Genomic DNA, 275439 nt, shown 5'->3' with positions numbered 1-275439 from the left:
GGGACACGCGGGGTGATGAGGGCTGAGCCGGGCTGTCACCACACAGGGACACAGGGGGTGAGGAGGGCTGAGCTGCGCTGTCACCACACGGGGTGAAGAGGGCTGAGCTGGGACAGGGACACATGGGGACACAGCGGGTGAGGAGGGCTGAGCCGGGCTGTCACCACACGGGGTGAGGAGGGCTGAGCTGGGACAGGGACACATGGGGACACAGCGGGTGAGGAGGGCTGAGCTGGGCTGTCACCACACGGGGTGATGAGGGCTGAGCTGCGCTGTCACCACACGGGGACACACGGGGTGAGGAGGGCTGAGCCGGGCTGTCACCACACGGGGACACAGCGGGTGAGGAGGGCTGAGCTGGGCTGTCACCACACAGGGACACACGGGGTGAGGAGGGCTGAGCCGGGCTGTCACCACACAGGGACACACGGGGTGAGGAGGGCTGAGCTGCGCTGTCACCACACGGGGACACAGCGGGTGAGGAGGGCTGAGCCGGGCTGTCACCACACGGGGACACAGCGGGTGAGGAGGGCTGAGCTGGGCTGTCACCACACAGGGACACAGGGGGTGAGGAGGGCTGAGCTGCGCTGTCACCACACGGGGACACACGGGGTGATGAGGGCTGAGCTGGGCTGTCACCACACGGGGTGAGGAGGGCTGAGCAGGGCTGTCACCACACGGGAACACACGGGGTGAGGAGGGCTGAGCCGGGCTGTCACCACACAGGGACACACGGGGTGAGGAGGGCTGAGCTGCGCTGTCACCACACGGGGTGATGAGGGCTGAGCTGGGCTGTCACCACATGGGGTGAGGAGGGCTGAGCTGCGCTGTCACCACACGGGGTGAGGAGGGCTGAGCCGGGCTGTCACCACACAGGGACACACGGGGTGAGGAGGGCTGAGCTGCGCTGTCACCACACGGGGTGATGAGGGCTGAGCTGGGCTGTCACCACATGGGGTGAGGAGGGCTGAGCTGCGCTGTCACCACACGGGGTGAGGAGGGCTGAGCCGGGCTGTCACCACACGGTGAGGTCCGGCCGCACGCCCTGGAAGTCGCTGACGGTGAAGGAGCGGGAGCGGCGGCGGAGCGCGGCGCGGGCCGCGGGCCGGCCCTGCAGCAGGCCCCGGTAGGCGGCGGAGCGCAGGAAGCGCGGGTAGCTGTCCTGCTCCATCAGCCGGTACACCGTGCTCTGCGCCGCGTCGAAGGTGCTGCGCAGGGGCTGCCCCATGCTCTGGCTTGTGACTTCCTTGGTGTGAAAGTCCAGATTCACCTGGAGGACGAGGAAAAGGGTATTTAATGTACATTCATGCATATCCAGTGTTATTATCTACAGCACTGATACTGTACACCAGGAAAAGACTTTTCTGATAAGAGCGAAGCCTTAAGTTTGAGCCTGCATATTTTCCAGATTCTGTACTGCGTTAGTTTATAACTCTGAACTTCTTGTAAAGTGTTAGCAAGTTCTCTCCACAGCTTAGACAAAACTATCCTTTTCCAGCCCCAGAACCAAGGGCACCACTGCAGCTTCAGGCCCAAAAAGTGCAAACAACAGGGAATGGAGGAGAGCAAACTGGGAGGATGGGACTGCATCACCTGGAGCTGGAATTGGAAAATTAACCCCAAGATAGAAAAGGACCAAAACATAAAAGTGTGAAAACTTGTGACTTGTCGTCCATATTGGGTGTAGCCATGGCCAGGCTCTTGTGCTGCCCAAGGTGTATCCTGTGAAGGCCTTTAATAAATCTCTGTTTTATTCCTTTAACTCTGCCCAGCCTCTGTTCTAGTAGCCTCTCAAGGCATGAGGAGGACCTTGAATCCCCCATACAACAGGATATTAACACCACAGAATTAGCGTGTTTGCCTTCAGTGGTGGCTCTCAGAAAGTCTCCACAAATCCCATTGTATCATTGGTACCATGGAAAACTGGGGAAACAGAAGAAAAACTCTGATATTTGACTAAAAGTAACTTTCTAACAGTGAACACTGTATAGTCACAAGTTCCCAGCTTTGCAATACCAGACTATTACAGATCTCCCCTGCTCTCATGTGGGATTAAAGTAGAACTTGTTCTAATAAGATGACATTAGTGAATAGTTAAAATTTCTGGTTTCTGTGTACTTTCTGTAGTAGGAAGGTGAAAAAATTCTAATTTTTTTTTAATTTAAATGGGTCTCTGGAGGCCTTTGAGGAAGTGTATCAAAATTACTATTTACTCCATGTGCTGCTGTATTCACCCTGGGAAATGTTTAATAGTATAAGAATTTTAATGAAGTGACAGGCACTGGTTCAAGCACATTATTTTGAAAAATAAGGTAGAATATATTTTAAAATTTGTTGACCCAATCAAAAAGTGACTTCTATAGTGTTTTTCTTTTCCTCCCTGAGAGGTGCCTGTCATTTCCATACAACTAGTTGGAACAAATAGTCTACATCTAAGAGCTGAAGGGCAATTAGTGATCAGAGAAGGGTCCACTCATCCAAAATGTTATGATCCCATGAAACTGTAGGCTTAGAAATTGTGTAAAAGAGTTCTGCTGGACAAGGAATCAGAGGAGATGTGCAAGCTGCAGAGCTATGTGGTCCCAGCTGAGCCCAAGGGAGGAAGTCACACCAAAGCCAAGTGTCCAAGGTGAACCACAGCTTCCACCCTGCCTGCACCAAACTCAAGAATGGCAGAGAAAGAAATTGTTATGTTACTATGACTTCCCTGCCTTGTCCTCCCCTCAGCTTTCTCCTGCTCATCGCTTTGCTTCAATCAGTCTCAAGCATTGACAGTGTCAGCACTTGTTAACCTGTCCAGGGCTGCTTCTCCCCAAAGGCACACAGCAGGGAAAGGAATGGAAAGGGACATAAGTCCTTAAAAGTAGGCACTTCCTAGGAAAAGCAGATCAGAATCCCAATGCAATCTATGGGAATTGCAGATGGAAACTGCACCGCTTTGCAATCTTTTCACTAAAATGAGAATTACACCTTTTTCACCCTCATTACAAGGAAGCAGAAGTAAGTGTTTAACTTCTCCAATTCTGGCAAATAAAAAAATACAGCTATTGATCTACTCAAATGGGATAGAATTAAAGGAAAATGTAAGTCAAAAAGACCTATTCAAGAGGCTGCTTGTGATTTCACTGAAATTTGATGATCTCCCAACCTGTTCATCTCCTTTTTAGGGCAGGCAAAAAAATTATTTCTTTTGTTCGTTTATGAACCCTTTATAAACTTCAGTAAAATGAATAACTTGGAAATATGAAAACTTTTTTAATTCTTAGGATATTAAGAAAAGGCCTTAGCATTGGTGAGGATTGTCATATCAACATTGCTTTGTGCTGACAGTAACACACCAGGGATATACAATTGGAGGTGGAGGGGTGGAAAAGGGAGAGGGAGTCAATCAAGACCCGTCCGTGCTCCTTCCAGCGTTTTGACTTTTATGAAAGTCTTCTTATATCAGGGCACTGCAGGATTAGCTCTTGAAGCTGCTTCTGGGCATGCACTTCTCAAAAGAAAGTTTCACCAGATGCAGTTGTGTCAATCAAACACTATGTATAATGAGAAAGGTCTTTACCTCTTTTGGAGCATCTTTCTGTATGAATGTTTCAAAAATGGTCTTGGCTTTTGGCAGAAGATCATGTGCGCTTTTGCTTTTCTTGTAATCCTCACAGGCGATCCAGAATTCGATGTTCTCCTCACTGAACTCAGTTTTCAGAAACTTTGTGAAGGCATCCAGCCCAGCTACAAAAGGGAAAGTTGAATTGCATTAAAAAAATCTATCCTTATCAGACAGTTACTCTTTCAAAGAGTCTGTGCAATGTAGTAAAATATGTTTTGCTCCCTTGGAATAATACCACATTAGAGATAATTATCCTAGAATACATAAAGGCTGTAAATAAGTTCAGTTTCTCCATTGTGATCCTGTAACTCTCCTTACAGAATTCTCAGCATCAGGAAAAAAATGCTACCAAAATCTCGTAAATTTAGAAAAAACATTAAGCAAAACATTTGGGAGTATGTGGAAGTGGTGGACATTATTCCAGCTGAATATCAATTCAGTTTGATCAAAAATCTATTTGAATCTTTGCTCATAAGTAAACTACTCTTCAGCAGCAATTTAAAATGGATGGCTTTCAGCATCTCTGTAATTGGCTTTATCCTGCTGTTGTTATGCTGAGGATATTTTCTTTGCCAAGCATGCTTCATCTGTGGAAGTAATGCAATTGTGTGGATGTGAACTGTTCAAGGAACAGATCTGAAAAGCCCACAGTGTCCAGCACTGTAGCTGAAACATGTGCCCCTCCAAAATGAAGGCAGGAACATATGTGCATTTGATAATTATGGGAGCAGCAGGGCCTCTCAATGATGGCCAGCTTGGATCTAATCACTGGCTTAGAAATAAACTGTCAGGAGTGACAAAGTCTTAAGTACATGGAGCATATGCAGTTAGGAATATTTGAGCAATATTATGGTTAAATGTTCCTGTTTACTGAAGGGAGTCTGCTGTCTGCTGTATTACTTTGTTCAATAAAACACCAAACACAAAAATTATTTTAAACTATTTTCACAAGTTGATAGCTGAAGAAGACAAGAAGAGCAGGAAACACATGCTGCCATAAATGACCCATCATACCTAGTTTAGGTGACTGGCATGTCTATTCAAGGGCATAACTGGATTTTATGATTTTCCATCCTTTACCAGCAATTTTCCATCCTAACCGTCTGCATGGAGAGACAAAAAACTACTGACCTTTCTCAGAAAGTAGTTTGTCAAAAGACTCTCCCCATTTCACTGCTTCTTCAGGAGACACACTGCTTAAGAAACAGAAAGGAGTTAGAATAATTGTTCATACTGTGCATTTAGGAAGCTGTGTAACACAAATTATCTGTCACCATTGTGGCTCAGGACTGTTCCACAGAGCCTTGGATTAGATCACCTCACTAAGGGAGATCATTCTCTAAGGGGCATCAGGAACATTTCCTTTAACTCACTCTTGACATTTTTTCCTGCAGAGTATATTTCTTTTCTCTTTTTATAAAAACATCAGAGCAGAGGCTTTTCCCTGTGGTATTTGTGTTGTCCTACTAATCTTTAAGGCAATTGAGACCAGGTAGCATGGTGAATCATAAGGGAAGCAGGTCTTGTCAGCTATTTAAACCTGAGATAGTCGTGCAGAGATGTAGTTTTGAACATGCTCACTCTGAGGCTGTCACCACAGTCTGCTTTTTTAATGAAATATACAGAATTCTGTAGCTTGAAGGAAAAACTGTAGCAATATGGTTTAGGTGTCAGTTTTACAGGGCAATAGCACGTGTAGTCTGGTTTGTTTACCACAAACACTTCAAATGCCATGTTATTCTGAGACACTGTGCCTCATTTATAACACTCCTCATGTTCTTTATCAAGTATGTCAAGTTGCACGTGTTTCACGTCAATTTTGAAAAATCTGCCCTAGGAAACAGCAAAGAAAGGGAAAAAAGAAGCAAATTTTATCAGTTGCTTTGTGGATGTGCATGTTTGGAACCATTTTCATTCCAGGACAAATCACAGGACACTGAAAGTACCAGTAAGTGACTGGTCTGGGACTAGTTGATCAAATCAACTTATGGACCAAACATTTCTGAAACATGATCCCACTTCCTCATCAAGGCTTGTGGTTCTGTTTTCTGATTTACACAGTTTGGGCTCCCTTGGCAGGGAGGAGGCACGTGTAGTTTAGATGAAAGGAAATTCCAATCTCTTTGGTAAGGAATTTAAGCCAATAATGACTCTGGGTTTGCACAAAACGTGAAAGGAGGCGTTTTGTTTTGGTTTTTGAAATTTTAATAGGTATCACATGTTTCGTAGCTGAAGTAATTTCTTGCAGGAATGGAAATTTTAACTAGGGAGAAGAAAAGAGTTCATGAGGAGAAATTCAGGAAAGCAGGGGAATTCTGGAGTCAGGGAAACGAGACCTCACTCCCTCACAGCATTTATTAGGTATGAGAATTACAGAAAGTACCATGAACTCTGCCAGCTGCATGTTCCTGTCCCTACAGAAATTATTTTGGCCATAGTGAAAGATAGAGCCTTATGTCTTTAGACCACACACTCAGTTCACAAAGGCATGAAATACTGGAGAGGATCTTTGTGGGTTTGGAAACTCCTCCTGTGAGCTTCTGGTTTTCCTTCAGCATCTGCAACAACCCGGGAGCCTCACAGACCCCCAACACCTGAGTGCAGCAGTGAGCTTGTGCAATAATAAACAGAAACCAAGATTTGTTCAACTTTGCTGCTTCCTAAATATGAGAAGAAACTAATTTAAACAAATGAATAGACATTTAAACTAAAACCAAACTTCTAAGTGAACAAATTAACTTTTCTACTATCACCTCAATTTCCATCTGCAGTGTTTTATTCAAATCTCTTTCTATTTATTTTAGTAATTCTGTGTGAAAAATGGAAATTATAAAAGCTAAGTAAATCACTTAATAAATTTCAAACTATTATCTCACTTTTTTATTTGAAAAAGAGTAAATTTGTTTGGTTGGTTTTTTCCCATTTTTGACAAATATAATTGTCACTTTAATCCAAATATAAGACCAGCAAAAATCTACAAGTTTCTCTTTCATACAAGAACAGTCAAATCCCTGTTAGTCAGGCACCAGTGGAGAGTAACATGGTAAAAGGCAGCTGGCTGAATGAGGAAATGATGTTAAAAGGGGGAAATTCTTCAGAGAATTGTTACTGCTCTGAAAGTGTCTGGCAGATTGTAAGAATGCAGTGAATGGCTGTACTTTGCATTAAATACCTGGGGTATGCGAGCCACACAGCACTGTCTGGCTCCATTTTCTCTTTACAGATGCAATCTTAGAATGGTTTGACAAGTCTGCAACCAAGACATCTCAAAATGTGAGCAACAAACACGGCCGGGTGACTCAGATGCACCGGTGGGATTGTTTAGATGCCCCCTCCCCAGCCACTTTTCCCCAGGTCCTTAGGTGACCTCTACCACGTGCTCATCAATTAGCACATTAATGGCTTGTAGAAGCAGCTCTGGTCAAAGCAGGCAGCTTGGTCAAGAAAGTGGGAACTGCTGGAATAAGAGAAAAGGCTGTGGTAAGCACTGAAGTGTTCTGGAATGATCTGTGGTGGAAAGAAAGGACCGATACATTCTTTCGGCCACAGTGTTGTAGCATTCTACATATTCCTTCTTCTCAGTCAGGACCTACAAATGCAATTCTTAGTATAGCAATGTCTTGGCACCCCACTGAAGTGAGGAATTAAACTCTTATGGAAGTCAGTAAACCCAAGACTGTACCCTGCATCTTTATGGTGAATACTAGGGACAATACTACCAACGTGTAGAAATTTTGGAGACAAGAGTGTTCAACCAATTACTGCAGTTACTGAGGAACTCTGCATTCACTGTTTAACACAGCTATGGCATTTGTGCATCACAGAAGTATTTGGAAAACCTGCTTTGCCAGGAGCTGTATGATTTTCCTGCCAGCTGCATTTCTGAGTGGATTATTGCTCTGTACAGTCAGTGGACTCGTACCAAGGCTGCTGGCACAAGGTTTAAACCTCTCTGCAAATGTATGGCGACCAAGGGGTGTGAAAATACTGAAGATTACCTCTATGCATACCAGGTAATTCTGTAGTGTTTGCACGCTTGGGTTACACTGAGAAATTTTCAAAGTGTTACTCTGCCCAGTCTGAATGCACACACATGGGTACAGGAAACATCCCAAGTCACACAGGTGCTTCTTGGAGGGAATCACCAACCAACCCAGTCTTTTACAATGTTTACCTTGCTGCTTTTGTCAAGTTTCCAGCTTTGCCAAGGTGATCGCTTTCATGGAATTCAGGTTTCTGCAGGAGCAGGCTCAGCCTATTTCTCTTCTGCTTAGCTCTACGACAGAATTGGAGTGGCTTTTCAAGAAACATTGTAGAAAATTGGTTTTTCCCTCTCAAGCATTCTCTGCTTCTGCATTATAGAGCTCCCTATTTTCACTTATAGTAAAGTTGGTGTTACTTCTCCTAGGTATATTATTCACATTAATGGTTTTTTTCTTCATAGCTTAGCACATATTTTGCACTGGCAAAGAAAAATGGAAATCCTTTAATTTTCAGCATCCTTTTAATTTATTTTAACGATGAGGGGCCAAACTTCCCATTAGACAACGTAAACAGTTGGCTCAGCGTCTTCTACTTTTAATGTTTCACAAAGAAAAAAGGAAGTATTGCTTCCTGTCATTTGAAATTTTTGAAAAAAGCTTTCCCGGATCATATTCAGGCTTTAGAGAAGCATTTCTCAGAACTTCTTGCAATCTCTCTTTCTTAGTATTTTTAGATCATTAATTTGGTATGTTTCTTGTGCCCCCCCCAAAAAAAATGAGAGTTCTTTGAGATAACTCTTCTTAAAGAGTTAATATTTTACACATACAATTTCTAGGATTGCAGTTCAATGAGTTCTCACATATATGTCAAAAATGAAATTAGCTGTGCCCTAAATTCACCCCCACAAACTATGCTAGAAGAATCCTCCATGTAAATAGAACACGCAGAAGGTTGGCATGACCTGAACACTTACCCAGGCTTGCTTGCCTTGTTTGGTTCTTCCTTAATCGCTGGTTTCATGACTTTGTAATAGGGTTTATCCTTTGAAGCAGAAATGTTGAGTTGGGGGAATAAAAGAAGTGGGTTCTCCATCTTCCTCTAGAGAAGCTTCCAGCTAGGTTCCCTTTGCTCCCTCGGCCCCGCTGCGTGCTGGCTCGGGCTCTCACATGCTGCAGCAGCCTGGACTGCCCTGGCCAGCCCCAGCCCTGTGTCCAGAGGAGCTGGTGGCAGGAGGTGGCTCTGTACTGGCCTCTGCAGCTGTGCCCACAGCGGGCTCCGAGGGCAGCTCTGGTTGTGCCCTCGTCCCTCGGGGAAATGACACTGCAGCTCTGCAGGGCTCGTGCTACAAACCGCAGCCCAGAGCAGCAGCTGCTCCGCGCAGCTCAGCTCCTGCTTGGGGCAGGGCGACACCAGCCCCTGGCCCCAAACACCTGTACATGCCCTAGGCTCCTAAAGTTAACCTTAATGACAGTAATGCCACATGAAATAACATCCAGCCCCCAGAAGCACCCCATCTGCCCTTAAGCTGCCCTCTGCAGCGTCAGCGCTGTGTGCTGCACACAGCTCCATCCACAGCACCCTGACTTCAAACTCAGAGTTTCTCAGTGTCTCCTGCAAGCTTTGGCTGATCAATCATTTTGCAAGCAGATATTTTAACTTTTGCACCATTCTTCAGAAATTACAACCACCCACTTCTAATTTCTAGTTCATCCACTAAATGCTCCCTCTTTCACTTCTCTGTCTATGGATTTGTGTTTACTTGCAATCTCCCACCCAGGATAGAAAATCTTTAGCTCAGAAAAAAAAAAAAAACAACTCTGCATTTTAAATTTTTTTTTGTGTTACTAAATAACCCAAACTTCTCATTTCAGTTTGCATAAAGTAAAAATAGATTAATCTTTGAGGTTCATCAGCACAAGTTATCTCTTCACATACAAGTCTGATGGCAGTTAATTTTCTTGGGTTTAAATTCAGTTTCTCTTGGAGGTGTCATAAGAACAATACATCTAATAAAGAAACATCTTCAGTGTTAGCTGAATGAAAAACTGGAAAGGGTTAAAATTACTGCAGTTAATTGATTAAGAATTTAATAGTTCTCATGTTTTTAATGGCAATGTCTCATTTTGATTTCTCAGGTAGGACACTGAGCTTCGAGGAGAAGACATGACCTCATTACCCCCCATAATTTTGTTGTGTTTTTCTTCCATGGGTACTTCTGGTGAGAGTCCCACTGTGGCCTTTTTCATGTGGAGCTAAGGAGAATGGGAATGGAAGACACTAATATTCAAAAGAAATGAAAAAATCTCAACTCTGCTAGGAATCCAAATTTGTGAAACATTAAAAGAAGAATAAGATGTAATCTCTCGTGATTTTTTTTTAAGAGTTAACTGAAAAACTCTCTTGTGCCACATGTGTGATACAAATTTTAAAATCAGACTGAATGGGGAACAGTGCACAACTGCCTTTTGTAACCCAAGGGACTTTAGGAAGCAGGGTTACAGTTTAAACCTAATTTTCAATTTCAGAGAAGGCTTATATCATGCATATTTTAAACTGGCTTTAACCGCAACTGTGTTTGCTAATTTATTCTGCCTTTAACAGATAAGTAAATAAAGATAGACTGCATTATTTTATTTCACTTTTCTGCAATAGTGGTGGTCGCATGAGCTTTTTTTACCTGTTACATGTATAAAATATTGTCCGTGCCCATCTGACATAATTTTTTTACCTGCTGATTTCAGCTCCTGGAAAATATTTGTAATTGTAGCCTCCACATCCTATCTAAGCTGATTTAAGGAAGATTTGGAGATGGAATATAATTCAGAAGTGAATTATAAGGGGCCACTGTGCCAGGCAGCTTCTAGATGGGGATGAGCAGCTGTGTCCCCTCTTTCAGCACCCACCAGCCATGGTCTGAAGGGCCTGTCCAACTCAGATTGAATTATTCCTATACTACAGTGCAAGCAATTGTGTCAGTCCTGACTGCAGCAGTGTGCTGTGCACCTCCTGAGAATTCACTTAGAAATCTGGAGTGTGGAGAGGGGGGGGATAATCACAAACAATTTTCCCCCACTCACCCACACTTCCCCCTCCCCATTAATAGAAAGCTTATACTAAATCTAGGCCATGAAGTAGCCAAATGACATCCAAGTCAGTCTGTGTTTTGTCAGCGCTGCTGCTGGTGCTAATGAGCATCCCTGTTTTGAATTGTAAGCTACAGTGGTTATAGTAACAGTATTAATGACTCTGTAAATGCTTCTGGGCCATTTTGGGTGCTGCAGGATGATGATACAGGAAAACAAATAAGTTCTTTTAAAACCAGATAAAGCAGACCTACAATATTATGTCGATGACATGACTAGAGATCTAGAAAGCTCTAAAAAAATTGTGATGAGAACTAAATGTCCTGTTTCCCAGCTCTTTCTCTAACCACTGAAATATATTCACAAATCTGTTGGGAAGGAGGCTCTGATTTTTAAGCCCTCAAATCAAGATTCTAAAATATGAGAACAATATTGAGTTAATGTTCTGTTACTTGCAGAAATACTTTTTTCAATTGCTGGATGAATACTTAATGTATTTTCATAGCAATCTCCATGTGACACAAAAGTAAAATTGAATAGAGCATAAAGTGCAGGATGATGAGGTCATGTCCTGATCCTTTGGGCCTTCCTGTTCTTTGGCTGAAAAGTGTCTGTGCTGGCTTCTGTTGGTGTTTGATAAGGTCTTGTCACAGCTGATGATCAGGTCATGCTTGATTTGTACAGACACAGTAGCTGCCCACTGTGAAAGAAATATTGACTGACAGTGTTAACAACAGGGGCATTGTATTGTGCACTTAGAATGTAATGTTTCCTTTTTACAGGGAGTCTCTGAGAGATTCAGGCTTTCAGTCCAGCTGAATAGAAGTGCAGCCCCAACTGAGCAGTTCAGCTCAGCACAAAGAGCTGGAGCACAATGGGAAATCCTCCTTTGTCAGTAGTCCCAGAGCATCTCTCTCCAAAGCTCTTTTCCTTACTTCCCAGGTAAATGCAAACTTTGCCTCCTCCATTTCCATTCTCATGTTCTGGCTCTGCCCAGGCTCCTCCACAGCTGAGCTCCAGCACGGTTCTTTTTCAAATCTAATCTTACCAGTATGGCTTTTGTTGGGTTATGTTTCTGCTGAAGGGAAGCAAAATTTGTGAGAAGAAAAACAAAATATCCAAACCAATAGTGTTTTTACTGCTTTTTCTTACAGGAAGAAATAAGCATGGAAAGAAACTTCACTGAAGAGTATGGGCTGAAAACATGAATTCCCATATTTATTTTTCATGTAAAGACATTTGAAGACTTGAAAACTAAAATTATGTTTTGAACTAATTTGGTTTTAATTAATAATTCTGCTCTTCGGTCACTTCTGACCAATTTATCACTCCTCAATATTTATGTTGTTTATTCCTTATCGGAAACAATAATTGGACGTAAAATTTAATAATAATATGATCCAACCAATGGTTGGTTTTTTTATCTCTTCCCCATGAAGCAAATCCAGAAGGAAAGGAGTTCTATTGGAAATGTCAACTAGAGGATCTTGCTCTCTGCTAATTCAGGGAATTCGTTTAGTGGTGCCCTTAAAAGATGTGTCCCAGGGGTGGGGGGTGTCGTGTGGGGTTCTTCAGTTAGATAAGGAGAATCATTGTGAAGCCTGCACACGGCTCACGTTGAAAAATGTGTTTTTCTCCCTTGTTGCTGCTGTTTAAAAGGAAGGAAACAAAATTGCGTTGTTTCAGATATGAAGCACTGACAACAGGAACATAACACTTTGCTGTTGGGGTCTGCTGGCCAGGCATTGCTGAAGGATTTTTTAAGCCATCCGTGATGAAAACTGAAGAGTGGCGCAGGCTTGGGAGTCTTTGTAGCTTCATCAGAACTTCTGCCGGGGAAAGTGTTTACATCCGTGCTAAACTGAATTAATTTATTTGGTCTTTTGAAAGGTCAGAATAAGAAAGTGAGTCTGCAAAGTTCTCAGCTGCATTCATTTCCTGCCTGGCCCGCGCTTCCCGGCCGGCACCTCTGATTAGTGCTGTTTACAAGTGACATACATCACTGTCACCATTAATCTTCAGGCTGTCGTTTCCTCGGCTGAGCCCTGCGGTGTTGGCTGCCAGCTCTGACATCAGTGCTCATTAGACAATGGCGTGTTAATGACCAGCTTCCGGAAAGGCTCACCTTCCACACTCACAGGCCTCTTTTAAAACGTGGTTTTTTCATCGTGCTGTTCACCGGAAATGCTGAAGGCGGGAATGTTCTCTAAATCCTGCACAAAATATCCTTCCTACTGGAGTTCTGCACTACTGGATTTATTTCTGTCTTACAGAAACCCAGAATGACTCCTCACATGACAGCCCGATCTTAAAGGATTTTTTAGTTTGGTTTTTTTTTGTTTGTTTGTTTGTTTGTTTGTTTGGGGTTTTTTTTTGTTTTGTTTTTTGTTTTTTTTTTTAAGACAGATATTATCAATCCATGGCAATGGAGCAAACAGAAGCAAGTTTTGGGCTGAGAGTTTTCTGGTCCTTCTGGGAAAGATGTGGGACTGTTTCTTGGTCATGCACAAGAGGGCTGTGACTCCTAATCCACTGACTATTAACCGTAATAACCATAATATCAAACTCCCTACAGAGCACAAGGGAATAAAATCTGTGTTGCATCAGGACTGAGTCTGATATCACTGATCCACTGGGTGGTTTAAGCAGAGCCAACATGCTTAATGCCAGGCATCTCTGCTTTTCCAGTCAGACTATCAGGAACATCTCAGGATGCTGCAGCAGCCCAGGCTGAGCTACCAGGGCAGGCATTGTCAAACCTCCACAGTGATTCTGCAATATTTTTTTTTCAGCTTATATGTTATTATATTTTATTGCTACTTCTTCCTGATAACATTTTGTTCTTGCATCCTGAATTTAGCGGAGGTGAATAGTCCAAGGGCTTACAAAGTGGTATGGTGGATTTCCCATCAGAGCAGTAAAAAAAATTGGTACCCAAAAATATATATAGCTAAATTTCCATATGAATATGTAAATATATTATCTTCAAGGTCTGTCAAAAGCATCTGAAGATATAAAAGCTACATGTCAGTCTGATCTTTATCTTCAGTAATTACCCAAAGACATTCATCACGAAAATTAGGTAAAAATAATAATGTTACATCACATTTCAGTGCAATCTTCAGAATGACTGAGAAATTTTCCAGGAAGGTTCAACTAATTTTTGATGATTGAAAAAAGTTGTATTCTAAAATGGAAGCTGGAATAGTTTTATTTCCTAGATTATGGACGTTTTGCAGTTGTAGTTTTTTTTTCCTCCTCCTAAAATTAGAAATCTAATGAGGAGTTTGGCTTCGAGGCAGGGATGTTCCTTGTCAGCCTTTACCAGTCAGTCATAGTCTCTCTTCTTTTTTGCTAATACCAGAATTTCCAACAAAAGCCTTCTGTCACCAGGCATCAGGGTACCAGCTTTCCCAAAACTGCTATCCAGTTTTTTCAGATTTGCAGCAACCCTCAAGAAAACTTACTGGTTACCTAACACAGTGAGAGGCTGAGGGCTGTGAATCCTACAGAGCCTTCAGGGAAACTTCAGGCATAGCAGAGACAAGGCTTTGCTCTAGTAAAGTCCTTGACTTTACTTGTGTGAGTGTTTAATTCCAGTCATGCAAGAAATCTTATCTGATTTGTTCGCAGTGTTGTGTTGGAGACTGTGTGATCTGAGACATTTGGGACCCAGCAGATGTGAGCAGCAGCAGCAGAAACAATTGAACCCATCCTTCATTCTGCTAGGCAGCAGGATGGATTTTATGAATTCCTCACTGTCACCCTGTGCTGTTATTACCATGACAAAAGACCTTGCCATTTGGGCACTATCCATTCCTCGAATTTTTCAGGCTTTTAGCCTGAGTCATGGCATACTGCATGATTATTGTGGGTTTGATGATACACTTCTTAACTTTTGCACAAGTTGTCCTTGGTGACCTCTGGTTTTCACACCAGATTCTCATCAGGCCCAATCTGCTGCTCCTGTCTTTCTCCTCTGTGTTTTTCTGCCACAGCTAGAATAATTGGAATCACAAAAATAAGTTTTGCAAAGCTTGCCAAAAGTGCTTCCTCAAAACAGAGGAAGCATGATATTTGCAGTTTCAGTATGCACACTAGGAAGGGAGGTATTCTAGTCTCTCTGTTGAGTGAAAACAGGTGATCATTTATCAGCTTCTGCTGTCAACTTGATAAACATGAATCTTTAAGAAGTTTGATATTGCTGTGGTCACCAAATCTAATACAAATGTTGCACTTCGTCTGTTGCTGATCAGCCTAGATTGCCTGAGGGCAGACCATTGATCTGAAATATGTCCTTGTGGCACGTATGAAACAATTTCCATTCCAGTTTGCAGTGACCACAGCCATTTTTTGCAATTCCTAGGGAAGGTCTGCGGATCAGGAGACCCTTTGCTTTACTTGATCCACAAGCGCCTTTCAAATCCTAATTTAAGAGATGGTCACTGAGGCTAAGTATTTATTTTTTTTTTCAAGCCAGAATGATCTCCAAGTTTAAAGTGTTTGCTTTCTGATTATCAAATTCCAGTCTCATCCTGACCGATGTTACATGTTGTAGTATAGACACATGTTGCCCAGAGGATGGGTATACGGGCACCCAGACCTTCCAGCGCCAAAATAGGGCACCTCAGCTGGTGGCTGACAGTAGCCACGGCTGTCCCGGTGCTCCCTCTGTAGGAAAAGTTCTGACATGTCCTTTCTCCCTCGCAAAAAGGGGACATGAGCACCTCTGCCTAGGAATCAACATCCCACACGTTCTCCAGTCAAACCCAAAAGAGCTGTGTGCTGTGTCCCTCTGCTGCTGGTACCTTCCATCCCCCCCAGCTCGTGCTGGGGAGGGGGGCTTGGCTCCGCAGCAATGAACAGAGCAGCCTTTCTTAAGGACTAAGAAATAATCAGTGCAGTAGTCTGATCTTTTGGAAATTTTCTTCCCAGGTGCTTCCCTGGTGAAAGGAGTCAGTTGTTTGGGGTTTTCCAGGAAACACAGAGCCTGATTTCCAGCACAGGGCACAGGCTGAGGCGCAGCCATGGAGGGTACAGCTCCCGATGTGGCCCTGGGTACAGCTCCTCCCAGCCCTCCTACCCTCCTCCCTTTCATTCCATTTCTTCTCTAGAGGTGGTTTAGCTACAGCTTGCCTCGGGTTTCCCCCGAGGTTCCGAGCTCTCCGTGAGCAGGGTCAGACCTGCAGCCAGCAGAAAGAGCACCTTTGGTACCCCCATATGTCCATCCCACACCTCCAGCAGATCCCTGCTGAGTCACACAGAATCACAGAATCAGTTTGGTTGGAAAAGACTTCTGAGATCAGCGAGTCCAAGCTCTGACCCAACCACACGTTGTCGCCCAGACCATGGGCACTGAGGGCCACGTCCAGTCCTTAAACACCTCCAGGGGTGGTGACTCCACCACCTCCCAAGGCAGCCCATTCCAGTGTCTAATCATCTTTCCTGTGAAAAACATTCTTCCTAATATACAACCTAAACCTCCCCTGGCACAGCCTAAAACTTTGGTCAGATGACAAGTAGCCTGGGAGGAGAGGCTGGACCCCACCTGGCTCCAACCTCCTTTCAGACTTCCCTTGTACTTGCAGTTTTGCTGCCTGGTTCACACCAACTCATCCCAGACATGTGCCATGATGTGAAGATCCTTGTCGGCTGCCTGGGGGGCAGAAGAGTTGGCCCTCATGACTGTGCAAGGTCAGACCATCAACTCTCAGTTTAAAGATCATCTGTATCAGAGAATCCTTCTGTTCCTACTGAGAAGGACCTGCAGATGCTCTTATCACCTTCTCGCTTCTGATGGATCTCCAGTATCCAGAGCTGAGTGATCATGCACTGCTGTCCTGGTCACCCTCTTCCAATGCCAGACCCATCAATGACAAATCTCCATTTGTGTTGATGGCACAGGGCCTGTTTCTTTCTGTTACTTTTGTGGCAGGGCTGTGCAGACATGGCCAGAGACACAACTGCTCTCTTGATGTTTGCACCTGTAGCTGCATCTGGCAGCTGAGTGCATGTGGGAACCCACATCATCTTAGCTGTAAAAAACCAGGTGGGCTGTGACCTGGGGTCCTTGTCTGGCTTCTGAAGGATCATTTGGCACTGCTTCGCCCCCAGCGCTTGCCACGCTGTACTCATTTAACTGGTGTGATGGTTATCTGAGCAGAGCTGAAAACAGGGAACCCCACCAAGCCCTAGGGGCAGAGTCAGAGCAGATACTTCAAAGCAAAACCCCGGGCTTGTGCCTGGGACATGTGAGGAAAAGCCTCCTTGCACAAGTGAGCCTCTCTGAAGTCTCACTCTGGCTGCTGCAAAACGTGCTCCTCTTCAGGTGCCTTATTTATCTGCACTTTCTGCTTATCATCACTTGAAGGCAGTAAAGCTCATGACAGGTCTTGCTCTAGCCAAGTGTGATTTGATCAAATGTTAGCATCTTAGCTGTTAAAGTAAAACCCAGCAAAGCCAAGGAAAAAGTCATTGCTTTGGGTCTGACTGTGTCCAGGTTGTGCCAGGGAAACTGTAGCTGTTAATCACCATCTTCCTGGGTGGGAGAGGATGCTCTCCCTTTGCTTGAATACAGCCTGCTTCAGTAGATTGCCTGGTGCCCCCTAAGATAAAAAATGCTACATGTGAGATTATCCTGCAGTGTTTCTTGACACAGTCTGGCCTGTGCAGGGCTAGAATTCTTGGACAGAATTTGCTAGCAAACCATGTTAGTCATATGGAAAAAATTGTGGTCCAGTGACCAGTGTCCATCTCTCAGTGTGTAACTACACGTGAATGCCACAGCAGTGACAGGAGGCTGAGTAAGTCCAGCCAAAATCAGTTTCTTGGAGAGCATGGAAATTTCCTATCTCTCATTCCTGGTCTGAGTGATTCAGTGGCTTTGTATGGACACTGTGTAGGGTGTGTGTTGGCACATGAGAAATGAGCACTGGAGCTTTCCAAAGAGAGGGATGCAGGGTCCAAGAGGGAAGGCCAAGATGTGTGTAGGGCCATGAGCCTTCAAATCCCACAAGGTGTGTGGTGAAAACCAGTCTGCACCAAGGTGATGCTCAATGGTGTTTATCTACTCTACAGCAGGCACAGCTGACTGCTGCCTCTTCGCCTCCTTGCTGCCCTTCTGGCAGCCTTGGTAGCACCTGTGCCATCCCTTTGCCTTCCATACGATACTATTGGAATTTTTCTCCTGAGTTTTTCCTCTCCCTGCATACCAGCTTTGAGTTTTGGCAACAGAGGTGTGGGTGATGGACACAGCTCCTGACTCTGGCCTTAGTCATAAACACTGAGACAAAATATAAGGTGAAGTCTCCAGTGTGATCTGAACTGATACTGAAAGAATAAGCAATGTTCCTTTGGCCCTGCAAAGCTCTGAGTAGGCTGATTAGCCAGGATGATAGCATGGCTAATTGGACAAGGCTGGGTGTGGTGCTGGTACATCTGTTTTGCTCATATATACAGGGAGGAAGCCTTCTTGATTGAACTTGATCTGCCTGTGGATCCTTCCTAACATTCCTGATTGAAGTTTCCTTTTGGTGGGACCAGGTGCCACCTGATCTACAGAAAGGACATAGGATGTCCTATCTCTCTTTGCTTTTTGTGAGTGTTGGACCAGATGGGTTCTGACTCCCTTCCAGACCTCAGTTACTCTGTCAATAAGACTTGAGAGTCTTCCTGAAAACAGACAAGCCAACAAATTGCCCCAGTAAACAAGAAAATTGTAGACCAACCCAAACCCCCTCGATCTTTGTCTCAACCCAGCATAGGAACTGAGGAGCTGTACCTTGGGCTCTCCACCAGTTTGCTCTGGGGAGCATATTCCAGGGGCTGCAGCTTCCCTGGCTCTGGCTGAGCCAGGTGCTACAGATGCTGCTGCTGTGCCTGAGTAATGGGCAGAGGCTTGTGTTCCAGGGAGCAGCTGTTGAAGAGAAATCAGGGAGGCCATTTAGCTGAAGTTACGGCAGAATCAAACAATAAATCCTCTGCCAGATCAGCTGTGTTGCTGCAGGCAGGGCTGCGCTGTGCACACCAGCAGTGGGCAGTCAAAGTCCGTCCCAGTGTCTACCCAGTGTTCATCCCACCCCTCGGGGGTGGGGGTCTGGAGGGGCGTCCCCCGCAGCCAGGAGAAAGTAGAAGTTTTGTCTTGTGTTAGATTTCCCCTTGGTCTTAGCACTGCCCTGGAAATTAGCACCGCATTCTGCTGGCCAGGCAGAAGCTGGGAAGATTTCAATGTAAGAGGAAGGTAAAGCAGCTTTGCTTTGTTTTCTGAAATGAGTGATTTCTTCCCTCCGTGTCCCAGTCCCAGGCTCTTGTATTTTTCATGCTTCATTAAAAGTGTTTGTAATTATATGAGTGGCTTCAGAGGCCAATTAAGCCTTCATTTGGAGACTGCTCTGGGTGCTGGAAGCCCTCTATTAGGCTGGGCTTCTGCCAGGGAAAAACACTACATAGTCTTTAACAACTGTACCAGCCCCGATCTGCTTAATGTTGATTTTCCTATTAAGTTCAGCTAATACTTTTCTAATTGTGTGAGCTGGGCCTGAAGCCAGGCCCAGTGACTTTTGCCAGCTGCTTTCAAGGCTGAATCAGGGCTGAGCAGAGCCCTCGCAAACACTCCCTGCACACGCGCTCAGCCCCGTCTGCTCTCCCCAAAAGTGACTCAGGCTTTGTGCCCCAGGTGCTGTTGCCCAGGGCAAGCCCCATCCAGCCACGAGAGACGTGGATGCCACTCAGGAGGCACACTCAGCAGAGCACCAGGAGCCTGGCACTGCGTGGAACTTGCCCCAGGAGGTGCCAGAAGGGATGCCATGGACTCAAAGACCAGCCCCTGCCTGTCCATTAGCCATAGAGCAGGAATTATTGTGTGGGCTTTCTGAGGCAGGTGATACACCACAACCTGCCCAAGAGGGGATATTTGCGAATAGAAGGACATTCACAGCTCTTCCACAATGTGGAAGGGAGGATGCTGGCATGCTGGTGGGGTAGGAGACTTCAGTCAAGGAGCTCAGGGACGCCACTCACCTATTACCGCGCCTGAGTGGGTAGCAGCCGGTGATAGAGAGACGGTGAATCTTGTATCTTGATCAGAAGGCTTGATTTATTGATATATGATATAATACATTATGACTATACTAAATAGAATATAGAGAGAGGTTTGCAGAGCTGCTAGCTAAGCTAAGAATAGATAGAAAAGAATCCACAACAAAGTTGTGTTCCAGGGACTCAGTCCCCTAGCTTGCACTGGTGATTGGCCCTTAATTATAAACATAGAAAATGAGCTTATCAAGGTGAATCCTATTGCATTCCACAGCAGCTGATAACAATTTTTTACCTTCCCTTCTGAGGCCTCTGCCTTCCAGAAGACACAGAAATCTGAAAGAAAGGATTTCTGTGGAAAAATGTCTGCGACACTCACCTGCTGTGAATCTGCTGCTCACGAGGGGGTGGAATGACAAACCTTCCAACCCAAACCTTTGCTTGATTCTGTGAAATTCAGGCAGATGTACAAACTCATTACTGACCAGCAATGAACCTAAAAACATCTGAGTTTATTTAATAATTGAATTGCTTTCTTTAATTAAAAATGGCAAGGCAATTAAATAATTTAATTTCTAAAATCTTATTTAATTTCAATTAGCTCTGATTAATGGCTATTCCTTCAAATAAAAATATCAATATGATAGAAAACACTAGTTTTGAATTTTTCACTTCAGGAACATTACTGTCTCTTAGCTTTAAAACCCTCGCAGCTCTAATACAATTACCACGTGCCAGTCAAGTTTTAATGCCTCATAACATCCTAACACTGACAAATACAAGAGACTCTGAGCCTGCGTTTGGGGCTGATTTGTTTCTGCAAAGCCCCTTGTTTGAAGCCCCTGTGGGCTGCAGCCAGCCACTCACAGGGAGCTGGGCTGTGTGGCCTGGGGCTGGCCAGGGCCCTGGGGTGAAGGACAGCAGCCACCAGAGTTCACTGACAGCCACAGCACTCCCACCTGCTTTGACTCTGCAGATCTTCTGGAGCATTTGCTTTTCAAGAGTTTATTCCTCTATTAAGGCAGGATTAAGAACTACGTGTTTGAATTAGGAAATAAGATTCTGGAAGCCAAAATTGTATTTCTTTTCTTGACTATAAAAATTAAAATTTAAAAAGCAGCCACATGACAGGTTCAAAACCCAATTCATCGTGGAATTTCTGGCAGCAAAACATAGCTTCTGTGTAAGGTGTTTGGTACACAGGGAGGGAAATTTAGAGAGCTTGTAATTCACAGCAACACGGCACTAGACATCCAAGGAAGTCATTATTGTAGATGGTTTCCTGGTAGCATAAAGAAGCAGGAGGGAGCCAGGCTGTTTCAGAGCAAAGTTGAAAACACTAATTGACTTTTACTCACTGGGAAAGAAGATGTAGCATGAAAAATGGCTTTGTGGTTTGAATCATTAAAGACTGAGGAGAGAGCTGCTGGCTAATGGGTCTGTACTGGGCAGAAATGGCTGTGTTGGGGTTGCTGTGAGCAATCTGCAAGGTGTGCTCATAAAGCATAGGAGGAGTCAGCAGGACTCTGGCTAGCACGGGGGGAAGAGGGGCTGGAAAGGATCAGAAAGGAACTGGCCAGCACCTGATGCTTGCCATGGCCTCTGGACAGAGCACAGCTCCTCGTGGGAGGGCAGAGATGGCTCTGCCCTTCTGGGAGCAGGCTCAGGGTGCAGGGCAGTGTATCAGAGCCCCTAAGGGCACGGAGGGGCCTTAGCTGCCCCAGCCAGCCCCAGCCACACCCTATGGACCAGCAGCTCCGTTTAAACTCAGGTCTCAAGCTCTGCTGTAGGCTGGTCTGTCTGCAGCCCCATCTCCTGCTAGACCTCTAAATGGCCCCTACTCTGATCCATCCCAGGGCTGTGGATGGACACTGGTGGGTTCCTGTGTGACCTGCTTTGCTCAGGAGCTGTGGGATGGTGCCCTCAGTGAGGACACAGCCAATGCTGGGATCGTCCTCAGCTCCTGCCTTGTCTCTGCTTGGGCAGCATCTCCCCTGCTGCTGCTTCCTTACAGAGCACATTTGCAGCACATCCTCCTAAGAAGGTCACTGGAAGTCTGCTGAGCTGCACAGGGGTCGCCAGACAAGCCCTAGGAGGAAAGGACTGCCATGTCTTTGGCTGTCACCTGGAGGAGAGGTGCCTTCTCCCTACAGCAAACACATTTCTTTGCTGAAATAATAAGGTATAAGTCCAGTGCTCCCTATTTCACGTATCAAATACACATCAGGGTTTATTCTGGCTCTTGGAAGAAGTGAGCTCAGAAATAATCCAAGGGTCAGTTTTCTAACATTAGGCTGGAATTGTCTTTATTTACTTCTTCAGACTTGGCCAAAGCTCAAGGCACTGTAATGCTATGCATTCTTCAGTAAACACAATTAACTGGAAACTCAGAAACATTGATATCATCTTTTCCCTTGCGACTGGTCACTGTGAACTGCTGTCTCTAGCCAGAAATTCAACTTCCTTTTCCCCCAGGGCTGCAGAGTAGGTGGAAATCCATTTAGCTTTAAAAAAAAAAAAAAAATTTGATGATGCAGCTTAGCTTGGTTTATGGCAGTGGGAAGAATGGGAAGGTCAGGATTTTACAGAGCTAGTGGGTCCCTGCTATTCAACAGATGCTGGATGTTTGTCCCTGAGGCAGCCAGGTGGGATCATTAGGGTCAGGACATGCCATGGCCCCAACATTCAGCTACAAATCTCCACCAACATGGAGACCAAAGCTGGACTTCTGGACTTTAAACTCCTGTTTTACCATCTCCCCATAAACCCTCTCTGAAAGAATGCAGAAAGGCCCTATAGAGCTTCACCAAGCCAGATGCAGATAAATTATATTTTTAGTGGGAGTTCTTCGATGTGGTGTTAAAAGCCCTTCTCCAGATGATCCAGTCTAGTACTTCATGATCTTATGGCCGGAAAAATCTTGTCTGCTGCCTAATCTAATCCTTATTTGGTGTAATTGAGGGCAAACATTTCTTGTCCTTACCCAGCATGGACACACTAACAGTTTATCATCTTCCTCTCCGTAACTGCAGCCTTTTATGGCTGTGATGTTTAGGTACTTCATGTATTGTTACCCTGTGTTGCTTTGGTCTGCCCACTTCTAGATTGAACAAACTCTCATTCTTCCATCTTACCTTTTAGCTCTGCACTCTGGACTCTTTCCAGTCAGTCTACAACCTCATTGAAGAGCAATATCCATTTTCCAGCCTCTTACTGAATGTCTGAAGGAGGCAGAGCTCTGTGATTATCCCACATGTGGATGTGTAAGAGATTTGTAACAGAAATACTAAGGTTGAAGTGAAGCCTGAATCGTAGTGTGTGTAAAGAATGAGAGAAAAGCAAGAGGGTGAGGATTAAAAGAATGACCTGTAGTGATAAGGTAGAGCACTGCTCCCAGAACTGGGTTTCTAGGATGCCGTTCCTGGTTGTAAAACTGAAGAATGTGTTCATGTCATGACCAAAAGACCTTGCAGTCTGGTCAGATCACGGCACAGACAAGGAAGGCATCACAAGACCCCACGTCCCACCAAGAGAATGGCAATTCACACACCACTGCATTTCCTGATGGGCCACCAGGAAAGCAAACGTGTCCAGACTAGGAGAAGCAGATAAGCCTCAAATCTGAAGAGTTTAGCCTGTGCTGTTGGTGGCAGGAAGGGCAGTGTGTACAGTTTAAGGCTCTATTTCTGCACCCTGCCCTGTGCTCTTGGCAGCATGGTCCCAGCCTGGTAGCCTTTTACCTCCTGGAAAAATATTTGTAATTCACAGCAACTTAGCTGCTGTGAACTACAGCTGCTTAGCTGTGTAGTTGATTGAAAGCTTCTGTGTCTCATCCATTCATCCTGCACGGACCTCCAGCAGCCTGTCTGTGTGCATGGCACACTCTGCTCTCCCTCCCCTTGTTCCCTGTGCAGGATCACTCATGTTCTAAATCTCCGTGCTTTTCCTCATTTCCAGACTGTAGTTAAACTGCTGCTAAGCTCTGTACATGCTAGGTTCACCACTGCTCTTCCATGGCTGCATATTTGGGGATTCTGGGCAGATTGGAAAGGGTGAGTGTCTCCAGACAAGCCCTGGAGGGTCAGATGTACTTGCTGCTAAACAAAGGATTTGCTTCACTGAATTGCAAACCCTGGATAGTTGGGCCAGTTAGTTCATGAGTGGAGGCTGGTTGAGATAGTCATGTTTCTACACCAGTACTGAAACAGGTTAACTGAAAAAGTATTAGCAGCTGCAGAACACAGAATACCTGGATAAAAATCTGGTGGAGTTTTGGCTTGGAATAATTTCCCTGTCCTTATATAATAATACCTGCTTTTGTGTTCCAGGTCTGTTATTGTTTAGTTGTGATACCGTGAAAAACAGAGTTCAAGATAAAGAATTTTTGTAAAGTTTATTAAGGGATAAAATAAGAGACAAAAGTCCAGTGCTGGGGTGCTCCTGGCGGGCAGCCAAAGAACGTGCCCTGTCCTGACATATAAAGTGTTTTCTTTATATGGTTACAAGCATTACATGATTACATCCTGAGGTACATGCATATTCATGTGTTTCATACATTATTCAAACATTCTTGTAAAGTTTCTGATGTTTTGGGAACTTCTTTGTTTGGGTTCTTCACACTCCAGCTTATCTGCATAACATCCTGTGTGTCAGGTCAATATATTTATTTCTTCTTGTGTCTCCATCCTGCTCTTTCACATCCTCTGATAAGATTTTTGTATGTCCTCCTTAAATTTAACATGTTATTCTTTAATTGTCCTCTACTGCTCTGGTTTGTGTCACAGTTATCTTATTACTTGAAGGATTCAGTCAATGGAAAGGGGAACAACATTTTACACTATTTGTTTGGCTCCATAGAGGTATTTTAACACCTAGTGTTCACCTAAGGCCTATAAATGGGATATTCACCCTACTACTATTTCTATAAACTATGCAGGACATACTTAAACTTATAGATTTTGTTATACTGACAAACAGCTAAATAAAGGTGTACATGACATAATATCTGAATACTTATGATCAATGCAAAAAATAATATCTATAAATGTGAAAGCAAATATCTTATTGCAGTCCTCTTTTTTATTAACAATACTAAGCAGACATTTGACTGAATTATATGCCACAAGATTGTTGGTCAAGGGCTGAGGGCAGAATATCCTGCCCTCTTATGAACAACTCTAGGCAATATATGAGAGGGAAATTGCAGTGGGGGAAGAAAAACCCTGCTTTTAGAGCTGTCCCCATTCCCCTTCCCGTATGTACTGTATATTACCTCGTGTGACTCAGACAGAACAAAGACAAGCAGGATTTTAGAGATAATTTCTTCAAAATTTGAGCCTACTTTGGTCTCTGCTGCTGACACAGTCCAGCCTGCCTTCTGTACTGCCCTGATGGGGTTTGGACCAAGCATGCATACACTGAAGAATTTAAAAAGCACAGTGGGATTTGGCCTCTATTATCCATGAGCTATAAGTAAAGGCAATCCACAGCTGGATGTTGGAAAATGGAAAAATACAGCAGCAAACCCACTCTTGTCAGCACTAGATTTCATGGAGCAAAGTAATTCTGAGAAGCTCAGCGAGATCACAGTGATGCACCCTGGACATGAGAGTACCCAACATGGGTGTCCTCTGTTGAGAGATCCTGTTCCCTCCTAGAATGAGCATCATGGTGGGAAGTGCTTTTTGAGGACTATCCCTGGGGAGGTGGCACCAGGCTGAAGATGCTACAGAGGGCAGTGGATTCTTGAATGGGAGCAGTCTGAGCCTGCATGAGAAATGCCTTGAGCTCTCAGGGGTTAGGGCGCTTCTCGAGCAGGCCGTGCCCTTGGCCACAGCCCTGTGACTTTAACGTTGTGTGATGGGGATGCAGCTGGCAAGACAATCTGTGCCTCCTGCTGCCTTCCTGCGCATATCATGGAGCAGAGTCTGCTTCGAGAGGTGCTCATTAACCCCTAAAGAGCAAAGTCCTGTTTGAGCACAGTTTTTGCTCGGTACAGGGAATATCCCAGTGCTCACTGGGAAGCTGCAGCAGAACAGCTCTGCACACCAGTGAAACATGAAGGTGGGTGCCTTCAGACTACTGTAGCACAAGGATCTGAGCACAAGCGATTAGCAGGGAAACCAGGCAGCTTCGGGGCTTGTTTTGATTTCTGCTCCATCCTTCCAGTCTAACACACTTAGCACACATCAGGGAGCAGGGCAAGGAGACGCTCTGTTCTCACATCTTGTGAAGTCAATCAGTTGCATAATAGAAACACAAGCAGCAGGAACGTGATCAAGTGCAGAGAAGGGACGCATCAAGCGCTTTATTGTGGCTGTGGGAGGGGTGAGCCAGGCCTCTCTCTACCCAATTTATCCTTTCCAAACTGCCTTTTGAGCCTGTTTTGCATCAGCTGCCTGTCACTCTAAATACAGCTCGGATTTCAAGGTAGCTTCCCTGGAGCCCTTGTCTACTAGAACAGGAGGGGTAAACACCCCCTAAAGCCCCCGGAGCGATTCAGAGAGTTTAGATGAGCCACTTCCTCTGCATTATACTCGCAGCAGGGCAGGGATTGCTCTGGGGCAGTGCAGGGCTTGCAGAGTGTGGGGGGAGCCAGCATCTGTGTGAGACAGCTGAGAGACAGCACCGGGACAGGGGTCACCGTATTCAAAGGGCTCCTACGAAGGGAGAGAAATGACCCTTTTTCTTCAGATAAGGCTTAAACTCAGGGATTCTGCAGCTTTTGAGAGGTCTCTAGGCGGCTAATCCGGTGAGGTGCAAGTAGATTTTTTTTCTGTGTATTTGTCCTCCTTCAGTCAGGAGTACCTTTTGCACCACCTGAAGGAGTGTGAGCATCAGGGATTGGGGTATCATGATACCCCAGTCCCTGAGCTCTTGGTTGTTTCCACTCTTGAGCCTTCTGCTTGTGTCTCATCAACAAGTTCTTGAAGATTTCACAGATCCGCAGTGCTTATTCCGAGATTGTGCTGCACATCATCAGAAGGGACAGACACCCTGCACGTGGCAGAAACGGCACCGCCCGGAGGGCGAGCCTGAAAAAAGACAGGGACAGTTGCCTTGTTGATGCTGACGCAGAAAATTGCAGATGCCACTCTGTTCTGTGCCAGTGAAAGGTTTGATGTGATGGCTTACCAGATGCTCTGCATGCCTGCTGGCAGCTCAGCCCCATATATTTTGGTTGAAGGAAACAGGGAACAGGGTTAAAAGATGGAGAGCAACAATGTTCAAGGAAGAGGGGGCAAAAAGAAATCACTCCAATATGAAGTCTTCCAGGCATCTGCCACTGTCACAAGCAATTTGCCTCTTTGTCTAACAAACAGCAACAGCATTTGCTGTTCAAAGCATGTCTGAAAGCTGTGGGAGTATATAATGACTGTGAGGGGATTCTGGGTTTTCTTGCTCCATCTTGAAATTCATCTCTCATCCTTGTTATATTAGCACTATATTTAGCTGCTCCCACTCCGAATATAAGTAATTCTCCATGATGCATCTCAAGCTCGAGACAACAGTAAAGATGGTTGGGTGTTGCTGAGCTGAAGAATCATTCTGGAGCCCATATGTGGCACAGTTCTCTTAAAGATCCTACTACACTGTCCTAAAGCACTGGGATGCTGCTTTCAGCTCACTGTGACCTCTTTTGCAGGTCAGCAAGGTCTCTCAGCACATGCAGATGCTCCCTCCAGGGACGGATGAATGTCCCTGGAGATCTTTGGCTGCTGGACAGTGTTCCCAAGGATTGTTTTGTCCAGATGGTGGGATGATGGGATGTGTTCTCCTCCTTCCCATGGCTCATCTCAGGGCCTCTCCTCACAGAGCTTCCTGCTCCTTCTGTACATCCCTGGGTATTCTTTCCCTTTCCAGCTCTCATGACCCCAGCCTTTCCCATTCCCAGGCAGAGTGTCTCCATTCCCTTTCTCAGCCTGGCCCTCCCTTCACAGGCACCACAAGATGCTGGTGCTCATGGGACAGGGAGAAATACAGCTGGTGTCTGGTGGCAGCACAAGGGCAGGACATGGCCCATGGAGCAGAGGTGAATGCACAGGGCAGCATGGCAGTGGTGTGCGGCTGTCCCAGTGATTCGGGCAGAGGACAAGCAATGTCCTGTCCAACAGGCAGCATTTCCTGGCTGATGGGATGTTGGGCGTGTTCTGATGGTCATCTAGTGCTCTGTGTAACAACCCAAGGTCTGTGTCTGGCAATCCTTCTTTCCAGGTGGGACAAGTCCAGTAGGGAAGTTAAACCGAGTGGCAATTTCATGTTAGATCTCGGTGGGTGAGGTTTAGCTAGACTAACTGGGACTGCAGCATAATTTCACAAAATGGGGAAACGCAATTTGCCACAAACTGCAATTTCTTATGATGAACAAATAAGATAAACACTCTGTACTTATGGACTATAAAACTCTTTTTGTGTGATTTATACCATGACAGCAATGAGCATTGCTGCTCCTTTCAGTGTGATGCACGTCTTTAGAGCTGACTTGTGTTTCCAGTGATCAGAGACAGTGTCCTGGAGCTGAACATACTTGATCTGGGGAAGTCCAGGTCCATAATATACATTTGTGGCTCCATTTATAAGGTTATCCAACAGAGTATCTCCTTTGATTTTTTTACATTACGTCCTTAGAACCACAAGTCCCCTGTGGATGACCATTTAGGATTGCTGCAGTAAGTGTTGGTCAGATTCCTGGGTGATCCAAGTGATCCTGTGTTAGATGAGCCAGTTATGGATACACTGGAGGCTTGATTCAAAACATGTGTAGAAGCCAATATTTTTCCTCAAAACTTATTTCTAGCTGAAACACAAAGCATGAGTTTGCCTTGGGATAGCAGCTTACTGGTGGCTCATCTGCTGAGCCAGTAATTGCAGTCTTTAGCATCCAGCCTGCATCTGGAGTACCAGAACCACACTTGCATCCTGCTGAGAAGTTCAGAAGGATAAAATGTAACAACATGAAACAGTTGTTTCCTCTTTTTTTTTTTTTTTTTTTTTTTTTTTTTTTTTTTTTTTTTTTTTTTTTTGAAAAAGCAGACATTTCTGAGCAATGAAGCATTGAGTGTGGTCCCTCTGAGCTTCAGCTGCTGGGCACAGCCATGTGCCCATGTGCCGTAGATTTTGCTCACAGCTCTTTCTCTGTCTTGTTTTTAAATCTTTCTCTGTGGCACAGTGAAACTCAGATCTGCCCAGATTTTTAGTACTCGTGCAACATAAATTTTAAATAGCAAGATGTCCTTGACAAAACAGGGCGCAGCAAGCAGCCTCTGCATGTCTGTTATACAGGGTATGCAGTCCCGTGCAACCAGCCCGCTGTAGTATTCCACATTTTTGCTACACTGGATGTTTGCCACTTGCGATTTAATTTTTCTGAGTCACCTCCAAGACAGAGGTCAAGAAACTTCAGGCAAGAATCAACTGCTGTCAGCGTTTCCTCTTCTCCCTCTTTGTGAGGTTTAAACCAGTTGCACATCAGGGCTGAGGGATCCATCGGATACCTGGCACCTTTTAGAATTGTCCCTCAGGCTGGGGCGGCATGAAGACCTTTCGTTTCTCCTCAAGTCATTGTGTGTAGCACGCTGGCATCACGCAGTGCGTCTGAAAAGGTGCTGTCTCTCTGCTGCAGCTGCTTGTTCTTGCTCTTGTGTTTCTTTAGCCTGAAAACGTGATTCTTGCCACCTCATTCACAGGCTTGTGAGAAGTCACCTTTTAAATAACAGGCATAACCTTGAGACAGGCACTGACAGATGCTTGCTGCTTCCAAGCTACCTTTTGTGAGCTGGCTTAAAGAACTCAACAACTGAGCTGTGATCGGAGCAGCAAGCAACGTGCTTGTAGCACAGGGCCATGACCTCACTGACAAAACGTCCCCTGGGCTTTTCACGAGCCAATAAAGCTCTAGCTTTTGTTCCCTGGCATGGTCCTTGTAGTATGGCACCTCTAATCTTGCTAAGCTGCCACTGCAAAGATAAGAGGGAAGGGAGCAAGAAACGTCCATTTGAGGTTAAGAGAGTAGATCCTGCTACATCTGCAGTGATGAAAGATTTTGTTTTGTAGCTTGTAACTCCTCATCCTGCAGTGCTTGTCTAGGCAGAAGGTTGTTCACTCACATTGAAGGGTTGGGCTTTTTAAAGCTGGAGAACAGGAGCTGCTGCACAGCTGGGTTGCTAGGGTGCAGAAGGATCAAGAAGTGGTTTTGTTGCACACTGTACATAAAGACATCTTAATTTCTGATGCATCAACTCTCTTCCTGCCTCCCTTGATGCCTCCTCCTACTCTATACCTTGGGGTGAAGCAATCAGCCCACAAGTGAGAGGTGTGTGCCAAGCACTGACTGTGAGCAAACAGTGATTGATGGGCCCCACAGGGTCACTGGGCAGTCCCACCACCACTCATCACAGCTTCTGGCTCAAGGGTGTTATAGATGGATAATGAGATGGTTGGCTCTTGCATTTAAAGGATAACTATTGTGTGGATATTAAGAAAAGCTTTAGTGAGGTACAGTTATGTTATTGTGGTTTAGGTGTCCTCTGTTCTCCCCACAGCTCCCTTTCCCCCCTGTATTGTTGCCATCAGACAGCTGGGGTTCTCTAGGACAGGTAGAAGAAGGCTGCACACCTGTCCCTTGCATGGGGCAGCTGGGAATGGAAAAGCTTGGTGGTGCTCAGGGGGTGGGCATGGCAACACCTGAGCTCCAATGCAGTTACAGGAAAGCAGTCTGCACTGATAAATGGCACAGAAGAGCTGCCTGACAGACTTTGGGAAGGGCCAGGGCTGGCTGATGCAACCCCCCGGGGTATAAAAGACTGAGCATCCATCTTGAAGATTAACCAGCCATGTGGTGTGCATGCAGGCAGTTCCCAGCGCTGTGAATTTTTCCTTATGTAGTCCTTTTGTTGTATTTTTGTCAAGGTTTGATAAACCTTTTTAAATTTTCAAAGTGAACTGTTGTTTCTCACAAGGGGATTTCCCAGTAAGCCTCAAGTAGTGCAAAAAGCTTGTGAAGAGCAGGAAGGAGCACAGAACTGTGTATTTAAACAAACAGCAGCTCAGTGTCCTTTGTAAAGACAGCAAGTGTCTCCCCGCCTGGGGCTGCACAGCCCTGGGAATGATCCACACAGTCTCGCATCAGCTAAGTGCAACTGGCTTGCACTAGGGCTCTTGGAGGAATACACCAAAGAGTGGTTCTTTTCCATTCATTTAAAAATAAAACAATACTGGAATTGGAAAGCCATGCTTTCTGATTTTCCCCACAGCATTTTCCTGGAGAAGCTGGATGCCCGGGGCTTGGACTGGTGCACTTTTCACTGGGTTAAGGACTGGATGGCCAGGCCCAGAGAGTAGTGGTGACTGGAGTTACATCCAGCTGGTGGTCAGTCAGCAGTGCAGTTCCCCAGGGCTCACTATGGGGCCCAGTCCTGTTTAATATCTTTATCCGTGATGTGGAAGAGGTGACCGAGCGCACCCTCAGCAAGTTCCCAGACACCAAGTTGAGTGGCAGTGTTGCTCTGCTGGAGGGCAGGAAGTCTCTGCAGAGGGATCTGGACAGGCTGGATCCATGAGCCAAGGCCAGCTGTATGAGGCTCAAGAAGGCCAGGTCCTTTGGGTCACAGCAATCCCATGAAATGCTCCAGGCTGGGGCAGGGTGTCTGAGAAGCTGCCGTGCAGAAAAAGAGGTGCTGGTCAAGAGTGGGTGAACATGAGCCAGCTGTGCCCAGATGGGCAAGAAGGCAAGGGCATGCGGCCTGGATCAAGAATAGTGTGCCAGCATCACCAGGGAAGGGATTGCTCCCCCTGTACTGGGCACTGGTGAGGCCACACCTCAAGTACTGTTTCCAGTTCTGGGCCCTTCACTGCAAGAAAGACACTGAGGTGCTAGAGTAGGTCCAGAGAAGGACAATGAAGGTGCTGAAGGCTCTGGAGAGCACGAGTCCTGTGAGGAGCAGCTGAGGGAGCTGTGGGTGTTTAGCCTGGAGAAGAGGAGGCTCAGGGGTGACCTTATCACTTGCTCCAACTGCCTGAAAGGAGATTGGAGCCAGGTGGGGTTTGCACTCTTCTCCCAGGCAGCTAGTGACAGGATGAGAGGAAGTGGCCTCAAGCTCCAGCAGGGGAGGTTCAGTCTGGACATCAGGGAGAATTTCTTCACTGAAAGGGTGGTTAAGGATCAAAACGACCTGCCCAGGGAAGAGGAGAAATCACCATCCCCAGACGTGGCACTCAGTGCTATGGTTTAGCTGGAATGGAGGTGCTTGGTGAAAGGTTGAGCTTGCTGATCTTGGAGGTCTTTTCCAACCTTAACGATTCCTCACGATCAGTCCTCGCAATTAAAGCGGTTCCCTGGGAAAGGGTGAGCTGTGCAGTCCCGTAGCTCTTAACTGTTGATGAGTTCAGGAGCACTATTAGTATGGACGATGGGGAACACACCGGAAAAGGCAGTGATGTCATTGATACCAGCTGACATGATCTAATGGAAAAATAGACCTTTTCTAATGAGCTTAATAGTTTTTTCATGAGGAAGTTATGGTGGTGAAATAGATTCATAAGTGAATATGACGTGCTATCAATATTTGGCTTAAAGTGTCATAAAATCCATACTAAATGCATTACAAGTGGCTAAATGAGACATTTCAAAGTGATTTTTGTATGAGAAAGCATCAATGAACAGCCATATGTTGACTGGTTTGTGGTGCAGTGATTGTCTTAGTGATTAGCAGGAAATGTTTAAAATGGATGAGGAGATAGAGTTTCGGGAAATTGGAAGGCAAGTTACTCAAATAATAAATTTTCCTGTGGTCTGATGGCCATGAAAAAAAAGAATAGCCAGACCTAAAAAAAACAAAACAAAACAAAACCCCAACCAACCAATCAACCAAAAAAACAAACAAAAAAACCACCAAAAAACCATCATACAAAAAACCAAAATTATTTCATTAGCAAATCCAAACCAGGAGAGGGAAAAAAACCCATCCATTTGGGCTGAACAAAATTCTTCCTTTGACACAAGTTGAAATGTTTTTTCTGGGTACTAACAGGACAAGTAGGCAGCCCAAAACCTTGGGGTTGAAGTGAAGAAAAATATGACTCTCACCAATCCCTCAGAATGATTAGGAAATTCCAAGCCCTTAGAAATGACAAAAGGTCCCTGATGCTGTTGTAGGTGCACATTTAAGTAGGAAACAACTGAGAGCATGGGGAAATTGTCTGGATTCCATATTTGGTTGTATGAACTCTGCAAAGCTGGAACTAAAGGAGGCTACAAATCAATGTGCTAATGTCTACAGAGCACTGTTTCAGAGAATGGCAGGCTCATCAAGAAACTACCACAGCAAACTAAAGCGGCTTTCCCTTGAAGAGTTCCATTTTTGCCTCGTGCTTGCAGAGCAGAAAGGGGACTGGGTCAGCCTGGAGGTACATCCATGCACTCGAGAAATTTTCCGTGCGAGCAGCAAATGACCCATATTGCAGAAGGGTGACTCATCCCTCCTGCCAGGGCTGCGCTGGGGGACATGGCCCCTCCTCAGGCCGCCTCCAGGGGCTGGCCACAGAGCCAGGGCCGTGCTCATGCGTGGAGTCACACCGTGCATTGCAGAGCCATGGGAAAGGACAGTTCCCTCAGACTCTGCTGTGGGACGCTATTTCTGGGAATGCCAGCGCTGGCTGGGGGACCCGATGGGGGTGAGTGTGGCCTCTCTGTGTGTCTCTTAGGGAGGTCAGGCCGCAGTCAGTGCCCTGGGACAGGAAATGTGGCTGCATGCAGTGTCAGGCTCAGACACGGGCCGAGTTCATCCATCCAAGCTCACACCCCAATGGTCCTTCCAGGGTTCTCTGCTCCCAGCTCATTAGCTGTAATTCGCTCAAGCCACATGCCTGCTGGGTAAGATTCAGTTCTCAGTGCTGGAAGGAAATCTTACCTTCTAACAGGTGTACAGGTCCCCTCCCCACAGCAGGGCTCAGCACTGTGGCCACTTGCCTGGGCAGAAATGTCACCAGAGTGGCTGCATGTGGGGAGCTTCTGCAGCCTGGGGGCTTGGGGACCAGTGCCAACCCCAGTGATGCTTTTCAGCTGTGTAGATGTTCCAGTTCCTCACCAATGCTGTCTGCCAGACACGTATTGGATATGGTTGGCCGTGGGAAAGATGTGCAGTGCTTTGCCCAGTGTCCACTGTGCACACCTGGGCATTTGCTCGCCCCTTGCCAAGGTGCCTGGCTGGCTCTGTGAGCGCTGGCACAGGAGCAGGAGTGGCTCACAGCCCCTGCAAGGCAGGCTGGGGAATGGGGAAGGAAGGCAGCAGTGGCAGGAGAGGCCCAGCAGCCCATCCCCACAGCCCCACATCACGCCCTCCTGGCTCCCGGTGACGCAAAGCAGCAGCAGCATCTTCCTGGTGCCCTCCCGTCCCGCGGCAGCTGCTCTGGGGTGGGAAGGGATGGGACTGGGGCAGGAGGGCAACGGCCTGGGGCAGCTCAGCTGCGGGCAATGACCAGGGGAGCGGCGGCGCTCCCCGTGCTCCCTGCCTCCTCCCGCGGGCCGCCTCTGGCTGTGGGGGCCGAGGGACGCTTCCCACACGCGCTCGTGTGCGGGGTGAGCACACGGGCGTGACGTTCTTCCCCGGCAGTGGTGGGAGGGAAAGCTCCCTTCAGAGCCTCATCTCCAGCTGCTCGAGATGCAGCAGGGATGAGGCGGGCGGGGGAGGTATGCCACGGTGGGTACCAGAGACGTTTGCAATTGTGCTGGCTCCTGAGAGCCCCTGGGTGCCTCCAAAGGCCTGCACGGCCTAGGGATGGCCCAGCCCACCCCCAGCCCTGCGCCCAAGCTGATCCTCACCTCTGAGCTCTCCATGAGCAGGTGAGGCAAGCCAGGGATGACGTGCCAGGCGTAAAACGTGGCGTGAGCTGCTGCTTCACGAGCTGGCAGGGAGGAGGAGGAGGAGGAGGAGGAGGAGGAGGAGGAGAGCTTGGTGTTGAGCACAGCGCAGTCTCTGCCTGCCCTGGAGGAAGAGGCCTGCCTGTGATGGTGGGAGATGGAAGGGGATACTTTAGATTGGAGACCAGCTGGTGTAGCTGAGAGGATATTAAACTGCGAAAGCTGGGAATCACAGCTTAGAGGAGAAACAGTGCACAAGCCCAAACTCTCTCACGGGGTCCAGGCTGAGCCAGTCAGTGTTAATGAACTGGAAAAAGGGAAATTTCAGCTGCAGCATTTCTAGGAGTCTCCATGCCCAGTCCAGGGAGAATGGTCCTTATTTTAAAGCCATTTAGGCTGGCTGTTGTGTTGGCAGTGCCAGAAATTCCTGATTACAGCCTGCTCACACAGAGGTTGGGGAATGCAAAAGGTGACCTGATGTCAACAACACCAGCATCTGAGTGTCATTAGAGCCATGCAGCAAACGTGCTTGCAATCCACAAAGAAGTGTGACATTCCTAAATCCAGTATACAACATTTTGCAGACAAAGTGCAGAATTTTTGTGTTCTGCACAGAAGTTCCTTTCCCTAGCAAGCAGCCTTTGTGACCTGCCTGAGCCAGAGCTCTAACCTTGCCAGAGAGAGGAGCAAGGTTAGAGTTTGCAAACACCTCGATTGTGTCAGCCAGATGAGCTCTTGAATTGTTTGAATGTCAGTAACATTGCACAAGTTTGATAGTCAAATGAAATTAAACATATATTTAGTAAATAATTAGTTAAGATTTTTCTGTTGGCCATATTCTGCCCTTCAACTTCTACCCAGACAGAAGACACCACAGAGCTTAGGCACTAACTCTGCCAGGGCCCGGTTGCTTCCTACAGATCCACCCAAGGGCTGTCAACTCACCAACGCTAAAAGGACGAGGGCATTCACTCAGGTAAAGTTTTCCACTGCCCTGAGCTGGAGCTGATTTTTAGTCCAAACAGTGCAGGACTCGCACGCTCATTGCCTCAGGTTTGGCAGCAGGACAATCCTGTTCCTACAAAAGCATTTTACAGTTAATTAGAGCATTGCCTTTCAGCACAATTAATGATTTGAGAGGATGCAGTATGCCAAGGCAGGTAAACTCTTTGGGGATTTGGACTCGACGCTGCTGGCTGTAGACTCTAGAGACACAGAAGGGAAAGGCTCATCTTGCAACTTCTGCAGATCGTGAGCAAAGCCCTGAAAGGTTTCTGGGAGAGGAGGTGCAGCAGTGGATAGTGTGGGCAGGCAGCCTGCTGCTAATCAGAAGCTCCTTTATTTCACAGTGGGAGCAGGACTTAAAATGCAGCAGCCCATATGCACCTCCGTCTGCCCAAAGCCCTCCCCGCTTTGGTAAGGATGGTACAGGCTGTGCTGAGCTGCAACTCGATAAATATCAGCCAATTCTCTCTCTCCCTAGAGGGGCAGGGAGAGAGATGCCTTCTGCACCATCCAAGGGCTGAGGACAAGTGGCTGAAGTCATCCTGTTCTTGGAACTATAGCAGACCCAGGGCAGTGCAGGCACCCCAACAGGTGTTTCATGGGTTCATTCTTTAGCATGAACTTCTTCAAAGACATTCTGGTCAGGCACAGTTAAGCCTTTTATTTTAATTAACCATCTTTCCTTGGTGAGACCCAGAGTCCCTGGGTCTGACTTTTGATTTTGCAAATGCAAATGGAGAAGGTGCTGCAGTGATACTCATATCTAAGGCAGATGCGCTGCCAACCTAAATTCCTTTTTTCCACGCATGTATGTGAGCTATCCTCAAATTTATGTGCTGAGACATGCACATTTTATATTCCAATGGTGCCTTGCACCACCAGCCCCCCCCCCCCGGGCTTTTGTTGCAGCCTCACCAAAAATATACATTCACATGACTCTGGAATAAAACAGGAAAGTCTCATCTGCCTGGGTAGTTCCCTGGTGAATTTACATTCTTCTTTCCTTAAGAGCTCTATTTTCTGCATTCGTTTGGATTATGGTAACCTTTTCTGTATAAAATTCTTGTCCCTTTCTCGATCCAGGTTACTTTAAATAGAAGAGGAAAGGAAATTAACAGAGGAACCAGCAAAGCTCATCTCACGTCTCAGAATTGATTCTCTGACCTTTTTTTACTATTTGTGTCCCCCCCACGAAAATCTGCTTTTCATCTGCACCACCCCGACCTCCTGCAACAGAGGAAGACCCCGAAGCTTTTTGAGCCCTTTTCGAACATTCCACCTCTGCGGCCAGACATCGAGCTCCGTTTCTGGTAAGGTTTTCAATCTCTCTCACCCCTTTGTCTGGGTTTTATACGTCACCCTCTTCCTCTGGGGTGGGCAGAAAGGGGACGGGTGCTGCTGCTGCTGCTGCTGCTGCTGCGCTGACTCCTGACTGGGTCAGCCGGCGCTGCCGGGCTCTCGGGCTGGGCTATAAAGCCGAGCCCAGGCAGCGCCGCTGCCGCGCACACCGCACCGAGCGCGGCCCCGAGCGCAGCCTCCGCCGCCTCCTGCCTCCTTGTTTTTCCTGGAATACCCATCCGGCCTCGGCAGCAAGATGTGCAAGGGACTCGCTGCGCTGCCAGCCACTTGCTTAAAAAGGTACTGTTTATTTCTGAGCAGCTGGGAATGGTCTCGTTAGCCCGGAGACGCGCTGATGCGTCGCGCTTTGTGTCCGAGGCAGGAGGACGGATTTGGCTCTGATTATTTTGCAAGATTAGATACAAATGACTGCTTAGAAGCTTTTGTGGTTTTTTTTTCAGCTAGAAGCAGAATTGCAGAAAGGTTTCATACGGAGCTGGGAGAACTCTAAAGCCTGCCTTCCCATCATCCCCATCATCAAAAACAGCAGCTTTTAGCATTGCGATATTTTGATATTCCTGTCAGCTGCTTCTGCTGCAGTCTTTGCACCCCTTTTCTCCCTTGGCTCTTCTCTGCTAAATTTTCTTGATTCTTTTGAGGGGGAAGCCAGGCAGACAGGATAACAATTAAGGATTATCCCCTGAAATGCATTTCAAATGCAGATAATGCAGCGTGGCAGCGCAAGAGACCCGTGTGCCAGCAGGCAGGGATGCGGGCACGGTGGATGTGGATGCGGCAGCAGCTGGTGTGGGATCAGCCCGAGTCCCCTGGGCGATGGATGGTGAGGGGCCAGGTCAGGCTGTTCCCCAATGCACAGCCCTGTGGGGCTGCTGTGGGGCTCACCACACCCCTGCCGTGCGGTGCCGGTCAGGATGGGCTGAGCTGCACAGCCCCAGATGTGCCCTCGGCAGCATGGCCTGCCCCACAGGCCAGCACGAGGGGGCTCTAGGCTGCCATGAGCCCTCCTGGAGGGCTGTGACTCCCTTTCAGGCGCTCTGGAGATGCCCAGGAGGGAGGCACAGCGCTCCCTTCTCATCCAGCCCACCCAAACTCGTGCGGGTCTGTGCTGGTGCAGGGCTGCCTTGCTGCCCACCCGTGCCTGCAGCAGCGCTCCTGAGGCTGCTTCCCAGCAGATGTGCAGCGGCTTGGGAAGATGCAAGCAGAGACTCAGCTGGCTCCCAGCCAGGGATGGGAGCTAAAGATGATAGCTTTATCCTATCATCTGAGGATAAAGATTCCTGCTCATGGTTGGATTTAAAAACGGGTGCTGAAAATACGAGGGAAAAGTGTTGACACTTCCAATTTGCAGGAACATTTGATGAGGATTAAAAAACATTGAAAAATGCAAGGAAAAATAGTTCACGTCTTTTAAACACCTCTGTCCAGGATTCCCAGCAAAATCCCTCTCTTCCAGAAAGCTGTGGGCCTGGCTGCAAGCAGCAGTGTCTTGTTTCCTCCTGCTGCCACCCTCCTGCAAAGCTGAGCAGCTTCCTTCTCCTGGGCAAGGAGCATGACAGCACCAGGCAGCCCAAGCCTGGCAGCCCAGAGTCCCCATGGGTGCCTGGGCAGAGCCTGGGTGTTGGTATTGGCCACAGGCACCCTGCTCTAAGGCAGCTGTGAGCTCCCTTTGCTCTCCCCGAGTGCCAGAGCTGTCAAGGGAACATTTCTGAGGCAAGCAGTGGGATCAGGTATGGCCAGGATCCCTGACAGGGCGCTGGAGCAGAGAGCAGTGCTGGGGGGCTGAGCAGCTACTGGGGCTCAGCCCTGTGGCATAGCCCCTTGCTCTTTTCCAGGCTCCCATCTGAGGAGAAGGAGAAGAATTTCCTGCTTTACACTGCGGCTGCACCTTGGGGCAGGCCAGGGCTTGTGCCCCTGAGCAAGCAGGCATGGTTTACCCACCCCCCATTCTTAAACTGGAAGGAAACCCAGAGAGGAGCCAAGGCCAGTATCAGCTGCGTACTTGGAAGCTGCTGTGAAGAAAGGATTGTCCTGGGCTGGAAGGTGGAGCAGAATTAAGGATGAATCTTCAGAGGAGCTTGCTGTGGAGCGGGGGAGCAGCTTGCAGCCAGCGTGGGCTGCTTGTGGTGGAGCTCTTGGCTCATCCCCTGACTTCACCCCACAGTCTTGCTCCAAGCCATTGACTTCCTCCCTTCCCTCTGTGTCATGGGCTTGGTGGGGTGGTCTGGCACGGCCCTGCTGTTCCTGTGCCAGCTGATGAGGTGGGGAAATGGCAGGGGATGCAGGAAGGGATTAGTAAGGGCGTAAGAACCATACATTGGCAGCTGGGCAAATCAGCTCACGGAGAGGTAACACACACACAGCACGGTGATGCTTTTCTGTCACAATATTTTTACTGTAAACAGTAGGAAAACAGCAGCTTCTCCCCCTTTGCCACCTGCTTCCAGTCTGATGACCTTCTCAGCAAGATGCTGTTGAACATGAAAAATGACTTGTTTGCCATTGTGTTTGTCTAGAATGAAAAATGTGCATTATGCAATGAGGGGAAAATCAGCACTGGAGTCCCTGTCAGTGACCTGCATTTGTGTCACTGAGTAATGCTGGAGGAGGCTGCAGAGGGAGTGCAAAGCATTGTCTTCATCTCCTCCTTGATTTTTTTTCTTTCAGTGCCAAAGACATGAAGCACCGCCTGGGCTTCTTGCTGCAGAAGTCAGATTCCTGTGACTACAGCTCTTCCCAGGGCAAGAAGGAGAAGTTATCTTCAAGCCAAAGGTAAGAGCAGATGCTGTCACCTAGTTAATCCCAGACTGGCTGCAGCATGTTGTTTATTCCTTCACCAAGCTGGACTTCTGGTGCTGCTTCCCAGTTCTTCCTGAACACCTGTGCTTGGATCTAGTGTGGCAATAGCCCTGAGGTGTTGATAGTCCTGTCAGCTGACCATCAACACCTGAGGACTCCAATTTCCATGAAGAATGCTGAACTAGAGGTCCCTTCTGGCTCCACGTCCGTGATTCAATGTGAATGAGCATGGGGAGGGCGTGTACAGTGTCCTGCACAGGGGAATGACTCCATTCCAGACCCAGTGCAACTGGATACATTGCAGAATCAGCATCCCACGCCTCTTTGGGCTGGGTTTGTGCAGTGCTCCCCACAGCTGCACAGAGGTGAAGGCACACAAACCAGCCAGCAGCCTGTGAGGGTGTCACTGCTCTCCCCAGTCTGCAAGGACACAGTGCTCTCTCCAAAGAGGGCTCCAAAAGCCAAGCTTTGCTGCTAGGACAGATGAGCCCTAGGGTGTTCTAGTATGGTAGAGGGGATGAATGTAGGATGTGTTCCCCGTGTGTTTCCAGTTCCCACAGTCCTCTTTTCCACATAGCTACTGTTCCCCTGACAGCTTAAAGGAACCAGTCCTTTGGAGTTCACTGATATGACTTCTAAGAGTGATTCCAGACCTGTGTTCTAGCAAGAGATGCAGCCAGGCACAAAATAAATATGAAATCCACACCAATTTTTTTCCAGGAAAATTCATTTCTAGCCCATGGCTGCTGATGAGGATTGCAAACCAAAATTTCTGTAGGTTAGATCTGGGATCCCTGGGGGTATTTGTAAAACGAGCTGATATTTCATTCTCAGTCTCTTGTGTATGCTCTTACAACAATAAGGAAAAAAGATTTTTCTAGTGGTGTTGAGAAACAAACCAAATTTGTCCTTTCTGTACTCTCTTTAACTCAGCCCTGTGTTTCTCCCTTTGTCTCTTCTTAGGCTTAGCCAAGAGGAAGTAAGAAAATGGGCAGAGTCTTTGGAAAATTTGATCCATCATGACAGTAAGTGAAGAGTGCTCTTATGCTGCCTGCAGAGCAGGTGTGCTCTGAACAGTCCTGGGAGGGGATGGGAGGGGACACAGGACATTATGATTGTCTCTTAGGGGCACACAGGAGCTCCTTTGGCCATGCAGACCTCTGGGAGGGGTGGGGAAGGGGTCTCTTGCTCAGATCCAAGGCAAGGGTCAATCCCAATGCATCATGAGTGTGGTTTTGGCCTACCGCTGAGCTGTCTGTTTTGTGAAAGCAACTGGTTTAGCCCTTGTGCAAGAGGAGGGCAAGATTGGGACACACAGTTAGTGATGGGTTAAACAAGAACCAAAAGGAGGAGATATTATTTGCAGCTGAACCTATGGGAAACTTTGCCTTCCCATCAGCTGTGGGCTACACTCACGTCCTTGAGGTTTCCTTCACATTGTTCCCATGGTCTGAGACTCCGTGGAGCATGCTGGCTGTCTCCTCAAGGCCTCCTGGGAACACACGAGTTGCTTGTGTTCCCCTGGCAGGGACACTGAAGGTCACAGTGGGGGAACAGGCAGCTGGGCCCCCACGTGTGACATCCCCACGGGGCCTGTCTGCATTCCAGCCTCCCCACTGCCAGCCCAGGGCAGCTCCTCATCCAGCTCTGGGGAGGAGAACCCACAATCACTGCTTGCTGGGATTCAGGGGTGCACGTGTTCAGGGACCAACACTCTTGCCTGACTCGGTTTTCCTCTGAACAATCCATAGGAGGACTGGCTGCTTTCCGCGCTTTTCTCAAATCTGAGTACAGTGAGGAAAACATCGAGTTCTGGGTCAGTTGTGAGGAGTACAAGAAAACCAAGTCACCGGCCAAGCTCAGCCCCAAGGCCAGGAAGATCTATGATGAGTTCATCTCAGTGCAGGCCACAAAAGAGGTACGTGCACTGAACATTCCTTGGGCAAAGGCACCACCCTAAATTCTGAACCAGCAGCACAGCCAAGCAGAAGTCAATAGTTTTACAAGAGATGAAGGCTTCTGCTTCTCTGCTAGTTAGAAGGTCATGGTGGGTCTTTTATTGATTTTATATTAAATTTGGCTAGAGAGAAAGTGTGTTTAGTTACAACCACATGGCCATTCCACGCGCACACTGAAATGGGAGAAGCCCAAGAGGTCCATGATTCCCAATGTTTCAGCTGCTCCCATGCAGTTTGAGTTTCCTGGCCAGCTGCATCCCAGAGGGATGTATGTGTCAGTCTCCCCTGACAGCTCTTCTGGTAGCAGAGATGCACTGGTGTCCAGCTGCACAGATTCTGCTGAGGCTACAGGGTGTCAAACAGCCATTTCAGACAGCTGCTCAGCAAGCACACATGGTGGAGAGATACTTGGATTTTCCCTTTCCTGTGCCCCATCTGGGACAGGTTCTACTTACACTGTCCCTTTGGCCCTTTGACAGGTGAACTTGGATTCATGCACACGGGAGAAGACGAGCCACAACATGCTGGAGCCTACACTGTCCTGCTTTGATGAGGCTCAGAGAAAAATATTCACCCTCATGGAGAAGGATTCTTACCGTCGCTTCCTCAAGTCCCCTTACTACCTGGACTTGGTCAGCCCACCTGGTGCTGGCTGTAGGCCCGAAAACTGCAAAAGAAACCACACTCACAGCTTAGACTGCAACTCCAACATCATCTCTCAGTGCGCCTGAACCTGCAGCAAGGCAGGGGCGGGCCGGGCTCTTGCAGAATATGTGGCAGCAAAAGCACTCATTGGCATGAAGCAACAGAGCTGTCTCCAGTAGCTGTCTAATGTTCCAGTTGTATCCCATGTCATGCAGCAGCCAGCATTTGTAACCCCATCCAGGCTCAGTGTGTGTAGCAAACCCTCCTCTGACGGGTCGGTGTAGGAGCGCTGGGGTCTGTCTGGCAGGAGCTGGGGCAGTGGCTGCGTGTGCCGAGCCCTGCGAGCCAGCAGGGTGCTGGGGAGTCCCAGCGAGCCCTGGCTCTGCCCACGGAGGGACCAGGCTGGCGGGGTCACAGCGTGACACACAGGAGCCAGGTGCAGGGCAGAGGGGCAGCCAAAGGAAGTGCTGGGGACTGTCATCTCCCCTTTCTAATCTGCAGAGGTTTAGGTGAAAAGGGCTGGCTCTGGTTCTTAGCTGTTCGTAACTCCCAAATGTCCAGGCTGCCAGGAGTGTATGCTCAGAGCTCAGGCTGTGCTGCATTGCAGTATCGGGCACAGGAAGAGCTCCTACTCTTTCTTGAAGGGAAACCAAAACTTTTTGGACAGCCTCCCTCAATCATCACAGCCACAGTCGCAGGGAAGCTCAGCCTCCTTCGGCCATCACGGGAAACTCTTCCCTCTGGCTGCTGCTCCCTCTGTAGCACCCTGTTTATGCTGGCCAAGGATCTTCTCTAGGGCTGTGCAGAGCTGTCACTTTGGGGGAGGCTCGTTATTTCCTATATTATTAATTGCAACCTTCATGCTCCCAGGTTAAATAGTCCAGCAGAACAGAACAGAAACATGTTCCTTCTCTCCCAGACAGGTTTATATTCCTGACTCTGGGAGTGCCATTTCAGGTTTGCCTGTCCTGGCTTGTAAGAAGCAGTTTGTGAGGGAATAGGACCACCATATCTGAGGAAGAAAGGCCCTGCTTGGGAGTACTTGAAAATGCTGGAGTTTTTTAAGGTGTTATTTATGTATTTCAGTAGTAGCATGGCTCACTTTTCCTGAAGGTGGTAGGAGGAATGTGTCCATCTCATTACCGCTCCGGGGCTTTGCCGGAAGGCAGCTGACACTTGGGTTGCTGTGGTGAGACAGGGCCTTTGCTGTGGGCTTGGGCACTGACTGCAGTGGGAAGCACAGGAGGCGGCTGCAGCATTGCTGCCGTGAGCTGCAGCACGGCTGTCTCACTGTCCCCCAGCCTTGGTCTCTCCCTCATTAGGTATCGCTGCTGCGGCCACTGCGTACCCTGCACTCTGCATCCCAGTCCAGACAGCAGCTCTCACACCGGGGTTTTGGCATGGCAGGAGGAGGCTGTGGCTCTCCAGGCCCATAGAGAAACTTCTTTTTTTAACATGTGCTTTATTTTGTATTTATTCAATGTACCAACACCTATATCACCCTGCATGCTCAGCTAAGAGATGGAGAGGCTTGCTAAAGCACTGAACATAGCCAAGCATGTGGCTATGTTTTTTTTTTCCCCTGGTACTGGGAACTCTTGGTAACTATTGCAAAAACTGTATCAATATTTAAATAATGATGAATGCAGTCTAAATAAAATGTTTGTGTTAGTCCCTTCTAAAATGCTATTACGTGAACAAAAGAAAATGCATGGAGATCCAATTCATTGGACAAGGTCACTCTTAAAAGTTTCATTACAAGTGGCTTCACTCAGAGATTGTTTTAAGTCACAGAAAGATGAAACAGCAGATGAAGCAACAACAATTACATCCTTCAGACACCTCCAGCACCATGAGCCTGGGGGATAAAGGGTTTTTATGGGTCCATGCCTTGCCTGGCCACCAGCTGAACATGGGAATTAGCCATCCTCGCCAAGGCTCTGGGGTGAGTGCGAGCCCCCCCTGACAGCTTTGGAGTGGGGAAGATCAAGGAGCCCTTCCCTGATGCAGACGTGTTGCAACCCTGAATGGACAGAACCCATTTTATCCCAAAGCTGAGCCTGTCCCCGGGCCATGCCCTGTGGGTGCAGAGAGCAGGCCTGGCTCTTGCTCAGCCCCAGCTCCAGCTGCTGGAGCCTGAGCTGACCCTGGGAGCCAAAGCCTGAGGCAGCGTAGGACCAGGGGTGCTGTGCTGCACTGGCCTTGGGGTGTTCTCCTGGATCAGCTCCCTGGGGTGATTCCCTTTCCAGTTCACTGAGAAACCACTGCATCATTGCAATATAAGCTCCCAGAGACTTTTGGTCTTGCCAGGGCTTTTGGGTATAAGTTTTGGGAGTGCTCTATAGTGGGTAAGAAAATGCTGCACCTTCAGAACAAAGAGACAAAATGAACAGTCCATTGAGACAGTAGCAGAAATACATGTTTATGTGTGGATTACTGAGTGGTACATGAATATGGGTTAACACAACTCCTCAGTGCACACCATCTCCCCACATCTTCCCCACATGACTATCCCATGGAGAACTCCAGACTGAAAACCTGCAGCTCATGGGTGGGAGGAGCTGATGCGCCCTCCTGCCTTTGCTCCAGCCCTTGGCCACAGCATGCAGCACCCTCCAGGGAGTGACCAAGGCCTGAGGGAAGCCTGGATGAGCTCTGGGACACTTTCAGCCACTGGGCTTTGGCAGTGCCCAAGTCAGGGACTGGGCAGCCCTGGTGGTGCCCAGCCTCAGCACGCAGGGCAAGAGCTGTGTGGTTCTCCCTGTGACTGATGAGGTGCGAGGCTCCATGTCGCTGAAGTCACCATAGGACACACATCAAACCATCCTCTGGTGTCCCTCTGGGGTGTGCAGCAGCAGGGAGCCATTTTCCACGTGTGCCTGTGGCAGGGACTGGGTGCCAGGGTGGCATGGAGGCAGTGCCTGGTGCCCCATGCCCCTGGCTGCAGTGTGGGGCTGCCTTGCCCCACGGCAGAGATAGGGGTCCCTCGAGGGGAACGAGACCTGCCTCCTGCACCAGCCCAGGTGCCAGGATGGCACACAGAGGCCTGTGGCACACAGGTGATCCTGAAGGATGCACCGTTGTGTTCTCTCAGCTGGATGGCCAAGGTTTCCCTCAGGAGGGTCTGGAACAATGCAAAACCCACACACACTCCTCTCTGTGATGGACCCCAGGCACTACATCTTTGTGGTGTGGAAACTCTGCTTTTTGGCTCTCTGACTCTTAGGGGGCCAAGATACCCATGTTACAAGTATATATGTGTGTGCACGTGTATATATGAATACGGGAATACAGATGTACATATTGTGTTATATACTGCTATATATGCCACATTTCACAAGAGCTAGAGTGATAAAATACATGAAGTATCTCCTACCTGAAATATGATGGCTGGCATCAGCCCAATAGCAAATACCTCTGGGCTAATGGAAAGCTGGGCCTGGGGCTGGTACAGGTGTTGTCACCTTTCTGGGCAAGCCTGCTGGAGGAATTAGCCAAATGGCCCTTCTACACAAACACAACTTCCCTAGAGCTCCAAAACGCTTCAGTGGCCACATTTTCTGGCCACCCAGTAGATCACGGGCAGCCCCCAGAGTAGACTTCCAACATTTTAACAGAAATTGAGCCAGGGAGGGGTTGCCAACAGAGCTGTGGCATTTCTCCTGAATCCAGCCTGTGCCTTTCTTTCCAGCACACACATACCCAGACACCTTCTCCCTGCCCCATGTGTCGTTGCTGCAGCAGTGACGTCCCAGGATTTGATGGTGCATAGCAAGAGCCTCCAGCAGCATCCCCACTCTATGGCAGTGGTGGTGGTGGTGGCATTTAACTGTGAAACATGTGAGGGAACCTGGAAATAGCTGCCAAAGGATTAAGCAGAAATGAAAGGTCCAGGTCTTCCTGCAGGGAAGTCTGTTCCGTTTTGCTTTTCTGAGTCATGCTATGAATGAGGAGCTTGAACATGCTGAATCCACTTGAACTGACACCAGTTCATGGAGACTTTGGGAGGGTGCAGGGAGCGTGTGCAGGCAGAGGTGGGGGGAGCACCCTGCAGCAGAGGGGCTGGCCAAGCCCCCCATCCTGCGCCTAGCCCTGCTTCTGCCTCCCCCTTGTTGCCCACTGAACGATGGACACTGCTGGGGGGTCCTGTGCCCTTTTGATGGGACCCTCCTACTGCTCATGGGCTCCCCTGGGCTCTTTAGGTCACCCAAGCCACCCTCTGCATTCACCCCAGGGGAATGCCTGCAAGCATCGACCCTGCTGCTCCAGCACCGACTTTCCCAGGCCTTTTGCTCCAGAGCTTAAAAAAAGAGTCACATTTGTGACTGCCTCCATCCTTCCCCTGCCTCCCCACTCCTGCCCATTTCCTGCTGCTTGGGATGTATTTTTCTTCACTGCCATAGTGACAATGTGTAAATATTTGAGACTGGCGGGGTTTTGATCAGATTTTGAAAGTCTTGAAGAGGCTGGCAAATCCATTGTTTATGTTACTGCATTTTGCTTAGAGTCCCATGACTTGCAGTGAGGCAGAGCAGCCCCGAATGCCCGTGGGCAGCAGGGCCACGGATGTTTTGCTGGCACCTGTCAGGCTGCTGGTTGAAGCAGCTCCTTGCGAGCCATGACCCTGTGGATGATGCACCAGGAAACCAACTCAGGCATGAACCATCTGGGCCCTGTGGAGCAGGGGTTTGTCACATTTCCCTCAAAGCTGAAATGAGATCCTGTGGGCTGCTTTTCATGTATGCCCTTGCCCCTTCCTCAGGTGTGATTTATTCTCTTAGCAGAGGGCTGGCTTTGAATCATTAGAAAGCAGCTAGTCCTTTTTAGAGACAGCCTATGGAAACACATGGCCTGGGTAGAGAGGAGGAGACAGCAGAGAGAGATGCAGGCTACACAAACTCAGCAGGGTCTACATGCTGTTCTAGAAGCCATGGGGCTATTTTTCACGTTTCCAATGGTGGGTGTGTGTTTGGTTTGGGTTTTTCGAATTGGACCTGAACAGCTGGAATTTTAGCTTTCTTTTTCCCCAGCACGTCCTCCCTTCCTCCTGTGCGATGCTGGGTTTGTGCAGGAGCATTGCTTTGGCGTGCCTACCGCAGAGAGAATCAACTGCAACAAGAGAGCCCGTGGCAGCCCCCAGAGCTGCATCCCAGCACACCACGAGGGCTGTGCACTGGGATGTGGCACAGGATGTGCCCTGGCAGCTCAGGGCGCTGTGCAAAGGTTGGAGTGAGCAGGAGTTCGGCGTTGCTAAGCAGTCCCAGTGTTTTGGACCAACAGGTCTCGTTTTATCCTGTTGTTTTTGTATTTAGAGGGAAGCACACAGGCTGACTCCGAGTGGAGCTGCTGGGGAAGAGGTGCCACAGGCTCGCTCTGCTCACCCCTGGTGCCAGCCAGGCATTCCCTGCAGCACCTGCTTCTGCCGTACAGCGGTCCCTGCCCTTCTTGTCACAGTGCCATCCTTGCTGTACGTGTCAGTGTCACTGGTGTCCCTGCCGTGCCCCCGTCCCCAGCCGGCTGTCACTGTGCCTGCTGACTGGCTGCTTTCGGAGGGAAGGTGATGCAAATCAGACAGTGGATGTGTCTCACGTCACCTTGGCCAGGGAGGGGAGCACCTGCAGGTACCTGTGCACTCTCAGCAGCAGCTGGGGAAGGTGGGAGAAGGGAGCGAGCCTGGGCCAAGCCGGCAATATGGGCAACACTGAGGAAAATTGTCATGTTCTAAGGAGCCCTAAGAAGGCAAAATCAGCACCTCGGAGCCTCCAGCTAATGCCAAGCTCCGCAGCATCAGGGATGTGTCAGCTGGCCACAAGGCTCCTGGTCATGGCAGAGCTGGGGCTGCTCCCTCACCCTTCTGCGTCCCAACTCCAGGGAGTTTCTGCAAATTGGTCTTTTGTGGGAGAGGAAAGAGATAGTAAGAGAGGAAACACCAGGACACCGGACAGTCCAAAGCATGGGGGAGAAGCTTAGCAACACCTCTGAGTGCTCTAGGTGGTATCGAGAAAGCAAAGCAGCTGCAGGAGAAGGGGCAGGTGTTTAGAGAGAAGCAGCAGGGATGCCTTGCACAGCCCTGCTGCATTGCTACTTGATTAATTCATGATAAAACTCCGACCGCAAAAATCTGGGCAGGGAGTCTTTTTCCATCAGGGCAAAGATCCTCTTCTGGGCCATGTCAAAGCTGGTTGGTGATGGCTCCACCAGGTTCTTCATGGTCACAGCCTTGGTGAAGTGGTCGATGTTCACCTGTCATGAGAGTGTCAGAGGGATGGGAGCCTGCCTTTGGAGGGCTGAGTGATGGTCTCCCCTCGCCGCTCTGTCCCACCAACAATCACACAAAGGGTGAGGGGAGGGACTGAGGCAGATTCATTTCTCTGGTAGAATTATTGGTGGCAAAGCTGGCAGGATGAGCTCTGTCCTGCTGCAAAGCTAACTTGGGGAGGAAGATGACTGTACATTTTCATCCCTTATGACTGATGTCACGCCTCCATGGGGAGGGTGGGGACAGGCACGTGTTGGGGGTGCCCATGGATGGAGACAGCCCAGCAGAGGCTGAGCATGCAAATAGGGGCTCCAGGGTTGTGAAGGATGGGAGTGCAGCACGTGGGGATGAGGCTGCCCCTTGACAAGGACACAGCCCTCAGACCTCTCAGCCACCACATGAGGTGCCTGCGGCCGTCTCTGTCCTTTGGGATGGAGGCCGACAGGGCTGCGGCCTCATCCCTCCCAGTACCATCTCCTGCCCCATGGCCACTGACCTCTTTGGGTGCCTCAGTCTGGATGAACTCCTCATAGATCTTTTTGGCCTTCTCTGCCATCTTCACAGGGGACTTGGTTTTCTTGTAGTCCTCGCAGGCCACCCAGAACTCGGCGTTCTCCTCGCTGAACTCGGAGCGCAGGAAGCTGCGGAAGCTGGCGAGCCCATCTGGGGGCAAGGGGGAGGGGAGCCCTCACTTCAGCACTGGCAGTGCCAGGGGAGCAAAGCCCCCCCTGAGCACCCCAGGGGACGTGGAAAGAGGGGAGGTGACCAACTGCAGGAAGATGTGAACTTACAGGGGTTTTGCAGGAGCTTCTCCAAGGAATCGCGCCACTGCAGAGCCTCCTCTGGAGAGGGCCTGACGAGAGTAAAGAAAGCCCAGGTGGTCCATGGTTACCCCACAGCCCTGTCTGGGCTCCAGGGTTTTTAATAATTCCTTTGAAAACAGGGAGGAATGGAGTAACACGTTGCAGAGACTTTCAGAGCGGAGGCAGTGGTCTGGGGATGGAATGGGGATGCATCACAGCCCAGGGGAGGGCGACAGCCGAGTGCAGGGAGGGTGAGGATGGCGTGGGGAAGGCGAACTCCCCCGGGCTCGGGCAGAGCTGCGGCGGAGTTGCAGAGCGAGTCCCGTCTGCAGCCACAGGGCTCCTCCTGGCCCGCAGGCGGGAGGGGCGGCTGGGAAGCATCCCTGTGTTTTCCTGCTGGGCTGGGGAAGATGCTCCCGCTGGCCACGGGGGCCCGGTCACTGCGGGCCGAGCCGCGGGGCCGGGTCAGAGCCCTCGGCTCCCACAGCCCGCCCGCCCCGTTCCCACGCCCTGCGCCCCGGCCCCTGGCGCCCTTCCCACCGGGAACCTCCAGCGCTTTCCATCTGCACCGTTTTTCCTCTTTTTTTTTTTTTTTTTTTCTTTAATATACTTTTCAATGCGATGTTTGCAGTAAGACGGAACGGGTTTGTGGGGTTTTTGTTGTTGGTTTGGGTTTTTTGTTGTTGTTTTTTTGCGGCTTTTTGTTGTTTTATTTAAGCCCCGAGGAGTTTCACCAAACTGCCCTGGGCTCCCAGCTCCTTCCCTGCAGCCCTGCCAGGGAGGCCCTCCTGCTCGGCGCTGAGTGCTGGGCTGGCCGAGGACCTTCTCCACCCCTTGAAGGCAGTGGTGCATCTCTTGTTTTGCTGCTGCAGAGGCCACACGTCAGGGCTGAAACCCCTTGGCTGAGCAGAGCATCCCTGGGAGCAGGGAGGGAGAGTGGGCAGGACAGCCTATCCTGCTCCTGGGGGCACAGGAGCTTCAGTGGTGGATCTGGGGGAAGTACAGTGCTGGCGCCCAGCCATGTCACACTGCCCATGTGGCTCCAGCAGGGAGAGGAGAGTGGCAGGAATGCCAGGCTTGCCCAGGGTGGGTACCAGCCCTTACTTGTCACCAAACCATCAGCAGCAGGCACCATGGCAGTGGTTCTTATCCTTCACTTTCTGGACCTTGAACTGTGTTTGCACTTCTGCCAAGGATCAAAGCTATCCCTGCCCCCATGTCCCTGTCAGGTGACTTCTCACCCCAGTGAGGAGGAGAATCACTGCAGCAACCTAACACAAGCCAGATTTCCTGGAAACCACCAAATTCACTTTCCCATTATCTGAATGTCTCTGGGATGATATTAACTGCGAGTGAGATGCTGACAGGTGAATGATGCCAGGGCTGCACAGTGATGCAGTGCAGGAGAAAACAGCTCCTCCAGAGAGCAGGGAGTGGGGAGTGGAGATGTTCTCTGGCTTTCTGCAGGGATGGCTAATGGAGATGGACATGTCTCTGTCACAGAGGCATCTGGGGCACGGCACCGATGGAGTGAGAACCACAAAATCCACCAGGCTCTGCCAGCCCTCCTTGGCACGGGCAGCTCTCGCGGGCAGCGCTGTGTCAGGCGGGCACCGTGCTGGCAAACATCCCCCTGTGTGTTACCCGCTGCACCCTGGATTGGCAGGCAAAATAATTAATGTTTCATTTGCTTTAAATAACGTTGATAAGGCAGTACTATACACCAGCTTGGTGCTGGGGAGCAATGTTCAGGCCAAAGGCCATAGGGTGAGGAGGTCCCATCACCATGAAGCTGCCCCGAGCCAGCCATGCCATGAGGCTGGGCACCCAGCTCAGGGACACACTGCCACCCCAAAGCCGGATGGCTGCAGAGGCTGGCACCTCTGGGTTGAGGCAGGTGACTCAGAGAAGTCCAAGTGCCATATTCCTCTGGGAAAACCTTTATCGAATAACATGAAATCTCACCAAAAGTAAATTGAGTTTCCATGGGAAATCTAGTTTCCATAGAGCTGTATTACCTGACATGTCTCATGCTGCCCTGACATAACTTCTTGAGCCTGCACCTAGCAGGCAGGTCACGAGGAGCGTGCCACAAGCTGCCTGCCATGTAGAGGCTGCTGTGCCGGCCCACAGCAGGGCTCAGCTCCTCTGCATCCCAAAAGGGCTCCTATCCACCCCAGTGGCTGGGCACACATACTGCTGCAGCCCACCCAGTGCAGTACTCACTTCTGGGCCTTGGGTGGCTTCTCTGGCTTCTCGGGGTAGGGGATGATGAAGTCAATGGTTGAGTCAGGCTTCTGGAGCAGTGTGCCCAGCTTCGTCTTGATCTCCTTGGCCCTGCAGCAAGGGAGGAGCAGATACAGGTCAGGCAGAGGAGCAGGGCAGTGGGGCTCTCACAGTCCCTGCTCTGCACCCTCTCTGTAATTAATTCCAGATGAACAAATGGACCTTAATGCTGTAAAGGCTGTGCCTGTCTGCGGCATTTCTAAACAGGCACTGTGCATTAGCGGCAGCTCTTGATCTTGATCTCCTGCTCTGTCCCCATCTGTGGCCAGGATAATTGCATCAGCAGGGCTGTCAGGCTGCTCTGGGGCTGAATTAGGGGCGCGTGTGCCCCGCTCAGTCTCTATAGAGATGAGCTTGAGAGGGGCTGGTGAGGAGCTGAAGGAGCTGCCTTTGGAGAAGAGGCCGTGCTGGGGGATGCCTGCCCCATGGTGCCACCCCACACTGTGCCACCAGCACACGCTGCTGACGGCGCTCAGAGCCCTGAGAGAGATACACAGCATGTTTGTCAGTAATACTTAAGCCTTATATCTGCAATGGGAAGGGTCCTGTAAGCAGGCACCTCCTGGGTGCTGCCTTCTCTGGGCAGAGAGGGAAAAAATGTCTCAGGAGCTGAAGACTGCCAAAGGCTGACTGCCACTTCCCATTGCACCAAGGCCATGCTCTAGACCTGCATTTGGAGGATGCAGAGAAAACAGGGGGTCCTGGGGCTTGGCAGTAGGCCCAGCTGTCTCCCAAAATGTTCCCTTTCATGCAGGACAAGAAGTAATTAGGTCCTGAGCATCTAAAACTGCTAAGGAGGCTGCCCCCTAGCCCACTGCAGCTCAGGGGTGGCAGCAAGAGCAGGCTGAGCTTTTGCAGGGAGCACTCAGGTGTACTGTGTGAGGCTGAAGAAATGAAGGAGTGAAAACAGACACCCCTCGCCACCCCCAGTCCCCACCTTTGCAGGGCAGGGCTTTTCCCTGGCACAGCAACATTTGGTGGCTTCCAGGTTATCTTGCTGGCACAGGAGGTGAAGGAGAGGGGACAGACAGCTCCTCACGGGCTGGGCTGAGCTTTCGGCATGGCTGGCAAAGCTGGACGGCAGCTCCCTGCAGGGCTCCCTGCAATTTTCCTCTCTGCTGTTTATTTTCACAAGCCCTCTGTGGATGATCGCTCCATTGCTATGTCTGCTATTTCATTTCAATTCCTTTGATTTTTTTCCCTCCTCGTAAAACTCTCTCTCTCTCTCTCTCTCTGTGTTTTGGTTTCCACCCACCAGTCCCCGCGGGTGACATTTGGAGACCTGGCACAGGGGTGTCTGCTCTGCTCTGCTCTGCTCCCTGCCAGCTGCCTGCCCCCTGTTTCTGCTGCAGAAAGCTGCCTGTGAGCAGCCACCCTTGCTGCAGGTGGGCAGCAGGACCAGGCAGAGGGAGCAGCCCAGCCTGGGGCTGCAGGGGCCGCCTGCAGCGGGTGTGCAGCACGGAGACCCAGCTGCTGTCATGGACAGCGTCGGCAGCTACAGGGACACTTCCCATTGCCAGTGCTTCTGAGGAAACCTGAACCTTGGAGAGCTCAAGACCTCAGGAAAAGGGTGACAAGGTCACCATGCTCCCACACAGAGCGTCTGGGATGCTGCCCTTCATCCTGCTGTAAGTAAACAAGTAAAATGCAGACAAGTGCTCCGAGCCAGAGCTGGCCCTTGATGTCCTGGGGCCAGCTCTCCGGCAAGCCTCAGCTGCCCCTTGGCACCCTGCTGGCCAGTGCTGCTACACTGGGACCACCTGGCATGGCCCTGACCCATGGGGATGGCACAGCTGTAGGGATGGGGAGCAGGTGAAGTGGGCAGCCCCTTAACACCAAAGCAGTGGGTGGGTGCAGAGGGAGCCACAGGAAAGCTGAGGGGACAGGCTGGCCTCTCCCTTGACTCTCCTTTCCCAGGCATCTGCACCTGTGGCCACAGGTGCCTGCAGGAAGGGGACACATGGGCTCAGGGAGCATCTCTCAGGAGGGGCTGAGCAGAAATGCTGGGCGCCACCTTGTCCCTCTCGCAGTGCTCGAGAGGGATGAGTCAGGATGTTGCCAGGACCAAGCCCCTGCCAGTGCCAGGTGCTGTGCAGCAGGGACAGTCCCTTCCAAGCAGCTGCACTACGTGTCCCATCACGGGCGGCTCGTCTGGCAGGAGCAGGGGGGAGCAGCAGCAGAGGGGCCGGGGGCTGCCGTTGGAAGCAAGGACAGTGGATACCAGGAGTTCCTGAGCAGGCAGAGGGATAACACGAGCTGTGCTGGGAGTGGGGGCACCCAGAGTCAAACTCAGCCCATGATGACCCAAGGAGCTAGGAAGACAGACAGGAGCAGGACTCTGCTGCTGTTGGAGCAGCCCCTGGGGACCCCATGCCCTGGTGCAGATGAGGCCAACACCTACACGAGGTCTGGATGCAGCTGATGGCAGCTTTCACACAGCAAGTGCTCAGACCTTGCCCAAAGCCCTGCTCTCTGATTCCCATCCCCTGACAGCGACTCTTGGCCGAGAGTGCCAGGCTCAAGAGGCACTGAGGCCCCAGCAGCCCCATCCTGCTCCATCCCGGGGTGCTGCCAAGGGACCCCAGCAGATGCCCAATCTGCTGGAGCCCTGCAGGTGTGGGGACAGCAGCAGGAGCCTTCCCTGGCAGGGGACCTGCCTGACATCTGTAGAGACAGCAGAGACAAGGAAGGTGGTTAAAGGGAAGCAAGGAAGTGCAGGAGCGAGCTGAAAGCCTGCAGGCTGAGGGAAGGAAGGGCTATTTAAAGACACCATCCTGGCGTCCTCCAGCAGATGGATTACAAGCTATCAAGCAAGGCTTCAGGGAAGGCTAAACAGCAGGAGGAAAAAGGCAGCTATAAACAAAAAAGGCATCTTTTAAAGAAAAAAACCCCAGCCAAGTGAGAAAAAGCAAGAGGACTGTAAATGGTGGAAGGTCAACTGTGAGAACATATGGGAGCAAGCCAAGAAAAAGTCTGAGAAATAGCTTCCAAGAAGCATTAATAGAAAATATGGGCTCTGTCAAACATATCAAGGACAAGAAGGGCTGCTGGGGAGGGCCAGGAGAGACTCCAGCTTTAAAAGTGAAACAAAAATAGAAGCTCAAAGGAGTTTAAAGCCATAGCTGAAAGCTAAAGGTGGTGCTGTGCCTGAGGGCAGGGAGGGGGCAGGAGAAATGTCCCTTCACCTGCAAAAGCCTCCCCGAGGGGATTTGAGGAGCCACAGAGCTGCAAGAGTGATGCTGTACGGGCATGTCAGTGGCAGCTGTGTCAGACCCGTGGTGGACACATGGACAAATATGGTCTATTGGAGAGGAGTCAAGGCTCTTCTGGCCCTAGGAAGAGATTCCTTTCAACCTATCATGCCTGTCTGAAGAGGCCAGAAAACACAGAAGGCAGCTGTGGGGGGAGCAGCTCCTTGGGTGGGCAGGTGCAGAGGGAGGTGAGTCCATGGACGGCATGTGGGGAAGGGAGCACACACCTGTGGGGATGTGCTGGGGAAGGCGGGCTTGCAGCTGCCTTCAGCCGCTCTGGGAAGGGGTCAGTGGCGAGCAGCAGATACCAGAGCTTGGGAACGAGCTGGAAGTAGCTGCAGGAGGGTCTGTGACACAGCAGTGCAGCAGCTGGGAAGAGCAATCCAACGTGATGCGCAGGGGACAAATGCAGTCCTAACTCTGCGTGTCAAAGTGTGAATGCAGCCTTCAAGAGTGAGGATTTGAGGGTACAGCAGATGAAAACATCAGCATAGCAGGACTGGGAGAAGATCTTTATTAAGAAAATTTACTGTTAAAAAGTGTCAGAAGAGTGGCAACAAGGATGATAGCAGAGCAGAAACGTGGATCACCCACATGAAACTGGAAGAGTGCTCTTGGCTGCCCATGGCGCAGGAGACTGCAGGGGAGCAGGCAAGGTCGGCATGCATTCAGGAGCATCACAGAAAGACAAGTTTCCAACAACAAAACCATCACAGGCCTGTGCTCCTGTTTGTGCCTGTGGTGAGAATTTGCCTTTTGGGCAAGCGGCATCAGCCCTCAGTGGCACAATTTCAGCTGGAGCTTCTCTGGAGCTCCTCTCAGGGCAGTGAATTTCCCACTGTCAGTCTCATCCAAAAACCAGGGCTAAGGCATTTGCAGGTGTGGGAACCCTCACTGAGGAATTCACTTGAGTCTATTCCTAAATTTCCCCCTTAGGTGAAGCATTGAGTGCCCTGCTGCTGCAGTGAGACCTCAGGTGCTTGCACCTCTGCTTCTCACTGGACCCCCTCCAAAGCCATGGGAGCAGAGGAGAGGACAGGTTCCAATCAGCATGGAAATGGCGAGGGGCTGGAGCCCGCCTGAGCTCCCAAGGGGTTGTGAGGAGCCTTTGCCACCATCAGGGGCAGGTTGTGGGGCAAGAACCAGGGTGGACAGCGATGGAGATGAGGATGGGTGCCACAAGGGGGGCAGAGCTGGTGCCCTGTACAGGGCTGAGCCTTGTGAGAGGGGCCAGCTCTGGCTATTCCACGTGTCAGTGGCACGCAGGCAATTCAAAGAGGATCGTGAGGCACTTTGGAGAGACAGGGCTGTTTCCACCTCAGAAAGGCAAAACCTCTGTCCTGATGTTTTCCTCCTGTCCTCCCCGTGTTGTGTGGAAATTGATAAGATCCGAGGACGAAGCGCTCCTGCCCAGAACGGTGGAGGGCTGGGTTTGGAGCAGCCCAAACTCGCGCAGCAGAACGACTCCCAGGGCAGAGTGGGGAGCTCGGGACCGAGCCAGCGCTCATCCCTCCGAGGAACCTCAGCCGCTGCGCCACCCCAGCCAGCTTCCCTTCCCTGCCCGCTCAGAGCTGGGTCCTGGCAGTCCCCACGAGCGATGCCCATCGCGGGTGTGCTGCAGGAGGGCCCCTGTGCCCCTCAGAGCCCCGCGGGCAGGCAGCCCCGGCATCCATCCCGCGCCTCCCGGCCGCTCTCACCTCTCCAGGCACGTGTGGGGCAGCGCCGCTAACCCTTTGCACATCTTGGCAGGCTGTAGCTCCCTGGGCCGCGAGAAGGGTGCGAGCGACGGCCGAAGCGGCAGCAGAGGCTCCGGCTGCAGCCCGGCCGCCTCCCTCGCTCCTATATAGCGCCGCGGCTGGAGCCCCGCCAGCCCCGCGTCCAGTGCCGGCCCCGCCGGCTGCTGGGCTGTGCCTTCTTCCCTCTCAGCTCACGCAGCGGGGGAGGAAAATGGGCATTTGCTGGGGTGAGATCAGGTAATGGAATTGGAAGGGCCAAGCTGAGGTTTAGGGGACTTCAGGAAGCCCACAGCGTTTCTTTTAATGATTCATCAGGCTGCAGGTCAAGTATTTAGAAGAGCCAGGTAGAAATGCTTCGTTCAAGTGAGATTTTTCGAGTGAAAAATGGAACTTTAAGAAAAATAAAAATGCTTGTGAGAAGTCTTGCTGTTGATTTCTAGGCAGTGGCTAATGTCAAATATCCACTGCTTCAACAATGGTGGTGGCTATCGGTGACTTTAGTTTCAGACCTTGGCTCCTGGGGGACTATGAAAATGTGCCTCTCTGTGCTTTGTTTAACACTGGGAGCTGGGAATAGGGACTTTGCTCCCTACCTGGCTGTCCACACCCAGGGGCACTAACAGCCACCGTTTTCCTGGGTAAAACCCAGGGTTACATTGAAGCTCAGCTCTTGGTCCCCTTTCCCTTGTGCTGTGTCAGAGATGTGCCTGCCTGGCTCTGGCTTCTGGCTGGATTTTGCACCTCTTGTGGGATTATGCAGCAACACACTGCCTGTGTTCAGGCATCTGAGTAAGTGAAAGCTGGAAGTCTGCCGGAAACTGTGCCTCCCTGGAGAGCTCGGCCTGGCTTTGTGCTGGTCTGTAGTGGAAACTGAATGAAAAAAAGTACAGCTAACAATTTCAGAGGATGAGATGCTCAGATAATAATGGCTTGGGCCGATTACAGCCCCCAAGATGCACTCGGGCAAGGGGTCAGAGCCAGGGTGTGGTGGGCTGCCCTTCCCTCTGCTGGCATGGAGGTGCCCACCAGCCTCCCTCGTGTCCCACAGAGTGGGGAAGGGAAGAGCAGCACCCACAAGGGATGGAGGTCCTTTACTCTTCCAGGCTGTTCTCATTCTGCCCTGTTCTCAAAGGACTCAGGAGGAGCTCGGAGGTGCCTCACCCCCATCTCCCAGCAGCTGGGGTGCAGCCCCGGCTCTCTGGAGGAACATAGCCTTGCAAACTGCACCTTTGCTGGGCTGTGCCAGTGCCCTTGGGGCCACAGAGCTCATCAGGGATGTCACCGGGATGTCACTGAGTGCCACCTCAGAGGCTGTTCTGAAGAGCCCCTTTGAAGCGTGGTGCTGTTTGCAGGAGGCTGCGCTGGCTGCTCAGGCAGGGAAGGCGGTGGCAGCGCGGGCTGGGCAAGAGGGGCTGGTGGCTCTCACAGCTCAGGGCTGGCAGGGACTGCAGGGCCAGGGCACTCCTGGGCAACCCCCACTGCTGAGCCCTTGGCAGGGCAGCGTCCTTCCATCACCAATCTTCTGTAATAAAGCCAGCACGGGAACCCCGGGAGAATGTGGCTCTGTGGGACCAGGTGCTCTGCGCTACTGCTGCCTCTGAGCACCCTTCCCTGCTCTGCTCTCCCGCCAGCTGCAGCCAGGGCCGTGCACCCTTGGAAATCCCAGAGCCCCGCCAGGTGTGCCAAGCACTCGGCTCCGTCTCTGCGGGCTCCTGCTGCTCACAGAACCTGGAGCTCTCCCCAGTGAGAACCCCTGGAGGGACTGGGCCTCTTCCCTGCAGACTTTAGCCTCCTCCACCTCCTTCAGCCCTAGGTGAGCGAATCCTCTCTGCCGTAATTCAGTGACCAGTGGTCTAAAATCTCTTCTAAAGCTCTGGGGTGGGGGTTTAAGGAGTGCGCAGAGCAAATTGGGCAACTGAGGTCCAAAGTGTGTGAGGAAACTCCATGTGGGAGGGTGATAAGGAAGCTATACTGTGTGCTGGGATTGCAGCTGAGCATTTTAACACAGATTTATCTGAAACACTGAAAAAGAAACCTTTACCACTGAGCAGAAACAAGGGTTACACAGAAATAGCTTGCATTTTCCACAGAGTTTTGTCCAGCAAGAAATGTTTGTTTTGTGTGTTTCAAAGCTTTGGAGTGCTAAGAAAATATTTCCAATAAGAAACTACACAGACCTTCCTCATCTTCCCACGACAGCCTAATTTCTTTAAGAGCCCTTCTGGGAGAGCTTTTTGGAGATCTGAGTGCACTCTGAGGAGCAGATTTTCTTGTGTACACAATGGCTGGTTTCCTCCAAGAGGGATCCAGGCTTGTGCCTTGCAACTGACCCCTCAAAAGCCACATGGAATCTCCATTACACCCAATTTATCCTTGGCCCTGTTATTTCCAGACTCTATGATCCTTTCTAGCAACGTGCCTTTTACAGAAGGCAGCCTAGCTGCTTTGCTGTTTCCTGGTTCCCACTGGAACTTTTTAAGAACTAGCATCATATTTAATAATATTGACCTTTTGGTAAAGGGATCACTGCAATTGCCACCCAGGAGAGTATTTGGACATTCATCTGAGCGCTCCTTTTGGCTGACTTAACCATGGGTTCTAAAAATAGTGTTAAAAAATATTTTTTTCCCCTGCATGCTTTGGGACAGTCATGCAAATGTGTGCCCCCTAAGGAATGATGGTAGTGTGAGCTCCCTAACAGCAAAGGGCAGTGCAAGTAACTCAGCAAGGCTTTCTTTGATGGCTCATTCCTTCCTATAGAGCCTGATCACATCCTGTCCTTGAGCCTCCCTGGAGAACTTTCTGCTTCTCACATAGCCATAATTCATCTTTATGCCTTTAGGATGCTTTCTCACATCTTCTGTGACTCGCTTTCCACCTGGTTTTTCCAGAGCTTGAATTCCTTTTTTTTTTTATTCTCTCATCTCAATTTTCCCTTCTTTAAGGTCCTGCCACTTCAGATGTTCATTTGCACTCCCTCATATAAGCACGTGCCCTTTTAATAAAAATCTCTTTGAGCGTTGAGCGCACCATGCCTGTGTAACCCAGTGTTGCAGGCGACCAGCCTCTGTGCTCCTCATACTTGCGTGATGCTGACCAGCCTAGCTCTCATTTCCCTTTGTGCACTGCTCTCAAGGCATTGTTTTGCTCTCACTGGGACAGTCTTTATCAGTAGCTGTGGCCTCTTTGAACTGAGCCCCTCACGTGGCTGAGGAGTTGCCTAGGTGCAGGCCTACACTGTCTCACTGCCTGCACCAACTTCCTGAGGCCCAAGCCAACGATGGAAATGCTTGTGTAGAAGGAGGAGATGAGATCTAGGCTCCCTCCGTTTGCCACATCCAAGTCACTGACACAGGAGCCGTGGGTGAGGTCAGAGAATCCTGGAAAGCAGCGTTACCCGGAGCACTGGGACTCTGGCCAGCAGGGAACTTGGGAGTCACGTATGTTCTGCATCCCCTGTGGGGAGCCACCGAGTTCCTCGACCCCGAGCACGAGGCCTGAGAGCAGCCGGGGCCTGGGACACTGCCCGGCTCCTCGTGCCTGCTCCCCTTCTGGCACCTGGGCAGGAGCAAGCCCCCTGCATGGTGTGCACAGGGCTGACCTCAACTTTTGCACACGCAGAGCACTCCTGGGAAAACGGGGCTGGGCTCAGGCTCTTTCGTGCCTGCAAGGAAAGCCCAGAGGGACGGGCGTTTGCCAGTACTTGCATGGTGTTTCTGTGACTACAGGTACCAAGTGGCAGGCCAGGTGTGAGCAGCAGTGTCCCTAGAGCCCTGCACCCTGAGCAGATGAGCCCAGCAGTGTCTGCACAGACCTGCTGCAGGCAGAGCCACCACTCCTGGCGCCTCAGCAGCTGCTGCTGAGCATCCAGGAGCTCTGCTATCCAAACAGCACTGGTGCCACCATGTGCTCTGTCAAGTGCAGCCTCCACACAGGCAGCTGCCTTCCTGTGCCTGTCACCTGTCTGTGAGCATTCTCTGAAGTGACACGATCTGAGCACATGAGGCTGAGGCTGGGTTATTGACACGTGAGTGACAGACATTATTTCAACACAAAGCCGGCACAACCAGATCAGTCACAGGGTTTTATTCAAGGCCTGGATTACATCATCTTTACCCGTATTTGTATTATGGATCCAGGCAGCAGAGCACATTGTTTATCCCCACCCAGCAGCCAGCACCTGCATTTTTGATCCCTTGAGAGAATCAGCCAAAGTGCAAAGAAGTGGATGTACCTCTGGCTCCACGCTAGCCATGCAAGCACCCCACACCTCTCCCATGTGTGCGTTCATCCTCAGCCCAGAGAGCATCTGAAGAGTGAACCAAGCTCCTGCGCGTCATCCCTGCTGCCCTATGTGCCCTGCTGTGGCACTGCCTTTCCTAGCTCATGGATGGCCCTGTTCTCCAGCACCTTTACCTTGCCCTCTCCTGGCTGCAGTGCACAGGCCACCATAGCCCTGGCCACCATTTCCACGGGCACTGAGTAAGCGGTGGGGAACAGCCGAGCCACAGCGCCCAAGAACTGCTGGGCTATCCACTCCATGGGCCGGGACTCCTGGCGCCTGCACAGCAGCACCCTGCAGAGCAAGCAGGTGAGGTGGGTCAGCATGAAACAATCCACGGTGAGAGCCAGAGACTGAGTTCTCCAGCTGCACCAGGGCCCAGACAGGCTCCCTGAACTGACACGGGCTTTGGGGTCTTGACAGGGTCATGGAATGTGACAGAGCTGAGCCCTCGGACACTAAACTCCTATCCCCACTGTGCTGATGAGGGCAGAATTCCAGTTCTCCTAGGTATCAAGAGCACAGTACACCGGAAAGGACACAGGGGAGTGTTCCCTCTCCATACAGTCAAGGTCCATCTGGAGCTAAGCTCTGACCTATGTGCCTCAACCAATGCTTTCAGCCCAAAGCTCCTGTCCTTGCATGGTGCATGGCACTAGCAGTGGAATGGGTCATAGGAAACTGCAGAGATTGCTCCCTGCAGCACTGGGAAGCAATCTGCTCATCCATGAGCTGCATTTGCTGCTGCTGGCATTCTTCACTTCCCTCCCCAGCCCTACCCTCATGTATCCTTTCTCTTCCTCCATCTCCCATTGAAGCATTTCCCTGCTGCCCTGGCAACCCTGCACCCTGTGCCCTCCCTCCTCCACACTACTCACGCTGGCCGGAGAATGGTACAGTGATCAAAACCAACAGCCTGGACCAGGTTTTCCACTTCTCCCTGTCAGAGCAGCCAGGCAGGACGAAAGGAGACAAGGATGACTGCAAGCACCATCCCTGCCACCCCCATGAACAGTCAGGAGAGGGCTGCTGAGCCGAGGGCAGGGTGGCACTAACACACACGTGAGGCTGGAGCAGGCCAGGCAGGGATCAGCTCTCCAGGCCAGGCAGCCGGGGCAAGGGCCCGTGGTGGACACGGACCACGGCTCAGCAGTGCACCCTTGCAACCATCACTAAACTGTGCTAAACTGCAACAGGCTGCTCTGGAGAGCATCTGGACTCAGCATCCAGCCTGGGGATGGATCCAGGTGGCACAAGGCGCTGGCAGGCAGCTCTGAGTCCAGCAGGTGTTGGGAGCTGCAGCACACAACACATGGACAAAAAAGCTTTTGCGACGGGTGTGGTCCTCCCTGGGGAGCCTGCAGGCCTTCCCTCAGGAGATAGTTCATGTCTCACCTGGCCAAAGCCCTGAGCTTCCCACATAGCTGTGAAGCTATACCAACTTAAGGCTGGGGAACTGTTGTTGGGCTGGAGACCCCAGCAGATGTTTCTGGAGTTTGAGGAGGGAGGCAGACGCTGCATGCAGGTGTTGTGCTGCTTTATAAGAAGCCAGTTGCACAGCTGTCCAGCCAACCCCCTCTCTGTTCCCACAGCAGCAGGAGGCCCCCCAGAGCCATTTGCATCTCTAAACCTCAGCTCTTGCTTGCTTCCCGAACCTCCTGGCATCCCATGATTCCTGCACGAGCATCAGGAGCCCACCCCAGCAGCCCCCTCACCTTCACGCGGAGGTAGAGGAAGCGGCTCTGTGCGTCTGCCCCCCGGGAGGACTGCAGGATAAAGTGCTTGCAGCCCCCTGCCCGCGCCAGCTCGGCTGCCTGCGCCACGTAGTCCCGATCCACACGGACAAAGCCATCCTGCGGGGAGAGGGGAGGGTCAGCGGGGCAGGGAGCGGGCAGGGGAGGGGACAGGCGGGACCCCTGCTCGCCCGGGGCTCAGGGGGTCCCCACTCACTGCGCCAGCCTTGGCCCTGGTAGTGCCCAGGCAGCAGAAGCCCACGTCGTGTCCCTGGAAGGCGGCGGCGTGCTCGCCCAGCCGCTCGAAGTCCACCACCGCCTGCTCCTGCGGGAAGGCCGAGGGTCAGCGCCGCCGGCCCGCTCCCCGCCGCCACGGCCAGCCCTGTCCCCCGGCCCGCGCACCACGGCCGCCTCCGCCTCGCCCAGGCTCAGCCGGCGCCGCCCGATCAGCGTGACCCGGGCGAAGGCCCGCCGGGCCAGCAGCTCCCGCAGCAGCACCCGGCCCGTCTCCCCGGAGGCGCCCAGCACGAAGCAGCTGCTGCCGGCGCCCGCCGCCGCCATGCCGAGAGCAGCGGGCGGGGCCGGGCCGGGAGCGGCTGCGCGGCCGCGCTTCGGCTCCGCGGGCGGGCGCTCCGTGCCCGGGCAGCCGCGGGCGGGCGCCACACCGGGCCGTTGCCGGGGCCCGGGCGGGGCTGTCGGGGCGGGGGCGGCCCAGGGACCCCCGCTCAGCCCGGGCGCTGCTGAGGGAAGGTGCCCCTTGGCCGGTCCCCGCGGGCTGTTCCTGCAGTGACAGGACAGAACGCCCCCCGAGGATCCCTGCGCCCACCCCGCTCAGGCGGAGGGGATGCGAGCTGGAGGGATGCTCGAAGGGGTCTGTGACCTGTGCGGCGGCTCCTCTCCAAACCCCGCTGTGCTCAGCACGTGGTGCCGGCCGGGGTGCTCCGGAGCTCTGTCCCCTGGGCAGGAGGTGGGTCACTCCCCGCCGGGCAGCATTGCAGTGACTCCACTGTGAAGCAGTCCCTGGTGCCTGCCTGAAGAGCAAGGAGATGAAGCCCATTTCCTTAGAAACTCTCGCTGAGGAGGTCTTAGGATGTGCTGGCAAGCGCAGACCCCCTCTCCGGACACTCTCTGTGCTTTGTCTCTCTGATAGGGACGACGCCAATCCTCACCGGGGCGGTTCGGGTCCCACCGGGACACAGCTCTGGAGCAGGCGTGCAGGCACCCCGCAGCTCTGAGCAGCCATTCCCGTGGGCAGCATCAAGGGGCCCCGCGGCACCACGATCCCGTTTGTCCTGATTCCTGGGGAGGGAGGTGCAGAGACCTGAATGGCTGCTGTCGGGATCAGCCAGGTGGTTTTCCAGCCTGGTGTGTCTGTCAAGTGCGCTCCTTGGCCGAGGGCTGAGGATGAATCCCAGGTGCACGTGCCATTTGCGAGGCAGGACGCGCGTCATGACAGTCACCGGGTTAATGGCTGGCATCCCGCTCCACCTGCCAGTGTGCCGCCGGCACCCACGGCCGTGCCCTGCTCATTGGGCTCTGCTCCACAGCCACAGGCAAACCCAGGTGCGTGAATGAGGGGGAGGCTGGGGCGTAGCAGGGCTCGGGGGTACTGGGACGGGTGCTTGAGAGTGGCAAGAGAACAGTACAGTGTGACAGAAGTACAGGCAGCAAAGTATATGGGGCGCATGTGGTCATAGGGTATGGTGTGTTCTAGGGTTTTATAGTATGTGGGGATGCCACTGGGAGAGTGGGATCGGGATGCATGCTCCCACCGCTCATGGTCTGCTTCTCCTCCACGGCAGGGCTCTGGGGGGCCAGCCAGGTGCCGAGGTGCCCGCTCTCCCGGCGGCATGGAGACATGGTCCCGGCGCAGCGCTGCCTTCGACTGTGTGCCCCAGCCGGCAGCCTGCTGCCCTGACTGGATGGCGGGGCTCCCCGACGCCCTGCCCCTCTCCCACCTCTCCATCCCTGGCACCCACGATTCCCTCAGCCTGTTCGGTGGCCGGCGCCTGCGGTGCCAGAGCTGGGGCCTGGAGGCCCAGCTGGCGGCCGGCATCCGCTTCCTGGATGTGCGCTGCAAGCTGTCGCGAGGGGAGCTCCGCATCTACCACCTCTGCACCTTCCAGCGGGCCAGCCTGCGCGGCGTCCTGCGCCGCACCCTGCGCTTCCTCCGCGCCCACCCCGGCGAGGCCGTGCTTATGCGCATCAAGGAGGAGCTGCCCATCTTCTCCCGGCCCGGCTTCGCTGCCCAGCTGCACCGCTGCCTGCTGGAAGAGGGACAGGGCTGCGTGTGGTGCCGGGAGGAGGTGCCCACGCTGGGCCAGGTGCGCGGGAAGATAGTGGTGCTGGAGGCGCTGGCGCGGGAGGTGCTGGGCATCCCCTACGAGCAGCTGAGCATCAGCGACGCCTGGAACGTGCTCTCGCTGGAGCGCAAGTGGGCCCGAGTGCGGCGGCACCTGGAGAAGGCGGCCGGCGGAGACCCCAGCACCATGTACCTCACCTTCTGCTCCGGCAACGGGCTCTTCACCTGCCCAGAGGAGGTGGCCCGCTTTGTGAACCCCCGCTGCTGCCAGCACCTGCGGCGCCGGGCCGGGCAGCCCGTGCGCTGGGGGGTGGTCATCATGGACTTCCCTGGCGCAGGCCTTCTCCGGCTCATCGTGGAGAGCAACGGCCCGCGGGCCAATGGACGCGGCACAGCGGCCCCCGGCACCCCCACGGTTCGGGCCCGGCACCGCCGCGGCACACGGGAGCGGGGCCGCGGCCCTCACAGCCCCGCACGCTGCCCGCGCCGCTGTCCCTCGGGGAGGACACTGCTCCCGGCCCCGCGCCTCGGCCCAAGGGCCTCCGGGCGTGGGGGGCAAAAGCGGGATTCCAGGCCTTGCAGAGCAGCGGGAAGCGTTCGTGTGACGATGGTGTGACAGTCGCGGAGGCAGCAGAGGAGGGCCGGAGCCGGGCAGGCCGGGGAGCTGCGCCCTGCCCTCAGAAGCCAGGTACGGTGCCGGTACGGGGCTGGGCCGCCTGAGTCGCAGGGCAGCAGGGGTGGGTGGGGATACAACGTCCTGCCTCACCTCCTGTCGGGCCAGTGAGTCCTCCCGAGATGCCTCTCTGCAAAATAGTCCTTTTCCTTAAGGGTAAATAAAAATAAAAAGCAGCTAGGAAAGCACTGCCGATGTTGCCTTGCCATTTCCTGTCAGAAAAGTGGAGAAAAGACGTTTTGCTTTTGCTCTTAGATGTGAAGGATCTTGTACCCCTCTGCCCATGGATGAAGCACTGTTAAATTGTTGTCTGTGACCATCTTGCTCTTAAAGCAGTGCAGCAAGAGGTCACGGGAGTAAGAATTAATTTCAAAGGTGACAACAAGTGGCTAGGAACTGCCCTCCCCTCATTGTTTTAGCTTTTGTTTCTTTCTTGCAGGGGTTTGCCCCAGAAGTCAGGACTCTTAGGAAGACCCAGCTCCAGCAAGGGCCACCCACCCTGTGCATGGAGCGCTGGATGGCCACAGAGGCAGCGACTCAGACAGGGCTACCCTGTCCCTGGGGTCACACACCAAGGGATGCTGCACTCGGCAGAGCCCAGCAGTTTGCAGCAGCTGGGGCAGTGCAGACAGGGCACTTTGCAGCTCTACGTAAAAAAAGACTTTAAAAACATGTTGTGCCAGTGCCCGCCCTATCTGCAGATAATAGATCACTAATCCAAATAGACAACACAATAACCCCTTTGAGCAGAAAGGTAACCAAGATCCCAGGGGAGAAATCATCACCTAGGAGAGTGTCTATTGCATCACTGGCAGCAGCCGAGCCAGACAGGCTGTGTGCTGAAGCAGGGAGGTGAGAAAGAAAGAGGAACTTTTAGAAGAAGAAAGCTCAGCCTTGGTCTGCCAGAAGGGGAAGAATGTCCTCAGGTTGCTTCTGTCTCAGGTGAAACACAGCTGGGCACAGCTGGAGAAGATGCCACAGGAGTTCCTGGCCCGAGGAGAGGATGTCTTTTGCTGTGCAGGGGCTAGCCCTGGCTAGCAACACAGCTCTTGGTGCTGAGTTCATCTGCTGCCCAGGGAGGGGAGCCGGCAGTAGCGCGCAGCAGGTGATGCAATAGTACACAGCAGGTGACAGAGGTGACAGGCAGAGGAATCTGGCTCTGGGTTTGCTATGGGAGATGGGAGAAGGTTGAAATCTCTGCATTAAACCAGACATGCTACAAAAGCACTGGTGGTGTCCAAGGTGAGGGTGGCCTGGTTCATTGGCTGCCAGTGCCTCCTGTGCCTGGGCTGCCCCCACACCAGCCAGTGTGGCTGGTCCCACTGTCCTGCCAGGAGGATGGGTTCTTCTGGGGCAGGGCCAGGTGAGCAGTGGCTTGTCTCAGCCTTCCAGGGATGCACAGTGCCATGCAGAGCCAGGCAGGGCAGAAGCCGGGCAATCACAGTTCCTCGGAGCTGTAGGCTGAGTGGTCTGGCTGTCACGCAGGGCTGCCCCTGGATGTGGCACATCCCTGCAGCTGCACCCCAGCAGTCTGTGCCCACCCTGTGCCCCAGCTCGCTGGCAGGGCAGAGGTGCCGCCTGGGATTCCCCGGGTGGGCAGAGTCACTTGTTTACTCCCTGTCACTCAAGCAGTGAGATAATGTCGGTGTTATCTATGCCCCAGGCATCCTGTTTGGCAAACCCTTATCAGTGCTGTGCACATGTGACTGGTGCCAGGTGCCAGGGAGCTGGCAGGCAGCATGGGCAGGGGTACCCGTGTGACAGTGATGCCTAATGAAAAGGCTCTCCAGCACCAGCTTCACAATGAAAGAGAGGAGGCAGAGAACTGTCCTACTGCTGAGGTCAAACAAACATCTCTGAGAGGGTCCGGATAGGGTGGGCAGGAGGGATTTGCCCAAAACTACCCCTCTATCCCAGAGCCAGGGCTGTAGCAGCGCCTCGAGGTCCCTGTGGGTGCGGGCTACGGGGTACCTGCCCCTGGACTTCTGCTCCTGGCTAATCCTTGCGATCATCTCAGTCCCTCCAAGCCAGGGTAGCACCCTTAATGCGTCTCCCGGTGTCCAAACGCTTTCAAATTGTGAGAAAGATTTTATCAGGTGCTGCTTGAGGCGGGGCAGCAGCTGATAAAAGGGGGCAGGAGGAGGCTCCGGCTGCTGGAGCTGTGCGCTGGCAGACTTGCCCAAAGGCACTCTGCAGCTCAGGGCCGGCCTTTGGGTTAAACGCGTTCTGGGGACCTGTGGTGGAAGGGATGTCCTGCCCGCCATCAGGAGATGCCTCTAAAGCCTCAGGGAGAGCCGCCCGTGTCCCCAGGGAAGAACGGAGGGATGGCAGCGGCGGGGCTGCAGCCAGGCGTGTGTGTCCTGGCCGGCAGCACCCCAGAGCCCTGCCGGGCGGGATCGGGTGCCTGCAGGGGCTGGTGAGCCCTGCGGCTCCCAGGAAGGTGCCCGCTGGCTGTATCGCGGGCAGCAGCCGAGCCGCCGGGCCGTGTCGGGTGACTCGGTTCCTGTGCGGTTTGCGGGCACATTGCACAAGGAGGGGAACGCGCTGTGCCAGCCTGGGGCGGGAGCCTCTGCCCCGAACAACGCGCGGCCGTGCCCTTCCCCAGGGGCAGAGCCCGCGGCACGGCTCCGGGGCGCTGAGAGCATCGCCCCGAGGGCTGCTCAGCGCCGGGGCACAGCAAAGGAGGCGCTTCTCCATGCCTGGGTCTGGAGGGACAGGGCAGGGGTGACACAGGAGAGGGTCTTTGTACCTGCTCCCTTTAGCCCCTGCTGAGCAAAGCCCTAGCTGGCAGCTTGCCTCGTGTCCTCAGAGGGATGGCTGGGGGGACAGGATGCACCATCCTGACACCTGGGAAACCCCCACACTGTTCAGCCCCTTCCTTGGTGAGCAGAGCAGCAGGAATCCAGCAGGAGCATGTGCTCTGCAGCATCCTGAATCCCTTCCAGCGAAGCCAACCGTGAAAATAACCTGAGATGTGAAAGGGCTCCTGGTGATTAACCAGCTCCCAGCAGAGCTGATTCGGGTCTTCTCTCCCCTCTACCATGTGTACTTTTTTCCACTACCTGCCAAGCAATCCTCCATCCTGCCAAGAATCCATTCTGCCATGTAGGACTGCCTCTCTGAACCCAGGCATGGGGCACCTGGCTCCACACAGAGCTCGAACTTGGTCATTTTCTGTCTTCGCAGCAGCAGCAGCCTCTGCATCTCAGACACCTTGGTTCCATTTTTAAAGCAATACCAACAACTATTTGTAGTTACAAAAATAAAGGTGGGAGTATTTTTTTTCTACCGCTCTGCCCTGCCACGTTGGGTTCCAGCAGAAGTGAAACTGGCAGGGGCACAGCCTTGAGGCTGTGTACCCACGAACATCCCTCTGAGTCCCAGCAGTCTCTCACCAGTAGGAGGGGCAGCTCCCACCCTGCCAGGTGACCCTCAGCACTTGGTGCTGGTTTCCTCCCCAGGAGCTGCCCCTCAGCCTCTCTGCCTGCCTGGCCGCTCCTTCCCTTCCCATAACTGACCACTCTTGGCAGAGGAGCTGCTAGAAATCAAGTGTTCCTGAATTACTGGGTATACAGACTCAGCAATTCCATAGAAAGAAACAACTGCATTAAAACATTTTTCAAGGAAGAGATCCAGAGACAGGAAACAAGGTTCATTTATATTGGCCAATGATAAAATAATTGTAGTGGGTTATGACTCTTGTGGAATGGGTTCCTCCTTTTGTCTAGAATGTCCTGGTGGAGCAGCATCAATTTCTTTGGAACTGGAAAATGCATGTGACCTGCATGGCTCTTGTTTGGCTTTAGCTGGAAGTGAGCAGAGTAATTTCTGCAGAAAACCCAGCCAAGGCAATTCTACTTACGAGCAGGACAGGGTAAGAAACTGTTTATAATTATTATAATGATCCAAGGGGCGGTGGACACAATTAGACATGTTCCTGAAACGCTGGTGGAAGTTCCTAGAGGATGTTAATAAGTCAGGGGGAAGTTCCTCTGGCATATTCCTGGACCTTTCTCATAAAGACTTAAAGGCAAAGACAGAAAATTCATTGTGTAAGTGTTTATAAATGGTATATGAAGATTCACAGCCAGAGCAAAACACCTGCATGTGAGGAGAGTGTCTGGCATGGAGCTGAGAGGTGGTGAGCCACTGTCCTACTCAGCCCACGAGGGATCTCATCACACCTCAGCCTCCTCTCTCTTCCACCAGCATGGGCACATGGACACGGTGGGTCAGGGAGGTCTCGGTGCTCTGGGCATCATGGACTGGGGCTGAACACTTTTCAGGGGGCCCTTCTCCTCCTTCTGGGGTGCTTGGGCAATCCTGGCTTGTTGTGGGTCATTCCTGTGGCTGTCATGTCCCCATGGCAGCGGGGATGCAGCCAGCTCCCATGCCATGGGGCTGCTGCCAAGCTAGGTCCATGAGAACTGTGGCCAGTGCTGACCCCACTGTTTGCCTCCAGCCCCGGGCTCAGAGAAGGGTTTCTTGGGGCTAGAGAAGGAAGGGGAGGGCGGGGGTGTGGGGCAGGATGTGGGCTGGCAGCGGGGCTGGGATGGGAGGGGAAGAGGCCGGGGGCAGGGAGCTGCAGGCTCGGGGGAAGCGTGAGCAGCACTGCCCACCGAGGGACAGCCGCTGCGGGCTGGGCACGGTGCAGCCGCGGCACCAGCATGGTAAGAACTGCTCCTTTCCCCGGGCATGGCTGAGGGTCTGCCTGGACAAGGGGATCAGGGGAGGGCAGGGCTGTGGGCAGGCACTGACAGGAACCACAGCTGGGGGCTGTGGGACACATGCACGCTGGCCCGGGGACACCGTGCCAGTGCCCCAGGCTCACGGGACACTGCCAGGCACACAGGGCACTGCAAAGGTAGGTGCCAGCCCTGGCTGGGCAGGAAGGGGCTCCAGGGCACAGGACACCGTGTATGCCTGCGTGCCAGTGCCACGAGCGCCTGCCCTTGTGTGAGCCAGGACTGCCTGGCAGCGGTGTGGGTGCACGTGTGAACCCCTTGGGATGTGCACGCTCATGTCTCCCTCTCTGTCAGGGCGCTGCAGTGGGACTGCAATCTGCCAGGAGGACACGGACTCTGGGCTCTCCTGGCACCTCCCTGGGCATCGCTGCCATCACATGGGGTAAGCCATCCACCACCCACTCAGTAAGCCCAGTTTGACCCTGCTGCCAAGGAGTCTGCAGGTCTGAGAAACTGGAGAAATGCAGCATTGTTATTTTGGGGGCTCAGCGGCCCATCCCCAGGGCTGGATCCCTCTGGGCCGGGAGGGGGCTGGCCCTGCCTGTGCCAGCTCCCTCCAGGCAGACTGTGCTCCCCCAGGAGGGGCCAGGCCACGGCTGAGGTCCCTGCAGGATGTTTGGTTCCCCAAATGCAGCATGGCAGCTGGTACTGTGAACTGTACTGCGAACCGGGGAAGGGCAGGGCAGCTCTACCCACCGCCCACACCCATGCCCGTGCTGGGGAGTTGGGCATGGATGGAGTCACAGGACCATGGCTGTGAGGGTTCATAGCACAGCTGGGGCAGCACCACACAGAATTAGAGCTGCTAATTGACATCAGGAGTACAGAAACTAACTTGGTTTTGCTGCCTGTTGGGTATTTCCTTCACATACTGGCATTGCACAGGGCAAAACCTACTGGTGCCTGCTCTGTTCCTGGAAAACCTCTGTGAGCTGAATTATTTTCCTAAGAACCTTAGTGACTGAGCTTAGGAACAGAAATGAGGTAAGTGCAGTGTCAGGAGGAGGCTGAGATTTGGCTCTGAGAGAAAACCAAAAGGCAAAGGCACCTCAACTGCTGAGCACCACCCTAGGAAGAGGTATCAGGGCTGCCACGGGAGCAAGGGGTCAAACCACAGGAAAACAGCACTCATTTGGGGGCTCAGCACCAGGTGGGGCAGAGACAAGTAGCATAACACCAGGGAGATGAGCTGTGCCATAGAAAGGGTGTAACTGGTGGAGCTGGAGGAAAGAGGTAGGAGAGCATGTGGAGGACAGACATGGAGCAGATGTCAAACTTTGGTCCTTCTCAGTTTGGGGATGGGCTGTGTGAGGGTAGCAGCCTTGAGCCGTGCTGGGGAGCAGCAGGGGCCAGGAGGAGGTTGGTGGGAGCTGAGGATGGGGCAGGCTCCCAGAAGGTGCCTTGAGTTCCTGTCCTGCAGGCCCAAATTCCCAAAAGGTAAAGAGGGAACCGCATTTTCCCCAGCTTCAGTTCTGTTGAACCAAGAGGATAGTTTGCTCTTTCACAAGAAAAACCAGACAAATTATGGGAAATTACTTACAAAATTGTATAACAATGGACCAAAGTACAGCCCTAATTAGACTTTAGAAGACGAGTATTTGCATCTCATCTGCAATGCCTGGATCTTTGCACAACTGCAGCGTGATAAAATGCTCTCCTGAGATACAGCATAAGCTAGGCTGGTTGTTTGGAGCAAACTTTGATCCTCATCTCCCTTTCTGCACAGATGGAGATATGATATCCCCACATCACTTTCTGCAGTTGTGGAGATAGCTGTTCCAGGGAGAATGGAGGAAGCTTCTTTCTGTGGCTAAAACCCTTTGATTGCATAAAGTTGTGGTGTGAAATGCTGTAAATAAGAGCAGGGTTTCAGCAAAGTGCCCTTCACTTCTGGGTGTGGGTTCCAGTTACTTTCTGGCTTTGCCCTGCCTGCTGGGTATGACCATAATATGAGCTTGTTTTTGAAAGACCTTGTTTTGCAACACTTTTTACAAGACTCTAGACCATCTCTGTCTCAGATGAGCAGGTTGGGGTCCAAATGCTTTTGGGGGTGAGGGCATATTTGCTGCTCTGCCTTGCTCCAATCTGGCTCTCATGTAGCGGGGTAAAGCAAGAAAACTGAAGTATACACATCTGCACTCAAGGAAGGAACTGTGTTTATGGAACCATCTTGAAGTGGGACTTTCCTCTTTGGGAAGCTTTTGTGGGCAGGGGAAGAGGGCCACTGGGCTGAGCTTTCAATCCTTATGTTGGAGGAGGGTTGGCATCACTGCTTGGGGCTCTTCTGCCTCCTGTGCTCTGCCTGCCTCATCCCGTGCTGCCCCATCTCAGCCTTCACCCTGTCACCTCCGCCTTCCTCATCCCTGTGCCATGCCCCTCTGTCCTCATCTCCTTCTGCCACGTCTTTGTGTACGCATGGAGTCCCATTCTCATCCACAGTCACCCCTTCATCCAATCCTTTCACCCAGCCTGTCCCTGGCATCTCTTGGCCACGATGTCAGGCTTAGCCCACCCTCATGTCCCAAGGGATCCCACCCCTGACCCAGCTGCCATCCTTTCTGCACCAATCCCAGACCTCATCCTCTTTCCCAGGCATGGTGCTGTGGATGCAGGTGGGTGCCTGGACCTACCACTACAGTGACCAAGGAGACTACACGTGGGAGCAGGCCAGGAATTTCTGCCAGACCTTCTTTACCGACCTGGTGGCAATCCAGAACCAGCAGGAGATCGAGTACCTCAACAAGAGCCTGCCCTTCCACGGGCGCTACTACTGGATCGGCATACGCAAGCTGGGCGGCATCTGGACCTGGGTGGGCACCGGGAAGGTGCTGTCCAAGGAGGCAGAGAACTGGGCACGGGGGGAGCCCAACAACCGCCGCTCCAACCAGGACTGCGTGGAGATCTACATCCAGCGGCCACAGCAGGCCGGCAAGTGGAACGACGAGCCCTGCAACCGGAAGAAGAAGGCGCTGTGCTACCGGGGTGAGCAGGGGCACTGCGGGCCGGAGCTGGCTTGGGTGGGCTGGGCACCTTGGCAGGGTGGTCAGCAGCTCCTGATGACCGTCCCCTGTGCGTGCAGCCTCCTGCCAGCCCTTCCTGTGCAGCCAGCGTGGCGAGTGCGTGGAGACCATTGGGAGCTACCGCTGCGAGTGCTACCCCGGCTTCCGCGGCCCTGAGTGCACAGATGGTGAGACATCCGTCCCCACCCCTCCTTCCCTGCTGGAGAGTCCAAGCCCTGGTGACAAAGCAGGGTTCCGGTGCTCCTGATGGGCTGTGGCACCGTGTCTCTCCCAGCTGTGCAGTGTGCCAAGCTGGAGCCCAAGGGAGTGCCCATGAACTGCAGCCATCCCTACGGACACTTCAGCTACAACTCCACCTGTGAGTTTGGGTGCCACGAGGGATTTGAGCGGCGAGGGGCGGGCGTGCTGCGGTGCCTGCCTTCCCAGGAGTGGTCAGCAAACATCCCCACCTGCACAGGTAGGGCCTGGCAGGGGTTGGGGGTCTCAGGGGTGCAGCATTGATGCTTTGGGGGAACCAGCCCCATGTGCCCAATGCTGTTCAGACAACTGTTGCTGCACCCTTGCCTACTGTGGAAGCATCTCCTGGTGCTGCATCATGGGGTGGGATTCCCTGAGGAGGCTGCAATGGGCAGAGCAGCTGTGAGCTGTGAGGCCCTGTTCTGCTTGGCTGTCTCAGTGCCCATGTTTGCTGCCCTGAATCCCACTCAGATATCAGCACCCTGTGTGCACCAAGTGTGGGGTCAGGATGGTGTCCTGGCTCCTCTGTCAACTCTGTGGCAGTGTCCCTCTCCCCTAGCCCACCTGATCTGCCTTGGGAAGGCATTTGGCATCTTGGGAAAGAGAAAAGAGGGGCTTCTGTCCCACAGCCAGGGGAAGGGTGTATCCTGGCAGGGGTGGGCCACCTTGAACAGGGATAAGGACTCATGAAATGAGGTTAGATTTAAGCTGGGTGGGACAGAGTGTGGCAGGAAACCACAAAGGAGAGAAAGCTGTGATATGTTATTCTGCAGGGGCAGAGAAAGTCTTCCTGTCAGTGACTTGAGGGTTTGCAGCCAGGCACCAGGCATCCCAGAGAACTGCCAGGCTTTTTTGGGGGTGCAAGAGTCTCACTCCACCTTTCTTGTGCTGCTGTGGTACACCTACAGCCTTGCACAAGGATGGGGTGAGTCAAGCAGACGTGGGACACAACTGGGACTGGGAAGGAATGGGACTGGGAAGCATCTTTGTATATATATTCTTTAAAAAAAAAAACTGCCTTGAAGTTAGTGCTGCTGCTGCTGCCTGTGCTGGTTGGGCCTGTGGTCCAACCCAGGACCTTAGGTAGCTGAGACCAGCAAAACTGTCTGCAGCCAAGGGGAACAGGCATGGAGATGTGATGCGACTGTTCTGTAACCAGTATCCCCAGCAGGGCAAGGGCAGGAGATGGCTCCCAATTTTGCAAAAATCCCCACTGACAAGCTGGGCTGAGCCTTTGTGCTCCAGGCTTTTTAGTCTCCTAGAGGCTTGCTTTCCCAGCTTGTTTTTTTCCTGCTGGCTGTAATACGATTGATTTTTTGTTTTATTGCAAACAATCAGATGAGTTAGTTGGTCGCCTGTGCTGGTAACAAAATGATGTTAGCAAGCATTGCCAGCTGGGCTTACTCCAGAAACAAGCAGAGCAAGGCTGGTGGTGCAGCAAGGACTGTGAGGGGCAAGGCTGCCTGTCCTGCCTCAAACTCTGCCCCATACTCACCTGCAGCCATTGTGTGCCCATTGCTGGCTGGCCCCCAAAGGGGCTGGGTCAGCTGCGCCCACCTGCACAGCATGTTCACCAACAGGCACCTCTGGGGACTGGGAAACCAGAATTGCCTGTAAAATAGCTACAAAAGGAAAAGTCTACCCAGGAAAGTGCTTGGTGTCAGCTTGAAAGCAGAAGATGCAGTGAATGCAGCCTGTCTCAGCTGGCTGGGTGGTGGTAATGCCCTGCTGGCACTGACCTTTGGCGCTCCCACGGGCAGCAGAGCCACTCACCCCAGGAAACTTTGGGTATCACCCTGGCATGCAGCAAAACACACCCTGGGAACAGGCAGGGGAGGCTGGTATACAACCTCTTTAGCCATGGCAGTGCTTTACAGTCCCAAAGCTGTCCTCCTGTCACTGTGACAAGGACGGAGGCTGGTCTCTGCTCCAGTAAAGGGAGGGAGATGAATAGGACTGCAGCAGCTGCAGTCTTTCCTCCCAGGGGCTTTGGCCCAGGGTAGTGAAAGGGATAAACAGGGCTCTGGCAGAGCAGCAACTGTGTCCCCCTGAGGAAATCACTTGTAGGGCAGAAAAATCATTGCACCAACTACAGTTTCAAAGAGGTGAGTGGGGGTAAGATTTGATTTGGATCCAGCCTGAATTATTAGATTTAACCTCATTTATCCCATCTCTGAGCTCTGCTCTCCATTGCAGCCGTCACCTGTCCAGTGCTCAGAGCTCCAGACCAGGGAGAGCTGAACTGCTCCCACGTCCATGGGGACTTCACCTTTGGCTCCACGTGTGCCTTCTCCTGCCAGAAGGGGTTTGTGCTGAAGGGGCCGGAGAGCCGTGAGTGCACAGCCCTGGGGACCTGGACAGGGGATGCAACAAGATGTGAAGGTAGAGCTGTGGCTGGAGTGCCAGCTGTCACTGGGCTTAGAGTGACACTGTGGTGCTCCCCAGCCCCTTGGTCCCAGAATTTTAGTCTCCTAGTTCCCAAGCTGCTGCTTGATGTGCACCTCTTCACTCTGCAGCAATTGCCTGCCCAGTGCTCAGTGCTCCAGATCAGGGGGAGATGCACTGCTCCCACCTCCATGGCAACTTCACCTATGGATCCGTGTGTGCCTTCTCCTGCCAGACAGGATTTGCCTTGGTGGGGCTGCAGAGCCGTGAGTGCACAGCCTTGGGGACCTGGACTGGGAACACATCACACTGTGAAGGTATTGCTGCTGCTCAAGGTGGCACAGGCCTCTGTGTCACCAGTGTCCTGGTCCTTTCGTTCCAACAGTTTAGCCTTGCAGTCCTCAGACTCCTGCTCAAAGTGCTTCTCCACCCCTACAGCTGTCACCTGCCCAGTGCTCAGAGCTCCAGAAAAGGGACAGCTGAACTGCTCCCACGTCCATGGGGACTTCACCTTTGGCTCCACGTGTGCCTTCTCCTGCCAGAAGGGGTTTGTGCTGAAGGGGCCGGAGAGCCGTGAGTGCACAGCCCTGGGGACCTGGACAGGGGATGCAACAAGATGTGAAGGTAGAGCTGCTCCTGGAGCTCAGGGTGTCACTGGCCATGGGATGACACTAGAGTTTTCCCAGTCTCCCAGACCAAACAGTTTAGCCTTGTAGTTCTCAGACTCCTCCTTGAACTGTGTCCTTGCAGCAATTGCCTGTCTACTGCTCAGTGCTCCAGAAAAAGGAGAGATGCGCTGCTCCCACCTCCATGGCAACTTCACCTTTGGCTCCACGTGTGCCTTTTCCTGCCAGAAGGGGTTTGTGCTGAAGGGGCCGGAGAGCCGTGAGTGCACAGCCACGGGGACCTGGACAGGGGGCACCCCACGCTGTGAAGGTAGAGCTGCTGCTTAAACTGAGGGTGTCACTGGCCATGGGGTGACACTAGGGTTCCCCTGAAGCTTCTCAGGATGAACAGTTTAGCCTTGCAGTCCTCAGACTCCTGCTCAAAGTGCTTCTCCACCCCTGCAGCTGTCACCTGCCCAGTGGTCAGAGCTCCAGACCAGGGAGAGCTGAACTGCTCCCACGTCCATGGGGACTTCACCTTTGGCTCCACGTGTGCCTTCTCCTGCCAGAAGGGGTTTGTGCTGAAGGGGCCGGAGAGCCGTGAGTGCACAGCCCTGGGGAACTGGACAGCGGATGCAACAAGATGTGAAGGTAGAGCTGCTGCTCAAGCTATCACTGGCCTTGGGCAGACCCTGGGATATTCTCTTTTTAGTTCTCTCATCACAAGAATTCAGCCTCATAGTCCCCAAGCTGCTGCTTGATGTGCACCTCTTCACTCTGCAGCAATTGCCTGCCCAGTGCTCAGTGCTCCAGACCAGGGGGAGATGCACTGCTCCCACCTCCATGGCAACTTCACCTATGGATCCGTGTGTGCCTTCTCCTGCCAGACAGGATTTGCCTTGGTGGGGCTGCAGAGCCGTGAGTGCACAGCCTTGGGGACCTGGACTGGGAACACATCACACTGTGAAGGTATTGCTGCTGCTCAAGGTGTCCACAGGCCTTGTGTTGAGCAAGGGATGTTCACTAGAGGACCCTCTTGGTCCTGTTCTTTCAACAGTCTAGCCTTGTAGTACCCACATTTCAGCTTGAAAATGTTTCTCTGTCCTTGCAGCTGTCACCTGTCCAGCGCTCAGAGCTCCAGACCAGGGAGAGCTGAACTGCTCCCACGTCCATGGGGACTTCACCTTTGGCTCCACGTGTGCCTTCTCCTGCCAGAAGGGGTTTGTGCTGATGGGGTCAGACAGTCGCAAGTGCACAGCCACGGGGACCTGGACAGGGGATGCCCCACGCTGTGAAGGTAGAGCTGCTGCCACAGCTCAGGGTGTCACTGGCTGTGGGGTGACACTATGATGTGTCCCCAGCCCCTTGGTCCCAGCAGTGTGGTCTCCCAGGCTCCTTTCTGAGCTGTGCCTCTTTACCCTTGCAGCCATCAAATGCTCAGCACTGACCAGCCCCAAGATGGGCCAGGCTGCCTGCTCCCACCTCCATGGGGACTTCACCTTTGGCTCCACGTGTGCCTTCTCCTGCCAGAAGGGGTTTGTGCTGAAGGGGCCGGAGAGCCGTGAGTGCACAGCCCTGGGGACCTGGACTGGGGACCCCACACATTGCAAAGGTAAATCCTGTGATCTCACACGTATCTGTTGTAGCAGAGTGCTCTCCCCAGCACCCTGGCCTATGGCAGTTTATCCCCTGGCTTGCCAGCCCACACAACCCCATCTCATTGCTATCAGTCCTGTCCTCCTGATGCTCCTGCTGTGCTTTGTCTGCAGCCATCAGCTGCCCAGTGCTGTCCCCCCCCAGCAGAGGCCAGCTGAGCTGCTCTCATGTGCATGGGAACTTCACCTACAACTCCACGTGCATCTTTTCCTGTGAGGAGGGGTTTGTTCGGATGGGAGCAGAGGTGCTCCAGTGTGAGGCCACAGGGAACTGGACCAGGGATCCTCCTGTCTGTGCAGGTACCCCAGCTCCTCTAGCATGTGGAAGTTCCAGCTTTCCTCCAAGGACATCTTGAATGTGGTGGAGGGGGACTCCAGGGGCTGCAAAGTGCTGACAACTTTCTAACACATGGCTCTGTGGCTTTGTTTCAGAGGACGGTGCCTTCCTAAAGCAAGTCCTGGCTTACAGCAGTGGCTCAGCCCTGGCAGTAGCTGGTCTTGTGCTCTCTGGGGGACTCATTGCCCTCCTTGCCAAGAGGCTCAGTGACAGAGGTACAGAAATGCTTCCTGCAGCCCACTCTAGCTTTGGCCAGGGGCTCTCAGGCAAGGTGGTGACAGTCCCAGGGGAGGCTGGGGTGATCAGAAGTGTTTAACAGTGTGACTGCCTCCATTCACATGTTTTATTTGCTGAGTAGTTTGGGTCCTTGGCAGTTGGTCCTGCTAAAAATGTCAGCAGCTAGGTTTGGAGGGCAGAGCCAGATAAACATCATCACTCTGAAGGAGGCAGCAAATCCTTGTTAAGGCAGCCCCACCTCATGCCTGCTCAACTCCGCTCAATTTCAGATGCTGCTGCTGCAGCTTCTTGTGACCTTCACTAAACAGATCTGGTTATTTCTTTTCTATGTGCTTTATGCCCATGGACATTTCAACACTGTTATCAGAGGAGAAGAGGAAGCTCCTGAAACCCACCAGGTGAGAGCTGTGCTCTGCAGGAGGGTGGCTCTGCACTGTGACTGTCACAGCCCTATGTTCACCCTGCTGACAACCAGATCTGCCTGTGTGAGGCTGGTTTTTTACAGGAGCATCTCTGGGGCCGACAGGGCTGTGCTAACTCCTGGTCTTCACACACTCCTGCAGTCCCCAAGGTGACATCCTTGTGTTTGCCTTCCAGTGACCTGGGAGCGCCGGGCACCTTCACCAACTCAGCATATGATGCCAATCTGTGAGGTGGGGCCGGGTGAGACCCTCGCAGCACCCTGTTCAAAACTCACCTGGGTGGCCATCTTCCTGGCTGGGGTGTTCCTGGGAGGGGACACCCCTTGGACTGGAGTGGGTAACACCAGCTCCATCTCTCCTGTGCTTCCAGCCTGCCTGAGACTGAAACCTACTGTGTCCCCCAGGGCTGCAGGCCCAGCAGGAGCTGCTGTGGGAGCACAGAGGGACTCCATGCCTGTGGCTGTATGTGGTTGTAGCCTGGACAAGAGCTGCCCCTGGACATTGCCACCATGCTGCGTGTGCAGCACTCCCCTGGCAAGGGGAGCTGCCTCCAGTGCAGGCTGCTGGAGACCCACCAGGGGCCAAGAGCCATGTGCTGAGGGCAGCCTGCCACCCAGCCCTTGGACATTCTCCCACCAGGAATTTGGACATTCCCCAATAGCTGCTCCACTCATGCTTCTACCAATGAGCTTGTGTCAGCGGGGTCTGAATAAATACCTTTCTCTAACTAATGCCTCCTGTGTGCCTGGCGTGGGGAGAAGTTTTCATTAAATAATGTAGCCAATGCAACTAGGGAAGTGATTCTTCCCCTGGACTTGGCACCGGTGAGGCCACTTCTGGGGTGCTGTGTCTGGTTCAGGGCCCCTCAATTTAGGAGGGATGTTGAGATGCTGGAGCATGTCCAGAGAAAGGCAACAAGGCTGATGAAGGGTTTGGAGCACAAGTCTGATGAGGAGTGGCCGAGGGAGCTGGGGTTGTTTGGCCTGGAGAAAAGGAGGCTCAGGGGTAACCTTATCACTGCCTGAAAGGAGATTGTAACCAGGTGGGCTTTGGCCTCTTCTCCCAGGTTATTTTTGAGAGGACAAGAAGACACAGCCTCAAGCTGTGCCAGGGGAGGCTCAGGTTGGACATTCACAGGAATTTCCACACAGAAAGGGTGGCCGGACACTGGAATGGGCTGCCCTGGGAGGTGTTTAAGGACTGGACAGGGCCCCCAGTGCCATGGTCTGGGTGACAAGGGGGTGTCGGGTCACGGGCTGGGCTCGCTCATCTCAGAGGTCTTTCCCAGCCGAGCTGCAGCTGTGATTCTCTGCGGAGCTCGGAGCGCGCAGAGCGGCCGTGCGAGCCCGTGCTGCCTCCGAGTGTCCGCCGGCGGCCGCCGTGGCGGGCGGGCCCTGCCCCGCCGGAAGCAGACGTGTGTTTCGGGAGGAACGGGAAGCGATGGCGGCGGCCGAGGCCGAGTGGGAGCCGGCGGGGCTGCTGCCCGCCGCGGGGGGCGGCCTGGACTGGGGTGAGCGTGGCTTCGTGGGGCCGGGACCGGGCCGGGCCGGCGCGGAGCTCCCCGGCGGGGCCGGGCCGGCGCTGAGCCCTTTTCTCTCCGCAGAGGCTGTGCTGGGCGAGGAGCTGAGCGAGCTGCTGGGCGCCGCGGCCCCGAAGGACGAGCCCGACGTGAGTACTGGGGATGGCGGGGGCCGGGTCCGCGCTCTGCCGGCGGTGAGAGCCCCGGCCCGGCTCGGGGGGCCTCGCAGCAGCCTGGCAGGAGAGAGTGGCCGCCCGGCCTGCGCCCGGAGATAGCGATGGCTGAAGCGCTGCGGGCACGGCTGCGGAGCGTAACGGAGGGTGGCAGGCAGGGCGGTAGGGTAAGGGTGCCAGGCAGGGGGTGAGGGTAAGGGTGCCAGGCAGGGCGGTAGGGTAAGGGTGCGAGGTGCCGGCGAGGGCGAGTGGCGGTGTCACTGCCCCGGTGAAGGTGAACCCCGCAGGGCAGTGCTGGGGTGGCGCTGGCTCGGGGCTACCTGGGAGAACGGTGGGTATGTTACACCTACACCCACCCGGGCTGTTCTTTATCCCTTTGCCTATTAGGTTGCTTATTGTTTTTTTCTTTAATGTAGGATTTTCTCAAAAAAAAACTTTTGCTTGCAACCTTCTGCATTAGTCCCTGTCGTTTTCTCTGCCCACTTGTCCATACGGCTTTTTCTCTCCCGGGGCATTCACCTCGTGGATTCTCCTCTCCATGTTCTTCCCCTGCCATGTCTCTGCTCTCTGTGTCCCAGTCCACCTTCAGCACAAGCCTGGGTTATCATCCCAGGTTCTAAGAGCTTTCCTACACGTGTAGAACCAGTCACTGGAGAAAATGTGGGAACAGACTGATTGCACAGGGAAAGGTATTCCCCATCAGCAGGTCAGCATTACGTGCCTGGGTGAGGACTCTTAATGCACAGCTCACATTGTGGTTCTTTGGTCATTCTTCCTTTAAATGTGCTCTGATAAGCTTTCTTTTCATTCTAACTTAAAAATACCGTTATCTATGCAGTTTGCAGGCTTTTTGAGCCTCCCTTCACAGGGCAAGTTGAGAGTATAAGGGAAGGTATAGTTGCAGCATGGTTTTCAGGAAAATCTTTGTTATATATTTGTATAAGCTGGGTATGTCATGTCTGTATTTTTCATGCAAGTGCTTATAAAGGGCCACATTTGCATAGGAAACTTGAGACTTACAGATGCACAAGCATAATAAATGGAGAAAAACCCCAATTGTTGTTTTAAACGGCATATGATAAATAATATGTATGGAGTGATTTTAGCCTGATTGTTTTGATTTTTGTTGGAAAAGGAAACTGGTGTCCTTGGCTTTAGATGTTGACATTGGTGTATTTAATTATAGGGAGACCTAACATATACCATTAGTCAGGTCTTGGGCAAATCAGTCTCGTGTCTGTTTTCCTGCTGGTAAACTGCCTCTGGTGCTGCTTTTGTTTGTAAAGTGCTTTGAGATGTAGTGGTAGAAAAGCATGAAATAAATTTTTCAATGCAGATGAAGGAGAGGATGGCACCAGGTTCCTAAGACTTTTGTTTTTTTGTGAGATGGTTCAATGAACTTAAAACTTTTGCTATAAAAATTACAAAGAAGAGTATGATAATTAGTGATGATCTTAAACTGACCTGCCCCTTCCTACTGGTGTAAGTTAAAAAGAAGCCTTGTTTTGTGTGTTTCACTTGAGAATTTCTCCCTTAAGGACTTTATTCTCTGCATACCTTAAGGCACCTGAAGTGATTGATAGTTGTGCTGTTTGTTTTGTTTTCTGGAGCTGTAGGAATGTGAACATAATTGCTGATGGTGTCAATGCATCTTTGTTTTAGTCTTGTCTCTTTTTCTGAACTGTCATTTCAGGAAAATGATCTTTATAACTTTCATTTTGATTTGGATTTGATGTCTTGGGACTCGGACCTTTGGAATATTACAGGCCATGCTTATGCAGGTAATTAACCTCCTAAATTTCGCAGATGTTGCTCTTCCCCTCCTGCCCCACAAGGGTGAGCTCTTAAAACTCATGTGGAACTGTTTGATGCCCTGCAGCCTTTGCTCTGTGATGAGAGATAGGCTGTGTTTCTCTAGGAGATGGGTACAGCTGGCAAGGGCTGCCCTACAGGCCAAGTTGTTCAATGCCTTTAATCTCCTTACATTTTCTGCTGTGCCTTGCTTTGGGAATTAAATATCTGGTGTAGGACAGTGTGTTCTTTACTTTTCCCATTGCTACAAACTTGTGCAGTGAAATGTCTTTGCCTGCCTCTTGCAGATGCAAACGTGAAGACAGAGCCTTTATCACCAGCCGCTTCCAGCTGTTCGGTCCCTTCACCACCGGCTGTGGACTCTCCAGTGCAGAATGTGCCTGTATGCAAAACCCCCATCTAACACACACAGCAACAGCTCTGACAAGCCAAAAGCCCTGGGATTTACTCCTCTGACCAAATTCATGGCATAAGAGGAAACAGCTTATTTTCCCAACCCTGGCAAAAACCTGTCGGTGGTGTTTTCTTATCTCTTCTCTGTGACCCGTTCGAATAAGAACATGTTCAGCTCTCTTTCCTCATCTATGTTCAGTAGCCTTGTTGACAAACAAAATGCCTTCTAAAGGCTTCTGGGTCTAGCAGGATTGGCCTCTGCCTCCCATTGCTCTGCTGCTGGGGAGAAGTACTTGTTGGTTTTTTTTAGTGGTACTTGACATTAGCCAGAATCAAATTGCAGAGTAAAACCTTTGTCCTGTTGGCTTCAGCAGCAACACAGATGTGATGAGAAGCAGATAGACTGAAGTGCTGGTAGATACTGCTCTGAGTTTCTGAAGTGTTAATCTCCTGTGCCTCGTGTCTGCAGGATGATGTGGACTTCAGCTGTAGCTCCCAGATGTCCCCCATCTCTCTCTACAGCAAGAGCTGCAGAAGCCCTGCATCCCCTGAAGGAGATGGAGGGAAGAAGCCTGCTGTGAGCATTTCTTCTCGATCTGGTATGAGAGAAAGAGTTACTTTCATGCTATAGATAATATGTGTGTTGTTTTGCATGCAAATTAATACTATTAACTAACAGACACTAGAGTCCTGTCATTTATTACTTAGGTATTTGATCAGGTGTGTTTTTTTTCAACAGATATTATAGATGGATAAAGAACCCCACATTTAAAGCTACTTCATTATAGCTTGAATTACGTATTTTATGCCTCTTGGTCCAGTTCTGACTCTTTTTCCTTTTCTAGCAAATAATTCTGCAAGGAGCCTGAAGAAGTGTGGTCAGACAGTGTCCAGGCCTTTGATACAACCCAAACCCCTTTTGCCTGCTGTGCCTGAAGCTCAGGCTAACATTGGCATCCCAGCTAAAACCATCATTATTCAGACTCTTCCCACGCTTGTGCCACTGCCAAAGAATCAGCCAGTTGTCAACATCCAGCCAGCACCTCCTAAAGGTAGGTGAATTGTCTTGACTGAGCCAGGTCTTGGTGGTAGCATTGTCTGTTTGGGTTGGCTGGTAGAATGGAGTTAGGTTTGGTGTATGAAAGAAGAGGAATAGGAGAAAGAAGGGTCCTACATGCGTTGCTGGAAAAGCTTTAGGCTGAGAAGATGGCCTTACTCCTCTCATCCTGTCCTGTGAGAAACAGCACTCACATAGGCATTGTGTAAAATGCAGGACTGGATTATATAATTCCATTCTTTGGATTGGAAGACAGAGGCTGTGCTGAACGCTGGCAGCTGTGGAGATAAAACTGCTGATTTGGAAGGATCTGTAGGGATGCTTTGCTCTGCTCTGCTTGCAATGTCAGGTGGTGCGTAAGGTGATTACAGTGCTGTTGTTGTCATAACTGAAGGAAGATCCAGAAGAATCAGTTAGGATGGCTTGAAGGGAGCTGGAAAGCTTGGGGGAAGTGATATAAGCATTTTTTACCCACATGAAACTCTTCCACAGGATGGAGGGAGCATGGGTTTATGGCTTTTTAGCTCACTCAAACAGCATTAAAGAGAATGTTGTGAAATCTGCTAAAAATTGAGAGCTGTGTCAGAGGTTAGAAAAGTTGATGATGTTAACAAGAGGAAAGTGACTCCTGCCCCGTGATAATTCTTCTTTGCTACAGTTACCCTGTTATTGGTTTTTGAAGTAGCTCGAGCTTTCATTTCTGGCTCCATGGCTCGAGCTTTCATTTCTGGCTCCATGGCTCGAGCTTTCATTTCTGGCTCCATGGCCTGAGCTTTCATTTCTGGATGTGCCTCTCCAGGCGGGGCAGGAGGGTCCCTGCTTGCCTTGCAGCACTTGCCAGCTGCAGTTGCTCGTTTCACCAGCTGATGGCCACAGTCTCTTGCAGTTGACTGCACGGGTGCTGAGGCGCGGAAGGAGGAAAAGGAGACAAATTCTTAAGGGCACGTATCTAGAAATTATTGCAATTGGGAAAAATTTGTCTCCATTACTGATTTCTCTTCCATCGGGGGTTCAGCCAAATCTGGAGATGCTGGCATTTGTTGTAACATGCCTAAGATTGCTAGACTGCTTAAAACACAGGTCAGCATTGTCAACGTGACCTAATTCTTATTCCTTCTGATGTTCCAGCTGATAAAATACCATCTGGAATAAGGAATGCTGGGGATATGGACTTCTTTGGATATAAGTCTAGTACTCTGAAGATCAGCTTCTCCTTTTCTCTGAAAAAAAGTCAGGACAGTAGTTTCTGTGAGACAGTGTAGAGGAAATACTTTTGAGAAAGTATGTCCATGCTTTCCTTTAACTGATGGCATGTTTAAAATTTCTCTTGTGGAGCTTCCATAATAAAAACCATAAGGATCTTTTTTCATCTGTCTAAATCCCCTGCATATGACAAGTTGGAAGTGCCAGTTTGAAATATGCCATTATCTTAAAAGAAGCATGAGAAATGTTATTTTCACAGCCCCTTTTATAAACGCTTAAAGGCAAAAGCTTGGTTTTAGAGCATTATCTCTTTTATACACAAAAAAATAATTGAAAAAATCTCAAATTCATCATTTAAGATTCTTAAACAGGGTTGTACTAAGTTATCATGTCTTTGAGATTGTGCCTGCAAAAAAAAAAAAGGTCTAGTTTAACCCCATACATAAGATCTTGGCCCTAGGTAAATTACTTCACTTTTCACCTTCCAGAAGGCTGGATAAGTGCTGTAATCCATTGTCGAGCATTTTGGTTGGAATGCTCAGCTGGAATGTGCTCTTTCTGAAAGCTGGCGAGGTCATCCTGTTACAAAGGATTAGGGAGACATTCATGTGTTTTCAGACAGCAGAATATTACTCAAGCACCTGCTTGAGTTAAATGTAGTTGTTGGACTGAAATTTGTTGGAAGTGACTGTTTTTAATTCCATTTCAAACTGTCAAAATTACCTCATTTTTTCTGCCGGCTTTTCTTTAAGCTCAATTCAACTTGTGTATAAACTCTCATGCATAAGACATTTTTCTAAAAAAATGGTCTTAGTGTGAATTGAAGCTTCAGCATAAGTTTTGAAAGCATAACTTGCATTGCTCTTTTTTGTTCATCTTCCATCTCGCTGCTAGTTTGAATTGATCTGTGTTGCTTGAGTCACTTCGGTGTTGTAAGTTTTCCATTGAATACAGCAATAAAGTACTTATGGACAAAAGGGAGAAGAAGGATTGAGGAAAGTTGGCTAAATTCTGTGAAAAGGTTGTTCAGCGTGCTTCAAGTATTAGCAATACTGAGTAATGTATATAACAAGTGTTGAATTTTATTAACTTTGAAGAGCTTTTGAGACAGAGCTTGGTTTATTGGATTCCTTTAATGTCTGTAGTTTTGATTTGCAAGATGGATTAAGAGTCTTGTAAACTTCGGAATAACTTCTTTCCATTCCTGTTCTGTGCAATATACTAATGGATTTGAGATCAGCTGTGCAGGGCAGGAGAGGATAGCAGTATGCCCCTGCAAAGTGGTGATGTATAAATCCATTCCATCCATGCTGAGCGCTGCTGTTCTTGTGTTCCAGGTCCATCTGTGGTGCTGCCCCAGCCTGCTGTGGTACAGCTCCAGGCTTCTGGGGTGCTTCCTGCCTCCCAGCCAGTCATTGCAGTCACTGGAGGGGCCCCAGCACTTCAGAACCACACGGTGAAGGCTCTGTCTCCAGCTGCTGGGAACGGCTCCAGCAGCGGCAAAATCCCAGTGACAAAGCCCTTGCTCCAGAGCAGCTCCCCGGCCATGGGGCTGGATGTAAGTTCTGACTCTTGACAGCTGCTAGCCAAGGCTTGTGCACCTCTTGCAGTTACCTGCATGTGGGGCCTAATGGTCCCTTTAGAGTCTCAGGAAAACCCTCAGTAGGATTTCCAACTGTAAGCAGGGAATTCAGCAGCTTGGCACAGAACAGGGAGGAACAGCTAAATGTCTGCTGGCCTGCCTGGAGCTGCAGACCAGGTGTGCAAGTGTAGTGGCAGAAGACAGTGCTGATTGATATTTACTGTAACTTGTCTTCTCAAGTGCAAGTTCTCAGTGGCTGGACCTCTCTTATATACAGGAAAATTTGATAGATCTGGTTTTTGGTTAGTGCTAAATGACTTTTCTCATCCATATAGTAAAAACATTTCTTTGGAAGCAGGTGAATTGGAAATTTCAATGCCTCATTCTCTTTCCATACCCATTTATCTCTCCAGATTTTACTAATAACTTTTAGAAACTTCAGTTACTGTGTTCCATATGATCCTAGTCTCTTCAGGCTCCCTTTTGGTCATTTATTGAATGAGAAGAAGAGGGCTAAGCTCTCAACAATTATAATGTGAATAAGTAAGTTTTTCAGTAGTAGCTCACAGTAAGCAGTAGGTGTAAAGTGTAGTTTTTGAGATGTGTGTGGGCTTTTTTTCCCCTTCAGCTCTGACATCTTAACCAGCTAGCAAGCTGGGTGTTAACTTGATTTAGCTCCTAGTAACTTGGAACTGCTTTGATTGCATTTTGTTGTCCAAAGAAGACATGCTTGTAGAACAGACCAAAGCTTCTTGTTGGTGATGTCAAAACTCTGTCGTTCCCCAGCGGGGTATTCCAAGAACAGTTGTGAGCTGAGGGTCCTATCACATCTCAGTGTAAGGGAGAAAACACTGGTGAAAACACGTGGAATTTTGCTGTATAGGCACCTGCTTATTAGCAGTGCAGATCACTGTTTCCCAAAAGCAGTGGGAAGCCTGTTCCTTCAGCTTCTTTGGAGGGATGTTGCTGTATTTCCTGGTGTCTGGGATTGCCACTCAGGCTTGATGGTAACTTTTCCTCACTAATCATTTTTGTGTGTGGGCTGCGTTTTGTAATGAAAATATTGTGCTACCAATGGTTTAGCAGCCAGAGTACAGTGGAAACTTGATATTCAAAGTGCAGAAAGCAAAGGTCTGTAGTAGGCAGGGCACTTAAGTGTGCTGCATTTTTTAATGATAATTGCCCATCATGCAAAGTTAAGTCGAGGGACCACAAATCAATGACCTGCAGTCACTAGATTTGTGACTCCCTGTAAGCAGGGCTAGCATGGCACCTTGCCATTGTCTGAATGTAAGGGTTAATTGACAAAGCCCCCTCATTGTCATCATATTCCATATACATATCCATATCCACGACATCAGGAGTCAAATGTGTAGCTGGGGTACCAAGCAGGTGTTGGTTTCCAGGGGTGGTTGTGTTGGTATTTCCACACAAAGCCATTTTAGGGAAATATTTTTAAGACTTGTGAAATGCTGCACGTCTTACCTGTGTTTGTTACAACATGAAAAAACAGTTGTAGCTGTTCTTTGGCACATACTGTGAAAAAGTGCTTTGAGAAGAAACAAATGTTTTGGGATTCAGCTGGGGCCAGCAGGGTTAAAACATCTCCCGATTGCCTTGGACACTGTATGTGGCGCTCAGGGCTGCACAGAGGGAACTGCCATTTGAGCTCTGCAACACGTGTTATTGTTTCCTAATCTAAGCAAATGTTGCAGGATAAAAAGAAACGCTGCAGGACTTTCTTTTGGGCTTAGGAGGGATAAACTGTTAGCTTAACATTCAGACTGCCAGTGGATTACACTGGGATGAGCTGATGGCTGGCTGTAGGTGTTAGGCCCCGTGTGTCCTGGTGGCACACGTGCAGCCCACCAGCCATGAAGGAAGTGCCAGAATACAGAAAACCTAGAAAAGATTAATTATGCAAAATAACTTCAGCATAAGTGTGGATTTCTATTTGAAGAATCCTCATTTCTGTGCTGTACATTATGTAATATTTGTGTGACATAAACTCATTAAGCAAGTTGTGTTCTGTTAAGTTAGAGACAAAACCCAGAACTTCCATTAGAACAAAAAAAAACTTGCATATGTCCTGTATTCCTGCAATCAAAGATGCATCTTCAGACAGTAGCTTTCATAAGCTGAGGTAAGAAGCCAGCTAATGCTGCATTGAATGGTTTGTACTTTCAGCTCTTTGTCAACTTTCCCAGCACATGTACAAAAACACTTCAGAGTATGAGAGACATTCTTGCTTCTAGAAGTACAGCTTGTGTTGGAAGGGAGGTTAAATTTTGCTCATAACTGAGTTTTCTTTGGAAGTAAAGGGAGGTAGCGGTGTTTATTTGTAAAATGCATGACTCTGTAAAACCTCTGAAGATAGAGGACAATCTGAATCTGGTTAGTGCTCTTTAAAGCAAGGCTTTGCAATGAACCTGCCAGTTCTCCATATTTACAGCGTTTTTGTGTGTGTCTCTGCTAGTGGTGGTGTGGTTTTCAAAGCTAGAAAGCAGAAGTTGCATCACTAATTACTGATTGTTTTTAAGGCCAAGTTCTCCCTCTATGGTCTGTGTTTCCTTAGAACCAGGAGTTGCTATCTTGAGTGGAACATTAATACGATACAATTTTAAAAGTTGGAGGCTGTAAAAGAAGTTAGCAGAGCTGTTTGCTACCTTTTATCTTGGTTCAGCATTTGTGTAAAGCAATGTTGCTGAAGCAGACTGACATTATAAATTACTTTCTTTCCCTCCTGAGTATCAAAATGCTCGGGCAGGGGGCATATTTACCTTGGTGCTAGGCCAGCTGTGTGATGCTGATTACCATACTGCTTCCAGGTTCAGCATTCCTGTAGCACTTTCACACAGCTCTTTCCATTTCCTGCATCACATTTAGTTGGGATTGGGTGTGCAGTTGTGGCATATTCCCTGAGAAAAGCCAGGCAAGACCTGGAGGGCTGACCAAGAAAGACCTTAAGCTGTTTAAGGATTGTAAATTAAAACAAAACAACTTAGGGACACAAATACTGGATTTCATTTCAGCAGGGCTTAAAAATTAGTCAAAATGTAGTTGGTGAGGCATATACTGAAATGCAGCTACTGCACAGAGTACCTGGAATCAGCTGGGGAAAGTTGCTGTTCCTCACAGCATTTGGGCAACTGTAAGTAAAGTAGACCAGTCCGGATAAGTGACACATTATATAAAATGTAGATGGCAGTGTCTGAAACAGTGACAGATGTATGTTAGGATGTACTTTTAGTATAGAGCCACTGCACTGGTGCTCTAACACCTTATTTTCTTCAGGGAAGCATGTAGATTTGCCAGAGGTTCCAGACATGTAATTAAAAGCTGTCCAGTAATGAATAATCCTGAGCAGGTCTGTAAACAAGAATGGATGAAAACAATTGGGTTTTTTCTGAGTTCAAAATGCAGAATGTCTGTTTTGAAAGGGGAATGTAACTCCTTGTTTGGAATAGCACACAACTTGAGCCAAAGCTGCTGCATGAACTCATGCCTTGTTTTTTCATCTCTGAACAGTTTAAGTGATCCTGGCCCCAGACTGGTGTGTTCTGTACGCTGCAGTTCTTGGCTAGCCTGAATCTTTTTTTTGGTCCAGTTTTTATATGTCTGCAGAAGCTTTTTTATGTTAAATGTTGTACTTAAAAATTCAAGACAAAGCTTAGTGTTAATGAAAATATGTTAAAATCTTTTCCTTCTCCACCCCATGCTAAAGAGAGAAACTGGATTAAGTACAAACAGCTTCACTGTCATGGACTTTGGTTGGTGAAAGCAGGCTAGATATATAATAAATGATCTTTATAAAAAGCAATTAGACCAACATGGAGGCAACCCAGAACATTAATGCACTGTAACACATTTTCTTCATCTTTGTCACCAAACTGCAGCATCAAGAAGAATGGTTCTTCAAACAGCTTGTGGCCACTTTTTGTTGAAGATGCCAGTGCCCTAGAACAGCATATTGTCTGTGTGCAGGTAGATACAAAGAGAGATTTGAAAAGCTTTGGTTAAGGTTTTTTGCATAGCCGGACTCAAAATCTGAGTTAGTTAATGTTACTGTTCTGTGACAGATTATACTATTTCCCTAGAATAATACTTCTGGAATAGTTCTCATCTTTTTTCTTTAATGTTCCTGCTCTGGGAGATACAGATTACACCAGAGCCTTTGCTGGTAGGTGCTGAAGGATATTCAGGTCTATGTAAGATGGATCATTCAGAAATCTGTCAGTGTAATCGTCATTGAGGCACATCCCATTGCAGCTTAAAAATGTGATGGAATTCTTCTCTTCCTAATGAAAACACTGTTGCTAATCTGTGAGTGAAAGGAAATCAACAATCTAGTGTTTAAACTTAGGATTTCAAGTATTTTTTGTATAGTTCTGCAGTATTCATCGTTGTTATCCTTGTCGGCAGCAAGATGCTTTTGGTCTGGGTCGTCCCATTCAGTGCAAGCCACAAAATGACTAAGTGGTAAAAGATGATGGAGTGTTCCTGCATGGGAAAAAAAATCAGTCATCAGGATTGTTGGAGGATGGGGAGGGGTTGCTTTGAGCTGTCCCAGTCTGGTCTTGCAGACTGAATGCCTGCTAGTGGTTAGAATGAATTATGTGCTCTCCTGGAGCATGTTTGCTGGTTGAGCTTCATCCCGAAGGAATCCAGTTGGTGTGCTCTCAGAGACTGGTCTGTGATGTGAAGCAAAGCACTTTTAGTGGGACAGTCAGGAAATGTGAACCCAAGCCACACTCCTGATCTGAATTAAGATGTTAGTGTAGATGCACCCAGAGAGTGCATTTAAACTGCCGTGTGAGTGCTTGATACACACGGAATGTGCAATCTGAGATCAGCAACACTATTCAAAATCTCAAAAACTGTGTAGCATAGGTGATAAAGGTACAGAAGCAGGTGTAATCAGTATGGAAATGACTTCCATACAGAACAGACTGAAAAACCCTAGAAATTTTCTGTTAGGAAAGCAGATGACTGTAGCCTGAATGTAGCAGATGATTGTAGGCTGTAAAATGGTGCAGGGAGAAGTCAAGGTAAAAGACATTCTTGCTGCCTTGCAGACCTGAAGATAAGTTCTTTTCTGTCTTGTGATGTGATTGATCAAATCAAACTTGAGTATATGTTTGATGACCCCTGCATATAGAATGTTGAGAATACAGAAGAAAACAGAGGCAGTTCAGGACCTGTTTTTTCCTTAGGTGTACCATGATCCTGAGGTGCCTCTGTGCTGACCATTCCAGGTCATTTGAAGCAGAGTATGGGAAGCTATCTGTGCAGACCTCTGACAGAGCAGAGAAGCAGAAATTCTGTGTGGAATGGAGACAGTTTTAACTTGTGGATTGTTAACAGCCTGTGTATTGTGTGTTCAGGTCAATGTCTTGAGGCGACAGCAGCGCATGATTAAAAACCGTGAGTCAGCCTTTCAGTCACGCAAGAAAAAGAAGGAATACATGTTGGGACTGGAGGCCAGGCTGGAGGCAGCCCTGCTGGAGAATGAGAAACTCAAGAAAGAAAACAGCACGCTGAAGAGGCAGCTGGATGAAGTGGTACTAGAGGTAGGAGATTGTGGTGAAAGTCTGATTTCATATGAAGACAGTTGTTCAGGTGGAAGGCGCTACAACAGAGTTGGGGAAATATTGACTGTAAGACCTTTGAGGGTTTCTAGCTCAGCATCCCGGTCCAAGCATGATTTTCACCAACTCTAGGTCAGGATAGCTGACACATTATCTGTTAGACTTTTCATTCTTTACTTCATGATGCTTCTGCATATTTCACTGGAAAGAAGCTGATCATAATGTTTAAACCAAAGTTTTGTTTTGAAGTAGGTCAGGAACGTATTCACACATAATTAGGCAAGTATAAATCTAAAAATCAAATATAATTTGGTGTATGTACTTGGCTTCTGATATACCCCTGCATATGTGTACCTGTCTTCTACTCAGTGTCTTCTGTTTTCTGTGTCTAGAACCAGAAGCTCAAAGTATCATCTCCGAAGAGAAGGACACTCTGTGTGATGGTGATACTGGCCTTTATAATGTTGAATTATGGTCCATTGAGGTAAGCTGCTTAGAAATTCCTCTTTGCCTGGCAAGTTTCCTGTCCTGAGATTTTTGTTTGAATCATTAATAATAGCCAGTGTTGTGTTTTAAAGCCTTGAGCTTGAAATCTGAAATCTGTCATTTATTCTCCTCCTGCTTAGGGGAAGATGCATCTGTATAATGTTTCCTCTTCTGGAATCCTTCTGGCAATAAGGGCTGGATCTTTTACATCTCATTTCTTCTGGTTTGGCATTTTGTTTTTCAGTGCCAGCACTCAGCAGTTTGTCTGCTCCATTTATGCCTGTAGAGATTAAGAACTGTGTTTAGAATCCTTTTAGGAAAAAAAAAGTCAGACTTGGAGAGCTTATCTGCTTGCTCATACCTGTGCTAATTTCAGTAGCTATGACTTGAAGCTGCTTTAGTGCTCAAAATACTCAGGAAACCCTGCTGTATATTCCATGCCTTGCAGCCCTGACTCTTAAGATGTGTCCAGCTCCCTCATTACAGAGTAAGGCCTTGTCTCCCAGGTCTGGTGAAGAAGTTGTTCCCTCTCCTTAATTAGTTGAAGTGGTAATCAGAAACTTCAGTTGTTTGAACTGTTATCAGTAGAGTGTAGAAGGCAGAGAACAGCAGGGAAAAGCTACATCACTTGCCAGACACTTTATAAAGAAATCTGTGGAAGAAAGGAGAATAAAAAGAAATACTTCTTGCACATACCTGTCTATTTAACTTGCTTTGGAACATAAAGACCTTTTTGATTGAGCTGTTCACTTTTTCAAAGGCATAATATTTCAGTAGGATCCCAGTCAGCAGTGTCTGCATTTGTCCTCAAAATCCCAGTCAAACTAAAGGAATGGGATAAATACGGAGGAAGATTTTGTTTCTGACTGTGATAAATTTTTAGAAAGTGATGTTTGTATTTTTAGTATTAGAAAAATTGCTAAAGCTGAAATTACTTCTGAAGTATTTGCACTTACTGCAAATATTGTTTATATCAGGAAGTAAAATACAGCTGATAATTTTGCTTTGATATGGATGATGTTAAGGTAGACCGTTTCTTAGTGTATTTAGGATTTGTATTGTGACTTTTGACTATCAGGCAGAAAAGTCATCTTCCAGATACTAAGGGATTGATTTGTACATCCCATCTACATTTGAAGCATTACTATTCACTTGAGATAGACACTGGTTGAGAATTACTAGAGCCAGTCATCTTTCTAAAGCTGGGGGAAATGTACTTGTGTCTGCATTGCAGTGAGATGATGGAATGCATGAAATTCTTGTTCACGATGAAAAGCTTGGGAACAGAGAGAGGTGGGTGGAAAGTCTTTTACCACAGTGCTCTGAAGTTTTGTGGCATCTTCCCTACCCCCAAAAATAAGCAAGGTGTTGAGCTCAATGGCAAGGCACTGCTGTCAGAGTGGTCTGGAAGGTCATGTTGTGTTCATGTCTTTGCAGCACTCAGTAACTATAGGAATGTGACAGGGTTAACTTTCTGACAGGTTTAATGTTTAATAAAGTAGATAAAGCAAGAAGAAATCCTTGGGTGTCTGACTGTTCCTGGCCTGTAGAGTAGCTGAGCATGCCAGTGTAACTGCTGTGCCTGAACCAGGTGGTTTGCATCAGCACTGGATTTAGGCAATGAAGAGAAATGTAATTGCAAATTTGCAAGGAATTACTCCTCCTGTTTTTTGTCCTCCCTAGCAGAAGAAAGGCTCACACTGCAATTAAAATGCTGGGCTGTATCAAGGTGGTGTGAATATTTGATTGTGCAATACTCTTTAGAAGACCTGGAATATGAGCTATACAGACAATTTCTTTAGATTTCACTCCTCCCATACGCATTTTCTTCCTTTTATAAAGGTGTCACTGAATGGCAGCTCCATGAACAGGACAGGATTGCTGTTCTGCTTAGTCCTTAACAACAGAAGCTTCCAATATATGTCCTTTTTTTTCAGTCCCTGCAATTTCTTACAGAAACAAGTAACTTTTTTTGTGATAATATCCATGCTAGCTTATAGTTCAGCAAAAACACTATTTCCCCCCAGTTAGCTAACTGTGGAATCTCTAATTTCCATGCAGTGGTTAGCTGGAGGTAAATATGTTCTGAAACCTCGTGTTGCCAATTTTTCTATGTAAGAAATCATTTCACTTACACACCTGAATGGAGGTGCGCCAGCATTTAGGCTCAGGATATTTTGATCCAAACATACCAGCAGTGAATATTTTGTTACTTAAAACCAATGAACTGTTGCAAAGAGAGTGTGACATCCAAAAAAGCAAAATCATGGGAAATTCACCCCCTAAAATCTGTAGCAGACTTTTAAATTCCCTTAGCTGGCTTTATTGTAAGATGCTTTTCAAGTTCTTGTGGGAAGTGGTAGGATTTTTTGAAGACTAGGGGTAAAACAAAAGGGCAGATGTGTAGGTTACCTCTTTCTGTCAAACCAGAGAAAGCAGAGAAACAGTTGGATTGTTTAGGGTTGGGGATGTGAGGCTGAAGAGCAGGCAGTCCTGCAGAGCCTCCATGGCCTGCAGTGGATCAGTGAAGGTGCAGTGTTTGGGCTCAGCATCCCACAGAGCAGTCCCATCTGGATGGGTGGCTGATCTCAGATTGCACATTCTGTGTGTATCTGTGTTTACTCTGCATTAGTGGATGTGTGTTGCACTAATAACGACTAACACAATTTTTTTAATCAGTCTTAAGTCTTGTTGCCTGTGTGTGTGGTGAGGTGTTTGTAATGTTTTGTGGGGGATGCTGAGACTGCCGTTCTGCTGTTTTAAGATTATGGAAAGCAGTCCAGGATGTGGCAGCCCTTGGCAAACGAGTTTAGCAGATAAAATTATTCTGCTGACACAGGTTTTCATGCTGACAGATAGCGTGGGGGTAATCTGTAATGCTGAACTTGGGAATTTGGGGGTGGGGGTGAAAGTCTGGTAGGGAAGTTGGCCTGTTGACACAAGAAATCTGTTTGAAAATACTGCAGGGAGAGTGCTGCCCAATCTGCTTAATTACTGACAAGCCTTTCAGAACATCCTTCAGTCTTTGACACAGCACCATGGTATCTCTAAGAAAAGAATGCAAGTCTAATTGTGTAGAAATTGAATGCCAGTGCAATTTGAAGATGTGAAAGGGGCTTGTGGGGAGCTAGTGGTCACTCTGCATTAGGTAGTTCTGTGTTACTAAACTCTTTGGGTTTGTTGCTGCTTTGTATTGAAAACTGAAGCTTTCAGTTATTAAAAGCAGAACTAATTTAGCAGAAATTCTGTTAGTGTTTCTCTTTTATCTGTGTGTTTTATACTAAAAGAGAGGCGCCCAGGAATTTCCCATCTGTGTGTCAGTGAACTATTCTGTAATCTTAGTGAGTTATTTGGATTTGGATTCAACGCATACAAAAACCTCCTTTTATTATTATTTGAGAGTGATTGGTGAGGTGTGTGGAGGGAAGAGGGTATATTTTGGTTCAGTTCATTACTGAGATCACCCTCTTGCCCCAGCCTTGCATTCTGTGAGGTGCAAGGCAGGAACTGGCACCCAGCAGCTTTGGGCTAAAGGCAGGGAGCACACAGGCAGGGCTGGGAGCTGGAACCAGGGCATCTGGAGCTGGGTGTCCCTGTGAGCCAGGCTCTCCTGCCTCCATGTGTGCTTTCTGTGGAGCTGGTGTTGGTCCCACTCCCAGCTGCCATGGCATCCTTGAGACATGGCTGGCTGCTGCCATTGACAAACATCTAATTAGCTGTGCTGGTTTTTTAGCACTTACCACATCAAATCTGGTCATTTTCAAATTATTTCAGCTCCTATATGCCTTTTTCTCCTCCTTTGATTTCCACGTTTGTGTTGGACTATGCCTTAGAGTAAACAGATCTGAAAATGTGTTAAACAAGCACGAACAAAGCTGAAACGAATGGCAACCAAGCACATGTTCTAGTCTAAACAATCCTTATATTTATTTTGGAAATATTTTTATTTTGATTCTCTTCCCTGTTCTTATTTCAATATAAATTGTCTTGTATGTTTGTTTTGGTTTATTTAATGCAAGTCCTACATGTGATAGTAAAATATTTGCAGGAAAATAACCCAAGTCACATGTAAAATGCAGGAAAAGAAGAACAATCACAGAAGATGCAAAAGATAAATTTTCTGCATCTCTTCTTGGGACCGTAAAGCAGCAAAGCATGTAAGCTGGTGGCTGTAGCATTATCTTTTTGGCTATAAAAAGTGTTCAGCTAGTTATTTCTTTCCCCATAATCAGTCTGCATAAGCTCACATGGTGGTTGTCACCTAGCGGCAATCTTTGAGCATTTATTGAGACGTCAGCCAGCCAGAACGTGTCCTAACTACCACTTTCGCTATGTAGTGGACAGAAAACAAAACTGTGAAGTTGGAGGGAGGAAAGGCAGATTTGCAAAGAGATGGGAGCAGGAGGTTTGAGAGGGTGGTGTGATACTGGTTTTTTAGTATTATTATAAATTTTGTGTTTCCTTACAAGTTGGCCACCTCTGTATGGCTGGAATCCCTTTCAAACTGGAAAACAGACTTGAAGATATGCAGGGAGCAGTATTTGTGATGGAGGATGAGTGAGGTGGTGATTGATGTAGCTCAGTACAGCTGCTGCTGTTGCTTCAAAACCTCTTGTGTCTCACTGACCTCAGGCAGCTGCAGTAGAATGGCTGGCCTTTAGCAGAGATGTCATTGCAGCTCCTCTCCAGGGTGTCCTCATGGATTTTCCTCTACTTTCCAGGACTATCCTGGAAACTGAATAATCTATTAAAAATTTAGATCCACTGAGCAGTTGCAAATAAAGACACTGGCCTGGCTGGCTGAGAAGTGATTGGTCATTTGAAATGAAGAAGCAGTGACTTTTGATTCCTGGAGGACTTAGGGGTGTGTTTAATTTCTTAAATTGGTAGCACAAACAGGAAAAAAAATGCAGAAGTGCTAAGAATAATCATCTTTTACTAAAAATGAGGAAATTGCCCAAGGATTGTTCAGTTTGCAAGCTACCATGACCTTCTGTTTGTGAGGATAAAGTAATGAAAATACAAGTCGTTGATAGCAGTACCCAGATTAGCATCCCACCCAGTGTGCAGCATGCTAGTCAGCACTGCTGGGATCTGCTGAGCTTTTGGAGCATGAAGGATTTGGGCTGCTGACAGCACCATCCATTGGGCACACCTGTATTGGTGTCACTGTGGTCTAGTGCCCTTACCTGAGCATGTGGGAGACCAGGATTATTCTGAGGTGCATTCAGCAGTGGTGTTGTGCAAGTTTGCTGTTGTTTGAGACTTTATGCTGGACTCTTTGATTAAAGAAAGAGACCTGTTGTGTGGTCAGCAGGAGTGTAGGGATAGCTCAGTGATGGGATGTTGGCAAGTTAGAGGAATAATGCCAGCAGGGAGCATTTTCTGTGTGGGTAATGAGCTGATCTTGTTCCCATACCATCACCTGCAGCAAGTGCTGTGTTGCTGCAGAGGTGTGGGAGCTGTGTGTTTGTGTTGGGCTCTGTCAGTGCAGATCCCACCCACAGCTGCCAGGCCAAGTCCTGGCGTGGTCTGAAGTGTCCTCTGTGCTGCCCTGGCAGGTGACCTCAAGCAGTGACATGGTATGTTCAGAAACATCCCAAATGTCCCCTTGAGTCGCATGTGCTGAGTAGGCTGAAGTCTGGCACCTGCCCCACATGAAGGGCAGTGACCAGCAGCTCAAACAGCATTCTTTTGGCCTTACATCAGTTTGTTTCCTTAACATTTCTTCTGGACTCTGTGTGTGCTCCTTCCTGCCTCCGTTCCAGAGCAAAGTGGGGCAGGTTGGTTGGAGGCACGGATGGCTTGCAGGAGGAGTGGAACTTCCAAACTCAGGGTGACAGCTCAGAGCCTCACTGCAGATCATGGGCTGTACTTCAGGGTCAGTTTCTTTGCCTCAGTTCATCCACTCATGGGCTTTTTTTGCACTTGTTTGCAGGATAGAAAAGGATTGGTTTTCTGCTTTTTGCAAGCCTCGATAGCCTCTCATGTGTCTTCAGGAGGCTGATGGGCTTAGATGTGGTGTATAGTAAACCTACATACAAATGATGACAGTCAAATGCCTATTAATTTCTTACTCACTAGTAGAGAGGAACTGGTGAAATGTGAAGAACAAACTGTGAGTTGAGTGCATGAGGCATAAAACAGTGCTATGTAAGGCAGGCCCATGGCTTCTGGCTGTCAAGGAGAGATGAAGCCCTCTGGGTGTTATAGCAGAAGCATCAGAAGACATTTGAGGATCTTAACACTTGTAGTACAGGAAACTTAATATGGTGTTTGTGACGCTGAAAGAAAATGTTTCAGTGCTGAGCTGAGTGTATATTTGTGTTGGAGATGGCCAAAAGGTATAAAACTGCTTCTGCAGCACACCTTTGGTCTTGTGTTGTAGTTTCTCCTTGAAGACAGAGGGAGAAATCGAGAGAAAAAGGACAGGCTGAGAGAATTGGATATGGGTCTAGGTTCCAGACCTTTCAATACCTCTCTTGATAGCTGATGCTGGAACAAAATTGGATATCTTTGGTTTTCTTACAAACTACAACTCTGGGAGCAGGAAGGGATTCCTTCCTCTGTCCTCTGCTGATGACAGCCACAAGCTTTGGCAATAAAGGCCAGATAATGGTACGGAGTTTTCTAAGCAAAAAAAAGTGCTCTGGGTGTCAATATCTGTTTTCTTCCTTTCCAGAGGCTTTATTAAAATTTTGCTATTTAAATTAATTACTATTTAAAGCATGCAAAACACAGCAAAAATATACAAAAACTCTTCTTTGGGTTGCTTTCCTCCTCTTCCAGTGCAGAGGAGGAAGGCTGGGCTGCTCTCTCCAGCCCAGCACTCAGAGGAGGGCAGCTGTGGAGCAGCCCTCAGGAGAAGGCAGAGCCTTGCTGTCAGCAGATGGGGCACTCATTGGGAGTAGAAAGGAGAAATACTTTCCAGAGAGTGTCTGGCACTATGGCAGCCTTGTCTGGAATCAGTTAGGAAGAGGACAAGGTCTTTGGTTGGTGTCTCCTTGCAATGTCAACTTTAGCTTGTTGGAAACTTCCCGGCTCATGCTCAGAGTTCTGTCCCCAGAAAACTCTTTGTTATGATACCACGATTGGCTTTCGTCTACAAGTTACTGTACAACTTAAATGTCAGTATTCAAAACTTGAAATGCACAGGATTTGTTCAGCCAGAAGCACAAATGAAATTTAGTTTGGGCTCCTGGCAAGACTTGCTTTCACATTTGTCAAACTGACATTCAAACCAAAGAAGTAAAAATACAGCTAAAATATCAGGTGCCTGGAGAAACCATGGCAGGAGTGCTGCTTTTCTTTCCCTCTTATAATCAAATTTATCTACACGTCGGAACAAACATCTGCACGAAGTATTTAGTGGTTCTTTCTTTTTTCCCTTGGATCTGGTTTTGCATCTGAACAAGCCAAGAGCTGAGCCAGCTTGGGACAGGGTGTTTGTGGCTTGTGAAAACCCTTTCATGCTCACAGTATCTGGGACGTCCAAATGCAGGCTCTAAAGCCTTGCTAGGCACCCCAAGTGTGTGAGTGAGCTAAACAAGAAAGATTCCAAGGAAAGATTCCAACTTCTGAAAGACTGTCTTGCCCAGTAAAGCCAATTCTCAGCTTCAGTCTTTTTTTACTTGTAATGTGGGGCAGTGACTCTGTTCCTGCAGTTAGCAGGACTTGCACAGAGCAGGTATGCCAAAGTGCTCTTCCTTTTCCAACTTCTCATCTTGTAGCTCAACAGGATGAAAAAACTGACAAGGCTTTTGCCATCTGTCATATTAAACCAGTTCTTAAACTAACTGTTGGTATCTTAGTTGAAAATACTGTTTTTCTGAAACTTTCTTCCCTCTGAATGGGATCTTCTACCTTTCTTTTTCACATTTGCTGGCCTCTTCTGCCTGATGCTTTTAAATGCCCAATATTTACTTGCTCCTCAGTGTCGTGGTGCTGGGATCTGTTCTGTAGACCCTTCCTGTTGCTGCTTGTATTGTTGCTGTTCTGCTTAGCACTTGTGAAGCTCAGCACGCCTGAGGTCGGCAGATGTTTCCAGATGCAGCTCTGCAGGACAGGTCCATCATCATCCCAGCTGCTTGGAGGGATTCCTTGCTCCTAAGTCATGCCTTTCCCCCATATTAATTTGAGATGAAGAAGGAGGAATATTTCTGGTGCCCTGTCTCAGGCCCTCAGGTACCCACATGGCACGGAAAGGACTTGGAGAAACTGGAGGACATGGACCATTACCTGCATGTCCTCTCCTATTTGTTTCCTGAAGATGGAGCCCTATTTATAGTCAAACTTGACTAGTGTTCCCTCTGGGGAGAAGAGAAGAGAAAGAAATGATACATCAGAACAACATCTTCTGTTCAGATGGGGAAAAAACTAACAAAATTAGCAAAACTGCCCAAGTAATTAGAAGGTGACAGTGGGGCAGGATTTCAATTTGTGGGGCTTTTCCTTATCCAGAACTAAAGTTATTTTGGTTTCAGGTCAAAACCAGGGGAGCAACAAAGGGGATTTTTATATTTCTTTTTCTTCAGACATACCTTTTTCTGAGACATTGAGAAGGAACAGTCATTTGCAATGTCCTAGAAAAAGAATGGGAAAGAGGGAGTGCAAAAGTGGCCTATATAGCAGAAATTGCTGCTAGCTCTGCTTCAAAAGAAAAATAAACGATCCTGATAAAGGAAAGGGCATTGGGAAAAATACCCTGGTATCATATCTTGTTCTCAAGTTTGTGTTCACATTGTGAGAAGTGGGCACCGTGGTTTATGCTTGTAAGGATGGCAAAGCATACTCTGTTCACCTCCTTCTTTGCCTTTTGCTTTTGAAGGTATCTTCTTTCAGGTTGAAACATCCCATGCTCAGTTGATGAAAAGATACAGATGTTTTATGCTTGAGAAGAGGGGAAAATAAACATTTCCTCTCTTCTAGAGCTGATGCAATAAATGTGGTGTGTGTGGTTTAGAATGGGTGTGTAGCTAAAACAACTAAATCACAGAAGGGAAGATTAGCTGTGCTTGTGGTGCAGTGTGTGTCTTTATCCTTGGTTTGGATTTGTCTCTGTTGTTGGGAGTTCAGGGTGAGCTGCAGCAGGAATGAATTGTATGTGACACTTCACCTCGCCAAGCTGGAACCTGAAATAACAAGAACTGCTTTTGCAGAATGAGACAAATAGGAAGGAAGTGCATCATGGATAAAAAGCAGTTTGTTGCAGTTCTTCTGTTTAGATTTTTTTTCTCAGCTTTAACTAACTAATTACGTGGACAGTTTCTCTGGTTCTGTGTGTCATTTTGAATAGGAAAGAAGAGAAGTAGGGTAGGCTAAAACACCAGATCCAGGAGGTCCAGCAGCCCACTGGATGGCTGATACACTTCAGGCTGTGGAGAAGGGATTTGCAGGACAGTTAACAACTTTCAGATCTTCTGAGGGATATTCTTGGTCTAATGAATAAAGTGCCATGTACTTCTAGCTGTCATGACTCCAGATTAAGTACAGTAAGGGCAGTTCACAGGTGAGTGGCTTCCAACAGGAATGTGAGGCATCTGTTTAAACATCAGCCTTAGTTTTGCTCTCTGGTTCTTGGGCTTGAGATGCTGCCAGTTGTGCTCATGCTTTCATTGGCAGAGAAGAGATATGATCTCATAAAACCTAGTAGGTAGTGGGGATTGATTCTGTAAAATTGGATAGGCCTGGTGTTGCCCAATAGGAGGTAATGAATGAACCATCCAGCTTTCTGTGCAGGAGAAGCAATGAGACATTTGGATACACTGTACACAGGCAGTAAGGAAACTGTAAGTACTTTTCTGCCCATTGGCACAAGTGAAAGCAGAGCCTGTAGCATTTCTGCTGCCCTCATTCCGTGCTGCCGCCTAGAAACCTGGAGGAGAGGAGGCAGTCAAAGCAACATCGGCCTGAGTCTAGGATTGTCCTGACTCCTCTGGTTCAGAGCATGACACAGTTGCTCACAGGGTCACTGCTAATAGGAGTGCAAAAGTGTTGGCAAAAGAGAAGGAATTTCTAGGCAATTTTGTCTGCCTGCTGCTTAATTGTGGAGTATTTATTCTGCCCTCCTTGCTAGGTTTTGCCTGTCTCCATTTGTATTTGTTGCCTGTTGCAAAGTGATGCCATGTAAAACCAGGAAATACTTGTCTGCTGGACAGGAGGGTGGGGCATGAGTTAAAATGTACCCTGTGAACTGCCATCAGCATGAATGGCAGAGATCTCGTCAGTGCGCTGCATTGCATTTTTATGTTTTCACTCTGTTGCTGCTGGTGATGCTCTGCCATTGGCAGCCAAGAAGGTTAGGATTTGGGTTTGTAAACATGCATATTTCAGGAAGCAACTGTGTTATGAAAGAGGAAAGCCAGCTGCTGGAGAGGAGAAACTGAAGTATTGCTTCTGTGCTTTTGAGAGTTCTCAGTTGTAGCTCACCCTTCTGAAGATGGGGTTGTCTGTTCCCATGTGCAGTGCTGCTCTCTCTGCATGGAGGGCTGCACAGACACTCCTGGCTGGCTGAGCAGCCTCCAGGCCAGGATCCTCCAGTCCATGCCAGCACACACCAGATCAGGGTGTCTGCACCATGGCCTGTTGCCCATGGGGCTGTTGGCCCTGCCAGTTGTTCTAAATCCAAGTAAAATTGAACATATTTAGGTCCTGGTAGATGTCTGGCATAACATTCCAGGCTTGCAGCTGCACGGAATTTGATAGCTAAGTTTTCCTTACATGTTGTATTCATATAAACTGTGTAGATTGCACTTTGAGGCTGATGGAAGTTGAAGTTTTGGCGTGCTTTGACTTGATTGTAGATCATTTTCTTATCCCTGTAGACCTGGGTTACAAGCAGAGTGTTCTTAGTTTCAGCAGGTGTAGTTTGTGTGAGGGAATGTGAAAACTAGAGCATCTGAATCCTTCAATCAATTAAAACTGAAAAAGAGAACAGAAATTCTTTTCTGACTACTACTGCTTTGAACAATTATATTACAGTGACACCTCAGTTTTTTACAGTAGATACCACATGAACCTTATCCATGTAATGTAACAGCAGCCAGAAACTTCTCCACCTGAGTGTTAAATGCCTTACAGAAAAGTGCCTTGCAGAGCTCTTACGTGTGTGATACATTTTGCTATGTTTATTGTGTTTTCCAGTGTATTTGAAAAGGATCCAAATGGAGTAGATTCCACTGTGAGTTCTAACCACCGGACCAGAAATCTTCTGGAGTTCTCAGCTCACCAGGAGTCCAGCACTGCTCAGAAGATACCTGAGGGCATTGTTTCAGAGAAGAGTAATAGGTGAGATCAAAACCTTTTATGTATTTTGGGTGGCAGAGGGCACTGGTGCTTTTAGCCCTCACTGCCTTGCTCACCTTTTTGGCCAAGTGCTCTTGCTGCTTCTACAGAGTACCTGAGTTGTAAGCACAGTGTTTTGAAAGCTTCTCAGTTTGCTTTTCAAATGAATATGATGTTTTATCTCCCAGAGTACCCAATGTGTAGAGCTTCAGAAGTGTACACGTGGCTGTGCTGCACGGTGTTAGGGAAGGGAGCTTATCCACAAGTGCTTGTCGCCAAGACTTCCAGGACCTTCTTCAATTCAGCTGTTTGCTTTTTTCCTCTGATCTATATTTTAGGTTGCATAGTTGTGATAGCTGTCATGTTATCTATCTCTTCTTACTTTTCATGCTGGAGTACTTGTTTTCTTAGTTGCTCCAGAGGAGACTGGGGAAGTTCACAAGTAAGAACACGCTATGCACTTTGCAGTCTCTTTTTCATTTTAAAAAGTCCATCTGAGTCCATCCCTGTGCTTATCCATTATTTAATTCAATACTGCCTTTCAGGCTTCCTAGATCTCCAGCATGCAGTGCATAAGTGAACATATAATTGCCTCCAGATTGAAGTCTGGCTAATACAGCTCATGTTTTCCCGTTACAAGATCTATCCTATTAGACTGTCCCTTTCCAGCAGAGTGTTTTGGCTGGTTGAACAAAGCCAGGCACAGATGTGCAGAAAGCCCTAATGTATTTTGCCATGCAAAAAGAAGGCAATAAATCAGGAGCATTTTAAGGCTGTAGCCATGGTGAGGGCTTTGTATCCTACGTGCTGCATTTCAGACCATGACCTGTGGGACAGAAGAGTGGAGTGGTTCTCTCAGGAGGATGTGCTCGTGCCTGTACCTCCTTTTCTTTCTCTGCCTCTCCCTGGGTTTGGCAAGCTGTGAGCTTTTTGCTGCATATTCTTTATCAGTCCTAGATGCAGTAGAGAGGAGCGGACATGAAGTTGGAGAGAAAGCTGGGAAAGGAAGGGGATTATGAATAAGGCTTTCATAAGCTCTTATTACCTGAATTTTCAGAAAGAATTTGAGGTTCGGGAGCTACAAGTCTGTCAAAATCAAGAGGACTACAGCTGTTACATTGATAACCAGTCAGGAGAGAAACCTACATTAGATATTTGGTGATGAATAGTTAACCCCTCAGGAATTGCTGAATGTTATGGGTTTTTGTACTGAGAAATACATGCTCCTTTTCACTTCTTATCAAAACTAAGCTAGTTTCTGGAGACAGAGATGTAAATCCTCTCCATTCAGTTACAATATAGTTTGTGGCTGCTCAGTTGTTACATAGGTTATGGTCTTTCTATCTGCATGGTTTTAGTGGATAATAAATAGTATTTCTGTAGCAAGTCTTGCACAGCTCTGGAATGAAAAAGAAAGTTGTGTCTGCAGACATCACATAGTTTGCATACTATGAGGAATATTTTACAGACTACATATTCTATCAATATCTGGCCTTCTTGGAAGAGATCCAACATCTGCTAATGCTCATCTGTCTGCCCTGCACTGAGAGCTGTCAGCCCCCTTTGAGGGATTGACTAAGAACATTGGATGTTTGATAGGAATTGTTACTCACCTGTTTCAGAGGTCTCACAGGAGCAGCTGTGACATTCATGGGTCTGCTGGTGATAGTGCTCATTCTCTGGCTTTGGTCAAAGGGTCATGAAAAAGTTTTTTAAGGGATTTCTTGCTGTGCTTTTGTTGATTTTTCCCAGGTATGACCGTTCTGTATCTGATAACAAAGCACTAATGATAGTCTCAGAAGAACCACTGTTGTATATTTCACCACCACCACCACCCTGCCGGCCTCTGATCAACAGGACAGAGTCACTGAGGTGAGAAAACAACCTGTTGAGAGCATTTACAGTTTATTAGGGGTTGATACATCAACTCTGTGTTGGCTGAGTGCTGCTGGACAGCTGTGGATGATACTGTTGTCCATTCATCGTGTTAATCCAGTACGTGACCAGTGTCTCCTGAGTGTCTGCACTGTCCAATCCCTGTCACAGACACGTTTTATGAAAAATCCTTTCCTTGAGTTTTTCCTCCTGAGAAGCTGAGAGGCCTCAGGAACAAAATATAAACAATGGTTATCTGCTGCTGTGGAATGCAACAGGTGAATCTGTGATTGGATCATGTGGTTGTTTCTAATTAATGGCCAATCATGGTCAGCTGGCTCGGACAGAGAGCAGAGCCACAAACCTTTGTGATCATTCTTTCTTTTTCTATTCTTAGCCAGCCTTCTGATGAAATCCTTTCTTCTATTCTTTTAGTATAGTTTTAATGTAATATATATCATAAAATAATAAATCAAGCCTTCTAAAACACAGAGTCAGATCCTCATCTCTTCCCTCATCCTTGGACCCCTATGAATGCGGTCACACAATGCCTGCTGTCATAAGGACTACTTGGATCTTTGTAATGTTTCCATGATTTTTAGTAATGATTTTCACCACTCTGTTTTCACACTGGTCATTTGCAATAACCAAATAACAATTTTCTGATAGTCTGGGGGGTTTTCATGACTTAAAAGAGAGGTCACTTCATATGTAGAAGTGTTAATGATGTGGAAATCAAGTCCAGCTAAAAGCCTTTCCCAGCTGAGTTATATAAAAGATGGTTCTTCAGCTTCTGCTAGAAGCAGTCTAAACATGACATTGCAGATGTTCTTTTTTCACTGTTCGAAAACACTTAGCTCCACTTTTTCCGTAGATATGAGTCACTAACCTTATCTTCATTCTCTTTGTCCATCCTTTCTCTCAGATTTATTTGCCAAAATTTATCCTTAATCAATAATTTGTCTTGAATTGATCAACTTTTGATTTTAAATTTAAGTGGTCCTTCCTGTAATTTCAAAATTACTGTTTGTTGGGCAAAAGAAAGGACAAAAGAATGGGTGTTTCCACATCTATTTTATGTGGGAACACCCGTGAATCTAATACTTTATAGATAAATCTTAAAATTTTATTTTCTTCCTGTGGTATTAAAAATAATTTATTATAAGGTGAAATAATAGTAATCTTCAGTGTCTATGATGCCTTGTAGTGGCCACCTAGAACAGAGGCTAGACAAGACTAACAGAGTAAAAGCAGGGTATTTATTAAAGGCCTGCAATAGGTACACCTTGGGCAGTCAAAGCTCATCCAGGGCCTACACCCAAAAATGGATGACAGTCATGGATTTTCATACTTTTGCATGTTTGGTCCATTTGCATATTGGGGGTTAATCTTCCAATTACAGGTTCAGGTAATGAAGTAATTTAACCCAAGTTTGCACCCCCCCCACTTCACTTTTGTTTATGTTTCTCAGGGCCTAAGGCAGGGAGGTGTCTTTGATTCCCAGGCCTAGAGAGGAATTGATATGTCTGACCAAAATGTGAAGACAGCAGCTAACACTGTATGTGTATATACGCTAAAGAACTGCAGGATTACAAATATACGAGAAACACACAAACTAAAATCCCAAGGCATCACCTCCGTGGCGGCTAAACTGTTGCATAACACTGCACCGCGGTGCCAGTGCTGTGTGCGGTGTGTGCTGACGCTGTGCTCTCCTAGGCTGACCCACGAGCTGCGAGGATGGGTGCACAGGCACGAGGTGGAGCGCACGCGGTCGCGGCGCCTGAGCAACAGCCAGCAGCAGCAGCAGCGAGCGCGGGTCCCGCAGGTACGCCAGCAGAAACCCACTCCACGGAGCACTCTCCCTCACGTGCCCCCGGCGTCTTAGACAGAAGTGGCCGCCGTGCCTGCAATTAGGGGCAGCCAACACGTCCCATCTTAAATTGCTCTGTTTGGTTGGTTGTTGCGTTGTCAGGTTTGTTCTTCCGTTCGTGCTCTTGGATGCGGGGTTTTGAATTGCTTTTTGCAGCCGTCAAAGTATGTTCAGCGTTTTCTGAAATGAAATAAATTGTTATACTTTTTATGGCTTCTGTGTAAGGATAAGCAATTGCTCAGTGGAGAGAAATACAACCTCTACAGCACATTCATCTGACTCACTGTTAAGGGTGACAGCTGATTCGTTTTGTTGAAATATTTCTATTGTTTAAACTATTGCCAAAGGGATTTTTTTTTTTTGTACGACTACAGAATTATGAGACTTGTGCTCATATTTCTTATTCTTTAAAATCTCTTTTATCTAGATGGCATACTTACATTAAGGCTGAAATTAAGACAATGAATTTTCAAAGTATTTAAATTGGTTAGATGTAGCAATGTTGTGGCGGGCGGTTGTCCAGAGCATTACAATGCAGGAAAGACTGCAGTATTCTAGAGAAGTGTTGTGTACTAAACTTGAGATCCTTCTCACCTGTGTCCAGAGCAGAATGGTAGAATGTTTAGAAATGCTGTCTATAATGCCAAGCTCCCTTTCTTGTCTCTGAATGTTGGCTTCAAATTTGGCTGTATTAAAATCTTGCTGGTTTTGTTTTTCCAACTTGATTGATGACCATTTCAGTTTCTCATGTTTCAGTGGAAAAATGCACGTTTCTGGTGCAGCGTGCTGATTAACCTTTGCCCCCCATTCTGTGTGTTGTATTTAATGTAGTGGCAAACCACAGAATTGCTTATTGGTTTCACTTTGTGTCACCTTTTCTTTTTTCCCCCTTTTCAGAGCTCCCTCAGTGACAAAGCAGATTCCCAGCTAGTGGCCATGCCTTACACAGACACCAGTCTCAGGTAAGGCAGAACAGCTCCTTTGTTATTGCTTTCTACTTAGTAACCTAGTTTTTCACCAACAGTTGGTAAAGAATGACCATTTTCATCTTCTCGGAGTTCTTATGCCAAATACATCTACTTTTCTTGGTCTAATTCTCTCCCTTAGCAAATAACAGCTTCTAATTATTTATATTACAGTTGAAGGGACCCCTGTATCACAGCTGTACTCTTCCAGGGATTTTCTAGCTATGAATTCTAAGAAAATCTTTGCTTTGCTGTCCAGAGTCCCTTTCTAAACAGATTTGAATATTTAGGGAAAAACAGGGGGAACAGACTTTGGACTCTGAGAACATCGTTAGTTTATAAGAAGGTTTCAAAGAGCCATGAGTCTGGTAAGGGAGAGGTTTCTCTCATTATCTTCAAGGGTAGAGCCAGGACCAAATTGGTATGATGAACTTAAAGTGCCATTGTATCTCATTTGCATTCTTTGTCTCCATCTGCTGACTTTTCTCTGGTGATTACTGGAGCATGTTAATGGATAGTTTCCTGATGTCCCCTGCCCACCCCTCTTCATAACTATCCTGTCCCTCTTCCCTGGGAAGTACTGGACAGAGAAGATTTAGGAAACAAAATTTCTCTCTCCTGATCTCTGTGTGAAACTGTGTTTAGAAGACTGTCTGCTTTGAAGTGCCAAAGAGGAGTGTAAGAGCAGAATGGAGTACGGAGGGGACTTTTTGGTGAGAACACCACCTGAAATGGTGCTGTGGCAAGTAAGACAGCTGTGGCCTTCCTGTTTGCACTGCTGCTTTGAAAGCAGCATCAGCCTGGGGGAAAAGAGCAAGCTGCAGGCAAATGTTACGGAGAACAGGCTGTCAAATTTTGATACATCTTGACTTACAAGAGGAAAAAAAAAGCTTTTTGAGTTCTACAGGCAGATGAAGGATAGCTGCTTCAACTGAGCACCGATGAACAAGCCTCAAGCCATAAGGCAGTTTAATATACATGCTTGCATTACTCTTGAAAAAAAATTATCTGGATTATTGGAAACAGCGTGAAACATCGTGCATCTGTTGTGCTCCAAAGGAAGTGAGATTTTTGGGGTTTTTTTCAGATTAAGGATGTTTATGTGAACAGGACTGGTGAGTCATGGCAGCTGCATTCTGAGACTGTCCTGGAATTGCTAAGAACATATAACAGATTTCCAGTTCCTCTTGGAGGCACCAGCTATTTGGTGCTCCATGAAATCATAGAATCAAGGGAAGTTTAGGTTATAAAGGACCTCTGGAGATCTCTAGTCCAATGTCCTACTCAAAGGCTTAACTTCAGGTTTACTGAATGCCTCTCTTAGAAGAGATAGTCTCCATCTCCATTGTAATCTCCATCAGGAAGCTGAGGATTGAAAAGAATTTCAGGGAAGTCAAAGCTGTGGAGGCAATAAATTTAAGATGATTTCAAAGAAAATCACCCCTCATCTCTTTATAGTATAGTGTAGCTTTTTTCAGAGGTGATTTTGTTGAGGGCTTATGTAAGAGTGCTTCTTAAGGCTTCAGGTATCAAAATGAGACTCTCCAGTTATTTTCTTAAGTTTTGCACTGTTAAGATTGTGGTTCTTGATGCATAAAGCACTGTGTCCTGCTTCATTTCTTCCCAAAACAAGCCTGTGTGCAACATCCCAGTGCTCTGTGGTGCATGACAAGCAGTGTCCTTCAGAGATTTAAAACAAAAGTTCTCTTTATCTCCCGATAAATGGCCAGGTTCAGCACCATTGTTTGGGATACGCAATTTAAGATGGTGCTTTCTTGTAATATGCAAAAGTGTTACTTAAAGAACTGATAGTTTTGCAGCTGCTTTTGGTTCTGGAGCTACTGCCTCCCTTGGGTGGAGCGGTCCATCGCGGTTCTGGGCAGATGTGATGTCCTGCCTTGCAATATGTCATACACCGCAGCACATGTTGCAGTTGAGATGGCCATGATACACAGAGTATCATCTTACCATTTCAGAAAGCTTCAGGCCTTACAGAGTAACACCATATCACATCAGAAGGCTTCAGGTGTCTGCCCGTACAGAATGACATATCACTTCAGAAGGCTGCAAACATCTGCCCCTCTTGTTCTTTAGCCCAGCCTTTTATACCTCTCATTGTTCATGCACTGTACCTGTGTGCCCTCTGTTCCCTTCTGTGATTGGTTTCTCATTGCTTTCAATACTGTTCACTTGCTTTTCACAGTTGTAGCCCATTAGGGATGAGGCTTGGCCACAGCCCCATTCCCAATTACCACAAACTGTGTACCTACAATAAGCCCCTGGTATTGCTCATATTTGGTGTGTTACACAACCAGGAGAGCTTTGGAAAGACCCTGTGGTTTCTAAGTGCTTTGGGGCAGTTTTGTCCTGTGGCTGGTTTTCAGGTCTTGTTTTGTCACGTGGAGTGTGGGCTAGCACACAAGTCTGTGTAGCCTGTGTCAGTTCTCAGGATGTGTTGTATGTGCAGTGCTGTGCCTTCCATCTCAGCCCAGCTCCAGTGCTGGTGCCTTTCATCACAGCCCAGCTCCATGCTCCATCTCAGATGTGATGCCTTTCATCACAGCCCAGCTCCATGCTCCATCTCAGGAGGGACTTGCTGTGCCTGCGTATTTTTGTGGATGAGTAATCAAGCTCAGAGTAGCTCCAGCCTTTGTTTCCTGTGTGTGAAGGACAGGAGCTGAGTCCTCTCATGCACAGTTCTGCAGAAGGGGATGTGTAGAGTAGAGCTGCCTGCTCCTGATCCCCCAGGACTTGCACTCCCAGTCCTATGAAAGGGCAGCTGCCCTGTCAGCTGCAGTCTTCTCCTTGTGACAGGACTCGGTTAGCAGTGGAAGAGAAGATGGTGACAGCCTGTCATTACTGCTGCTTGAGAAAATCTCTTGGTGATAGATTTGTGCCTTGGTATATTTTATAAACATACTAAAATAATCTAAATTAGCCCTCCTAGTTCAAAACCTGGGTCAGCAGAAGACAGCTTGGGAGCGGTGGGATGCCCGGTCAGTGTCCTTGCTGCAAACACACAGTGTGCTATTAAAGTGGAGGAAATGAAAATGACAGGTTGAGGGTCCAGCTGATGGTTTCCCTGAGTACAGCTTTCCAGTGTGATTAAATAAGTTATTTTGGAATGGGATTGGGGAAGTATTAATGACAGCAGTATATGCTAGGAATTTCTCACCTTTCCAAGATAAACAGTGGATAAGTACCATGACTGTAGGACTTGCCAGTGTTTTGGCTTAGAATGGTTTAGAGCATCTTTTCCTTGTGTCTCATGTGTAAGATGAGAACCGTGGAAAAGATAAGCCAGAATTATGTGAATATCTTATTTTTGTTCCTCTGTCTAAATTGAAATCAACAATAAACCTTGGAGTTGACCAGGGGAAAAAATCTTTGAGTTGACAAGAGGACACAGCAGAAAAAAAGGAAAAAAAAATGTGAGTGAGAAAGAAGGTGAATTTGTCATTTGACAGTAAATTAAAAACTTTGTTTATGCTTAACTTTGTACTTCTTTCAGTTTCAGTGGTTTGGATTCTTAGCAGTAAAAAAAAATTATTTCATTACTAAATAGTTTGATATTTTATTTCAGAACGACATTTTATCCTTAAATTTATTTTCAGAAGTCATCACAATTTTTCAGACACTTTAGGTTGGAACTTTTTTTTCCTGTTGAGCTAGCAAGCAGGTTTTTGCTGGCCTCAGAAGCATGAACAAAAACAAATCTGGGAAACTTTGCCACAGTAAGACCTTTGAAACACCTTGAACTTTCAAAAAGCACTGAGTAGTTTCATTGCCTTCACCTGTGTTCTGTGTTCCTCAAGCTTCTCTCAGTGGAGGAAGAGCTGGAGTTCCTTTAAAAAGCAGGTCTCCAAAGTCTCACTGAAATTAACTGTCTTGTCTAAAATAATTACCTTTGCCCTTCTTTATTTCAGCAGGAACTCAGGGAATGAGCTGCAAGTGTATTATGCCTCTCCAAGGAGCTATCAAGACTTCTTTGAAGCGATTCACCGAAGGGAAGATACCTTCTATGTGGTGTCATTCCGCAGAGTAAGTGTCGCAGGGGCTGCTGCTGGCCTTTTACTCAGGTCCCTGAGATTGCTTCTAGCAGAGATACCAAAGATGACTTAGGCAAGATTGAAGGTAAATGTGTTTCTTCTGAAATTATGCTTCTCTGTGTCCTTTACAAGTAACATGGCCAGATCATGGTCTTTGTAAAACATGCCCGTCATACTGGGAATGGAAAGAGCTTTGCAGGAAACATTATAGTGCAAGACAGCCCAAAATTGCATGAACTGTGTGGTTCAGCACACATTAGAGCTACTTGAAAGGGGTACAAACCTTCTCTGCTTCTGAGTATGGGAACAAATATATCCTCTGCATAAATTATTAGTTAGCACAATACAGTTTCTGTCTTCCCCTAAAACTCTTGCATTTGCAGTTTTATGTGTCACATATTGCAGCTGTACAGAACTGTGTGCAGGGCCACAATTTTTCTGCTGTTTTGTGACTTGTAAGTTGGCACAGATGAGGAGGCCTGCTATCTGTGCTGAGATAGACCAGAGGCTTGTGCTGTAGCTTTGTCAGGCACAGCCTCACATCTGCAGCACAGTTACTGGTGGTAAAAGCTGTTATAAAATGGAATTTCAGGTGTCTGATGGCACTTTCTGCCCTGCAAGCCTGACTAGTGTCAAAGCCAGGACAGCTGCAGCAGTGAGAAGCTGGTTGGGATCTGGTGATGGAAATGATCAAGGCAGACAGTGGTTGAAACATCAACCTGGAGTTGGAGGAACTTCTTTCCTCCCTTTTGCAGAGGTCTCGATGAGTCATTAGATATGTCTGTTATGCACATTTGGCTGACCCTGGGCCTTGCTGAGCCTCCTGCCCTGCCATTTTGCAGTTGGGGTGTTGGATGGGAATTGTTCTGTGCATGTTCACACCCAGCTGTGATCCTGCCAGGACCCTGCAAAGCTCCATTTGTTTCCTCTTCAGAGGAGTGACCCGAGAGGGGCCCTGAGGCAGTGGGCACCAGGAGTGGCCGTGACAGCAGCTCACCCAGCTAAAACCAGCTCTGTGTAAGAACACACAGATCAGCACAGCTAGTTTTGAGCAGCTCCTGTGTTGTCATAATCACCAATCTATAGATGCCACAGGTACATAGGTAATACAGCCCTGTTCCACCTGGTACACAGCAGGTTTCTTGACTTGTGAGATACACCTCTGTAGAAAAGGTTCAGGCAAAATAAAAATAGCAGTGCTCTTCTTAGTATTAAGGTTTTATGCTGAGCAGAAATATGAGGTTAGCTTCCAGTCTTGGGATTACTGGGTTGTGTCACAAGGCTGGAATTTTGTTATTAAATGCTTGGCATGTTCTGCTGTTCTTTCAGCTAGCAACACAAATATAGCCAGCACCAGGCTCCACATATCCTGAGGATGAGGAAAAGGGAGCAGAGAATAAAAGTTTTCCTGGAAACTCTGAACAAAAATCAGAGCAGTGTTTGTAGACTTCTGCACTTGGGGCCATTGCTCCAGCCCACCTGAATGCATGTACATGTCCATAGGTCCTGTTTACACTGTTGGGTTAACGACCTGGAAGTTGTCAGCTCTCATTTCAAGTCACAGAGCTGTCCTTGGAAACCGTGTGCCTTGTGCCACAGAATCCCTACAGCTTGCTCTGCTCTCTTGCTGGGAGGGGTGCAGGGGCCTTTTAAACCCATCTACGAAGTTTATTTGGTTGCAAAGCTTTTGGTATTTCTGTTTTATGAATGAAGTGTCCTCAAATAGAAGGCAGTTTTGTGCATTACCTCATTTATTGTTTAAACAGGGCAAACCTGATCTAGCAGCAAGCTCTGCCCTGAGGCACTTTTCAATGATTTGCTTAGATTCTTTTGTGAGTGCAGAAGAAAGGACTCCTGCACAGCCAGAGGGGTGCCATCAGCAGGGCCCCAGCCTGGGAAGGTGCCCTTTCACCTCCTCCTGGGGATTGCTGACTTCATTTTCTCTGGACCACAGCTCCCTTTTCCCTACTGATTAGGAGCTGTGAGAGGACTGATTCCCCCCCAGTGCTGTCCCAAAGTTCACTTGTGTTGCTTGTGCTTGTCCAAGTGAGGAGCCAAGGCCTGGAGATGAAATGTTTTGTTCTCCTCTCTCGCTGTTTGCCATGCAGACACTCCCACATACTTAATAAGCTGTTACAGCCCTGTAACATAAAAAAACAGAACAAGAATCATGTAGTTAAAAGTTGCAGGGAATGGGTGGTTCTGGTTTTTGTGCTCCAAGTGGAAGGTGGACTGTGGTTGTCAGGAGTTCCTTTCCACTTGATGTCCCTGGATCCTCTGTCCCCGTTTCCTGCTCTGCAGCCTCACAAACCCCAGCATTTCTCCTGGATGCCTGTGATAAAATGGAACATTTTTTGTGTGTTCTCACTTGCACTGCAGAAGCCATGCCCTGAGTTCCTTGGATTTTCTAGAAAATGGGATTTGCTAGGGCTATCCCTGTCTCTTACATGGTAGGACTTGACCAAGACTTCTGGAAATGCAAAGCTGTTGCACACTGCATGTTCTTCTGCTGATGCTTGCTACCTGTAAGACTGAGATTCCCATGATCTCATCAATTTTATTTTCTCTCCTTTGTCTTGGAAGGCTTGCAGGTCCACATATTTGCAGTTAAAGTTTACATGGGTTTTTTTTTTTTTCCTTTTTAAGGAGGAGAGAGGAAAATAAAGTAGCATTTGGATCAGCGAGTCCATGGAAGAAGCAGGGCTTTTGCTCTGGGTCTAAAGAAATTAATTTGTTGCTGTTATCAGGGGAATCTGTAATGTCATTTTAAACAAGAGTCTGCTGCTCTGCCAACCCCCTTGATTTCTGCTCTGTAGTGTGTGTGTGGATGCAGAAGCCCAGCTGGTGGATCTGAGGTGCTCTGTCAGCAGGTAAGGGACACCTGGCTGCCTCTGTGTGAGCCCGGCACCCACACAGCTCTCTGTCAGAGCTCACATCTGGTCGGCCACAGAGTGCTCAGGCCTTGCAATTGTTTCTAGAATTACCTGAATAGCTAGCTTAATGTGAAAAGTAATTAACTAAATCGTTGGAGAAAACAAATCCCATCCAATTTACTTTGGCCTCTAAATGCTGCTTCAGATCGTTCCACCCTTGTGTGGTTAGGATCAGAGTCCCCACAACTTGGAGTGATTAAACAACTTGGAGTAGATTTCTCCATCCTGGAAGGTTCACTCAGTGATGACATCTCTGCAGGCTTATTTAAGGACAGTGACATTTTTTAGGGTAAGAATGTAATTACTGTTCTTAAGGAAAACAAAGTTTAGAGTTTAATTCACTTGGGAAGTTCAGAGGACTTCTGGCATTTCCTCTCACTACTTCTCCATCTCAAGGCAGAAATGTCTTCTAATATAAAAGCTTCCCACTTGCATTTATTGCAGTGCATATAGAGTATCTTACAATAGAATGTAGTAAAAAGTTGATATTAAATGGTTTCTGTTTCTTAGAGAAAGAGTGATGCTGGCCCTATGGAAGGGAATCAATGGCAAAGCCTTTACCAGCTTCTGTAAGACCAGGAATTGGCTTTATAAATTTCTGCTTCAGTGCCATAAACCATAGATCTTCAGGGAAACCTCTTATTATGAAAGTAAATTTCTGGTCCTATAAGCCAACATCTGCAGTAAGCATTTAACAGCTTTTCGAGTTCTGCAAACAAGTTTTTGCTGAAATTATTAAGCCAAATTTCAATCAGAACGTTTGTTCTTTGTTTGCTAGGAGCAAAGTTGAAATGTGCTTCTGTTGGTAATAAGCCAGTCCTGTGCTAATTGTATTTGAGATGATATAATTGTATTTGGGATGATCTGTTACTTTCAGGAAGCAAAAGATGATAAAGGCTGGCTTTGACATGCTTGTGCAGCAGCAGTTTGCTGTGCTGCACACACTGCTGGCAACAATAATTTGAATGAGGCAGGTTCCAATTCACTGCACTCCTGATGCCATCAACATCCTGCAGGGAAAACTGCTTTAGAAGAAGTTGGCGTCAGATGATGTTTCACAGCCAGAAATTCAGTCCTAACATATATTTTCCTCCTACTTTGTTGCACTTGACAATGGGTGGTTTTTACTGAACATAGTGTTTTCTGCTGTTGACTTCTTTGTGGATTTCTGCAGACTGGGATGTGTAATTCGGTGTTTCATTCAGATGAATTGATTAGACCCACATAGTCCTGCTGCCCTATCTGTCTAGAGATAGAGCAGCTCTTCTGTTTGAGTCCTGTGGATTTGCAACTGCTGTCAGTTAATATGCAGATTTTTTTCCTGTGGAGCCTGACCTTAGTAGCTGTTCAGAGGAAAAAGGTTACTTTATCACAGGATTGTAAGATTTTTTTAGATTTTGTCTTATATTTTATAAATATGCTGAGAATAATATGTGGTAAAAGAACTGAGGTTTAGGGCATAGTATCCATGATGAAATTGTCTGTCCTTTTCAAAGCAGAGCTCACCCTTCATCCTGTCTTCTCTGTGAGGCTGGTTCCTGCCTCTCTGGGAGAATTTGGAAGCAAACAGAATGTGTGATTGTGCTTCAGCATGCCCTGAAGCTCAGTGAGTCAGCCTCTGTCAAACTACAGCTGTATTTGACTTTCAGGTTTGAAAATCCATTATGAAAACCTCCTGTTTCCATCTAAGTGTCGATAGTGAAAATTTAATCTGGCCTGTTGTATTCTTTGTTACAAATTCCATCTTTCCTGGCCAGACTTTGGATTCTTTCTGTGTCAGGGAATTTTCTCCTTCCAAATCCCCGGTGTCCAGTGAATCTTGCTTCATTGTTTTTGTTTCTGCTGTTTCTTGAACTGTCTTCCTTTCCATATGGAATATTTCAGGTAGGTGGGGAGGAGGTAGAGGTGACTTTCAAAGGGATGGAGAGGTGATGGGGAGAAGGTTTCTCTGTGCTCTTTCTGTTACTCAGCTGGGGAAGATGTTGCTTTTGGTAGCATCTTAGAGCTTAGTCTAAAAACCTCCAGAGAGAAATCTAATAATCTAAAATGAAGTCTAAATTTTTTTGTTGGTCTATAGAACACAAATGGCCTCACCTCTGTCCCGGGATTCTCAAAATATTTGTGTATGCAAGTTAGGTAAAAGGACACTCAAAAGAAGTTAATTTCGGTTTGCAGCTAAAGGCCAGCAGTTCTTTAAAAAGTGTTTCTGTCAACACCTTCTCCTTTTTTCCAAAAAACCTGACTAGGTCATCATTTGTCACTGAGGACATCCTTTGGGGGGCGAAGCAGCAAAGAGGTGTGTTTGTGCTGTGGAGAACAAGCAGCCTGAGAGGAGGGGGAAGAGAAGGAGCAGGCAGTGGGACATCCCAGATGTGTAGGGGTGGGAGGCACAGAGGAGCAGCCAGCTCCTGGCTCAACCAGGTGCAAGCAGGAGGGACCAGAGCAGCATTGCAGAATGGTGTTTCTGAGAAGGGAAGCGATGCCTGTCCCAGCTAGTGGGATTTTGCTTCCTTTGTTCTGTTCTTAGCTCCTGCTTGGAGAGCTGCTCCTACTTGGGAATCTATCCCAAGGCATTTTGGAAGCAAAGGCTTAGTCGCTCTGATTTTTATCTCATTGGGTCCCTTTGAACCCCACTGTCCTCCAAACAGAGTCAAGAATTGATGTGGTGTTGAGGACAGATGTATAAGCAGAGGCAGGAAAGTCAACTCGAATATGTCTGGCATGAAGCAAAAGCTCCTGTTGGATTTTGTGTGTATAGTCTTGATTCGTTTGTCTTCTCTATGGTTGCTGGAACTTCATGAATCATATTAATGCCATCACTGAATTTCTTTACACATCCCAGATCTAACTAATACTTTGTTATTTTTAAACTAGTATTTGGAAGGACAACATACACTGCAGATAATTATAGAGAAAATAAAACATGCTGCAAGAAATGTCTCCAGAACCCAAAGTGGTTGCAGGGAGACGTGACCAGTAATAGCATACATGTATTTAAAATGTGCTGCATGCTTGAGAGACAAAGAGCTGTGGGCAAGAAGGAAAGGAAGATTGTTGGGTTTGGAAAACCTCTGTAAAAGTCCCACTGGTTAAGAAATCGGTGTGGACATAGGCTAGAGAAGTATAATTGGGAAGCGTGGGAGGAAGATGTGATTATATAGTGGGCATTGTCTCAGTAAAGGAATGACAGCAGTATCTCACTTAATGAGAGTACAGAACAGCACTAATAAGAGTACAGAACAGGCAATTGCCACCCACAAAGTGAGCAGGAGCACAAGTTTATCCACAGACAATTAATTTGTGCTCAATCAGTGCAGATGGTGAAAATACGGAGCTCTGAAACAGTTCCCTTCCTTCAGGAAATGCCCCAAGTTCAGTAATGCATTAATAATACTTTACTTATGCCAGATAATAGTACGTCTTTCTTTTGTGATAGCATGATGTTCATTGAAGAAAATTTTACTCAGATTATTCTGAACAGTTCCCAGAAGGGAATGGTGGGCTCTTGCTCGTGATCTGTAGCAGTATCTAATTGTGGGATCGATGCTGACTGAGCCATAAACGTACAGAAACATAAATGATCCCTTCACCTCTGGAACTGCAGTAGCCAGTAAGACACTGACTTGAATCTGATAGGAGTGAACTGCTTGAAAAAATGACCTTCATGATACTTTGCTTGCCTTGAATGACTACATGCAGAGAGCACTTGAAAGTACCCCTGCTGGCTTTCTTAGTTGAACTTCACACTTCCACGGCTTCGGACTAGTGATATTTTTCTGTTCATTTTCTGGTTTTATATCTGGCACTCTGTATAAAAGTAAAGCTTGCATAATAGAGATGGGTTTGGTTTCATTAGTGTCCTACTTTTTAGCGAATATTAATCATTACAGTATTACATTTGAGAGCATTATTTAAAATCTTAAGCACACATGTAGAGTTAATTCTGGTCAGATGAAGTTATTTGCTTCCAGTTAGAATTAATCCTTTTGCCAGATTTTTAGCTGGACAGCACACAAAGCTTATTTTATGAAGTAAGAGCCCAGGTGCTGTTATGAGTGTGTGCACATTATCATCACCTCCCACTGGACCGAATAGAACTCTGCTAGCTTCCAGGTTTTATTTTTAAATAGCTGACCCTCCTAGGACAAGAAGTGTGATAGAATTCACTCTACATTCTTATCTTTAAACTGGCTTTGAAATTGCTTGAAAGTGGAACATAAAACTTGTTTTCAGCTTCAGGATCTCCTAGTTGTTTGTGGTCTATCTACTGGAATGGTGATGGGTGTGAGAAGAGATCGTTTTGCCTCATGCCTGGCACGGCTTTGCTCTTCACCCTGCAGTTGGATGAACTCCAATTTTGCCAGCACATTTAATAGAGACTGTCAGGCTTCGAGTTAGTGATTAGGAATTCAGAATGCCATGGGCTGAGCTAAGAGATCCTTCACACTGCAAACCACTGTTCAGGAAATCCTCTTTGTGTTTTGATTGCAAACGTTAAAATGTGCCTGTGAATAATTCTGGCACTTGACAGTGTTTTTCATGGAGAGAAGGCAAAGCTGTGCAGGAGGTGCACGTGCACAGCTCGAGCAGTGTGTTGCAGCATGAGGATGCTGTGGAGGAGTGGCCTGCCTGCTAAATGCCATGGGCCACTGCCCTTGGAGCTGCTTGGCAAAGGGCCACCAAGTATTGCACAAGCGGTTGTTATGGTTCCTTGGTTTCGTGACTATCCAAAACAAGGTTGGAAGTGTCAGCTGTCTCAAAGAGGCTTATATCCACTATGAGGAAAGTGGTCTGAGCTGTGCTTGGAGAGATGGGAAGGTGCACAGGCCTTCCTCTCAGGATCTGAGTCCTGCCAGGCTCCTGTGTGTTAAACAGTGCTCTCCTCTGAGACTCTAGAAGTGCACATTCCCAAGCTGTTCCTCAGCTTGGAGATTCTTAGATTGAGTCACTTGTTAGCATCTGGGAAGCCCTTGTTTAATCTCCTTTCTAGGAAATCAGTGTGGAGCTCTTCTCCTCTCTAAGAACAGCCCTGAGCACTCAGATCTGCTGTTTTTCATCAGGAACTCAGTAGACAATCAGTGGGCAGGTGACTCCTGGAAAAGGCAGCTGAAAGAAAACCAATCTGCTGTCTTAGGTGATCTGGGACCACCATCTCCAGAAGGGCATCTCCTTAACATCAAGGAAATAACACTCTGGGTTTCTCTTTCCTTTTGCTGGTCCATCTGTTTGGCATTTACTAACCAGCTGTAAGCCTTAACTCTCCAGCAGGCAGCAGAGGTGCTGCATAGAATCCAGGCATGAAGTTTCCCTTCCTTCTTCCCACTCAATTTCCCAAGTGCCAACATAGGGAAACATGTACAAAAATGAGGGTAGACCTCAATGTGCTGTCATTTGGAGAAAAGCAACAGATGCAGCCATTTGCTTGGTGTAAATTTTTGGCAAAATCAGGTAATTGCAGCTCTAGGAGAATTAAAGAAAGTGTAAAGAACTACATTTACACAACTAGAAGGAAACTTTAGGTTAAGGCTAAACACAGGTGTGGTACTACCAATGCTGAAAAAAGGGTGTGAAGCCAGCTGGGTAAATGGCAATGTTGTGACAGGGTATTTCCATTTCAGGGTAGGGTTGGTTGGTGTTGGCTTGGTATGGCAGTCCAGGAGGAGGATATTGCCCACAGAATGGCACTTGTCAAAGGGATGTAAGAAATGCATGTAAAAAGCATGTCTGTCCCTTAATCTCATTGTCATGCACACATGTGCCTCTAAAGAGTGCAGGATAGGCCAGAGAGAAGAACCTGACCTTCTGTAAGTTCTCAAGTGATGATCATTTAATCCGCTACAGCTCTCCATCCCTCCTCTGCCCTCCTGGCAGTTCTAACCAGCACTGTCCAGCAGAGTAGAACCTCTTCACATGAATCAAAGTTGATACCCTTATGACTTAAGTCTCTCCAAATCTTGATGGTTGACTTGAGAATTTACCTGTTTGTTTATAAAAGTCACTTCCAGTACCTTAATTCTCCTAGGAAACAGGCATCTTAGAACAAGACTAGTGTGCACTGAAAGACAAAAACCAGAGCCCTGTACCTCAGCTGTGGCACCTTCTGTCCAGTTCTGTTACAAACCACCTCTAGCTGCTTGCAGTGCTTTTTGTGATTGAAAAAGCCCTGACAAAGCCTTGGTGCAGCTGCCTGGGCTTGTAGGAAGTTACAGTGTTGAATCTGGCCCATCAGAGGATGTGTTACTGTGCTCCTGGTCTGGGTTTCCCTCCCAGTAATGGCATGTGCAGTTGTTACAGGGCTGTGTATGCTCTTGGTGTGCTTGCAAACAGATGTGTGTGGGGTCAGAGGCACAGAGGGGAATGATCTGCAGCCTGGGGACTGCCTGGAGTTCACACTGCCTCTGTGGGGGTCAGGCACAGCTCTGCAGAGCCACGAGAGGTTCCGAGGGCAGGAGGGAGTGGAAGTGAAAGGGAGCACATCCTGCAGGAGGAAGTAGCCTCAGGCTCTTGCTCTGCTGTAGGCCTGCACATTACCAGCACGATAAGGTATTTTTGTTGATGAGTTTAGGTAACGAAGAAAGTAGTGACTACACGTATTAAACTGGTTAATGGCAAGCTGAGTTGCCCTCCAGCTAGAAGAGAAGATTTAGATTGGTGCCTTCAGAGTGCTCAGTACCTCTGCTAATTTGCAGAAGTCACCATGAGTCCAAGATGTTCAGTTGTTTTGTGTAGAATTAAAACCTGTACAATAATAAGAAAAGAAGGGAGGGTTCATATGGAAGCGTAATTTAGGTGATTTTAAAAGTGCCCATGCAATTGATGCTATCCATGTAGTGAAATCAATTATTTTGCCATAGTATTTGTACCCTCAGTGTCTAAGAGGACACTGATATATACTCATCTAAAACCTCTCAGGCATCATTCCTCACATCTTTGTTCTGTGATTAGAATTCTGGTAGAGGTTTCTTTGACCTCAAAGTCCCTTGTATTTTGAAATAAAAAAGCTGAAAACTCCAGTGGCTTGGTGAAATGTTGTGAATAGGGCATTTCATTTTTAAAACCCACATTTATGAAAACAGAGTTTCTGTGGTTCTCTGATATGGTTGCGTCACACTTCGCAGGATGTTTGTAGAAAATGTGGAAATTAACTCAAGACTTCTTCTTCCATTAGCAAAATGTACCTCACTAGAACTATTGAAGGCAAAAGCCTTTACTGTAGTTCTACATGCTGCTGGCACATGTCAAGTGAAAGGTGGACTGATAAAGGCTTAAGTTTGCTTAATTTGCAGTGTTCCTCTCATAGTTCTGTTTTTCTTTCTTAATTTCTTTGCATCTGACTTTCTTTCTTAAAAAATTTCACAGATTGCTGTTGCTACTTTATGGACTACCAGGCACCACAAATTCTCAAGCACCACTCAAGGCTCCTTTTCTGCTAAATGGAGGCAGAAAAGCTCTTCTCAACTTTCCCCACCTATCCCAAACAGCTACCTAAATGTGGATTTCTTTCCAGAGGTGCCTTTCCTTCTGTAAGTTTTAAAAGGAGCCCAGACAACTCTGTGAGAGAGCTAAACCTGGAAAAAATTATTCTCACCCTGAGTGGGGAGATGAAAGGCTTTTATTTGCTCGAGCTATTCTGTTCTAAATGTGGTGGAGAGCTGGCAAGTAGTGATGGAAGAAAACACATTACTCTGCAGGAAGAGAGACAGCCCCAGCCTGAAAGCAACAGCCTGATGTCTTCTGAGTGGCGTGCAAGCAAGCATCCCCACGTTTTTATCTTCCCATAGCTGACCTTTCCCTCTCTTTTATCTAATCTGGTGCCTGTGATCTTGCTAATTCAATTGCTGTGGCGGACAGGCAGTTACTCACATGGTGTCAGGAGATGGACAAGGAGTGTGGTGCTCATGCACCAGTTCACACCTCTGTTTATCCATTCTCAGGCTTCAGAGCAGGATCCAAGCAAACTGTTGTCACACAGGAAAGCTTTTTCTGTGGAAACTGCTGTTTTCTACCAGCTGTACAATGGACAAGTGCAGGTGGCTTGCGTGATGGCTTGTACAGCACTGTAGTACTCTCACACTGTTCAAAACTGGATGATTCATTTTCTTCCCTAGCTACATGAGCAGATCCCAGGACTTTCTAAGGCTACAGACCAGTGAGTCATTCACATGGTTTATCAGCACCAGAAAGGAGGGTTCCTGTTGTCCATGCCAGTTCCTTGGCTGTGAGTACTCAGGTCTCTCTTAGGGCCATTTTATTTTATTGTCTTGGTGGGAAAACAGCCTGAGGAGCTGAGGGCACTTTCAGGAGAGTCTGACAATTGCCAGAGGCTGGCAGGGAAGGAGAAGGGACCCTCCTGTTTTAGGTGGTCACGGGGATCAGATTCCTCAGGCTGTGCCCAGCCATTCTGAAGGGCACTTCAGGTAGCTCGAGGGTGATTAATGAAGAATCCTCAGTGTCAGGCATCCTTTTTGCTTCCAAGTAAGAGTTAGTCCTGTACCTTATATATGCTTTTAAGACCATTTTCCATCAGATTGTTTTCTTGTTTTGGTTTGAGGGGTTCTTTTTAGGGGAAAATGCTGATTTTTTTTTTTATAGTACTGTTTCACTTATAACGTTATCTCTGTTTCTAAAAACTGATTTATGCGTTCCTCAGCAAGACTAGAAATTCAAACAGAGCAGATGTTTGGCAAAAAATCTGGACTCAGAATTGAGATTTAGAAGTGAAACCTAGAAGTGAAACTTAGCTACAAATGTGAAAAGAAGGAAGCTCATTGGGCTGGGCTAAATACAAACCAATAGGCAAAAAAAATAAAGGGAGCTTCATCTTCATACTTTCTTAACTGAGATTATTAGTAACAGAGGCAATAACTTCTTTAACATTATTATACTGAATACCTCTTTAATTAGAAGAAGCTATTAATAGTTGATGAATCCTTAGCCATACAGATTGCCTGGGATCTGCAGAATGAGAAACATCTTTCCAACAAGCAGCTATAATGTAATACACATTGCACAGCTCAAAATGCTGCCATTGCATCTGGATTCAGCCCACTGCATCCTGATATTCAAACCACGCTGTCTGTGCACCAGCAGTTTTAGGGAAACAGAATGCAGCTTGGCTTTGGAGCCCCAGCCATGGCCTGAGTGTGCCAGCCCCCTGTCCAGCCATGGCAGCCCAGGACTCTGCCTGTCCCTGCTGCCAGGCTGTGCAGAGACCCACCCAGCTCTGAGCTGGAGTCATTGCAGAGCTCTGAGTGAAGCTGGGGGGCTTCAGGCAAAAATGCAACTGACTGCTGACTGAGGGGAGTGTTTATTTCTGTGTTGTCTTTGTGTTTCTTTCCTTATGTCCCGTGTTGGCTCTGTTCTTGGCAGTGGCATTTGCATTGTGGATGATTATATTTATTAAAAGGTATTGTTTTAGTCAGCTTTGGCATGATTTGCAAGGAAGGAGGAACTGCTTTCAGCAGTGAAATCAGAGGAGCCAATTCTTCAGGTTCCATAGAAAGGTGCTTTCAAAGCTGCTTTACCCAGCAGGTACTGGCAATGCAAATGAGATCTGTATTCTTAAACCAGGTCAAAGGCAGTTTAGTAAAAGTACTGCCTCTGTTTATAAAACAGCTTTCTGCCTGTGACCATCATCATGGTGACCTAAAACATCATTTCTTGCTTGCTGCATCTCATTGGAGTTAACTTCATAGAGGTTTAGAGAGAGATTCAGGTACCCTGAGCATATGAGGCTAAAGGGTGGGAGGAGGAGGAGATCCCCAGAAACTTAGCTCATGGTTAGTTGCTTTTTCCAAGAATTTGAGGGACAGCAAACACTTCTAACCCAGACTTTCCAGTCCTCTGATGTATTTCTGTGTAATTGATGCAACTTCCACAATTAGGAAAGATTTGTTGCTAATTTCCTGTACATCTGCTGTGCTCTCAGAAGCAGCATCTCTCTGGCTGCAGATGTGAACCAAGCTGCCACTGTGTGCTCTTGGGCAGTAACATGGCTTAACCCCATCCATTAAATAAGAACCAGGCAGCCACTTGTTCATGCCCTCTCTCCCCACCAGCTGGGAGGAGAATTGGAGAAAAAAAAATGTTCACCTTGTAAAATAAAACCAGTTTAATAATGAAAATAAAATAAATATTATTACAAAAGCGGTAACAACTATAATGAAAAGGAGACAGAGGAGAGGAGCAAATGATGCACAGCATAGTTGCTCACCACCTGCTGCCTGATGCCCAGCCTGTCCCAAGAAGCAATCCTGGCCAGTTCTCCCCAGTTTGTGTACTGCACACAGCACTGTGTGGTGTGGCATATGCCTTTGTCCAGTTTGGGTCAGCTGTCCAGGCTCCCAGCAGTGCACCTGCTCACTGGCAGAGCATGCCAGAGCCAGAAGTCCTTGATTTGGGGTAAACTCTCAGCAACAGCCAAAAAATAGGTGTGTTATCAACATGAATTCAAAACAGCCACTGTGCCAGCTGCTAAGAAGGAAAATAAGTCTCTCCTAGTTGAAACCAGGACAGGCACTCGAGGGCAAGCAGCAGCAAGCTGGGGCTGGCCCAGCAGGGAGAGGAGAGAGGAGCACCCTGAGTATGGCTCACAGTGGGTTTGATCTGAGTTTAATTTAGACTTAATTTATTCACTCTTGTCATTAGCCTTGCTTTCAATTTGTTTATTTACCCCTCCCAGTGAATATATTTTCAGCAAGTTGACAACAATCACAGATCAGTGGATGGATCAGGAAAGGGAGAAAGTCACAATGATTGTGAGATGTGAGCTGCAGTTTTCATTTTGTTCCCTCAAATCCAGTACCTGATATCCTGACTGCAAAGGACATGGATGTTCTCTCTGCAGGCAGTAAAACATATTTTAAGGTGAATCCCAAGTGTTCAACTCAAGAATGCATCAATGTGTGCTCAGATTTTGGGTCCTGTTGTGCCAAATGTGCCTATTGTGCACACTTTTTAGAATAATTAACAGCTTCTGTAAAAGAAGTTTTGCAGTCTAGTAGTATTTTTACTTGAAGCTTTAAATGTATATTCACCTGTACACCAGTAATATATATAACATTTTCCTTTGCATGGGAACATGCTTGGGTCCACTTAATAAAAGTTGCCCTTCAGATTGAATCCTGCATCTTGTGTCCAAATTCTGACTGTCTCAGCTCCCTTAGCTGAGCTGTCTGAGATGCCCAGTCTGCTGCACCGACAACTGCAAGTGCTCTACTTCTTGGCTTGCAGCTGTCTTGCATTAGTGTGGAGCTTGAATGGGAGGTTTGAATTCTTTCTGGTGCTGCAGAAGGCAAGAAGACAGTCATTTCAGATTAGGGCTGGCTCTTGTGCCATATGTGTTGTAGGACTGAACACACTGTGATCAAATTAATTGCCTTGATTTTAAAAATAATTGAAGTCTTGACTCTACTTAGCAGTTGTTTCTGATTAGGATTTTAAAGTTCTTTTGAATCCCCAGCTGCCTGCATGTGTGGGCATTTTTGCACTGTAAGAAAACATCCTTTCTCCTGCCTTGAAATGAAATTGTTCTGCCAGAAGAGCGTTCAGTCACAGGCTGTGTGACCTTTCCTGAGCTTGTGTAGCTATTCCTGAATGTTTCTCATGTGTATTTAACCCTGATTGCTGTCTTTGACAGCTTTGTAACCCTGCTTGCTATCAACAGCTTTCTCACACAGTCTTTCCGTGAGAGGTGAGCAAGTCAGGGAAAAGGCAAGGTAGAAGTATGGTCTTGGCAGACTTGAAAATTTGAGCCCAAGTCCTTATGGATGCTGGAAATGCTGCTTAGAAAAGCGCTCTGGTCCAGCCTCCTGTGTGGAAGAAGGCTGTTGCTGACAGTGAGTAGGCTGTGGCATTGTCAAGTGGGCTCTGAAGAGCTCTCAGGATGATCTCACCACAAAGTGAGATCAAAGTGTTCTAGTACTTCACTGTCCTTTGAAGTCAGCTGGAAGAGAAAGCAGGGGACAGCTGTATTAGCAAATGGATTTGGAACTGCAGCGTTACATTGAGCCAGCATGTGGAGAAAGCCTGGCATCAATTTCTCTTTAGCCATGCAGCTTCTGTTTCATGGGAATGGGATCTGAAGAGGTCCCACTCCCCTCTAAGGAGTGTGCCCGTGGAACTGCACTGGTTTTGTGCCCTGGCTGCCTCTGTGCTGTGTGGCTGGGCTGCAAAAGGCAGAACTGCAGAAAAGCCGTGTTGGCTGATAGCAGCATCCTCCTCTGCTGGTGGGGGTCTGGGCGCTTCTTGGGACAGTCTCAGCAGAGCAGCAACTCTGGCAATCCAGGATTTGTCCTCTGTAGAAGCCCTGAGGTCATGCTGACAAGTATAGAAAGTTTCAGTTAGTGTTTTGTGAGAGAAGCAGAGAATCTGGACTAAATCCTTTTTGGTTTTACTGGGCTGGATTCACATGCCCTATCTAAATTACATGTTTTTGCAATTACAGATTGCAGTTGCAAAACTGACAGCCTGCAGATGCTGTGCAAAAGCAGAGCTCTGCTGCAGTGAATTATAGAAGGAGGAGTATTTCTTTTTATGGATAATAGTAATAAAACAATTAATTCCTTTTGGGTCTTACAAGTTTGTAAAATCTGCAAAGACAATTGACAGACTCATCTGGGAGTTACAGATGAACTGCATTTCTGTGCTTCTATAGCCTCTGGAAAGGACAGAAAATGGCAGAGAAACATAATTTTCAGATAATTAGAAGCAAACATTTGTAATTTTATGATGCTGGTTAGATTGAGAGAGCCTTTAGAAGAAAACCTGATCCTTATCAAACATAATGGAGAAACTTTCCCACCAGTACAAGCTGGGATTCTTTTTCCTTCTCTGAGGCACAGAAGTCTTACCTTTTCCAGTTTCTTTTGAAATGCTGATAATTTCCACAAATAACACACACAGAAATTACCAAAGTATTTTCAAGAATGCTTTAGAACCTTCCTGTATGATTTTAACCAAAACTGTTCACTTAGACATAGAATTCTGTCCCTCACATCCTCTTACTTTGCATTTAGGAATTTTTTTTTAATCTGCTGCCAAACCAAAATTACATCATAGCAAATGCATGCATTGTTCTTTACTTTTGGCCCTGCAGAGCAGTTCTGCAGGCAAGTTTAATTGGCAGGATTTCTGTCCAGTCTCTGTCCTGTGCCCTCCATGGTAACATGGCCTTTTTCCTTCTTATTCAAATCAAAAAGGACAAAACTACAGGGAAAAACACATTTATCAGAGAAATAAAGTCCAAATGGTGTTCCTTCACCTCATTCTCCCTTGCAATTGGACTGGCACTCGTGTGCTCCATTCAAGCTTCTGCAAACTATGGTTTCCTGGGGCATTTCCTATTCACAGGGCAAGGGCGATGGTATGTTGTGCTTCTCTTTTGGATGTCTTGCAAGTCAAAAATGATGCTGAAATAGCTTGGATAGAAATGAGGCAGGTTCATCTCGGGTAATTCCAGAACGAGGGATTTGCAGAGGAGCAGGAAGCTTGAGAGAGCTGGTAATTTTGCTGCTGTGGTGTCACTTTAGGAGGGTGAAGATGGGTGTTTCAGGAGGACAGGTGGATGAGCTTTTCTTTGGAAGCACGCTCGTGTTCCTGTTGCTGGGGGAGGGAGACACGCTGCCTTCCCAGAGCCCCACGGGGTAGAGTCTATAGATACCTGATCACCAGCATCATTTAGTGGTATCTAAAGACATAACTCCTCCTCTTTGGCCTTGTATGTTGAACAAAGGGATTATAAATCACGAAAACAGAAAAACTGAGCAGTATGTCAGTATTTTTCACCTCTATACACCTGCTTTACAGCTGCCTTTGTGCACCTCCACAGTGCTTTGCACGTTTGTGAGCCCAGCAGGTCCCTGCTGTCCTTAGTAGTCTCCATAACCTTTCAGGTTCTCAGTCCAGGAGAGATCCTTTGCTACTGGTTCTCCTTCACACAGAGAAGACTCTCCAAAGCTCCAGAGCCCCACTCGTGGGCAAGCAGCAGTGCTGCCTTTGGATGGAGGGGGAAACTCCTCCGAAGGAAGCTGTGACAGAGTGAATTTTCCATTCCTCTGAGGTCTCTGGGAATTTCACAAGGCCCTCTGACTCACAGTGAGGTGCTTTCCAGGTAGTTTGCTTTTGGAGTCCAGCCCATATCACATCTGGCAGTAGCACAATTTACAATAAAAGGCACTAAAGACTTCTTCATTAAAAGGTCTCTCATGTGGGAGCTAAACTGGGTAGCAACTCCTTCTTCTGCCAGGACAGTGACTAGAAGTTGTTCCAAAGTGCAGTTAGGTTTTATTTATGAAAATTTGTCTGGGAATGGCAGAAAGGTGTAATCTTACGCTAGAGGACATTTTATTGACTGTGGGATTGAGCTATTTCTGGTAAAACACTTAAATTAAAAATCATATCTCATCACTTCATTCCATCACTGTGTGCAAAGAATAGGCTGTAAAAACCACCTGTGCACAGAAATACAGGGATTGAAACAGCACTGGGGTGAACAGGAACAATTCTGGCAAAAATGAAAGCAGAAAAACAATCTCTATTCCCACTACTTTTTGGAGCTTTCTTGTTCTGGGACAATCTTCTCCTCATCCCTTAAAACCTAGAAAAGTAGTTAGATGCTATGATTAGGGGTTGAATTCTCAATTACAAACTCTCTTCTTTACATGTGCTGCAAACTCAAACAGTGTTAGTGTGCTGGCTAACATCAAGGTTAACATAGGTAGAACTGGTACAACTTCAAATTAAGTTAAATGGCATTGTTAAACTCAAAATGGTAAAGCTGCTCTCAGGATGTGCTGCCAAGAGCTGCTGCAGAGAGGCTGATACCTTGTGAAATTTTATTGAGGAGTTTCTGTGGGTTCCTTGCAGTCATTATCCCATTTTTCACCTGCTCCCATACTCTTCATGTCATGGATTCCCTGTAAGGATCTATGATGAGGTAAGTAAATCTCCTTGGATTTCTAAGGTCTACCTTTAAAAAAAACCTCAGAAACCAACCAAACAAAAAAACCTCAACAGATCAACTTTAAAAACAAGCCAGCTTTACTAAATTACGGTATGATGAGCTAGAGTGGTGGCTATGAGTCACAGTTTGTGCAGAGGTTTTAATTGGCTTCCTCTCTTTTTTTTTTTTTTTTTCTTTTCTATTCTCAAAAACATCTCTATGCTTTTCAGATATAAGGGTCAAAAATGTTTCCAGAGGCACTGTCCCCTCTGCATTTCTGCCCAGTTTAACATCCCCTGATGGTGAAGACAGTGTTTCAAGAACTTCTGGCATTTTCAGATGGACCAGTGCTGCATCCAGCCTGGTGTAACCTCAGGGCACTGGATGGTTGCCGTCTCCCAAATGAATCTATAATGAAAATATACAGCCATTTCCTCTACAAACTTGTAAACTTTCATACATGTCCTTTTTGAAATGCAGGAGGAAACCAGAAATGCCAAGGCCTGACTCCCATTTACATCCTGCTCTGTGCTTTGCACTGTTGGGAGCTGCTGGGGTAGATGAGGGTGAGCCTCTTGGCTCTGAGTGCACATTGGTGAATTCTGTTCCCTGGGGAAGCCTCCTTTTGTGTTCAGAGAGCTGCTGACATCCTGCATTCCTGAGAAATAAGCTCTCAGGTACTGTTTCTTGCCCAGGAGTTGTGTCCCAAGGGCTGGAATGCTGCTCAGGGCCAGGTCAGTGACTGTGTGGGAGAACAGGACAGACACATCACATCTCTGGTAACAGCAAAAAGCTGGAAACAATGATCCTGAAATTTTAAAGAAGTGTCAAATCTGTAGTTTGTGGGAAAAAAAGCTGGCTCAGGGGCTCTGCCAACCCAGGGGTTTAAGAAGTCCTTGGAGTATTGGTACTATGAATCAGTCTCTGAAGTGGCATGCAGTATTGGGCCTGGGAGAGCGTATTTTTGTTGCACATTCTTTGTACTGTCAGAAGCATACCTGTAAAGAGGGTCCAGTGTCATGTCAGACTCAAAATCTCTGAAGATGTTCAGAAAAAATAGGGTCAAAAGACAGTGCATGGATTTGATGCACAATTTTGGTATGATCAAAAAGGCACTTGTTTTCTGTCACTCGTTAGGTGTGGTCAGGTAGTGAACAGATAAGGTTTTAAGCTGTCAGGAGGTGTTGAAAACTGCCAAAAGTTGTGCCATTAAAGAAAAACAGCCCCTCCGTGGGATGTGGAGAGCTCCTCTGATGCCTTGTGAAGGCTGAGCTAGAACAGAGGCTGGACAGACTTAAAGAATAAAGCAGGGATTTATTAGGCCTCAATGGATCCACCTTGGGCAGTACGAGAGCCCAGCCAGGGCTGCACCCAAGATGAACCAGAATGGTCACAAAATGCACAAACAGTCATGAGGTCTCTCACTTTGATCAGTTCTGCTCCATTTGCATCTTGCAGTTCACTGTCCAATTCCAGCTTTAGGGTTAGCAGTCCCCTCCTTCTTGTTTTCTCTCTTCAGTCCATGCTGTTTGTGCTCTTGGGCCTGAGATTTGGGTGGCTCTCCTTGGTCCCAAGCTAGGGAATTAATTGTTTTGTCTAGCTACTCTGTGAAGAGAGGAAGCTCAGAACTACACACTAAAGCAGCACAGAATATGAAAAATATAAAAGCTCAAACCCGAGGCATCAGCTCAGCCTGGGTTGGCAGCAGCTGTAATGTGGAACCACAGCAGGAAGATTCAGGCTGGAAGAGGTCGAGGCACACAATTCCCTGGGAGACTTCTTAGTCATAAATGGAGATGAAAAAGTGTCCAGCTCCAGTGTTTGTTTGCTGTAAGAAGCCTTGGGAAGCTGCTGGACAGAGTGACAGAGTGCCCTTTGGCACGCCTGGCTCCTGCTGCCCCCTCTGCTCTGGCAACTGCCTTTGTTGCAACATTCTGGCACAGAGCAGGTCTCCAAGGCCATGGTGAAGATCAAATCTCCTCATCAAGGCAAATTACCAGAATAGCACATTAAAGTTCTCCTTTGGTATTTTAATCCAGTCTCCTCTGAGCTTTTATTGCCGTCAAGCAACAAATGTCACTTGTTTTTGCAAAAGGTTTGTCAGAGATGGAGCTCTTAATGGCGAGCAGGGCTCACTGGGACATGTTGACCAAGTCTTTGTGGGAAGTGGGGCGGGGGCTGTGTTGCTGGAGCCTTGGCTCCCACATGGATCCCATCTGTACTTTGCAGGGTACGTGCTCCAAGCCCCCCGGAGGGGCCCGAGCCTCGGCAGCAGCATGGCCAGCCGTGTTCACACAGGCAGGTGTGCTGAATATGCTCTAACAAAGCACATCTCAATCAGGAGTCCTTAATTAAGGCCTCAGAAAAGCCTTTTGAAAAATACTTATCCATACCTAAGCACAACAGCTAAGAAGGTAAGGAGAATCCAGGGGAATTGATTTGACAGAGAGAAACCCCTGGGACAGGAGGAAGGACAGCTCGTGCTGAGAGTGCAGCGCCTTGCGGGGCTGGAAATCCTCTCCTTTGTGTCCTGTGTCACGTGAGCTTCCCCGAAATGCCTGCCCCACTCCTCCAGACAGTCCCTGGAACATTTTCCTCTGCCGTGGGCATACTGCAAGGGTTAATTCCTGTGTGTTTGTGTCTCACAATGAGGCAGGAATGGACTGCTCCCTGGGAGGTGCTGTGGCTGATGGGATAGGCTTTGCAAAAGCCAAAACAAGCACTATTGCCAGTTCTGTTAATTTAAATGCCAAGAGTCCAGATTGGAGGTGATGGTAGTTTAAGAAACAAAATTAGATCAAAAAAACCCCATGCCTAGCATTTTTTCCTCTGTTTAATGAAGCTTCATGGTATGCAGTGATGATGTTTTGTTTACATCCTTAAAACTATGAGAGTTAAAACCAATTTTTTAACAAAAAGAAGAAAATGAAAGCTAAAACATCTCCATATTTTCATGCATCTAGGTAGGAGAGACTTTGGGTACCAAACCACATATCATAGACTGAGGCTGAAGCTGCAGGAGCGCCGGTATTTTTGGAATATTCTAGCACAGTGGGACAGGATTTCCATTGCCATTTGGCTGTAGGGTTAGAGATACATGAGACTCTAATGCCTTATCCCTGCTGGAGCCCTGATAACACTGATCTGATACACAAGAAACCTCAGAATCCTTATTGCAGGCCCATGTGTTGTTGAGACTTCACTGAATTAAGGTAACGTGTTCGTGGCTGGGTTTTTAGTATCTGTGTCTATCTGTCCATCTCATCTGGCTTCAGTATCACAGAACTGCAGAGATGATCAAAAGAAAAATGAGAGTGCTGAAGCAAGGATCTCGTTTGAAATATTCTTTCCAGGCTGATATTTTTCCAGTCATTCTGCCAGCAGTCTCAGGTCTGCTTAGTCTGTTTAAACTGTCGTCTGAGTGCAGCTCCAGCTCCAAGCCAAAGCCATCTGTTGTTGGGTAATAGTTCTGATTTGTTCTGCCTCTGGTTGACACTCATGCTCCTGAGCCAGATGCTGACTTGCAAATTTTGCTTTTATTCATTTTCAGTTTTATACCATGTGTTAATATCACAAACAATATTTTAATTTAGGTTTGTTTTGGGGGTTTTTTTGTCTACTGTTTAAAATTAGGGATGAGTGTGACAACCCCTTCTGGGATGCAATTCAGCATCCTTCAGAATGGCACATGACATTTTATAAATGCATTCAAACAGTGCTTCCAAATGTCTGATATCTTCCAAATCACTAATCTGTACACTCATTTCTGTGGCGTAGAATTAATTTTATTTTGCTTTCAAATAAAAGGTTTGGACTGCTTGAAGACTTCTGGGCTTGAGAATGCTGTGGGTGGCTAACTGTGGTCAGAATATCTGATATTCTACAGCATACCCTTTGACTTCAGTGAAGAATGAGGATAGTTAGGTAACTTTGCAAGTTTGCACTGATGCAAAATGCATATGAAAGATAAAGATGATTCAAGAGATGGATACATTTCACCAATTCCAGATTTATAAAATGTCTCTTTGTAGATGGGCAGCTTCCAGACAATGGGTGCGTCTTGCACATTAGCTCCTGGTGGCAGTCTGGGTTTAGAGCTTTCTGTTTTCCTGTTTTCTCCAGAGTTGCTGTTGAATCACTGGGAGGTTGTGCAGCAAGTCCAAAACACTGTAAAATCCTTGTGGTAGCTCTTGATACAATTTAGACATACTGTAAATAAAGGTGCCATTATAAGGCAGCATAGATTAATGCACCAGTCTTCAGATAGGTTAGCAAAAAGCAGCTGCTACTTGTAATGACTCTCAGGTGATCATCAGTGCAGTACTTGTGGTTTGGTAGGTAGTGATGCACTCTCAGAAGCATTGAAAAAGGAAAAAACCAAACAGTATAGGCATTTTTAAGGTCTGCTAAAAATAGTCACCAAATTGTGGCAAGGGCATTGCTACAAAATGTAATTTAATGGACATCTTATCTTAGGCCTGTTCCTTTGGGAACATTGGATTTCAAGAAGAGTTTTTATGTAAGGTTCATTGTCTTAGTGAATGTTTTCTTAATCTTAAGCGGTTCAAAAGTGAAATGGGAATTACATACGTGATCTGAGAATTATACCAGAGTGGTTTTATAATTTTGGTTACCAAGATGTTTTTTGCAGACATTTATTTAAGTAATGTTTTCTTCTCATGGTCAGTCATTTAGTGTTTTGGGGGAGGGAAATTTTTGATGGGAAAAAAAGAGAAAGAAAGTGATATTTCTGCAGTGTATCTACAGAATATCTTGATATATTTGACACCTAACTTTGTGTGTAACTCAGTTCCCCAAATCTTGCATATAAAACTGTAATGTTTATATTTTTCAATGGCAAAATTACAGTTACCCTGATATTAATAAATTAATGTATCCTGAAGGAAGTCAAATTCAGTTTGCCAAAAAGATAACCTTGCCCAAAAGTATGAGATGTTTGTATGGGAAAAGCATGGGAAAGCATGAAAGGAGACCATCAAACTGGCTTAATAATATGAGAAATGCCTGGACCACAGCTTTTAAGTTCCATTGATAAGGGAAGAAGCATATTTTTGCAGGCTGCAAGTCGAGCAGCTTGAGTTCAGCAGCAGCACAAGAGCCCTGGACAGAGGCTGTGCTTCTGCCTGCAGGCCAGGTCTGTATCCAGGGCAGGTCTGTGTCCTGCAGAGGCAGCTCCCACTGTCAGAGCCAGGCAGCAGCGCCCAGGAAAGATCAGATACTAGAGCACAGCTTCACCATCCAGCTTCCCTAGGAGGTGTTGTCAGCAGAGCTTGTGTCTCACACCCCAGTCCAGCTCTGAGCAGTGCAGGCCTGCTGCACAAGGCATGCGGTGTAGAGCTTCACAGAGCAAGATGACTTACATAGAAAGTAAACAGCTGTGCAAGTAAAAGCTTCAATTCAGCAAGGTCCTTAAACATATGTTTAAATATCATTGAAGTCAAGTTAAATTGCTTTAATCATATACATAAGCACTCTGTTGAATGAGGGCTTAATAGTAGTTTGCATCTCTTTCCACATGATTGAGGCTTTTTCATATTTGCTGCATGCAATAGGGATTTCTTCTTGGTTACACAGCATGAGCAATTGCTGTGACTTTTGGAAGACTTCCTCAACAATATGAATTTTCTGAGCTGTTGTAAACAGTACAGTGTGGAATGCCAGTAAGAGAGAAAGGAAAGTCATTTTCCCAGCTCTCTGCTTTGAGAGTAGATTTAACACATCTTTTCTGCTGTTTTCCAGGACCACCTGCTCCTGCCAGCCACCACACATAACAAGACCAGGAGACCAAAGATGTCTATAGTGCTGCCAGCTGTAAACATCAATGGTAAGTGCAAAAGAAGTAAGGGAACGATAAGAGAACAGTTTCAAAGAGACGTGACTGACTCATACATGAAAAGCAAACTTAGGCCAAATGTCTGTCATTACAGCTTTGCAAAAGAAGTCAAACTGATCATTGCTGGGGTTTAGCTGCCAGGGTCCCCGCTGGAGCTGAGTACTGGCAGATCTCCCATGCTTGGTCACCCAGACTTTGAGGAGAGCTGGGGACTTGGCCAGCAGTTGTGCGTTGTGGCTCCCTCCAGGATGGGGAGGGTGCCATCCAGTCCTGGTGATTTGTACCCAGCTGATGAAGGGTTACATGAATGGGATTTAAACTCTAACTCGGTGGCTCACAGAGCCCATGGAGACTGTCCTCATCTCCTCGTTTGGGTTCCTCCTACGCTTGCCTAGCAGGGCAAATTCCTTGGCCTTGCTGGTTTATTAGGATGCTGACTGCCTTCCCTGGCCCTCCTCAGCTGTTTACCACGCTGTTATACAACACTCAGTGTGAGTGGGACCTCTCAGCACTGCCTGGTCAGGATTAATAATCATCATGTTACGGTGCTGCGGGACAGCAGAGAAAACAGCTTTGCACTGGGGCACGGGCTTATTAGTGCACAGAAATGTTCTGGGTCAGCATTTCAGTCCCACACGAGAGACAGGACACGACCTGCACGAGTATATCATGAATTCAGATGGTGAGGAATTGCCAGGGTGGGACATGCTTGGGACACAGGGTCACTGCCACACTCATCAAAGGCACTGAGAACCCTGCAGCAGCGTAAACGTTACTTTCTGAACAACTGTGCACATAATGCTTTTTTAAAACATCTGTCTTTTACAGTACATGTGAATCATAAGCCCAAATGTTATTGTTAAATCCCAGCATGCTGAAAACATTATCTGCTGATGTGAATTTCCATAAACTAAGAAAAAAAGAATCAGTTCAGGCTTTTAGCATTTTAATAATTGCACTTTCCCATGCAGTACAGCCGAGTGTGATAATCTGTACAGCTATCCTAGGGGAATTTTTATTAGATGTATCAAAATTATTTTTGGCATTTATCTGCCTGAAACTCCCTTTTTATGTCTGTTACAAAAATCCTTTTCTGGCTGACCTGCCCACATGCAAGTGGGCACTTTATCACTGAAGTACAAACACTATTTCTAAATTACAAATTATTTCTTCTTAACATTTTACCGAGTCCTGTTTTTACTTTAAATAACTTTTCATTTGCTGGAGTAAATATAATTTGGAAAATACCCATCAGAATCCAGTGACAAATCTTATCCATAAATAATGAAACATTGTGAAATTATATTTTCATCAGTTCTTCGGGATTTTTTCTTTGGAACATCAGCATAATCCAGGAAATAAAAAAAATGTCCAGGGATTTGGGCAGAGATGTCGAAACAGATGAGACACAAGAATAGCATTAAGTAAACAACAGCATCAAACATGGATTCCTCTGTGACACCCAGCCAGGTGTTGGGAAGAAAGACAAACAAGAGCCAGTAGGTAACTTGGCTTGATTTTCAGTTTGACTATTGATAACCATAGGAAATGATTCCCTAAAATGTTCTGTCTGGAGAAGAACCCGTTTCTGTCCTTTGAGAAAATTGCTTCTCCACCCTTTTCTGCCTCTCTGGGGACTGGAGTTCATCTGCACAAGTATCTGGGAGTTAGCTGACAGCAGAGCTTTCCTCCCAGCTGTCTGCTGTTCTTTTAAGCCCACCTTAATGCTTTGTGCACCTGCAGAGAGTTGGCTGCTGGAAAAGGACGAGTCTCCTTTGGAGAAATTGGCAAAACTTTCAGTGTAAGAACTTGTCCCCTGTTTCCTTGTGCCTCAGCCAGATCTCTGTGCAAGAAGGGAAACCTTTTCTACTGCCACTTCCTTGCCCTTCTTTTTTACTGCCACAACCCTGCCAGAGCAGCTGACAGGAATACAAATGAAGGGGTCTTTGTTTTGAAGTTTTTTCAGAACTTCATCACTTGCTTGTGATTACTTGCATTGTGTACTAAAGTTTACCCATGACACTGTTTCCAAAGATGAACTACTTGACAGGGCAGTTGAGAACCAACCCTTTGAACTACTTGGACAGTCTTTTCCCAGCAGACAGTCATCCTTTTCTGGTTACACTTAGATTGTTCTGGTGCCTTCTGAGGCCCACTAGAGGCTGCCTTTAGCTGGCTTGAGCCATTCCCACCATTAGCTGCAGGGACAGAGAAAGGTATGGACAATGAGTACAGAGTGGAATGAGTTGTCCACTGCCGTCCTACGTGGCTCTGCAAGACTAATCTGGCAGTTTTCACAAGTGTACAAAGCAGAGTCAAGGTTACAGCCTGAAGAGTTTTTCTGGGAGGAAGGTGGCAGTCCTTGTGCTGTGAGGTAGTGACAAATGTCAAGAGACAATCTTGTGATTGATGTGCACATGCACGTGTGTGCAGTCAGTAAGATCGAAGTTAAAAAGGAGATCTTGTACAAGGCAATAGCAGTATGTTATTAATTTTCCAGATAAAAACTTGCTTTCAAGTATTCAGTTGCTCTATGCTGGCAAAGAGTAAAAACAGCCCTTACCTTGTAGTGTGCCATGTGCTCCTTCTCACAGGCAGCCTGAATCTCCCACACCCCTCAGAGAGCATTAGGATAGAACCAGATCCTCACTGTCCGGGTGCACAGAAACGTATTTGCCTATTTAAATATGTTTAGTATGTTAAATATGTGTAAATTTAATTTTTTTTTTAAGTACAGGAACTTGTTAAACATTGTTACCTGGTAATCCTCCGCCTCCTACTCCCTTTTCCTTCTTCCTCCCTGGTCATAGCCCCTTTCCAAGCTTGCTAGGCCATCCCCCAGTTCACAGTCAGTGCTTGCTGGCAGCTCTTCCTTTTCTGCCTCCCCAGATGCTCTAGCAGTGCTTTGCCCTTGTGCCATGTCCCTGCTGGCTGCTGTCCCATGGTGCAGCTCTGCCCTTGGCCCCTGCAGCCTGCCATGCCCCGTTCTGACCTGCCTCTGCCCAGGGACCACATGCAGTACTCACAGAAAATCTGCCTGATGGTACCTAAGGGCCTCAGCACTGGTAAACCTGGAAGGAAAAAGGCACAGCTGGGGAGTCCTAGTCCCACTCTCTGTGGTTTTGGAGGCACCATTGGTGTGCCTTCCTGAGAAGTTACTCCAAGAAGAAATATCTTGCAGTTTCTCATGGGAATGAAAACGAACTGCAATCTACAGTTAAACTCAGGCTTTTGTTTTCAAGCAAGTCATGTTTGTTATGCTGGATTGCAGCTATTATTTTAGAAATCTAACTATGCACTTGAGACCAGTTAAATCTCCAGTAGGTTTCATTCCTAAATTTGCTTTTATTTTAATTCGGAATGTTGTTGGCTCATTACACCAATTCCAAATTGACATATAGGCGGTGCCTTTCTTGAAGTTTTAAGTGAAACCATCTGCCATTAGCCCTCTATTTATTTAACTGCAGCGTGTTGCAACATGGATCCTTGGATCCAAGTAACCTATGGAGAAGAGTGTAGCTGGGCCACTCTGCCCACCCTGAGCACAAGCTTTCTGTGTGTGCAGCATGCCTGCAAGCTCTGCAGCCCAGCACAGCCCAGCAGGACTGCTGCTCTGTGCAGCACACACGAGTGGGGACAGGCAGGGCCAGAGAGCCACTTCAGTGTCTGGCCCAAGAAGCCCCTTTCAGGAATGCAGTTCTGCCTGGGATTAGGTGAGGGACTCTCACAGCTTGCACTTGCTCTTGGTAGGAGCAGCTCTAAGTGTCTGTACAGGTGTGGACTCTCCTTAGAGGCAACACAGAGACTAAAATGGCCTTTTTTCTTCTTGGGATCCCTGTGCAAAACAGTTCCCTGTATGTGAAAGTTTTTCCATCATTCACTTTCTTTAAACGGGATTGGTGTCTGCGCTCTAGGTGAAAACAAAAGTGAGAGACCTGATGAGAAAGCCCCTGGTGAAATCTAAGGCTCATTTTCTTGGAATTAGCAGCCATGATAGAGAGAGTTTTGAATTTTTTATAAATATTCTGGGTAGATCCTTAGTCTGATGAAGCCCAGTGGGGCTTGTCTTCAGTCTGCCTTTGAGATAGCTGTTTGTGTGACCCTCAATAACCTGACCCTCCTTAACCTTCTTAAGGAGCCCTCTTCTAACGGTTGCTTTTTGTCATGAAATCCAACAGCAAGATAATCTCCCAAAGGCAGAAATGGAATGGAGTGCTGACTTCAGCAGAGTCCATGTGCTCTGTTGTGTTAGCCAATTTCTGATTTGTGAGCAGTTCCATCAGCTTTCCTTCTTGCCATCCATCATCATACTGAGGTAACAGACTTCAAAAGTGCTCTGAAATAATATACATTCTAATTAAAAAGGTGGAAAACAAATCTAGTGGTAAGGCTTTTTGATCAAAACTGGAGTGATTTCTGCCATCAAGCAGCATAATTATTTGCATTGCAGCTACAAAAAACCTCCTTTCAACTGCCAGCCATGTGCAAGCAAGTCACAGATGTCCCAGGATGGTAGCAAAGTGTCTATGAAAAATCTGTAAGGCAAACAGAACCCACACAGGCTGAGGAGGAAAATAAAAACAAAAGCTCCTTGGGAAGTGACAATGGTCTGTAAGTTCCCATGTCTTAGGGTTGAATAAATAAAGTCTTCAACTTCCTCTGCCTTTCAGGGTCAAGCAAACAAAAGATGGGTTTCCTTTTTTCAGAGCAAGAAGCAGAATTCGCAGCCACTCATTGAGGAAGGTCTAAAATAGCATGTATCTGACCGAACAGCAGCCTCTTCCCTGCAGGCTACTGCTTGGCATTTTGGGAAGCCTCTTTCTTGCTTTGGATGGCTCCAGAGCAGTTTCCAGGAGGGTTGTCCATAGCTCTTGTCCCTCATTGTTCTCCCTGTGCCTAAAAGCCAAGGCATGGTGCCCATGGCTCCCTCTCACAGCTGCTGTCCTTGGCACCAGGCTGGGAAGCTCATGCCATTCTACCAGGTACAGGGGACACATCTCTTAGCTGCACAAGCATGAGATACAGAGATACTTCCCTCAGTGTTCTGCTTTTTATCTGCATTTGACAGAAGGTGCTGAGAACTCAGCACAGCCTTACAAGCTGTAGTGTGTGTGACCAGAAGACTCTGGAAGTTGTGTATGTGGGATTAGAACCTAGATGTGAGATGAAAGAAGGGTGACTGCTAAGGTTTTTCAGGAAAGTCGCCCGGGAGTCCGTCAAGTTCTCTAAACAGGATGTAGGGAAATACATCTAAGAATGTTTCCAATGCTGCCATTCCAGTCATTTTGTAACTGCCATTCTTTTGCTTCTTGAGCTGCCAGTTGAGGAATAAAAGTTGTTTTGCTCAAGTCTGAGGAAGGAAGAGTCAGAGGCATGATTAGCCCTCACTGCAGCAGCTGATTCCTGAGCCTGGGCTGGGACAGAGGAGAGCCTGCAGTGTCCTGTGTGCAGCCATGGGCCAGCACATTACTGTGGTTCTCCTGTAATTAGGAGGATTTGCCAATGTCAGAGATGTACTTCTGCTCCCGTGCTCTTGTGAAGCTGTGCTGCAGAGGTCAGGATTGAAATGATGGCAGAACATTGTTTAACAAGAAATTTTAACAACAGATTTTAATAATCTTGTAAGATGCTGCTATTTGCGTTCTTGTTCTCAAAGTCATGTAGAAGTGCAGTTTGTCAAAACAAAATATTCCTCAAACTTTCCTACATTTCTTTGAATCAGAATAGATCATTGCCTAGATTAAATCCTAAATAAAAGTTTTCAACTGTTACCTTTGAAAGGCTTTGCTCTCCCCCGCCAAGTTTGTTAATACATTGTCTTTGACAGAAAGGAGGAGATGAAATTATTTTAAAAAGTAAGAAAGAAATCATTCAAGAATCTGTGCGCAAAAGTAATGGAATCTGTGTCACTTGAGTTCATGTTTATTTATTTAGACAGGAAACGAACAAGAAATGAAATCATGAAGGCTTATTCCCTAATGAATTTTCATAACGAGTTGTTTACCTAAATTACTAAATGAGTAATCTATTTTTATGCATTCAAAAGAACAGGAAGGTTATTTCAGAGGATCTTCAGTGCCTTTTGCCCCTTAATGAATGCAGAAATGAGTATCTCATGGGTTTTGCTAGGGCAGGCCAAGCCCCAGCGTGCCTGGTGCTCCCTGTGCAGGCAGGGCACTGCTGCACATGGCATTGTGCTGGGAATGCACCGTTTGCCAAGGGGGCAGAGAATTAGTCATAAATCAATTGGACTTGGTATGTAGTATTTCCAATGCCAGTGTTGTTACAGCAGATTTTTTTTTTTTCCATAGGAATGATACACTTCTGTAAAATACACAAAGTATAATTAAAAAGAAGCCCTTGCCATAGGCTGGCAGCACGGATGCCAGTGTGGAGTTGCAGAGTTGGTTTGAAATGAGCATGTGTGTGTCTCCTGGGTGTTTGTTAGCCCTGCATGCTGGTGCTGCTGTGGGCGTGTGCTCTTCCAAGGCTCACAGAGAGCACATGCTGCAAAGCAGAGAGGAAACTTTCACCCCAATCTATGAGGTTACTGTTGCCATCATGGCTGTGTCCTGCTATGTGCAGCATGTTGTAATTCTAGCCTCCAGCCCAGCCAATCTGCCTTAATATATCTTCAAATGCTGTAAATCCAAGATTATATAATTCCTCTTGGTGTGAAATTATAGGTGGCAAACAGTTTTATGTTTGTGATATGTGGGCCAACTCTGGTAACTCTCTATTTCTGCAGTGATCTGAAGCATAATTACCCATAATGAGCTCACCCTGTAAAAACATGAAAAGCTGCAACGGAGCTGGTAGAGGAGGTTCACATTTATGAGTTCAGTCTTGAGAACATCACTGGAGTAAACCTAGAGACTGGTGAAAACAGTCTGAGAGGGCCTGTTGGAATGTTTGGGTTAGTCTCTAAGGAGACTCCTGCCATCAGGGCTGGCAGGCTTTTCCCTGCTCCTCAGATCCTGGGTCTGTCCTCCAGGCTGCACTTCCCTCACCTCTTGGTACAGCCCTCCTCACCCCTGGTGCTTCCTGCTGTGCTTCCTGGGCATCTTCTGGCCCTGGAAACTATTTGAAAAACACATCCTGAGTTCCTGAAGGACATTTTTGCTCATTCCCCACTTCATAAAGTAAATCATCTCCCTGCATCCTGCCTGAGTCTGTAGCAGCTCCAGAGGAGCAGGCTGTGCCCTGTCCCCGTCTAGCACAAACACCTTCTGGGCGAATGCGGATGAAGAAATGACTGCCAGCCCCAGCTGCCCCTCTCCATGGGAAAGGAGGCACCCCTGTATCAGAGCAGGACTCGCACATGACAGCTGTAAATCTCCTGGTGCTGTAGCTGGGAGACAGAAATGTTTGCAAGGGCTGTGTCTCTTTGTGAGCACGCTGCGTTCGCTCCGGCTCTGCAGTGCTTCCATCGGTGCCTGACACAGGCACTGAGGCACAGAAGTTCATGTGCAGGAGAGTGCTCACCCCACACAGACAGAAAATGGTGTTAGAAATACTCTTCTACAAGCAAGAGCTGATTGCAGGATCTAAATAAATGAGGTAACTTTATGTACTCAAGTTAGACAGGTGGAAAATTCGGCTCACTCTTTGGATACCGTCCAAGCTATAAAGACATTTCAACTGTAAGGGAATACAGGCTCTCACTGGCCTGCAGTCTTAAACCAGGGACACACTTTAACACCAGGATGCAAGTGATACTGGGTGATAGGCAAGGTCCATGTCAGTGCAAACATGACGTTCCCTCTTGAAAATAAAACTTAAGTCCAGTAGTTAAATGAATTTTATCAGTAAGTGCCTGCAACTTGAAATGCCACAGTTCAAAGGTAGAGGCTAAATAAAATGGGAAAAGAAAGGAAAGGAAAGGAAAGGAAAGGAAAGGAAAGGAAAGGAAAGGAAAGGAAAGGAAAGGAAAGGAAAGGAAAGGAAAGGAAAGGAAAGGAAAGGAAAGGAAAGGAAAGGAAAGGAAAGGAAAGGAAAGGAAAGGAAAGGAAAGGAAAGGAAAGGAAAGGCATTAAAGGAAAAACTATTGGAGTTAAAATGCTGACAAATGAAAATTGATTAAAGATTAAAAGCTCATTGCAAAAGTCTTTAAAAGAAGACTAAAAAAATACAATGGCCTTAAGTAATGCATTAAAGTCAATCCATAGAAGTAAGATGTCTTTTAAACAATGGACATTGTAGCCAAATGAGAGAATGGGAAAAAAAAAGAGGATAATTTCTGGCAAACTAAATGTCAAACCATAAGAAGTTAAGCCAGAAAAAGATACTGAGCAACAGCATGCCTGAGGCATAAAAGAAATAGTAAAAATATTTTTGAGAGGAGACTTGCCAGGGAGTCTCTAGTGCCTGTGGAGGACCAAGGTGTTAAGGAGTACTTCAAGTGGAAATCAGCGCTGCTGAAGGAAGGAGTAAAGTGTTCTTGTGCTGGTATTAACCACTGAGGCTGTACAAATATCAGGCAGGTGACAAATAAGGCAAACTTTTAAAAAATTACTCCAACCAAAGTCTCAGTTTTGCACCAGTTGGCAGAATCTGTGAGAGTTGAGTGTGTCCTGGCACATGCAAGAGGTTGGGAAGAAAGCACAGCTCCTGCAGAGGAAAGCCCTACCTCAGTGCTCCATTGGAGGCCCCAGAGGGAGAGTGAGTGGCCATAAGGGTGCTCCCTTCAGCACAGCAACATACTGAGTGTTCAGAAACCTTGGGAAAATATGGTTCTTTGAGACTGCTGAAAGGAAGCAAGCTTTTGTGAGACAAGAGGGAAGGCTCACTCACAGATCAGTGTCTCTCTAAAAGGTGGAAACAGACGGTTGTTGCCAGTAGTTTGATACACAGGTCTGTGCTGGGGAGATGCCCTGCTGCACTCAGAGGGAGCAGTGCCCTGCTCCTGAGACAAGCCCTCCAGCCCTAGTTCTTGAAAGAAGCCTTTACTGGAATGCCTTTCTAGGCTACTCTCCTGTGTGCAGTTTAATGTCTTGTAAAGTGGGTAGGTCTGGATTTGCAGGCAGTGTGGGAAGTTTGTTTATCCTTTTAGTGCCTCCCAAGTAGGCATGGGATGGTTCTGACTAAGAGCATTGCTCTTCCTCTAGCCTCTTTCCTTCACTCCCTGGAGTTTTCTGTGCAGCAGAACTCCTTACCCTTGTCTTTGTTTTCTCTTTGGGTTTTTGCCTTTTGTCATTAGCATTGTCACAGATGGTAAGATTTTAAATAGGGTAATCCTGCAGCAATGCTACCCTGCCAACAACACACAAACACGCAGCCAGAGCTGTCAAAAATGTCTCTCTTTTTCCTAGAAATACTCCATCTGAGGGAATTTTAAATCAAGTGCCTGTGAGGGTCAGCACAGATGAGTCTGGTCTTCTCTTCCTGAGGTGACCATTGGCTCCCTCTCCAAAACAGCAGCAATCACACTGAGTGCACACTGGGCCATCTCCTCAGTAGCTCACGTTCTTTCTCTTAGAGGAAGTGATGCAGCATGAAAGACTGAAAAGGGAGGTAGGCAATCCAGTGGGACACGGTCCCTGGGAGGAGCCAACTTTCCTTCCCTCTCCCTGAGACCTCCCAGTCTAGAGCAGGTACTAGAAAGCACCAGCTGGCCCAGATTGGCCACTGACCACATCGCTCACAGGAGCTGCTGGCCTCTTCCAGAAACCACACAGTGCTGTAAGCTAAGGGCAGGTGATGCTCCTCACCCACAGCAGTGCCAGCCTCGCTGGTGGCTCCATTATTTACTTCAGAGGCCACTGAGAGCTTGTTTCCTCTGGTTTTCTTGCTTACCTCTCATGCCTGTGCATGTCTCCCTTGGATAACCCCTGACACCATTGGTCCAATGGATTAGGCATGAAGATAGAGACCCTGTCTCCTGCTGTCAGTTCATGACTTGTCAGGGTGAGTTTGATGGTGTGGATCCAGTGTTTCTGTACTCCTAGAGATGTCTGGCTCACAGCTGGAGAGGAGGTAGGAGACCTGGAAACTGAAATGCCAGGATCTCACTTAGTCTGTGCCCGCGACTGAGGACAGCTGAGTTCACAGAGGTGAGACCACTGCAACTGCTCTGTTTGGAAGTAGTTCCAAGTGAGAATTTGCTTTTAAAAAGGGAAGTTATTTGGGTCACACTATAACTTTCTCCCTTGCCTCTAACAATCCTGTCCAACAATCCAATCTGTAAATGTTTTAGCAATCCTGCTGCGTTGTTGCAGTGAGCATATTTTTAGTCTGTTACAGTGCTTCATTTATATACTTATTTGGTAGTGTATACCAACCCTTCAGATGGAAACATTGTCCAGATGTGCTGGGTAGGACAGTCAGGGCTTCTCAGCGCAGATGAGATGGAAGATTGCTGCAGTGACAATGTAGAGAAAGCCCTGTGAGTTATGTGTGGGGACAGCTGCAGCCCTTCAGCAGGCCAGTGCAGCTGGTGCCTTCAACTCCTGAGGCTCATGTTTTCTGAGCCCTGCTACCCTAAACATGAGCTCTGGATTGGGCCAGGGTAGGTTACAATAAAAACTATTTGATGCTAAATCATTCCTAAAGCTAAACTTCATCATTGTCAGCTTGGTGCAGCTCGCACAAAGCTCCCAGGTGCTGGAGCACGTTAGTGGCTCTTTGAAAGCTGCCCTGGTTTCTGCTGCTGTAAGAGATGGGCTGCAGAAGGGGCTCCAAGTGTAGATTAATGCTGACACAGACTGGAAACTTCCTCTTCATTGTGGAAAGTACAGAGTGTGAGGAGCTGTTCAGCAAAGACGGCTTTAATAGAGTTTGGTGGGTTTGGATCACCTTACACAGGGGCGATTCGCTGGCTCCTGTTTTGACATCAGTTCCATGAATAGCAAAGTCACCTTCTGCTCCCCACCCCCCACACAAGGAGGGGATGATTCTCTCTCCTTACTGACAAAGACAGCTAGTTAAATAAGGATGGGGGGTGAGTGATTGCCCTCCCTGTACTTAGCAGGAGTAAGGACATGTAGTCCAGATCTGTGTGGCTGACAGCACCTAAAATGTGTATTCAGTGAGCACAGCAGACACAGAGCCAGGCAGGTTCTGACCATTTAAAATTGCCTACTCAGAAAGCAGCCAGTAGGTACTGGCACATGATTATCTGCTTCAAAGGCAGCTGGGGGCCTTAGAAAAGGGCCTGAGGACTGAGGACCTCGCTGCATGATAGAGTATTGGTGCCACTGAGTATTTTTTTGGTAATACACTGTGATATTGCCGAGAGCAAAGTAAAATTTATAGTTCTGGTAGAATAAGGCACTATAAATGTACATATGGCATGAGTGCACCTTCAGAAAGCTGTAAAACCTTTCCATGGTGTTTGAAACAGTCCAGCAAGCTCAGGTGGCCTTTCAGGGGAGCTCTGTTTCAGTTTCTCTGCAGACACCAGTTTTCACAGTGAACATTTGCTGCAGCAAAGCTTTTTGGGGAAGATGTAAATAGGAAAGGATAAATTATCTAGAATTACATCTTCTTTCAGACAGATGTGTCCGTAGGGCCAAACAGCCTGATGGTATGTGTAAAGTTGAATTCTGTGGAAAGAGCTGAGATCACCATTTGTTCTTACTAACTGCAGAACAAAAGTTTCATTGCCTGCCTTTCAAACTCTCTGCCTGTCTTCTTCCATTCTCTGAGAGAGTATCTCCCATAGAAGTAGGTGCTCAATCTCACAGACATTTGAACAGCCAACTGATTGATGGATGTCAGTGCTACTGAGGGAAGAAGGAGGATTTTGGTTTTATGGCCTTTACAGTTTTTAAAATGTAGTGCTTCAAATATGAAGACAATCTTCTATCATCCTCAGTAATTTGTAGCAGTAGTTAATGCCCTCAGCCCTATTTGGTTTTGGTTTGGACTGCAGACTTCAGCTTTCATCTGTTGGATCTTGCAATGTGATTATTTTTAGAGAGAGAGCAGCACTGGGAATTAGGTTTCTGTTCCCCAGACCAAGCTCGTGCTGGGAGTTTGGTACAGCCTGCAAGAGCCAGTAAGGCTCTTTGGGAAAGTGCAGTCAGAGCTGCAACGCTTGGCACAATTACCTTTGCTATTAATTTGAAATAGTCAGTCATCTGAAGCATGGCTTTTAAAGCTGTTAACAAAGAATTAAGTGCAGCACTGGCTCTTGGCCCAGCAAGGATAGCTTCTTTAGCCTGAGTCTGCACTGTGTGAAAAACTGTGTTCTGAACTTCAAAGAGGAGCAATAAATCTATTTATTGATCTGCCTCTCTATTAATCTATTATTAATCTATCTCTCCTTTACAGGAGATCTGTTTTCATTTACACAACCCCACCAAACATCAGTCGTTGGTAATTGAGGGCAGTGAAGATCAGTGTGTGTCAGCGTTGCCCTTGTGTAACGCACACTGGCAGTGCTGACCTTCCAGCCAGCACCCGAGCAGCAGGCAGCAGCCTGGGGCTGTCACTCCTGCCCCACAGACACCCTGCTACCTGTGCTTCACTGGGAGGGCTGCTGCCTGTGTGCTCAGGCTGGCCTGAGCTCTGGATCAGCCACAGGCACCTGCTGAGCTCAGTGCTGGGCACAGCCCCTCGGGAAACCCACCCTCTGCCCCTCTGGTGCCTCCAGGTGTTGGTACTGCACGGGAGGGGAAGGAGAGAAAGCATGACAAGGCTGGTTTTGAATGATCTGACACAGGAATCACCAGGCAATATCGTTTGCTTGTTCTGGGAGTCAGATCAGACCGTGGAGTCCAGTGGAGAACCCACAGCTCGAGGTGCTGGGTTTGAGGAAGGTGCTGACCACAGCTCTGGTCAGGAGAGGGAACTTGCAGCTTACAGAGGTGCAGGGCCAGAGGACCAGGAGTGAATGCAAGTGTCTGTGGAGCTCTGGTACCCAAGGGCTTGATAGGCAGCTGCTCCTCCAGCCTTTCCTTAAAAACTCTTCATCATGAAGATCCTCTCGTCTCCCCAAGGTACTTTCATCCAGGGCTTGTATTTCATTATCATTAGAAACTTGGTCAAAGTTAAATATGTTTCTCTTGCAGTTGAGCTGTTGTTTCTAATCCTGTCATTCTGCTGGCTTATCCACAATGATCCTCTGCAGTCCTCAAGGTTTTTCTGTAGTTCTTCTGCCCGGCCCCATTTTTACTCATTTTCCAGCTCTGGCTGTGGTTGAAATACATTTTGAAAATCTTGGACAGCTTCTCTCTTTTATCAAAATTGCAGTCTCATCCAATCTAGCCACTCCAAGGTCATTGGAATCTCTCCAGTTTAGCATCTTCCAGAAATCTTCTAAGTATGCTGTCTATTCCTCGTCCAGATCATGAAGCAGTTTAATGGCATCGAGCTCAGGACAGAGTCGTGTGGAATCGTTTTTTGCAATGACAGTGAGCTAGTCTTCCCAAACAGGGGCTTGTGCCAGCTGTACTCGGGTCACGTTTGCCTGTTGTTCTGCTGGGACCATCACAAGGGCATTCACAGAGCATCAGCCCTCCCTGGGCTGGGGTGTGCTGGGTGTCCTGGGGCTGCCACTGCTTTCAGAACCCTCCTTAGGCTGGGCCAGGTGCCTGGCAGCAGCACCAAGCAGTAACTGTGGTCTTTGAGGAACATCCCACCTCCTCTTCTGTGTCTGTTCGGAGCTAAGGGTAATGAGAAAGGCTGCTGGAAATGCCTGTAGTGGGCATTGAGCCATTCCCACTGCTGCCCTGACCCCTGTGAGATCAAAGCCTTTGCAGAGGTTTTCTGCAGCAGTTCAATGCTTTTACCCCCAAAAAAAGGAAAGAATCAGGTGCTGACTTCAAACCTGCCTTTAACTCCTGGGCTAACTCACAGGCCGAGGGCAGGATTTGGGTATTTGTGAATGTCTGTGGGGGGGTGTGCATCCCCTGTGTGCCTGCTGGCCAGAGAAGCTCATCATGGGAGTGATTCCTCCCAGCTCTCGCCGCTGTGCTGGACTCAGAAGACACAGCCCCTCCTGCCATGGGGTGGCAGAGCTCTGGCTTACTTAATCCTGGCACACTTTGTTGGGAGGGAGCTGTGTCAGCACAGGGGGATGGGGATCCCAGCTGGTCAGAATGGGCTGGGCTGGTTCCCCAGTGCCACCCACACAGCACAGCTCCCTGCCTTGCCTGGGCAGCCCTTGGGATTGCTGTTCTCCTCTGTCTTGTGCAATGCCCAGAACTTAATGATAGCCCTCTGTGCTGGCTGCCAATAGTCAGGGAAGCTCACTGCACTATCAAGATGTTTTCCTGGCCCTGGCCACCATCCCATCCCACCTCACCCACTTGTGGCTTTGGAGCACTGTTTCTCACGTAGCTGGGGTTCCATCAACTACAGCATGAGAGCTGAGGAGTTGTTTCCTGCTTGCTGTGTCACAGGGAGCCCATCTGTGCCCATCTGCTGGCTCCAGGCTCTGTGCCCTTCAGCTTCCCCTTGTGCCCCTCTGCTCCCCTTTCCAGCCCCCTCTCCTTAGTGGCACCAGCAGCCCAGCTCCCTCTGCTGACTGGTCCTGAGCCCGTGGCTGGGAGCCTAGAGCACCTCCAAAGGCAGAGAGAAGGGGTGACCTGGAGGAATGGCCTCTGGAAGGGTTCCTTATGTCATAGCAGGGCTTTATCAGCAGTGCAGCATCCAGGAAAGGTGAGGTGCTCATCGGGGCTTTGGGTCAGTGGCAGACTTGCACAGCTGCTCCTGGCCTCAGTCTCTTGGTGGCACATACAGAGCTTTTTCCATTTCATTCCTTGCAGGTGCAAGCTTTGATTTCCCTTGCAGGCTCTCAGCCCCCTTAGCCAGGGTTTGCTCCTGCCTTTCATTACTGTACCAGACATGGTTGATCTAATGGCTTCTGCAGGTGGCGTGGGGTGCAACAGGGTCCGGCCACGGTCCTCAGCTGTCATCCAGAGTCAGAGTTAATCCAGGAAAACAGTAAAAATTAGTAATGTATATTGCATTCCTCCAGTCCATACGCTTTCCATTAGGTGATCTTCCATCCTCCTGAGCACAGAAAGGAAGCCCAGCCAATGGCAGTCTTCTGGCTCCGAAAGGATTGGTCTTGCCTGGAAATCCAATCTCAGCTCTTGCATTCCTGGGCACACTGTCTGTGCAGGGAATAGTCTCCCACCTTTAAATCCAGGCAGCAGATGCTAGCCATGTGCACAGCCTGTAAGCCCAGCAGCTCCTGTGGCAGCAGATGTCCCGGGCTGGGGGCCACGCTGGGGTCCTGTGTGCTGCTCAAGGTCTTCCTGTGCCCAGGGCTCTGTCAGGGGAGTGGCCTTGCCCAGTGCCACCACGTCACTCAAGTACAGCAGCCAGGTCAGCATGGGAATGAGGCACAGTGAATTCTTTTGAGAGATCACATTTTAGGGTTTTTGTTAATAAACTGGTGAAGAAATGTCTCAAGGTCCCCAGTGTCAAGAGGGTTACAGAAAGTGAAACATTCAGCTTTCTTAAATAAACCTTATTTTCAATTACTCCCATGCTTTAGTGGCTCAAGTACAACAGTTCTGTAATGAATGTTACACACTGCAAACTCCATCAGTAATGATGTGCAGATGAAGAAGGGGAAATAAAAGACATTAATTTCTAGGTGTGACTGCACATGCTAAGTGTGGTCTGGGCTCTTTGAGGTGTCACGAGCAGTCTGGGGCTCTGCTGTGTGAGATGGAGCTCCATGTGTGCAGCTGCAGAAAGGGAGTTCCCCCACTGCAGCTCCTGCTCCAGACAAAAAGGGGTCCAGAAAGCTCTGCTTTTAGTGCTGTTGGATCCCTAGCTTGCAGGGCTAACTCTGACCTGTTGTTTTTTTTTTTTTTTTAATCCTTACTTTTGCAGAGAATGTGATCAATGGGAAGGACTACGAGGTGATGATGCAGATTGACTGCGAAGTGATGGACACCAGGATCCTCCACATCAAAAGTTCATCTGTCCCTCCATACCTCCGAGAGCAGCGCAGAAATCACAGCAACACCTTCTACAGCTCCTCCCCGTCCGTCCCAGAGACGCCCCATGCCCTGAGGGCCATTGTCAAATCCCTGCAGTAGCTCCTGAGGCGGCGGCGCACGGGGCAGCAGGTGCTGCCGCCAGCCTGAGCCCTTCCCTGGCAGATCCTGGGCTCCTGGCACGGGGGCACAGCAGGGACAGCCCCCTTAGCCCATTGCTGTGCCTGAGCTCACCCCATGGCCGCATCCTGCCCGGGGATAGCGCAGCTCGGCGGCCTCCTCGCCGGGGACAGTCCTGGGGGCCCCACGCACCGGGGGGGACACGGGCCATCCCCGCTGCTTGTGCGCTGTGCACAATTGTGCGTTGGTTTTCGTTTCTGTCCCTGTTAGGCTGCCGGAGGTGGGCTGGCGAGCCAGAGACCAGGCAGCAGACACCCACACTTGGCATGGGGCCGCTCTCCCTGCAGTGTGCTTGGGCAGCAGAAGTCCAGCTCCCAGCTTCAGCTGCTGGGCCTGACCAGAGAACCCCACTGCTCATCCTTCCCTCTCAAATCCTGCCATGCAGCCTCCCTCAGCAGGAAGCCCTGGGATGCAGCAGTGTGGTGGAGCAGCCCAGCCCAGCCTCTCAGGAGGGTGCTGGGGCCCCTCACTCACCACTAAAGCACTACAAGCAGAACAGCCCCACTGCCCTGGGGCTGGGCTGCCCGATGAGGCACTGCCCACCCCCACCTGCCTGGCTCTCCAGGATCCTGCTGCTGCCTTCCCCAGCCCATGTGGCTGCACGGCTGAAGGCTTGCCCCAAAGGAAGTGATTTCATGCAGCAGATGCATTTGTAAAGTTTAGGTTTTTTGAGTTTTGGGGTTTTTTCTTCCTGGTTTTTGTTTGTGTGGGTTTTTTGTGTGTGCTATTTAATACTTTTCACAGCTAACAACTGCCCTTGGAGCAGCACTAGCCTTGCTGGGAATGCTTCAGTTCCATGGGACAGAGCCACAGCACCTTCTCCTGAAGCCACACATGTGTCACACACACTCAGTACCACGCAGCCCTGTCTGCCTCACCAGCACAGCCAGCCACTCGCTGGGCAGCCAGGAGGCTTCCATTGGCCCCAAACACTGGCCACAGCCCACTGCTGCCATTGCAGATGGAGCTCTGTTCACTGTTCCTTGTCTGTCAGCCGAGCCCCAGGCCAGAGCTGGGCCCAGGAGCTCCAGCACACTGGAGCTCAGCTGGGATGAGCTGCCAGCACAGCATCAGCATTGCATAATGACTTCAGCATGTTGTTACATTATTTTTTCTCCCCTGTGCATTTTGCGAAGAGGATGATGAGCTTCAATTTGCCAGCCAGCTGCCTTTCCTTCATGGTTTGAGTGCTAACTGGCTCACATGGGGTTATTAATTATTAATTATTATCATTATTATTAATGTGTGTGTGTGGCTGTTAGGAAATACAGGTTGACCCCGCAGCAAGACAGCTCCAGGGGCAGTGAGGAGGAGGAGGATGAGGGGCAATACACCCGCTGTGCAGTATGTGCCTTGCAGCACCTTGGGGAAGCTGTGCCCTTTGCCACGTCCCCGGCAGTGCTGGGAGGGAGCTGGGCTTGGCTGCGCTGCTCACACCAGTTCATTTTCCTGGCCTGGCCCCACCTGACTGTGGGCCAGCTCACAATAGTCAGAAATAAAAACCCCAGCGGTGCCCCAGCCAGAGGCACGCGGCTCCCCGCAGCCGTGGGCAGGGGCTGCTGGCTGCTCTGGGGGCATTTGCTGCCAGGGAGCTGGGGAGGGGACTGGGGTGGTGGCTGGGCCTGGCACAGCCTTGGGAAGGGCTGCTGCAGCACCACGTCCTCGATCAGCGGCCCTGGGCTCTGGTGGTGGAGAGCATCGCTCATGCTGTGTAATTCTGTCCTCTGTGTCCCTCTAGTACTGAAGGCAGTAAAATCCTTCTTTTATTTATTACGAATAACTTCATTATTGTGCTTGTTATTACTGTTTTCCTTAGGCAAACTACTGGAACACCTGCCCTGGTCTGCCATCTCTTGGGCTGTGCAGTGTGGCTCTGCCTGGCACAGTGTTGGCAGTGCCCGTGGCACATCCACCCTGTCCCCCTCCTGCTGCTGGAGAGCAGGTACCCTACACGAGCTGCTCACCCAGAGCCTGCCAGAGGAGCTCATGAGGGCTGGACATGGTATGTCACCTTGCCCCAGTACCAGTCCCAAGCAGCCTCAAGCCCTCTGGAGTTTGTCCCCATCTGCTGTGTAAACTGGCTCTCCCCAAACCAACCAAAACCCACCCAAAACACCCCTGTGCATTGTCATGCACCCAGAGGGTGAAGCTGAGCCAAAGAAAGCCCCGAACAGCTGCAAAGGTACTGGATCCTTTATTACTGACAGCAGGTAAATACAAGATGCTGACGGGCAGGAGGGCGAGGGCTGTGCCTCTCTGAGGGGATCCTGGTGGTCCAGGACCAGGGCGGGCATGGGCATGAGAGGGAATGTAGGAGGTGGAGTGGCACAGCGAGGGCTCTGCCAGCCCCTGCCCAGGCAGCCCAGTGCCCAGCTGAGCAGAGCCTTCACCAGCAAATGCCAAGGGGAACTATTTGGGTTACAAGATGAACAAACAAAAGCCATCTACACGTATTTACAGCATCCCCCTCCTGCCGCCAGCTCCCTCCAGGCATGAGTGAGGGCTCGGGGTGCGTCCAGCCCCCCAGGGCGGCCTGCAGAGAGCAGAGCGCCGGCTGGAGGGGACAGTCCTTGACCTAAGTACCAGCACCAGGGGCTGCTGGAGCCGTGCTCGCAGCCCCGTGTACAGCAGGATCTCCAAGGGGCCTGCTGGCTGTCAGCTGGGAGGATGGTCCTGAGAGACGGGACATTCCCATGGGATGTGCAGGTCCTCCACCAGGACAGGCAGGCAGCAGCATCCCGCTGGGACCTGGTGAGTGCATCTGTGCACTGGTTCGGGGTGTATTGCTGATCATCTCCAGCTAAAAACATCCTCAGGAGGACGGTGTCTGGGCCACCTCCTCTTCCCTGGGTAGGAGAGCCGGGCCTGCCCTTCCAAAGGAGGACCTCCTTCCCCTGGGAAGGAAAATCAGAAGCAAGGATACAGCAAAGACAAAGGGAGCGCTTCTGGCCTGGGGATCGATCTACAATCCACCATAAAAAACCAGCTTGAAACAAAACCCATCATTTACTCTTCAATTTGTACAAAATAACAATAATAACAATAAAAATAATAATAAAAGGTGCTGGTGGCCCCTGGCTTGCAGTGCCCCACTGTGGTGGGGGGGGTCTCAGTAGGCAAAGATGACGTGGTAGGTGACTTGGTGGCCATTGTCCCAGGCGTAGAGCAGGCGGTCCTTGGGGTTATAGTCTATCTGCGTGGTGTAGGCGTACTCGTTCTCAAAGAGCAGCCTGGGGATGATCTGCGTGTTGGTGTGCGTGTCAAAGGCGTAGGAGATGTTGGCGTTCCTCTTGTTGTAGCTGTCGACCGCGTACAGGACCCCACAGATGACAAAGCAGTTCCCGTAGAAGTTCTTGCGCAGCCCCGTCCGCCACGTGGTCTCCTTCTGAGTGCTGAGATCGGCCGCGTTCAGCTTGCTCAGCACGATCACCTCCTGGTTGAAGCCCTCGTAGCTGATGGCCGGGTAGATGACCCACAGGCCGTTCTCGTCCACGGCAAAGTCCACGTCAGAGTGGCCTCGCCACCGCCACGGGGTGGACTCCTCGTAGGCCACGTCGTGCAGCATGGCCCAGGCGGCCACGTAGCGCTGCTTCAGGTCGTACTTGATGATGTTGCGCGTGAAGGCCCGGTTGTAGTAGAAGGAACCGTTGTAGACAACGTGCCCTGTCCCGATCCAGCTGTACGGGAGCTTGTAGGAGTTGCTCCAGCGACCTGCAGGGCAGACACACCCGGCTGCCGAGACCTCCCTTTGCTGTGGGGTGAGTGGCCGTGCCAGCAGCACCTCTGCCCACAGCTCTGCCTACACTCCCTCCCTGGCCACCAGCCACAGCCTGAGCTGTCCCATGCTCTGTGCCCTGCACACCGGGTGCCAGCACCCGAGAGTGGAAGGTCCCTAGGCAGATCATCCCCAGGAACGGAGATGCTGCTTGGATCAGCTCAGTGGTGGCTAGCACGGTATCAGAGATGGGGCAAACCCACCTTGCTTGAAGTTGTCAAGGTTCCTGAACTCCACCAGTGTGTTTCCATAGTAGTAATTGGTGACATAGATCCGCTCCTCCTGGGCCAGGGGGTCCTTCATCCAGGCTCCCTCATTGCGCCCGTAGGTGTTCTGGGTGGTGGGCCCCGAGATGGTGGACAGCGTGTCCTTGCAGCGCCCTGCATGGGCAAGGAAAGGCTTGTGAGGCCAGAGGCAGGGTGGCCATGCTCTCCCTGAAGGCATCATTCTCCCCAAGCCCCTTGCTCACCCATCAGGTACCCTCTGCCACCTTGGCTCTGGTGCAGCTTTGTGAGGCCCAGCAGGACTGGCCAGACCCCACAAACATCTCCCCACAGCTTCAGCCATGTCCCTGCTCCAGCTGAGGCTGCTGACCATCTGAGGTCCCGTGTCTTTTTGCTCTGCCCAACCCAGCCCCTAAAGGTGAGAGGAAACTACAGTAGGTTCCAGAGTTAAAAATTAAACCTGGCACCCCAGTGAAGTGCTGTCCAGCTGCCACCTCCATGACACCTCCCGCCTGTGACCGAATCCAGGTGTGCTGTGCTTATCAGGATGTGTTGTGGGCACGAGCCAGCCCCTCCTCACAAAGCTGGATGGGCACAGCAGCTGCAGGCACTCACCAATGATGTTCCTGATGTCCTCCTCCTCCAGGCCCTCCTTTGGCGTGGCAGGGATGGCCGGGCTGACCGGCGTTGCGGGGGTGTTTGCCTGGACCCAAGCTCCCGGGCTGGGCTCCGTGTCACCCCAGCCTCCAGCGGGGGTGGCCACGAGCAAGTTCTCTGTGGCTGTGGCCACCCCTGTGCTGGCCGTGCCTGGCAGCTGTGGGGTCCCCTCCTGTGCCAGCCCTGCCGGGGCAGTGACGGCCTTCGGGGCGGGGGGCAGCCAGCTCACGGCGGTGGGCTCTGGCGCGGCAGGGGACAGCGGCACCGTGGGTGTCACAGCAGTGCCCGCAGCTGGCACGGTGCTGGGAGCCATGCCAGGGGTGGGCGGCCACCCCACTGGGGAGGGCTTTCTCATGGGCTCGCCTGCCCTGCTGCTGGGCCTCAGGAGCTGGTCCTCTATCAGCAGATCCACCGTGTTGTCCCCGCTGAAGAGCTCGTCCGCTGCCAAACACAGGCACAGGTGTCAGCCCTGCAGCCAGGGGAGCCAGGCCCCTCCAGCCGGCTCCCTGGGCACTGCTGCAGGCTGGCTGCTACTAAATCCACCTGCGTTCCCTCTCCGTGTCCCCCGAGGCTGACAGTGCCCGTGTCAGGAGGTGAGTGAGGCCCCATCACAGTGACATCCACCACCTCGGGCCAGGCAGAGCGGGAGGTGACAGAAACCAATTCTGCCCTGCCACCTCCCAGAGAATGGGCAGGATGGAGACCCAGCTGCGTTCCAAACCAGATCCCACTCACCTAACCCAGGATCCAAAGCAGGAGCCTCAGGCAGGGCACGGGGATCACTGGGATTCCCCAGCCAGCACGGGCGCCCTCTGCTCCTCCTCATCTCCATTTGCAGGGCAGGGCTGGATGTCCTTGCTGAGCCAGTCTGCACAGCGAGGGCACTTGCCCTTCTGCCCTGCCCGTGCTGCCCACCCCGCTGGTCCATGAGGGTTCATCCCCTGCTCCCAGCCTGGGCCACGAGCCCTGAACTGCCTTCCACCACAGCAAACACTGCACAATCCTCCCGGGATGCCATCGGGCAGGCGGGTTTGAAACACAAGCATATTGAAAAAAGCCCCATTTCCTTCTGGAAAGGTGCTGATGCTGGGTGTTTTGAACCAAAGAAGTGAGCTATTTCCTTAGCTATCAGAGATTTTCCATGGAATACCAATGCTACACCGCCCCGCAGGCACGGCTCAAAGGCTGCACAGCAGTGAGGTACCAGCTGTCCCACCTCCCCCCGTGCTCCCACACACTTTGCCCCCACATTCCCAGGAGGTGAGGCACTGGCTTTGCTGCGGGATGCAGCCACCATCCCACCACGGCTGCATACCCAACTCACGTTGCTCCTCGATGTCGTTCTCTGACTCAGTGGACTGGGCTTTGTAGTAGGTGACCCCTCGGACAATGGTGGGCTTGGAAGGAGGCCGGCTCCTCACCCGCAGCTTCCTCTGCAAGAGCTGCTCAGGCTTCTTCTCCTCCAGAGAGAGGTGCAGCTCCGGGAGGGATTCCACAGAGTTGATCTGCTGGGAGATGGTTTCATCCTTCAGGAATCTTTCTTCATATTTCCCCTGGAAGAGACACAGGAGGTTGTTACCAGATAGGCTAGAAATGCTATGTTTTGGTGAAAGGGCAGGTCAGGCTGCACAGCCCCATGCTGGGCAGAAGGATTTGAGCTCCCTCCTTCCTCAGGGTCTCCCTCAGTCCTGGTTTTGTCTCCCTCAGCCCTTCAGGACACAGCAGGGTGGCAGACCAGCACTGCTCCTGCATGTCCTTGGTGCCACCCCGCAGTTCTGGGACTCAGGGCTCCATAAGGCACACGCTGTGGGGTGCAGGGCAGGCAGAAGTAGGGTCACTCCCTGGAATGCCAGGGGCTGGTTCCAGCAGATGATCTGCACAGTGTGCAACGTGCACTGAGCTTTCACAGAGGCTGAAGGCACCTTCCCAGCAGGAGCGGGAACCTCCCGAGGCAGGGACCAGGAACCCCCCCAGGGCAGGGAACCAGCTGCCACAGCTCAGGTCTGAAGGATTTCATCTCATTAAAGAAAATCGAAAAGCCAGCCTGAGGGTTGAAGCAGTGCCCATTCGGCTGACAAGATGGGCCCTGCTGCAATTAGCAGTGAGAAAAGGGGAATATTGGGAAATGAGGTCACTCGGGGTAATAAAAGCCCCATGGTCTGCTCCCCTGCCTGGCTGGGGCTGGCTCCTCTCCAGCAGGCAGCAGCTGCTCAGCTCATGGTGTGGGAGCAGGGGAGTGGGGCTGGGGCCACAGCTGGACACCCCTGCCTGGGCACGGCTCTCCCTGGGGCAGGGAGTGCTGGCACAGCTCACTTGGTGCCACTTCCCTCCCTGCTGACACACAGCGCACGTGTGGGAGCCCAGCACTGTCCCCAGGGGCTTGGGCAGCCCATCCCCACACAGGATCTGCAGAGCAGGGGTGGAGGGCAAAAGCACAGGCTCTTGCCATCCTCAGGAGCTGAGCACCCCTGCTCGAGCTGGAAATTATGTACTAACTGTTCCCCCCTGCCAGACACCTCCTATTGCCCTGCAGAGGGACACTGGGGTGAGGGCAGGACGCTCCAGGAGCTGCCCAGCAGGGATCAGAGGAGCATGGACCATCCTAGATAGTCCCACTGAAGCAGCGAGAACTTCAGGACACCCTGGACAGACCTTTTCCCAAAACACCCCGCTCGCATCTCTCTGGGGCTGCACCGAAACTGCTGCCCAGGCAAAGGATGTCCCCGTGCTGGGCAGACCCACGGGGACCCCACAGTCTGGGGCTGGGTGCCAGAGCCAGGGGATGCCCAGCCCCTGCCCAGAGCCCGCCAGGCACAGGGGCTGGTGGTGGAGGGGCAATTGCCTGGCTGGAGGGAGGGCAGGCAGGCGACAGGCTGTCCCTCCACCGAGCCCCAAGCCCCGCTAATCAAAGGCTCTGTTTCCCAGCGCTTCCCAGCCGGCCCCACAATGACATCACGTTTTCCAAGCAGCTCAGCCACCGCTGACCTCGAAAACCAACAAGCCCGTGGGAAGGGGGGAGGCCGAGGGAGCGAGCTCCCCCTGCTTCCACCGAGATGCCATCCCAGCAGCAGCTGGGCTGTGCCCAGGCACACGGCGGGGTCACTCCAGCGAGCAGAGATCCCCCCGGGGCAGGGCCACATGCAGGAGCCACCGCAGGGCTGCAGCAGCGACACCGAGCTGTACCTCCGAGTGGGCGTAGGCAGCCTCAGCGTCCCGCTGCAGAGAGCCCTCGAGGTCGGCCAGGCTGTTGCTGAGGAGCCTGGAGCAGTTTGCCCTGCCAGGGGGATCCTGCAGAGCCTCCTCCCCGCTGGCTCCTGCCCGCTGGCCTTCCTGCGTCCAGTTCCTGGACATGCCCTAGGAAAGCAGGAGAGGACACTTTAACCACAAGGGATGTTCTGTGGCCCCAAACCACAGCCCTGGAGCTCGGTGCTGCCATCCTGGACCCACAGCTGGGGATTCTCCATGAGGCTAGGCACTTCAGCTGCTAAGAAGATGCCCATGACCCCAGTGGATCCAGGAACCCCATCCCTGGTGTACATATCCCAGATCCACTCTTTGCTGCAGGTTCCCACGGAGTGGGAGAGTGGCCTTGAGGCTCTTTCAACCCCCACCCTCAGCCACGTTCGCCAGCTGATGAAAGGAAGAGGAAAAGACAAGCTGAAACACCTTAAGTCACCCTGGTGCCCTTCACCTGTGGCAGCAAGTTCATCTTGCGTTTATTAATCCCACTTTCCTGGCCTGGCCACACAGTGCCTGCACTCAGGGACTGCTGCTCCCCAACACCCTCTGCTCCCACAGAATCTGGGAATCTGGGAACAGGACAAGAGCCAGTGACCCTCAGAGAGCTGCCCTGGGACAGGGACAGAGCTGGGGCTGGTTGCAACTCCCCCGGCAGGCAAAGCCCTTCACCCTTCTCAGTCCCCAGCCACAGACACAGCCCGTACCCAAGGGAGGGCTGCAGTCTCTGCTCATCACTCCTTGGGCTTCTACACCTCAAACAGCAACTGCTTTGCATAGGTGGCACATCAGTCAAAGCACTTTGGCACAGACACTGGGGGTGCTTACCCTGATCCTTCATTTTCAATCTGTTCCACCATTAATTTCTCCTAAACCCACTGTGACCTCCATCTGTGACCTCAGAATTGCCAGCTGATGCGACAGCTGTGAGCTGAAAACAAAGCAGAGGAGCTGCCTCACTAGAGAAGGCACCCCACGGACCAAGAATTGGAAGTTCCTTCCGCCTACCAACACCATTGGTCTAAAATACCTTGTTGTACTGCAAAGAACTCATGAAACCTTCCAAGCCCTGCAAAACCAGAGGGTTAACCCCCAGCCCCTTCCACAGGCATCTGAATTCCCAGGCTTTACCCAAGAATCGTGAGTCACCGATTTACCAGGATATCTGAGGCCGAGTCCAATGACACAGGGGACTCTCCAGCAAGCATTTTGCTGCAGTGAGCAGAGGAGCAGGGCATCTCATGATGTTCTCCCAGGAGCAGTGCAGGAGCAGCTCTCAACACCATCCTCCTTGGGAGAGGATGACTGATTCCAACAGCCTTGTGCCCTCACCACTTCTCCTGTGTCATGTTTGGCTCGTGACCTGCTCGAGGTTGAAATCTGCCTCCCCCTGAGCAGAGAGGCAGCACCAAAGCCTGGCCTGTGATGCTGCTGAGGCTGCTCAGCTGCTGTGCAGGGCAGCAGCTGCCAAAAGCAACGCGCCCGGGAGGGCGATGCTCTGAAGCCATGCCAGGCTCCAGTTCAGCATCTCAGCTGTCCCTGCTGTCAGAGCCCAGGCCGGTGCGGGCTGTGATCCTCCTCCACATCCTCTCCACAGGAATTCCCGTGCTAAGCCAGCAGCAGGAGGCATTTCACACCTGCTGTCTGCATCAGCTGGGCTCTGCCCCAAGCACTGGGCAATCTCCTCCTAACCAAGGCCTCTCCTGCCTTTCTCCATCCTGTCCAAGTGCCTGCAGGAAGCTGCAGCTGCTTTCACATGATCCTGCAGCCTCACTTCTGGGAAATTAGAGACCCCTGTGAATTCCTTGCTCCTACACCTCTACAACTCCACCCCAGGCCAAACTCCTTCAGCCCTAGGGAGCTTTCTGCCCACCTGCCTGCCTGTGACAGGCTGTGAGCGGAGTGACCAGGCTGCAGAGGTCACCCCACGTGCCCAGCGTGCCACCAGCACTGCTGGCTCTGAACCCCCCTGCAGAAACCAGCTGGTAGGCAGGGCCACTTTGATACCGGAGCAGAGTTCAGTGATAACACCACCTGAAACAATCCCTTGGCAAACCCAAGCAATGACTGAAGAACGCACTAAACCACAGGAAGAGGGTGCGATTGCAAAGGAGAACATGGGTGCTTTGTTATTTTCAGACCTCAAAACCCCTGTGGGGTCAATTTCCATGCTTGGACACTCAAAGCTCCCAGGCAGTGTGCTCCCCTCAGCAGTCTCCCTCCTGACCCCGGGACGGAGCACGCCGTGCCTTCCCGAAACGCTTTGCAAGTGGAATTTTGGCTTTATAAGTCATTGCCTCTCAGCTCCTGGCTGGAGACAAACAGGACTGCTCCACTCCGACAAGAATGTGGAATTACCGTCCCAGATACAGACCACGGGAGAAAACTCCACTATTTAATCTGGCAACCTGTTCCTACACAGCCAAGCAGAGCTTAAACTGCAAACCCTACGCTGTGCTAGCCAAAGAAATATTAAACTGCATGGAAGTGAAAATTATTTCACTGGAAGTCTGCTCTAAAATTAAATGGAAGGTTGAGGGTTCTGCTCTGTTTTAACACAGGCCAAGACGTAACTTGGTCCTTCAGGAATGCGAGCTCCTTGGCTCCCCACAGTCCTGCTGAGTGTACCCCAGCACCAGCCTCGAACCTCTCGCCCCCACATCAAACAGCACAAAACCTCCTGGTTGAGAGCAACCATCACAGCAGCATGCAAGTAAAACTGAGAAGAGGAGAAACGTAACAGCAGGGCCTTCTGACCCAAAGGAGGTGCTGCTCCTGTCCAGGCCACAGCTGGGACCCCGCTCCCAGTCTAAACCCTGAGGGACTGCGAGAGCTGGAGAGGGTCAGGCAAGGCTGGTGGGATGGGGATGCACTGAGCACTGCCTGTGATCAGGTCTGGTTCAGACACCCAAGTCTGGTCTGGTTTAGTTTCAGCCAAATAGTTAATTGGCATTTCTTCCCAGGCCACGTGGCTCTGAATGCACCAAAGGCTGCAGGAACTTGGCTGGAGGTCAGTCCCACCGAGGGCAAGGGCACTGAAGGAGATCAGGACTCACCTCCTCGAGCCTCTCCACCCGGCCCACCAGCTTGGTCGTGACTGAGTGCAGCTTCAGAAGGTCTAAGCCGTAAAAAGCACTTTCCAGCATCTCGACGATGGAGGAGAGCTGCAAGGCAAGGGGAGAACAGTCAGGCAGCAGCACTTGCTCTAACATACCCCCATGGAGCTTCTTCAGCCAAAAAGTCAAGTGCACTCCATCTGAGTGCAAGAATTTGGATTAACATGCAAGGTTTCCCTTCAACAGCCCTGCTGCACTGCTGCCCCGGTCAGAGCACGGCCTGCAGAGTGATGCTCGCCCCCTCCACAGAGCCTCAGGGCTCCAGGAGCACATTCTGGGTGCTGGGGATCAGCAGCAGAGCAAGGTAAAATGCTGCTCCCTTTGCCAGCTCTAGGCAGGCTCTCCCACAAGCCCAAAGGCTTAACTACTCCACCAGTGATGGGACTGCCAGCAAAAGAGGCAACAAGGAAAAGGCAGCTCAGTTTGAGATCAGACTCTGAGTTCATGCTATCCTGTGCTCTTTTTCCTGGAACAAGAAGAAACTTGTTAAAAAGTTTTAAACTACTCTCAAATTGCAAGAGTGAAGAAATAGAAATTCGGTGCCAGCCTGGCAACAGTTCCCTTTCTGAACAACAATTTTATCACAGGGATGCTGCTCTCTCTTGCAGCCACCCATTTCACAGACACCCTCGATTTAAGTCACCCCTGTGCCTGTGTCCTGCCCAGCATCAGCCCTTGGTCACCCCTGGGGATCTGGACAGCAGAGCCCTTGTTCTGCATTTCGTCCAGTTTCTGGTGCTGTGCCACAGAGGACAGTGCTGAGCATGGCATGGCTGGTGGGAAGGGTTCCTGGGCCACCTGCTCCTGTTCTCACATGTCCCCATGTGTCCCCATGTGTCCCCACGGGTCCAGCGTGGTGCTGTGGATTCTACAACCCCGATGGCTGAGCAGGATTTTCAGTGCATAGGAATTACTACAGGGCGGTGACATTTTCTCCCAGCAGCTACAAACTGGTCAGCAGAGCTTCATAAACATGGGAGAATCACAGGCAGCACTGCTGGCAGCACTTGGAGTTTCCACCCCAGCCTCTGCAACCTCCCTGTGGAGCTGACAGCAAAGGAAAGATTTTTTTGGGCCAGATAAAATGACAGCATTAAGAGACAAGAGCTGTTTTATGGCTGTGCATCCACTTTCCACTGAGAGCTGGATGGAGACGGCCGATACAATGCACACTGCCTGCCAGACAGCCACTGGAGACAACCACTCTCCCTCCAGGCTGGAGAATTTCCATCAATGCACAAAGGTTGCAGACTGCATTAACCTCCTTGGGGATGATCCTGAGCACAGCCTCCCTCTGCACCAAGACCCCCAGAACTCGCGCTGTGCCTGCAGGCAGCCTGCTGCCATTTCACAGATCTGAGATAAAGCTCCTCCCTGCCCTCCTTCCCCAAAGACCACACTGGTGTTCCTATCAACTCACTGCTTCCCTCCCTTCACCCACTGTGGAGTTTGGCTGCCATAGTCTGATGGTCCATGAATTCCCATTGGACCTTACTAAAGGCACAGATGGGACCGAAACCTTCAGCTGGAAAGCCCAGTGCAGGCATTCAACTGAGCTTGGTTGCCCTGGGCTGTGTTCCTGCTGCCTGGATGTCTCTCTCTTTCTCATCATTCCCTCAGGGACTCATCCTCCAGCCCACCCAAGGGAGGGACCTTCCCACAGCTCTCCCACACAGGGAGTACCCAGGTCAGATCATAAGAAAGCCTGGTAAAACACAACATACAAATGACCCCGGGCCCTTCCTGCTGCTGGGCCGGGAAAGAGCAATGCCTGTTGGACCAGCAAAGAGAGCAAAACCCTTTGGGGCTGCTAGAGCTGAGGGGTTCACTCACTGATGAGTTGTGGGAGCTGCTCCTCGTGAGTGGCTTAAGAACTGGAGCTGTGTCCTCTCCTTCTTCCCAGCCTGTCCTACAAGAAGGGGCTGCTCCCAGTGATCCTGACCCCAGGAGGGGCTCTGTGCTCGGAGGGAAGGCAGTCGTGCTGCCCAGCTGCTGGGCTGGACGCTGGCAGCACAGAACACCCCCAGTGTGTGTGTTTGGATAAACCTTGTGCAGCCGCCTGGCCGCCAGCCCTTGCGAAGGGAGCGGGGCAGCCGGGGCCAGTTCCTAGAGGACAGACAGACACACAGACAGGCAGACAGCCTTTCACACCACAGCTGGCTGCGAGCAGCGCCCGCTGGGAAGCGCTGCCGGAGCCAAGGGACGGCCGGGAGCTCTGCTCAGGAGTTCTGCTCCTCCTGGAGGAGGATGAGGAGGGAGCTGGGAGCTGCTGGTGCAGGAGCTCTGCCTGCTTCCCCGCAAGGGACCACAGGGGTGGCTCTGTCACCTCGGGGTGTCCCCTCCCCTCACCGCAGAGAGCTCAGACTCTCATCTAAGGCCATGTGGGACCTCCTGGCGTTTCCCCAGACGAGGGACCATCAAACAACTCCAGAGTGGGCGTCATCCTTCCCTGGAATTGTTTGCCTGTGCCTGTTTATCTTCCCTAGCTGCAGGAGAGCTTGGACAAGAAGCTGCTAAGTGTCTGCAGTCGGGTAAGATGAAACACATCCTCGAGCTCCAAATTAATTAGAACAAGCCCATCGTGGTGGCCTCAATGGCAGCTGCCCCACGGCACCTTGCACGCCACCCCCTTCCCACCCAAGAGGGATTGAGGGGCACCAGTGCCACCAGCACTCAACCTGCCACTCCAGGGACTCACAGGGACTGGACCAAGCCAGTGGCACGGGAGGCAAACTGGAAAACCCAGCAGGGTCTGCTGCCAGCTGCTACACCAGCAAAAGGAAGCATCCAGTAAAAGTACTACAGGAGTACTTAAAGCAAACACTGTGACTTTTGGAAAAGAAGTATGTATTACTAGAGAGATAAAATACTAAATAGTAGAGAAGTGTCAGCATTTAAAACAACAAATCCATCCTGCCATCAGCCAGCTGTGCATCACACCCTCACGCTGACGCATCAGCAGCTTTCGGCCCATGGAAGCCAAATCAGCTTTTTTGCGTGGGTCCCTGGGAGTCCCTGTCGGCAACAGAAAAAAGATCTGGCAGCTGCTGAGGAGAGCAGAGCTGTCCTCCAGGGACATTTGGAGCTGGACAGGGGGCAGGGAGCAGCCCAGTCCCTACTGGGCTCTCAGCACAGAAAGCCACAGTGGACCCCAGGCAGCACAGGATGAATCAAGTGAATCATCCACTGCAGCTGCTCGACTCAGTCCCTTAAGCTGAGCTTGCTTTCTATATCAAACATGCAGATATAAATATAACTAGGAGATGACTTAAGAAAAATGTTAGGAAATAGAGGGGTTTTTTTTCAGAAAAAGCTCAGCAAAAAAAAAAAAAAAAAAAAGGCTTCATAAGATGACCTTGTCCCCCAAAGAGCCAGGAGCTGAAGCTGCTCTCCTACCTTCAGGTCGCTGCTTTCTGCCTCCTGCAGCTTCTTCAGCCTGAAGTCGCCCTCGCAAGGGTTGAGAGCTGAGGGGGGGGCCACGCACGCACACTTGCAGCTGGGCCCTGACGTGATGGTTTCCACCGTGTAAAAGTCCTCGGCTCTGAAGGTGCCCTCGTTAATCCTCTGGCAGGCGCCGCGGCCCAGGGGCCTGACCAGGCATTTGCAGCGGCAGTCGGAGCCCTCGGACACCGCCTTCACCTTGTCGTAGTCACCTAGCAGCTGAGCACAGGTCACCGGCAGTGAGAAACCTCTGCACGCCCGGGGACAAGCACGGCCCGGAGCTCAAGGTCCAAACAAGGACACTCTGGATACCCTGAATCTCAAGGAAACTGGCCAGCTCTTCCAGAATCTGCCAAGCCAAGGAGCTTTCTAGAGAGCGCAGAGCTAATCGCTGCCGACGAGGGGAATAAAAACGGGCTTCCTTCAGTTGGTTATTTTTTGTGTTTTTTATCGCACTGTGCGCAGAATGCTGCTTTGAATTTTAAATACGAGAGTTTTTAATTTTTCTGCTTTCTTTTAATGCTCTGTGTGCAAAAGACCCAATAAGCCACCTGCTACCCAGAGCAAGACTGTTTTACACAGGCCAACACGGCAAGGGTACATTGGAAAAGTGACTGAAAGCCACCCTATAAGCAGCGTAACCTGGTGGTGAAGCAGTACTTCTGATTAGCCCTATACAATGCCAGGAATTTCCTTTACGGAGATTTGCAGACAGCGCTTCTGGAAGCCCAAGCACAAAAATAACTTTGGCGGTACATTTGCAATAGTCTCTGCGTTAGCCATTTCCGAGGGCAGATAATAACACACTGCCTGATCAGCCAAATCTAACAGAAACCTCCACCGCATCCCACTGGCAGGGAAAGAGCCCGGATCCCTCCCCTCGGCACACAAAGAGGCCCCACCAATTCTCCTCTCAAGGAGTTTCCCTTTTTCTGAGTCCCCCCGGAGAAATGATAGGATGGAGTCTGTGAAGTGCTCCCTGATGGGCTTCAGTGATTTCACTGAGCCCTCCGTGATGAACTTCCTCCGGTGCACAGCATCACTGAGCTCCACCGAGAACGTACACCCAGCATCACCCAGGATGTGCGCACCATCACCCAGCTCCACCGGCAGCGCGCACCCAGCATCACCCAGAGTGTGCACAGCACTACCCAGCACTGCCGAGAAGTCCACGCTCAGGAGCACCCGGCTCTGCCGAGCACCCCGAGCCCGCGGCAGCGCGCCCAGCCCGGCCCGGCCGTGCCGCAGTGCCCGCGGTACCTGCGAGAGGATGTTCTCCTGGTTGTCCGCCTCGTCCTGCAGCGGCTCGGCCGAGGGCCCGGCCGTGCCGGCGGGCTGGCTCTCCGCCCGGCAGCCGGCGCCCAGCGCGGCCAGGCAGAGCAGCAGCGGCAGCGGCCGAGCCATGGGCGGGCGTCGGAGGGGCCGGGGCCGGGGCCGGGGCCGGCGCGGAGCCGCCGCTGCTCGCTCAGGTGCGGAGCGGCGGGGCGGGCGGGGCCGGCCCGGGCTCCCGCCCCGCTCCTCCTCCTTCCCTCCCTCCCGCTCCGACTCCCGCCCTCCGCTCCTCCTCCGCTCCTCTCCCGCTCCTTTCCCCTTGGGCGGCGGGACGAGCCCCTGCCGGCGCTTCCCACCTGCATCGCCCGCCCGGAGCGGGCTGCGGGGAGCCCCGGCATGCGGGGTGCTCGGGGAGCCGCCACCCGCCTCCCCAAAGGGCTGCGCTGCCGGTCGGCACCCGGCGAGCCTGAGCATCCCATCCCTGCCGTGTGCCAGGGAGCTGGGGCGGACGGAGAGCCATCCTGACGGCCTGTCTGGCTCCTCTTCCAGCTCCAGGAACAGCCTGGCTCTCACCCTCCATCCCTCCTTTGGACGGCAGGGAAATGGTCCCGATGGCACGGCTCTCAGTCGCACTGCCCACGCTGGGGTCACACAAGCAGCATGTTCCAAGAAAGGCTCCCAGCCATGAGTGTGGACCTCTGTGTGCTCAGTGCAATTCAGGCTGTGCTCTGGCAGTCCTGTATCCTTGTGCACCTCCTGCCAAAAAGAAGTGTTCTGGACATGCTGTTCCCGGGGAGCGCGCAGGCACAGCATCTCTGCACCGCCGTGACATGGCTGGGCCTCGCCCACACAGGAGGGAACCCCAGGTGCCCTTACAAACGCACCAGCACCGTGGCCCAGGCCTGGCACGGACTCACATTTCCTCCAAACATGCCCACAGAAGTCACACGCACAGCAAGTGGCACGGGAGGTCGTGTGAGCTCTTGCTGAAGCAAGGCACAAGCCAAGCGCCCGCAGTCCCTAATGCAGGGTCTCAAAACCACCCCAAATCTGGTGCCTGCAGCCCCGGGAGCAGGCACCCTCCTTAGGGGGACTCCAGCTGCTCCATTCCACCCCTCTCTCCCACGGTGGCTCCGCAGGGATGGAGCTGCCAGACACAAAGAAAACATCTCGTGTGAGAGAGGAAGCGGCTGTGGCAAGGGGATGGCAGACGATGCTGACCTCAGGATTCGTGTGGGATGGCGCTGTGCCTCCCTTTCCTCCGGCCTCCCTGGGAAGGGAAGCCAGGAGAGGGGGCCAGGGCCGTGTGGGTCCCTGCGGCAGCGCTGAGCACAGCAGAGCAGGGCGGGAAGCAACCAGGGAGGCTGGCAGGAGAAGGACAGCCAGCCTTCGGCAGCGGGAGAGCAGCGGGAGGCAAAGGCATCTCTAAAAGCCTCCCCCGAGCAGCCTCTCTCAGGGATAATGGGTCCCTTGAGCACAGGCCTGTGTTTCCATGGCTCAGCTTCCCCGAGGGCAGCTGCCTCCTCTGCCGGCACAGCCCCTGTGCTGGGGCTGCCGGGCCAGCGCTTGCCCAGCCCGTGCCCGGCTGGCCCAGGGCAGCAGAGCCCCGAGCAGCCATGGCACTGCCAGGCTGGCAGCAACACCAGCCCAGGGCACCAGAGCCCCGAGCAGCCATGGCACTGCCAGGCTGGCAGCAACACCAGCCCAGGGCACCAGAGCCCCGAGCGGCCATGGCACTGCCAGGCTGGCAGGGGCACCAGCCCAGGGCAGCCGAGCCCCGAGCAGCCATGGCACTGCCAGGCTGGCAGCAACACCAGCCCAGGGCACCAGAGCCCCGAGCGGCCATGGCACTGCCAGGCTGGCAGGGGCACCAGCCCACAGAGCTGCACAGCAAATAGCACCTGAAACTGGGGAGGCCTTTTCTCAATGATTGCTTCCAAAGGCTGGAAAAACAGAAGGAAAACAAATCGACCACGCTATTTCAAAGCTAAAAGGAGGGGTTTCACATGTTACTGACACACCTTGCTGATTTCTTTGCTTTCGAAGGGGAAGAAAGCATTTCTTATGGTGGTGTTTAGTTTGGGTTAAAGATGGATTTAATCCGGTCCTTTGGGGGCAAGGAGAGAAACTGACAGGCACTTTGGGTTCAGAGCAACCATCTCCAGAGTCTGAATAGTCCTCCTTCAAGAAAAAAACAAGACAAATCCACAGATTGCTGAGGACAGCAGAGCAAGAAGGTGTGGTTCTGGCTTTTCTGTCTTGCTGATGGAAACTGGCCCAAACTTTGATGAGAGCAGGAGGCCCCAGTATCCCCAGAGCTGACTGCACTCTGTTACTGGGCTCAAGCAGAGCCAGGGCTGCCCAAGGATGCAGGGAGACAGTGCTCTTCAAAGTGCAACAAGAACAAACACCACCAGGTCTGGGCAAAAGGGAATTCAAGTCTCAGGACAGGCAACGACTATGGCTGTGCCGGGAGCTGTGGGTGCAAAAACCTGAAAGCCTGTCCTTGGTGCCTCGCCCTCTGTGCTGGTCTGGGGCCCTGCACCAAGGGGACACCGCGGGTCAGGCCGGGCCAGGGCTGGGGCGGTGCCTCCTCGGGACGCCGGAGCGTGCTGAGACCGGCAGGACAGACGGACGGCACAGGCGGCACATCTGCCCCTTGGGGACACCTGAGGCTGCCGGGCGCCCTGGGGGCGGCTCCCGGGGGCGGGCGGGTGCCCGGGGTGGGACCCCGCGGGGTGTGGGAGCTGGAGCCCGGGATGCCGGTGCTGGATCCTGGGATGCTGGAGCTGGATCCTGGGGTGCCGGTGCTGGATCCTGGGATGTGGGAGCTGGAGCCCTGGGATGCTGGAGCTGGATCCTGAGATGTGGGAGCTGGATCCCGGGATGCCCGAGCTGGATCCCCAGGGATGCCTGAGCTGGATCCTCGGGATGCTGGAGCTGGATCCCGGGATTCCAGAGCTGGATCCCCAGGGATGCCCGAGCTGGATCCCCGGGATGCTGGAGCTGGATCCCCGGGATGCCAGAGTTGGATCCCGAGATGTGGGAGCTGGATCCCCGGGATGCCCGAGCTGGATCCCGAGATGCTGGAGCTGGATCCCCGGGATGCTGGGGCTGGATCCCCGGGATGCCCGAGCTGGATCCCCGGGATGGTGGAGCTGGATCCCCAGGGATGCCCGAGCTGGATCCCCAGGGATGCCCGAGCTGGATCCCGGGATGCCCGAGCTGGATCCTCGGGATGCTGGAGCTGGATCCCGGGATTCCAGAGCTGGATCCCCAGGGATGCCCGAGCTGGATCCCCAGGGATGCCCGAGCTGGATCCTGGGATGTGGGAGCTGGATCCCCGGGATGCTGGGGCTGGATCCCCGGGATGCCAGAGTTGGATCCCGAGATGTGGGAGCTGGATCCCCGGGATGCCCGAGCTGGATCCCGAGATGCTGGAGCTGGATCCCCGGGATGCTGGAGCTGGATCCCGGGATGGTGGAGCTGGATCCCGGGATGGTGGAGCTGGATCCCGGGATGGTGGAGCTGGATCCCGGGATGCCCGAGCTGGATCCCCAGGGATGCCTGAGCTGGATCCCCGGGATGCTGGAGCTGGATCCCCAGGGATGCCCGAGCTGGATCCCCGGGATGCCCGAGCTGGATCCCCGGGATGCTGGAGCTGGATCCCGGGATGGTGGAGCTGGATCCCGGGATGCCCGAGCTGGATCCCGGGATGCCCGAGCTGGATCCCCAGGGATGCCTGAGCTGGATCCCCGGGATGCTGGAGCTGGATCCCCGGGATTCCAGAGCTGGATCCTGGGATGTGGGAGCTGGATCCCCAGGGATGCCTGAGCTGGATCCCCGGGATGCTGGAGCTGGATCCCCAGGGATGCCCGAGCTGGATCCCCGGGATGCCCGAGCTGGATCCCCGGGATGCCCGAGCTGGATCCCCGGGATTCCAGAGCTGGATCCCCCGGATGCTGGAGCTGGATCCCGGGATGCCGGTGCTGGATCCCCGGGATGCTGGGGCTGGATCCCCAGGGATGCCCGAGCTGGATCCCCAGGGATGCCCGAGCTGGATCCCAGGATGCTGGAGCTGGATCCCCGGGATGCCGGTGCTGGATCCCCGGGATGCCCGAGCTGGATCCCCGGGATGCTGGGGCTGGACTCCCGGGATGCCGGTGCTGGATCCCCGGGATGCCCGAGCTGGATCCCCGGGATGCTGGGGCTGGATCCCCCAGATGCCAGAGCTGGATCCCCGGGATGCTGGGGCTGGATCCCGGTGTGCCCGATCTCGGCCCGTCCCGCCGGTCCCTCTGGCGGGGCCGCAGCTCCCCCGCGCGGCCCGGCCCGGCCCGGAGCTGGATCCCCCGCTCGGGGCTGCGGCTCCTCGCAGCTCCCGGCGATGGCAGCGCTCCCTGCCGGCCCTCGGAGCCGTGCCGGCCTGCCCGCGCCCCCCGAGCCTCCCCCGGGCGGCGCAGGCCCCGGCGCGCCCGGCCTTGCCCCGCAGGAGAGATGCTCCAGTGCTCCTCCATGGCAGTGACCCCTCTGGAGCTCTCCAGGGTTTCTCCCGCTGCCGGCCAGCCCCACGCTGCGTGCGGCACTCCAGGTGTGGCCACGCAGCGCTGAGTGCGGGGGAAAGATCCTCCCTGTGCCCGCTCTCAGCCCTCAGCTAATGCTCCCAGGACACCCTCCACCTTGTTCCCTGCCAAGGCGTGTTCCTGGCTCCTGCCCAGCCTGCTCCCTGCCAGCCCCCTCATGGCTTTCTCTGCCAAGCTCCCTTCCCGCTGGGCGGCCCGGCACATGCTGGTGTGGGGGCTGCTCCTGCCCTTCTCTGTGCTGAGCTGCGTGAGGTCCCTGCCACCCCATCTTCCCCAGACTGTCTCTGCGGGGCAGACCAAGCCTCCAGCCTGCCAGGCACTCCTGCCAGTCTGAAAGGACACGTGTCAGAAAACTTAGGGTCAAAACCTGAAAGATGCCTAGCATCACAAGGATGGGACACATCATCTTCCTCCTTATCTGGCCCGGAGGTGAGCAAGGTGAGCTGCAGGCTGCGGTTGATCTTTGCATGCTCCTGGTATGTGCTGGAGCTCTTCCCAGAGCCTGTGGCCTCGGCTCAGGTGGCTTTTGGTGCCGTGGTGTCTGTAGAGCCCCGCTGGATCCTGCGAGGCGTGTGCCTGCAGAGGCCACAGACAGAGAGAGGCTGGTGGATCCGTCCCCACGTTCCTGGGCTCCACAGAGCCGTGCCTGCTGCCAGCAGCAGCCAGGCCTCCTGCAGGCAACGCTTCTGCAGCTGCCACGGGCACGGGTGAGAGTGTGAGCGGGAGGCGTGCCCAGCGCTGCCACTCGCCTGGCACAGCCTGTGCTGGGGTGGCAGGAGGCCGCAGAGCCGGGCAGGGGCGCAGCAATCAGAGCAGCGCCTCGGCAGCAGCTCCACCACACAGCTTGGCCCAGGCGCCCAGGCTGAGGGAAGCTCCCTCCTACGTCCATCCGCTGGAGGAGGAAATCCAGCCCATGGAGGGAATTAACCTGGCAGGAAAACTCGTGACGTGACCCAGAGCTGCCCAGCAATTTGAGAGGTTGCCCTGCTGGCCTCAGCAGCGAGCTTTTTGTTTATGTCTGTGAGTCAAATGATAGCTGGGTGAGCAGGCACACGCTCCGGAAACCATTCCGGGGCTGTCCACGGGAGCGGAGCCACAACTGCCCCAAGCCTGACCCTTCAGCATTCCTCTGCAGAGCACCTGCACTGGGGAGGAGACCTGTCCAAGCCGGAACAAAAAATGTGTTTTAAAATATGTCCTAAAACCAGTTATAACAGAACTTTCCAAGCACGGTTTTTGAAGCCAGGAGCAGGCCAGGTGAGTTGCACTGTGTCAGGTGGGTTGGCTGGCTGGGAAGGGCCCCAGGCTTCCTGGGCAGCTCTGGTCCATCCACAAGAGCTTATAAGAGTAGCTTAAGGCTGGGTTTAGGAAAAGCTCAGCACTAAGCTGAGCTGCACAGGCACTGATTGCAAAGCTCAGGACAGATTACTGCAGTGTGAGCAAAGTGGGACTTCATACAAGTTCTGCTTTATAATAATGTTATGCTGAAATTCCTGGCTTTCTGTTCCCATTCACCAAATGGTGGCAGATGCTGGGGCCTGACATTTTCCCATTGGTGTCAAAGACTTTTGGGATTCACCTGGGCTTTCCTACACATCAAGGGATTCTGTCCTGTGCTGGCACTGGCACCTACAGAGTACCGTGGAAACGCCCTGCATGGCACAGCCAGGAAAACAGCTCTGGCTATTAGTTCTGGTTTGAACAGCGCAGAAGATGACAAAGAAATCCAGTGGGTAAAAACAAGGGTGTGTCCATACCTTCGACCCTAACTCATAGCCAGCTCCTTCAGGGATGCAGCTGCTCCATCCAGCCTCCCTGAGATGCCAGCTGATTGTACCCATCTCCACTTCACACTGTAATTAAGCCTGGCCCCTGTGATCAACGCAAGGTTCTGCCCTGCTGTGTTTCCAAATACAAACCTCCTTGAGCACACAGATCCCATTCCACCAGGCACGTGCCCTCTGTGCCCCGTGGGGCTGGGCAAGGCAGTCCCGGCTTTGGGCCACCCAGCCACACCAGTGCCCTGCTCTCGGCGCACTCCCAGCACGCCCACACGCTGCCAGGCTGCTCCATCACTTTGGGGAGGACCAGCATGTCCTCCTGCCCCTCCGTCTGCCCATGCCACCCTTCAGTGCCTTGCCCGGGCACCGCACATGTGTGCCCTCGCTGCCCTCGGCGCGGTGACTGCACCACCTGCACATTGCCCCTGCTGGCACTGGGACCTGACACAGCCACACCAGCAGCCCCTGAGCTTCCACCAAGGCCTGACTGAGCGTGCTGCTGCAGAAGGACAGCAATCTCTCCACGCAGCCCTGACTGGAGCACCCCGCCCTGCCTACACACCTTCCCCCGCCCTGGAACCCCTCCACGCTGCTCTGTCTCCTTGCTGGCCTCAGAGCAGCCCTGCCAAGACAGGGCAGGGGACAAGCAGGGCCCTCAAGGGGAAGCAGGGGCTTGTGGTAGCCATAAAAGTGCTCAGGGACAAAGCAAGGAAGCAAACCCTTCTGTTTCAGCCTCTCAGACAGAAAACCCCTTTGGAACTTTCTGGGGGAGCCTCCAGCTTGGGCAAAAGTGAGGCTCCGAGGACTGGTTGTCTTCAGTTCTTTTGGCTCCAGGGAAAGCAGCCTGGCTGAGCCCCATGGCTGGAACTGGAACCCACCTTGGAGTGCCCCCCTTGCTAATGCCCTGCTCTGCCCTCTCCTGAGCTGAACCATGGACCTGAGGGCTCCGGGCACTGTGCAGGGAGAGCCAGGCAGGGCCTGCCCACCCCAGGCAGCCCCTGCACAGCATTCAGCACTGCTGGCAAAGTGGGCACGGGCCAGGGCCAGGACAGCCTGTCCTGCTCCAAGCAGCTCCTCTGAGGTGCCCAGGCCACCATGGTTGGAGCCATGGTTTATCAGAGCAGTGCTCTGATAAACATTGGGAAAGCTGCCCTTTGTCCTGCAGCAATCAAATCCCCGATGAGCACCTCGCTGAGGGATGCACGGGCAGGGGGAAAAGGTGGAGAGAAAATAGGGATTAGCAAGGCCTGATAAAAACATGACCCCTCTCTGGCAGCAGCCTGTGTCACAACTGACACCACTGACAGGTCCCTGGGGAATGGATTGAGCTCAGCTCCTCGGGCAGGGAGCATCAGCCTGAGCAGCCACATTCAGGGAAGGTGATTGATCCAGTGGGATGTGCTGGGACAGGTTTCTCCAGCAGTCACCACATACCCGCAGCACGTGCCACTGGGTGCCCTGGGCAGCCCATCCGGGGATGGCACCCGTGCCAGCGTCGCCAGCCCTGCCCAGCCCCACCTGGGGTCCTGTTTGATGGGGAGGGGCCTGGAGGTGAAGCCATGCCAGGAGCAGGGAGGTCACTTTGCTTGGTCAGCCTGGACAAGAGGAGACTGAGGGGAGACCTCACAGCAGCTTCCTCACAAGGGGAAGCACCAATCTCTCCTCTGTGGTGACCAGCGAGAGACCCTGAGGGAGCAGCAAGAAGCTGTGTCCAGCAAGGCTTGGGTTGGATATTAGGAGAAGGTTCTTCACCCACAGGGTGGTTGGGGATTGGAGCAGGTTCTCCAGGGAAGTGCTTGTGCCTGCCCGAGTTTCAGAAGTGTTTGGACAATGCTCTCGGGCACTTGGTGTGATTCTTGGGGTGTCCTGTGCAGGGCCAGGAGTTGTGCTTTGATGATCCTTGAGGGTTCCTTCCAACTCTGTGATTCTGTGGAACCTGTTCCAACATGCTCTGTTTGTCCTGGCATACCAACAGCAGATCACTCTGCCATGGTCAGTGCCCACGCGTCCCTGAAGATCCCGTGGGCTTCTAGGGGCCCAGGAGGTGTTGGAGAGGACACCTTCATACCACCAGCTCCTACCCCCACCAGCTCAGCTTTGCACTCCCCCTGCTCCCCTATATCCCTGCCAATCTGCTGCTCTGCACCCCAGCAGTGTTGGCCTTGGCTTTGGGCAAAGGGACGAGAGCAGAAGCCAGAGCCAGCTCCCAAAGTGCACAGAGAACACCTGTGTCCATGGAGGAGCAGCAGATCCTGCAGGAATGCCCTTCCCTCGCTGTCCCTGCTCGTGATCGCTGTGCCTGTGACGCCGGGAGCACGGGAAGGGCTTTGGTGGGGATGGAAGTGCCACAGGCCATCCCCACGTGGGTGGGAGGAAGCCACTCGTGCCCATGAGGCTGAGGTGGCTGCGCCCACCTAGAGCTGCCTGCTGGGCTGATTCACTGGCCCCACGCCTGGGGCTCAGAAAGGCAAAGCTTCAGTGCCAGCAGGGCTTCTGGTCCCCTGTATATGGCAGAGGGGTCCCCCAGAGCCGCTCTGTGGGACAGGGTGTGTGCCAGAGCTCCCACGCCGTGCAGAGCAGGGAGCTCAGGCATGGGTGTCCCCATGGCTGGGCACTTGGGTCTGCACTGACCCCACACACTGTCCCTCCTGGAGACCCCTCACCCTAGAGCTGCAGTCTGGGTGAGAGGACAGACCTCTTCCCTCAGGTGCCCAAGGCCAGCGCATAAAACCCCTGGACAGAGAACCCTCATGGCTCAGGGCATGAAAGGAGAGCAGGAGAATGGCTGGCACCTTGTGGCCCTGCAGGGAGCCAAGGTTGTCAATGCTTTGTCTGTCCCTGCCCCAGAGGGACATCCTCGACCAGGGGCTGCCAAAGGCCAAGTCACCAGGGGCTGTAAGGAACACCTGCAGATGTGAGCCCCTGCCCGTGCCCAGAGCCAGGCCCGAGCTGCCACCGCTCCCGCCATCCCAGCTTCCCTGACCTTGTTCCAGTGCTCCCAGCCCAAACATGAGGCAACGTGCCTGCAATGGGCTCCTCTCCCAAACTTCACTGGCCTTGCCCTCTGCCACCGCCTGGCAGCGAGCCCGGGGCCCAGAGGAGGAGCCATGCCCACAGCTGGCCCCCATGCCCACAGCTGCCTCCATCCCCACAGCTGCCTCCTTCCCCACAGCTGCCCTCCATATGCCCACAGCTGTCCTCCATCCCCACAGCTGGCCCCCATGCCCACAGCTGCCTCCATCCCCACAGCTGCCTCCATCCCCACAGCTGCCCCCATGCCCACAGCTGCCCTCCATGCCCACAGCTGCCCTCCATCCCCACAGCTGCCCTCCATGCCCACCGCTGCCCTCCATGCCCACAGCTGCTCTCCATGCCCACAGCTGCCCTCCATGCCCACAGCTGCCCTCCTTCCCCACAGCTGCCCCCATGCCCACAGCTGCCCTCCATGCCCACAGCTGCCCTCCATGCCCACCGCTGCCCTCCATGCCCACCGCTGCCCTCCATGCCCACAGCTGCCCTCCATGCCCATGCTCTGCTCTGAGGGGTGTTAGTGGCCATCAATAAACCCCTGGCACCTCAGGCCGTGCTCCCACGTCCCAGGGCTCTACAGGCCAGCCGGGACAGAGCAGCATCCCTGCAGCCCTCACCCACTGCTGCTTGGAAGTGACTTACCCAAACCACCACAGCCACTTTGGCCTTTGCTGGCCCACCAAGAATGAGGCACCTTGCGCTCAGATGACAAAGATGTGAAATATTGCTGCACCTGCCATGTGCTGCTACGGTGACTCACGGAGCTTCCAAAGGACACAGCTCCCACTAAGCCCAGCTGAGCTGACCAAAGCTTCTGCCGAGACAGATAGAAACACACAGGAGGCCAAGTCTGGAGCTGTGCCTCCATCTTTGTCTTTAGCAGCTTCTCCTTCACCCAAGAGGGTCCTGCACGCACACTCAGCATCTGTGCTGCCTGGCCCGGCCTGAGCCCGGGCTGGGTACCCAGGCACACTCCTGTTTGCTGTGCTTGAGGCAGCTGGAAGGGAGAAATGAATGCACAGCGAGCAGCTCAGCTGCTCTGCCCCAAGGTGAATGTCATCTGCCTGCCCTGCCATCTCCCCTGCTAGCACTTTGGTTTGATACAAACCCTTGCATCTGCAGAGGGGTTCTGGCAGGGCAGCCTGTCCAGGCCCCTCTCGCTGAGCACTGGGGCCAACAATGTTAATTACAGCATCACAGCCCCTCCAAACTCTCCTTGTACACAGGAGCATCGACTGATGAGCTTAACAAGGAATTTACCATTCATTCTGAATCTTCTCATGAGTTATTCCTAAACTCATCCACCAGTTCCCTTTTTGATTTCTCCTCTGAGCACAGCTCCATCTTTCAAAGCAGTGCAGACAATCTTCCCTGACTCTAGAGGCAGTCTTGGCTCTGGGATTTGCCCATTCTCAGCAAAACCCACCCAGACCCAGGTCCCTCTTGTCTCTTCTCTGCCAGACAGAGAGGTCACGCTGCTGCAGCACCCTCAGAGGGGCTTCTGCTCCCTGCTTCTCACCCAGCCCTTCAGAGCTATGTGTCTCCTCTCCCCACGCTGGGCAGCTCCCAAGACTTTCAACATCCAAGCTGCCATCCACTAAGCCTGGATCTTTCCAAACAGCCTGGCTGTATTACATCCACCTGCATACAGGAACATGCCAGTCCTTGTTGTTCTCTTCCATCCCACTCCCTTCCCTTCCCTTCCTGGAGAGGCAAAGGTCACCCAGCCACGGGATTTCAGCTCTGACACCAACCTCAAGCCTTCTCCTTCCTTGGCCAGGGCTCAGTTCCCACCCACCCTCTGTTATCCATGCCCTACATAGCTGACAGCCAGGTGAGCTGAAAAGCAATGGGGAGCTCAGGCTGTGCTTGGAGCAAGGCAGTGTGTTTGCTCACAAGGGTGAAAAACCAGTGGCTCAGGATGAGGCACAGCTGTGAGATACCAGCTCACACAGCTGATTGTGCAGGGTTTCACAGAGCAACCACAACGAGTTTTCACACTGAAGACCTGCCCTGGAGGTTCTCTGGAAAGCTCCATACCCAAGGATCACAAAGAGCAAGATCCTGTGTTAGCAGCGATTCATGGCTGCCACTGCCAGCTCTTCCCTATTTTTCTCACCACCCTGCATGCCAGGGCCCTGTGCTCCAGGCAGGACCTGTTCTCATTGCACAGAGCAGTTGGGTCCAGCCGCAAGGGACTGATCTCCACGCACAGGCATGTGCTGGCCAGGAGCAGAGCAGGAGGAGCCGTGCTGCCCTGCAGACTGGCACATGCCCAGCAAGGGCCAGTTCCTCTCACAGCCAGCTGGGGTGGGCAGCCAGCCCCTGGGAGCAGCCAGCACCTGAGCCACCCTTGGGGCAATCCCTCAATCCCTGTTTCAGGGATCCAGGTCCTACCTGTGCTTTCAGGACAAAAGAAAAAAAATGTGGGAAGTTCCCCCCCCCCCCCCCCACAAAACAGTCCCATCCTTTGGCTGCAAAGACGTCCAGCTTCTCACCACATGGAGGAGAGGGGCACAAAGTGAGGTTGAGCACAGCCAAGTCTTTTTCCACAGAAAGGGAGGGACAATGATGCCTGGGGTCACAAAAGCAGGCAGGAGCCCCTGTAGAGAAGCAGGGACCTGTGACAGGGCCGCAGAACAGGGAGCACCTCCTCCCACTGAAGAGACTCCTCTGCAGACCCCTGGGCTGGCTGTGCTTCTCCAGCTCCATGCAGCTCAAAGCTTGTGGCAAATGACAAGTGTATCCCATCTTTCCAGGCCATTCCACTCCCCAGGGCTCAGCACCTTTTGCTCCTCCTTTGTGTCACTCTGAACAGAAGCTGAGCTCAGGTCTCCAGAGGCAAAAAGCACTTGTTCCATCCCATCCCTGCTTTTCCTGTTAAATGTCTAACTTCATCCTACAGGCACACTTGAGATAAACGGACCTAAAAGGTCCTAGCTCTTCTCATCAACCTCTGCCCGTCCAAGAAATTTCCCCCTTTTTTCCAAGCTTTAAGAAAAAAATCCCAACAGAACCAGCAAACCCATAAATCAGAAGACATTTATTCTCCTTAAGTATGCTAGATCATGCAAAGCTGCCTCTTCTAGGCTCCCCAGACCTCACTGCACTCAAACCCTAAGCCTGGCAGAGCTGCAGTGCCAGCTGGCACAGGGCAGTACAAGCGAGCAGCTTGGCATAAGAGCCCTGACCCTCCCACTCCCCACTAAGTTGCACTCAGCTCAATTGTGTCAGACTGTTTTTGAGTAACACTTGCTATTCCATTTGTCTCAGCCCAGAGAGAAAATGAGGCAGGGATAACAAATGACTGAGTGCCTCTGCACTGGGGTGGGGGGAACACTAAAGGTGGAGTTGGTGAGTGTTACCTGCTACAGCCCAGGGCAGAAGCACAGCAAACTCAAGGTGGTCATCTAAAACCAGCCAGGGCAATGTGCTTCATCTCCTGCAGAACAGGGAGCCAAGGACTGCTGCAGGATGCTGTGGGGAGGAGAACCAGCCACCAACTCTCCCTGTGGAGCAGGGAAGGCACTACTCCACCAGAAATAGAGGGCTTCGCTCCCAGGGCGTTGTAGGACACAGCTGAACAAAGCCACAGAATGCAGATCTGGTGCTGGGACTGGCTTTATTGCATTTAAATAAACACCCACATAAGCTGTTTCACAGCTCTGAACAGGTCCAGCTGAGGGAAGCAGCACCCCACAATGGCCAGCTCCTCATTCTGCTCTACTGCCAGGCCAAACCCAGTGCATTGCTGCCCACACCAGTGCTGCTGGGCTCAGGCCTCACTCAGGGCTGAGCTGGGAGGGTCCCCTCAGCCCAAACTCAACACTGATCCACCTCTGCTGCCAGCACCCTTCTGCTCTGCTCCAAACCAGCGGAGGACGGGAAGAAATTAAAAAATGAAAGCAAGACTCTGTGAATGTGCATCCCTGCAAGGCACATCCATGAAGAGCCTGCATTCTCCTAGCTCTGAGCAGGTTTCCTAGCAGAGCCCCTCTCTGTGGCACCCTGGCAGGAGGCAGCAGGCAGCACTCCCACTCCAACAGCACCCAACCCCAGGCAGCCCCAGGGAGGTGCATTAAACCATTAATTAGTGCATTAAGCATTAAGAGTCATTATGTGACACAGCGGGTGAGCAAGCACCAAAAGACATCTCCCAAGAGCCTAAGGCTGGGAAATAGTCTCAGGCTTCCCACAGGTGCTCAGCACACAAAACCACACTGAAGTCTTTAGAAATCACTCATGTCTTTCCTTAGCTAAAGAAGCAAGCCAAAAAGGTGGTTGACAGCTCTTCCATGGCAGAGAGTCTCCACATTTCCCAGGTACGCACAGATTTACAGCACAAGGCACCAATTAAGTTTCCTGCCAAGCCTCCAAGTCAAAAGTAGATGGATATTGGAGTAAAAACACCACTGCATTAAGGACAACTCAATTTCAGTCGTTTATTCATTACAGCACTTGAAGTTACTTGGTGGCAGGTACTTGCTGAAAGTCTCCAGATAAACAACAGGAAGAATGGTTGGTACAATAGATTTATATTCTATAAAAAGAGTTAAATAGATAAAACAACATGGTAACCTCTCACTCTTGCTCTAAACAGAGCAGACTGGCCCTGAGTCCAGGTTAACCTCATCCTTTCAAGGCAGTCATGGTTAAAACCCTCAAGTGCCCATACCCAGGGGACAGCAAGGCATCTGTCCTCACAGTTGAGGCAGGTGTGTGCTTCTCAGGCCAGCTCTTCAGGAGCTTGGTTTCAGCTGCTGGGCAGACCCTGCCTGCCAGTAAGGTTCAATCTTGTTGAGAAGGTCTGCAGAGGCAGCCCCAGCTTTGGTGAACAAGTGTAAGGCAGCTCTGCTGAAGGTGAGCCTTCAAGTACATCAGGATGAGCCACAGGTGATGTGTCTGAGCCATCTACAAACACCAGCAGAGCCAAGATGCAGGGCAGCACCCCAGACTGCTGCCTTTGCTGCCCTGAGCCAGATGGAAACCACAGGTTCTGAGGCTGCTCCTGAACCACACACAGCTCAGTCATGCTTCTGCAAGACACCACTTTGCAACTGTGTTGGGACAGACTCTGCCTATTCAAGGTCTCCAGTTTTATGCCAAAAGAAAAATCCCATAGCCAAAGGTCTAAGTATTTCTCTTCAGTTTTCACACTTCCATTTTCAGGAACTGTTCACCTTCTGTCGAGAAGGAAGATTGTGTCTGAAGCCATGTGCCTGCAGAGCAGCTGGCAACACAGGTAGCACCAGAATGAAGAAACCCCAGGTTACTGATACATGACTCTCACCCCACTGAGACTAGCTTTACTTAATCTAAGAGATCATGGTATTTCTCTAGACTCTGCTCCTCCAGTTCCAACAGCTTCTGGTAAAGTTTCTCGGCAGTGTCTTCATCCACATCCATCTGGAAGGCAAGGAAACAGCACTGAGACCATCCCTTGGTGGCAGCCAGTGCAGCTCTGGGGACAAGCAGGGTGCATTTCCAGAGCAGGGTGCATTTCCAGACATGCTCTGTCACCAGGGCATAAGCCAGAACATATTTTGGGAAAGTATCATCCCACACTTAACCCGTTCTGATCATCACTTCCATTGTCTTCCAGACTCCACCCTAAGCCAGGAGTTACTCTAGGAAGCACTGCAGATAACCCCCCATCCCTTCCTGCTACTTAGCACTCAACAAGCATCTTCCTTCCACTCCAGGCACAGGACACCCTTGGCACCAGCCCTCCCATACAAAGCAGATGGCAGAGGCAGCAGGAAGCCCCCTCTCCACTGACCTTGCGAGGCTCCACGTAGCATCTCCCCAGTCCAGAAGTACAGCTGTGGTATTTGACAAGAGCATCCAGGTACTCTGGCTTCTGTTTGAACAGCCACACCTGGAAGAACAGCACAAAGATGTACAAGTCCAGCACACACTGTCCCAGCCACACGGGAGAAGACACCACAGGAGCTCCCACCAGGCAGGGGAAGATGTGATCTCTGAAATTCTGAGCTGGCTCCCTTCAGATGTGACCTACCTCAGCCAAGAGTAATGGAGGTTTCTGCTACAGCAGTTCAGCATGGCTGCACTTGCTCCCACTGTGTTTGAGACACGTTGTGCTCCCCATCACCCACCTCCACATCATTCTCCCTGGTCAGGATGCTTTCCCAAAACCATTTATTTCATGGGTACTGGGTGAAGGTCCCAGAGCTCCACGTGGCTGAGCAGCCCTGGGGACAGCTGGCTCCCCACACTCACTGCTGTGTGAGTCTGGGGGGTCACACACAGCTCCCACCCTCCAGCCCCACTGAGAGGCTCTTTGCTCCAGCCACAAGACCCCAGAAGAGCTACTCAGAAGGAAGCAATGCTAAAATCAAATTGTGAACTACTTACATGAGCTTCTGCTCCATTATAGGGCGTCAGAGTATAAGTTTTGGCAAAAAATCGGATCTGAGGGGAAAAGGAGGACATGGCAGAGTTTGTACTGTGGCCCAAGGTTTGTTGGCAAGCCCTGAGCATCCCAAACACTCCAGATAATCTACCAGAGGTACAAGTGCTTCTCAAACTGGACAACAGGCAACACTGCACACTGACTAAAGCATCCCTTATCACCACAAACTGCTTTCCGGAGCCCCCCAGCAAGTGTCACTCCATGGTCCCACACAGAGATCACCCAAGGCAGGAGCAACAGGTCACACACACCTTGCAGGTGCCTCCTCTGGAAGGGTCTCAAGGGCAGGAATGGCAGAGGGGATCTGCAGGAGTGCCAGCCTTGGGGACAACTGAGAAGGCACTGCCTCTCTGCTGCCAGGAGAAACGTGATCCATCAGGATCAGCTGCTGCAACTGGGGCAGCTTAAGATGAAAGGCCACTCTTGCAGCAAGAGCATCACGGCTCAGAACAGGCAGCCCTCAGGGACAGAACTGCAGCAAACCTGGAAAGCTGAAGGCCAGAGGAAGAAAGGCAAGGAAACTTCTGAGGAAGCAGATGGGGAGGCAACAGGGAGCAGGAAGCTTTGCTTTCCATAGGGTTGGAAAGAAAAAAACAACACTGCCTTCTAGAGGAATGGAAAGAACACCACTGGCAAGCAGGTTGTTCTAGAAAAGAACAGCATCTCAAAGCACAGGGGCCAAGCTGGGGCCACATCCCGAGCTCTGCTGCCAGCAAGCTGATGGTGTTTCACAATCCCAAGCAGAACTGGCAAAGCTTCCAAGGGGAGCTTTGACAAACACTGCTGTAGCTGAAGGGCTGAACCCTGCTCCTCTGCCAGTGTCCAGCACCAAACCTCCAAACTCAGCTTGGAAACCGGGCCCCAAGATGAGAAGGGCAAGGCTTACACAGGGTCCAGCCTGCCCAGCCCAAGAGAAGGAAGAAATCTACACCAACACAGGCAGCAAGGAGCCAAAGTGTGCTGTATATCACTTGCAGTGATGTGTGTCACAGCCCAAAACCAGCCAGGACATCCACTCACCAACCACATGATGGGCATCAGCAGCTTCCACAGAAAGATAGGCAAAATTCTGTATGTCATATTGGACATAACAAGCCCAGGACAAACAACACTGGAATACAGACCCTGCAGAGAAGAAACAAAGTCAGTGTGCAATTACACCACACTTAAAAGAACGGGTCATGCTGCTTCCCTCCCAGTGCTCCTCAGCCAGAGAGGGTGTGTACAGACATCAGACTTTGTTACTACACTAAGTACCAGAGCAGAGAGCAATTAGATGCGGTGATTTTTAAGAGGTCCAAAGGTTTGTGTTTGATCCATGCCCATTACAAACCCCCAGGGTAGAAAATGCAGCCTCCTGGTGCAATCTCCATGCAGCTCAGCAGATATCCCAAAAATGACAGCCCAGTCAGACTAAAGACTACCTCTTCTTTAATATGTAAGAGCTCAGCCTTTTGGGACTAAACCATTTTCTCCAGAAGTGTTTGAGAAAGGCAAAAGCATTACTGCTGGAGCAGAGCTGCAGCTGCCAGCACAACCCATCACTGCCCCAGGACAGGGAAGGCAGTTGCTTGTACAGCTCCCTGGCTGCCCTGAGCAGCAGCACAGAGCCATCAGCAGAGCCTGCAGCTCCAGGCAGCACTGCCAGAGCAGCCCTGTGCTGATGGGCAGGGACACCTGAAAAAAGCAGAGGCTCTTTGCTCTCTAACATCAATTCTGACCTAAGGAGTAGAGCTTGCAAGGTAAGAACTGCTCCCAAAATCTCCCACTTTGGCAAGTTCTTCTGGCAAGAACTCCAGAATCTGGCAATCTCTCTGGCAGATTCCCTACCCCCCACACCACCAGTTCAACCTCAGCCATGTTTAGTTCTTACCTGTGCACTAAGGAATGCATCAGATTGCTATGAGTGAATGAATGCAACTAGGTAACAACAACGTCACGATAATTACAAACAGCAGCAGCTCATTAGATTTCTGCAGCAACACAAACCCCATCATCACCTGGTCATTAAATTTCCTGTTCAGAACCACACTGGTCAGGTCAGTAGCATATTTAGAGGAACTGTATGATTCCTGCCCCTTGGCATGCTGATAGTCAGAGAGGCTGAAGGCAGACTCCCTGGCATTGCTGGAGGAGGTCCAGATGAGTCGTGAGGGCTTCTCGTTGCTGCAGAGCAGAGACTGAAGCTGACGAACCTGGAAAAAGAATCCTTAACTTATTTAACACAGCAGTTTCCCAGGCTCAGGGTATCACTTTACAGCACCTAAGGCTGTGAGCTTCTCTCAGCTTTCCCAGACAGCTTTTCCTAGACTAGCCAAGAGCAGACACTGTATGAGCAGCTCTCATTCGGCTGGACAGCTCAGTTGAGCACCTCAGAATTTAATACAGCCAAGCATTTATCCTGGATGGAGAGCTACATATGATTGACTTCTGTCTGCTGGCTCACTAGAGTAACCTCAAAATTATATTAACTCTTACAACAAAAGTCACCATTTATTGCTCATTCAAACAAACGTCAAGCCTTTGTCCTGTCATTCTTTATCTGTCAGGCTGCAGCCTCCATCAGCATCTGAACCTGTGAGATCTGTACTGCCCAGACCCATCCCTACCCACATCAAACATCAGACTGAGGGTTCAATCTTCGTACGAAGCCTCACCAGCATAAAGTGCCCAAAGAGGTTGGTAGCAAACACCTCCTGAAGCCCATCTCCATTCAGCCTGTCCGTCTGGGTCATGATGCCTTCTGCAGTGGTCAGCATGTGGAGCAGCTTCCTGGAAGCCAAGAACAGGAGTTAGTGAGGAACACTGCCAGGGGGAATCCACCACTTCCCCACTTGAGCCCTTCAGCAGTACCCTCACCTCACAGGCTCCACACAGCTTTGCTTTCAAGGGCAACATCAAACCATTAACAAAATAGATGGGAAACATCTAGAGAGTATCCCAGGCCCTTTATTTGCAAGTGCCTCAATCCTCACTAGACCAGAGAAGTCTTGTCCCTTCCTTCACTTTACCATGGTAAAGTAGTGTTAAAAACACCTCCTTCCCTCATTTCACTCTCAGATAACTTCATCAAGCTTCAGCATCTAGCCAAGGCCTCAGGCCATGCCTAATGCAGGCAAGGAAAGCAGTCTGGCAGGAGAGCTCAAGAGCCCAGCAGTTCTGTCAGACTCACACACGTCAGTGTGCTGCCTACAGAGCAGCGACGCTCACACCAACCGTGGCCCTCACAAACTGCTGTGACCCACAGCTTTGAACAAGCCTGCAAAAACCTACCCTGGCATCACAACAACAGCGAGGAGACCCAGAGCTCAACACAGCAGCGTTTCTCAGGCAGTGGCTGCAGGCTCTGGGTGACCTCCTGCCCTCCAGCGGGGCTGACACCTGGCAGCAGAGGTGGCTCTGGGTGCCTTGGGCCACCGCAGCACGGCACTCAGCCGGCAAACCACCCCACAAGGGAGGGCACCCCCAGGGCCGTGCTCTGTCTCGCACCGGAGGGAGGCAGGCTCCTCAGCACGGCACCCAGGGCACGGCCTGGCGGTGCCAGCGCCCCGTGCTGCCCACGGGCGGGGGCTGGAGCAACACTCCTACCCGGTGAGGAGCCCGTGCCAGAGAGCCTTGAAGTTCACGTGCGGGTTGGGCATGATCCCGGCGTTGAGGTAGACAAAGTCCAGGCGCTGAAACCTGCGTGGAGAGAGCACAGGAGCCGGGTCGGAGGGGTCAGGGGTGCCCGGCGGGGCGCAGCGCGGGCGGGGGCGTCCCATGGGGACAGATCCCGTACCTGCAGCGGAGCTCACGGGCGGCCCGCAGGACGGAGGCCAGGTTACCCAGGTCCATCTCCACGGTGGACACCTGGGCAGAGGGGTGCGTGGCCAGGATGAGGTCCCGCGTGGCTTCGCTCTTCTGCTCGTTGCGGCAGGCGATGCAGAGGTGAATGCGGCCATCCTCATCCAGCAGCCGCTTGCACAGCGCCAGCCCCACACCGCTGCAACGGCACGGTGTCAGAGAGAGCCGAACCGAACCCAGCGCAACCCGAGCGGAGCCGAGGCCAGCCCGCCCCTCCCGGCCCTCAGCGCCGCTCACCCGCTCGCACCGGTCACCAGCACCACGCGCTCCATCGCTGCCCCGCGCCCGCCGCCCCCCGCCCTATAAGCTCTGCGCGCGCCCGGCCCCGCCCCGCCCGGCCCCGCAGCCAATCGGCGGGCGCCAGGGAGGCGGGGCCCGCGCCGCCGGTGGCGTGATGATGAGCAGAGCGCGGGGGGCGGGGCCAGCGGGGCGCGCTCCGTGACCACGCCCCCCGGGGACACGCCCCGCTGCCGGCGGGGTCCGGGCCGGAGCCGGGCAGGGTCACCGCGGACCCCACAGCTGCCCCCCAGGCCCCCCAGCCTGGTATTGAATGCGGGGCCATACCGATGGAGCAGAGTGCCCGGGCCCCGGGAGCTGCAGATGTGCCCCACCTGCCCCAGCCCGCTGAGGCACGGCTGGGATGGGCCACAACGCACCCTGAGCACGGAGCGGCCATCCAGGGGACAGGCAGAGGGACACCAGTTCCAGGACACGAACGAGGCCCGTCCTCGTCCCGACACGCTCAGCAGGGATGAGGCATCCATCCTGTGTCGCAGGCAGGAGGAGCACGCGGGAGACCTGCCAGTCTCTGCGGGGCACAGCCACCATCCCTGCCCTCCCCTCGCCCAGGCACACGGGCCTGCCCCGGCCCTGCTGCTGCACATGGCTGCTGAGCCTCAGAGCATCCTCCCTCCCACCCGCTGGGACACACAGCTAGTGTGGCTCAGCCAGCTGCTCCCTCCATCATCCTGGCTCCAAGTCTCGGGCTGTTACCTGTGTTCCACCCCACAGCCCAGGCACACAGTGCAGCTCCAGAGCTCCCCAGCCCCGGGGTGCCCTCGGGGGAGGCGAGCTGAGCTGCCTGCAGAAGCGCCACAAGGAAACCATGCAGCCAGATCACATACCGAGTGTGTCTCTTCAGCGGGTTGGCCCCTACACATAGGTGCATCTACTGAATATACACATGCCTTAGCCACAGGGTACCGGGAACTGTGCCACACGCGCCTGCTGGGGCTGAGCTAGCGCGTACAAGAGTGTGGGGGGCTCCATGGACCCCCCAAGTCCACAGTTCCTCCTGCCCAGCCACAGGAGGGTCCGAGTTTGGGGCCTGGTGGGTCACCTGCCAGAGCCCATGGCTTTGGCACCTGCCCAGTTTGCTCAGAATGCTGGCAGCTTTGGGAGCACGGACAGGGGCCAGAATGCTGTGGGATGCTCAGGGTGGCAGAGCCCAGCTCAGGGGCTTCAGCTGGACTGTGATCCCAGGCTGAGAGCCAGGAAGAGCTGGAGCGCCCTGCTCCATGCCCAGGCATGGGCAGCAGGCAGCTGCCAATGAAACTCTGCTATACACATTCTTCTCCTGGCAGATGAAGATGTGGGTTAACTCTGGGGGAGGAGGACCTGGAGATTTCCCCATGGAACTAAAAGGTACTAGCATCCTGCTGCCAGCTGCCATGCATCACCTGTGGGGCATCCAAAATGCGTTTGGTGGGCAGTTGAGCTGCCCTGGAGTGGCTGTGGTCAGTGAGGGAACATCCCCTCGGCGTGGGATGCCTGCTTCTCCCTGGCTGCACACTCCAGCAGCTGGGTGAGGTGCCGGGAGCGCCCCCAGTCCTCTCCCTGTGCAGCTGGGGCTGGCCAGCAGGGAGGGCGCCTCCTGCCTCTCCATGTGGCATGTCCAAAGCCCCGAATGCCCGCGGAGTCTTTGTTTTCACCCCGCGATTGCACAGCCGGAGGCTGCTCCCAACTCCTCCTGAAGCAGGTGGTGGCTGCTGGTCTGTCCCTGCTCCAGTGGGCACACACCTGCACACATCCCTTCCCCAGGCACCTGCCCTGCGTGTGGGCTGAGCTTCCTCATGGAGCAAGTCCAGCTGAAGTTTGTCCCCTTCAGCTGGGCAAGAGAAGCGGCTCTGTCCCAGTCCCTGTCACCAGGAACAGGCTGCACCAATAAATAACCCTCCCCCAGCTGCTGCCGGGCTCAGGCCTGCGGGGAAGAGGGAGGTGTGAGCTGCCCCACACCGTGGGGCTTTGCTGTCCTTGGGGGCCTCCTGTGAGGCCTCACTGCACAATGAGAACACGAGCAGCCGCTCCGGGTTTATGGCTAAGTCCGAGTGAAGTGGCTTCGGTTTGCATCTGGGGCTCCTCTGGGCACAGGGAAGGATGGGACCAGGACAGGTGGGAGCCGAGGGTCATTCCTCACTGGCTGAGTCCTGGAGAAGACGATGGATGTCCTGGAAGGAGGGACGATCTTTAGTGTCCCGTCTCCAGCAGCTGAGCATTAGCTTATAGACTGAGTCAGGGCATAGCATGGGCTGGGGAAGGTAGGTCTGCAAAACAAATAGCAGAAAAGCAAAGAGAGAATTACTGCCACAGAAACCAATGTGCAAACTGCTCCTGGAGAGCCACGTATCTCAGGGTGCCCCATCTCTCCATGGCCCGAGGTGGGGGCTGTGCTGCCATGTGCCCAGGGACAAGATGACCCAGTGGCACAGTGAGGCAGCTGGGGACACCTGCCTCTGTCCCCCAGACCCTAAAAGCTGCAGTGGGGTCAGTGAGCAAGCAGTGCCTTGGGCTGTGTAAAGTGCAGCGTTTGCCACCATGGGCCTTTCACCAGGACTCCTTCCCAGAGGAGTTCCTGTCCCATAGCTGCCTCACAGCCAAGCTCCCTATCTGGTCACCTTAAAGTCCCTCCCCAGGCCCCTGATGTCCTAGGCGCACCCCTGGTCCTCTTGTCCCGTCCATCCCGTCCCCACCTGGCGGCCCTGGTCGCGGAAGAACTCGCCGGTGTTCTCGATGACCTGCTCGTCAGACATGTGGGAGTAGGGCTGCTCCTGGCACAGCGTGAAGGTCTCCCACAGCGTCACTCCGAACGCCCACACGTCACTGGCCGTTGTGAACTTGCCCTGGCCAGAGGGAGCAGAGTCAGGGTCAGGCATGGGCTTTACCCAGAAGTTCCAGGTGCTCGGGGATCAAAACCTCATTCTGGATGCTTCACATCCAGGTCTGGTCGCAGAGAGGTGCTTGGCCCCACAGACCTGCTTTCTGCCTGAGGCCAGAGCCTGGTGAGCTCCAGGTCTGCCTGGCAGTGACTGCTCTGGACTTGCCAAGGATCCAGCTCCTGGCAAAGGTAAAGACCAACACTGCTCCCTCTTCCAGGCCTGACCATGGCCAGGATAAAATGCCAAGCATCCCGTTTAAAGGATGTTCTGCACTGACACATCAAAAATCACCATAGTCCCCCCCCCCAGCCTGCCTCAAAAAGCTGCCACCACTCCCGCTGTCCCCATGCTTCATCCCAAATCTGGGCTGCAGTGAGCAGAGACCTCGCCATCCCTCCTGCACCCCCCAGCCCAAGGAAGCAGGGCAGTGAGCATCCCCAGAGCTATGTTTGTCCGTCAGAAGAGCCCCGGCCCCGTGTACCAGCAGGATGCTCTCCCAGGACATCCAGCGGATGGGGAGCACCGCCCGGCCCTGGATGCGGTAGTAGTCCCCACTGTAGAGGTTCCTGCTCATCCCGAAGTCGGCAATCTTGATGGTGTAGTGCTTCCCCACTAGGCAGTTGCGCGTGGCCAGGTCCCGGTGCACGAAGTTGAGGGACGAGAGGTACCTCATGCCCGAGGCGATCTGGGTGGCCATGAAGCGCAGGTCACTGTCGGGGGCACACGGAACGAATGAGCACAAGGCAGGAAGGACAACAGCCAGAAGGTGCTCCAGGCAGGGTGTCCCAGGAGCAAGCGGCACTGCCTGCCCCTGCTCTCCCAGGTAGCCCTACCTGACGGTGGGTGCAGGGCCGCCTGCCTGCTGGCGGGACAGGAACTGGTTGAGGTCCCCATTCTCCATGTACTCGGTGATCATGCACAGGGGGTCATCTGTGATGCACACCGCCAGCAGCCGGATGATGTTGGGGTCCTTCAGCCGTGACATGATCTTGATTTCCTTCAGAAAATCATTCCTTTCCGGAACAGAAACCACACAGGTGGGACAGACAGACCCAGAGGGCCACAGAGGTGAGCACAGACTGGCCAAGAGTGCCACCCGCCCACCCAAGCCTCCCAAGGACCTGTGGGCCCCTTCCCCTGGGACTAGAGAAGATGAGCTGCAGGGTGGGCTCAGCAGGTAGGTAGGCACTGGGGAGCTGGTTAGGACTAAGAATCCTGACGTGTGACAGCCCAGCATCCCCAGAGAGCTCAGGTGTGTGGTCCTTGCAGCTGCACTGAGCATACGGCTGATGGAGACACGGAATGCCTTCCAAGCATCCCAGCTCTCTTGGTGAGGCTCTGCCCGCGGGCAGTGCTGGGGTGTGTGCCCCCCTCAGCCCCTACCTGGCATTCTTGTTGGCATCTGCCCGCAGCATCTTCACAGCCACCAGCATGGGGCGGTCAGAGCTGCCATCCAGGCCTTCCAGGGCAAAGTCCTTCCCTGTGAACTTCTCCATCCCCTCCACTTCACAGAGGTGAACCTGGGGGAGCAAGGGGCAGCTGACTGGCAGCCTTCCACAGCCCCTGCGAGCTGGGAAGAGCTTTGCCTGAGTCCTGCTCGGAGCAGGCCCAGTTCCCGCTCACCTCCCCAAACTGGCCTTCCCCCAGCTTCTCCTTGAAGGTCAGCAGCTTCCTGGGGAACTCCTCGACGGCCACATCCTTGCCAGCAAGCAGGTCCATGGTGAGGGCCGGCACTGAGTAGGTGTTGCCGCCCGTCACACCCTGCAGGTTCACAATGTCGGCCTCGGCGTAGTGCGGGACGCCCTCGGGGACGCTGGCCTGCGATGGCTTGGTGGGGCTGCTGCAGCCTGGGGGGACACAGCGGGGCCAGCCCTGCCGTGGGTGTCCTGCCCTGCACCCTCTGCTCCTGGGGCTGCTCACACTCTGCCCCTTCTGCCCCAGAGCTCCCCAGGGCTGCCCTCCTGCAGGCAGCGCAGGCTGCTCCACTCCTTCCCCACCAAGGGCAAACGCCGACCAAGCCCTGAGCCCCAGGGGAGCAGAGATCCATGCCTGGCCTCCACGTCATTGAGGAAGAGGTGCCAGAGCATCCCAAGGATGACAGTGGGATACACCTTAGTCTGGCAGTCGATGTCACCGATGGCTCTCAGTCACAAGCTTTGTGTGACCTTCATGGGGGACGCATGGGGACTTGTGTGACCTCTCCCCCTGTGACAAAATGTTTGGAGAGCGGCCAAAAGCTGGGGCTGGAGAGAGGGGGCTGCAGCAGGCTCTGTGAATGGTGTCCTGGCTGCCACCTGTGAGATGGCTGTGAGCATGCAGGGTGTCCTGGCTCTCACCTGTATCCTCCTCCCCCGCGGTGAACTCGGGCAGCTTGCGGATCAGGCGGGAGGGCTCCTGGTAGTCGGGCCCCAGGGGGAAGATGCGGTCATAGGTGGAGCTGGACTCCTGCTCGCTGGGGGAGGAGGAGCGGTTGTGGTTGAACATGCTGGATTCACTGGGCAGGGAGAGGCTGACGGTCATTTCATCGTCCAGCATCCTCCGTGATGCCTGTGACAGTGGGGCAAGGGAGGAGAGAGGTGGGGTTCCCCACAGCATGGGCAGGATGGTACCAGGGATGTGACCAAACCTCCTCTCTAGTGCCTTGTCCCTAGGTTGCAGGGACACTCCTGCCTGTGTTTGTCCTCATGTTCCCCCCTTCTCTTGTCTGCCCCTATGGAAAAGGGTTTGGCTTCATCAGTTCTGTGAGTGACCTTGTTTAGGTGGTGGCTGTGGTGAGAACCCTCCACACCCAGGCTTCTGTCCCCCAGATCAGCTTCAGGACAGAGGGATGGACAAACAGGCAAGTTCCAAAGTCACCACCCTGCTCAGCTAAGTCCCCTTCCTTTGGAGATGGGTGAAAAGCCTTTCTGAGGAGGGGAAGGGAGCATCAGCCCTTGCATGGAGTCTGTTTTCTCCGTGCTGAGCTCCCAGAAGAACCTGCGCAGAATGACCCCACCACCGCAAGGCACCTCACCAGCCACACCACCCTTGCCCACCTTCTCCAGCATCTTCTGCCAGAACTGCCGCCACAGTATGATGACAATGATGGCCACCAGGATGAAGATGATGGCAACCAGGCACCCGATCAGGATGCGCGTGTTGCTGTCGTCTACCTTGAGTGTGGGGTCTAGCCGGAGAAGGGGACAGAGAGGGCCGGTCACAGTGGGGAATGGGGAGACCCCCTGCCCCTCTCCTGTGTGGGATGGGGCACAGGGCCCACCCAGCACAGGGTGCCATTGCTTCCCATGCTTACCGTAAGTGGTGGGGACCACGGGTGCCTCGGCGGGGGGCACTGAGTTGTTGTACATGGCTGCATCTGGCCAGGGAGAAGAGAACATCACGCTGGGGGTGTGGATGGCCCACAGCCCCGCCACCTCCTCGAACCTCCCACCCAGGAGAGCCCGGTCCCCATGAGGCTCGTGGCAACCAGTACCTGACTGGAAGGTGATCTCACTGAACATCATCCAGGTGTCGGCGAAGTAGTACTGGCACTTGATGGCGCTGGCCATGCGGTGGAGCAGAGGCACGGTGACGAAACGGGCGCTGGGGTTGACGTCATCCAGCACCAGCACCGAGGACACGGCGCTGGGCTCCCACTCGCTGGCGTCGGCGCGGAAGTAGCACTGCACCTCTTTGAAGATCTTCACACCTTTGGCGAACATGTTGTTGCAGTGGACCTGTGGGGCAGCCTGTCAGCACGGCCACCGAGGGGCACGGGGAGGGTGACAGGGCGGGGGGGGTGAGGACCTTCATGGCGGTGAAGTTCCTGATGCGGTCGAACTCGAAGGTGATCTCCACGTAGCCGCCTGCCGTGCTCTCGTTGCGCCAGCCCACGTAGTCGTAGCCTGGCCAGACGTGGTACTCGTGGGTCTGCGTGAAGTCGTCCAGCCCCGACACCCCGTCCGTCAGCTGGCCCAGGCCCTCTGTCATGCTGGCATGTGCAAAGGGACAGAAGGAGCGTGACTCTTGCCAGCCCCACAACCTGCACCACCCAGCACCCCCTGGCAGCTCCTCACAGGCCCTGGGACACTCAGGGGGGGATTTTGTTGGAGATGTTCTCTCTGGAAAAGGCTGTGGGGTGCTGAACATGTGGTGCAGCTAGAGCAAATCCAAGGGAAGGGCTGGAGCTGCTTCCCTCATCACACTGACCCCCTCATGATGTGCAGCCTTCCCAGGCTGGCCACGTCCCTCACCTCAAGGACACCGCAAGCATTTGCTCTGCTGAGGATCAGCCTGAAAATGCAGGGAAGGAACATGCCCCTCACCTGGTGCCCAGCATGGCACCAGTCCTCACCTGTACCCAAAGGCCCCGTCGTACACCGAGTCATTCAGGTAGATGATGGTGCCCCCAGGAAGGATGAGCTGCTGCCCGACCGGCGCGTTGTAGGACACCAGCCCATCTGCAGGGAGGGAAGGGTGAGGGCATGGACACCCTGCAATCCCGGTGCTGCAGGACAGACAGCCCCCGCTGGGATGGCCAGCACCCCAGCGTGGGGACACGGGGACAGGCAGGGGACCGCAGCACGCACCCAGCCAGGCGCAGCCGTACAGCTCCACGCGCAGGCAGACGTTCATGGAGTGGTCGGTGACGGGGATGAAGCGGACAAAGCGGGCGATCAGGGGCGGCTCCAGGTCCTTGAGGACGATGTCGTAGGTGTTGGTGTTTCCATCCAGCACCTGGAGAGAGAGAAGCATGGTGGGGATGGGCAGGAGGACCCTCCTCACCCACCGCCCAATGTAGCCCCCACCCGTCTCCTCACCTGCTTCCCGTGCCGGTTCCTCCAAGAGATCCAGCGGGTGCCATCCCGGCTGTAGTTGATTTTATACATGGGGGCAAACTCATTGCCGTGGCCCTTGGCGTGGCGCCCCTGGGTGCCCACCAGTGTGATGAAGTGCAGGGCTTGCAGGTCAATCTGCAGGAACTCCTTCAGGTCATTTGGCTCCACTGGGGTCTTGGGGCACCAGGCTCCGTCGCCCTCCTCCGAGTCCAGCCTGCAAGCCCAGAGTGGAGGAGCTGTTTGCAGGTGGCTGAGGCCAGCCCCACGTCCCCCTTCTCCCTCCATGCCAGTCCAGACCCTGCTGTGGCTATTGCAGGAGGGTGCCCACACTCACCGTCCGTACTTGGCGGCCGTGGAGTCAGACCAGTGGCTGGAGGCTGAGATGTCCTCGTCAGGGATGTGCCCACCTGACATTCCCAAGGGGTACCGACACACCGCTGCAATGACACCGGCAGGGCACTGAGCAGGAGGGAACCCCTCCACGGAAATGGCCTGGGCCACATCCACTGTGCCCCAGGGCAGCACTCTCCATCCCTCTGGCTCACAGAGAGAGGACAAAGCAAGGCAGGGACAGTCCTGCCAAAGCAGGCACCTCCTCAAGCAAAGTGAAGCCTCTGGCCAGAAGCGGATGCCAGCCCAGCTCCCAGTGAAGTGGGAAGAAGGGGAGGTGGCTCCGAGGCCTAACGGGCATGCAGGGCCCTGTCCCCAGGGATCTCCTCAGCCTTGCTGGCAAGGATCTTGGCTGTGGTGGACAGCCTGTGAGCTGGCACTGCTGTCCCCATGCTCCAGAGGGGCCACTTGCCCAGAAACCTCACTGCAGCAACTGTGCCACGCTGCCCGCTGCTCCCTGTCCCCGCCTGAGGGAACAAGTGACCAAGACAGGCACTCGTCCTCCCTGATGACCCCTCAGCTCCCACCCCCAGCCCTCCTCCTGGCTGGGCTGCAAGTGGAAAAGTACCCAGGGTGGCGGGCGGGCTGCACCCCCGAGTGGCAGCTGACTCCCTGAGCACCGCATCCTCGCTGCTTCCCAGGAGTTATTTTTTCACGCCTGGCTGCCAAGAGCACAGCTGAAAGGGCGGCTTGTTTGGCCGTGTTTACCGTCTGGCTGCCGGCTCCAGCCCACCTCGGCCCTGCCACACCGCCCCGAGCCCGAGCAAACACCCGCACCGAGGGGCAAGGACGGGCAGGACACGGCGCCTGGGCCGCCTCCTACCCACAGCCCCTGGGGCTGTGCACCCACAAAGAACCCACGTCCCATTGCGTCACCATGCCCGGGACCCCAGACACAGGGACCGTATCCTGCCTCAGGCACAAGGATGGGTGCATCTTCATGGTGAGCTTTGGCACAGGGGGAGCATCTCTTCTTGTCTCTTGCTCTCACACTTGTGATGCTCTGCAGAGCACAGCTCCCGCTGAATTCCCGTTCAATTCTTGCCAAACACAGGGCCAGCCCTGTGTTTTTGTCTTGGTAATGACAATCCTGGCCAGGCAAATCCAATCCTGCCAGCCATTGGTGTTTGCAGGAGAAACAGGATTGCCTCCCTAAATAAGCACAGTGCAACCTCCAGGGAAGACCCAGCTAACTCCTCCCACAGATGGAAGAAGCCTTTGAAGGGACTTGTCAAAGGAACTCCCTGGGGAAACCCTGGGAAAACCTGGGCTCTGTCCATCCCTGCAGCACAGGATGGGGCTGAGCCCTGCAGGAACAGCCATCTAAACACACTTGAGCTGCTGGCCGGTGCAGTGTTGTGGTTTCTGAGCAGAAGCCAGCCTTGATTTGCTGCAAAACCGCCAGAGAAGGCACAGCCCAGCAGAGAAAACAATAGCTTGGCACCTGGCAGCCTCCAGCCTCAGTGAGCCCCCCTGGGCAAGGGCCCCCTCAGAGCCCAGGGCTGAAGTGCTTTGCCATGTCCAGCACCCTGCCAGGGGCCACACAGCGCCTGTGGCACGCTGCGGGGCTCTGAAGGTCACTGCAGGTGCCCCAGTGAGGTGCAGGACAGCAGAGTGACCAGGCAGCTGCAGGCTGAGGGGCCATCACTGACTGCTCCCAGAGATGAGAAAATCCCAGAGATGACGGAGACATTGCAAGTCCAAACCTGGCCATCTGGAAGGAGCAGAGACCAGGGAAATGAAATTCTGGCACCTCCAGCCACCTGGTCCCTGTCTGACTTACCGGGGTTGACCTGGCCTCTGGCAGCACGTGGCACGTGCAGCAGCAGCAGTGGCAGCAGCGGCAGCAGTGGCAGCAGGGCCGGTCTGGGGGTGGCCGACATGTCGGCGGTCCTGCGGAGACAGAACCAGGCCTCGTCACCTGGGGCAAACGCCAGCCCTGCTTGGGGCAGCCAGCTGAGGGTGGGAGCACTTCTGCACCAGAGCCCCTGTCCCCACCTCAGCCTCGGAGGAGGAACAGAGCCCCAGGCTCGGAGCTGTGATGGTGGTCACAGGGATGGCAGGCCCCACCCCTGGGAGCCATGGTGTGCCACATCCACATGGAATGGCCACAGGACCCGCGGGAAGCTCCCTGGGGCCAGCACTGGGCACCAAGGCTCTGGCCTGGCCGCCCGCCCTTGGCTGCCTTTGAAAGAAGAAGTTGCACAAGCCCATCACATCAGACAATAATAGCAGGGTGCCAGAGCAGTTTCCTGCCTGCTGGCTTTGAGAGAGAGCAGATAATCAGCCGAGATTTACAGGGTATTTACTGGGATAGCTCCCCATGGCACAGTGCTGCCAGGGCCTTGTGTGACACACAGAAGTGTGACAGAGGGCGTGGGAGCCACCTTGCACCCTCTGCCTCGAGGGGAGCATGGGATGGGGCTGGAGGGGGTCCTGGGAACGGGGCCTGGGGAGAAAAAGGACTGGTGCTGCCGGGCCTCTCCTCAGAGGGGACAAAGGGACCTCCCCAGGACGTGCCTGCCCTTGTGCCAGGGCTGTCACCACAGCCATGGCCTTGGCCCTGGCTGGCCCTCAGCTGCCAGGAGCCCCCAGGGCCCAACAGCTCCCACGGTGCCCACACACCTCTGGGCCAGCACCATGGGGCCTGGCACCATGCCGGGGAAGCACCAGGGACACCCCCAAACGTCACCAGCCCTGCCCCAGGCTCCCTGAGCCCCCCTTATCTGACAAGAGGACACTTTCACACCAGTACCAGGTGCAATCAGTTCTCTTTCTATTTAAAAGGGCCGTTTTAATCTAGTTTAAATGCACATTAACCTTTGAGAGTGCAACCTTCTAACCTGGGGGGTTAAAAGGACTACAGCTCCTGGCCAAACAGGGCCTGGCTGCTGGGGTAAATCCCAGCCAAGCCCACTGCACCAGGGATGTCTGTCCTGGCTGGCACCTCCTTGAACCAGCCCAACGCCACTGATGCTGCAGGTGACTGCCTGGTTGTGTCCCTGCATCAGCCCATGGCCTTGTCCCCACCACCAAGAGAAAGGCCAAACACACCCAAAGCAGCTGCCCACACCCCACAAGAGCCAGCTGGGAGGTGCTGGGCATGGCCCTGGGCGCTGCCACAGCTGGGGATCGGCATGGCAGGAGCGAGAGCAGAGCTTGCTGTGGCCACACCAGCACCCAAGGGGACAGCAAAACCCCAGGAGCTGCCACCTGCCCTCTGCAAGGAGCTCTCTGCACCCCACAGCGCCCTGCTGGATTCCTGGGGAACTCTGCCAAGCACCAAATCTCTGCAGGAGGCACAAGTAAACACCTCCACTTGGGATGTTTCCCCCCCTTTTTTCTAATTTTCCTTTCTTTCCTTTTTTTTTTTTATGGTAATTTTTTTTTAAGCACATTATGTAGTTGCTTTTTTTCCCCCCTATTTATTACCAGCCGGGAAACTGTTGCTAGTTGCAACTAACTCAGCTGCAACCGGGAATTTCAGCTGCATTGCCCAGAGGCACACACAAGAGGCTCTTGCGTTTGATGACGGCCAGTTCCCCACCAACATTAAAATCTTAATTTCCTTCTGCATTCCAAAAAATATCCAGGGATATTTTTCCCACTATTCTTTCAGGCTGAGTAAACTCTTAAAGCATCAGGATACCACATGCTGCAATGTTCTGCAGGGAATGCATTTACATTTAGCCTAGTATAGGGAAATCATCCCCACGTAGCCACTGGGAAGTGCTCATCGCTCCTCAGGGGTGTGGGGCTGGGGGACAGTGAGGGGACAGTGACTCAGGCCACAAGGCTGAGGGCTAAGGGACACACGGTCAAGCACAGGGGCAGTACTGGCAGCCCAGCTGGAAATCAGTTTTGTGCCACCAGCCCTGCAAAAGGGATGGCTTTGCAACGTTTTGACTGAAAATGTTTGCTGAAATTTTTCAATCACTGGAAAGTTTTAGTGTAGACAGTTTTTGGAGCTCCTCCCTGGCATCGCCTGGGCTTTGAGTTTCCCTTGGCTGCTGCTTGTTTGTTGTTTTCCCTTCTTATTTCCCTGCTTCCTTATTCCACTGAAACAACCAAGGGTAATAACTGGGGGAGAAACTAAATTTGCTTTTGTACCCTCACCAGAGCCATGGTCCCTCTTGCTGTCAGCTGTTCCAAGTGAGGTCCCCATCTGGGCGAGGGCCCCAGCTTGCTTCCCAGGTGGGCACTGCCACCTTTGCTTCATCAGGAGGATGCATCATGCATGGGGAGAGGGCTGGACAGCAGCAGCCTGCACCCCTTGTGCACACCAGGTCCTGGACACAAGTCTGGTGTGTCCAGTCTGCCAGGACTTCGAGGGCTCCTGCTGCAGAGCCCCAGTCCTCACACGGCGCTGGGGCTGCCCTCGTGCTGCGTGAGACAGGTCAAGGCCACTCAGGGAATGTCCCTGAGTGATGACAGGCTCGCTGTGAGCCCGGCCCAAGGATGTTTGGATAAGGGGGTTCAGGATGCCTGCCCCAGATGGCACTACAGCCCCCAGCATGCCGTGCTGCCGGCAGCCTTGGCGGGAGCACAGTGCAGCATGCCGGGACCCGTAGTCCTCCTTCCTTCCAAAAATGCCATTTTAGACTTTTTCTGGGCTGGATGCAGCCCCATTTCCTGCAACAGCAGGCGCCTCCCCAGCCACGGGCTCGCTGGCTCAGCCCGGGGCACCGCAGCTGTCCGGGGTGCGAGGAGCAGCCAGCACATCCCCATGGCCCCAGCTGCCCCGGCGAGACCTGCCCGGAGCACGGCTGGGGACACCGAGCTGCCAGGGGCACGGCCTGGGGACACCGAGCTGCCAGGGGCACGGCCTGGGGACACCGACCTGCCCGGAGCACGCTGGGGACCTGAGGACACCGAGCTGCCAGGGGCACGGCCCGGGGACACTGAGCTGCCAGGGGCACGGCTGGGGACACCGAGCTGCCAGGGGCACGGCCGGGTGCCTGGGGACACCGTCCTGCGGGTGCTGCATCCTGCGAGTGCTCCCTGGCAGCCAGGCGCTCCCAGCCCGGCTCCCAGCCCTCGCCCCGCCGCCAGCAGGGCTCCACAGCATCGCCCCAACTCCACCCAGGGCTGGCAGCCACGAGTGGGCTCCCAGCACCAGCACGGGGGCACGATGCTCACGAGCACCAGGGCAGTGGCCTTGTGCTCCCCTTCCCAGTGTGACCCGGCGCCTGGCTAGGGGACCCTGGGGACAGCAGGGCCTCCCTGGCTGACCAGCGCTGCCGCCAGCCCTGCCAACAGACACATAGGCGGGAGCTGAGGAGGGACACCAGGAAACGCCGGCCTGGCACGAGGCACGGGGGGAACCGCCGGCGCTGTGGGGTCAGCTGGCGAAAAGGGGCCAATTGTCACTCCCCGAGTGAGGACAGTGCCCTGCTGCTGCCCCAGACCCTTCCCGGGCAGAGCTACACCCCAGCCCCTGTGCCGGGGCTCCGCCAGAGCCGTGTCCCGCCGCAGCGCCAGGCCGAGAGGGTCCCACAGCCCCACACAGCCCTGAGGGACCCCGAGGGACTCACCGCAGCGCCGGAGGGCGGGCGGGCTCCGCGCCCCTCGCCCGGGCCGGGGGAGCCAGGTGAGGAGCGAACTTCCCCGGGCTGATGCAAGATGCCTCTGGGAGCTCGCTCGCATTCTGCGGATTCCTGGGAGCCGGCCAGAAATCCCACAATCCTACATCTCGCACATTTGGTTTCAATTAGGGAGCGGAGAAGGGGAGCCAGTCAGCGATCCGGGCTGGCGTTTCGGCAGAGGTTATTTTCCTCGGCCCGAGGGAATGTGCGCAGAGCTATAATTTACAGCAAAACCCATTCATAGCGCGAGAGAAAAAAATAAAAAAGTGGCCATGGCCAGCTAGGGAACTTAAAGCAATAGGCAACGTTTCACTTTCCAGTGCCCGTGCCGTGGCTGTGGCATGGCACACGCGTCCAGGACCCTCCTGCTGCACCGTGGGGCTGGGGAGGACACCCCCAAAGTGTGCGTGATGGGGACACTCCACAAGACCCCAGAGCTGGGCCACCCCTCTCCGGGCCCCTGGGGGGATGGTTTGGGACTCCTGCACGGGCACACGTGGCCAGGACAGCAGCCAAAGGACCAGCCCGGCCCAGGGCACGGGCTCGGGGCTCCAGCTCCCCCAGCTCCACGCAGAGCCGGCGGCTTGACATCATTTCCAGGCACTAGCCTGGCACGGTGGCCACCGGCTACGCAACGAGGCAGGGAGAAAATAATGATACTGTTACTAATACTAATGGGCTCACATTAATTTTTGTGCAGCATCAAAAACCACAATTAAAGAACATTAAAAAAAAATGTTTAGACTTTTATTTTTTATTTTATGGGAAGGAAATAGCACCCCTGGCAGCAGGCCACCAACTCCCAAAAAAGCTTTCCTGTCCGACTAGACACCCCAAAGCCCCAGGGCTGTAGCCCTGCTCCTAAACCTCTTTGGCAGCATGAAGCCTCCAGACAAACCAACTGAATCACAGGCAGGGGAAGCCAGGCACTGCTCCCAGCAGTGATCCTTGTCCCTGCCACCAGAGAGGGGCTGCAGCACCAGCTGAGCCGGCACAGAGGCAGGGCACAGCTTCCCCGGGGCTGGCAGGGAGCAGGTCTGAGCAGTGCCCCATGTGCTGCCCCAGATCAGCTGGCAGGGAGAAGCACAGGCTGCCCTACGTGCACACTGGCACAAACACCAGCCAGCTCTGCTCCACTCCCCTCCTGCTACCTGGAAGTGCTGCTCAGATGGCTTGGCAGCAGCCAGTGCCCTGGCGCTCTGCCCCAGGACCGAATGCAAGGGTGGTGGTCTGCAAAGCCCAAAAGCCAAAGGCACGGCCACGCACAGCCCGGCCAGCCTGTGGTGAGCCAGCAGGAGACAGCAGCAGCCAGGACCCCCCACACTGCCCTGGTGGCCGTGGCACAGTGCCTGGGGACACCAAGTGCTTGGCTGAGCCTGGGGTGCCCAGCAGCCACCTTTGCACCCAGGGGGCACGTGGTGACTTCCCCCAGAGGGAGTGGTTTGGGTCCCATTCCCAGGCCTGCAAGGGAAAATCCCTCCCCAGGCAGCCATGGGGCAGCGAGAGGCTGTGGCCACATCTGGATCAGGAGAGGAGCTGGCCAAACTCTCCATCCTTCTTCCCAAACAGCTGCTGTGCCCCAGGCAGTCAGGACACCACGCTCCTCCTGCTGTGCCCCAGGCAGTCAGGACACCACGCTCCTCGGCAGTGGGCTCATGCAGGAGCCAGAGCCCCTCCAGGAAAAGCAGAGGGCACATGGCACTGGTGGAGGGCTCGGTGCCAGGCTGATTTCACCCTGAGCACTCCAGCAGTGCAACACACCTGCCTGTTCCTACCTGCTCAAGGCTTGCCACTGTTTGCAGAAATACAAGAGGAGGGTACAACTCTCTGCTTCCTCCAGGAACGCCCCAAATGAGCACTGCAGGCTAGAGGCCCTGTCTGCAGCCACCCCAGACAGCCACCCTTGCTGCCCTGAGCAGAGCACTTGGCATGATGCAGTCGGCTCTCTACTCCACGAGCCTCTTGGTGCAAAGTCATGTCACTCAAACACCACAGAAGACAAACAGGAGGAACTCAGGAGTTTAATTGGGTGCTTCCAGTTGTGCAATATACAAAGGATGACCAAAAGGGAGGACATGGGCAATGGCAAGGACCCTATTAAAAAAAAAATAGTCATGTAGATTTCAGAAAAATAAAAATTCTAGATTAAACCCAGCCCCATATCATAAAAATCCCCTCTCTGCATGTACAATGACTATTACTATACACATGTTTAAAAATAAATGCCCACAGCCTGGAGTGCAAAGGGCAGCACCACAGCTGTGCTTTGTGGCCGGGGAATCTGTAGCGTTTGGTTTTTAAATTAAAATATAAATAGAAGCATACAACATGCCAAGAACCGAGTGGGTCAAATCCTCCTCTGCAGAGGGCCAGAGCAAGCAGGAGCAGTCCCTGCTAGGCCCAGTTATCCACTTGGTGTGCCCCAGTTCCTGGCGGCATGGGCAGCCCTGCCTGGGCACCCCTGGGCACCACTACAGCCCGTTCTTCACCAGCTCGTGGATGCCATCCTCATCAATGATCAGAGGCGTGCGGAACTCTCGGTCCTTCACCAGCTGCTCCAGGCCCTGGGCGATGAGAGTGGCTCGTCAGGAACACCCTGCACATCACCTGGCTGCCAAGCTGCCTCTGCCCCCCTCGTGTGCTGGCAGCCCCAAACAGCTCCCCAGTGAGGGATAAGCTTCTGTGGCTTATCCCACATACGTGTGCCCTGCCAGCCCGGCCCATCCCAAGGGCCCCACGCTCTGCAGAGCCAGTACTCACTTCTCCTCCGTAAGAGACAAGGGGAGAAATTTCACACTGGATTGGCAGGTCGTTTGCATCCTTCAGGCTGCGGAGAACAACACACAGTCAGGACAGTCAGGTACAGCCCAGGGGGACACAGACAGGGCCCAACATCTGCCGAGGCCGGGCGGAGGGTCAGGGCTGTCTGGGCCCACGCAGGCTCCACCAGCACAGAGCTGCCCTGGGTTAGTTAAGCCTTGCGTGCTCTCCACAGAGGTGCCAGCTGAAGTTTAGATACTGCCAGCAACTGAAAGGGAAGAGAGCTTTAGATGGGGCTTTCATGATGCCTTTCCATGTGTGCAACTACAACAGAGCCTGTGCCCCCAGCCCCGCTATTTTCAATACATGGAAACGAGTCACCCATTCCTTCTCCTCCTGCAGCCCTGGGGTGATGTGAGATGCACTCACAGACCACCTCCCCATAAAGCAAGAGGTCTTGCTTTTAGCCCTCTCTCGCTTAAAGCACAACCTGAGGACACAGGGTAAGCCCTTCTGCTCACTCAGAATCACTCCCTGCGGCACTGTCTGCTCCTCCTGCCTTTGTTAGATAACTATCTTGGCTCCTCTCTTCTGCTTGTGAGATGGAGCTGGTGAGCAAAATGCCAGAACCACATCAGTGCTGCCCACTGCAGCAGCACTGCTGGGCAGGGGCCTGTGTGGGGTCCCTGACCCTGCTCCTGCTGCCACCAGCCTTCGTAGGACGTGCTTGGATGATCCCTGCATCCAGCTGGCGTGTAAATCTGGGGGTGCAGCTGTGTGGACCCAACAAGCAGCCAGCAGCCCAGGGTGCCCCTTCCCAGCCAGGCACGGCAAAATGCCATCTGTGAGAGCGCTCCCTTCGCCCAGGTCAAAGCTCCTTCCTCTGCCACGCACTCACTGAGCCCTCTCCTGTCCCAGGTGTCAGTAAATAAAACTCACCCATCCCAACCCACACTGCTATTTACCTTGAATGTTAGATTCAAGATAGTAGTTTTAAAAAACAGTTGATATTAACTGGTAATGAAGGGTAGATGTGGGACAAGGTGCAGCCTTTCTCCTGCATGTTAACTAGTGTGACGGCTTAGTTATAAGCCTGAAAACACCTGGAGTCTGGAATTAAAACAGAGATAAAACAGCTGTATTCCACCAGGAAGTACCTGAAGATAAAGCTTCTCAAAGAGTGGAAGGGAACAAGATTGCTTATGTGTAGTAGACTCTGTGAGTCATTTACACTCACCAGCTCCAAGTCCCAGCACATTTGTGCCTACAGAACATAACAGAAGAGTTAAAACTTCCCTGTGTATTCCTGTAAACTGTCAAGCACTGAGCCAGGGGCTTTCCCTAGTGTCATCCTCTGGATCTTCCAAACTCAAGAGCTGGAGTCACACAAAGCCCAGCTGGCTGCTGTGCTCAGATTCACACTTGCTACATCAAAGCCTGCCTGACGTTTGCTTCATGTTTTTAATCCCGTTTCGGTCTGCCTGGACGCCTGGCGGACACCAGGAGATGGCAGCCATCCCCAGCTCTGGGACCGGCCGGGACCAGTCCCTGCCGTGCTGTGACAAACAGGGGAGTGGCATCAAAGGACGTGCCGGGGTGTTTGCCAACAGCACCCTGCCTGCGGGGTGACCTTTGGGGGCTGTGTGCAGTCAGCACCAGGCTGCTGCCATCCTGCACCTGTACCAACAGCATGAGCCCCATCCAGTTATCCCCTGCGGAAAGGAGCCCAGCAGGAGCAGAGCTGCCTGCCCCGCCACCATGAGAAGCAGCACCCCCTGTCCCCAGGGGTGACATGCCCCAGCAGCCACATGCGCCCCCAGCCCCGTTAGCCTGGCTCTGCCTGCAGCCCGTTAGTCCCTCAGCACGGCCCCGCCACCATGCACCTGGCACGTGGATAGTTACTTGTCATTGACATCTGCTGGGCTGGCAGCTGACCTTCCGTTTGGGATGCTACACGGGAACAAACAAGGGTTAGCAAGGGGGCAAAAACAGAGCAAAACGAGTCTGGGGTCCACTGATCCCTAAAGAGGCTGGCGGGAGGTCTCGTGGTCGAGGGATGCGTGGATGCCAGCCTGGCTGCTGCACGGACCTGCTGCCGTGCTCTGTCGTTAGGGAGACACCTCCCTCCTTGCAGCAGAGGCAACCTTGGCTGTGCAATGGAGGCTGGCAGGATTCAGTTCACAGGGGCTGAATTGAGAGGGAAAGCTGTTGGCAGCTGAGCACCACTCCTGTTGTCACCACACAGCTTACAGCCAGCTCTGCTCCACGGATCACCCATAGCTGGCTGCTTCTGTGACACTGTTATCAGTGCTGGGATTGCCTTGTGCTTAATATCCAGCCTAAAAAAGGAGCAGAAGTGACAGGAGCAGCAACTCACCGAGGGATGGCAGGGATGCGTGTGCCATTTTCATCCACGAAGTGCCCCCCTGCATTGAGAACCCAGCAGTGGTGCAGGGACATCAAGGCATGTCGTGCTGTGGTGGGGTTGTCCTTGCCGTTCTGGCTGTCCGCGTTCTTCAGGGGGGAGAACTCATCCTCACGCAGCACCTCGTACACCACAAACCTCCTGGGGGAACACAGCACGGGAGGGTGGGCTTTGGAAACTGTGGCTGCTTCCCCTGCCAGGGCGGCTGAGCTGGGCCCACACCCACGGGCTGTTTTCACAGCTGTGCAGGAGGGAGGGGAGGCCCTGGCCCGTAGAGTCAGCAGATGTTCCTCTGGCACAGGAGCAGGGCTCAGCCCAGCAAGCCTCCAGCTGCCATCCTATCCTGATCCCGGGGCATTGCCAGTGGGCACACCCTGGCACAACCCCAGAGGCTCTCGGAGCTTCCCCAGGGAGAGCCAGCAGCCAGCCTGGACCCCACGGAGAGCAAAGGACATACTTGGAAAACTGGAAGATGTCAAAGACAAACTTCTCCATCTTAATCCCGTTGGGCTTCTCAGGTTGGACTAGCTGCCCTGTAGCGATGTCCACATGTGGGATCTTCTTCTCAGCCACATGGTGCTGCAGCTGTGGTTCGTAAGTGCTGCAACAGGCCAAGACAGAGATGTCACCTTTCCGAGCAAGCCACGTCCCCAGCTCAGACACGGCTGCAGCGGGATGGCTGCCCTGCTCTTACCCTGGCTGCCCCAAGGCACGGGCTGCTCAACCCCACAGCAGCCAGGAGACAGCCCCACATGCCTGCACTCTGGAAGCAGCATCCAGATACGACCCAGAGAACCCTTATCTCAAGGAAGGGGCTGTGCAGACAGGTGGGGGTCAGACCAGCTCTGCAGGGGCCTCATCCCAGCACGCCTGGAGCTCAACCAGCAGCAAGCAAGGCCCAGCAGCAGCACTTCAGCACCAGCACTCCCGTCCTGGCACTGCAGCAGCAGCAGCAGCTTACTTGACCACATCTTTGAGGAAGGCAGTGGTGAAGTAGTGATTGGCGATGTTGCCCGCGTTGAAGAGCAGCCGCCCGTCGGGGCCGCGCCGCTGGGCAGTGCCCAGGGAGATCTCGCTGTACTCCACCACCTGGTACACGCCGTCCACGCGGCACACCACGCCCACCGGCTCCGTGGGGTTCGTCTTCTCCACCACCTGCCGAGGCAAGCGCTGTCAGGGAAAGGCACCCGAAGCCCCACGCTTCCAACACTCCCTTGGAAAGAGCGGGCCCTCCTTAGAAAGGCTTTCCCCTCTGCTGGGACGGGGCAGGGCCCTCCCCTCCCAGGTGCTTCTGGCAGTGGGGATCAGAGGATGGCAGGGCTGGTGACAGGTGTCAGACACACCCAGAGGGCACAGCAGGATGTGGCACCGAGTTAACGTGCAGCTGGCAGCACGCACGGATATTTTTAGCCAGCTTGCTCCTCACAACCAGAAGGCTGCTGGCTCAGCAGAGACATCCCTCTGACCTTCCTCTCCTCCTTGCACCTCACACACCTCCCTCTGGGTTATGAGATACCCCAGCAAATCCCTACCCACCACTGCATGCAGGGGCACAGGGCTTTCTCCTTTCTGCAGGAGGTTTATTTCCTGTTTCTTTCATGCAGGCCAGGGGAAGAAAACTGCCTTCCCTTTCTCAGCACACCCTCTGAAAGCTGCAAGACCAGTAAGTCCTTTCACCTGTTTGCCAGAGCCAAGCCAAATGCAAACAGAACCTTTGGCTGTCAAGCCAATCTTTAAGTAAAGCTCTAAGTGTGCAATGTCCTATCCACAAGACATGGAGCTGGGTTCACTGTCAGCTGCACCCAGCTGCATCCTGGTCTGGTGTCCAGGATGTCAGGCTGGGGACAGCTGGCAGCTTATGGCAGGGATCCTGTCTGCCTGTGCTAGCCACAGCCACCCAGAGAAGAGCTGCCCAGCATCTGGGTGTGTGCCAGGCAGCAACACAGGGCTCCCAAGCAGCCTCTTGACCCCAGGGGGACCTCCGAGCCCTGGGGCTGTTGGTGCCCCTGTGCAAGGCAGAAGAGCAGTGCCAGGCATCCTCCAGGATGCCAGGGGCAGGCAGGACTGTGGCAGCACATGTTACTTCACCAGTGAGCTCCAGGTACTTAGCTATCCCTCCTGGTTGTGGCAAGCCAGCAAATGAAGGGTGAAAAGTCAGGGAAGCCAGGCAAGGAGCAGGACAGACCCTACCCAGCTCTGAAGAAGCAGTGCCTGCCCACTCCCAAAACCATACCTTGGCCCCACAGTCTGCTCCCTTCTCCAAGCAGAATCCAATGAACCTGGGGTCAGCCACCTTCACCAGGATGTTGTCCACACAGTAGACATGGACACTGTGCACGCCCCTCCGCTCCATGTCGTCCACGATGCCGTGGGAGCCCAGCGCCCGGTACAGGCCCCCGTTGCCGTCTGCAGAGGGAACGCCCCACTGTCCGTCAGCCGCCCACGCCCACCCTCCTTCCCCACGGGCCCACGTGGAGGCCCTCAGCCCAGCACACCCCACCCTGCTCCTCCCTGCCAGGGCAGACACGGACACCTCCCAGCCTGAGTCAGCCCTGGGCCAGGCCACAGGGAAGACTGCAGTTCCAAAAGCTGCTCCTCAGCACCATGTCTCACCCCTGGCCACCAACCTGGTGCCATGGCAATCTTGCCCTTCTCCTCCAGCAGGATTTTCCCATCAAATCCCAGGGCAGGCAGCATGCCCTGCTGGAAGAAGATGACATTCTCCTTCTTCAAGCCAAAATACCGATGTTTCTGGAAGAACTCCTTGGTGGACTCCATAGTGCGGCCACTTGTCATAATGTACCTGTTGCAGAGTTAGAAGACACCCAATGAGCAGGGAGGAGAGGCAGGATCTCACACTCCTCATCCCAAATGTGGGGAACACCCAGGACGTGCTTTCCCCCCCTCCTCCCACACTTAGGAGGATCTAACCTGCTGTGGTCCCAAGACAATGAAGGGTTTCACCCTTCCTTGCAACACATATCTCCAAAACCATACAACACCGTGCATGGGACATCCAGCTGCAGTGGCCAGCTCTTGCCTTGTCTACAAAGCACCTCAGCAGCTCATCTCCTCACCCTCCATGGCTGCTGTCTTGCATGGGGACATGAAAACCTTTCCCAAAGGGCCGTGGGACTGAGTCTGACAACGTGGGACCTGCCAGTGCCACCCTGAGCCTTGAAGCACTTGCTCTGAGGGGCCATGCCCATTGCAAAGCATTGACACGAAGAAAGGCTATGCCAGTCCATGGCCCTTGGGCTGCCAAAGGGAACTGCACCAACCCAGGGGCTGCACAGGGGAACTGCACCACCCCAGGCTAACTTCGGGCTGCCAAAGGGAACTGCACCCACACAGGGAGGGGAACTGCAGCCACCCAGGCTAACCTCGGGCTGCCAAGGGGCTCTGCACCACCCCAGGCTAACCTCGGGCTGCACAGGGCAACTGCAGCACCCCAGGCTAACCTCGGCCTGTACAGGGGAACTGCAGCACCCCAGGCTAACCTCGAGCTGCCAAAGGGAACTGCACCACCCCAGGCTAACCTCGAGCTGCCAAAGGGAACTGCACCCACCCAGGCTAACCTCGAGCTGCCAAAGGGAACTGCAGCACCCCAGAGGAGCGCGGGCCGCTGACACCCAGAGGCTGTGCCAATCTACAGGACCCGGACCCAGCAGTGCCGGCCGGTCCCTTCCGACACCCCCCCGCGGGCCGTGTCCCCCCGAGGCCGGGGCTCACCAGGGGATGTGGCAGGGAGTGCCGTGCTGCTCCTCCGCCATCTGCTGCAGCCGCCGCAGGCGCTGGGCCTGGAGGTGGAAGAGGGTCTTGCGGGAGGGCAGCCCCACGTCGCACATGCCCTTGGGGTAGGGGACGCCGAGGCGGGTGCCCTGCCCGCCGGCCAGCAGCAGTACGGCCACGCGGCTCGCCGCGATCTCCGCCAGCCCTGGGGGAGCAGACACGCGTGGGGCCCTCCGCGCCGGCTCCGCGCCGCGCCGAGCCCCGCCGCCCCGCGCACCTACCGCGGCTCTCCCAGCGCGGCACCAGCCCGCGGTCGCGGGAGGCGCTGCCCAGCACGTCCCGCGGCACCGGCTCCATGCGCGCATCCAGCCCTGCTGCCGCCGCCGCCGCCGCCCCGCCGCCGTCCCCGCGGGCGCGGCGGAAGAAGCGGTTGATCTCGGCCACGTCCATGCGGCACAGCTCGGCCGCCAGCGCCCGGCGGGCCGCGCCGTCCAGCTCGGGCCAGAAGCGCAGCACATGGTCCTGCCCGCCCGCCGCCAGCCGCTGCCGCAGCTCCGCCGCCACATCCCCCTCGGCCCCGGCCGCCTCCATCCCGCCCGCCGCCGGGCCGCCGCCGCCCGCCTCCGCCCTTTATAGCTCCCCGACGGCCAATGGCCGGGGCCCGCGCCACGTGGTGCGCGCCGCTCGCCCAATCGGCACCGGGGGAGGGGCGGCACCGCCCACCCCCCTCGCGGCGCCCCCGCCAATCGGAGCGGCCGCTGCGGCGCCGGCGGGGGCGCGCGCCACTGGCTGCCATGGCAACGTGAGCCACGTCAGCGCGCGGCCCCGGCGGGCTCGGGGGCGGCGAGAGGGGAGGGAAAAGCCCCAAGCGCGGCCCCAAGTGCGCCGGAGAGGGCCCTGCGGAGCCGGAGTCAGCCGGGCCGGGAGCCTCCCGGCGTCAGCAGCGATGACACACCGCGCCCCTGCCGTCATCGGGCCGCCTGCTATCCCGGAATGACAGCATGCGCTGAGCCGGAAGGGACCCTCAGGGACACGGAGCCTGCACAGGGCGCCCCCGCAGCCACACCCTGCCCTAAACGCCCCTGGAGCTCTGCCGGGCTCGGTGCCGGGACGGGCCAGCGTCAGAGCGGGCTGCAGCCAAAGCACTGCTCACCCGGCGCCCCGGCAGCGGCCCCGGGCCTTGTGCAAGCCGCAGCTCCCCGGGCCGGCCGGCGTTAGCAGCGGCTCTGTGACTGCCTGTGGGCAGCAGCGTTCGGGGAACCCTCAGGCCAGCGGCAGCGTGGGGCGTGGGGAAGCGGGGCTGCCGCAGGACGCCGAGCCCCGAGTGCCCCCACGGCGGGCTCCGGCCAGGCAGAGGCCACCCCCGCGTGTGGGGCTGGGGAAGGCTGCCCGGGGACGCTGTGGACAGCCTACTGGGAGTACAGTTAGAGAAAGGTGAAGATTTTTATTAGTGTCTAACAGGAGTTATAACAGTAAGGAAATTACAATCACAGTTACTGCTCCCTGGATGGAATGCAGTTGGCATGAACTGAAACGTATTCCAAGCTGATTTCCCATACAGACACATGCTAAGGGGGATGGAGTGCAGTGGGGAAGCAGAGTGGAGACAGACTGTGGAAATCCTCGCAGGGAAGGGGAACTCGATGGTACTTTGCAGGTGATACTTTGCATATCCTCTGTCAACCACAGGAGAACGGGAAAGATGTCCTGCCGAGCCAGCAGCTGTGGTGAAATTCCCCTCCTTCTTTAAAGCCCAATAATGATGTTAATAGCCCCCTCCATCCCACAGCTACGACCACCCCTCACTGGAACTGGAAGGAGCTCTGACAGCCATGGTCTCCGAGCACAAATACCAGCGCTGCCATGGCTGGGTCACACTGCTGTCCCCCACACCGAGGCCCTGCTGCTCAGTGACAGAACTTGCTCAGCCACACGCACCCCTGCGTCCCAGAAGAAGGGCACGCTGGACAAGCAGCTCGTACTGAAGCATGGTTTATTAATCACCTGTACCAAGCACACATCTGCTCAGCAATGGTGCGTGATGGATACAACAATTGACATCTAACCCGAAGGGAGGCACGTGGTTACAGGATCCGGCACAGCAGCAGGAAGTGTACTGAACCCTCTGGAAAGAACCTGGCTACAACACCGAGCTCAGGCTACCTTGTTACGAGGCTGAAGACCAGTGAGAATAAAATTAGGAATACAGCTAAGATCGGAGCTGAATTGTGCTTTGGCCAGTGATTTAAACACCAGGTACCCTACAACTAGGGTAGGACTATGTAGGTCGGTGCTACACCGAGGGTTATTGGGGGCAGCAGCACACACCTGGAACCCCAGAGAGCATCTGAGGGGAAAGCCTCAACACTTGGGCACCTCAAACAAGCAGTAATCTGGAGATGAGGAAAGCCAGGCCCACCCCAGACGCACCACAACAGGCGCCTTGGACTGATCACCATGCACACTTCACATACAATCTAGAGTTAAGGAACTCAAAGGTTTTAGCAGGGCTAAAACTTGTGCCAAGACACCAACAGTCACTGAGACACCAGAGTGAGCTTCATCTTGATAGACAAAGTCTTTGAAGGCAGAGCATGAGGAGTTAACAATGCTTCTAAATGCTTCTAAACCTCCCCGTACCCCACAGCCTGCAGAAGGGTGGATCCAGTGACAGGACAGAGATCAACATCTTCAGCTCTTGCCAGGAGGAATATAAAGAAAAGCAGCTTTGGGCTTTTTTACCCAGCTCAGTGCTCAAGCCTGGTCAATGAACATCTGGAGAAAAATGTCTGGTAGCAGGAGTTTGCATCAGGAGGATTTATTTAGCTCCTGTTAAAGAAGCTGTACAAAACCCCAGCCAAACTCTGGTGGAAGAGCTGCCATGCTGCAGGAATAGGCTGTAGCTCCTCTCTGAAGATGAAGCCTGGCCCAGCTCTATCTCTAATTAAAAGAATTCTGACTGAAAAAGTCATGCTTGAAAGATGACAGAGCCGCTCACAGTCCTAGACAAATGCTGTGAGAACTCTGAACACATTCAAGTTCCATACCCGCCTCCCAGCATCTCCCAGTCCCAGTGCTGCTGTCCCTGACAGAGCTCACACCCTGCACCCAGGGGAGCTCCCTGGGGCCCCACTGGGCTGGCACTCAGCAGGGCAGGAGCTCAGTGCTGCTGCCAGGGTGGCATTCAACACCTGCATGTCTGCACCAAAGCGCTCTGAGCCCCGGCTCAACCCGCAGGGACAGCAGCACTGCAGAGCTGAGGAGGGCAGCCAAGACCCAGCCAGACTTTAAACACTGCTCTCCACACAGGAAAAACCCTCACCCAGTTACCACTCAATTCCTCCCAGACACTAAAAAGGTGCTTCACTCAAAGGACAATTAAATTAAAAGCAATGAATCACACACCCCACCTACGCAAAGGCAGCTGAACAGCTATGTACACCAAAGCAGCATCATTCCCAGAAAAATCTGATCAGCAAATCACACCTTAAAACTCATTGTGGGATTTTATTTTTTTTTTCTTTTCCCTGGCAAGCCCACTATCCCAAAGGCAACAGAAGAATTCAGAGATTGGTCCTTTCTGAGGGAGTTTGGTAAGGGCCACAGTAGACAGCACTATACACCAGCACAGAGAGCAACTCAGACTCATGAAATGCTACAGACATTGCATCTCCTGACACACCACGCACAGGGCAAAAATCAAGAGGAACTTTTTAAGTGTAGGATTCCATCAAGTCCAGCATCAGCAAGATGCAAACAGTAAACTGCAAGGTAATTCAGGTATTATTCCAGGGAAGGTCAGGGATGGTTCAGGCAGCTGTTGCAAGTATTTTGTCTGAAGAAAAGAATTCAGGAGGGCTTTCCTCCTCACTAAAACTGGGACCAAGACCACAAGCCAGAATACACTGGTGACTCTCAAACAGGGCTGTTTCACACTGTGCCCATCAGGAGCAGACTGCCCACCCTGAAGGAGAGGCTCTGCTGGGTGCATGGGTTTGGGAATCCGTGGCAAACAGCCTCTGCCTGCCCCGTGGCAGCAGCTGACTGAGCAGAGTGTGCTCTGGGGGAGTGATGCTGCTCACCACAGTGTCTTCCCCAAAGGCATGTGGCTGCTGTCCCTGGCACTGTGAAAGACCTTCTCCTGGCCAGTCCAGTCTAGTGACTGCTTAAGCCCTTTCCATACAGGATCTCAGATTGCCTCAAGCCCTTTTTGTAACCTTGGAAGGACCAAAAGTGTCAGTGCTTCTAATCTACACGTCTTAATGGGTTAATGCAAAACCAAAATGCACAACACAGAAAAGCCAAGCGTGGGACCTACAACGGACAAATATTTGTTCTTATAAGACTCCCAAGGCAGGAGTCCTGCTGTGACACAAAGAATACTGTGTGCTGTAGCACTCCTTTCCAAAAATATCACCAAAAGAGCTTACATATCACAGATGATTTGGCATCAGAGCTAGGGAGCATCAGTGCCAGCACAGGGTCTGTGCTACAAAGATGAATCCACACGGCGGGGTTTTCACATCTACTCAGGCTACAAAGTGCTTACAGGTTGTGTTGGGACTGGGGCTGGCACTGCTCTGACCAGGTCTCCACCATCAGTCCCAGCCCACCCCAGGCATACAAGCAAGCTCAGCTCCCCACAGGCATCACCCACACGTCACTGCCCAGCCCAGCATGGCTCTGCTCAGTCACGAGGACAGGGCAACCCCAGAGGCTCAGCAGATCCAATTTCAGTGCCTCTCTCTGCTCTATGCCAGAAGACTCAAAAGTCTCTGGTTTAGAGAGGATGGTGTTTCTGCTGCTTTATTTCTAACAGTATCAACAAAAAGCAGGCAAGCCTTCCTCCTCCTCCTCCAACACCAGAGAAGAGGATTTGGTTACAGGAGAGCTTAACAAAGAAATGCTCTCCCCGGAGCCAAGGCCAGCGCTAAGGCCAAGACTTGGGTCTCACTTCCAATCACTGAGAAGCCGTGGCCAGGATCAGCCCCTGTCCCCCTCCTGCCCCCGGGCAGAGCCACACCCCTGTAAATGAGCAAGCACAGCACACACACAAGCAGCCGAAAGCGGCCCGGCCTCCTCAGCACATCACAAAGCAGCAGTAAAGTTTCAAAGCCCATTCAAGTCCTTTGCACCTCTCCTTCACAGATGACTCAGAAGCAGGGCTAGGAAGCTCTTCTACACATTCAACTGTAAAACACGTGAGGAAGAGGAGCAAGACAACTCTCCTGATTGTTGCTACTGCCTACAGCAAGTTTTGGTACAGATATCCTCTCTTATAGGCACTCAGTGGGTAAAACGTAGCCACAACAAACTTGCCATCAAAAATCTTTCCAGTCAGCATTTTTTGGGCAGCTTTGGAATCACCAGCATTTGCATATTCAACAAAGACCTGAAAGAGAGAGAGGAGAAGTAGGACTTCCAGTGCACCATGCCACCTGCCCCCTCCCACCTCTGCAATGGGGGAAACCATTCCTAAACAATTTTTCCCCTCCATCCTTGGTTGAGCAGAGAGCACAGAAGCTAAGAGCTGAATCTCCAAACTGGGATTTCATCTCCTGCTCCTCCATTTAGTAAGGTGGGAGAAAGTATGCTGGTGATCTATACCCTCAACAATTCCTGTCCCAGCCATTGGCTTCTCCTCTTCATTCCTTCCATTCATGCTAAAGCTGACTGGGCACCTCCCAGGTTAGCTAACCTTACATAACCAGGAAGGAAGCTGTGCTGTCCCTCAAAACAGCCATTTATTTTTAGCACTGCCATCAGCCAGGAGATTTCCAGGCCCTGAGCAGCAGTCCTGCAGCACATGGAGTGTACATAGAACACACAGCTTCTTCCCCCCATTCACTTACTTGGCCTTTACCAGGATTCTCCTTTGGAATAAGCAAGGAAACCACTGGTCCGTATTTCTGACACTCCTCCCTTATGTCCTCCAGGATATCTGGGAAAGGAAAGAGCTGTTGTCTTTCACTTTGCAAACCAGGGCGAGCCAAGAAACAAGCGAAGGCGAGATGAACACATCAACAACACCTGGACAACAAATATTCCTTCCCTCTCAATTTAAAATAAACAAGCACCAGGTGACAGCAGAAGCTGACACTGATTAATGGACACGTAATGAGACGAAGTGTGTGAAGTGAGGCTCAGGAACACAGACCCACAGACATGAACCTCCAGCAGCAGGTTCCAGCAGCTAAAGCACTGGGGATTTAGGAGTGCCTGCTATGGCACTTGGAGGAGGGGACTGAAGGAGCTGGCACAATCCCCCTTTGTGTGAGCAGAACTGGGCCTTTCAGCTCGTGTGTCCCCTCTGGTTTGTGCCGCTCACGGGGATCTGACAGCACACAGAAACACAAATCCCACACCGTGGGGTCAGCACCCTGCCTGCCACCCACCACGCTTTGGGAACTCCAGTGAGAAATTTTAGCTCTCTGCTGAGATCTTGGCTAAGTTCATTAGCAGATTTTTAAGGATCTCTGCTATTTGGCTTCTGAGTCCTGTACATATCCAGCAGAAGCTCAGAGCCACAAACACATTGGGAATTCGGTGGGCATTTAACCAAAGAAGAAAATAATTATTTTTTTTTAAATCTGGGATTCTTCAAGAATTCCCTACAAACTCTGCTTTCTCTCTCAATCTCAGTCTATTCTCTGTTGGTGCAGTTGACCCCTTGCAACCGAAGCTGCTCAGCTGGGCAGCTCTGTTTGCTGTTCTTGTGCCTATGAATTGGTCACCTGCTTGCTCTCACATCCCCAGAGCCACAGAAAGCAAAGTCTGTAAGACAACACTGCTATATGAGAATTGCACCAACCTTCATATTCTTCTTCACACTGCAGAGAAGCATCACTTAGAACATTTAGCAGCCTCAGCACAGGTGTGGGGAGCATCACCAAGTCTTCGATATGGGGAGCTGTTTGACACCCACAGAATTAAAGAAACAAAATCAATGTCAAAGGGGCAAGCAAAGAGGAAGATGACTCAATACACATTGTGATACTCAAGCACTTACTGCTCTCTGCAGAACAGTTTTCCTTGTCTCCACTATTAACTGCATTTATAGTCTGAATTCTCCATTTCCATCTTATCTTTACCTGTGCACTGAGAGACTCTTCCAACGGGTTCAGTGCACTCTGCAATTATTCTGATGCTAGCATCTGAAATTGCTTTTCAAATGAAAGCTAAAGTTGTGTCTACTTAGCCCAGTCTCAGAAACTGATGTGACCTCAAGAACTGTGCTAGTTGAACAAACTACCCCATATAGGTATGGAGATGTGAGAAGATCAAAGGAATACTCTGCAACTGCCTCTCCTGTCACTGCTCCCAGATGAGCTGAAAGCAGGCTGGCCAGCTTCCCTAATTCCAATTCCTCAGCTGAACTAAGGCACAGGCCTCGTATCTCCTTAGAATATCTTTTAGTTCTTCTCTGAACACCACATAAACCTCCCTCCCCTCAAAATCCAACTGCAATCCACTGTTTTGAAGAGCACCATGCTTCAGCTGCTTAAACAATGCAATGGCGTAGAATTGGGCATGGCCACAAGGTGTGTGAGCAGTGATCCTTGAAGGACTTCACAGGAGCAGAAATAAAACCCTCTGGGTGCTGGACATGGGGCACTTGGCTCTAGAAAACAAGCAGCTCCAGGATGGCCTGGAACAGGGCAGCACAGATGCCACTGTGGGAGAAGGCAACAGCCAAGGAGAAAAGGCTAATGACAATCACATTCTGAGGATAATCATCCCTCTAGAAACCCAAAGCCACAGGGACAGTGTCACTTCTGCAGAAAAAAAGCTTGATTTCATGTTCCTGTACACTAGTGACAGGCCATTAATGAATTTAAGATCTGGGCACCCAGCTTGCAGTACTTGGAGAATGTTGATGTGTTTATTTGTTTTGGGAGCTACTGCAGCTGAACATAACAGCAGGACCTCACAGCTCTGCCACTTTACAGTGAGAGGGGAGAGAAAAGGAAAATGGTTTCAGCTCTCCAGTCTGAGCCTTCTGACCATGGCTGCAAAGTGAGCTGTTATTTTCTAGGAAATACTTTCCCCAGCTAAGCACACAATGCCTGTGAGGAAGCTGACATCTCTGCCAGGCACAGTCAGATGTTGATCTCACAGTGCAGGAAGAGATGCAAGGCAAGCACAGAAGCTGTAAATGCCCTGCCTGTCATGGAAGAGCCCCCAGGAAAAGCTCAGAGTATTAAATTACAGAGTATTAAATTAAATTACAGAGTATTAAAGACCTTATCAGTGCAGATGATGCCCAGACAGCTCCCAGGGGCAGCCCTTTGAAGGAAGGTGCTGTCTTCACACAACCAGGCACATTCCAGCTCCTAGTGCACCTCTAGGATTATTTGCAACCAAGACACATCAGATGAACTGAAGACTGAAAGAACATTTAAGTGTGACCATGGTCTTGTATGTTACTCCCTTTATTTGCAGAATCATAGAATCGTTTAGGTTGGAAAAGATCTTTTAAGTTATGAACTCCAACCTGGCATGGCCAAGCTCCCCACTAAACATGTCCCCAGATGTGTCACATCTACACATCTTTTAATGGGCATGGTGACTCCACCACTTCTATGGGCAGCCTGTTCCAATGTTTGACAACCCCTTCCTTGAAGAAATTTTTCCTAACAAGCAATCTAAATCTCCTCCAGGACAACCTGAGGCTGTTTCTTCTTGTCCTGTCACTTGCTAGCTGGGAGAAAAGACAGACACTAAAGTAAATCTGTCCTTCATTTCATGAGAGGGAGACAAACCAGCTCCTAGAACTGAGACACCTGGTCTTCTTGTACCCAAGTGACAAATCCATTTCTGGCAATCCTCTGCCCTAGGAGGTGCTTTCTGCCCAGCTCCTCTGCAAATGACAGGTGACAGCAACCACACTGACAACACAGGAAAGAACTTGATGAACTGGAAAGTCAAGACTTAGCTGTATATGACAAGGAAAGCTATTCTCAGCTGTCTTTGCTCTAAACAGAAAAGCTGTGTCCAAGTGAAAGGCAATGACAGGTCATTTTCTGACTTGCTAGGAAAGCAGCAGTAAATGCTTCTTTGTGCAGACAAGCATATGTGCAAGTCTGTCAAAGAAAAGAAGCAGCAAAGAGAACTAAGCAAAATGGAAGCTGTTATATAAACTCCAAGCACTAACCACAGAAGCACCTTCCTCAGTACAGTCAGAGCTCTGTGTGTTTAAAACCAGCCCAGAGGGCACTGCCAACACACAATTCCCTCTGCTCCAAAGCAGTGCTGGCTGTGAGGTTCAGCCATGGAAGACAGCTCTGAGTAGAACAGCTCCAGCTTCTGAGACACACGTGAAGTCTGCAAACACGAATGAGTTTGTCACCTTTGCCTGACATACAGAAATACCAGTATCTATAAGGAGCAATACTTAATAATCTTGGCTGCAAGGTGCACCAAGGAGCTTTAGAAAAGCAGGGCTAAGATTCAAGGGGAAATGCTAGCTCAGGCTGCAGCATTAATTCAGGCTTCAGAAAAGCTGCATGCACAGCTCCTCACTGGTGCTCTGGAAGGCAGACAAGCTCTGGAGAATGCTACTCAGTTGCACCTGGACCAGAAAACAGGGAAGGACACAAGCCTGAACAGGGAGGTGTCAGCCCACCTTTGCTGACTGCCTGCAACACACACGGGGAGGTCTTGAGGGAACACCACTATTTTATTAATTCAAAGGGACAGCATTAGATGAAAGCCACAGTGACATCTGTCCATGATGTGCCACACAGGTTACTGCAGGCAGTCACTGCAGAACCAGGCTGCCACCACAAACCACCTGTGCAGGGGCAGCAGCAGATGCCACCACCAGCCCATGCCCAAGGTGCTCACATTCCTGGAGATTTCTGAACTGGGAAACAGTTGGTGTAAGAAAAGCCATCCACTCACCATAAACAGCACTGCACTCTTCAAATGCACCTCAACAGTCAGAATGTTAGGTAAATATCCTGGTTATTTCTGTGCCTCAGATGAATGTGCTGCCAATACACTCTTGGAGACAGAGTTTAATCAGAGTCCAGCTAGGAAAAAGTGACAGCCTACAGGAGTAAGGGCTACAGGAGTAAGGCAGCACTGAGAGCACAGGCATCATCTGACCTCCCTCCTGTGGCACCATGGAGAGCTGGCAAGTGCCACAGAGGAGCAGCAATGAGGCCAGGCCAAAAAACAACAGGTAATTGCCCTCTGTGCTGCTTCCAGCACAAGCTGAGAAAGTCCTGAGCAGGGGCCATAGGCACAGCTTACCAAAGGGAATGCTGAAGAATGGGCTGCATAAAGCCTTCTCAGCAGAGGCTCGTTTTCCTTGGTCACAATGAAGCATGCTGTAAGAGAAGACACCTTTATGTTCATGCATGTGACATTCCTGCACTGACACATTCCCCTCAGGCTGGAAGCCAGCATAGAGGAACACCCCATCTTTGGGGTGGTTATGGAACAAGGAGAAGAGTGGGGAGCACATCTTGCAATTTGCAGCTGAAGCACACCAGAAGGATCCCCTGAAAGCATTTTGGGTAGATGGAGGAGCAGGCTTTCCTTCCTGATGACCCTCAGCACCAAATACTGAGAACTGCTCACTTACAAGTCCACAAGGAGCACAGCATGTTCCAGCTCCACGTCCTCAGGCCATTCATCCCACATCTCAGGCATACGTGCAGTCTCATGAGAGTGATCACACTCCAAGGTGCTCCCACATCTTTTCTCAAATGGGGTTCAAAGCAGCTAATAATAACCCAGAGCTTGCCTGACAATATCCCTAACTTGGCTTTACCAGGGGCTGCTAATGCTATTTGTGCCAAGTTGTGTCTTCTTCCCTCTGTAGCCTCAGAGCACAGTTACAAGACAGTGAAAACAACCCCCCTGGCAGACTCCTCAGGAGAGTTGCAAAAGTGCCTTTGAATCTTGGCAGCAGTGGAGAGCAGCACTTTCTGCCCCCTCCCTCATTTTTATGATAACAATCCCCAAAAGCAGCAAAGTCTGCAGTTTTCTCCAAATACAATCTCTCAGCTGCAAGTGCAAAGCACTGAAACAGCAAATGATCAACATCATGACTGACACTCTCTATGTGCTCACTCCAAATGGTGCCAAAATCTGAGGAACTGAAACATCTCTGCTAATGCTTGCACTTGTTACCAGCACAGGGGGAGAGAAAAAGGGGAGGGGAGGAAAAAAGGGAAAGGGGAGGGAAAAAAAAAAGGAAAGGGGAAAGGGAAGGAAAAAAAAAGGAAAGGAAAAGGGGAGGAAAAAAAAAGGAAAGGGGAAAGGGGAGGAAAAAAAAGGAAAAAAAAGGAAAGGAAAAGAAAAGGGAAAGGAAAGGGGAGGGAAAGGGAGGAGAGGAGAGGAAAAGGAAAAGGAAAAGGAAAAGGAAAAGGAAAAGGAAAAGGAAAAGGAAAAGGAAAAGGAAAGGAAAGGAAAGGAAAGGAAAGGAAAGGAAAGGAAAGGAAAGGAAAGGAAAGGAAAGGAAAGGAAAGGAAAGGAAAGGAAAGGAAAGGAAAGGAAAGGAAAGGAAAGGAAAGGAAAGGAAAGGGAGAAGGAGAAGGAGAAGGAGAAGGAGAAGGAGAAGGAGAAGGAGAAGGAAAAGGAAAAGGAAAAGGAAAAGGAAAAGGAAAAGGAAAAGGAAAAGGAGTGTTAGGTGTGGGCTCAAAGTTGCTAAGAGTAAGGCTTGACTTTACAGAGCACATCCTTGAAGAACAGTTATCAAATATGCTGTGGTACCTTTTGATAAGGTCTCTGAGGTGATAAGCTGGAATGGCTGAATTAACCACCCCCTCACTGGCAAATATGCGATCAATGATGGCAGAACTGTTTGTCTGGGAAGAAAAGGAAACAGTGATTAGGGAGGTAAGACCAGACTGTGCAAAGCTTGCCATATCCCATCATTTTGCAGAGTGGATGCAGAGGGCTCTCTGGGGTTTTGTGAGAGATCCCCAATGCCCAAGCCTCACACATTAAACTAGCAGGCTCACATCAAATCAACCTTTTCCCATTTGCCAGCAAAAGCTGGAAATTTCCACATGCAAGAAACTTTTCTGTTGCAGTGGAGATTCTGATGCTGAAAGGATACTCCTTTTGGGAAGAGGAGCACAAAAAGTTATTTCACTCAGAACAGAGGACAGGCAGGTCCCAGGCTCACAATACAGAGCTTTCCTCTTGTTTTCTCAGGATACAGACTTACAAGAAGATCCCCAAATTACAGCTAGCATTAAACTAAAGCCAGCAAATAATTCCTCTGCCATCGTGCTGCTGAACTAGCTGGCAGTCATCAGGCATTGGTTTTGTTCTTCCTCCTATGCCACAACCACAGCCAGCAGAGCTTGCCTACCAAATGTGGGCAAGACCCAGGCTCCAAACAGAGACTCCTGGAACACCCCTATTTCATAACCTGAACACAAGCAGCATTCAGACAAGCCAGTCCCACGGGGCAGGTGGGTCTTTAAGGCTCAGGAATCTTAATTCTCAAGACAATAGGATTAGATAAACATCCTGGAAACACTACCTAGTTGCCAGGTGCTACCTCACAAATCCAGATTATGAACAAGAGGCAGAAGGATTCATTTGGGGCAAGCGAGAAGTGTCTCACCTTCCATTCCTGAGATTGGACTGTATGTTTCAGTTTCATTCCTGAGAACATTTCCAGTAAAACGATTCCCAGGCTCCACAGATCCACAGCAGAGGTACACTCTGTCTCACTCTGGAGCCCTGCCTGTGCCAGGCAGTTCTGCAGCTCTGCCTCTGGAGCCCGATACCCGTCTGTTTGAATGTATTTCACATCCTACAGGAGACAAAACACAGGGGAAAAGTTGATTTTCCACACTCAGGTTCTCCACTCTATCCTTAAATCAGTTCTGCTATCCTTCCAAAGGATGTCTCCAAAACACTATTGCTAAATTGACAGAAAGCATTGTAGAGCCAGTTGTGCAAGGCAGGCAGTTCAGCTCCCTATACTGCTGTGCTGAGGGAAAAGCAGGACTGTCTGGAAGAAAAACATCTCCCAGCAAAGCAGCACTAACATGTGGTTAGTGCTGGGACAGACAGCACTGCTGGGAGGAAGGGGCTGGGTGTCCCTGTGGACTCGCCCTTTAACCTCTCCTACATGCAGATGATGCTAGAAATTTTGGAATAAGGGTTGAACACCCACAGTGTGCTCCCACATGGGCTGCCTGAGAGCACACACAGCCCTGTCTGAGCAGGGAGCACCAGCAGCTGCTGCCACTGCTCAAGTGCTGATGTTCTCTGGAAGCAAGCAGCTGGAATGCTCAGAGAAGGAAATCATCAATGGCACTTCCCATGCCCCTCTTCCCTCTGCCCTTGAAGCCTCAGGTGCTGCACAATCAGCACCTGCCCAGCTGCTGTGGCTGGCACAGTGAGAGGAAATGCCCACACTGGAGCTGCCTGCTCCAAGGAAATGAGGGAATTATGGAATCACAGAGGTGCTGGCTGAGGGGCTGCTCTGAAGGCTCCAGTCCAGTGTCCTGCTAACAGGCACTACCTGCTCAGTCAGCTGTGGCTTTGACCAGCCAAGTCTTCTAAGTGTCCAAAGACAAACTGCTGGGTCTTTTCAACATGTGGGGGCTCATTTTAGACACACTGATGCAACACAAGGAATGACAGAAGAACATGCAAGCCTACTTCCTCCTGGATAAGGCATAGGATTAGGAATTTTTACCATGGGAATATATTCAGACCAAGATTATGTGGTTCTCTGACTGAAAGTTTACAGAAGACATCTTCCAGCAACAGAGCTCAAAAGTGCTTTATGAACTTAAAAATGATACACAAATTGCTCATCCTTGTCCTTCCTCCTATCAGTAGGGAGCAGAACCTCCAGCATGGCAATAGCAGCAACTTGGCAGGCCCCCAAACAACATTTAGAGATAGAGAAAACACTGTGATCAATGGCACCAGCAAAAAGACAGAGGGAATTTCACTCCTACCACCTAAAGCATTTTGAGAGCTCTAAGAGGTTGGAACTTTGCTCTGTGTACAACCATTCCCTGTTAAACACCAATGGCAGGAAATTTTGTGTAAGGATAAGCTTGGCATAAATAAAAGCATGGTCTTTGACTCAGATAAGGAAATTATTCATGCAGGCTGTGGCCCAAGGCAGGGGTGGGGACAGGACTCTGGTACCTGGTGCACATTCAAAGCAAGGTCAGAAGGTTCACACATACAACCAGCATGGTTTTGAGAAAGGGCAAAGGAAACTCAGCCCAAAGAAAGCAGACTGGAAGAAACCAAGGAAGCAAAAAAACACCCCATCAACTATTACGAGGCAACTCACACAGCAAGCAACAAAACACAGACCTGAATTAAATAAAAATACCTGCATTAGACACAGGACACCGGGAGTGTGTATTTTGCTGACAGACAGCAACAGATTACCACCAGAAACTCAGCCAAGAATGTGGGACAACTGAAGACAACACGGGGGAGTTAAGAAGTCCAAACATTAAAAACAACTCCTGTACCAAAGAATTCAGAGACAGGTCACCCACACAACCCCCTGATATTCACAATCAGTGGGCTGTGCTGTCAATACCAGGTAAACCAGTAAAAAAGTATATCAATTTAAAACTGCTAAGTGGGTAAAGTGCATGGAATAGGGACAAACCAGGACACTGTAGGAAGGCACAGAAAAATTTGCCATCTATCACCCAGTGATTAAAGGCTAGTGTGCTGCAAGGTTACCTGATGGAAAAGCTTTACTGAGACTCCTCACAGGCCGCTACTGAGAGAGGGAGGACTGAAAGGAAGATCTATCAAGCCAACAGCAGAATATCCTGAGGCTCTTTGCTTCCATCAGAAGCCATGGAAGAGAGGAAAATGGGCAAGGACAAACAACTCAGTAGCACCAAAACAAAAGTGACAGCAAGGAGATGGAGAAGGAGATCAGCAAACGGGAGAAAGAGTACAACAGACACTGCCCACCCAGGACCAGACCATGGACTTTTGATTCATGTGGGAAAGAAACATCCAGACTTCCTGAGGAAGGGAGGCTGCTCAAGATAGGGTGAAAGTAAAGGCAAGCACAAGGACACTGCCAGAGATAACACACTTGGCCAGGGAGGCTGATGGCAAAGCCTGGATTACTACAACACATGGTAAGGGATGATAAAAGGGAATTCTACATTTCTGGGTGCTCCCACTCGTCTGACCACATAAAAACTAGCAAACCTTCCAGGAAGCTGAGACACCACTTTTCTCAGTGCATCACTAACATTGGAATTTGTAGCACAAAGGCTAAGACATCAACAGAAACCAGAGACATGCAAGCAGAATGGAAACACAGCTTCAGTCTCTGGGGCAGACATAACTTCAGCCTTTCCAGTTAACCCTCAGCACCAGCTCAGCTCCTACTCTGATCAGGTCACTTGGAAAACACCACAGAGCCACACAACTCCACACAGAGCCATCTTGCCTCAAGAGTAGCACATTCCAAACCTGATTCCCCTCTTTGAAGCTAAGTCCAAAGTCAATGAGCTTAAAGCACTCCTCCTCTGCACTCCACAGGATGTTGCGTGGCTTGAGGTCTGCGTGCACATAGCCTTTGTGGTGCAGGAAAGCCAGGGCTTCCAGGACATCTCGGGCACAGTGCTGGATCATCCACATGGAGCAGCCCTGGTTGCTGGAGTGCAGCAGCAGCTCGGACACGCTGATGTCCAGCAGCTCCAGGAGCAGACAGCGGGACGGGCCGTTGGCAGAGTAGTGGTTGGTGAACACGCCGTAGAGTGTCACTACAACGAGACACGGGGACAGGCGTGGGTAAGGACAGCAGCCAGCACCTGCCAGGGTGATGCTCAGAGAGATGGAGAACCAGGGAGGAAGAAGTAAGGGAAAAGCATTTCACCCCTCCGAGCTTCAGAGGACAGGCTGGTCCCACAACACTGCTACAGTGACAGGGCTGAGCGCTCCTGTTCAGAAGGACAGTCTCTGGGACATGGATGAGCACATCCCAGTGGGCAAACTGGACACCTGTCACTCTCACCCAGTGACAGACAAACTGTGCAGAGTGGGAACCCATGTGCTGTCTGTGTGTCCAGGCATTAAAAAGCATTTCATGCCAACAAAAAATATCAGTGGTGGGTGAACTTTGGCACTTCCAGCAATCACCTCTGACACACAGCTTCCTCCCTTCCCCGGCCCATTCCCACCCAGCAAGGCAGCCCTGGAGCTGTAGGACAGTGGGAACACACCGTCCCACAGCCGTCCTGCAGGGATCCCAGTCCTTGCTGGGGCTCTGGCACCCTGCCCAAAGGAGGGCTCCAGGGTGCCCCGCCTGCAGGGACCCCTCTGCCCATCTCTCCTGCCCACCCTGGAGATGTCACTGCAGAGCCCCCAGCCGGGGAAGGGGTGGGGTACCCAGGAGCACTCACTGCAGGGAAGCTGCTCTGGGGTGTCCAGGCGAGGGGCCCTGGAATCTGCCCACCCAGGGGTGCCAATCCGAGGGGCACACTGGCCTGGGGATGCGTCTGGGGGCATCCTGTATTCCCAAAGCAGTCGGGAGCTCCCTCCCCGGGCTGCGAGGGCGGTCTGGAGACACCAGTCTGGCAGGGGGAGCCTGCCCTGGGGGCGCTCTAGGGACAGAGGTGCCCGAGCAGGGTGTGGGGGATCGGGGGGCAGGGGGCAGGGGTGCGGGGGTGCCGTTACCGATGTTGCGGTGCCCGCGGAGCTGCTCGAGCGCGGCGCGCTCCTTGCGGAACCCGTACTCGGCGCAGTCGGCGGCGGGCGGGCGGGCGCCGGGGCGGCGAGCGGGCCCGGGCCGCGGCCCCGGGGGCGGCACGAACTCCTTGACGGCGCCGGGGGGGGCCCGGGGATCCCCGCAGCAGCGCACCCGGTACACCGAGGCCGAGGAGCCGCTGCCCAGCGGCGCCTGCACCTCCCACAGCCGGCCCAGCGCCTCCAGCAGCGGCGGCGCCGCGCCCCACGCGCACCCCGACATGGCGCCGTCCCGCCTCACATCGCCGTCCCGCCGCGGCCCCGCCGCTGCCCCGGCACCGGCCCCGGCCCCAGCCCCGGCCGCCGCCGCGCTCCGGCCGCCATGACACCGGAAACGGGGCGGCACGGCGGCGGCACCGCCCTCGGCGGGGCGGGGCCCTCGGCCCGGGAGCCAGCGGCTCCCCCGGCAGCCGGGCCCGGTGCCCTCTGCCCCGGTACGGGCGGAGTCCAGCGCCCTCAGCACTCGCGGGGGTCACCGCTCTCAGCCCAGACACCAGCCAGGGCTTCCGCTGGGGTCCCGTCTCCCCAGTGCCCCGAGGTCCGGTCTCCTCAGCCCGGGCTCCAGTACCCTCAACAGCCTCGGAGTTCCGTCCCCTCAGCCCGGGCTCCAGTACCCTCAACAGCCTCGGAGTTCAGTCTCCTCAGCTCGGGCTCCGGTACCCTCAACAGCCTCGGAGTTCAGTCCACTCGGCCCAGGCACCGGCGGGCTCCCATTACCGCAGCACCCCGGGATCCGGTCCCCTGTGCCCGAGCCCAGCCATCACCCGGTGGTGCCAAGCGCAAGGTTCTCCACCCCAGTCTGGGCACCACCAAACTCCCCCTCCGCCCCCTGGCTCCCCACCAGGATGGCGCCAGGGTCGTGCAGGGTGTCCTCTCCCATCAAGGGAATGCCACACATCAGTAGGTACAAAAGCCAAAAAAATTTATTGTGCAATCTGCATCTCTTGTCTCAAACCATACACACGCACCCTGACAACATAAATAGAGGGACTGGACTCTAACCGGCTGTGAGTGACAACCCTCAAGGGGAAGGTTCCCTTGGGATCACAGCGATTGAAGATAGTGGTTCTTCAGACAGGGCCTGCAAGTCCGGGTTTCCATCAACACCTACACCGCAGTGCAGACCTGGCAGCACACACACACCCCTGGAGCTGAGGGTGCAGGTGGCCATGCACAGCGTGATCACATTGTCAGGGTGTGTGACACCTCAGCACTGAACATGGGCTCTGTGCAACTCTGCGTCCCTTCACTCTTGAGCAGGGCGTTCCCAGAGCACAGAGCTGCAGGGCCCCAGTGCCACTGTGGCATCCCCACACCAACAGCAAGGACATGGGGGGCTGCTCCCAGGGCGAGGGGATCCCTGCTCACAGCTTCCTTCCTCCAGCGGGATAGCATGGCTTTGGGTGGTGGAAGACATTTCTTCAGCCCAACCATCCTGTATGGCCCAGAAGGAGCTGTGAGCAGCCTCACCCCTGGGTTCCTCCAACCCAGCCTGGGGCTTTGGAGCTTTTCCTCTGAAAACCACCTTTGTGGTGAGGATGTACATAAAAGCTCTCAGCAAAAAGTTCCATCTCACAGCTGCTGCCTTGCGTCGACAGAGATGTCCCCAGGCTGGCTAACTCCTCCTGTAATCCATGGCAAAACACTCATACAGTAGTTTCAGAGGACCACGTGGCTTTGTGTGTCCCAGTCTTGCAGAGACCACCGTCCCAGGAAATAAAGGGGAGCAGTGACTCCCCTTTATGGAGAGGGCTGCCTGCCTGGACAGCTCTGTCCATGGTGGCTGGGATGAGACCGGGAAACAAGCAGGAGCTGGAAGGGAGTCTCACAGAGAGCTCAGCTCCCTGCCAGAGCCCACTGGCCAGCAATTGTGCATCCTGCCAGAGCCCAGTGCATCTGGGGCTCCAGTGCAAGGAGATGGCACTCAGCAGAGTAACACCATGAGGTCAGCACCTGGAGAAGGCCCTGGACACATCTGCTGTCCTGGCTCCTGGCACCAGGGCTGGGTGAGCCCACTGGTACCCAGGACGGGGCATCTCAGCAAGCACATGGTGTGAGCTGGGAAATCCTCTGGACCAAGGCAGCCAGTGCAGACACGGGGAAGTGTGTGGTGCATGTGGGATGCTCACAGGATGCTCGCTCCAGCAGAGCCAATGGGGTTTGGGGCAGGCTGGCACTTCTACCCCCACGCACCCCCTTGGTTCCCAGTTCAGCAAGGCTCCTGGCTGCAGACAGGGTGGCAGTGGCACTGTGGCAGGACAGGAGCTTGGCATGACTAGGGTGAATAGGGGGCCAGAATGGGGCTGCAGAAACCATGGCAGGACAGGCTGTGCCCCTCCTGGGAATCTGGGGAGAAGCAGGTTTTCATGGCTCCCCAGAGCCCACACTGGGCAGCAAATGGCTCGTTCCACTCCAGAACTTCCTCCTTTCCAAAATAATCACCCCAAAAAAGGCAAGTGGCAGTGAGAGACAAGTCTGGGAGAGCCAGCCCCCATGGCACCCCTGTCACAGCTACCCACTGCTACTCAAAGGACAGTAGGTCAGGATGGGCCCCCTCCACCTCCCAGCCAGAGGCACGTGGTTCTGGCCGCCCTGTGCTCGCTGCTGGCTCATGTTCCAGCCCCTGTCTCCGTGAGGGTTTCTCTGTGCTGGCTGACATCTCAGTGGCCCTCTCACCCACTTGCCACTGGCTCTCCTGGCTGCCCTTATGGATGAGGTCGGGCACGGGTAGGGCACTGGTAGGCTGGTCCCCGCTGGGCTCTAGGGCACCTGTCACACCGAGGTCACCAGGGCATGCTGGAGGAGACGGGTCCCCCATCCCCGGCTGCTCCTCTGTGGGCTCAGGGTGAGCCGGGGGCGGTTCAGGAGGCTCCTCGGTGCCACCCCTGGCGCCGGTGCCCTCCGGCTGCGGAGCAATGAGCATGTCCTGGGGGGTCTTCAGGGCGCGCGGCGTCCGCTTCTTGGTGATGGGCGGCGGGGGCTCCAGCCGGGGAAAGGCCTCCAGTGCCACAGCCCTGCAAGCACAGAGGGACAGCTGCGTACAGCCCCACTCTGAGCCCCTCCAGCCCGTGCCCGTGGCGCTGGCACGGGGCGCTCGCTGCGGGGACACTCACCCGTGCTCGGCGGGCGGCTGTCCCGTGGCCAGCACGGCGCCCGCGCTGGCGTTCACCTCCGTGGCTCCCACGGCGGGCAGGCCGGCCGGCTCCCGGCGCCGCAGCAGGTCGTTCACCTTGGCGCCCACGGCCTTGCCCAGGTTGCGCAGGTGCTGGCTGCCGGCGGGCCGGCAGGGCTGGGGCGCGGCGCCCGCCGCGGCAGGGACGTGCTGTGCCCGCGGCGCGGGTGCCGTGCCGGCGCTGGCGTTCTCAAACATGCTCTGGTCCACTGGAGGGGGCAAGGGAACAGAGAGGGTGTGAGTCAGGCTGCAGGGGGATCCCAGCAGGGCCGGCCCAGCAGCGCTGTGGGAACGCAGCTTTGGGGACGGGGAGGATGTGGCTACAGCCCTGCAGAGGCTGTGGGCAGCCAGGCGATGCCAGGGCTGCACGGGGCGGTGCATGCACAGGGGACCAGTGTGGGGCAAGAGAGGGTGGGAGTGAGCCCAGGGCCCCACGCTGGCACTGCCAACACAGAGAGCTTCTCTTACCTGACACCAAGCGACTTGGGAAGCAGGTTGTGGAAAAAGAGAGAGCGAGAAAGCATTTACCAGGGGAATGGCAAGGGCCGAGGCCTGTCCCTTGCACACTGCCAGCTGAGGCGTGCTGCCAACCCAACCCCCTGCTCAGGTATGTCATGCTACCTGAAGAGATGGGACTCACACGGGGGTGAGTCCCTTGCCAGCCACACCCTGGTGAAGTCACAGCACCTTCTCTTGGGACACCCATGGCGTGGGCTCTGCACTGCCCACCCCACCGTGGCTCCCTCAGCTCAGCCCAGGCTGGGTCTCTGTGGTGGGCAGCAGCAGGTGCTTGCAGAGGAAAGGGCTCTGCAATCAAACCCCACCTCTGAGCTACACTGGATTCCTCCACCATGTCTTCCCAGCAAGAGTCCCTGAAGCTGTGGGGGCTGCCCCCAGGAGTGCCAGCTCAAACCCCCATGGCTGCCTCCATGTCAGAGTGGGTCTGTGTGATGGCCCCAGGAAGTTCCTGGGTGAGCCTGGTGTTGTTCTGGGGCCTCGCTGCCCATCAGCATCCTCTGCCCAGCTCTACCTCTGCATCCGGGGGCACATATGAGACAGAGACAACCACCTCCCCATCCCATGGCACAGCCAGAGAGGAAGGGTTCCCAGCACTGCTCCAGCCTCGTGGTGGGCTGGACTCTTACAGGGACCCCCAACTCACTGCAGGCCCTTTCCTCTGCATTCTGTGGCCCCACAGTCCTGCTGAACAGCGAGCTGCCTGCCTGCACCTGCAGCATCTGCCAGCCCTGGGGTTCACCCTACAGCTCTCCATCTGCACCAAGAGAGCCACCCAGCAGTGCGTGGGCAGCTTCTCCTGCAGCCTGGACACCAGCTCTCGGCAGTGTGAGCAGCCTGACAACTTCTTGAAGAGCTCTCTTCTGGCTCCTCAGATGACTTCCAGCCCCTGAGAGGGACAGGCTGGCCAGCAGCAGAGCCAGCATCATGGTCCAGGACAAACTCACTGCTTCTAAGGGCCAGCTTGCTCCAGCGTGGCCACCAGTGCACGCTGTGCTGCCCCACCTTCCCCACACCATGGCTGCTCAACACTCAGACCCAGCACAGCTCCCAGGAGGGCTACACCTTCCAGGGGTTCTGCTGCAGGCCCGAGGTGCTGGGGGAGCAGGAGCTCAAGGCACAGGAGGCTGCAGCCCCCGCGGTGTCCGTGCAGCCCCAGCAGCCACGGGAGGGCACTGCTCCATCACTCCTGCCAGCAGCACAATGAATTGTTCAGGAGCAGTCAGCTCCTGCCGGCGAGCTGCTTTTGCCTACACAACACTTCTGCCATCCTTTAAGAGAGGCTCTTCCCTATTTTTCCTTTTTCAGCTGCCAAGAATTTCCCGAGCCCCTGGAAGTGCCGATTAGCATCTCTGCATCTCTGTGGGGAGCTCTGCAGATGCCAGGAAGTCCCTGGCACCCTCCAGCTGTTGGATCAGCCCTGAGACAAACCCTGAGACAAGCCCTGTGCTGTGCAGCCGCTGAAGGGCAAGACTGAAACACCTCTACTCCCAGCAACATTCTGGGCATCTTGCTCTCGTGGGCATCCTGTGGCTAGCACAAGCAGGGGTCCCACAGGAGAGGAAGCTTAGGTTGGAGGGGGTCTCTGCAAGGCCAGAGGATGCACTGCTGCTGCTGGCACCCAGCATGGAGAGGGAAGGAAGTACAGAAAGAGAGAGTCAGTGAGAAGAAAGTGACAACAGAAAGCCTTGAGAAATAGAAAGATTTATTTAGCAAAAGCCAGTTGACTGATGACAACACCCAAGGGTTAAGTGCACTTACATTGACAGATTGGCTTCCCAGATAGATTCAACAGTTAGTAATATGACAGTTGTAGGAAAAGAAAGGACAAAAAATATAGCTATAAAACCCCTGTCAAGGTCCATAACAAAAGTGAGAGGCTAGAGAGGAGTCTTGGAGGCAGCACTGACTTAGGAGGGGTCATTTACATGTGTACAGCCATGGTGCAGCACGAGGCTGGCAGGATCCCACCCGGCCCCGGCAGCACCCCCTCGGCCTGTGGGGCACCTGCCCCTGTCCCCCGTGGGCAGAGCGTGGGGCAGCAGCCTGGGGCCACATCTGGTCCTGACAGCCCCTCACAGGACCTGAGCTCTGTGTGTGCAGCAGGGATGGACTGCAGCAGGGGCTCAGGAGATGGCTCCTCCAACCTGCTTCCTGAGGCAACCCAGCCTGGAAGAGACCTCTGGCCTGTTATTGCTCCTCTTGGGCTCTCCCTTCACCTGCCCCGTGGGTACAGCTGAGCTCCTGCTGCTCCTTCCCCTGAACGATCTCCCTGCCCACATGGAAATCCCTGTCCAAGCTCAACCCTCCCTACCCTGTAAGCACCATGCCTTGTGCATGCTGCCATGCTCCCTTCCTCCTCCTAGCTGGACCAACCTCTCACTCTTGCTTTCAGCTCCAACTGCTGCGAGCTGGCAGTGGCACGTCGGGTCCCTGGCACAGGGGCTGGCACACAGCCGTGCCCACAGCCGTGTGGCACGGGGCATAGGGAGGCAGTGGTGCCTGGGGGACAGGAGCACCATGTGCCAAACAGCACCCTCTCCCACCCTGCCTGCTCTGTGGCTGGTGCAGAGCTCCCCTGGACACCAGGGCACTGCTGGGGACACTGAAACATGTCCTTCTCTCCTTCCCACTCTGGCACCTTGGAGTCCACCCAGTGCTGTCGTGTGGTGGAGGGTGCACAGCACAGCTTGTGCTGACCCCAGGGGTCTCACACACACACTTCTCAGCAGCTCTCAGTCCCCAGGGGACCAGGGCAGTGAGAAGTGATGGACTTTGCTCAGCAGCCAGGCTAAGCCCTGGAGGAGAGCAAGAGGTGGTGTCAGCCAGGGGTTAGTTGCAGGCAGATTGAGCAGAGACAGAGCTGGCAAAGGTGAGAGCAGCAAGGAAGCAACAAAGCAAAGCAGAAGCAGCATAGGAGGGAGGATGGGGAGGAAGACAACTGTGCCAAATCCCCACCTCATCGAGTGCTTCCACATGAAGCAGGGTGGACATCAGGACTTTGGTTCATACCCCTTCCAATCTTGGCCTCTTAGAGGTTCAGCACCAGGCAGGTGATAAAAGTGTTTGCAGAAAAGGAACAAGCTCTGGGTCCCTTGGAGGCCCCCACAGATGGCTTTCAGCCATAAGTGTCTCGAGGGCTGGTGGGGGACCCCTGAGATCCTGGATTCACTTTTCCAGAGGGTGCAAACCAGAGGTGTGATGAAGCACCACCAGCAGTTCACTCCCCATTGAGGCTGGAAGTGTGCTCAGCCCTGAAGATGCCAGTGCCAGCACTGCAGCTCTCAGCCTTGGTCTGGGGCAAAACAACTGCTTGGAAATGGGAGGGTTTGTCTATAAAGCAAAGCAGGCAGTTTGTAGTGATTGGAAGCACTCGAAAATGTGACTTGAGAGCATGAAAAAGGCTTTGAAACCTGGCAGCTGCGCCAAGGAGCCAAAGGATTAGATGATGAGGGGGAGGACACTCCACAGCTTGATGCTGCATGCCCTGGCTCCCTGCTCCACACTGCGCTGTGCCTTCCCCTCTGCTGCACAGCCTGCACGCCCTCCACCTGCCTTGGCATAGATAAACCCTGTCCTGAGAGTGACACATCCTCCTGCCAACACCTACCTGCACCTGGCCAGCCTGTGCAACCTCATCTCACCTCTTCAAATCCTTTCCAGGCTCATCCCCACTGTCCCTCAATGCTCACTTCTCACTCACAGACCCACTCTGACAGTGCACCATCACCAACCCTCATTTAGCATGGCCCTGTACTTGTCCCCCACCCTGCCCACCATGCAGAGAGCCAGACCAGCTGCTCTGTCCTTGCTTACCACCTTGGAGCTGCCCCCTCAGTGCCTCTTGTCCCTGCTCACTGCCCTAGACTGCTGGCCCATTCCCCCAGTAAAACCCCTCCTCTGCTTCACTGCTTCCCCAGCAGCAGCAGGGGCTAATCCAGGAGAAGTCCCTTACCTCTGCCTGACCTTGACACACAGTTTGAAGGGAGACGGGGCCGGGGGGGAGCACTAGGAGCTGTCAGCTCTGTCTGCTGCAAAGCAGGGATGCTGCAGCTCAGCACACAAGCCCACACGTGCCGGAGCACGGCACGCCCTGGGCACGGCTCCGTCCTCACCTCCAGACACTCGCGACCGGGCGCTGGAATCCTCCTGCTCCCTCCTCTGCCCCCCTCCCTCTGGGCTGTGCCATCCCTGCCAGGGCCACGGCGCTGCGGCCGGGGTCCCCCCCAGCTCCAGCAGGCCCTGGCTGCTCTGCGCCACCTCCTGCTGACCCCTACACCGCGATCTCGTCCTCCAGGCTGTCGCCCAGCTCCTGCCTGGGCTGCACGTGGAGCAGGCGCGGCGGCTCCTCCTGGGACCAGGAGTCGCGCTCCTCGCTCTCGTCCGTGTTGGACTCGTACTCGGAGGCGATGCCCGACTCGCGGAACTTGATGAGCTCCAGGCTGCCCAGGGCTGGCTCCGGGGCGGGCGGCCCCGAGTCCGGCAGGAAGCGGTAGCACTCCAGCTTCACCAGACAGTCGTTCCTACCTATGGGGCTGCCCACGCTGCTGGGGAAGGCCGGGCTGGGGCCCAGCGACGGCGGGTGCGCGTCCTCGGGCTGCGGGGTGGTCGGGTCGCACAGGACGGGGAGGGCGTTGGAGCGGAAGGTGATCTCCAGCAGACTGTCCTGGGAGCCTGCTGTAAGAGAAGGGCACGGCTAAGAGGCCCAGCTTGCCCTGGGCATCCCCTGGCCACCGCAGCTGGCTGCACACTGGCCAGAGGAGGACAGTCTGGGGTCGTTTGAGTATCAACCTCTCCACTCTTGCTGTTTTGAGGGGCTTATTTGGTGTCACTAATGTCAGGAGCTGCTCCTGGCCAACGAAGGGCCAGTTCTCCAGGACAAGAAGTTAACTCTCTTCCAGCCCAGCTCCTGCAGAGAGCTGATGGCCACATCTGTTGGAGATGGAAGGTCAAACAGGGGCTCTTGGGCAGGTATGGAGCTGGCCTGGAGCATGCAGCCACTGGGGAAAGCGAACATACAGCTGATGGAGGTAGGCGACTACCTGTCCATACAGCCCTCCCCAAGCCCCTTCCCATGCTGCATGCATGCACACACACAAGCCAGGCCAGAAGGGCACAAATATCCCTCTGAACAAAATAACTGGAAATGCACACAGAACCCCAAGAAAAACACCTGCATGCATGTCCCCCACGGCCCTGGCTAGCTGCGAGGGGAGAGGAATGGGCGGCAGCGCTTACTGGTCGTGTTCCCCGCCAGCTTCAGCTCCAGCTCCTGCACCTGTTTGACCAGCAGTGAGATGTGCTGCAGCAAGTCCTTGTTCTGGAGCAGGAGCTGGTGCACACGAGCCTGGGCCTCCAGCCGTGCCGCTGCCTCTGCTGCCAGCTGGTCCTTCAGCAGGTGGACCTGGACAGGATACAGCGGGTGAGCACGGGCAGATGCTGCTCGGGGGTTGAGGGCTTCAACTCTGGCCAGCCCTGCCCATCTCCCAGGGCTCACCAGCATCCCAACCCATGATGTGATGAAGCAGCCATTCCCTGCACGTACTGCAGATGTGATGGGGAGTGTGTGGGTGGTGTCACACCAGGACTCGGCACATTGTACCCCTGGCCTCCCTGATGGAAAGCCCAAGGCCAGGCAGGCAGCACTGGCTGAACTGTCAGGGGTGCACGTGAGCTGCAGATGTGCATGGAAAGGGCAGCCCAGGAGGAGCCGGATGGATGCAGCAGAGGAGACACACTCGACTGGATGGTGCAGCGGGCGCACGAGGGCACAGCCGTGCAGCAGAGCTGGCCCTGGAAAAGCTGTCTCTTTGGGAAGCTTTCCTAGAAACAGGGCCCAGCCAGTGGCCTCTGTCACAAGGAGGGGCTGGAGCACCACAGATGGCAGGCTGCTGCTGAGGGGTGCTGCCTCTCAGGTGCGAGCTGGCTGCTCAGCCTGGCTCTGGGAAGCAATGCCTGCGGGCAGCCCACGGGCAATACCACCCTGATTTCAGCACAGGCACCTCTGTGCAAACATCTGTGTCCCCAGAACCATGCCCTGAGGGCAGACAGCCCAGAGCTCCTGCCCAGGGCAGCTCTCTGATCTGCATTCCAGCAGGGAGAACTCCAGAAATGAACACAAGGGAACAGCAGTGACCTGGGGGCTACTTTGGCTCAGCACCCCTTCCTGGCACCCACTCACAGCTCCTACAACTGTTCCAGCAAGGACTGGAACCAGGAAAGCACAGATTCACAACTAAACAAACAAACAAAAAAACCCCAAAACCAAAAAACAAACAAAAAATCAACCAAACAAAAAACCAAAAAAAAAAAAACAAAAAAAAACCAAAACAAACAAAAAAACCCCACAAAAAAACCCCAAAAAATCAAACAAAAAAATTTCCAAAACAAAAATAACCCAAAACCAAAAATATCCCCACCAAACACAAAAGGCTATTTTACTGTGCCCTAGAAAGTGACCTTGAGGAAGAAGAGGAAGCTCTCTGTACCTGCCAAGCTGTGAGCTGCAGCTGCAGGGCCCCTGAAGCTGCCCCAGCTGGGGGCACCTGCCCCCACAGATGGGTATCAGGAGGCAGTGCCAGCTGTGCCAGCAGGCAGCTGCTGCCCAAATGTGGCCAGCAAGGTGCCACAGCAGTGTCCTTGGCAGAGCCGAGCTCGAACACAGCGAGCCTGGGAGTGACAGGAGACCAGGCAAAGGACTGGGATTTACAACATGCTGCAAAGGCAGAGCAAGAGCAAGGGGTGCAATATTTTACACTTCAAGCAGGATCATGGAGCATTTTGGATTGTGAGCAACACTATACTTGGACAGACACAAAGGATTCCCCAATAATGCAGATCCCGCTTCCAGAGGGAGTCTGTGACCCCAAAGGGCATGTGGGCTCTGGAGGCAGCAGCTCAGCCAGAACTGATCAACAAATACTGATTTACTGATGTGAGAGGAGCAAAGCCATGGGGCAGCACGGAAAGGCTGCTGGAGCCCATCGCTTGGGCCATGAAAAAAGTTGATGAATTGCAGCTAGCTCAGTGCAGGACAGGGAACAAGTAAAGCTCAGGTAATGAGTTGGATAAAGCAGCCAGAGCTGCTTCAATGAGAAATAGCTGCATGGAGAATGAGCTGCCAGCTGCACAGTCCAGGCACACCAGTCACTGAGGCAGGGCTCTGGGGAGCAGGCAGAGCCAAAGGCCCCAGACACCTGGTGGAAAGCAAGCACCTCATGGAGCTCCCTCCCCATGGAGCTCCTGCCTTCAACGCTGCCTCCAGGCAGGAGACTCCAGCAGCCCCAAGGAGTTCAGCAGTGTGTCCCAGCCCTGCCACTGCCCCTGGGAATAAAGGGAGGGGAGAACCTGTGCCACGGCCACTTGTGTCTGCTGCTGCTGCTGCTGCAGGAGTTGCTGGAGAAGCTGCATCTGGTGGTGGGCAGAGAGGGGTGTTCCCAGGTCGGGCAGCTGGGCAGACGAGGGCAGCAGCATCTTGGGCGATGCTGTCAGGATATCTTCAGCGTGGAGGCAGCTCTGCAAAACACCAGTGTTGAAGGTGTGATCCCCTGGCACTCACCTCAGAAAGGCACACATGAGCTTTGGCACAGAGCAGCCATGCTAAATACCCAGAAAAGAAGCAGCTGCATTCACAGCTAATGCACACTTTGCTGAGGGTGCTTACAACCTTTGAAAACAGTACTTTTTCAGTTTCAACAACAACCCACATACTTTTGTAGAAAATTCCCGAAAAGGCTGACGCTTCCCGTGGGAATTTCCACCGTATCAAAAAAGTCTTTTATTTTTGTGTTTTTGGTGGAAAAAAGTCCCTATCAGCTCAGCCCCAAACCCTTTCCGTGTGGCTGCACATAGCTGAGCCTCGGGACGGCTCTCTCCCCTGGGCTCCAGCCAAAGGGCAGCCCTGCAGCGGCTTTGATCCTGGAGCTGGGGAATGCTGCACAATCCCTGCCGACCCCTGGGCCCTCAGAGCCGTGGGGCTGGGGCTGTGCCACCCCCTGAGAGGAGAGGCCAGGGCAGCACCCTGGGCCCGGCGTGGCACCCACCTCCTTGCCCACGGCATCGAGGTCGGTGACGCCGCGGCTGAAGTCCAGGATGTCGGCTCCGGGCAGCGGCAGCTCCACGGCGTCGATGTCGGTCTCCTCGGCCGAGGCGGCCGCTCTCTCCACGCCGGAGAGGCGACAGGCTGCGGGAGCAGGGCAGGGCACGGCCCCGGGAGCCCACTGAGCAGCTGGGCAGCGATGCCCAGCGCGGGTCCCAGCGCCCCCGTGCCACCCAGCCACCCTCCGGGAAGCAGGTACACAGAGACGGGGCTGCTCTTCCCGCTGCTGCTCAGGAGGAGGCTTGCAGCTAAAAACACACCCAGCCCCAGCACACCAAACCCGGGGAAGGGCAGCCTAAAGCCCTGATGTGAGACAAACGGGCCACCAAGAACAGAAAACACAGATAAAGCTGAAGAAAGGTAAACAAGAGATTACGGGAAAGAAAAACAAAAAACAGATGCTCTGAATTCCCCAGGGAGCTGCATATTGTGGCCGGGACATTGTGTGGAGGAAAAGCAAACAATGACCGGTCCAGGGCAGCCCGATGATTAGGTCATCAGGACAGCACTGGTTACAGAGGCGAGCAGGAAACTGCAGCCCAGCCCAGGCTGCTCCTGTTAGGATGTGGGGGATCCAGCCCACAGCATGGCAGGGCAGGGCAGGGAATTCACACACAGGACCTGCCAGTGTCCCACCTGGCACTGAAAGGGTTTGACTAAGCTCTCGTAGAACTTCTGCCTCCCCTCCAACACAGGCACCGGTGCCAAGGAGCAAGGCTGCTCCCTGGGACCCCGCTCAGGGTGATGGGGCTGGACCAGCAGCCCCCCAGCCAGGCATCCCTGCACCCTCTACCCACAGGGCTGAGAAGGAGCGGGGTCTGCAGCCTGCCTGCAGCCCTGACAGCTTGATGGGAGAGCACAAACACGGCTTGTGGGGTGTCCATTCTGGGAATTGCAGAGAGGACACGAGGAAGGTATGTGCTTGGGGCCCCTCGTGCGGAAGCAGCGAGGGAATGTTTGCAGCGTGTGCAGCCAAGCACAGAGCAGAGCCCCGGGCTCTGCTAATGGGCTCTCAGCAAGGGGGATGTCTGAGAGGATCATGGCTAACACCTAGAGAAGGTTTCTTGCTGGGCAAGATCCCAGCTTGAGCCTGGAGCACAGCAGGCCAGATTGCTGTGCAAATCCATTGCCCAGAGGTGTCAGCCATCCAGGGGCAGTATGGGAAGGCAGTGCCTCTGTGAACCCACACCTGCCAGGCTCTGGCGCCCCACGCCACCCCCCACACCTGCACCCCTGCAGAATACCTGGGACGTCCAGGTCGTCTCCGTTCCTGTCGCTGTCTGCGTCCTCCTGGCCGTCGGCGTTCTGCTGGGTGTGCTGCAGGCTCAGCTTGTGGCACACCTCGAACGCCTGCCCCACCGTCCGCACGATGCGCATGGCTTGGCTCTGCCGGGGACAGGAGGGCACGGGGAACTGCAGCTGGGCTGCCCCTGTGCCCCCCAGGCTGGCACAGCCCTCAGGGCTCTCACATCCAAGGGGTCCTGCCCAGCTGCTCCAGCCAGAGTACAGCAGGGCAAGATGTGCATCCCGGCATCTTACCTTCTTCTTGGACTTGAAGACGTTGCACCTGAAGACATTGCTAGACCCATCCCTAGCAATGTAGCTGAAGATCTTTAGGTCCTGGGAGTCATGAGATACATAGAATATCCTGCAAGGACGGAATGGAAAGGAGGATATAAGCATACACATTACCCACATTCCCATGGGACAAGGCCAAGGCCACAACCAATGCTTCCCAAGGCACAGGGTGCTGCAGATGCCCAACCTCTGCAGCACATCCCTGCTAAAGCCCATCAGAATACTTTGGCAGTGGTTTTACCTCAGCTGGGAAAATTTGCCTGCTGATTCAGCAGCAGCAAACATTTTGCAAAGGCAGCACAGGACTTCTTTGCTCAGCCCCCAGGGACAGCATCAGCAGCCCAGGAGCCCTCCAGGGATTGAGAAGAGCAAACCCCACTCCTGGCCAGCCCACAGAGCTGGATGCCTTGCCCAGGTGCCTGCCACCCCCTCCCCAGCATGGCTGGGGGCCTCTCTTGCTCCAGTTTGGCCTCCCTGGAACAGACACCCTCTGCTCTTGGCTTTTGGGAAGAAGAAGGGGGAGAGCTGGAGGCTTCAGGAAGCTCCATGAGCTGCCCTCCACAGCATGGTGGTGGCTCTCCAGTGCCCAGCACAGTGCTGGTGTGGTGTGGGTAAGGGGGACAGCAGAGCCACACAAGCCTGTCCCCTCACCCAGCAGCCTTACCTGTAGATGGGATCATGCATGACGAGCATTTTGTTCTCGTCCCAGGCCCATTCTTTTTTCTGCAATGAAAGAAGCTGAAAATGAGTACGTCAGATGCTGTCCTTGAGGACAAGGACAGGGCACAGAGACAGTCTGGGGACATACTTGGGAAGCTCCTGTCACAGCTCTGCTGCTGCTCCCCTGCAACCCTTTGGTGAGGGTCGGGTCCTTCTGGGGACCAGTCACATCCCACATCACCTCCCCCAGGGCCCCCTGAGCCCCTTGTGCACCACAGCAGGACTGGCTCAGCCACCCTGCAGGAACGTGACCCACACCAGGCTGACCCAGCCCGTGCCTCCCTCTCCCAGCCCACCAGAGCTTCCCAGAAGTTCAAGGATGCTGCAAGGGCCCTGCACCAGGAGGAGAGGGGCTCTGCTGCAGAGGCACTGCTGCCCCAGGGACCAGTGCTGCCTACCTTCTTCTTCTTCTTCAGAATGACCTTCACGCCGTCCACCGACACGATGAGATTCACCTTCTTCTTCTTGATATTCTTGGCTTTAAACTCATACTGCGGGAGGTGGAAGGAAACACCTGAGTTAGCCTTCCTGTGCCAGGACAGCCCCAGGGAGGGGCAAGAGGGACAGGGGCAGGTTCTCCTGTCTCCCACATCAACCTTGTGCATCCATGCTAGGACAGGACAAGGGGTCTTTTTGCCCTGCAGTGCCCAGCATCTGGAGGAGCACACACCAAAGCAATCCAGTCCCTGGATGTGGATAATGATTTACCCAGTTCAGGATGCTGCTGGGCATGTTAGCTTCTGTTTCAAAGGCCCTTGGCCTGCCCCTCTGAAGGGCTGTGCCTCCCCAGAGAGGGACCACCACACCCCCAAGGATCCGCAGCCTGGCTGCACTTGCCCCCCTGGCTGGTGGCCATTGCTGAGCTCTGGAAAGTGAAATGCCATTCTGAGCTGGGTGTTTTTGGGCTCAGTATAAAACTGAAGATGACTGCAGAGGATTCTGAGGACCCCTCCATGGGAGATGGGATAATGCAATTACCCATCTCAATTAGAAGTCACCGGACAGGAAAAAATCCCAACAGGAACTTCCAAAGATCAGTGACTAAACACAAAGCTCTGCTCGGGCCTGGGGAGAGAACTAGATTCCCCCAAATCCACCCACTTTGGCCTTTATTGTGTTACAAGTGGGGAGAAGGCTGGCAGAGGAGTAGGCTCAATAAGCAGGATCCTGCTGTGGGACTTGTGAGGAGTCCCACGACTGGTTTGCCACAGGTGCAGCCACATCAGGCACCTGATATGCTGGTCCCACTTGCAGGGAGCTGTGCACAGCCATGGGGACAGACCCTCTGTGCCCAGAAAAAGCCCTGCACGCTGCCCTGGCCTGCCTGAGGCAGGGGATTTGCTTTATGCTCTCCCATTTGGGCAGTGTCTCTGCAGAGGGAGCGGCGCCCTGCCCGCGCCAGCCTCCTGTGACAGCTCCAGCACGGCGTGATGCATCAGCTCTGGCAGCCACAGCCAGCAGGCAGCAAAGCTGCTGGCCCTGACCTGTGAGCAATGATAAAAGACCTGAAAGCACAGTTCCTCAAAGCCATTTAAAGTGGCTGAAGGGGATGGCAGATTCAGAAGGCTTGGGAAACAGTGCAGGGAACGCAGCTCTGCCCTCCCCCAAGCACTGACTGGGCAAGCCCACCCACACTGGGGCTGAAGCCATGGTGATGGGCTGGAGAAAGCAGAGGTCAGGCTCCCACCGTGGCTCTGGTCAGCCTCAAAGCCCCCAGCACATCCCCACATGCTGCTTGCATGGCTTATTCCTCATGGAGAAGGGTCTCACCAAAGAACCCACCAAGTGCCATCCCCATCATTACCAGCAGAGATGAAACTGCACTCAAGACCCCTTTCTTCGTGTCTTGTCAGGACACTAGACCAGTGCCTGGTACCTAACACTAAAGAAATGTCTTGATTTAGCCCTGAAAAGGTGAGCTTTGGCCTGACAGCCTTGCAGTAATTATCCCAGTCCTTTCTGAGGCTCTGCATGTGATTTTCCAGGAGCTGCAGGCTGACCTGGAAGCTCTCTGCAGCATCCAGGGTGACTGCATGGCACCTTGGTGCTGATGCCTGATTTATTGGTCCTAACAAATCACTCATTTGCAACATCCAGTTGCATTTTGGAGCTCCTGGTGCTGTGGGGCTTCCATTCTGTACTACCCCAAGCGCAACTGATGTAGGTTTGGAAGAGAGAAAAATATCTCAGGGTAAAACAGACTATTTTTAGTATGTTTTATGAGTGAAAAACAGCCCCTGGACAGCGATGCAGACAGGCCAGGAGGTTTCAGCACAGATGCTACCCAGCTCTGGCACGTTTCAGGGATAGAATCGTACAGAGCTCCTTGGAGAGCCTTCCACAATCCCTGGCTACGGACAAGGGATTCTGCCCAGGCTCACCCCGAGCTTGGCTCTGGGAGTGCCATGGGAAGAGCTGCTGAGCCTCTGCCACGCTGAAGCCAAAGCCCCCTTGTGCCTGGGTCATGGCAGAACTCCAGCAAAACCCACTGGAAGCAAAGAAGTCAAATTCTCAGAAGGACTGAGCAGACAGATTTGTTAAGCCCTTCCATAAATCCCGGCCTTTATCCTGACACCGACTGGAGAGCCAAGCGCCTCTGCAAGCCTGAGCCATGTGCTCAGGGAGCTGCTGCCCACCCCCAGCCCTCATTAGAGCAATCAGGCAGCAGCACTAATGAACTCCAGCCCAGGGGGCTCCCATGCAACGCTGACCCTGGCTCAGGAACAGATCAGCCAGGAGGAGCATGCCACAGGACAGCAACTCTGCCCAGCTGCCTCTCACATCCCAGGGCTCTGCAGGGAAAGTATGCTGGCTCCCACGGGCCAGGAGATGCCATGGCTAATTTGGAGGGGCTTCCTAACTTGGTGTAAGGAAGTGTCAGCTTTGTGCAGCTCCTCTGAGTGAGATCTGAGCCACAGAGACTGCAAGGGGTGAACCAACACCCTTAATGGGCCATGGAAGAACATCTGTACAACTGATCAGGACCTCCCTGGCTTGGAGCTGTTCTTGACGACTGCTCTGCCCAGCACAGAGATCTGCTGTGCCTGCCCCTGTTTGCCAGTGTTCCTCCTTCTGCTGCAAAACAAAGAGAGAAAGCTTGAGAGGGCTGCAAAGCCTTGGGATTTAGCTGTTCCTGCTGCGGGAGGAGAGCAGAGGTGATGATGGCAGGGCTGGAAATGCCACCAAAGGGTCTCTGAGATGGTGTGCACAGCCACAGCCGCTGCACCCAAAACAAGCAGGCACTGGCTGAGCCACAGGAAAAGGAAACCCCCATGTTTCCACTGCCTCCCAATCCTTGCTGGGAGTATATCCTGCATTCCCAGAGATGTGCAGGAGGAACATCTGTGTGTTTGGGTGCAGGGAGCTGGGTGGCAGCAATTCTCCCCACACTCGCTGGGCACTGCACTGGGATTTGGTGACTGCCTCAGGAGAAAAACCACATTTCATATGTGATTAAGCTCAGCCACCCATGGCTCCCTCTTGGAGAGCTGAATGCTAGCCTCCAGCTCAATAAAGAACAGATACAGAAATAATTATCCAGCTTGAAATCAAGAAAGGAAAGAGGATTTGCACAGCATTCCCATGATCCCCTTTGGTTTCACACCATGCAGGATTTCACTGTACTACTTATAACCAATTAAATGCCGTAACAGAAGAGCTTTCTGAGCTTTCAACCCAGCCATTTTGCCCATCTTGGGTATGTTTCTGGACCTTTAAATATCTGTAATAATATTACAAGCTTGGGTTATTTATATTAATCCTTTTTTATAGCTATGTAGCAATGCCAGAAGAAAGAAAAGTATTAATTTCAGGAAAATACACAGAAAATGGGAAAGGAAACAAGAAAATAATCTGTTCCCGGACTTGCACAGCTCCCCAGTTGGTCCCCCACCGAAGCTCTAAGAGCTGCATTAAAACTTTTGAGGAAAGACTGAAAATGGACATCTGAGACACATCAGTTAAAAAGCCCTGCAACTATTTGAGAAGAAAATCAAAGGTGGTCTCAGTAATGCAAAAGAAGTACAAGATCACTCATAAAATCCAGCCAGCTAAGTGAAAAAAGACTATCCCTTAATTTTACCCTGCCTACAAAAAAAACACATTCATCTTTTCAAATGGAAGAGAAACATCTATTCCATCAGAGCACAGGAGCCTTCCCATCAACCTCAGGTTAGTGGGAGTCTATTTTCAACATCTGTCTTTTGTGCAGAGTTCAGTATTTAAATAACTTTGGAAGGAAAAGAAGCCAGCTGGTGTATGCATCATTGTGCAACGCACTCCTACTGGCAGAGCATTAAAATTGCCCTTTCTGGAGAACTGAGCTAACATATGTTGCTTAATAGAGAGCGCATGTAACCCTGTCAGCTTGGAGTAAAATTATGTATGAATCCGAGAGCGACGGCTACGTGTGAAAAGCAGGGAAAACTCAGCATCCCTAGAAAGATGCTACCCATCCCTATCAGGCTGTTTCCACACAGCAGAAATGTGAGAAAACTTGTAACCACACGCTGCATGCAAGGTCAGGCAGATCAGGCTCTGAGGAGGAGAGATGATGTTTTTCTAGATCTATCACCCCCCCACATTCACAAGCATCTGAAAAATGTTAACCTGAATTAAAATGCCCTCATTTCGTTCCAGCCCATCTCAAGTGCCTTAGGTACAATTTAACTCTGCCCACCAGCACTGTCTGTAAGTAAGGGAAGGTACCAGGAATGCTTTATGGTGGCATTGTGGCAGCAGAATACAAATAAACAGAATATTTTTTAAAGGAAGTTGCTCTAAGTGCATGGAGTTGCCCCTGTTCCCATACACCCTCCGTCCCCCTCTTCAAAACAAAACAAAAAGAGGAAAAAGGTTACAAGCTTGTACCATGTATTGGGGAAAGAGCGGTGTTTTGAGAATTCAATTAACAGGGAAAAAGCAATTCTCACTAAACTCAATGCTGCTCTGCTACCTCGGGAGGCAGGACACGAAAATCTGCCCTAAGAAAGAGCACAGAAGAGGATGCAGTTTTTGGCAGAAAGGTGCATTTCTGTGTGTTTATGGAAAGGACGTGGAACCGTGAGCAGAGCCGGGTCCCCCTGGGGCACAGGGCTGGCTGGGCAGGAGCTGCCGGAGCTGGAGCACCCTCAGCTCTGAGCTCCTGCCCCTGGCCGTGCCCCCAGCTCCCCTGCAGCTGGCTGGCACAGCAGCTCATTAATCCCCAATAACACCCCTGCCGGGTTGGATTTTAACCCCGGGAGAGCCCGGGCTAATGGCAGAGCAGCGCCCGGGGGAGGAGCGGGCTGCGCTCTGCTCAGGAATGAACTCATTCCAGAGTGACAGCCGGGATCCAGTCCCATGGCCAGCAAGGAACGGCCGGGGGGAGGCACACACCTCACAATCCCTGCTGCTGAGAACACGGGCAATGACAGCAAAGCTCAGAACCCTCCAGGAGCTCCCCAGGAGGGAAGCCGGAGAAACCTCGCTGGGATCCTAATGGCCATAATTGGGAGGAATGGCAAACGCAGCTCTGTCCAGGGCAGGAGGATTTCGCTTTACTGAACCACACCAAGAAATGGCAGCGGCCCCAGTGCCCCGGAATGACTCAAAGCCACCCGTGGGCTGTGCAGGAACGGGAACCTGCGAGGAAAAGGCCTTTTTTGCCTGGCCAGGGGTGCCAAGCCACCCTGGGGTTGGGCAGGGAAAGCAGCATCAGCTCCCCTCGAGCCTTCTGTGGGGTCACCAACACCCTGAGCTCAGCGCCGGGGTCCTGCTGAAGCACCAGGAGCAGACTGCAGCCAGAACACCTCCTGCCTTCCTTTTCCCTTCTGCTTAACTGGAGGAGAAGTGTGCCTTTCAGTTAACTGAAAGAAAAGAGCATTGGAGAGAGGGGAATGATTTTAGGTACAGCTCTGGGTTAAAGAAGCAGCAGACAGATATAACCTGGCCCCAAGCAGCCTTGCCCGTCAGAAGAGGGGCAGCCACGCGAGCTGTGGCACTGTGTGGTGGCCAGCAGCCGTGGGGCAGGGAGCACAGGCAGCACTGGCTCTCCCCTCAGAGGGCAGGGCAGCAGAGAGCCAGAGCCCTGCCAGGGCGTCCCCAGCCGTGCAGCATCCATCACTCCCTGCTGCCCCCATCCATCCATCCATCCATCCATCCATCCATCCATCCATCCATCCATCCATCCATCCATCCATCCATCCATCCATCATCCCTGCTGCCTCCATCCATCCATCCATCCATCCATCCATCCATCCATCCATCCATCCATCCATCCATCCATCCATCCATCCATCCATCACTCCCTGCTGCCCAGAACAGAAAGGCACCTGCCTGCCAGCCTGGCCCTCGGCTCCCCCAGCCCTGCCGGGGCAGCAGCAGCAGGGATGGAAAGCAGGGCACCTCCCAGGAGGGCAGCCAGCTCCATCCAAAAGGCATTTCTGAACAAGGCTTCAGAGTATCTGACAGCCCACTGCTCTGGGCTGCACTTGATGCCCTCAGGGGACTCAGGCTTGCTGAAGGGGAGCACACTGAAATACCTGCTTAGCCTACTAATGTGATCAGCAATAAATGGACTGAAAGCCATTTTTAAAACACTGCTAAGAGCCATCCTACCAAAGTGCTGTGCTGCTGCCTGTGTCTGAGGACTCCCATGCCCTTCACTGAGGGATCCCACTGCACCCCAATTCCTCTGTGCATCTGTAAATCTGACCATGACTATGCCCAGGCTCCACACACAAGGAGGGCACTTGCCAAGGGATGCCAGCAGCACCTCCCTGCTCCCTCCAGGAGCTGGGATACAAAGAGGAGAAAAGCAGGGACATTATCTTCTCAGTGTGGTCATTTTGCTTGGGCTCCCTGCTCCTGCCACCAAACCTGAGGACAAAATCAGCCCCTGGCACTGACACTTGGAGCAGGGATGGGTCCCATTGTGGGGCACAGAAACATGGAGATATCTGGGGCCAGGATGAAGGTTCTCAGCCACTCCATTGACAGACTGCCAGCATGGCATGGCCAAATATGCTGGACACCTCTGCTACCCTGATAGATCAGGTTTAAACTATTCCTCAGGATTAAATTTCCCCTGTCCTCCTGCCTACACCCCACTGCTGGTGGTTTTAGCATGAGCTGGACTTAAATTTAAGGCCACAGTCATTTTGAAGAGAGGAAAAATAATGAAGTACAGGATGCTTGTTCTTGGGCTTAATGATGCTTTTTAAAACTTTTCCGCAGTTCCTTGGAGTTTGCATTTGCACATATGGGAAATGCAGCTCTGAGGTACATGTGTTTGTCTGAAATAGATGTGATTTTGGTTTGCACTGACAAGGTCAGTGCCTATTTTCCCATCCAACTTCAGGTTTAATTTTGGTAAGCGTCTGTGATGGTTGTGCGTACCGACGGTAAAAATGGGAATCAGGCTAAAAATACCCATGTTGTGAGAGCAGCAGAGCAAAGTTAAGGTTGCTGCTTCAAAACCACCCCAGGATTGCAGCATACCCATCCATCACACAAGATATGTTTTCCAATAACATCAAATGCTTCACAATAAATGCCTTCTGCTCGGTTTGCTATTTCCTCCCGGAGAGCTGCCTCCATCCGCTTCCTCCAGCCTCCCCTCACTACCTCCGAGTTTCACAAGTTGAGGTGGCAAACTGGGACACACTCACGAGCCATCTGCAGGAGAAGCAGCTTCACAGGAAGCCCAGAGAAATCAGAACTGGTAAGAATGAAATCAGTATCAGCCACAGGGTTAAATGGAGAAAGCTAACAGGCAACAACTTATGCTAACCCTTTCTTTTGAAGACTTCCATTTGCAAGGTGATTTACCTCCCTTACAAGAAATCCTTAGGCATTCCATACCTCTCCGTGAGGTTTTGTTTTTTTTAAACGCCCTTAAATCAGAGGTTGAAAGGATGCCTGAGGCACAGCAGCAGCAGCAAGCACACCTCAGTGCCACCAGCAGCTCACCAAAGCCACCAGGTCCCTGTGCAAGCCTTACTGTTCATTCCATGGGGGCTTGACTAACACCAAGCTTATGAAAGAAAGCTGGGCACTCCAGCCTAGCCATGTTCTCATTTCTCCTCCAGCCCGGGCATGTTCAGTGACAGCTCTGAGTGGGAGCAGTGCTTACAGGCTGGGAAAAACTGCACCTCTCAGCCAGGCACGGGTCAGGGGACACCCTGCGACACGCCATCCTCAGCCTCAGAAACATCTCCAAACTCCTTCCAGAAATCCAAGGAAGTGCCAACAGCACGGGCTGGACCCGCGTGGGAGGTGGCAAGGCAAGCTGCCCCCTCCTTCACAGGCTGCACCTCTGGTGACCACAGCAGGGTGTGAATGAACTGGTGTGTGGGTGCGTGTGGGATACTGGTCAGACTGGTTACAGGAATCACAGCCGGGCTCGGAGCGCTTCCTGCAGCCAGGGAAAACAAGGACAGGCTCTGTGTGCATCTGCAGGCACCTCTCCGCTCCGCTCTGCTCACACAGCCCATAGGAGAACACCAGAAATGAGCTGGACGTGTTTCAATGTTTACCACCTGCTGCTAGAATAAGCAGAAGTGCATTCCTTGGAAAGCCCACATCTGACTGGAATTTGTGGTATTTTTAATTAGACATGCATTGGTTTGACCTATGCAGGCAGAGGCAGCATAAGCTGCTTGGTGCAACCACCCTTTGAAGATGGTGAGGAACTACAGGAGCCCGGAAATGGCTTCTGTTCTTCCAGCCCAGAGCAGGTTAGAGCCCCTGTGCTGGAACAAGCTCGGTTTAAAGAGCAGCAGCTCAGTCATGCCCCTTTACAGTGACCCCTGATAAACTCCCGCCCCTCTCTGGCACCAGCCAGTCCTGATGCCTCAGGGACCCCAGGACTGAGCAGCACAGGCAATGTCCAGCACAGCACCTCCCTCCAGCTGAGAAGCAAAACAAAATTCCTCTGTTTAAAATCAGCTTTCTCCCCCAAATGCATCCTCTCGAAGACAGACCCTGCCTCAAGGCAGCTGAGGTAATCCTTGCCCACATGGACGGGTGGAAGGCAGGGCTGATAGTGCAGAGGAGCACAAAGTCACCCCAAATCTACCCTGAGGGCAGGTGACAGAGCAAGGGGCAGCCTAAGAAGATGCCCACACAGCACTTCAGAAAGGTGTCAGCTCAGCAAAGCGAGCCGAATCGCAGCACGGTGATATTTATGCCCCAAGTTGTGAAATACAGGATTTATTTTGGTATTTTGTTTTACTGCTCACCACAGAGCTGCTCTCCCACTGCTGCATAAAAAGCTTGGGTAAGATCAGTTGAGAAGGCAAATGAGAATAGCCAGGAAGAGAAGCAGTGACACGCCAAGGAAGGCAGGCTGGTAACACTGTAACTAAATCAGCAATTATGAAATTCAGACAATTAATAAAGAATGAATGAGCAGCAGCATTAAACGCTTGGTGCATCAGAAACAAGGCAGCCCTGTGGGGCTCTTAAGATGCTGGCAGTGCTCAACAATGTTTCTGGGCTGTAACTGGAGAAAAGAGGTAATTATTCATACCACTCTTGCTTCACAGGTCCTATTTCAACAACAACTAATGCAGGTATTAAAACTCATTCACTAAATTCTGCATGTTAAAGGCAACAAGAATAATGTCCTTTAGAGAGGCTTAGACAGAATGACAGAAAAAATTTCCAAGTAAAAAAAGCATCAAGATTTTAGGTGAAATTAGGAAAAAGAGGTTGAAATTCATGTCAGCAGCAGAGCCCCAGATGAAGCAAGGAGAGACATAGGACAGAATGCCACTGTGCTTGCAGAAACCCCAGTGAGGAGAGCACAGCAATGCTCACAGCAATGCAGGGCTGCAAAAATAAAAAAAAAAAAAAAAAAAAAAAGAAAAAATAAAAAAAGAGAAAAAAGAGTATTTGCTATCCAGGCCAAGTGCACAGGAATCTGGCATCCACTCATTTCAGGATGATTTTATATGGCATTGGCCAAGCAGCCTCTCACAGGAAAAGGAACAGAAGCTGCATCTGCCAAGATGCAGAAATGTATCCTAAAAAGACCCTGGAGGCACTGCAAGGTTCATCCCAGTGCAAAGGGCACCATGAAGACAGCGTGGTCCTGGGACACGTGCAGCAGAACAGAAAGGTGACATTATCTCAAACCACGGCACCACTGACAGCACTACCAACACAATCCACTCCTACAGAGCAACTCCTGCTCTATCACACACTGCAAAGAAGAAACAGAAAACAGTTCAACAAGAACAAGAGGCAGTTTCCCCAGACTCCTACATCCCAGAGGTTAAAACAAACTCTCTGTATTTGGCCCATCCACAGAGCAGGCTCGGTGGGCACTTGTGCACAGCCCAGACCTGGGTCTTGGGAAGAGCTTCCTCACATCAAAGGCTCCGACTTCAGGCAAATGCACAAATCAGCTAGCTAGGAGTTGAAGCTGCATCCACTCAAACCACAGAAAGACAGGTCTTTGTCACAGAAACCTCAAAGGGACCTGCACCCCAAGTCACACTCACCAACTGCTCTGGCCAGTTATTCTGGGTTTCTCTTCTCCTTTTGGATAATGTGGATTTCTTAGCATGTAAGCAGAGGTCAGCACAGATGTGCTCTTTGTGATGGGAATAAACACACATCCCCCAAGTTCCCAAGGATCAGGGAATGTTTGAAGGAGTCCAGACCAGCCCCATCCATCACGTTAAGAGGGAATAAGAAAATGTCTTTGGAGCAAAATGCTGAAACAAAACTGGAGGCCTTGGAGAGAAAAAGAAAGGGATGGCTCTCTCAGATGCATATCACTACTGCATTCCAACAACAACACCACAACATCACAGGTCTGGCTGTTCCCTCTTGAAGAATTAAGCTGAAATTTAACCATCTCTGCTGAAGTTTCCTGTGGCAAATACACACTTCAGGCTGGCTTTTGCAGCTCCTGCTGGAACACATCAGCAGTTCCATATGCAAGCCCATTGCATGGGGAACTGGTTTGGTTGGGGATTTTTCCCTATCACGTTACTCTTCCCACTGCTGAAAACCAAGTGACAGATTAAGAATCACTGGGCTCCTCGTGCTCCACCAGGGAAGGAAACATTTCCTACTCTGAAAATTCTTTGTCTGGAGCCTTTGCCCTGGGTAGACTTTACTCCAGGTGGGGAAGCCCGTGCCTTCCAAAACTCCCACTGAAGCAGATCAGCTACCAACCACTGTCTGCAGAGCCACCAGAGCAGCCACAGTGCCACGAGCAGGAGCCCAGCCCCGTGTGGCCCTGGCAGCTTCCCTGTGAGGGGACACGGAGCAGGCAGGAGGAGCAGGGAACCTCCAGGGATTCCAGCACACCGCGGGCTCCAGCCTCCTCTGCTGGGATGGGAACAGGGCTTGGCTCCTTTCCCTGGTTCTGGGCAGTGCCTGCTCCTTCTGCTGCTCCACAATAGATACATCCTTTCCTCCCACCGCCTAATTAAACTCCCATTCCACACAGCAGCTCACACAATAGATGTTGCAACCTCTCCTCTTAACCAGCTGTGCTCCCTTCCTCTGCCCCTGCACAGGGCAGCAACACCCGTGACACCCCAAACGCTGTCACCGTGCTGCAGTGACACCCCAAACGCTGTCACCCTGCTGCAGTGACACCCCAAATCCTGTCACCCTGCTGCAGTGACACCCAAACCCTGTCACCCTGCTGCAGTGACACCCAGACCCTGTCACCCTGCTGCAGTGACACCCCAAACGCTGTCACCCTGCTGCAGTGACACCCAAACCCTGTCACCCTGCTGCAGTGACACCCCAAACGCTGTCACCGTGCTGCAGTGACACCCCAGACCCCCTCACCCTGCTGCAGTGACACCCCAAATGCTGTCACCGTGCTGCAGTGACACCCCAGACCCTGTCACCCTGCTGCAGTGACACCCCAGACCCTGTGACCCTGCTGCAGGGACACCCCAAACGCTGTCACCCTGCTCCAGTGACACCCCAAACGCTGTCACCCTGCTGCAGAGACAACCCAAATCCTGTCACCCTGCTCCAGTGACACCCCAGACCCTGTCACCCTGCTGCAGTGACACCCAGACCCTGTCACCCTGCTGCAGTGACACCCCAAACGCTGTCACCGTGCTGCAGTGACACCCCAGACCCCCTCACCCTGCTGCAGTGACACCCCAGACCCTGTGACCCTGCTGCAGGGACACCCCAAACGCTGTCACCCTGCTCCAGTGACACCCCAAACGCTGTCACCCTGCTGCAGAGACAACCCAAATCCTGTCACCCTGCTCCAGTGACACCCCAGACCCTGTCACCCTGCTGCAGTGACACCTAGACCCTGTCACCGTGCTGCAGTGACACCCCAACCCTGTCACCCTGCTGCAGTGACACCCCAAACCCCCTCACCCTGCTGCAGGAGGCAGGGCAGGCTCTGACTCTGTGCCTCCCCAGGGCACAGCATCCCTTGGAACATCTTCCTGCTGCACTGAGCCAAAACCACCAGGAATTAATTTTAGCAGGGAAGAAACTGGGGCACGTGGCGTTTTTGTGGAAGGCTGCAGCCCCAGGCTTTTGTCTCTCTTCTGAGGTGAGGCAGCAGAGAACACCACAACAGATTAAATTAAAGGCCTCTGAGGCCCAGCAGGGAAGCACAAGAGCAGAAAGGACCATACACAAGAGCAGCATTCAAAGCTGACTTCAGTTTGGGTTGACTTCAGTTCAGGGATATCTCCCTCAGAAGGAGTCTGACAAGTCACAGCCTCCCTGTGCCTTAGGTTGTCACCCATAAAATGGATACCAAATATTGCTCCACCCCTGCTTGGGAGCTTTAGTAACTCTTTGGTCTCCTTTTTGGAGGTTATTTCTCCCTTTAACCACGGAGCAGGAGTGAGGTATTGTCTCTGGACACACTGGAGCCCAGCTGGAAGATAAAGCTGCCCAGATAAGGCTGCCTGCATCTCTCCTGCTCAGGCCCATGCAGCATCAGCACTCAGCACCAGGGAGCATTTGGTCCCACTCCATCCCAAGAGTAAAATGCTGCCATGATGGCAGAAAATTGATGAAAGCACTGATTTGTTAAAAACCACACGAAAATTCCATGTTGTAGTAAATAAGAAGGGGAAAACCTCCAAATAGAAGCAATGCCAAGGGTGAGAGGAAACACAAACCCCAGGGAGAAGATCCAGTTCTTCAGTGCACTGCCCAGATGCTGCTGAGAGATGCTGAAATGAGTCACAGAGCCTGAAACCAGCCAAACCTCAGCACACCTCTCTCAAACCTAGTTTTCCTTATCAACAACCTCTCAGGTAGCCAGGAGCTTATTCCTAGGCACAGTTAGAAATTTACTCCAAAATGCAAAGGGAAGTGCAGATGGTTATCTTCACCAGCAACCTTGCAGCAGCAGAGACTGTCCTCTCTTGGTGACGGTGGTGGGGCTGCTGTGCACTGAGCTGGTGACACTGAGCACAGCCCTCTCCCACAGTAACACCTTCAGCAGAGGTTTATGCAAGCCTGAGGCTCAGGCCCTCAAAGGAAGCTCTGTCACCTTGCAGAAGGCTTTCAGAGGATGACGTAGGAACTCTGAACCCTCACAAACAGCAATCACCAGTGCTAACATGACCCTGGTCTCCCAGAACAAGCTGCAGACCTCCTCTCCTTGACAGCCAGGCTGAATCCATTCATGCCTGGGAGGCAGTGTGCAACAAATCCTTTCTTTCTAGGCAAGAGCAAAAGCCAGAGCAGGAGAGCCCCATGGGCAGCTCCCGTGGCACCTGCAGTCCCACAGACTCCTCCCGTGTGCCTGGGCTCCAGGCTTGCAGCTCCACATTGCCCTGCTCCTCACGCAGCTGAGCGTGGCACTGGGCTCACCTGCTGCCCTGCCAGAGCCAGCTGTGCAGCACAGGAGGGAGCCAGGGAAGGCAGGGTCACCTGGCCAGCATGCTGTGTGTGCCCCAGAGCCAGGGCAGCCCACCAGGGCAGCCCTTCAGAGATGCTTGAAGGACCCTTTCTGGGGAAGAACGAGTGGGAAGCAGGAGGAAGAGGAGGAAGCACAAGGACACGCAGAGGATGGACACTGGTGTGACGGCTTTCTGTGCTGGCCACGAACTCGGTGAGGGGTGGGAGGCAGCAGAGCATTCCCTGGCTGGGAAGGACTGACAGCCATCTCTGCCCCCCTGGCATGCTCAGGCAGCCTGGCACTGCCCAGCTCTGCCCTGAGCCCCTGCAGACACCTGCTGATGGCCCAGACAGGGGCAAGGCAAGGCATGAGGTGACTCAGGGGGAGCAGGAGGGAAAGCCCCGGGCAGGGAGGGACACGAATCACAGGGAGACACCCAGGGCTCCCAGAGCAGAGCAGAGTCCAGCCCAGGCACGGCAGGGCAGGGCTGTGTGACAGGCTGGAGGGGACAGAAGGCACTGCAGCCTCCCAGCTTCTGCCAGCAGCTCCACTCCTGCCCTGGGCCTGGTGCCTGTTCGGCTTCCAGCCCTCTGCAAGGCACTGGGCTGGCTCCAGGCCAGCTTCACCCACCAGGAGCTGCTGCCTGTGCTGGCACACCCAGTGCCAGCCGAGTGTCCTGCCAGAGCGTTGTCCTGCCCTGCCAGAGCCCTGTCCTGCCCTGTCCTGCCACAGCCCTGCCACAGCCCTGCCACAGCCCTGTCCTGCCACAGCCCTGTCCTGCCACAGCCCTGCCACAGCCCTGTCCTGCCAGAGCCCTGCCACAGCCCTGTCCTGCCACAGCCCTGTCCTGTCCTGCCACAGCCCTGCCACAGCCCTGTCCTGCCACAGCCCTGTCCTGCCACAGCCCTGTCCAGAGCAAAGGGCTGAGCTGCTGTGGGACACAGCAGGGGCAGGAAGGCCACACGTGGCTGCACTCCTGGCTCAGGAGCCCTCCCAAACCATGCTCCCCCACCTGCTTACGGTTTCCCCCATCCTCACTGGCTCCAGCACCGTGCTGTCCATCCAGCTGGGAACCCCTGCTCTTTCCTGCCCCAGCCTGGCCACCCCAGCCTGTTTGGGAGCCTGGCCACGAGGGACACGCCGCTGTCCTGGGTTTGGCAGAGAGCTCTGGGGCAGGGCATGGCTGGAAGCTGAAAGGCAATGAGCTTGTCACGAGTCATTTACTGGGCAGGAGCAGGGCTGGGAGCGTGCCCGTTCCTCATCTCCCAGCTCCATGGGGTCACAGGGGAGCCTGAGCCCAGTCACTCTGCATGGGCCAGCAGGCTCAGACACGGCCAGCACAGGCAGGCCTGGCTCCCCTCTAGTGCTTCCTGAAGGCTCCATCCCTCACTGCTCTTGCTCTCCAGCATTAATGGCTCACACTTCCACCTCTCCAACAGGCCAGATGCCTGTCCTCTGCCACACAGAGTGATTTCCCTCCCCGAGCTCCTCACTGCCCTGTGTGTGCATTGCATCTCGCACCACTCGCTGCTCCACTGCAGCCCAGAGCACCCCTGCAGAGCCCTCACCCCACCCTGGCCGTGGTGCAGAGGCAGGGTCACCACAGCTCTCCTGGAAACGTGGGCAGCCTTGGGCAAAAGGCTGCTCCAATCAACCTGGGTACTGCTTTAACCGGGCTGTCGAGTAAATACTAACCACAGGATGAGATCCTGGCCTGTCTCATGCCATGCTGGCAGCAGTACCAGACCAGCCATTATTTATTGATTAAATACTAACCACAGGATGAGATCCTGGCCTGTCTCATGCCATGCTGGCAGCAGTACCAGACCAGCCATTATTTATTGATTAAATACTAACCACAGGATGAGATCCTGGCCGTTCTCATGCCATGCTGGCAGCAGTACCAGACCAGCCATTATTTATTGATTAAATACTAACCACAGGATGAGATCCTGGCCGTTCTCATGCCATGCTGGCAGCAGTACCAGACCAGCCATTATTTTATTATGACATTAAGTGGCACTGGTGATGCCAGGAGAAATGCAAGCACGCCCAGAAGGATTCACGCCTTTATTGTGTCTGTCAGAGCACTGAAGGAGCAACTGGGTACTAATTTAACCAGGTTATTGATTAAATACTAACCACAGGATGAGATCCTGGCCTATCTCATGCCATGCTGGTAGCAGTACCAGACCAGCCATTATATTATTTATGTGCCACTATCACAAGTGGCACTGGTGATGCCAGGAGAAATGCAAGCACGCCCAGAAGGATTCACTCCTTTATTGTGTCTGTCAGAGCACTGAGGGAGCAACTGAAATTATCACACACATCCTTTCAGTTCCTCCCAGATCTAATACAACACAATCTTGTTCATCTTGGATAACCACATCAAGTCATTAGCTTGTCAATAATTCACCTTGCACCAAGTGCCATGACTTGGCACGAAGCAGGCTGTGCTCTTCCTGTGGCCAAAACCTGAGCATCTCCTGGCCAGCCCATTTCCACTGTGCTGCTCCTCACAGACACACAGGGGTGGGCATGCAGGGCCAGCTTGCTCCCAAATCCTGCTCCATTCTACAGAAGAGACACCTGTGCACGGTGAGAGAAAAGAAGAAAAAAAAAAAAAAAGAAGGCATCACTGTAAATGGCCTCATGCTTTTAAAAACTCACCGTGGCAGGAGCAGGGATAGCTGAGAAATATTCCAATTAAACGAGCTCAGAGTTGCACCAGGAGCTCGACACCAGTAACTGGCCACACACATCAATTTTCACACCAGTCCAACTGCACCTGTGGCCTGCAGAGGATGTGAAATCTTGCTTTACACAAGCCTGTAGAAATTCAGCAATTCTGCCAATTTGCTAAAATAGAGCTCAGCTATGCAAAGCAGCAGAAGTCCCACAAAATCAGATGTACCTGGCAGAGTAGGAGGTGTAGAGGAGCAAGATTTTCAAGTGCTTGGAAAGCCTCCCTGTTTTGAGCCTGCAAAACTCAGCTGGACACTTCCCAGAAACAGCCTTGCAGAAGACTTCCACAGCTTTTACCAAGTGCCTATATAGGCTTTCATCCTTCCTGGCTCCAGAGAAAACCTGGATCAAAGCTGCACTCAGCCATCCCAAAGGGCTGAATCCAAATTCTCCAGCACCATGGCACCAAGCCCCAGCCAGGCAGCACTGGCTGCCCTGGAGACATGCAGAGGAAAGCACTTGCATGAATTTACATCACCACAACGCAAGAAATATACAGTTGTCATTGTCACTGAGGGCCCATGAGCTCAGTGGGAGAGGAGGGGAAGGAAAAAGATACCTTACCACCTGCTCAGGCACTTTCAACCGAAATCTGCAACAGCTCATAATCCTTAGGGAAGACACAGCACTCTTAGTTTGGGGCTTTTGGATGCTCAGGTGACTTCCTGGATTTATGGATCAGTTCCTTGTATCTCGCATCCAGAGGAGCCCAGGAGCATTTGGGAAGCCAAATGCAGCAGTTCAGGGCATGAAGCAATGTGGACAGGGTCAGCCTGTTTGGGGTGAGCAGCAGCCAGGAGCCAGCTGTACTAAGAGAAGCCCCCCTGCCTGCCCAGCAAACAAACCCTGGTTCTACTGCATTTGCTGTGTATGTGGCCATCAGTGGTCTGCAGGAGACTGTAGGGTTTGGAGGAAAGCTGCAGCAGACCCTCACAAAATTGCTCTCCAAGTGCATCTTTAGCATGGCAAATGTCCCATTCCAGAGTCATTTCAGGGCCAGGGATTCACACCAAGGTGCAGTGCAGAGAGGGCTGTGTGCCCTGCAAGCCCAGCCCATGCAGGAAGGAAAAGCAGACACTCAGCTGAGCACCTCCCCTTCCCTCCTCATCCCGAGCTGTGAGAATCCCAGGAATTCTCCACATTCTCTGCTTCTGGACAGAAACTCCCTCTGGCCAGGACCATGAGGATGGCCACGGCATCACCAGCCCTTCAGCAATGGGGAGAAGGGGATGGCATCCATGCCATCCCCTGTTTAAAGCTCCCCTCAGCCCTGGCCCACAAGAGGGACCAGCTTTGGGCTCAGGTGGAGCTGTGCTGCCCACAGCAAGGCTCTGCTGTGCAGGGGGGTGCCTGGGGCAGGCATCCCAGCAATGCCAGCTATGCTGTGTCCTGCTCTGTGCCCCCGAGGGTCAGCTCTGCCTCCAAACAGGAAGCAGCACTCCCCCGGCCCCAGCGAGTGTGGGGGAGCACAAGGGAGGCAGGGCTGCAGCGGTGATGCTGCTGCTGTCCCAGCCCAGCACAGGCAGGCACAGGGGGCTCCCAGGGCATTCTGCCCACTGGGATCCCCACTCTCGGGCAGGCAGCATCCTCACTGCTCTGCAGGGTCATTTTTAAATCACTTGGGAAACAGAGGCAAAGCCCAGAGAGCAGCTATGGCAAAGGCAGCACTGTGAGAAAGGGAAATTGAGGCAGCAGAGGGGATGGTGAGGGTCCCCCACCTTCAGCAGCAGTGACTAACTTGGAGCAAACTGAGACAGAGCACCTTGCCCCTAAACCAGGGATTGCATTAAAACTATACAAACCTCAGGGTCAGCAGCTGCTTCACACCCTACACACAAAACTGCTGCTGCTTGCACCTGATGATCCCTCACTGTTGCTTTCTGTGCCCAAATAAACATTTTTCTTTTCTGGTTTCCCCATGCCAGTATTCTGGGACTATTTTATGCCCTCGGGCAGGAGGGTGGCTGTGCTCTGTAAGGAGGACGTGCATCACTTCAGCTCCAGCCAGGCTGAAAGGAGCCCCCAGCACCCAGCCTGGCCAGAAATGCCCTCAGCAATGCTGTGGCCCCTCCTGCTGCCAGGCACTTCCAGGGCAAAGCACAGCACACCAGGGGAGGGCTTTGCACGTGGACAGCCATCCATCCCACCATCCTGGCACCCCCTCACAAATAAACACACACTCAAAGTCTCTCTGGCAGATCTGATCTCCATGGCCTTTCATGACTTGCATCTCTCCTGTCTTACACCAGGTGAAGAAAGCCTGAGCACATGCCTCAAACACATCATTCACCATGAGAAACCATTACTGTACCCAATTCTGTGTCCTCTCACTGCCACTCAGAGCTGTACCTATGAATTTTCCAGACTGTGTTTGAGTTTATTCATACTGGGCAACAAGGACATTCTGGTGTTCTTATTTTTCCCCCCTTCAAGGGTTTACTTAAACCCTCAAAGTTGTGCCAGTCCTTCCACACTGAGGTGCAGTTCTGTGATTTTGGGGCTGGAAGTGCATTTGTTCAAAAGTCTCATCTTGGAAGGCAAGGAAGGAAACTGCTGTTTATGAGAGCTCTTGATGACATAACAGTCGTGCTGTCCCAAACTGTCTGGACACAAGGTGAGCAAACCTAATGCCATAAAGGCCTTCCCATGTCATGCCCCAGTCACAGCACTAACCCCCACGGAGAGGACAGGAGAACAGGTAGGAAAGCTGTGAGGAAAGGCCACAAACTATTTACACCCTGAAAGTTTGAAACAGAAGAGCCTCAAAATGTCTGTCCTTTGAAGGTGATGCTCCTTATATGGGGATATGATCCTGCTCTCCTCCTCTGGTGAAAGAGAAACTGAGATTAAAGCAAGAGTCTGCATGAAGGGCTGAGAGGAGCAGAGCTCTGGTGCAGCTGCTCAGCCACAGGAGCAGCTTTGGTGCTTATGGGATCCCATCAGACCAGCAAAAAGACAGCTCATCCCTTACCCAATGTCCCTGCAAGTGCCTTCAGGCCCTTCAGGTTCAGGGTGCTGTTCCCAGGAGAGAGCCATCTCTGGAGGACGGGGCAAGGTCTGGCCCCAGGACAGACCAAACCTGCAGCCAGCACACCCAGGGCCAGCTGGGCCCCAGGGGCTGTCCCCTGCTGAAGAGCAGCCAAGCTGCTGCTTTTATCAGCCTGGGGGCAGCGAGTTCTGGGGTGCATGGTTTGTTTGCTGCCCTCCCTCCCTGTGAACACTCGTGCTGCCCAGAGGCTGGGGAGCAGAAGAAAAGCTCCTCTCTTGGTCACGGGCCAAGCATTAAACAGCAAGGGTGTCCCATATCCTGGCTGCAAGTGCTTTGGGAAGCCAGGTGATTTCATTAGCAGATCATAGCCCCTGACCTACTCACCCTGAAACAAGCTCACTGCTGGCCAGCCCCAGAGCTTGCTACTCTGCACCTCACCTTGCACGCTGCCATTTAGCACTGACCTGCTGCCATATCCAGGCAGCACCTGAATTTTCATGCTGCTGAAACTCTTACACAAGCAGTAAAACCCTGAGGAACCTCTTGCACAAGCAGCCTATTGTTACTTTGTTATTGGGACTGACCAAACGAGGAATTGCTCCCAGCCACTCTGCACGCTACAGTTCCCATCGGGTGCCACATCCCACATGCACCTTCCAGCCCATCCCAGGATGCAGCACTGTGAGCACACACACAGCCCCAGCACAGGGGGTGTCTGGGGACAACTGTGCTGCAACAGTGCCCTGTGCCACACTCAGCCTGCCAGCACCAGGCCCAGCTGACACAGAGAGGGGGACAGTGAAACACAGAGGTATCAATACACCGTGGGACAGGGTTGATGCAAGACAAAGCTGCAGGTGCAGGTGGAGGAGAAGGGCAGGCCTGGGATGGGATGGGATGGGATGGGATGGGAAGGGAAGGGAAGGGAAGGGAAGGGAAGGGAAGGGAAGGGAAGGGAAGGGAAGGGAAGGGAAGGGAAGGGAAGGGAAGGGAAGGGAAGGGAAGGGAAGGGAAGGGAAGGGAAGGGAAGGGAAGGGAAGGGGAAGGAGCAGCCTGGGCACACTCACCCTGATGCGCCGCATGGCCGTCACGATCTCCACGCGGCTGTTCGGCCGTGGCACATCCAGGCTCCCGATGTACTGCAAGGAAAGGAAGGAGATTAGTCCAGCTCCTAGAGCCCTGGAAACCCCACGGGCCCAGCAGGGCCCCAGTGGTATCCACAGGGGGAACCCAGGGTCACTTCTGGGGAATGAGCAGCATTTTGCCTGTTGCACCTGAATGCCTGCATGCCTCCAGCCATGAAGCTGTTCCCTCACCACACCACTGCAAGCAGTCAAAAACCCTTTTTCTAGCAATAAAATCCCTTCAGCCGTCAGGCCAGCAGGACTCACTCATGTAGGCCATGATCAAAGCACACAGGTATAAGCAAGTATCCCCTCGGTTGCCATGAGTCATCCATTACAGACCTGGGTATTGGAATATCCCTAAAATAGCCGGCCCAACCTGTCCTGTGACAGGCCCTCCATTATTTAACTGCAGCCCTGCCAAAGCCTGGCTGTTTCTGCAGGAATGCTGAGCCTCCAGGCCAAGCCTCCAGAATAAAGGAGCCGCTTTGCTATTCAAAGGGGACCAAAGGCAGCGCCACCGCGACCCAGCACGGAGAGACGCGGAACAAAAACCTTTTTAAAAATCAAATGGAAGAGGGCAGATTCTGAAGAAGGATCAGAAAACAGACAAGCGATGAAGAGTCAATGCTGAGCGCTAAAAACGTGTCGTTAGAAGAAAAGCATTTGGAGCCCATTTACTGGCCCTGTGTGCTCCCACGCTCCATCTCCACACAAGGGCTGACGTAACCTCGGCAGCGCGGCACGGGCACCGCAGCCAGCGGGGCTCCTGCTCCTGGGGCACGGCCACAACCTCTGCTGGCACCGTGCAGCACACCAACATGGGCGCCCAAGGGCCTGAACACAGGCAGAGGCTGCTCAGAGGGGTCATTTCCCTCCCAGCTCCCCGCACCAGGACCGCCACCTCCGAGGAGGGGTGCAGGGCATGCATGACCAAAGCTGGGCTTTGTGTGTGAGCTGCCCCCGAGGGCCCTGTGGGACAGAAGCTCAGGGAGCCCCGTGTTCCTGAGAGCCCTCCTTGCTAAGGCAGCTCAGCCAGGCCATGCCCAGCACACAGCCCCTGCCTGGGGGTCACACAGGCAGCGCCCAGCGACCCACAGGGCAGTCGGTGCTGAGAGGAGATGAGCAGAGAGAGGATATAAAAATAACCCCAAACAGCTGGCGTGTCCATCACGTGCCGTGCAGGCTGCACGGTGCAGGGCAGCCTTACATAACTGGGAATTGCAGCCCAGGCCAGCCAGCCCCTCAGGGCCCTGCTGAGAGCACACAGCTGCCAGCAGTTCCCTGTCACAGCCCCTGCACGGAGTCTGCCACCCCTTCAAAGGGGCAGCTCATCTGAGAGAGGCATCTCAGACATCAGCACATCCCCTTCGCTGAGGTGAGGCCTGGAAACCATCAGGAAAAAGCAGGAGCTGAGGAGGAGGGCAGAGGCAGCTGGAGCCCTGGGCCTGCAGCCACCAGGCAGGACCTAAGGAAGAAGCCCTGCCCCGTCCTGCTCTGCCAGGCACACATCCCTATGGCACCTCCTCACTAAGCCTTCCCACGCCACTTTTCTGCCAGGGACCACCTGGGGAAGCAGGATTCTCATCCCATATGAGAAGGACAGACCTCTGCACCCAGAGGAAGCCTGTCTTCCTCCAGCTATTCCCAGCTGCATGAGGTCACTGCCTGGAAATCCCTTTCCTTCCCCTGGGCTCTCCTTGCCCAGGCAGGTGCAGAACGCAGCATGGCCAAGGCCAGGGCAGGCAGTGCCAGCTGGGCAGCAGAGCTGGCTGCCATGGCCACAGGAATTCCAGCCATGCCAAGCTCCCTGGCTGCTCACCACAGCCCCATGGCCACAGCGGTGTGAGTGTGTGAGCCCAGCAGGGCTGGGGTGCCCTGCAAGCACAACCAGCACCACCCTGGGCCAGGCACCACCTCTGCATTGGCCTCCTGAGAAACAGCATCGGCAGCAGGGTTGTGTTGATGCTGTCCTTTCTGTGCTCCAGCTCATGCCCACATGCACCCAAACTGAGTGGCATGGGTCACAGAGGCTGCAGGATTCACCGCTGCTCCCCAGCCTGGTGTGCAGAGCTGCATCCTGCTGTATCCCACAGCCCCTGGTGCTCCCACCAGAGCCCACATCCACCCCAGCGTGGGCTCACTGCTCACAGTGACCATGCTCACAGCTCCAAAAACACCCCCCTCTCCCTCCATTCTGCAGGAAGGTGTTTTTTACACATTTCACACAACTCAGCAGATGGACAAAGTCTCTCCAGATTATTTTTGCCTTCAGGGCAGAAATCACATGTGACAAGTGTGCTGCAGAAGAGTAACCCTTCACAATGTGGTGAATATCCCCCCCAAAATGTGGACTTGGGGGTTGGTCTTTCAGCTGAACAACTTCCCAGGTGAGCTGGGGAATGGCCTGAGAAACCACCCATATTCAGCAGGGATGAGCAGGCAATGAGGGCTGCTCCTGCTCCACTCTCCTCCAGCCCTCCTACTCACAGCACCACTTTTAATTATGGCAATAGGTGTGGGAACAAGCAGGTGAGGCAAAGACAAGGATAAGCAAGGCAGCCAGAGCCTGCACAGTGCAATACTTCCCACCCACCCCAGCCCTGAGACTGAGCTCCCTCTCTGCCAGGGCAGGAGCTCAGAGACCCCCGAGCATGGGCACTGCCAGGCACAGATTCCTGCCCTCCTTTAACACACAGGAGCCCCCAGCGAGGTGCCAGGCACACAGAGGGGGTCCCAGCCCTGCAGGGCCACGGTCAGGCCAGCATCGGTGCCAGCCAGCTCACCCCAAGGCAAAGGGAGGCAGGAAGGACAAAGGAAGGTGCCCGAGACAAAAGGGAACAAATTAAAGCTGTGCAAAAGAGCTGACAAAGAAAATAAACCCGTGAAAGAACCCACCCTCCCCAAGCCCCACGAGCCAAGGGGGAGAACACGTGTAAGTAAAGGATGTGGCTTTTCCAAATAATCCCCTCCAGATCCACGGCCCCACCGCCCTGCCAAGGGATGGAGGGACAGAACCAGAGTCCCCCACCCACACCCAAGAGCCAAGGGGGACCAGGGGTCACAAATCCCCTCGGGCTGTCCTGGACAGCCCCCTCCTCCCCTGACCAATTAGGGGAAGAAAGGCCACCCCTGGGTGAATGGGCAGCCCCGCAAAGGCAGGCCCAGCCCTCACTCTGCCAAGGCCAGCGCTGCTCGAGCCCGTGGTGCCACCTCTTTTGTAGAGAGCCTCTGGTCCTGCACATGTCTCCCCCTGTTTTGGGATCATCCAGCCTTCCATCCATCCATCCTTGCAGGGCCCCAGAAGGGCATCCCTCCCATGCTGTGGGAGGTGGCAGCACCCTCAGGCCTCTCAGCAGCCACAGGGACTCTGCCTGCTCTCCCCTCCCCATGCAAACAGGCTCTCAGTGGGCAGAGACACACAGCCTGCACGGCTGCACCCTCTGCCCACGGCTCACAAAAGATCTGCCCAGTTCTGGGAAATGCCAGGGAAAAAAATAAATTTGTTTTTTAAACAGAAAACAAAGGGGAGCACTTTGCCAAAGCACTGTTTGCACAAGTCACTCAGTTTCTCGTTTTTCCTCGAGGCTGTTGAATACTGCTCGTTTTCTGCTCTGTCAGAAACGAATTTTCTTGAGAAGTTGCTTTTGCTGCGGCAGCAGGTGGCAGATATTTTGGGAAACCGAAGGCCAACCGCATCGCTGCCGGGGGACACCTCGCAAGGGGCGTTGATGGGCCCACCGGAGGCAGAGGTGGGCAGCCAAAGCCTCCTGGGGAGGAGATGCCTCCTTCCTGCTGCTGCCAGCCCAGCTCTGCGTGCAAAGGTCAGGGCTGAATCATCCCCGGCTCACAGGGAGCCTGCCCTGGCTGCTGCTGGTTCCCAGCTCCCACAGAGGCGCGGATGGGAGCCGCTGCTTCTCTCTCTGCAGGCAGGCAGCGGGAGGGGACACACTGGCACCGGCCCTCAGGGCCAGGAGGGGTTACCAGAGGCACCAGCAGCCAGCAGGGAGTGCCAGATGCAGGGCACAAGGGTCCCCAGGTTCCTACGGAGCCCAGGGCGGTGTGAGGCTGCACCAGGGACAGGGACATTGACCCTGCCACATGTGCCACCAAGCGAGGGACAAAGTGCTCAGGCGCCGGTGTGAAAGCTCCCCGTTTCCCCAGCACGGGGAACGCCCAGTCTGCCTGCAGTGTGTCTGATAAGGGTTTCTCCCCAGGCAGAAGCCCATTGCCAGGGTCCTGGCTGTCCCACTGCTCCTGCTCTCCAGCTGCCCGGGGAGCCAAGGCTCTGGGCTGGCACTGCCCTGCCCCTCAGGAACTCCCTGCCTGCCTGGTGCACAGGGGGAAGCTTACTCACACTGTGCTGCTGCAGAGGCCAAAAGGGATGGAAAATTCACAATGCCAGCCGACTTTAATGGAAAAAGGCCCCGGCTTCCATTCCAAGCTGGGCGCCTCAGCCTTGCCCAGTTCCTCCCTGAGCAGAGCTCTGCACCCCAAGGACAACAGATCCAGCCTGGGCAGCCTGAGGCCATGTGTCAGAGCCATGCAGCTGGACACTGGGCATGGACACAGCAGGGACCTCACAGCAGGCAGGCAGAGCCCCCAAGGACAGTCAGTTTTGGGCGGTCTCACTCAATTTTGGGTTGGTTTCAGTCAGTTTAGGGTGGATTTCACCTGGTTTTGGGTCAGTTTCACTAAATTTGGGGTGGGTTTCACTCAATTTCGGGTATTTTCACTCCATTTTGGGTTGTTTTCATTCAGTTTTGGGTGGTTTCAGGTGGATTTCACTCCATTTTGTGCCCACGAGCCTGCTGGTCCCAGCAGCACTTACCCTGCTTAGGAGCTGCCCCAGGCTCAAGTGCCAGAGACACCAAGCTCTGGGGGCCCCAGGACACTCACCACAGCCACTCTGCCCTCCCAGCAGCCAAACCAGGGCTCACCTGAACAGGGGAGACACCTGTGATGGTGCAGCAGGGCCAGCAGGAGCTGAGGGACGAAGCTTTTCCAGGCAGTGCAGCAGGACTGTCCATTGCTGTGTTTCCATCCCGCCCAGGCAGGCTGTCCCACACTGGGCCTGAGCCTCCTGCTCCTGCACCCAGCCCCAGCAGGCTGTGCCAGCCCGGAGCGCCGCAGAAAGCTGGGCTGGCAGCATCCCACGGCACCCCTGGGCACCTGCAGAGCCCACGGCCCGGCCCCACAGCCTGGCACACAGGGCTTTGGCAAAGCCAGGCGGAGTTTTCCTTGCTAAGAGCTCCACTAAGCAGCCCAGGAAGTGACTCCACAAGTATGGCAGAAACATGCCACTGTTTCAGAGGAGAACCTTTGCAGAATTGGGAAGGTTATTTATAGCCTGGGGCCAGCAATCCCGGGCTCAGGCTCACTGCAGCTCAGCTCTGGGCTGAGCAGCCCGACAGAGCACACAGAGCTGCCAGGACAAACAGCCCCCAGAGAGAGCTGCCAGCTCCCTCCCAGCCAGCCAGGCTGCTGCACAGCACCACACAACCTGTCTCCTGGTTCCCAGCCCTCCAGGAAAGCCATCCTTGCTGGCAAGGGAGCCTGGAGCAGTGGAGAAGAAGTGAACACCTCGATCAGGGCTGCCTGCAATTCAGTTCACTTCCAATGCTGTTATTTGCAGCCCCAACGTACATAAAAATATACACACGGGTGGAAACACACATGTACTCCCTGCTCAGTGCCCACCTGAGGCTATAATCGTTTCCCTGACACAGGATTTTGCTTTGGAGCAACTGGCAGTGCCTGCTGGTGCTCGCAGCCCCTGGGAGGTGGCAGGCAGGTGGGCTGCAGAGGTTCAGAGGAAGGGACATCATGGATCAGACTAAAGTCTCCTCCATGTCCCATCTCCAAACATAGACAGCAGCAGATGCTCAGTTCAACTCCAGTTTCCCACGCACGGAAGCAGAGAAAAGCACTGACAAAAATGAGAGAAAGTGCCTGGTTGCCAAGACCACTTAAGGGAAAAAAAATCCACCCCACCAGCCAAACACCAAAACCCCACCTTGCTGCACAGAACAGCAATGCTCCTGAACCTCCAGTCCCACCTTTACCTGCAAGCAGGTCTGGTGCCAGGAACAGCAGGTTCCAGCACGGGGGATGCCCAGGCAGTCCCAGACCACAGGCGCTGGGTCCACCAAGGGCTGGGATGTGTTTGGGCAGTCACTGCTCCCCGTGCCTGCACAGAGGGTCCTCACAGCCACCTGCCCCTTCTCTGGAAACCATGCACACCAAGGCACTGCAAAGGGATTCATGGGGCTGAGGGAGTAACAGCTCTTTCCAAATAATGGGCATTTGGCAGGTGGGACCTGGCTCTGGACACAAGACCCCTGGGGCAGGAGGGAAAGCCCAGGCCAGCAGCAGCCCCCAGGAGAGGGACAGTAACAAGTTCCCTGAGCAAAGGCAGCAGCACCCAGCACTGCCAGAGACCAGGAGTGCAGTGCCAGGCTGCACTGCCCCACTCCATTCCCTCTGCCTGCTGCTCTCTCTGGAGCCCTTGGGGGAGCCTGAGTCACAATTTCTGAACACACAGAATTGCTGGTGTTGTGCAAGGCGGCCCTTGGGTTTCGTCCTGCAGCACCAGGGCTTTGGGAAGATAAGGAGTAAGCTCACATCCCGCTCCTTCTCATGGAGGTGGAGGAGAACAGGAGATATCTTTCCTCTCTACATCTCTGTTTATTTAACCAGAAAACCACTGCACAAGTGGGAATTTCTGTCCATTCCCCTTGCACCACGCTGCAGCTCCCAGTTCTTTCATCCAAATGTTTCAGCTAACCCAAGAGGCCAGGCTTTTGATTTTAATCAACAATTCAGATGGCAAGACACAGAAGAAAACAAACATCCTGCCTCCCATTGGAGCCAGCTCCTCTGATTCCCTGCAGCCCGACCAAGGCATCTCAGGGATACAGCCAGGTTTGGTGCCAAGAGAAGTGGCCAATGAAAACAGATCCAAAAGTGTGAAATGCATTACTGTTCCTAAAAAGATGGAGCGGGATTTTCCATCTCTTGGGTTTATCTCCAGAAAATGGATTAACATAATCCTTAGGGACACTCTGCTCTGCCTCGGTGACCCTGTGCCAGCACATGTGGCTGCAAGTGGCTCCAGCGGGGACAAGAGGCACGAGCCTTGCGATGGCATCACAGCTCAAGGGACAGCACCACTCGCCTCACATCACGTCCACCACCCTTTGCCTGACAAAGGTTCAGATTCTGCCTGCCTGTGGCCACCCAGTCACCTGGGATGGCAAGACTCCCTCGGGAGAGGGACAAAGGGGACAACAGCACTGATGCCAGCTGCTGCTGATGGATCAAAGCATGCACTGCACCCACTACACGTGCCACTTAGAGACAGCAGTAGGTCCAAGTGTAAAAATACAATAAAAAATTAAAGCGATAAATCAGTGCACACTGCCTCAGGCCCACAGTAACCCCCTGCAGGGAGCCCCAAGCAAGCTCATCAGGAATGTCAGGCTGCTGGAGCAAAGAGCACTGCTCCAGCGCCGAGCTGGAACACCGGGATCCCCGCTGCCCGCACTATCAGCTACCCCAGGAGGATTTGAGGAGACAGCCACTCGAGTCCTGACATCCCAGACAAGCATTTTTCTCGTTTAATCTTCCCCCAAAGTTCTGCTCTAAATCAGAGCTCCACATTTTTGCGACTCGTGCTGGGTGCCTGGCTGCAACAAGAGCTGTGCGGGTGTAAGAGCCTGGGATTCTTGGGGATAAAAGGAAGTAAAGGAATGTAAGCATTTAATTAATCTTGAGCAATCTAATAAAAGGATAGAGTAATTGCCTCAGCCATCTGCATTCTGTATCTGGCATCGAGGGCTGCTGGTGAAACCCAGGGATTGGGAAGCCGGGTTTGGTACGGATTGCGCTTGGCAATAGCGCGTGCCACCGGATACCAAATAAGAGCAAGAGGAGCTAACAAAGGCTAATATTGCAGTGCACTAACGCAGCCAGACCAGCAGCGTGGAGCAGAGACGAGCCACGAGCACACCCAGGGGCTGCTGACGCCCTGCCCCACTGCCCAGCCTCCCAGCCGGGTCCCCGAGGCTGGCACGGCACAGGCACACTGGATGTAGAAGGGGAGATGCTCTGCAGCCACCGGCAGGTGAGGGGTGAGCAGGTGCTGGCAGAAAAGCAGCAAGGCTCCAATCACTCAGGAGCAAAAGGCTGCGAAGTTGAGCTCGAACAGCCTTTCCCAGAGTTGCAAGGCAGGTTTAAGTTTGCTCCACAAACAACTGTTTTGCTCTGTGCAGCACAGTGCCTGCCATCGGGCAGGTGATGGCCTCTGCAGAGGAACCCTCCCGCCCCGAGAAAAGGCGGAAAATAACACTTCGACACCTTCCTACGAGCGCAGCCTTTGCCCCGAGGGCATGGCACACAATTAGATGCCAAATTTTCTTCCCCTGACAGCACATGTTCTCCGAAGACAACAGCGTGTGACAGACGCCTGCCTGCCTTCCTGCCGCTCGTTTTACACCAGGCTTTCCTCCTAAGTCAACCTCACTTGAGTACCCCCGTCAGCATGATAACCGTATTCCCCAAGAGAAGAAAAAACGGGGCAGAATTTTGTGTTTTCCCTTTCCAGCTCTCCTGGCCAGCTCCTTCCCAGTTTCCTGCTGGCCAGCGTGCCTTGCTCGGTAGCTTGGCTTTTGCCAGCCTGCTGCGAGATGGCAAGCGCCAGCCTGCGGGGAGCCACAGCCGACGTGGAGCGAGAGAATGAAAAGTCCCAACGGAAAAGAAAAGATAAAAAGCCAAGAGCTCCGTGCCAAATCCACCAGCGAGGACGGTTTATGTGTGTAAAGAGGAATGGCAAGCGTTTATTTCGGGTGCGTGCCCCTGACCGCCTGCACCGCCCATGGCACGCAGTCCATGGGGCTGCTCACAGCACGGCAGCACCAGGCTCCGGGGCACCCTGCAGACCCCACAGCCGTGCCCATCCCGGCGCACTGCCCGCCGCGCTGGAGCCGCAGAGCACAGCCCGAGCCCTCCGCTCCTCCCTGCCGGGCAAGAGGCACACGGACCCGCTTTGGGGAGCGGCGTCCCCGGGCAACACCACGCGGAGCCCCGGAGGGATGAGGGCCGGGGAGGGATGCCGGGGGGAAGCAGGAGGGTGACCCCACTCCAGCCTGACCCGTCCCACCAGTCCGGGCATCCCCGCCGTACAGGCGGGAAGCCTCGCCCGACTCCGCGGCGGAGTTTAGGGGAGACCAGGTAACGCCAAGGGGAAGGGCTCCGGGGAAAGCAGAAAACCCCCGCGGCTATGTCAAAAGAGAGCCGGGAACCCGGGCATCCCGGAGCGCCGGGGCACAGCGCCGGGCAGCGACCCCCGCGGCTCTCCCGCGCCCGCCGCCCACCTTGGCCTCGAAGCAGATGCCGTGCTGGAAGGCGTCCTCGTTGTGCAGGGGGATGCGCAGGTCGTGCCGGTCGTCCACCAGGTTGTACTTGGACTTGGCGGGCATGGCGGCCCCGCGGCCGGGCAGCCCTGCAGCGCGCCCGGCCCTGCCGCCGGCCCGGCCCGCCCCGCCCGGCCCCGGGGCGGGGACGCGCCCGCGCGGAGCGAGCGGGGCGGGGGCGAGGCTGCGCCCCCCTCACGGGCACCGGCACCGGCACCGGCACCGGGGCACAGCGCCGGGCGGGGGCGAGGCTGCGCCCCCCTCACGGGCACCGACACCGGCACCGGGGCACAGCGCCGGGCGGGGGCGAGGCTGCTCCCCCCTCACGGGCACCGACACCGGCACCGGGGCACAGCGCCGGGCGGGGCGAGGCTGCGCCCCCCTCACGGGCACCGACACCGGCACCGGGACCGGGACCGGGGCACAGCGCCGGGCGGGGCGAGGCTGCGCCCCCCTCACGGGCACCGACACCGGCACCGGGGCACAGCGCCGGGCGGGGCGAGGCTGCGCCCCCCTCACGGGCACCGACACCGGCACCGGGGCACAGCGCCGGGCGGGGCGAGGCTGCTCCCCCCTCACGGGCACCGGCACCGGCACCGGGGCACAGCGCCGGGCGGGGCGAGGCTGCTCCCCCCTCACCGGCACCGGCACCGGGACCGGGGCACAGCGCCGGGCGGGGCGAGGCTGCGGCCCCCTCACGGGCACCGGCCCCGGCACCGGCCCCGGAGCGGGCGGCGGGGGCTCCGTGCCCCTCCCCGGCACCGGCACCGCTGACACCCGGTGCGCGGGGCCGGGCTTGCGCCCCGCCGCCAAACTTCAAATGCACGGGAAACCAAGGAAGGGATAACGGGGAACGGTGCCTCGGGAGCGGCTCGCAGGGTGGGCAGCGCCGGCCGCCCCCCGGCCGCACATGGCGCCCATTCCTCCGGGCCGGGGAGCCGCGCCAGGGAGCTCCGCACGCGAATCTTTGTCTCAGCGCCGGACACGGTGGAAACCAAGCACGCTGGAAGTGGAAAATCTCCGTCTTGCGCTTAAAGAAAGAGCAGCTCTTGAGACCAGATCCCCAGCCCTACTGGGCCTTCCCTTACCAATGTCCCGAAAGCTGTGAATATGCTTCCCACCCACCAAAAGCAGCCCAGAGCTGTTCTCCAGATGTTCGGGGAGCAACTCACGTAGATCTGACCTCAAGTCCAGGCTGTTGCATCCCTTACCCCCATACGCACAGAGCACTCCAAGGGCGGGCTCCATCCTTCTGTGTTTGGATACCCACGGATGCTGCAGAGATCATCTCCCCACGTGTGCCTGAAGAGCCAACACGGGCCTCAGGGGCACTCCTCTCCACAAGAGAACCACAATTCCCAAAGTCCTTGCCCCGCCATGCTTGCATGTTCCTACAGCCAGAGCCCACTTCCCTCAGGGTTCCAAATGACTGCAGTGCAAAGAGCAGCACTGATTGTTGATCCTTCCCCGGGCAGAACACACCCAGGGCCATTGATTTTTCAGCCTGAATCGATGTGCTGAAACTTGAGTTTATACGACAGTTCAGCGCCAGCCGCAGCACTTCAGCCACATCTGAAAAATGTATTGTTCCACTCAAAACTGGGTGGGCTCCCCACCACCCCCAGGGGCTCTGCTGACAGTCTGGGCGCAGACAAGTGTATGACAAGCTGAGAAATCCCTGTGCTCCATCGTGCCACGAGAGGTGTACGTGAGCAGCTCTTGTGCTGCCAGTTTCCCTGTGCCAGGCCCAGGGTGGGATTTCACAGAGCTGCCAGCGCTTGGACAAGTGAATCAAGGGATGATTTCCCACTGAAAGCAAGAAACGAGCAAGCCCTGAGCTCTTGAAACCTTTTACTCTTGGTTTTGGGGGAGGGCAGGGGATCAGTGCTGTGTGTCGCAGTTTTGACTGCACCTGCAGGAATCCATGGGGAAAAACGGTGCAGAGAACTGAGCACCTGCTTGGACTCACTTCAGCCTGGGACAGGCAGAAGCTGGTGGTAGAACATTCTTGAGCCTGGATCGACTCCATGGTTCTTGCTGAAGGTTTCTGTTTAGCAAAGGTTTGGCTGGCAGCATGGGAGTCCCAGGTGCTGGGAATGATACAGACACCACATAAATCCCCTGAGAGTCTCTCGTCCAAAGCTCCAAGCAGGGTAAGTTTCAGCTCTGAGACTGGAGCAGCAGCTCAGGGCTGTGTCTAGGCACACTGCAAGCATCCCCAGGGACAGAGATCTCACAGCCTCTCTGGAGCCCTGTTCCTGTGCTAAATTTGATTACAGACACACATTCTTGCAGACTGTAGAATTTCCACAGCCTGCAAAGCCCTGTGGATTTGGGGAAGAAGTGAATTCCATGTGGGAGGGCTTGCAAGCATCTCTCCAGTGCATGGTGCCCTCGGGTAGGTGTTCCCCCAGGTGCAGGCATGGGCATTTGATGGGAAGCCTTCAGAGCCTGGGGAATAAACCAGCTCCTTCCAGGCAGTCCCAGCGGGTTTGCCTGGCAGCGCTGGGGTTCCTGACAGATGCCCTGGGCAGTCCACAGCCTGCTCCTCTGGCTTCTCCCGCAGTGTGGCGGCTGTTCCCACTGCCTGCTGCAGTGCCTGGAGCCCGCTCTTTAAATACCGGGGTTGGACCAAAGGACAAGCCTCCCTCTGCAGTTTCTCGTGGGTGTTCTGCACCACGGGCACGGGCAGCAGCAGCAGCGTGGGGGGCAGGAGCTGTGCTGTGACCGGCTTGTCCCAAAGCCACCGGCCCGGTGTGACCGGGGACCCTCAGTGCCTCGGGCAGCGCTCCAGCCATTCCCACCGGCAGCTGCGGCACTTCAGCGGTTCCACCTTCTCGCTGCGTTACGAAAATCACCGGGCTCTCTCTTGGTTTTTCATTTCCCCCCTGCCATCAGTGACCTGACCCCCCTGCCCTTGCAGCTCCCTGCCCAGCCACGGCCTCTTGCCGGGAGCGCCTTTCGGGCTGCCGGGCTGAGCTGAGCTGAGCTCCCCGGCACCGCGAGGCACCGGAGATCCGGGAAGGAAATTACCCCTCACGCCCGTGTTTGGCCTGCAAGTCCAGAACCTGTCTCCTCCCACTGGAAATCAATAATTAGGAGCCCTGGGATAACCCGTCGAGGTTGTGTAACCGGTTTGCTCGTTGTCACATCCCCGTCCGTCCCCAGGCGCTGGCGGGACCCGGGCTGGCCCGGCTGTGCCCGCGGGTCGGGGGCTGAAGTGTCCCCCGAGCCCGAGGGGACCCCGCCGGGGCTTCGGGTGGCGGGGACACGGCTCTGTCCCCTGAGCCTCGGCTGGGG

General features: G+C 52.2%; 14 protein-coding genes across 30 annotated transcripts; 4 read left to right on the top strand and 10 right to left on the bottom strand.

Moving 5' to 3' along the window:
* Positions 1 to 961: 961 nt before the first annotated feature.
* Positions 962 to 8894, bottom strand: RGS18 (regulator of G protein signaling 18). Of its 2 annotated transcripts, none has more exons than XM_063165350.1 (5): positions 8565 to 8894; positions 7782 to 7883; positions 4739 to 4803; positions 3563 to 3729; positions 962 to 1270 (listed from the first exon to the last, which is right to left on the bottom strand). In XM_063165350.1, exons 1-5 carry the CDS (start codon positions 8681 to 8683, stop codon positions 1016 to 1018), a joined length of 708 nt encoding a protein of 235 aa, XP_063021420.1. In that variant the 5' UTR covers positions 8684 to 8894; the 3' UTR covers positions 962 to 1015. The 2 variants fall into 2 exon arrangements, with proteins under 2 accessions (XP_063021420.1, XP_063021421.1); XM_063165351.1 differs by having other exon boundaries at positions 968 to 1270; positions 4739 to 4800.
* A 27150-nt stretch (positions 8895 to 36044) lies between these two features.
* Positions 36045 to 44011, top strand: RGS4 (regulator of G protein signaling 4). Of its 5 annotated transcripts, none has more exons than XM_063165347.1 (6): positions 36045 to 36160; positions 36653 to 36879; positions 39593 to 39697; positions 40688 to 40749; positions 41476 to 41642; positions 42162 to 44011. In XM_063165347.1, the coding sequence occupies exons 3-6, from the start codon at positions 39603 to 39605 to the stop codon at positions 42411 to 42413; spliced, it is 576 nt and encodes a 191-aa protein (XP_063021417.1). In that variant the 5' UTR covers positions 36045 to 36160; positions 36653 to 36879; positions 39593 to 39602; the 3' UTR covers positions 42414 to 44011. The 5 variants fall into 5 exon arrangements, with proteins under 5 accessions (XP_063021417.1, XP_063021414.1, XP_063021415.1 ...); XM_063165344.1 differs by lacking the exon at positions 36045 to 36160 and adding an exon at positions 36410 to 36551; XM_063165345.1 differs by lacking the exon at positions 36045 to 36160 and having other exon boundaries at positions 36563 to 36879.
* A 713-nt stretch (positions 44012 to 44724) lies between these two features.
* Positions 44725 to 56758, bottom strand: RGS5 (regulator of G protein signaling 5). The gene is made up of 5 exons (XM_063165349.1): positions 56624 to 56758; positions 51616 to 51726; positions 49378 to 49439; positions 49083 to 49249; positions 44725 to 48570 (listed from the first exon to the last, which is right to left on the bottom strand). Exons 1-5 carry the CDS (start codon positions 56665 to 56667, stop codon positions 48409 to 48411), a joined length of 546 nt encoding a protein of 181 aa, XP_063021419.1. The 5' UTR covers positions 56668 to 56758; the 3' UTR covers positions 44725 to 48408.
* A 3975-nt stretch (positions 56759 to 60733) lies between these two features.
* On the bottom strand, positions 60734 to 63238 carry HTATIP2 (HIV-1 Tat interactive protein 2). The gene is made up of 5 exons (XM_063165342.1): positions 63080 to 63238; positions 62895 to 63002; positions 62660 to 62797; positions 61823 to 61884; positions 60734 to 61238 (listed from the first exon to the last, which is right to left on the bottom strand). Exons 1-5 carry the CDS (start codon positions 63236 to 63238, stop codon positions 61013 to 61015), a joined length of 693 nt encoding a protein of 230 aa, XP_063021412.1. The 3' UTR covers positions 60734 to 61012.
* Positions 63239 to 64485: 1247 nt separating this feature from the next.
* On the top strand, positions 64486 to 69506 carry LOC134422895 (1-phosphatidylinositol phosphodiesterase-like). The gene is made up of 2 exons (XM_063165341.1): positions 64486 to 65667; positions 69381 to 69506. Exon 1 carries the CDS (start codon positions 64528 to 64530, stop codon positions 65593 to 65595), a length of 1068 nt encoding a protein of 355 aa, XP_063021411.1. The 5' UTR covers positions 64486 to 64527; the 3' UTR covers positions 65596 to 65667; positions 69381 to 69506.
* On the top strand, positions 68382 to 80022 carry LOC134422894 (P-selectin-like). 6 transcript variants are annotated; one of them, XM_063165335.1, is made up of 18 exons: positions 68382 to 69526; positions 70692 to 70779; positions 72990 to 73379; positions 73477 to 73584; positions 73692 to 73874; positions 75851 to 76036; positions 76171 to 76356; positions 76478 to 76663; positions 76790 to 76975; positions 77110 to 77295; positions 77428 to 77613; positions 77756 to 77941; positions 78071 to 78256; positions 78414 to 78599; positions 78732 to 78851; positions 79241 to 79271; positions 79471 to 79526; positions 79700 to 80022. In XM_063165335.1, the coding sequence occupies exons 1-17, from the start codon at positions 69359 to 69361 to the stop codon at positions 79523 to 79525; spliced, it is 2817 nt and encodes a 938-aa protein (XP_063021405.1). In that variant the 5' UTR covers positions 68382 to 69358; the 3' UTR covers position 79526; positions 79700 to 80022. The 6 variants fall into 6 exon arrangements, with proteins under 6 accessions (XP_063021405.1, XP_063021404.1, XP_063021406.1 ...); XM_063165334.1 differs by having other exon boundaries at positions 79666 to 80022; XM_063165336.1 differs by having other exon boundaries at positions 79471 to 79536.
* Positions 80023 to 80729: 707 nt separating this feature from the next.
* On the top strand, positions 80730 to 154740 carry ATF6 (activating transcription factor 6). 2 transcript variants are annotated; one of them, XM_063165333.1, is made up of 16 exons: positions 80730 to 80805; positions 80899 to 80963; positions 82681 to 82768; positions 83087 to 83181; positions 83662 to 83791; positions 84038 to 84244; positions 86790 to 87010; positions 92419 to 92604; positions 93015 to 93106; positions 104251 to 104394; positions 106144 to 106263; positions 107986 to 108094; positions 109037 to 109101; positions 113034 to 113145; positions 136788 to 136872; positions 152674 to 154740. In XM_063165333.1, the coding sequence occupies exons 1-16, from the start codon at positions 80736 to 80738 to the stop codon at positions 152880 to 152882; spliced, it is 1998 nt and encodes a 665-aa protein (XP_063021403.1). In that variant the 5' UTR covers positions 80730 to 80735; the 3' UTR covers positions 152883 to 154740. The 2 variants fall into 2 exon arrangements, with proteins under 2 accessions (XP_063021403.1, XP_063021402.1); XM_063165332.1 differs by having other exon boundaries at positions 113031 to 113145.
* A 395-nt stretch (positions 154741 to 155135) lies between these two features.
* Positions 155136 to 168814, bottom strand: OLFML2B (olfactomedin like 2B). Of its 2 annotated transcripts, none has more exons than XM_063165330.1 (8): positions 168671 to 168814; positions 167366 to 167629; positions 163910 to 164017; positions 160800 to 160970; positions 158932 to 159169; positions 157575 to 158057; positions 156939 to 157115; positions 155136 to 156671 (listed from the first exon to the last, which is right to left on the bottom strand). In XM_063165330.1, the coding sequence occupies exons 1-8, from the start codon at positions 168812 to 168814 to the stop codon at positions 156070 to 156072; spliced, it is 2187 nt and encodes a 728-aa protein (XP_063021400.1). In that variant the 3' UTR covers positions 155136 to 156069. The 2 variants fall into 2 exon arrangements, with proteins under 2 accessions (XP_063021400.1, XP_063021401.1); XM_063165331.1 differs by having other exon boundaries at positions 158941 to 159169.
* A 13690-nt stretch (positions 168815 to 182504) lies between these two features.
* On the bottom strand, positions 182505 to 188637 carry HSD17B7 (hydroxysteroid 17-beta dehydrogenase 7). Its single transcript, XM_063165329.1, has 9 exons — positions 188590 to 188637; positions 188288 to 188491; positions 188098 to 188190; positions 187167 to 187281; positions 186510 to 186704; positions 185530 to 185634; positions 184452 to 184508; positions 183856 to 183954; positions 182505 to 183482 (listed from the first exon to the last, which is right to left on the bottom strand). The coding sequence occupies exons 1-9, from the start codon at positions 188622 to 188624 to the stop codon at positions 183387 to 183389; spliced, it is 999 nt and encodes a 332-aa protein (XP_063021399.1). The 5' UTR covers positions 188625 to 188637; the 3' UTR covers positions 182505 to 183386.
* Positions 188638 to 189468: 831 nt separating this feature from the next.
* DDR2 (discoidin domain receptor tyrosine kinase 2) lies at positions 189469 to 202488 on the bottom strand. Its single transcript, XM_063165327.1, has 17 exons — positions 202245 to 202488; positions 198498 to 198607; positions 196659 to 196761; positions 196307 to 196538; positions 196076 to 196223; positions 195841 to 195946; positions 195294 to 195477; positions 194980 to 195223; positions 194800 to 194862; positions 194543 to 194673; positions 193844 to 194054; positions 193131 to 193354; positions 192891 to 193027; positions 192341 to 192520; positions 191989 to 192217; positions 191322 to 191471; positions 189469 to 190895 (listed from the first exon to the last, which is right to left on the bottom strand). The coding sequence occupies exons 1-17, from the start codon at positions 202358 to 202360 to the stop codon at positions 190758 to 190760; spliced, it is 2706 nt and encodes a 901-aa protein (XP_063021397.1). The 5' UTR covers positions 202361 to 202488; the 3' UTR covers positions 189469 to 190757.
* A 1812-nt stretch (positions 202489 to 204300) lies between these two features.
* Positions 204301 to 211807, bottom strand: UAP1 (UDP-N-acetylglucosamine pyrophosphorylase 1). Its single transcript, XM_063165326.1, has 10 exons — positions 211498 to 211807; positions 211217 to 211421; positions 210112 to 210287; positions 209718 to 209890; positions 208446 to 208639; positions 207942 to 208085; positions 207437 to 207625; positions 206962 to 207009; positions 205060 to 205126; positions 204301 to 204863 (listed from the first exon to the last, which is right to left on the bottom strand). The coding sequence occupies exons 1-10, from the start codon at positions 211805 to 211807 to the stop codon at positions 204771 to 204773; spliced, it is 1599 nt and encodes a 532-aa protein (XP_063021396.1). The 3' UTR covers positions 204301 to 204770.
* Positions 211808 to 213192: 1385 nt separating this feature from the next.
* On the bottom strand, positions 213193 to 228164 carry UHMK1 (U2AF homology motif kinase 1). The gene is made up of 8 exons (XM_063165325.1): positions 227873 to 228164; positions 226667 to 226959; positions 223806 to 223997; positions 222941 to 223035; positions 221474 to 221550; positions 218028 to 218126; positions 217069 to 217157; positions 213193 to 216608 (listed from the first exon to the last, which is right to left on the bottom strand). Exons 1-8 carry the CDS (start codon positions 228162 to 228164, stop codon positions 216462 to 216464), a joined length of 1284 nt encoding a protein of 427 aa, XP_063021395.1. The 3' UTR covers positions 213193 to 216461.
* Positions 228165 to 228842: 678 nt separating this feature from the next.
* Positions 228843 to 233172, bottom strand: C11H1orf226 (chromosome 11 C1orf226 homolog). The gene is made up of 2 exons (XM_063165324.1): positions 231055 to 233172; positions 228843 to 230955 (listed from the first exon to the last, which is right to left on the bottom strand). The coding sequence occupies exons 1-2, from the start codon at positions 231492 to 231494 to the stop codon at positions 230463 to 230465; spliced, it is 933 nt and encodes a 310-aa protein (XP_063021394.1). The 5' UTR covers positions 231495 to 233172; the 3' UTR covers positions 228843 to 230462.
* Positions 233173 to 233317: 145 nt separating this feature from the next.
* Positions 233318 to 272250, bottom strand: NOS1AP (nitric oxide synthase 1 adaptor protein). 5 transcript variants are annotated; one of them, XM_063165323.1, is made up of 11 exons: positions 272101 to 272120; positions 262670 to 262741; positions 258539 to 258663; positions 242424 to 242516; positions 241970 to 242043; positions 241267 to 241375; positions 240972 to 241113; positions 239672 to 239811; positions 238977 to 239144; positions 236868 to 237033; positions 233318 to 236306 (listed from the first exon to the last, which is right to left on the bottom strand). In XM_063165323.1, exons 5-11 carry the CDS (start codon positions 241996 to 241998, stop codon positions 235903 to 235905), a joined length of 1158 nt encoding a protein of 385 aa, XP_063021393.1. In that variant the 5' UTR covers positions 241999 to 242043; positions 242424 to 242516; positions 258539 to 258663; positions 262670 to 262741; positions 272101 to 272120; the 3' UTR covers positions 233318 to 235902. The 5 variants fall into 5 exon arrangements, with proteins under 5 accessions (XP_063021393.1, XP_063021389.1, XP_063021390.1 ...); XM_063165319.1 differs by lacking the exon at positions 258539 to 258663 and having other exon boundaries at positions 272101 to 272250; XM_063165320.1 differs by lacking the exon at positions 258539 to 258663 and having other exon boundaries at positions 233318 to 236303; positions 272101 to 272250.
* Positions 272251 to 275439: the final 3189 nt, after the last annotated feature.

The sequence above is a fragment of the Melospiza melodia genome, chromosome 11 (genome assembly GCF_035770615.1).
Source record: "Melospiza melodia melodia isolate bMelMel2 chromosome 11, bMelMel2.pri, whole genome shotgun sequence".
Classification (NCBI taxonomy): Eukaryota; Metazoa; Chordata; class Aves; order Passeriformes; family Passerellidae; genus Melospiza; species Melospiza melodia.
Note: the sequence above shows the minus strand (reverse complement) of the source record. Positions and strands in the feature narration are given on the sequence as shown.

Bases quoted from the DNA above. Each gene is read 5' to 3' on its own strand.
- OLFML2B (XM_063165330.1), bottom strand. From the start codon at position 168,814: ATGGCTCGGCCGCTGCCGCTGCTGCTCTGCCTGGCCGCGCTGGGCGCC. The intron at 164,018-167,365 runs GTAGGAGAGCAG...CTTGCCTTGCAG, and splicing joins CAGAAAGCAGCGACCTGAAG to CTCTCCTCCATCGTCGAGAT. The intron at 158,058-158,931 runs GTATGCAGCCGT...TGTGTTTGGCAG, and splicing joins CGAGGAGCAACGTGAGTTGG to CGGACGAGCTCTTCAGCGGG.
- DDR2 (XM_063165327.1), bottom strand. From the start codon at position 202,360: ATGCGAGCGAGCTCCCAGAGGCATCTTGCATCAGCCCGGGGAAGTTCG. The intron at 198,608-202,244 runs GTCCCTCGGGGT...CTGTCTCCGCAG, and splicing joins GCCCTCCGGCGCTGCGGTGA to GACCGCCGACATGTCGGCCA. The intron at 196,539-196,658 runs GTGAGTGTGGGC...CTGGGCTTGCAG, and splicing joins ACGGCCGCCAAGTACGGACG to GCTGGACTCGGAGGAGGGCG.
- RGS5 (XM_063165349.1), bottom strand. From the start codon at position 56,667: ATGTGCAAAGGGTTAGCGGCGCTGCCCCACACGTGCCTGGAGAG. The intron at 49,440-51,615 runs GTGAGTACTGCA...TACTCTCGTCAG, and splicing joins AAGCCACCCAAGGCCCAGAA to GCCCTCTCCAGAGGAGGCTC. The intron at 49,250-49,377 runs GTAAGTTCACAT...CCTTGCCCCCAG, and splicing joins GAAGCTCCTGCAAAACCCCT to ATGGGCTCGCCAGCTTCCGC.
- RGS4 (XM_063165343.1), top strand. From the start codon at position 37,164: ATGTGCAAGGGACTCGCTGCGCTGCCAGCCACTTGCTTAAAAAG. The intron at 37,208-39,592 runs GTACTGTTTATT...TTTTTCTTTCAG, and splicing joins CCAGCCACTTGCTTAAAAAG to TGCCAAAGACATGAAGCACC. The intron at 39,698-40,687 runs GTAAGAGCAGAT...GTCTCTTCTTAG, and splicing joins AAGTTATCTTCAAGCCAAAG to GCTTAGCCAAGAGGAAGTAA.
- HTATIP2 (XM_063165342.1), bottom strand. From the start codon at position 63,238: ATGGCGGCGGCGGGCGCCGGCAGCAGCTGCTTCGTGCTGGGCGCCTCC. The intron at 62,798-62,894 runs GTGAGTGGGGAC...CTCTCCCCGCAG, and splicing joins CCAGGGCCAAGGCTGGCGCA to GATGGCTTTGTCCGTGTGGA. The intron at 61,885-62,659 runs GTGAGGGGGCTG...CTGCTCTGACAG, and splicing joins TCCTCTACCTCCGCGTGAAG to GGAGAAGTGGAAAACCTGGT.
- C11H1orf226 (XM_063165324.1), bottom strand. From the start codon at position 231,494: ATGCACCGCCCCGTGCAGCCCTGGCATCGCCTGGCTGCCCACAGCCTC. The intron at 230,956-231,054 runs GTGAGTGTCCCC...CTGTGCTTGCAG, and splicing joins CAGCCGCCCGCCGAGCACGG to GGCTGTGGCACTGGAGGCCT.
- HSD17B7 (XM_063165329.1), bottom strand. From the start codon at position 188,624: ATGGAGCGCGTGGTGCTGGTGACCGGTGCGAGCGG. The intron at 184,509-185,529 runs GTGAGTGGATGT...TTTTCCCCTCAG, and splicing joins TGATGCCCATCATGTGGTTG to ATCCGATTTTTTGCCAAAAC. The intron at 183,483-183,855 runs GTCAGTGGAGAG...CTTGCCTTCCAG, and splicing joins GCTACGTGGAGCCTCGCAAG to ATGGATGTGGATGAAGACAC.
- RGS18 (XM_063165350.1), bottom strand. From the start codon at position 8,683: ATGGAGAACCCACTTCTTTTATTCCCCCAACTCAACATTTCTGCTTCA. The intron at 7,884-8,564 runs GTAAGTGTTCAG...ATTCTGTCGTAG, and splicing joins AACAAGGCAAGCAAGCCTGG to AGCTAAGCAGAAGAGAAATA. The intron at 1,271-3,562 runs GTAAAGACCTTT...CTCGTCCTCCAG, and splicing joins AGAAAGATGCTCCAAAAGAG to GTGAATCTGGACTTTCACAC.
- NOS1AP (XM_063165319.1), bottom strand. From the start codon at position 272,205: ATGCCCGCCAAGTCCAAGTACAACCTGGTGGACGACCGGCACGACCTG. The intron at 242,044-242,423 runs GTAGGCAGCACT...ACTCATTTTCAG, and splicing joins TTCTGAAGAAGAAGAAGAAG to CTTCTTTCATTGCAGAAAAA. The intron at 241,376-241,969 runs GTAAGGCTGCTG...CCGTCCTTGCAG, and splicing joins ATGCATGATCCCATCTACAG to GATATTCTATGTATCTCATG.
- ATF6 (XM_063165332.1), top strand. From the start codon at position 80,736: ATGGCGGCGGCCGAGGCCGAGTGGGAGCCGGCGGGGCTGCTGCCCGCC. The intron at 80,806-80,898 runs GTGAGCGTGGCT...TTCTCTCCGCAG, and splicing joins GGGGGGCGGCCTGGACTGGG to AGGCTGTGCTGGGCGAGGAG. The intron at 80,964-82,680 runs GTGAGTACTGGG...CTGTCATTTCAG, and splicing joins CCCCGAAGGACGAGCCCGAC to GAAAATGATCTTTATAACTT.
- LOC134422895 (XM_063165341.1), top strand. From the start codon at position 64,528: ATGGAGACATGGTCCCGGCGCAGCGCTGCCTTCGACTGTGTGCCCCAG.
- LOC134422894 (XM_063165335.1), top strand. From the start codon at position 69,359: ATGGGTTCCTCCTTTTGTCTAGAATGTCCTGGTGGAGCAGCATCAATT. The intron at 76,976-77,109 runs GTAGAGCTGCTG...CCACCCCTGCAG, and splicing joins GGGCACCCCACGCTGTGAAG to CTGTCACCTGCCCAGTGGTC. The intron at 78,852-79,240 runs GTACAGAAATGC...CACTGTTATCAG, and splicing joins CAAGAGGCTCAGTGACAGAG to AGGAGAAGAGGAAGCTCCTG.
- UHMK1 (XM_063165325.1), bottom strand. From the start codon at position 228,164: ATGTCGGGGTGCGCGTGGGGCGCGGCGCCGCCGCTGCTGGAGGCGCTG. The intron at 218,127-221,473 runs GTAAGCTGTGCC...GGTGTCAAACAG, and splicing joins ATTCTTCAGCATTCCCTTTG to CTCCCCATATCGAAGACTTG. The intron at 217,158-218,027 runs GTTGGTGCAATT...TTCCTTTCCCAG, and splicing joins GTGTGAAGAAGAATATGAAG to ATATCCTGGAGGACATAAGG.
- UAP1 (XM_063165326.1), bottom strand. From the start codon at position 211,807: ATGGAGGCGGCCGGGGCCGAGGGGGATGTGGCGGCGGAGCTGCGGCAG. The intron at 209,891-210,111 runs GTTGGTGGCCAG...TTCCCTCTGCAG, and splicing joins CAAGATTGCCATGGCACCAG to ACGGCAACGGGGGCCTGTAC. The intron at 207,626-207,941 runs GTATGTCCTTTG...GTGTTCCCCCAG, and splicing joins GACATCTTCCAGTTTTCCAA to GAGGTTTGTGGTGTACGAGG.